General features: G+C 47.1%; 1 protein-coding gene and 1 long non-coding RNA gene across 10 annotated transcripts; one reads left to right on the plus strand and one right to left on the minus strand.

Annotated features, from left to right (window-relative positions):
• Positions 1–58,066: 58,066 nt before the first annotated feature.
• Positions 58,067–234,913, minus strand: Mvb12b (multivesicular body subunit 12B). Of its 9 annotated transcripts, none has more exons than XM_074053183.1 (10): positions 218,010–218,160; positions 203,292–203,414; positions 168,391–168,498; positions 163,436–163,532; positions 155,173–155,302; positions 151,867–151,989; positions 127,502–127,596; positions 80,191–80,246; positions 77,816–77,875; positions 58,067–61,922 (listed from the first exon to the last, which is right to left on the minus strand). In XM_074053183.1, exons 1-10 carry the CDS (start codon positions 218,079–218,081, stop codon positions 61,836–61,838), a joined length of 951 nt encoding a protein of 316 aa, XP_073909284.1. In that variant the 5' UTR covers positions 218,082–218,160; the 3' UTR covers positions 58,067–61,835. The 9 variants fall into 9 exon arrangements, with proteins under 9 accessions (XP_073909284.1, XP_073909282.1, XP_073909288.1 ...); XM_074053181.1 differs by lacking the exon at positions 218,010–218,160 and adding an exon at positions 205,797–208,578; XM_074053187.1 differs by lacking the exons at positions 58,067–61,922; positions 77,816–77,875; positions 80,191–80,246; positions 218,010–218,160 and adding exons at positions 80,257–111,256; positions 234,709–234,913.
• On the plus strand, positions 182,060–195,080 carry LOC141415826 (uncharacterized). Its single transcript, XR_012440785.1, has 4 exons — positions 182,060–182,222; positions 183,389–183,467; positions 189,129–189,302; positions 194,174–195,080. It is a non-coding gene; the product is annotated as an uncharacterized lncRNA (long non-coding RNA).
• Positions 234,914–288,358: the final 53,445 nt, after the last annotated feature.

The raw sequence follows: 288,358 nt of genomic DNA on the forward strand, positions 1-288,358 counted from the left end.
CATTTGGGACCTATTCATTTAAGCTTCATTTTATTTTTAATTGACACGTGATAATCGTGCCTATTTTTGGAGTCTGATGTAGCATTCCAATACAGGGTACAGGTACGCATCGTAGGGTGGCAAAATCAGGCTAGTTAGCATATCCCTCACTTCCACCTTTTGCCAGTTCTTTGTGGTGAGAACGTTCAAAAGCCTTTCTCTAGCCATTTTGAAATATGTCACACTTTATTGCTACTTGTTACGTTACTGTTAACTATAGTCTCCTGAATGTGCTCCTTCTAACTAACTTTGCACCCATCCCCCCCTCCCCCTTCCTCCCACAGTCTTCGGTACACACTTTTAGGTTCCACAAGTCAGCGAGGCCATGTGGTACTTGTCTTTCTGTGTCTCATTCGTTTCATTTAACATCATGTCACCCAGGTTTGTCTCTATTGTCACCAGTGACAGGATTCACTCTTTTTTATGGCTGAGTAGTACTCCATTTTGTGTGTGTGCATTTGTATGTATAAATATATGTACATATATACACCACATTTTCTTTTCTTTCTTTTTTTTTGGTAGTACTGACTTTTGAACTCAAGGCCTGATGCTTGTAGACAAGCACTTTACCAATTAAGCCGTGCCTGCAGTCCTTTTTTGCTTTAGTTATTACTATTTTTTTGGTGGCACTGGGGTTTGAACTCAGGGCTTTGCACTTGCAAAGCAAGCGCTCTACCACTTGAGCCACACCTCCAGTTGGTTTTGCTCTGGTTATTTTGGAGGTGGGGTCTCTTGAACTATTTGCTCAGGCTGACCTTGAGCCTTGATTGTCCTGATCTCAGCATCCTGAGATGTGAGCCACCAGCGCCCAGCTTTTTTTTTTTTTCCTTCAATTATTTTTCAGGTAAGGTCTCATGCTTTGTGATCCTCCTAACTACACCTCCGGAGCAGAAGGATCACAGGCATGCACCACTATGCCTGGCTGCTTTATTGAGGTAGGGCCTCCCTAACTTTTTGCTCAGGCTGGCCTCAAACCACAGTCCTCCTGATCTCTGTCTCCTGAGTAGCTGGGATTACAAGTGTGAGCCACCATGCCAGCCCCTTATTTCTTTATCCACTCATCTGCTGAGGGGCACTTAAGTTGATTCTGTTTCTTTGCTACTATGAAATTGCTGCATAAACAGGGGAGTCTCTTCACGGAGATTTCATGTCCTCTGGGTACGCACCCAGTAGTGGAATTGCCGGGTCATATAGTAGCTCTATGGTTAGTTTTTTTGTTTTTAGAAACTTCTACATGTTTTCCATAATGGCCATATAAATTTATACTCCTCCCAATAGTGTGGAAGGGCTCCTCTTGCTACAGATCCTCAACACCACCTGTTGTCTTGTCTTTTGGGTGATGGTCATTACCGCTGGAGTGAGGGGTGTGTGTTTGTTTGTTTACTTGTGTTTGTGGTATAGGGATTGAACCCAGAGCCTCACATGCGCTAGGCAAGTGCTCTGCCTCTCGAGCCACCCTCGCCTCTTTTGTTTGTATTTTGATTTTGATGTAGGGTCTTGCTAGCTTTGCTGGCTCATAGTCCTCCCGCTCTCCCTCTGGAGCCGCTGGGATTACAGGCGTGTGTCAGCACTCCCGGCTTCTCGTGGCTTTGGTTTGCATTTCCCTGGTGATTAGTAATGCTGAACGATTTTCATATATCCGTTGTCATGCCTATGTCTTATTTTGAGAAATGTCTGTTTAGGTCTGTTGCCCACTTTTAAATCAGATTGGTCTTCCCTCCCTCCCTTCTTTCCTCCCTCTCTTTTTCTTCTTTCCTCCCTCTCTTTTTCTTCTTTCCTTCCTCCCTCCCTTCCCTCCTCCCTCCTTCCCTTCCCTCCACCTCTCCCTTCCTTTCTTTGCTCTTGAGCTGTTTGAGTTCTGTGTATATTCTGAACATTTTACCTCCTGGACGGTTTGCAGATTCTTTCTCCCATTCTGCAGGTTGTCTCTTCCCTCTGTTATGGTATCCTTTTTTGTAAAGATTTGTGATTTGTTGTAATGCCATACATCTATTTTTGTATTATTAACTATTTATTTGTGGTGCTGGGGATGGAACTCGGCCTCACACTGGGCTAGGCAAGTGACACCTCCAGTCTGGTTTTGTAGTCTGTCTTTTGAAGTCTTATCTAAAAAATACTTTCCTAAGTCTGGCAGAGTGGCTCAAGTGGCAGAGCGCCCTAGTAACCAAGGGGCCCTGAGTTCAAACCCCAGTACCACCAAAAGAAAAGAAAAAATCCTTGCCCAAATCAGTGTCATGAGGCACTTTCCTTCTGTTTTCTTCTAGTAGTTTCATAGTTTCAAGTCTTTCATTTAAGTCTGTAATACATTTTGAGTTGATTTTTGTATGAGGTGACACCTGCAAGTCTGATTTCTACTGATTTCCTATGGATATCCAATTTCCCCAGCACCATTTCTTAAAGAAGAAGTCCGTGCCTCAATATGTGTTCCTGACACCCTTGACAAAATTCAGTTGGCTATAGTTTATCTATGAGTGACTCTTCTGTTCTGTTTTTATTCTAGACTGTGCTGTTTTCATTATTGTAGCTATGTAGTATATTTTAAAGCCAGATAGCAATGTCTCCAGCTTTGCTTTTTTTATGCTCAAGTTTGCTTTGGCTATTCAGGGTCCTCTATGGTTACATGTGAATTTTAGGGTTTTTTTTTTCTATTTCTGTGAAGAATGCATTGATATTTTGATAGGGATTGTGCTGAATCTGTAGATTGGTTTGAGTACTACAGACATTTTAACAACATTGATTTTTTTTTAAATCCATGAATATGGGATATATTTCCGTTTGTTTGTGTCCTCTTCAATTTCTTTCATGAATACTTTTTAGTTTTTAGGATAGAGATCTTTTTCCTCCTTGGAAATTTGCTTCTAGGCTTCTTGTTTTGGTGGCTATTATAAATGGATTATTTGTGACTTTTCCAGATAGCTCACTATTAGTGATAGGAACACTACTGAGTTTTGGGTGTTGGTTTTGTATTCTGCAACTTCACTAGGTTCTTTTATTAGACCAATAGATTTTTGGTGGAGTCTTGCTGGTTTTCTACTTACAAGATCTTGCCATCTGTAAACACAATTTCACCTCCTCCTTTCCAGTTCAGAGTCTTCTGTCTACACCCTTCCCTCGTGTTCTGGCTGGGTCTTGGATTATGTTGTATGAAGTGGTCAGCATGGGCCTCCTTGTCTTGTTCCGGGTCCTGTGGGAAAAGCTTTCAACCATCTCCCAGTCAGTTTGATGTTAGATGTGAGTTAGATGCTTTTATTATGTTGAGGTGTGGACCTTTTACATCTCATTTACTGAGAGGGTTTATCATGAAGGATGTTAGAAGTTGCAGCAATTGAAACGATCACATGGTCTCTGTCCTTTTCCTGAGTGTGGCGAGTCATGTTACTGATTTGTTGTATTGAGACACCCTCCCATCTTTGTAATAAATTCCACTTGGTCACTGTGAATTATCTTTCTTCCCATTCTTATTAGGATATATGCATTGTATGGGGAGGGGGATCATTGTGACAATTCCTAATAGGCTTACATTGTACACTGGTTAGGTCACCCTCACCATCTCCCCCCTCAACCCCCTCCCCACCCCACTTAAAGCAATGACAAGAGGTTCCATTGTTCTATCTCCTGTATGTATATGTAGTCCATCACCCATATGCCCTCACCTTCATCTCCCCCATTCACCCTCCCTCCTCCCCCTAACATTCACTCTTCCTATTTTACAGTCCTATCTTTCCTTATCAATTCCAGAGTCAGTGTTCAAAGGGGTTTCTAGTACTGTGGATGTACTTTACTTTGGTCTGTTCAGCCTTTTCCATTACTCTCCCTTACCCCTTCCCTCCCTCCCCCATTGTTCAATTATTCCACAGCTTTCAGTACTTCATCGCTACACTCTCTTTCTGCAGTGAATTGTCTTTTTAATGTGCTGTTGGATTCAGTTTATCCGTCTTTTATGAGGATTTTTGACTATATTCTTCAGGGAGATTGACTTACTTTTCTTTTGTGTTATGTCCTCATCTGGTTTTGGTACCAGGGTAATTCTGGCATCATAGGATGCTTTTGGGATAATCCCCATTCTTCAGTTTTCAGGAATAGTTTGAGAAAAGTTGACATTGGTTCTTCTTTAGCTGTTTAGTGATTAGTCTTAGGTTTTTCTTTCTTTCTTTTTTTTGGTGGTACTGGGATTTGAACTCAGGACCTTGCCCTTGCTAGGCAGGTGATTTACCGCCTGAGCCATGGCCCCCAACCCTGGGTTTTTCTTTGATGTGGGAGACTTTTTAATACTATTCTATCTTCTTTCTCCTCATGGGTATGATCAGATTTTCTGTTTCTTCATGATTTAATCTTGGTAGGTTGTATATGTCCAGAATTTGTCCGTTTTTAAAATCTATCTAGGTTTTCCAGTGTATTGGGTACTTGATCCTAAGAGTCTCTTATAATCCTTAGAATTTCTGTAATATCAATTGTAACATCTCCCTTATCATTTCTGATTTAATTAAATTTACCTTTAGTTTTAATTCATATGTAATGTTTGTTCTTAGTATAGATTGTAATTTTATACATGGATATGGTATGTAACGTGTAATGTGTAATGATCAAGCATTTCTGTCTTCTGAAATGTTACCATTTTTGTGTATTGAGGACCTGCAAACTCTTTCCTGTGGTTATTTTGAAATGTACAATTAATTGTTATAGATTATAGTCATCCTACTGTGCTATATAACATCAGAACTACTTCTACCTCCCCCCCCCCTTTTATTTGAGTCTTTTTTTTCTTATTTTGGCCAGAGGTTTGTTGATAGTTGAGTTATGCTTGTTTTTCTAGTTCCTTGAGATACAACATTGGGTTGTTGGAAATCTTTCTTCTTTTTTGAAGAAAGAAGATGCTTTTATTTACTGCTATACCCTTGCCTCTGAGTACCGCATTTGCTGTATCACACAGGTTTGGGAATGTTGTGTTTTCATTTCATTTGTCTCTAGTAAATTTTTATTTTTCCTTTAATTTCTTCATTGGCCCATTGGTTGGTTGTTCACAAGCATGTTGCAGTTTCCATGTATTTGTATAGTTGCCAAAGATCTTCCTATTATCTACTTCTAGCTTTATACATAATTTCTAGTTTTATACCACGATGGTCTGAAGTAATACTTGATAAGGTTTTGATTTTTTTTTAATTTGTGAAGATTTGTTATGTGACTACCATATCTATCATGGAGAACATTCCATGTTCCTTATTGGAGAGTGTGCGATCTACTGCTGTTTAGTGTCCTGCATGTGTCTGTCAGGTCCATTTTGTCAAAAGTAGAGTTTGCTTTCAGTGTTTCCTAATTCATTTCCTGTCTGGCGATTGTCCATTGTGGGGAGTGGGTACTGAAGTTCCCTACTATTGCTGTCTGTTTCTCTCTTCATGTCCACTAACATTTGTCCATTTAGTGATCCAGTGTAGGTTGCAGGTAGATTTATAACTGTCCTGTCTTTTTCATGAATCGAGGCTGTTTATCATTAAATAATGACCCCTTTGGCTCTTGTGACAGTTTCTTGACTTTTAGTTTGTTTTATGCGATGTAAGTATAACTTCACCTGTTCTCTTTTGGCTGCCATTTTCATGGGATATTTTTTCCCTTCTTTTACTTTTAGCCTGTGTATTCTTATCACTAAAGTGTGTTTCTGTTAGTACCACAGTCTTATTTTTTTAATTTTTAATTTTAAATATTTATTTATTTATGTTTGGTGGTCCTGGGGTTTGAACTCAGGGCCTCATGCTTGTTAGGCAGGTGCTCTACCACTTTAGCCACTCCACCAGCTCATGGGTCTTATTTTTTTAAATCCATTTAGCCACTGTATATCTTTTTCCTAGAGAATTTAATCCATTTCTATCCAAAGTAATTACTGATAGGTGAGGACTTACTGCTGCCATCATAGTTGCTATTTTGTCAGTTTCTTTTTCTTTTTCTTCCTTCCTTCCTTCTTTCTTTCTTTACTTCTTTCTCTCTCTTTTTCTTTCTTCTCTCTTGTTTAGCTTTGAGATTTGGTGATTTTCTTTAGTGCTAACTTTTTATTCCTTTCTCTTCATTATTTGTATATCTGCTGTAGTTTTTGCTTTGTGGTTACCATGGAGCTCACATCAAAGCATCTTATAAGTATAATAGACTATTTTATACTGATAATAACTATTTTCCATTGTAGTTTTACCCTCATTTCATAATTTACTAGTTTTTGATGTCACAATTCACATATTTTTATATTAGGTATTTCCTAGTAACTTATTATAGTTGTTATTTGTGACTATTTCAACTTTTAACCTCCATACCAAACTATATATCTGACTTACATAGTATCCTATGTGTTGGAGTATTCTGGATTTAATATTTGCAATTAATTTTATACTTTTGCATATTTTCATGTGAACATCCTTTTGTTTCTACCTGCAGAACTCCCTTAAGCATTTCTTGTAATGCAGGTCTAGTGATGATGGATTTCCTCAACTTTTGCATTTCTGGGAAAGACAATTTCTCCTTCACTTCTGAAGGATGGCTTTCCTGGGTATAGTAGTCTTGGCTGGCAGGTTTCTTTCAGCACTTTGATTATATCATCTCAGTCTTTCTTGGCTACAGAGTTTGTGCTAAGAAATTTGCTGATAGTCTGACAGAAATTCCCTTATATGTGTGTGACTTGATGCTTTTTTCTCACTACTTTTAAAATTCTTTCTGAAGCTGGGTACAGGGTTGCATACTTGTAGCCCCAGGCACTCAGGATGTTGAGGCAGGAGGATCACTTCAGGGCCAGCCTGGGCAACAGAACAAGATCCTGTCTCTTAAAAAAGTTTTTTTTTAAACAAAATTCTGTCTTTGACTTTTGACATTTTATTTATAAGATGCCTTAGTAAGGATCTCTTCAGGATGACTATTTTGAGTACTTTTCAACTCCACATATATTGATGTGCATATCTCTTCCAACACTTGGGAAGTTTTCAGCAATTATTCCATTAAATACATTTTCTGTTCCTATCTTTATCTTATCTTCTTCTGAAACTCTTATAATGTGAGTGTTTTCTTAATGGGGTCTTATGAATCCCATAGGCTGTCTTCACCTCTTTTCATTCTTTTTCTCTCCCCTGCTCCCTGACCAAGCGATTTCAAAAGATCCATCTTGGCTGGAGGTATGGTTCAGGTGGTAGAGCACCTGCCTAGACAAGTGCCCCTGAGTTCAAATCCCAATACCACCAGAAAAAAGTCCAAGTTCAGGAATTCTTTCCTCTGATTTATATAGGATGTTATCATAGCACTCTATTATACTTTTTTAAATCTCACTCATTGAATTCTTCCTTTCCAAAATTCTATTTGTTTTTTATGTGTATCTCTGTGTTGGATTTCTCATTCAGATCATGAATTATCTTCCTGATTTTGTTGAATGATCTGTCTGTATACTCTTGTATCTTACTCAGTTTCCTTAAGATTGTTGTTTTGAGGGCTGGGGGATGTGGCTCAAGTGGTAGAGCACCTGCCTAGCAAGAGCAAGGCCCTGAATTCAAACCCTAGTTCTGCAACAAAAAAGAAAAGAAAAGAAAAATTTGTTCTTTTGTATTCTTTTTCTGGCAATTTGTAAATTTTCTGTTTTTAAGGTCAGAGTTATTATGGCCCTTTGGTAGTGTCATATTTCCTTGCTTTTTCATATTTCATGTGTCATTGCACTGATATCTGCACAACAATCAGCTCTTCCAAACTTTCCAGAGTGACTCTGGAGATTTTGGTCTGGGAAGCAGGGTACAGCTATGATTCAGGAAACAGAGGCAATAGGGTACAGTGGCCACTCAGATCTCAGGAGCAAGCCATCAGGTAGTATTGACCCTGGGCCCTGGGACCGTGGCACATGGCAGTATCCCAGAATGTGAAGTCAGGTGCAGCAGCAGCAATAAGAAGTGTATGGCAGAGCAAATCTGTCTCTTGGGTTCCAGACAGCACAGTGATGATCCCACTCCCTTCTCAGCAGTTTAGACTTCAGAGAGCTGTCCATTTGCAGAGAAGCAGGGTTCTAGAGTTATTTGGCCTGTAGGTCAGGGTATCTCAGCTCAGCCAATGCTTTGTTTCCCTGGGATGTAGGCTACCACACCAGCTCAGCCTTGGAATGTGCAGCCCCATAGCCCCACAGGGTAGTGTGTAGCAGAAGCTTGGCCTGGGAATAGGGGCCACTAGGCAAGGCTGTGGTCACTTGTCCCCACAGCAGGGCATACTCCAGCAGTGGTCTTATTTCCCAGATGGTCTACTGTACATGGTCCAGTGGCCACGTGGGCTATAGGGAGTATGACATCTATCATCTCCTCTGGGGAAGCACAGTTTCATGGACTCCAGGCAGCTCCTTCTGCTGGGCTTAGTGCCCAGGTCCTCAGTGGTGGGACTATAGGAGCCCAACGTGTTGATGGACTGCTGGAGTCCAATTGCTTACCTGTCCCCTTCAGGAAGAAGTCCCTCCCGGCTCTGAGATGATCCCCAATGGGGGATGGGGTGGCAGAGGCTGAGCATTTCCTTCTATTTTCTATGTGACCATCCTGGCTTCTGCACTCTACAGGGCTTATGCTGCTCCACTGATACACTCCACGGCGCCTCATTAGTTATTTTCATCAACATGTAGTTGTTTGTTCCTTGTTTTGTCTGTCTTTATTGGGAGGGGACAAGTGTTAAGGACCCTCAGAAATCAGGACTGATTCATTATTGTGACGGGCTGACCTGTGGTTTATAGGATACACCTGCTAGATACTAGTGGCATCTTCCCTCCAACTGTGACAACCAGAATGTCTCCAGGCACTGCCATCTATGTAACATTGCCACCTGGAGTAACAGTGCCCTGGGTTGGAGCCACTGCTCTGGGTTCCCTCTGTGGCTACTCTGGAGTAGAGTTGTCCAATAGAAATACGTCAAATATATATAACTTAAAAATGTTCTAGCCAAGTGTGGTGGTCCAGGCCTATAATCCCTGTACCCAGGAGGCTGAGGCAGGAAGATCACGAGTTTGAGGGCTACACTGTGAGTTTGAGCCTGGACTATGTAGTAAGAACAAGGCCCTGTCTCAAAAAACAAAAAACCCACCACCAACAAAACCAAAAAATCACCACCACCACCACCACCAACAATGAAAGCCCCAACACACACACACACACACACACACACACACACACACACACCGCCCCCCACCCCCACACACAATTTCTGTCAGCTGTATTAAAAAAGAAACAGATAAGGCCTGGCACAGAGGTTCGAGCCTGCAATCCTAACTACTCAGAACAAACAGGAGGATATAGGTTTGAGGCCAGCCAGGGCAAAAGTTCATGATGCCATCTCAACCAATGGCTGAGAATGGTGGCATGTGCTTGTTATTCCAGCTACACAGGGAAGCATAAACAGGAGGATTTCAGTCCAGCCCAGCCCAGGTGTAAGGCATGAACCTAGCTTAAATAAGTAAATAAATAAATAACCAAAGCAGAAAGGATTGGGGCATGGCTCAAGTGGTCCAGTGCTTGCTTTCAAGTTTGAGGCTCTGAGTTCAACACCCAGTACTGCCAAAAAAAAAAAAAGTGAAATTAATTTTAATAAAATATATTATTTCACTCAGTATATCTGAAATGTTACCTTTTTAACATGTAGTTGCTATAAAAAACTAATGAGCTGTTTGACCTTCTTTCATTTATACTACGCGCTCAGGATCTGACGTGCACTGTATGCACGTCGGTCCTTACACGCGTCTGGCTCTCTTGAGAGATGTGTGGTGAGTGACTGCTGAGTGGCCAGTACAGCTCTGGAGAGTAGAGTTCCAGCTCCGTTCATGGATTTCATGTTGTGTTCCTATTGTGATGAACTAGAAGGGTTTTACTGGATGACTGGCCCTTCGCCAATCACTTGCTGTCCACAGTGACAGCTCTGCTGTGTCCCCAGGTCAGTGCCTGCTGTGTGGCCTTAGAGAGTGCTCACTGAGCCCCGCTGCACACAGGGCCTAGGCAGCACTTGCTCGGGCACGAGTCCTATTCATGTCCACACTGGATTCACTGGCCAGCTCCTCTTCCTGTGTCATCATTGTCACATGTACTGTAACCAGTGGTGGGTCTTGCCAGCTGGTGCCTGTTCACCGGGGGACTCAGTATTGATTAGTGGCAAAGTGGCCCTGGTGGAGGAAGGGCTGTATTTGGACCCTTATCCTTCAACCCAGGCCATATGTCAGGGACCACTGTGGGTTTCTGATGCCATTGGGTGGCAGGGCTGCCTTTAAATCTCACTCTTCAGTTGGGTCCTCCATGCGCCATTACTCCCAGCAGCACCTGGGATGGCAGGGTCAAGGGTGGATGGGGTGCATATGCCTGATGATGGAGGTTCTGTTGTGTGCCGTGACCTCACTGGGTCTTACACCAGTCACTGACGCTTGAGCCTCTGACAGCCAAACAATGCCCAAGGTCCCAGAAGTAGGAAGTGGAACTGGATGTCACTCTGCTGCCTGACGCCAACATTTGTGGTGCAGAGAGGTGGGGGAGGGGGACTTGGGGTGATTCCAGAAGGTCGGGGCCACCATAGGATCTGTATGCTCCTGTGTGCTACAGCCACCAGCAGGCCACCAAGGACAAGGCATGAACAGGAGGCTGGGGCAGGGTGGGGTGGCCGCAGCTCTTCTCTGTGCTCCCTGGGGCTCAGCTGCACCTGTTTCTCCAGTGCCCCTCCAGCCACTCCATCCAGGTGCCATTTACTGAAGTGTGGTGTCAGGCTAGGGTGAGGCCCACCTGTGACTGCCCATCTAGGTGTGTCTTGGACTTCCCCCTCCTCTGCACAGGGATGCTGGCCGCTCAGTCATGAGCTCTGTCCTTGGGCAAGGGAAAGACCTTCCAGTGCTAGGAAGAGGGTGGGATCAGCAACCCCATGTCTGGGGACATGGGGGACAGTGCTAAGCACACCCCTCAACAGTGGGCATGTCTCAACTGGACAGTCAGGGACACAGTGGAATGTGGCTGAAGATGACTGGACAGTGGTTGGTGACAGCAGGACAGCACTAGAGATGCAATGGGACAGTTCTTGGGGACATAGCAGGACAGGCCTCTGGGGAGCCTGACCTGGAGCTGTCCCTGGTCCCTCCTCAGGTCTCCCCATCCCCTGCCCAGGCTTCTCCTCCCTGACCTGCCACTGCTGCAGCCTGAGGAGCCTTTGAAATCTTATCTCCATCTTGTTTTCTGCTTCCTCCCTGTCCAGGCCTCATCGGTCTCCTGCCTCCCCACCCCCGACCTGCTTCGCATCTGTGGTCCCTCCCCCTGCCCCTGATGGCCACTGCTTCCTCATGTCCTGTCCTGTCTACCTGGCTCCAGCCCTTCCCTGCCCCTCAGGAGAGAGCTCAGAGCTGTGGCTCAGGACCCATCTGCCTGGCAGCCTCCACACCCAGATCCTAAACTCATCTCTCCCTCCTTCCCTCCTCTGGAAGGCTCTGCCCATCCCTCAGCCCCCAGGCTCCCCAGCCAACCTCCCTGCTCCCAGGGGCCAGGCTGTCAGGTCCCCTCCTCCAGGAGGCCTTCCAGACCTCCCAGAAAAGTCTACCTCCCCATCTTCTTGGCTTGCCAATCCAGTGTGTCCTTTGGCCTTTGCCTGGATAACAGTGGCCTGGGGTTATGTCTCCACTTCAGTCTGTGACCTTTTCAATAACAGGAATAAGTCCACCCTGGTTTTGAACAGATGGGAAAACCAAGGCTGAGTGAGCTGGTGCGCCATCTCTGCCTGGAACTCTTGGCTGGTCCTTCCCAAGTCTAGCTCCTTCTGCCCTTTGGGACTCAGCTGCAGTGTTGCCTACAGTGAGGCCCCTCCTTTCCTCTCCCATGGGGTCTGCTTCTCTGCATCCTAGTTTCAGTTCCTTGGGACTCCTCTCCCACCTCATAGAAACCAGACAGTACTGCCCTCATCTTCCCAGGGGCTCAGGGGCGCTAAGAGCAGGCCAGTGTGGGTGCCTGGTGCCCCACGGGATTGAGAACTCCCCAGCTTCCTGCCTCTGCCAAGCTCCAGGGATCCAGCTGCACTCAGGTTCCTCTGCCTGGAACCCCCAGCCAGATCCAGTCTGCCTAGCTTCAAGTTTCACTATGCCTCTTAGTAGCTGGGCGCTCTGGCAGGGACATCTCTCTGGGTCTGTGCCACCTGTAAGTCGCTGAGGATGAGGCTGCTGACTCTTTCAGGCTTGTTGTGAGAATCAGATGAGTTAGCGCACATGAAGGACTTGCCACAAAACCTGCCACACAGCAATCACTCTTCTTCTTCTTGCTCCCAGCGGACCCAGCAACAGCAGAAACACAGAATAATCGATACCTGGACACGAACGTTACTGCAAGAGTGTTCTCAAGGTCAGCTTAGCACCTCTTTGGTTGCAGGGATCTGGGCCCTCCTGGCACTACACAGCCGGGGCTATTGAGTGCACTCCAGACGTGGACTCTTATTCCCATGTTCCTAAGGGCACAGACCCACCAGGTCACACCAGGAGGATGCAGGCAGGGCCTTCTGGGTCTGGAAGCCAGCGTGGCACTTGAGGGCTATAGGATCTCAGGCCTGATCTGGCTCAGATTCTACTGGTTGGCTGAGGCAAGTCTAGTTTCTTCTCAGCCTTAGTTTACCCATCTGTAAATGGGGACAGCAGGTCTCATCTCACAGAGCCACATAGGGAATTCAGTTAATTCTACAGGCTTTCTCAGTGAGCATTTGGGGGACGGTGGCTGACAATAGAAGCTCCAGGCCGGCCCCAAGCCCAGGCATTCCCATTCCATGCCTGTTTGGATGTGGAATGTCCTGCAGAGGTAGGAACTGGTCCCCAGAGTAGGGCTATTAGGAGGTGGTGGAAACTTTAGGAGGTGGGGCTTAGTGGGAGGTCTTCCAGTTGTTGGGGGTAGGCCCTCACAGGGGACTATGGGGACCCCACCCCTTCCTTTTTTTTTTTTTTTTTTTTTTGCTGGATAAGGTGAATGGCTCCCTCACGTCTACCAGGGTCTATTGGTCATGGACTGGAACCTCCAAACCTGTGAGCCAAAAGAAAGCTTTTCTCTTTATAAGTAATTTATCTCAGGTAAAAGCTGACTAACACAATGACTCCACTTCTGAGAATGCTGTGACACCCTTGGGCTCTGTTAGGGACCCTCAGGCCACAAAAGTCTACAAGTCGGCCAGGGGTTCTGCAGTCCACAGCCCGTTTGAAAACACTTGGGTCGGAGTCTTTTGCCTTCAGCCCTTGTTGAACTCATCTGAGGGATTTACGTCTTGAAAGCTGAATCCTAAACAAGAAAGGGGGTGGGGGATCCCTGGAGAAGGTCCCTGAGGGTCCTTGGCAGGTGTTTTTCTGTTCATTTAGTTTGTTTTTCCCTGAGGTGCATCACAGCCAATGCCTCAATGACTAGATGGCACAGGCTTGCTGGGTGAGCAGTGAGCTGGGCATAAGCCTGCACTGCCCCGAACCTTCTATGGCTCCCACTGTCCACAGGGATCAGCCAGGTGCCTCAGCCAGACTCTGAAGCCCATATACCTGGAGCAATTCCCTGGCGTGGGACCCTGGGCAAGTGCATATTCTACTCTGAGCCACAGTTTTCTCACTGGTAAAATGTTTTCTACCTTATAGGCTTACCTGGAACTAAGAGAATTCACAGGTTGTGGGAGACGGTGGAGAGGTCCAGGCAAACGGGGATGAGTTTGTCACTTCCAGGACTGTGAGAATGACAAGAGAAGAATGCATTGCCCCTGCCCAGCATAGAGCAGGAGACTAGGAAGTACTCAGAAATGGCAGTGGCAGCTGAGGCTCTGCACACCACACTCAGTTTAGGCAATTCTTTCATGTCAGTTATCTCACAAACCTCTCAGTGATCTGCTTATTCTCCCCACTCTAAAGATGAGACACTGAGCCATGGAGGGATCAGGCAGCATATCTGGGATCCAACAGGGTGGAAGAAGTCACCCCTTTAGCCCAAGGATGGCTCAGCACGAGAGAGTCTGGTTCAGCATAAGAGAGTCAAGCTAGCCAGGCACCGGTGGCTCACTCCTGTAATCCTAGCTACTCAGGAGGCAGAGATCAGGTGAATTGTGGTTCAAAGCCAGCCCAGCCAAATAGCTCAGGAGACCCTATCTTGAAAAAAAAACCCATCACAAAAATAGGGCTGGTGGAATGGCTCAATGTGAATGCCCTGAGTTCAAACCCCAGTACTGCAAAAGAAAAAAAAAAGAGTCAGGCTCAGCATGAGAGTCAGGTTCAGCATGAGGGAGTCAGGCTAACTATATGAGAATCAGGCTCACCATGAAGGAGTTAGGCTCAGCATGAGAGAGTTGAGCTTAATAGATATGCTTTACTGTAATGGGAGCCCAGTCTCTGCCAACTACCAGGAGAGTCCTTCACTCTATGCTTGCCATCTTGCCCTGGCAAAAAACCTGGGCCAGTAGTGGATGGAGGTGACTTGGAACATGGGAGGTGCAGGTAGGCTATGATCCTCTAGGAGTTAACAGTCCCTGACTGTTGCCCATTTACGCCCCTCTGTCACCACTGGACCTCATTTTCCTTGCCCATAAAAGCAGGCATGATGACGGCTTTTCCAAGGACTCTGGAAGATGGCACCCAGGAGGGCTTATCAGAGCGCTCACTCCAGTGAGCATGTAGCAAACGTCAACTAGCCTCTCGAAGCTCACAATTAACCTAGAATGATGCAACCCACCAATCATCTTCCCTCCAGGTTCACACTAAATCCTTACAGCTCCACTAGTTTGAGAAGTGGCTGTGATTGTTCCCATTTTCAGATGGGGAGAATGAGACTCAGATAAGGGAAGAAGTTGCCTAGTGTTACAGAGAGTGAGGGTCAGGGCTGGGGAGCCAGGCTGAAGGGACCAGACAAGAAACAGCCCATTTGTCCCTCATCCCAACAGCATTTCAGTCTGTCAGCCTCCTGACCCTGCTCCCAGGATGGACTTTGTCCTTCTGCTCACCGGTCCCAGTCACCACCCTCTGATTTTTCTGTTTCTTTTCATTGTACTTATCAGCAGTAGAAATCAAATTACTGGCTTCCTGCTTATTATTCACATCTCCCACATGAATGGCAGACCTAAAAGGAAAGTAAATTTGTCTTTTATATTCACTGCAAAATCCCCAATGCCTGAGTAGGTCTTCAGAAAACACTCATCCAGGAATTCGATCATTTTCTAACTATTAGAAGAACCAATGAAGGGTGCTGTCCCCCCAGCTCCAGCTGTGGTGCAGTGCCCCATTCTGGCCAGCAGATGGCAGCAGAGAACAAGACACCTGCAGGGTAGTGCAGGTGAAGCTACAGGTTTGACCTTCCCCTGATGACAAGAGGGGAGTCTCTGGCTGTGTAGGGGTGTGTGTATGCGTCTTCTTCCACCCCCCTCCCCTCTGACACAGCCTGAAGTCCCCTGCCTGATAGAAGGAAGCCTTTCCTAATGACATGCACTAACAGCTGTCACTGTATAAGCACAGGGCCAATATGTGCTATTGTATCGAATTCACAGTGGCCAGTGTTTAGTCTCATTTTGCAGACAAGAAGCTGAGGTGCAATGACATAGCCAGGGGGGTGCTGGACTGTAAGGAGCCCCGGGACCCGCACCCTAACCACCATGTCACAAGGCCTCTGAGCTCCATCACTGCACTGTGAATCTGTGACCTGCCCTAGGAGGAAGAGAGCTCCCTGCTCCAGCTGTGCCAGGTGAGGTCCTGGTAGAGAGACTCAGGGGCACAAGGTGAGCAAAGCTCCCCCAGGCCAGGCAGACCCTAGAGCAAACTGAGCACGTGGGACCCTGCTCAAAGTGAATCCGAATGTCAAGACAAGCCAGCAGAGCACTGATCAGAGTGCAAAGCCCTTCTGAACTCCAGGCTCTGTGCAGACCCATCTGGTCTTGGCGGGTGTCAGGGTCATCCCAAGGTCAGCACAGTGCAAAGCACGGTACATCCTGAAAGCACAGGCTGTGGACAGCGAGTGGGATGGAGACAGGGCCACTTGGGTCTCAGCCAAGGAGCCCAGCTCGGCGGGAGTCCAGGAAAGAGGCCCCTCTGCCTATTTCTCCTCCTCAGACAGGGCTCTGCACCTTTTACCTCTCTGCCCTGCCCTGGCTGTGATTTATCTCTACGTGAAGGGCTGGGGTGGCCTCGGAGGCAAAGGCCCTTTTGATGGGCCATGAATCTTTCCTTTGCTGATCCTCTGGCCACTCTCCGCGTGGCCGGGCTGACCCACCACTTCCTCTCTGCCAAGTAAGGATTAGGGAACCATAAAACAAGGACCCCAAATACCTGGCTGAGAGAGCTCACACATGGGCTTCAGATGCTTCAGCTGAGGACTATGGGGGCTCCCTGAACTCGAACTCCTTTCCCCTGGACCCCTTCCTTGGAATCCCCCACTTCCAGCCCCCTACTCCATGGGGAGGACTTCATGGTCTAGCTTGGAGCCAGATCTGGTCAGGCCTACCCCCAAAGGGAGAAGGTATCCCAGCTGAAGGGAGAAGGGATCCCTGGTGCCAGCAGGGAGCAAAGAAGCCCAGGCTGTAGCCAGAATGAGGGTAACCCTGATCAAGCCTAGAAGGAAGAGCTGAGGACCTACGATGTATGGGGCTCTCATTTCTCCCAGGTAAACAACCTGGGGAGATGAAACCCTTGTGGAAGCCATATAGCTAGGACCAGACCACACCTTAACCAACAAGCCAAGTGAGGTAGGGCACATCTATAATTCCAGTTATGAGGGAGGCACCGGTAGGGGGATAGTGGATCAAGTCTCACCCAGGCAAAAAGCATGAGACCCTACCTGAAAATAACCTAAAAGCAAATAGTGTTGGAGGTGTGGTTCAAGCGTGGTTCAGAGCACAAGTCCCTGAGTTCAAACCCTAGCACTGCCAAAAAAAAAAAAAAAAAAAAAGAAAGAAAGAAAGAAAATTACCCTCATTTTATTTTTTAACCAAATAAAAGTCAACTTTAAGGCCAGAACAAGACTGCTGAGGTGCACAATGGAGACAGAGAAGGCTGTCCAGGTGTGAGGTGATGCCAAGGGGGGCGTTCCAGGCAGAGTCTCAGTTTCCTCACCTGAGAAATGGGCTAACAGCTGTCATGTACCTAAATGACAATATTCAAATAAAAAGTGCTGTCATAGGAGCTGGCAGAGTGGCTCAAGTGGTAGAGCACCCACTTAGCAAGCATGAAACCCTGAGATCAAACCTCAGTGCTAACAGAAACAAACCTGCTGTCATTTATGCTTTCCATTCCCAGAGAGGGTCGTTATCTTTATTTTCCATAAGGGGAAACTGAGGCAGAGGCCCTTTCAAGCAGGGTGACCCAGGAGAAGTAGTTTCTAAGCCTCAATTTCCCTATCTGTGGAGTGGGGTTCAGCCCCTCCTCCGTGGGGGAGGTGCTGTGGGCTCAGTTGAGTCCTGCTCATGAATTACAATGGGGCAAATGTGAGCTCGAGGGGGAAGACAGCCCTGCGATACAGCACGTGATGACTGAGCCCTGGTCCCACCCAGTTGCTTTCCAGTTCCTAGAGAGAGAGGCTCCTGGCTCAGCCAGGCCTCCCTGGTGTGGGGTACCCTGGCTGGAGCACCGCCCTGGAGGGGCAGTGCAGGTGGGGGCCGCAGGGCGCCATGTGTTCAATGAGGCAGCAGTCTCCCTGCAGCCAATGCACGGCTAATGGACCTCCCTTCGTGACAGGCCACACGACCCCAGACAGGTTGAAATAAAAAGAACACGCCTTCCCCTGGCGCAGGACGGCTGCAACCAGGCTGTGGATCTGCAGTTAAAACCTAGCACATGGGTGTGGGTGCCTGAGCCACCACACCCCCTCCATGCCATATTATTTATTGAGTTAATTTTGTCCTCTGGCCGCCAAGGACAGCGCCAAGCATCCCAGACAACCCTGACTTGCCTGCCACTTCCAGGCTGTGCTGGGCACAACCCACTGCTCTTGGGAAGGAGAATGGCTGGGGTGCCGGCTCTGAACCCAGAGGACCTGGACAGCGTTCCCATGGCTTCGTGAGTGTGGACAGGGGACGCTTCTCCTAGGTCTTCTGTCTCAGCATTCAGAAATGGCTCAGAGCTGAAGTCCCCTCCTGAGGCTGAGTGAGGCCTGAAGGAGTCTTTGAGGGAAGGTTGCTAGGGACACCCTGGCTCTTGTCATTGTTGTCAGCTTTGTGATCACTAGTGGGACTATTGGACAGAACTCAGAGGGGCCTTGGCAAGAGGGAGGCCTGGGTGGTTGGAGAGGCTGAGGCAGGCACACAAAACATTAGATGTAGCAATTAAGAATGGAGACTTGGGCTGGGTGTCATGTGCACACCTGTAATCCCAGCACTTGGAAGATGTAGGGAGGAGGATCACGAATTTGAGTCCAACCTGTGTCACATAGCAAGACCCTGTCTCAAAACAAAAAAGTGGAGACCCAGCAGTCAGAAAGACTCAGGTTCCAATTCTGACTCTGTTACTTAGTAGCCGTATGTATGTGGGTGGGTGAGCCTGTTTTCTTATCTAGAAAGTGGGGATAAAAGCAGAAATTTCCTCATAGGTCATAGCCTGGGAAATTCCCAAGCCAGGATACAACCTCAGGTCCCATGGGAGAGGTCAGAGGGCTTGAGTGGGCTTGAGTGCCATGGCCCATGACCATGACTCTTAAGGCTCGGTGGAGGACCTCAGACGCCTGGTTTTCTGACCCAGCTCAGGGCAAAGCTTCCCTGGGGACCGTGGACCAGCGGCAGCAGGCCGGAAGGGGACCTCCGCTGTGTTTATCCCAGGTGTGTGCTGCTGGGGCCTGAGGAAGGGGCAAGCAGCCCCCTCATGGCCAGATAGCGGGCTGATAGCAGGGCCTTCAGGACAAAGCTATCAGGGCGACAGGATGCTGAATGGGCTTCTCCAAGCGGGCGCAGAATTGCATCTGGCTTGGATTTAATTAAAAAGACTCAAATCTTTCTGATAATCCTCCCGGCAACGGCCGGAGCAGGGCCCGCACTCAGCTCCCTGGCAACGGCGCATCCTGCTGATAAAGGACTTGGGGGAGGAAACGGTGAGCCCCCTTCTGCCGGGCTGGCATCCACGGCTATCGCCCTGCCCATCGCCCCACAAGGGAGGGACAGGAGGCCAGGGAGGCAGCTGTGGCCCCCATCTCCACAGTGAGCCCCCACCCCCACCCCTGCCGCACACCTGGATGCACCGCTTTGTGCCTGGGCGATTCCTCTTCCTGGCACCCATCCCCCTCCCCTGGTGGCTGCCCAGCTCCTGACCCTGTGGGGCCCTGGGGCCTGCACTTGGTGTCGTGGAGGGGGGGGGGTCACTGGCTCTGCTCAGAGTCAGTCCACAGGGAAAGGACAAGGCCAGGTTCCTGGTCCTCAATGGAACATCTCCCCGCCTTCCATCCTTTGCCCTGAAGCTCCTTCCTTGTTCTAAGTCCCAGCCCCAGGTGTCCTCCTCCTCTGAGTTACATTTGAGTTCTCCCCGACCCCCACTCCATGGGCAGCCCGGCAGCGAGAGGGCTCAGGATATCTGATGACTGACTGACTGAATGACTGTAGCCAAGCCAGCCTGGGTATGGGGTCCCTGAATCAGCTTTACATAGACCACAGCCCAGCAGGCAAGAGACTTGTCTCCAGTCCAAAGCCTTCATTGTGGCTTCCCTTCTCACTCTTGGAGCCTCCACCTTGGGTGACTCCAGGGAGTCAGCACAGCACCGATCGGGCTCTGTTCCCATTGAAGCACCTGCTGTGCCTGTGCTGGTGACACTGGCTCTGGGGCCAGACTACCTGGGTTCAATTATCCCCATTGCTTCTGAACCCTGTGGTCTTGGGCAAACCCCTAAACTCTCTGGCTTGCACTTCCTCATCTAAAAACTGAGGATGCCCACTTTTTGGCCCGACCTATTCAGACTCAAGGCAAGAAAGCAATCCGCAGGAGACAGCTGGCAGCTGGCGGCCTGTGCTCGCCTATTCCCCACGAAGGCTCCATTTTACAGATGAGAAAATGAACTCCCAGGAGTCAGAGCTGGCCTTGAAACCACTGCTGGTTGTTGCCTCCGTCCTTACCCTCTGGTCTTTGCCCTTCTTACCAGCCTCTCTGCCTCCTGGGGGCCCTTGTCTGTCAGCAATGCCCACTCTGCCCACCACGATGGCCTCTGCTGCTCAGCCCTGCCTTCTGAGACCCTCTCTCAGCTCCCTTTCCCTTTCCTTTCTCTCCATTCATTCACTCACTCATTCATTCATCCATTTACTCACTCATTCACTCACTCGCTCACCATTCATTCTTTCACTTATTCACTCATTTGCTCATTCAGTCACTCAGTCAGTCTAGTGAGCAGGGAACATGGTGAGACAAGAGAGACTCTGAACGAAGGACCATCATAGGCTGCGGCTGGACCTGTGATGGGGTGGGTGCTGGACTGTGTCTGGGGCCCTAAGATGTCCAGGAGGGGTTTCCACCTGATGATCCCTGCCACCTGGGTGAGGGCAGGGGTGGAGGGACTAGTGGCAGAATAGGAGGTTAAGGCAGGGGCAGATGGGTCCAGGTGAGGTCCCCAGCACAGATGACAGGCAGCAAGCTCCTGCCTCAGGGACTGGGACAGGGGGAGAGGCTGGCAGGGCATGGGCGACCAGTCCCTCCCAGTCCAGGACAGTCTCTTTTCAATTCACTTCTGTCTCCCCACAGTGCTCTGAGTGTCTTTTCTATCTTTAGGGCCCATGATAAGAGGCTGCTGCATCCCATAACATCCGGCTCTGCATCCCAGCATGTTCCCTGGGAAGGCCTTCTCCAGGCCTCAAATTATGACTACTATAGCTTGTGATGATGGTGGTGTTGGTGATGACAGGCGATGAGACAGAAGCAGGGGAGTGGAGGCCAGGGCTGGGGGAAGGGCATTCTGCACCCTGAGTTAGTCCTGGTCTGAGCATTTGCACGGACTTTCTCATTTAAACCACACCACTGCTCAATGATGACAATGTGATCATTATGTCCATTTAACAGAGGAGGAAACTGAAGTTCAGAGAGGTTGGGGGTTTGCTCAGGGCCACACAACTGAGAGCTGATCCTTGGGAGAGGCCAGGCTTTGAGCTCACTTCATCAAAACAGAATCGAGAGCACTCCCTCCAGTAAGACCTCAAGTTCTCTGCTTTTCCCTGCACCAGTGTGCTCCTTCGTCCTGTCCCTCCGGCTTTCATTACTCACCTGTGTGCAGCAGGCGTGCATGGGCACTGACACCTCAGGGCAAATTGATGCCCAAAGTGCTACAGGCAGCAGGCAGCTGGGCCACCATTGGAGCATGTCTGAGGGGTCAGCCAGCACTGTGCTCCTTGACCTTCCTGTGGCCCTGCCCACTGCTGAGGCCCCTGACCAACCTTGAACTTGGGCCAGGGGCCACCAGATTTGCTGCAACTCAGACCAGAGGGGCAGATGGTGAGGGGAGCTGGGGGCCTGGAGACCCAGAAATAAAATGGTGTTAGTTTACCTCACCCAACCCAGTGTCCAGCACAGGCTGGAGCCACCATGATGTGGGGGGAGGGGTGTTTGGTGGCTCTGAGGGGACAGAGGCACCCTCCGAGGAACTGTGGGGGTGCGAGTGGAGGTGCTCAGCAGGAGCCTGTGCTGATCCTAGGGTTATTTAGCCACCACTTCCCAATAAATTCCTCCTTTCCTCCCATCGTCTTGTCACCAGGCCGTCCAGGGCTTGGCCCTCGATTGCTATGAGACCCTATTTGTAGGGTATCAGGTGCTGAGCCAGCCTGAAGGAGCTTGGGGTTAGGGGTGGGGTCAGGTGAGGGCCAAGAGAGGAGGGCAGGACCAAGCCAGGACCACCACCCCCCCCCCCAGACTCTAGGATGAAGCTCCTGAGTGAGGTGGGGCTCCCTGCTGGTTAGGAGGCCTCTACCTGTCCTCTTTTCTATGGGGCGCATTGCCTTTCTCTGATAGGGGCTTGGCGATTTCGCATCCGTGTGTAAGGTGTGCAGGTGGTGTCCAGGAAGAGTGAGGCACTCAGTGTGTGTAGGAGAAGGGAGTCCAGGAAGACAGAAGAGATGCGACCTGGGAGCTTCAGAACACAGCACCCTCCTGGTGGGGAGTCACAGCCTGGGACATGGCAATGGGCGTTTCTCACAAGCATCTGGGTGCGTCTGGAGCTCCTTTGGGTTGGAAAAGATGACAGTGGGAAAGGACACTGAGGAAGGGGTCCTTGTGGGGCATGTCCTGGGCAGACTGTGCCATGGGACATCTGGCCTCTGCTGACTGCCTTCTGCAGTGTCACCAGACCCTCAGCTGCTGGCCCACGGATCCACCCATTTTACAGAAATTACCTTCCATTTTTTTAATTGAAAAAGTTATGGAAGCAATATACACAATAGCTATTAGAGAAGGAGAAAGAATAGATGGAGGAAAATAAAAAGCACCCTCATTCCTGTCTCCTGGGGCCCAGTACCATTTAAAACAATGATACATCTACTCCAGGAAGGTGTGCTTTTACTTATCCAACAAATGCTTAGTAAGCCCCAAGGCTGTGAGCAAGCGTGGGATGAAGCAACAGGGATTAAGCCAGGTACAGACAGCACACAGACATGCATACTCTCACACTCACACACATGTTCTCTTGTTTTTCACAAACAGCATATAATTGCACCATTGAATTCCCTGGCTATTTTTGGCATATATTTTTCCATGAGAAAATAGATGCAGATATATAGCATAACTTTTTAAAAATTTTCATGTTTTTTTTTGCAGTACTGGGGTTTGAAGTCAGGACCTCATGCTTGCCAGTCAGGAGCTCTACCACTTGAACTATACTGCCAGCCCCAATTTTCATGTTTTTATATAGAAAAGAATCAAAACATAAGATGCAAATTTAAAAAGCATAAAATCTATATCTTCCCACTACCCACTGTTAACACATTGGGGCTGTGTTTTCAGGATTTTCCCGAATGTAAATGTGTAACCCTATTTCTTGACAACACACATTGCCCACTGCTTTGCCATTGGCTTTTCTTGCCCAACAGCGTGGGGATCTTTCCAGGTGAGCAGGCACTCTTTCCTCTCTTTCTTTTTCATGTGTTTCTGGGCTGCGTGTGCAACAATGTTACCTTTTCTTTAATGGGTTAGATTGTATCCAACTCCTCACTTATCACAAAGGCTCCTGGATGCTCTTGGGTGAGTATCTCCCCTACTTCTTTAGGATAGATTTCCAGGAGGGGAGATGCTGAGTCCAAGACCCTGTGTGGTTTGCAGGCTGCTGGTACCACCGCCCTCTCTGCCAGCCTCGCGTGAGCACTGCACTTCCCCACCCCCACCAGCACTGGGTCTATCAAAGCATGCTGTCTTGATGTATTAATTTGGTTTTCTTCCAGTATTTGTAACAGCAGGCATCTTTTTCTTTTCTTTTTGCCAGAACTGGGATTTGAACTGAGGGCCTCTCACTTGTTAGGCAGATCTATACCACTTGAGCCACACCCCAGCCCCTTTCTGCTTTTTAGTTGTTTTTCAGGTAGTCTCGATCACAGATGTACACCATCTCATTTGTTGAGATAGGGTTCTGCATAACTTTTTGCCAGGGCTGGCCTTGAACCACAATCCTCCTGATCTCTACCTCCTGAATAGCTGGAATTACAGGTATGCACCACCACACCTGATTATATTTGCACTTTTAGGTTTATAAGAGCTACTTATATGTAAATGTATTCACTTTTGTCATATACCTAACACATATCTTTTTTCCCTCCACTTTTATTTGTCTTTTATGTCTTGTTCATTTGGGATTCTTTGATATCGCTAATATTAAATAATTTTATGTAAGAACTATGTCAATATTATTCAGCATTTAAGAATTTAACTATAGCAATTAAAACTCTGTTCTCATATTTGGAGTCATATTTAGATTTTTTTCCACCACACTCAAGATTATATAAATACTTATCAATATTTTACTCTGGTAAATTAAAAAATTCCTTCTAAAAACTTAAATCTTTAATCAATCTGGAGTTTATTTTTGCAGTTAAGGTAAGAATCTATGCTCCCTTTTCCCAGTGGCTAACCTAATGTTTCTACATTATTTATTAAAAATTCGATTATTTTCCTGTTGAGTGGAAAGCTGTCTTTTGCTGTAATAAATTTGCAATGTTTTTCTTGTTGACATGCCTGTCTGTTCCTCTACCAGTATTTCTCTGATTTAATTACTATGGTTTTACAGTATGTTTTTGTAACTTTTTTTGGCACTGGTGTTTGAACTCAGGGCCTCACACTTGCTAGGCAGGCACTCTACCACTTGAGCCACTCTGCCAGCCCATTTTTTGTGAAGGGTTTTCTCAAGAAAGGGTCTCCTAACTATTTGTGTGGGCTGGCTTCCAAACTCGATCCTCCTGATCTCTGCCTCCTGAGTAGCTGGGATTACAGGCATGAGCCACTGCCACCCGGTGCTCTTATATTTTTCTACTAAGGTCTCCTATTTATGCCTGGGTGGGCCTGGGACACATTTCTCCTATTTATACCTTCTGCATACATGGTGACAGGCACGTGCCACCATGCCTAGCTTTTTATTGATTTAGATAGGTTCTCGTGAATTTTTTCCCACCCTGCCCTAGAACCGCAACCCTCCCGATAGTCACCTCCCAAGTAGGTAGGATTACAGGCATGAGCCACCAGGCCCAGTGGTCATTTGTTATCTTAGGAGCAAAATTTCTCATCGGTTTTTTGTTTAAAGAATGTCATAGCACCAGGCGCTGGTGGCTCATGCCTGTTATCCTAGCTACTCAGGAGGCAGAGATCAGGAGGATCAAGGTTCAAAGCCAGCCTGGGCAAATAGTTTTTGAGACCCTATCTTGAAAATACTCATCACAAAACAGGGCTGGTGGAGTGGCTCAAGGTGTTAGGCCCTGAGTTCAAGCCCCAGTACTGAAAAAAAAAAAGTCATGGCAATTGTAATATATTTGTATTTCCAGATAAATTTTAGAATCAGGTTAAAAAAAATCAATTCACAGACATTTTGTTTGTCCTTGAGTTAAATTTGTAGATTTGTAAATTTGTAGATTACTTTGGAGAAGATAGATATTTTTATAATCAGCAATCTTCCTATCCAGGAAAATGCCTGGTTTTTAAAATATTTTCCTCAGTTGCTTCAATGTTTGTCTACATTCCTCAATAAGATTTTTTAGTGTTATTTTACAGGTCCTGTACATTTCTGGTTATGTTTATTTCTAGGCACTTAGTACTTTTATGGCTTTTATAAATGAGATTTTTTCCATTACACTTCCTAAGTACTTGCTACTGAAATATAGGAAACTTATTTCTTTCTACTTATCTAACCACTAACCACTTTACCAAACTCCCTTCTTAGTTCTAATGTTTTATCTTGGATTGAAGCCAGGGTTTTGTGCATGCTGGGCGGGCACTGTGCCCCTGAATTCGCATGCAGGCTCCTTTTAATAATTCTGAATTGATTAAAGTGGCTTTTTCATCTGAAATGGTGATGCTTTTCCCCCAGTATTTATACCTACTGTCAGGTCCCAGGTATGGCATGACCATTTGCACCAGCGGGTACACCTGTGAGGTCACACAGGCCTCAGGTATGGCTCAGTATTGCTGATCGTCACCATCAACACCTGGGTGTCACACACACATGACTGCATGATGGTGTCGTGAAGCCCAAAGGAGGACGAAAGCCAGGGCACTGCGGTGTCATGGCCATCTGAACATCCTTGTCAGCAGCCTGGTCTGGTTCACGCCTGCTGCTGGTGTGTCACTCTCAAAAAGAGTCTGCATGATATTTAAATTGAGAACAAAAACCACAAATAGATTTTCCTCATTGGGACTCCAGCCACATTCCTGAAATTAGTGCTATTTAGCTTACATTTCTGGGGGGAGGGCAGTACTGGGGTTGGCACTGATGGCCTCACGCTTCCTAGGCAGGTGCTCTCCCACTTGAGCCACACCTCAGCCCTTTTCTGCTTCAGTGAGTTTTCGTGTAAGGTCTCACATTTATACCTGGGCAGACCTGGACTGAGATCCTCCTATTTGTGCTTCCCAAATGACAGGTGCACACAACCACGCCCAGCTTTTTATTGGTGGAGACAGGATCTCATGAACTTTTTGCCCAGGCTGACCTGGAACCACAATCCTCCTGATCTCCACCTCCCGAGTAGCTAAGATTATAGGTGTGTGCCACCGTGCCCAGATGAGTTGTGCTTTTAACATTCCAGATTCTCTTTGATAGCATTTGATTTGTGCTTCTCCACCAATATTTACAGAAGAGATTAGCCTACAGGGTTTATGGATTGGTCTTGGTTGGATTATGAAATTAGATTTCTAAGTGAACTATCCAATCTTTTCCAATTCCTTGAGAAAATGTAAATTACATGCATGTTAGTTTTCTCATGCTACTTTATTAATTATTATTTATTTTTTCATACTACCTGTTGCACCTGACTTCTGGAAATTTCCCATACCCTAGAATGGAGACCCAAGGATGCAAGAATCATGTTTGCTTTGTTCAGGATGAAACTTCTGGCATCTCCAACAGGTATGCTCCAAGTTCTGTGGAGCATCTATGTTGTGTCTTTTAGTTCATGTTGACACCTGGTCACTGAACCTCTCTCTTCTGTGCTCTGGGAAGGAAGAATCCCACCGCACTGTCAATTCCCTGCACTCTGCCTATTGGGGAAACAGGCGAGTAAACAGCTTTATCAGCAGTGAGGCAACACATATGGGCACAAGGGAACACCCACAAGATCACCTGATCCAACCTGGGAAGGAGAGATGAAAGGCGCTTTCTGGAGTAGGTGACTGGATTTAGTCTGATATGAGGAGGAAAAGTGGGGACAGCTCATTCCAGGCTAAGGGGCCACCATGAGCCAAAGGCCAGAGGAAGAACCAGCACAGCCTCCCTGTCTCTTACTGGGGGATGGGAGACGAGTGCATGTGTGGAGAGCAGACTGTGAGAAGTCTGTGAGAACTGGACGTAAGCACAGCTGTACCCAGTGCTCTGTAGGCTGAGTTCAGCACACCCCAGCCACAGAATAAGACTAGAATAAGATGCAGAGCAGCTGCTTTTCCTAAGATGTTTCTGCAGGCTGAGATTGGCACAGCCCCAGCTGCAGAAGAAGAAAATGCAGAACAGCTGCTTTTCCTAAGTTGTTTATGTTCAGAGGGTAGATCTCGGGTTCCTCTTGTTACAATGTCACACCCCTGCCTAGAACCATTCCACCGTGTTTACCACTGGGTATAAAAGACCACTGAAGGAGGACGCAAGGCTTTTGGCTTTTGGCTTTTGGATGAAGGGAGACGTTTTGATGTGGGAGGCTTTGGGAAGGGAAGATTGCTGAAGGGAAAAGAATTGCTGAAGGAGAATTGCTAAAGGGGAATTGTTAGTGAGTCTGAGGGCTGAGACTTTAAGAAAGCTAAAGAGAGAACATGGGACAGTGCAAGTCTGGGGGCAAAGACTTTAAGAGAGATTATGCTAAAGAACAGCTAAGAGAAAACATGGGGCAGAGAGAGTCTAAGCAAAGAGGTTTTAAAAAATAGTGAAGAAAGGTTTTAAGGAAAGACTTTAGAAGCAAGGTTTTAAAGAATTGTAAAGGAGTAAGGCCTTAAAGAATAAAGATAGAGAAAAGAAGGAGAGAAAATGAAGAGAATACTAGAGATAAAAAAAAAAGCCATGAGGCTGCTGTGCATCTCCACCTGAGTGCCCAGCACACCTGATCCCACTTTCTGTCTGTCTGTCTACCCTGTGTCCTTCCTGCATCTCCTGTCGCTGCCCAGTTAGCCCCAGGTAGGTTCAGTAATAACAAGGGAGCGAGAAAACGCTCGCTCCATGCATGTTAGGCAAGTGTTCTATCAGTGAGCTATTCCCCCAGTCTCAGAGGGAAGCATTTAAAGTGTGTCTGTCATGTCACACCAGGCCTGAAGACCCTGTCTGGCTTCCTAGCTCACTCCAGATGAAGTCCTACCCAATCTGGCCCCTCTGTTCCTCTGAACTTACTGGTCACACTCATCAAGCCATTGCCTTTTTCCTTGGATAGGACAAACATCCGAACTGAGGGCCTTTGCCCCGACTGTTGATCTACTCCTTCACTTTCTTCCCACTTGCCCCAAATCTCACAAGTGCTGGAGGCCATCCCCGACTCCTATATAACAATGACTCCCTAGGTACTCTCTTTTTCCTTAGCCTGTTTTAGTTTCTCCTACTTGTAATACCATCTGACATTACACATGCACACAATACTTTTTTGTTTTTTAACCTCTAGAGTGGGGACTTCAAAAGAGTGGAGATTTTGCTTCCTTTACTCTTATAGCCTCAGTCCCAGGCACAGCATCTGGGAGACAGTTGGAGAGGCTGGGCACCAGCAGACAGCTGGTCAGAGCATCAGATGACACTGGGGACTCGGATGACATTGGGACTTGTCCTGGAGTTCATCTGAGTCAGCAAAGGGTGATTTCTGTTTAGGGAAAGTCATACTGCCATCACGAGGAGGGCGGGCTAAAGGGAGCAAGGGAGACTGACAACAAGTGAAAAGGGGTCACTAGGTGCAGAAAGGAAACAGTGCAGAAGGACAAATTGTGCGGCTCAGCGTGGGGGACAGGGGAGGGAGAGGCAAAGGTGTCCTGGCCTGGGGGAAGAAGAGACCATTTCCCCACCTGGAGAGTTCTTGAGGGGAGATTCTCCTTTGGATACGTGTAGCCTTAGGCCTCCCTCTGGAGACATTTGGAAGGCTGGGGCTGCATGGGCTGGAGAAGGGAGGAAGGAGGCCTTCCTGAGGATTTTATTGTTTCAGCCTCACTCTCATAATCTCTGTAAAAAGAAGCTTTTGTTGTGACGGGTATTGTGGCACACACCTGTAATCCCAGGTAGAGATCAAGAGGATTGAAGTTTGAGGCCAGCCTGGACAAAAAGTTAGTGAGACCCCCATCTCAACAAATAAGCCAGGCATAGTGGTGTAAATCTATAATCCCAGTTATGGGGGAGGTGTAGGTAGGAAGATCTCCATCCCAGGCTTTATAGTGTTTGTCAGTTTCTATGGTGTAAATGTTCCCTCAATGGCCAATTTCAACCCACACATGTGGTGTCACTGAACTTGGAATGGGGACATGGGTGGTAACTCTGTGCTCCGTCCTCCAAAGGCCCATGTGTTGAAGGTGTGGTGCCAGTGTGGCACTCCTGGGAGGTGGTGGAGCCTTTAGGAGGTGGGGCCTAGTCGGAGGTCTTTAGATCATTGGAGACGTGACCTTGATTGAGTCCCTGGCCATTCCGTTCTTTTTGCCTTTCTGGTCACGAGGGAAGCAGTTTCACTCTGCCAAACATTTCCACTAGGACACACTGCCTCACCACGTACCAAAAAGCAATGGGCCAATTGGTCACAGACAGAAACCTCCCAAACTGTGAGCCAAATGAACCTTTCTTCTTTCTAAATTGATCATCTCAGCTGTTTGTTACAGTGCCAGAAAGCTGACTGACACAGCCTTCGCTGGGTATTTCCAGTAACAGACACAGCCTTCAGAGTTTAGACGACAGTTAAATAAAGAGAATCTGTGGGAACTGATGAATTTTGAATGTCGCTTATCAAATTGCAAGCTTAAATAATTTAAATTGTTTAAAATAATGCCTGTGTTAAATACCAGCTCTCAAAATTAATTCTCCAAAATTTAACAAGAAGCTCTTGTAAATCGGTAGGAACTGATTCTAGCACACCACCGTGACAGTCCCACGATGTAGATGCTGCCGTCAGCGAGGTCACCCAGATAGCACATGGTACAGCTAGGTATTCTTGATCAAGTGATTTCCTGCCCTTGGGCCTCAGTTTCCTCATCTGTGGAATGGGGACAAGAAAGCAGACTTCCCAGGTTACCATTGGAGATTGAATAAGCTGTTGTTCAGAAGGTAAATGCTTGAAAACTGGGAACCAGAGCACTGGCACTGATATTTTTATAATCAAAAGGATGATCATGGATCCTGCCTGCAATGATAAGCCCACGCACGTATTCATGGGCTTCAGATTTGGGCAGAAAAGGAGACTTCCTGGAGGAGGCTACATGTGAACCGTGCTGGCAGGTTTGGTGGAAGGTGGGGCTATAGGGGGCGGGGGAGGCATCCCGGCCGATGGTCTCCACCAAGCGGAGAAGGAAGGTAGGGACACTCCGGAATCCAGGGGCCTGAAGAGGTGAGGAGGGCCGCAGTACAAGGACACACACTGCCAAGTTAGTCTGCGCCTTCTTCTGAGGGCAGCGGGGAGCCCCAGCAGGCTGACGGGGTCAGAGTGACCCCTTGGAACAGCCATGTGACTGCAGTGGAGAGAAAGGCCAGGTGGAAGGCAGAGTGTTGGTGGCAGTGGCCATCCAGGGAGCCTGGGTGGGGCTGGGGGTACCCAAGGCGCCCTTGACCCTCCTCTTCTGCTGCCGGAGTCCTGATCACTCGGCTCCAACCTCAGCTGCTAATCCTGGTGACACTGGGTCCTGAGGCTGGGGTGGGGCGGCTGGGCAGCTGGCCTCAATTAGCTGGGAGCCAGGTCTGGACAGTGTCATTAGGAGAGAACCAGGCCCAGCCATAAACTCTAATGAAGGCATTAATGGAAGGCTTGTGCGCCTCAAAGGGGGAAAAAAAAGCGGCCCAAATAAAGTTATTAACGCAGCCCACCTGTGTTCGGCCCTCGGCCTCTATTGTTGAAATTGCCCATTAGCTCCCAGAGCAGCCAGTCTCGCAAGGCAGCGCTGCGGCTCTGAAGCAGACGTTTAACTGCATTCATATAATTCAATTAGATTCCGCAGCCCTGGTCCAAAGGCATCCCCTGGGCTTTCATCTCCCTAATGGTCTGCAGGCTGGAGCGGGGAGCAGGGGGTTAAAAAGTGGGGCTTGGAACCCGCCTTGCAGCCCTGCTCACCCTGTACCCACAGGAGCCTCAGATGCGTTTCCTTGGGCAGCAGCCTTGCACAGGTCTACCTGGCCTGGGATTCACACTCAGACCCCTCACGTGCATTCCCCAGGCCCCTTGTCCCCTATTCCTCCCCGGTCCCCTTATCCAAGGGTCCAGCCTGGTGCAGCCCAGACTCCACTCAGCCAACCCTATTAATAAAGAGTTAAGAAAATTCATTAGGAAGCCGGCCGTTTATAGATTCCGCTAAAGCCTTCTTCCTACTTCTGTCACAGAGAAAGGATAAAAATCCTTTTATCACTCCACAACTTGTTAATGTTCCACCCCGGGAGCACTTCATCTGTAATAAACATCTTCACAAAATATGCATCCCCAGGGAGGAGCCGTTAATTTCCTTGAGGCCTCACACATGTAAGGGGTTTTATTGCCTGCAGGTGCTTCGCGATATTGCGTGGACTTCTAATAAACGCCAGTAAACCGCAGGTAGCGCCTCGGAGAGCGATGGGTCCGTGCACCTGTCCACAAAGGGCGTCCACGCGCCGCGCCTGCACCTCCGGGCCCAGGCCTGGCACGGCGGCAGGTAAGTCCTCGGCCTCTAACCTCTTGACCCACTTAGCCAAGGGGAAAGCCAGGATCGCCACCATACTCCGCCAGGAAAGCTCCATCCTGGAACCTGCACACCTTGCAGCAATTTCAGACGCACAAAGACGTCGGGGACGTGGTCTCGCGTATCTCTTGATTTCTAGCTGTGGTTTGCTTGGAGTCACTGTCCTTATCCTCTGCTTCAGCAATGCGGTAACCGACAAATTGAATGTCCTGCTTTCTTAATGACTGAGATGGAAGGAAAGAGAGATTGCCTCTCTTAAGTGCGATTCATACGAAATGTGGTTTGCATATCTTAAGGGCAGTTTTCCGAATGTGAAAAATAATTGCTAGAAAAATACGTTGTAGCCTAGTCACTAGGGAATAAAAGCTTACTAAAGGAGTAATTAGAAGTTTGCAGTCAACACATATCTTTCCAGGTTTTGATCACCAAATGCATCTTGAGGTCCGTGCTGGGTGAAGTGTGGCAGGGGCGTGGTGGGGGAGTGTGAGAATGCCACCAAGGTTCCTAACCTTCATGTGAGCTGGAGACCAAGCCCAGCTCCTGGGGGCCTCCCAGAGGCCCAAGGGAGAGGGACAGAGGGACATCTCAGGTCGGAAGCAGGGGACCAACAAGGTAGCTCCTCCAGCCTCTTCCAGAACAAAGTGACTCAGAACCAAGGGTGGGGACAGTGTTATCACTTCTAAGTTAAAGGCAGCTTATGCTGTGTCTGGACACTAAGCATTTCTGGGACCTTCCACAGAGGTGGGTCTCCGAGGGCCATGGCTCAAGGTCCAGATGGTGGTGGAGCTCCCAGGAGGTTTTATTTTTTGGTTCAAATCTGTCAGTCCTGAGAGTGAACGATCGCCCCACTGGTGCTTGTTGGTTAGGTACTGGCAGCAACTTGGGGTACACACACTGCCCTGGAGAAGTCACCAAGCCAAGGAGAGAAGGGAGAAACCCATGGATTCAGCTGTCCTGTGGCCAGGAGAGATACCACACTGAAGCCACAGAAGCTTCCAGAAAGAGAAGATCTCCAACTGGATTTTGGAAGACGGCATGTGGCTTTGTTCACAGGCTCTTCCTTCCCAGTGAGGGGGCTGCAGAATCCAACAGACCCAGACCAGGGCTCCAGGGTAGGGACAGGCCTGGTCAGCTGGCATATCACTGACAAGGGAAGTGACAATAGGCCCATGTGGTTACTATGCACGGCTGAGAAGAGTCGCACACTCCCACCCAGTGTTCTCACCGGGGCCTTGTCTCTGGAACTCGCCTAACTTCGTTACAGGTGAGGAAGCTGAGGTCTAAGAGGGAAGTTTATTTGTCCAAGATCACCCAGTGAGGGACAGAAGTAGGGGATGGTCTGAACTAGAAGCAGAGGGCTCCAGTTGGTCACCTCTGGTCATTCTCCAGGTAGACCTTCCAGGGAGGCTCACCTGGTAATGGGGGAACCTGGCATGGCCCTGATATCTGCCTCCTGCCCTGAGATGTGGCTGCCGGCCCCCCGCCCCCAACTTCCCTGGGCTGGTAGAGGAGAGGGGTCACTCACCTCCTGCCCCCAGCCCTGCTGGCCAGCCTGGCCTGGCCTGGCCGAGTAGAGCCATAGGAGGCGTGATGAGCATGATGAAAGCCTCAGAGCACGGGGCCCAGCCCAAAGGTTAGAGGAAGCAGGGATTATTCCTCGCGGGAAGCGGAAGGCCCAGGGGGCAGGGCCCTGGCTAATGGAGAGCACCAGATGCTGGCCAGCTGTTCTGTCTCCCTGGAGGCCCAGCAGGACCAAAGGGATTGCACTACAGCATGAAGGAGTCAGGGGGGATAGGAGAAAGAACTGGCTGCAGGAGTGGATGAGGCTGAAAGAGCCAGGAGCCACCTCTCTGAGGAGCTCAGAAATAGGTGGCAGCTCTCGACCTCATCTTGGAGACTCAGAGGGATGATGAGCCCAGCACCTGCTGCAGGGATGGCCTTTGTGTGTGGTGGGGAGGGGAGCACTTGGAAGACTTGCCCTGGAGAAAGTGTACCCCTCCTCTAAGGACACGATCTGAATCGAGCAACCTCCCACGCTTTTCCCCACCCTGTCTTGTGGACCGAGGCTGAGCCTCTGGAGCAGCGCTGGTGGTCGGAGGTCTCAGGCCTCGGACCTCTGCAACCATTGCCCCAGGTCAGTGCAGCAAATGAGAAGTTTGGCAAACCCTGAAGGCCTGGATCCACAGCTGGCTGGGGACAGCCAGGCCCACAGGTCAACACCATCAGTGGCTAAGGCTCCTAAAAAGCCATGAAGCTTCCACTGTAGAGGCCATCAAAACACAGTCCTAGGCTGTGAGGTCAGTGTTAGGGGTGCTGCTAGATCCCTGGCTCTCTGGCCAGGAATCTTGTTGTCACAAACTTTCTAGGTGTCTGTGTCCAGCTGGTAGCCTAAGCATACACTCGGGCTGCTTGTTGGGTGACCAGGCCTGGTACAGCCTCCCCAGAGCCTCAGTTTCCTTGTCCTGAGCAGGGATGGGGTCACCACCTGGAAGGTGGTGAAGAGGACCAGCCAGTCCTGGAGAGCTTCTCTCTGGGCCAGTGCAGAGCTGGTTGGCTCCCACCCTCCCTCATGCAGACCTCAGACCTCACCCCAACCCCAGCTCATGGATGGAAAACTGGGGTGCCGAGAGAGGCTGGGCTGGCCAGCCACACACTGTTCCCAGCCCGACAGGAAGCACTGTGTCCTTCAGGGACTCATTTTTGCTTCCTTTGACCCCATTTGGGGCCTAAGTCTGGGTAGGGCTGCCAGGTAAAAGGAGGGCACACTATCCAATGTGAATTTCAGATAAACAATGGGAATTTTTTTTTTTTTTTTTTTTTTTTAGTGTAAGTATAGTATATTCCATGAAGTCTCTGGGATAAATTTATAATAAAAAAATTCTTATTTATCTGAAATTCATATAACAAATGGGATTCCTTATTTTTTACTTGCTAAATTTGGCACCCCTCCCCAGATTCCTTTCCCCAGTGGGGCAGCCCTAGTTCTGCACAGGGGAACCTGCAAGGCCCATTTTCTGGCTGTAGAAACCCCCGTCAGAGACATTTGCTCTGAACTCATGGAGTCTCGAGGATGCTGTCATCATCTGTTTTCTGCTACAAAAAAGCAGGACATGCATTTCCTTGTGACATTGTCCTTCGATATATTTTTTTGGAGACATCTCCCACAATGGGAATTCCTTATCGAGGAAACGAGGCACTTGTACTTGGAGGTTTGCAGAGGGTGACAGTGTCGGCGGCTCCCTCTGTGCATTTCCTTGGAAGAAAAATAAAACAGCCGATAGTTCCTTCTGACCTTCTGGGATCTTTTCTCAATTTCCAGCCTCTGGGACACAGGAGGATTTTTCAGGGTTAAAATGGAAGGAAAAGAAAAGTCAAAAATGCCCGAAAAAGTTCCTCAAGTGGTCCTTAGGAATACGGGTTTTTGAATCAATGGTATTTTATTTTATTCAAATTGTTGAGGGCTTTGCAAGAAATTATTCCCAAAAGGGCTACTGTATTTGCTTAAGAGATTCAGAAGGGCTTTGCCTTATTTTTCTCTTTTTCTGTCTCTCGTTCTTAGACAAAGACAGCATGTCAATGACAAATTGGTTGAACTAAGCAACTGGGAAAAAAATTTGCAAAGTAGTCAAAAATATCAACTGGACATGAAAAGGAAACACGAAAGTAGATAAAATGTACGCTAAGAGGAGTCTTGATATTAGATTTTCTTAAAACGGTTAAACGTTTGAGTTTCCTCTTTAGTGTGCTATTCTAATCATACTTAGTTTTAAAAATGCCAGTACTAAAACTTTAAATTTGGGCAACTTTCTCTTTTTCCAAATATTTGATGACTTTGAAAAATATATATATATATATCTTCCCAAATGGGAGCCCTATTCCAATGTGGGAAGGCAGTGGACTCAGACATCTCCTTTCTAGAATGGCGTCACTGGCAGTCAGGCTCTGCTCCTAAGCATCTCCCACGGCAGCGAAGCTGAACCCCACTTCCCTCCCCTCCTCGCCCCTCTCTGAACACAGACCTCGGATCGGAATCTCAGCCCGAGCCCAGAGCCGGGAGGTGCGGCTTGAAGTCAATTACGGCCCAATTCCAGAGGTGCCATCAAAGAGTTAACCAGGATGTCCCAGTGCACAAATGTGGCATAATTGGAAAACAAATTCTACAAACATCTTGAAAGGGGCGAAGACCTTTGATCTTTCTATAGCGAGGCAGACATTACCATGCCGTCTGCCTTTTGGGGCCTGTACACCTCTCATACCAGGCTGGAGGATGGTATCTTTCCTAGAAATCAGCCCACACCTAATTCACTTCACCTTAATTATCCTAACTGGTTTCGTATGGCCCCAGGCATTTTCCCCAAAGATTAGAGGAGAAGGAGGCCTGACAAAATAATTAAATATGCAATTTGCCAAGCGTGGGCAATATGGCTTTGAAATCACCTTTTCAGGAAGTTTTGTCCCTTGTTCATTGACATGTATATTACAGACTTCAGACTTTTATTTAAGCTCTTTTGATTGCTTAAATGGATTAATACCATCAGCGAGGGGCAGAGACTCGGGCTGTTTCTAATTTCGCAAATATTACGCCTGCTTCCTCTGGTGTTAGGACAAAAAACAAGTTTGTGAAATTTGCTTCTTCCTAAAGCAATACGCTGGTCTCCTCAAATAATTGCCTGATGTTAGGAACCGGCCACTCACGCTGGTGTTGTGTGGTACAGGAAGCTTTTGCGGTGCCAGGGCCGGTGCTGCCAGTGGCGTGGGCAGGCCTGTGTTGCGTGCTTCTGGGGCTTGGATCCATTTGGGTGGCATTCCTGAAATGAGCCTGTTTCTCCGGACAGCAGGATGCCTTTCAAATAAGGCCCCAGCAGCATCCCAGGGTGTGGAGGAATGCGTTACTGTCTTTGCTTATAACTTCTGACATGGGTAAGAGACATTCCACAGGGTTGGGGTGGGGGAGGCTGCTAGTTGGGATTTGGAAGGATCTCGGCTCAGACCCTGCTGCATCTGAGGGAGACATCCGGAAACCAGAGCCAGGACTTCGCTTGGAGGGAATAGTTTGCATTCTGGGCTGGGGCTGGGGAGAATTCGAGTTCAGGAGAGGGAATTGGTAGGAATGAGAGCACACCGTTTCCATTCCCATTGTTTGGCCAAGTTGAGTGTCTGGGCAGTGTCTTTGGGGTCTCTTCCCAGGACATCAAGATAGGGCCTCCTGGGATTGACTTTGTGTGGTCTGGGACATCTATGGGTACCCTGTGGGCAGAGAACTTTGGTACTGAGAGAGGGTTAAAAGATCAGTGGGAAGGAGAGGCTAGAAAAAGAGTCTGAAAGTGAGACAAAGAAAGAGGAAAAAGACCTACATAGACACAGTCACACGCTCTTGCTTCACGCGCACAGAATCAGCGTCTGAAGGAGGAGGGACAAGGCCTAATTGTCCCTAGGATGTGCACAGCGGCCTGGCTTTTTCATCCTTCCCACAACTCCCTAATGAGGCTGAGGCCTCCCCCGGTGGGAACTTTGCTCCCTGAAATTGGCTTTGATAAAGTGACAGACCGTCTGGGATGAGTTACCGGACTTCCCTTTTGAACCCTGCGGTGGTTTTGCTCTTTGAGCAGAGCAGGGACAAAGCCTCTGTCCTCTGTTCTCGGGCAGCACAGACCATCTTACCTCCTGGGACACCCAGGCACGGGGGCAGGTTGATGGCAGGCTCTGGAAGGGACCCTGGCCCAGGCCACTGGCTGTGAGTGAGAAAGGGATTTGGTGGGCTCCATGCTCAGACCTCCTTGTCAATCATGCAGGTCACCCAGGCCTGCAGACTCCACTGGAAATACATCTTAGCAAATTACAGTGGCCCGGGTTGCGGTGTAGTGAGCACTCACAGGCTAATAGTGAAAATAGCATTAGTGACAATGATGCTGGGTGTGGATCATTTATTATAGTAGAACTGTTCTGCCCATTTTACAGAGGAACAAACAGAGACTCAGAATTAGGGGCTTATTGGTCAGGGGAAGGAGGAGATGGGCTCTGTCATCCTATAGCTCGTCTCTCAGCCACTGACCTTTCTGAAGGGACAGGAGTCCTAGCTGACTCTCAAGGCCCCTGGACAATGCAGTGTGCTGTGCTTTCTGCAAGGTTCAGCTGTGACCCCTGCCTCTGGGGTCCCTAGATACTTGTCCTTTCCTCTCCTGTCCTCCTCTAGAATGCAGTGTCCAGTGGTTTCTCTGAGACCCGGCTGGCTTGGGCAGCAGCTCTGGAAGGTGACTGCTGAGCTGGCCACACCAAGGCAAGAGCCGAGGGAAGGGCCTGGGGCCTACAGCCACCTCAGGTAGACTGCTTGCCCAGTGGGACCTGGCTTTGATCTCTGGTGATTAAAACGGACACCCTCTTGGTGGCCCTTCCTCATCATGGGACACCTCCTTCCTGGCCAGAGAGAGGCTGCCCTGCAGTGCCAGGGCCTGATTCACAGAAGACATTGTGGTTCTAAGGCAGTTCTGGAATGCCAGGGAAGACTGTCACTGGGACCACTGTGCCCCATCTTCTGATCTCAGCTGCTGGTACTTGAGGCTGAGACTCTTCAACCTTCTCGCTTGGGTGATGCAACCTGCTGTCTGCTAACACTCAGCTGCCACTGCCCAGGAAGACAGACAGTGGGGGTGTCCAGTCCCCCTGTCATTGCCGGCCACTTCCCTCTTCTCTCTGTATGCCACCAGGCCATGAGGAATAACCTTGACTTCTTATAACTTGTGGAAAAGGGAACACTGGTTGCTTGCTTTAATTCATTCCTTTGAGAACCTGTTTGTGCCGGGGGACGGCGGGAGCAAGATGGATGTGTTTGCAGCATGGCTTCTGAGTCTGTTCTGCAGTGAGTTCTGTGCCACTTCATCATAGCTGATTGGGACTTCCCAGAGTGTGACCCCTCACTTGGTGTCTGGTGATCACCCTCCCAGTGGTTCTTGTGGGTCCCTGGGGATGCAGCATGTGGGGAAGTCACCCTGGGAATGTCATGTTCCCCTTTGCAGCTGGCTGCAGAGCCTCAGGACATCTCTGTGGAGAGATGGAAAGAACAACATACCTGCTCCAGTCCCACGGAGCACCAAGGACATCCTTGACACGGCCCTGGGTCACTGTGCGATTGCAGACAAGGGTGGGCGGAGAGGGGGAGGTAAAGAAAGGGGTGCGATGAAAACAAGATTCCCCCAGCTTTTTTACTAGGGAAGGACCCAAGCCCGTTGACCTGTGGTCAACCTCTGTCCCAAAATATAATAGTCTTGTCTTTTTCAAGAGCGAGAGAGACCACGTTCACTTAACTTTTATTGCAGTATTTTTGTTATAATTGTTCCTTTATTTTGTTATGGTTGATCTCTTGCTGTGCGTAATTATAAATTTTCATTACAGGTATGCATAAAACTGTCTCTTCCTAGCCCTGTGTGCAGTTACTGTAGCATTTTCTGTTGCATCTGTAGACAGACAAGCTTAGACACGGCATACACAGCTTACATAGAAAGGCATAGAAACTATCCACATTTCACGTATCCACTGGGGGTCTTGGAACACAGTCCATGGAGAAGGGGTCCCTGCTGTACAGCGGATGTTCACAGGCTCAGCCCCCAGACTCAACCCGTGTGAACACTTCACTGCCTCTGCTCTGTCTGCCCATGTATACCTATGTCTGTATCTGTAGTTTTTGCTTTAAGTTAGAAAGTAAGCTAGAAAGTAAGCCCAGATGTCATCCCTAAATACATCAGCGTGCATTTCATAGATTAAGGATTCTCTCTCTCATCTCTTTCCTTCCTTCTTTCCTTCCACAAGGTTTCAAAATGTAGCCTAGGCTGGCCTTAAACTTGCAATCTTCCTCATTCCACATACCATGTGAAGAAGGTTCACAGCGACTAGAGTAGGATGGGTTTTGAGAAAGGGTCAGAATGGGGGTTTCTCAGAAACAAGAGGCCTTGCAGAGCAGCGTCATCTGAAAAGGTCTCTTTGGTTTCTGTCCCCTGCTGGGCAGCTGGGAGGATAGGATGATTTTCTGGTTATGAAGGCAGAGAGTTCCACAAGAGCCGAGGGCACATACAGTAGGTGGTCAGCTGTGCTCGTCAGTTGTGTGAGTGTGAAAGGAACACACCCTGACCACAGAACCTGCCTGGGGCCTCAGCTGTGCTCCTGTTCTGACTCTGCCTGTCCACAGGAGGGGGGCTGTGGGGAGAGCAGGGCCTTGGTGGAGCTTGGAGCTGGGTTCAAAGCTTGGAGTCCCCCCAGGTCCCTGGCACCATTGATGCTTAGATTTCTGGGCAGTTCCTTCCTTTACTCCTGCTGAGGGACCTGAAGACAGCAAATGGGGGTGATAGAGCAAGGTCAATGTTCAATGCCAAAGTGCCTCCAGGCTCCAGTGCTGGGATGGGTTCTCGGGACCTTCCAGCTATGATGTCCCGGAGTCTGCAGAGTTTCCCACAGCCCCCCTGCTGTGGGTTGGAACAGGTGGTTGCTGCCTGTGCCTATGTACATGGGGACACTAGGTGGAGATCTGGAGGTGTGACTGTATGTCTCCTAGGCGCAAGACAGTGGCCTGCTGGTGCCCACACGTCTGTCCCCATATGTGAGAAGAATGGGGCAGAGGATATGTTTTGGTGTATCCACATATGTGATCACGGACCTGGAGTCTTTGGGTGGTCTTCAGGTAGGAATATGGGCCTGCACCCCTGTGTGATGTTACAAGTAGAGTTTGGGTACCCTGGGATATTATTTGGCCTTAAAAAGGAAGAAAAATTTGTCACTTAGGGTACATAAGGTACCTAGAGAAGTCAATTCAGAGGTAGGAAAAAGAATGGTGGCTTGGAGGGACAAATGGGGAGTTAGTGTTTAACAGGGACAGTTTCCACTTTGCAAGATGAAAAGTGGCTGGAGGTGGATGGTGGTGATGGCTGCACCACAGCGTGAATGGACTCAGTGCCACCAAACTGCCCTTGAAAATGGCCAAGGGGATAAATGCGTGTTATTTGTCTTTTAGCTCAGTTTAAAGAAACAGGGTGGGATTTGGGTGCCTGTGACTAGCTATATTGTAAATTTTCTGTTCCAGAGTGAAGTGGCACCCTCCTACCCCCACCCTCCCCACTACCCGCAACCCCCTCCTATTCCCCACCCCCTTGTGATATGATTGCTTGTGATTGCCCTCTAGGAAAGCCAGAATATTGTCACATTTTCCTGACAGTCTAAGGAGCCAAAGACATGCTTTGGGGACAGAGATTGTGTGTGTTGAGACCTGAGACTCTCTGGTTTCTGGAAATACTGTTCTTTCACCAGCCAGGAGCGGACAGGGACATTGTGTCAAAGGAAGGAACTTGATGAAAAATTGTTTTATGAAACTCAAATTCTGGCATGTTTTCACATTTTAGTTTGTTAGAACATAGCACCATAAATGTTAAACATGTTTATTATTATGCATGGTTGATTTCTTTATGATGACAACTTATTTTAAAGTTCGTCACAGAGTCACTGCAGGGCGGGACGGGAGCTCTAGACGTATTCTAGGATTCTAGAAAGGGAGTGATGTTTACAGTCTATCCCAGCAAGACCACGGGAGAGCCACTTTTATTCAACAAAACGAAACAAAGAAGGGGACAGCCTAGGCTCCAGCCCGCTCTGTGGTCATGTTGGGTGGGGGGAGTCAGTATGGCACGGTGCCGTTTTGGGGGACCCTGGTCACAAGACTCAGGCTGGTGGCTGCAGAGGGAGCTGTTACTGGCTGCAGGCCCAGCTTGCCGAGCCCCTGGTGGCCAGGCGCTTAGCTCTGCTGCTCTGTCTTTGTTCCTGGGACTGCTGTCCCGGAGGCTGGGCTGTGGTAAAATTGAGGAGCAGGCAGCGGATGGCCGATCGCTCCCTAGGCTGTGTGGAAGGGCCGTGGCTCCTCCCGTGGGGGAGAGGGGGCTAGTGCATGCCTTAGTTTCCTTTTCTAACTCCTGGAGCTTGACTCGGCTCCCACCCCAGGTGTGCTAAGGGCAGAGGGACCTGTGGGGGGGGGGATCTGGGGGACATCTATGGTTGGCCCTGCCATCCACAGGCTGGGCAGGACACCTTACCTCTGCAAACCTGTTTCTTTAACTAGAAAGTGGGTCTCCATGTCCCCCTCGGGCCATGTGAGCTTCTACTGCCTGGGTGATCACTCTGGGCTGGGCGACACTCCAGTCATCCTGAGGCTTTGTGTCCTGTCCTGAATCCCGTTTTCACATGAGCAAAGGTTAGAGAGAGCGAGCTAGCCACTTGCCGAACCACCCAGCCATCGGACAGCCAGGCTGGGCAGAGGTCCTGATCTATCAGCTCGGAACCTGTGTAGGATCCGAGGTGACTGCCCTGCCTGGGCTGGCCAAAGTGGGCTCTCTGGATCTGGGAGGTGACCTGGCACCTGACCTCAGGGCTGCAGAGAGGTGTCGGGAGCCAAGTTCTGAGCAGAACTCCATGATCCCGGCCAAATTCAGGCAGCTTTGCCTAAGCCTGGGAGGGTTTGTCCTTCCTGGGATGAGCCTAGGATCTGGGCTCCGGGATTTTGCTCTTGGCCACAGTTTGGGCAGCTGGTTCCATGTGGCCCAGGCAGCACTGCATCTTGGACTTGCCAGTATCTGCTGGTACTCTGGGGGGTTCTGAGCTGGAAGCCAGAGGTGGGGTGGCAGGGCAGCAGGGTCAGCAGCCCTCCTGATAGGAGAGGTCCAGGTCTTGCAGTCATTCAGAGGCATCTCCATCTGGGTTCTGAGAGGAGAGCACAGAGAGACTGTGGTCCTGATCTGGTGCCACACAGCGTGTCAGTCCTTTCTGAGGCTGGGGTTGGGGGCTGGACTGGGGAAGCACCTCACATCTGAGTTAGTACCCTCGCCCTCCAGGCTGCCCTCCTCAGCTTCCTTCTGCGTGTTGGTAGTGAAGGAGCTTGGAGGAAAGAGCTGTGCCCCATATTGCCTTCTATGTCACATTCCTGCTTTGGGGCACAGATTTTGGCTAAGAGAAGCCTTGGGGGCTGGCCAGGGGTTAGTTTGGGGTCCTTCCCCCAGATATGGCCCAGAAACACATCCAGCCAGCCTTCCAGAGCCCCTGGGCCCCTCTTCGTCACCCTGCTGTAGGAAGTGCTTTTAAGAACGTGGGGAGGTTGGGGCACAGCGCAGGCAGACTCCTGCCCCTTCTGACCCGAAGCTCCTCCAGCCGCCACCACTGTGGCCTCCAGCGCAGCAGCTGAGCCTCCATAAAGGGATAAGAATCGCATCCTTCACTTTTTAAGTCCCACAAAAGCTGTATGCATAATTAATGTGCAATAAACGTGAGCGGCTGGAAATTAACTAAATGAAAAAAGGAATATACTTAATTGTGAAAATTTAATTTTGCCTTTATTCTTTTCTTTCTCTCCCTCTCTCCCTCCCCTTCCCCTGCCCTTTTACAACTTGTTATATTCTCAGAGCCCTGCGGATCTTGCGATTGCATTGTGAGAAGTTCGCCTCCTGACCTCCTGCCAGGGAGCCGGAGCCCAGTCCCCTACTTTCAGCAGCGGCTCCCAGAGAGCCCATGAGCCGGGGCCATCGTGTCACACAAAGGAATGCTATAAGCACCCCCAAGACCTTCCTTCGGGGATGTCGGTGCCTGAATTTCATGCTTTGGTAGCTGCGATTTTGAGAGCCGCCTTTGGAAACTCGGAGAAGAAAACCCAGCACGGTATTTAAAATTCCTAAAATGAATTCAGTGGTTAAAAAGTCAAAGAACTAAATACATTTACACATAATTGAACAAAGCATTTTAAGCAGTAGCACCTAAGTCTTCTTTCTTCTCCTTCTTGTAATTTTGTTTTGCTTTTTAAGGACATGATCTTTTGTAGATGGTTAAGATCGGTTGGTGAAATTTCCCAATTTTTTTTGTTGTCACATATCTTAATAAAACCTGAGGATTCAACTTGAAGAAACAACCCATCCACTTGAAAGAGAATTTTTTAAAAAATGAAGAATTATTTTTTAACAGATACTTTAAAGTATGATTGATTTATCAATACACATAACAACAATAACTTAAAATATCAAATCCCTGGAAACAAATCCCTGCCAGTCCCATCTCCCTTATCCACCAGCTGGTTACCTACTTCTGCCACGCCATCTTTCCCAGTGTCAGTCTAGCTCAGCAGAAGATTTACAAAAGTGACAGGACAATCAAGAGACGGGAGCCCAGAGTCATTTTGGTTGGTTGAGGAAAAATCATGATTTTAGATCATCCTGGTTTGTTTTGGACAGTTTTTGGCTGGCTGGCCCTTCTCAGGTCTCTGCAAGCTGTAACTAACTCAGGGTGTCTCTGGGTCCTCCTGTTACTAGATTAATGACAAGAAAAGAAATGGTCCACGTAGCCACTTGTGCCACCTCTACCCAGGTACCTGGTCCTGTCGGAAGCATCCAAGAGCCTCATGGTGGTCCGGGACCACAGCAAGCTGCAAATAACCAGATTCATGCCCGTGTAGCCAGCTGTGTGTGCCGACTCCATCGTAGCCCAGCTGGGAAATGTGACTGTGTCCATGGACAGGTGGCCCATGGGGGGCTAGGGACAGGCAATGGGCCAGGGTGGCAGACAGGTTCTGTAACAGCCTATAAGGACCAGCTTGGTTCCAGCCTAAAGCCCCCAGCAGCACCCGGCTGGCCCCAGCCTCAGCCCTTTGCATAAGCGGCTTCTGACACTGACTCCAGGTCTGCTGGCCGTTGTCATGGGGATGCAATGTCCTCCAGAGGTCCCCTTATTACACACCAGGCTTTCTTGCTGCTGCTGCCCAGGATAGACTTTCATTCCATTTGTATCGATCCTGGGGAAATGTCTCATTCCCTGGTGACAAATACAGCCAGCAGAGAGTTAGCTAGCATGGGGTGGCAGGGGGACATTTGTTTCCACAGTGATTTTGGGGACCCTAAGCTGGAGCTGAGGGATAGAATTAGAAACGTGGGATTTCAGCACCACGGAGCCTGCCAGAGACAGGGTCACAGACTCGGGTTGGGGAGAGGGACTTGACTTACCCAAAGTCGCAGAGTAACGGGACTTCCAGAAACTTAGCCTGCAGATAACACCTGTCACAGTGCTGTTGGGAAGAGTGAAAGGTGAGAAACTATATCAACTTCAGTCACAGAAGATGGGGTATAAATGACAGAGACTGGTAGCATCATGTTAAAGTGCCACCTTCGCTGGTCAACATGGTTGAATGTTGAGTCACCTATGGATCAGTCTAACCCACGTACCTAGTGGAATGGTGCTCGGTCTAGGACTGAGATGGAGCGGTCCCCCAAAGAATGTGATGAAAGAAAAGGAAGCCACAGAACTGTGTACCTGTTATACTCCATATGTAGGGTTTTTTTCTTTCTTTTTTTCCTTTTTTTTTGAGAAAAGGGCTCACTCCGTAGTCTAGGCTGGCCTCAAACTCATAAGCCTCCTGCCTCAGCCTCCTAATTAGTGCTAGGATTACAGGCATGTGCCACCGTGCTAGCGCTACACATCTTTTTAAAAGAAAAGATACAATTTGCTGGTAGAAGCCTCAACTGTCTAGAAGGAGACATGGCAAATTGTTTAAGGTGGCTGTCTCTGGGATGAGAAGAAGGGGCTGAGGGGAAGGAGACAGCAAAGCTGACTTTAGTCTTATAGCCTTGGTACCCTCTGAAGTTCATACATGTGTGTTAGATATCAAATAAGTTTACATTTAAAATGACCCAAACCTCAGCAGAACACTTTTTTCCCTAGGCACTCAGAACTCGGTAGGCTCTGTGGTCCCCAGAGTCCTGGGCTTCAAGGAACTTCATCTCACGGACCTCAATTCTCTCATCCGTCCATGGTGATGACAACTTTCTGGCATGGGAGTGAAGATTTCCTTGAGATACAGCTTGACAGAGTGGCATAGAAAATACTGTGTACTATCATAAACCACCTACAGGTCTGTCTCACACCCGCAGCCACACACACACCCTCGTAGCAGAGGCTTGGCACCTTGGGTTTCTGGAAAGAGACATTAAAACTAGCTGAACTTGCCGAGTTCCATTGTGTGTTTGGGGACCATTTTGCTGCAGTGACGATGTTCCACGCTGAATTTACAGCGTGGGTCTGATGTGTTTTTTTTTTTTTTTTTTCCTGAACTAGTAAATGGTCTTCTGCATCGCTGTGTACACGGGCAGGTGAGCTAATAGAATTAAGCTCACTGGTTTAATTCCTCTGGGCCTCCTCAGCGAGGGGAGAGCAGCTGGATGAATATTTTAATTAAGCTCTGACACCCAGAAGTCAAAGTCCCCCCCCACCCCGTAGTCCCATGGGGCAGTGTCTCACAGTTTGGGGGTTTAATCAAGTGTGGCTTCGGAGTTCAAATTTCTTCCTGGACAGAAATATGTCATTAGGCGTCCGAGATTTCCACTGGAAAAAAAAATACAACTTGACTATATTTTCTCTAGAGAACGACACCGTGATTCGATTAGCCCCTTTCCCTGACATTCTGCTGCTTTATTAACTTCTGCTTTGCTTTTAAGCAGGTAACTACTGTTTTACTTCCCTGAAGAAGCTCACAGTATTATAATTCAAGTGTCAGGACAGATTAGGTTAAACGAACTGTGTAATTCCCGAAGGAAAACAAACTTCAAAACGGAGCGGTTAGCCTTGTAAGATGTCATGAATTACATTAGCGTCCAGCGGGCCATTCCGTCACCTAATGTGCTAGAGTTGGCTCAGATGTCCCCCACTCTGCAAGGTGAGAAATTACTTAGCTAACAAAACATTTAGTTTTCCTCTCTTTGCATTCTTTCTTTATGAGATCCTGAATGTGACATTTTCACCAAAAAATCTCTGCGCTTATTTGTGAAAAATGTATATTAAAACCAAAACCCATCAAATGGAAAGAAATCACAGCTGGTTTTATTCACAAGCAGTAGAATTAATGGCCTCTCTTCTCTTTATAAATATTAGAAGCAGATGAGTTCATTACGATTTCACCCTAATAAAGAAAACCTGGTTGATTCTGACAAGACATCGATTTATCTAATGTAGCTAAGTAACAAAGCTACTTCCCGCCCGTAAAACACGGTTCCACATCACAGCTAGCTTTACCTGGGCAGCTTCTAAATTAATGAAAACCACGCCAATACAAAATTCTGCAAAAAGAAAGGCTGGGGGTGGGGTGGCGTGGGTGGAATTCAAGGGATTTTTGAAAATGTGAGTGATTTTTGAAAAGAGAGCGTTTTGAAATGTTTACTTTGTGGTGGTTTGAAATTTTTACATCTTTCAACAAAGCGGGCAGAGAAGTGAAACCATGTGACAGCTTTGCAAAAGCTCGATTCAGCACAAGTTGGACGGAGCTGAGGTCCTTTATCTCTGGCAATCTGCGCCCATCCGGCGGGGAGGCCCTGCGCTCTGTCCCTGGTTGCCCGTCCAAGTTCAAAGCACAGTTGGCGGAGCAGCGTCCTGGGAGGGAATCGGACACTTGGCTCTGGGGACCCTCGGGCGGGCTCGGTTCTTATCTCCGAGCTCAGCTCATCTCGTTAGTCATGGGGAGCCCGGGGGATTTCTGTTTGTGCCGCTTTCAACACTTGTTAAGCAAGAAGCGGGCTTCAGGAGAAAGTGCAAAAGAAGTGAGCTCCCGGGGGCTGCACAGCCGGGCCGCAGCCTGTCCATCACGGTGCGGGCCTCCCGGAGAAATGGACTGGGGGCGGGGGACCACACCCTGTCTGGGGACCTTCTTGGCTGGGCTCCCATGCAAGGGTGTGGGGCTCTTTAGTCTGAGAAGAACTGAGGAAGGAATGCCTTGGGGAGAGAAGCCACACACCGAAGACACGCGTTGCAATGTGGCTCGTGTCAATTGTACAGCCCCAGGCCCTCCACCTAGACCTTGTCTCCACTTTCCCCGGCCAGGGACCAGCAAGGGTGGGGACACACCTGCAGAGACCCATCTTGGCTGAGGGAGGGGTGGGGATCATGGCGGGAATATTTTTTTTTTTCTCTTTTTGGTGCTGGGGATGGAACCCAGGGCCTCACACAGGCAAGTGCTCTAACCCTGAGCTGTACTCCCAGCTCCTTAAGGTGATGGCCCCCAGTACCTTCACAATGTCCCAGGACCTGTGTCTCTCTGGCTGTCTCCTGCTCTCTTCCTCCAGGCCAGGGGTGGGAGGGGTGCTGCAAATTCTCCCCCAAGCCCAGGTGGAATTCTGAGCGCTCAGATCTTCAGGGTGCCTCCTTCACGCCTCAGCCTCACACATATCAAACTTCTGGGGAGATTTTTGGGGAAGCAACAAGTTTGAGCCAAGACCCCATGTTTGAAATTCCCCAATAAATCCCTCCCAGCTGAGCCCTAAGGGTCTGTAGCTGCTTTGGCAAGCAGGGGCGGAGTTGGGGGGGTTGCAAACTTCAAACAGGACCTGGGGTTGTGGGGGTGGAGGGGACTTGAGCTGAGAAAGGCCACCGACCAAGGCTCGGAGTTAATTAAAGAGACTGCACGATGGCATCTATAAACTTGACCCTCTACATATTAAAGTGCTGGCAGCTCCGTTCCTTGGTCACTTACCATGGGCCTGGAAGTGGGAGGGGATCCAAGCCACATTCAGGATGAACATTTGCGGCCCTCTGGAAGGCCTTGGCCAGGGGGACTTTATTCTTCCATTGGGAGCTGAGTCTCATTAGACTTGGAAGAGTACTGTCTTTCAGGCACTGGGCTGGGCTCACTGCCTGGGGGCTATTGCCTCATTTATAGATGAGGAAAGTGAGGTGCAGAGTGATGTCAAGCTCAAGGAAAATCAAGATTAGAACCTGTGTCCTTAGGTCACTGATTGGAGACAAGAACGGGGCAGGGACAGCAGAGGACAGTTAGCACTCCTTACTTGCTGCTCTCCCCCCACCCCGCCCCCCTTGCACTGTCCCTGACATTCAATCAGGTGCGGGTGATGCCTGGCCAGCAGTTGGGGCAGGGCCTCCCCAGCTTCCCAGCGACAAATGGTTCTCATTTGAAAGGGAGGTTATAAAAACACATGCCCAAGACACTGTCGGGGAACCGAGGATTAATCTCATTTCAGTCAAAGACCATTCCAAATATTTTTCTGGGGAATGGAGTGGGGGCAGGCAGCAGCCCCGGCTGGGAAGGAAGTCAAGTTCCTGGGGCGCCCCTCAGGCCGGCCATAGGGAGGTGTGTTGTGGTGTAGGCTGGCGGGGTCAGGGATCACTTTGTAGGGGCCTGGCAAGGCTGAGTCAGACCAAGAACATTGCTTGGTGGCACAAGTCCCCGAGGCTGGCTTTGCAGGAGGTCTCAGCCCTGGTTTGGACGCCCACAGCAGTTCAGTATCTTGGCTATGTTTCAGAGTGGTGTAATGCCAAACGGAAGAGAAGGATTAGCGCCCGGGACAGTTTCATCTTCTGGATGGTGTAAAAAATGTAATGTTTTTGCCTGGCCTCTTAGCCAGAGAGGGCCCTAAGGACCAGCTAGAGGAGGACACTGCCCCGAAGTCCCCTGCCCAGACACATGTGGGCTCCACAGTGAGTCCCTTATTCAAGCCAGGGACCAAGGAGCACTTGCCCTAAACTGGGGGTGGGGTGGGCAGAGGTCTCTAAATGACATTGGGACACAGGCTTGGGTGTGCCGACAGGGCCTCTGTCTCAGATGTCCCAGTAGCCGCATTTACCCAGAGCACAGGGTCGCCAGGCAGCAGGCTCTTTCGTACAATGTCCCATTGGACGACCCGGGAAACTGAGTCAGGGAGCTGCAGGTGGTTTGCCTAAGGGCTGGAAGCTGAGCAACAGTGATTCCTCTCCTCAAGCTTCTCAGTAACTTTTCAAAGTAGGACCGGTGACCTCCCCACTTTACAACTGAGGGAGGGGAGGGCGGAGCTGGGGGTCCCGGGGTCCAGGCTCTGACCCCAACCGGATCCGCGTTGTGCACAGGGCCAGTTCGGCAGGGCTGGACCCACCTGCCCTGGCTGGGAGAGGTCCCTGGTCTACGCGGCCCTGGCTGGGAGGCGTCCCTGGTCTACGCGGCTGCTCCGCCGCCACCGGAGCGGGCACTGCAGGGTGGGACCCCGAGGGGCGCAGAGGGGACATGGCGGCGGGCTGGCCTCCTTCCAAACACACGTCTGCAGCGCGAAGCCGATGGATTTATTCCTCTGTCTGGAGAGCCCCGCGGAGCTCCGCTTTCTTTGTGCCAAGGGTCCAGTGTCACCGCGCTGTCCGCGGGTCGGGTTGTCCCTGCGAGGCTCAGCGAGGGCGAGCGCCCCCGCGCGGCCGGACCAGGTGTAAGCCGGTTGCCCAGGGGCGGGGGGGGCGCAGACCGAGAGGCCCCCATCTGCGCTGTCCCCCACCTTGGAGCGGAGGCATTGCATGGCCCTCACTTTAAAGTGCGAGAGATCTCTGCAGGGGGTGACCTGCAAGGTGCCTTGGCCCCGAGGATCTGCAGGAACCCACCTTGAGGGCCCCTCTAGGCAAGGGGGGTGGGTGCTGGGCCCACACCGCCCCAGGACCCCACCAGGAAAGCTTAGCCTGGAAGGTAATTCCAAACAAAGAGGACTCGTACCCTGTGGCATGAGCCAGCAGGGAGCACAGAGGGTGACCTGGGTGCACAAAGTCCCACTCTGGGTGCATAGGTGTGTGTGTGGGGGGGGGGGATCATATGACCTTAGACACTGTCTCCTTTCCTGCCCTTGGTGGAGGGGCCATGTGGGGCCTCCCCGTGGCCAAATGCCTTCTTCTGGGTCTCTGATCCCAGCCCTGTGTCTACCTGGGGCCGTGTAATGGGGCTAGCTTCCATTCCTGCTGAAAACCTTGAGTGGCTGCTTGCTGTCATTTCAGAGTCCCAGGGTCATGTCGAGAGGAAGTGGCAGACCTGAACGGGGCCTACCTGACCTCATGGTCCATCCCATCCTTAACACCCTCATGACAGGACGCCTCCCTTAGGTGGATGTAATCCTGGCTCTGTTTAGGCACAGCACTGGAGTTGGGGCACCTTGGTTGAACGTCCCAAGCTGCCCTTGGTTGGGTGCTTCTGAGCACTCTCTGGAGCCTCAGTTTCCTCACTTGCAAAATGCAGGACTACGGTGATGACACACACCTGGTGAACCACTGCCCTGCATGACACTTGCTGATACCATGAACATTCCTCCACCTCTTCCTGAAACCTCTTCACCCCAGGCCCACCCCTCAAAGAGCTCAGGACAGATGTTATCTCCCCCAGGGTGCTTCCTCACCCCTCTTCCAGGGAAGGTTCTGGCAGAAATTAAGAGCATTTTTTAAAGGGTGTTGGGGAACAGGCAAAACCTCTTAAACAAGATGGAGAAGATGAACACTGGAAAAGACTGGCAGGCGTGCCACAGTTACGGCTACCTCTGTTCATTGAAAGATAGCAAGCTACAGAGTGGGAGAAGATATTTGTACATGTCTGTGATGGACTTGTTTTGAGACTATATAAGAACAGGAGCTGAGCATGGTGGTGTTCACCTGTAGTCCCGGAGGCTGAGGCAGGATCGTCACCACACTGTCTTAAAGCATTAAAAAAATTAGAACACTTGAGTCACACACTCCCTTGTGGTTCACATCCTGTTCCCCAATTGGGACGACCTCCTGGGTAGCATGGCAGCACGCCGTTTTCAATGGTTTTGCACCTCCTCTGTCTGGAAAATGAACGCTCCTTTTCAATGCTTCCATTTCAAAAAATGTTTAATGTGGACTTTTATTCTTCCATGAACATTTTAGCATTTTGAAAAAAAATAACTTTGTCAAATTCTGCCAGAACTCTTGCATGAACTTTTTTTGTTCTAGAAAATTTGTGACTTTGAAGTTTTATTATTTTTCTTGCATTTTGGTTTGTGCTTATTATATTAATTGGAGAAGGGCTGGCATCTTCACAGTAATTTAATGAGCGAATATATCACAGGGGCCTATTTTGTGCCCTATTTGTGGAGTACACACCAAGAACAGAAGTTCTTGCTCTTATGGTTTTTGTGGATAACGTTCTTGTGGAAAATTGGCTTAGAATGTTAAGATAAACATAGGATATCTCTTAACTTAGATATTCTTTGTCTCTTATGGGTATTTAAAACTCTTTATAAAAGTCTTGCTCTTTGTTGATTCTTAGCTACTATATGGCTAATTGAAAGGCTCTTATTTTCTGTTTTATTTCTTGGTTGATTGCTGTTCATATGGAGGAATGCTATTCATTTCTAGTTTATTTTTTTTTTGATCCCTTACAACCTTGTCCAATTCTCTCATTTTTTCTAATATATTGTTGATTCTGTTTGGTTTTTGATATGGATGGTTATATAACCTGTCAAGAATGATGGCTTCATCTGTTCTTCTCATTCTGGATTCTTCATTTCTTTTTCTTGTCTTATGGCATTGGCTTGGAGCACCAATGTGTGATGAGCAACTGGTGATCACGAGCATCCTTAAGAGGTCCCTATCCTGAAGACGATGCTTATAGAGATTCCTGGAAAGGTATTTATCAAGTACATTTTCTGCACTGGGTGGAATAACTGTTCTATCTCTTCTTTAGTCCATTAATGACCTGGGCAGCCTTCCCAATGTTGCCTGTTCTTCAATTCTTGAGATGATCCCCACTCAGTCTTAATGAATGCTTGTTGAATATACTGTATTGCTGAATTTCAGTTGTTAGATCATATTTTATGGAGTACTTTTACACCATGTTCACAAGAAAAACAGACCTCTAATTTTTGGTGTATGTGTATTGTCCTTACTGGTTTGAAAGCAATTTATCCTTTAAGCTGGGTGGTGCTACCTTCTTCCTTTTCCTAGAATGAGTTGTGTCAGAAAAGCACTGTCATTTCTTGGGTGTGTTGCTTTGCTTTCCATCACTATAACAAACAGTTGAAACAGTCAACTTATTAAGAGAAAAGGTTTATTTTGGCTCATAGTTTTAGGGTTTCAGTCCATGATCACTTGGTCCTGTTGCTTTGGGGCCATGGCAGGACAGCATGGTGGGAAAACAGAGCAGAGCAAAGCTGCTTACCTCATGACTGAAGCAAAAGAGAGAGAGAGGACGGGACTGTGGTCCCACACCCCCTTCGAGGGCATGCTTGGAATGACCTGAAGACCCCCCCACCTCCTGAAGGCTCTACCACCTCCCGGTAATGCCAGCGTGGGAGCAAGCCTTTACCCTGTTGGCTTTGGGTGACACTTCAGACCCACTTTGTAGCATCGGAAGTCTGAGTAAACTCAGCCGTGTGATGACTTGGTCAAGATTTAATAGTTGCTTACTTTCTTATACTGATTCTTGACCTCTTATGTTTTCCCAGCTAGCCAATGACACATGTTTACTACTGATACTTTTTACCGTTATGTCTGCAGTTAGTTCTTGTTTTCATTCTTACTATATTTGAGAGCTTGTTTGGAGGTTCTAGCAGGGGAGCGCAGCTACTCCTATGTCCTTGACCAAAGAGCGCTCCTCCTCTACCGGGGATGGACGTCCTCTTCGCCTAACGCGCACCTTCAGGAGAGACGCACATGGAGAGGTGAGGGAGGGAGGGGACACCCGCCTAGCCAGCCAGATCAGCCGAATCAACCCTGGCGATCAATGGGGTGACAGATGTTGCAGCCAGGTGGCCCTCGCATCCTTCTTATTGTATTTGCATCTTCTTTCTCTCTCGTCAGAAGTTTGTCTTTTAATCTTTTCAAAGAACAAAATTTTGACATTTATGACTTCTGTTTTTGTGCTATTTCTGGATTCTGTTTTTATAATAATCATTTTTCTTTTTTGGCATTATTTGGTATTATATTTCTTTTCTTTTTTTGGGGGTGGTACTGGATTTGAACTCAGGGCCTCACATTTGCTAGGCAGGTGCTCAACCACTTGAGCCACTCCTCCAGTCCATCCTACCTTCTTCAATTGACAGCCGAACTTAATTGTTTTTCAAACTTTCTTGGGTTTGGATAAATTTGAGCTATGAAAGTCATTATATCTACAGCTTTAACTGTGACCCATGCATTTTGATATGTAGTGATTTCGTAATCATTTCAATCTAAGATGCTATTAATTTTCTAATCATGGAAATCTTTTTGGCAGTGCTGGGATTTGAACTCAGGGCCTCATCCTTGCTAGGCAGGTGCTCTACCACTTGAGCTCTTCTACCAGCCTTTTTTTTTGGTTTGATATTTTTGAGACAGGGTCTTGAAAACTATTTGCCTGGGCTGGCTTTGAACCACAATCCTCCTGATCTCTGCCTCCTGAGTAGCCAGGATTACAGGCATGAAGCACTTCACGAGCTCCAATGATGACAGCTACAAAGCTGACATTTTGCTACCACTTTCTAATTGTGTCACTGTCTAGTCAGAGATGATTTTAGGTTTGATGTTGGCTCTTTGGAATTTACTGAGGCAACTTCAGTGGCTTTACACACAGTTTTGAAAGGTTATGGCTCTGTGCTAAGTTTGTTCTGTTTTTATTGAGTTACTCAAATCTTTTGTATCTGTGCTCATATTTTATCAATTTGACTACAATTTCTGAGAGAGGCATATTAAAATCTTTAAGTGCAATGGTTCGTTTATCTGATTTTTTTGCTTTTTAGGACTTGGTATTTCAAAGTGACTTTCCCAGGCCTCATGTTACCAGAGTCTTTCCATATGGCTCGGAGGACACATTTTGCTTATACTAAGCTCAGGTTCTGTCTGGTCTGTGACTTTGGTTTCTTCTGGGGTGGGCCACTCAGCTTCTGGTCTTCCTTCTGGTGGACGAGCTCTTCTGGGGTCTATAGTTTTCCTGCCAACTCATATTGGACACAGCTCCACTGGCTGGTAAGTTTCCTGGATGCTTTAGCTTTCTGTGGCTGTGACAAAATACCTGAGAAACAACTGAAAGGAGGAAGATTTATTTTGGCTCATGGTTTCAGATGTCTTGCCTCTGGTCACTTGCTCTGGCAGGGAGCATGTGACAGAGGAAATCTCATGGTGACTGGGAAGCAAAGAAAGAATGAGATAATTGGTTCCACAACCCTCTTCAAAGACATGCCCCCAATGACCTAACTTCCTCCCACCAGGCCCCATCCCCTGAAGCTTCCACCTCCCTATAGGACCACAGGCTGGCAACGGAACCGTCAACACACGGGCTTTCAGGGTGTTTAGTTTCCAAGCTGTATTACTGGCGAAGTCCTGAGAGCTGAGCTGGGAGTTTGGTTCTTTTTCTGAGCTCACATTGAAATCCCTGGGGAGCCTGAACATGGCTGAGTCCTTGGATCCATCTTGGTGTGGGTCTGCCATGGGATTTAAAACACTTCTCAGATGGTTCCCATGGCAGAGGAGGTTGAGAATCCTGTGCCCATCCTGAGGTCAAGAAGGGTGGGGATGGGAGTCTCTGGGGTGCTCCAACTTGTGCTACCTCTGCCCATGTGCCCCCCATCGAGATCCTCAGAAACTTCCAAGACCTCAGCCCCAGCACTACTGTCCCCAAGAGCTGCTTTCTGGTCATACCACCCTGGCATGCTAGGGACTCAGAGGCCAGCCCCACTCTGACTGAGTCCTCTCCTGCCATGGCAGTGCTCTTTCTGATGCCTGTGAAAAGGGCAACATGACCCACCCTGGGCACGTGGGAGAGGTGAATGGGCAGACAGAAGATGGACCTGTCACCTCTCAGGCGAGGTGCCCTTTTGCCCTGGTCTGCAGAGTAAGGCCTGGGCCCCTGAGACCTGGGGCCCTGTGGCTTTAGTGTTGGGTTGTGAACCACTGGCTGCTTTCTCTCTTTCTCTGGCTTCCCCAGGGCTGAGGTCCGGGGAGAGAACCAGCAGCCCACAGCAGGCCACCTCTAGTCCCACATCTACCACCATGGGCTGCCCAGCCTAGATCCAGGTCTCCGTGTAGGGATGAAGTTTCTTTTTTTAGGTGAGGCCAGGAAGTGTGCAGGAAGGCCAGCTGCTGGACATCACGGTCCCTGCATGACTGGTGCCATCCTTCCTGGGTTCCTCAGCAACTGAACACAGCTCCTGTCTGCTCCTTCTACCCCGCAGGGTTCACTCAGAGGGCATTACTGATGCCTGCCATTTTCCTAGCCCCTCGGGTGCTTGGAGTATGTATATGGTGGCAGAGGGCATAATAAATGGAACACTGATCCTTCCTTCAGGATCTAGTGGCTGCAATTTGGTGACATGTGGTGCTCTGGGCAAGGCACGGGTGGACTTAGAGGGGGCTTGAAGTGGAGAACTGTTACCTTTGCCTCAGAGGGGCAAGCTGAGCATCACAGAGTTGGTGCAGAAACAGGGTCCTGAAGGATGGTTAGGAGCTTACCAGGCAGAAGAGTGAGGAAAGCATAGTACAGAAGCATCTGAGAGTCAAGGGTAGGGAGCCACACATAATCCAGTGGAGGCATCGGGAGGTCAGCCAGACCCACAGGGAGTGGCCCAGAATCCTGAGAGACTCAGACTTCATTCCTAGGGTGAGGGGCTTCGAAGCAGTGAGAGTGGAGGGTCCTGTTAGCTGGGTGTTGGCCACAGGGAAGACAGATAAGAAGAAGACAGGATGGGGTGGCTCACCACTGCAGGTGAGGGGCACTTAAGGCTGACACTGCAGTCCAGGGAAAAAGCACTGGGCAGTGCTAAAACTAGAGTCAGCCCAAGAGAAAATAGTGGCTGGCTTTGCAGATGCATGTAGACGAGAATTGTCCGGCTGTAGTGGGCAGATCCAGGTGCTCAGGTGGTGGCATAGGTGACTGGGGGGAGAGGAGGTGAGAAACCCAGGAGGGGGAGGAACAGTTTGGAGCTCAAGATAAGGGAGCATCCAGCTCTGGAGTGCTGAGGTTGATATGTTTTTGGGACATCCAGGTAGAGACCTCCAGGTGGCTGTTGCTTGGGGAGAGGGTGCCAGGTATAGAGCCAAGCACAGTTAGAGACCCAGGCTGCTCAGGATGCCAAGAGGGGAGAGGCAGTCAAAGGCCAGCTCAAGGAGGCCCAGTTATAGCGACAGTCTGATTTGGCTGGGAGTAAGTGGACAGAGAAGCAGGAGAGTAGGAGAGAGACCAGCAGTGGGGACACAGTTACGTGGGGTGGAGTGGGACAGGCTAGGATGTCAGGTCCTCGATGGTAGGGATGTCAGCAGCAGTGGTCATTGTTTCATCCTGGTGAAGGCTCAGGACCTGCACAGGGAAGGCGCTTACACTACATGACCTGGAAAGGTGGGTGATAGATGGATAGACAGAAAGATGAATCCTAATTCTTTGCCCAGCAGATGGCGCTCAAGAATCTGAACCTCTGGGCCCTGCTCCATTCCAAGTGCCCCCACCCCCACACGCTGCCACCCTGAGTCAGAGCTGCTGGGGGCAGAAAGCATCCCCTGACCCCTCTGTCTGTCCTGGGACTCTGGGTTTGGGATCAAGTGCCTGTGGCTTCTGGATCTTCTGCACCAAGGCTGTCTAACCTTCGTGGCTGTGCGCTTGTAGGTGCCATGCATGGTGAGTGTACACAGCAGCAGGGGAAGCAGGCGTCCAGATACAGGCCAGGCCGACAAGACACATGGTTAGAGGGGAGGAGCAGGTGCTGCCCAGGTCTGGCCCCTCTGAGATGTCTCCCGGGCTGGCCCAGGCTGGTAGGTGTGGGTTTGTCTGTGGGCCTTGGGCATAGGTCTGTCTGCCTCCCCAGGGTTTGAGGCCTGTGTCCTCCTCTGCTTGTGTGTGCTTCCTTCGTGTCTCCACACCCAGCACAAGAGCACTCTGAATTCTGCCCATGCTGGCACGTCGCTTTCTTTGCCCTCACCCCATCTTCCCAGGGGTCCCCTTGAGGGAGGGAAACTACCTATTCTGGTGGCGTTGGGATGAGCCGAAGGCCACAAGGTCAAGAAGTGGCAGAGCCAGACCCTGGACTCAGCATTTCTAGTCCACTTGAAGTGCTTTGCTTTACTTGGGTTCCTTACGGAATCCTTGGGTACTTTTCCTTTCTTTCTCCTGCCATCATGGGAAAAAGACCCCAAAGGTCTTTTGCGTGTGTGTGTGTGTGTGTGTGTGTGTGTGTGTAAGCAGTAGCACAGGTGCTGGCATGCTTCAGGGACTCTCGTGGTACCCGGGAAGTGAGCATTGAGTGAAGGGTCACCCGTTCTGGAGGCTGGCGTGCACAGAGCTGCAGACAGCAACAACCAGGCTGTGATGTGGAGCTCAGAAATTCAAAGGTTACTGACGGGTGGGAGCAAGCTTTGATAATGAAACCCAGCCTGGCTGTGGCTGCCTCTGTGCAGTGTGCCCTGCAGGCAGGTGAACAGTCGCAACAGGCCTAAAAGCACCTAAAAAAGCAGTCTAGTGGCTGCGTCCCTGGCACTAGACTAGTAGCAGATGAGCCCTGCACCCTCCAGGCAGGGCTCGGGCAATCTGCACATGAACGAGCACTCTGGGCTCATGCCACTGGGATTTTCCCCTGGTAGGAGTGACAGAGGGCCATGACCGGAGGACAGCAGGCTGCAGTAGCCTTCCAGAGCCCCCTGGACTTATGACCAGTCATCCAAACTAAAGCAGCCCACCAAGTTCTTTCCAGAAGGCTGAAAGGCAGGGTGCTGGCCATCTTCTAAGGAGGGATGGCAGGCAGGTGAGAAAGCTCAAGGCTGGAGCCTGGGGACACTCCCTGAGGGACACTGACCTCTGGTGGCTTCAGACACAACAGCAAATGGGGGCGAGGAGAGGTTAATACAAATGTTTATTTAACAAATTATATTAAGAATACAGACAACCACACAGTGAGACTTCCCTTTGCCAAGTAGAGTCACCTTGAATAAATACGCAGGATGCTGTTCCTAAGGTTCTTACAAGGCCACTGGTCGCCTAGCAGCTCACATGCCCTTTGCTGGCGAGCAAAGCCTTGTCTCCTGGTGGTGATGGCTGCAGCCATCCCAGGCCTGCACCCAGAGCAGGTGAAGAAAGCTGTGCTGACTCCAGGTGCCAGGCAGCCTGAGAGGGGTCCTGGGCTCAGGTAGACATGAACCGAATCCGAGCCCAGCTTTGCAGGGCGTGGAGAACATGATTTCTCATCACAGCCCTCCTCCCCAGGCCCACCAGGTTCTCAGAAGCTGGCAAGTGATCGGGGTGGTGGCAGTCTGCAGAATGGGTAGCCCTTGGCAGGTGCAGGAAGCAGCACAGGCAGGCTCCTGACCCATGCTCAGTGCCCACTGTGAAGCAGTAGGGTGACCAGCAGAGCCCAGTGACAGCCAGGAAGTCCAACACAGGACTGGCAGCCAAGGTTCGCCTGAGGCATGTGCTTATGACAGGACGGCTGGACCAGTGGGCCTGGGGGCAAGAGCCTGTCTCTGCCACTTACCAGCTGTGCTCACAGACCCACCTCAGGCTCCTTGTCTGTAACGGAGTACAGAGAACATCACTGCTGGCTTCATTTGAGGGGGAAATGACACGAAGTGTGCTTAGACTGCCTGGCTTGCTGCCTGGCGAGGGGGAATGCGCCGTACGTTAGTTCCCTGGCCCTCCACTGCCCTCTGACTTATCCGGGGGTCACCACCCAGTGTCCATGGCTTCTCCTTGCTCAGTGAGCTCTGCCACGAGGTAGCCAGCAAGGGCAGGTGCAGATCCAACCTGTTATCTCTTTACTGAGATCATGGTTCTCATTTGTTTTCAAGTGGTGGAGGGAATGGCTGGCATCAGTCCTTGGATTTAGGGCAAGAAAGAAAGGCCGTATGATAAACTTGTAAGGGAATTTGGAGCCAGCCACCTACTGCTTATCACCTATGTGCCATTTCAAGGCCCTTAGAAAGGGGCTGAGTTTTCAGAGGGCAGGAGTGGGACCTGTGCTCTGGTTAAGTCTTGGCGGGAGAGACGGGGGTGCAGCAGCCATGGCACGCCCTGGGGGATCTGCGGGAAGAGGCCATGCCTTTCACATTCCCAAGAGAGTCCTTGTTTCCCTCCCCAGCGGCCAGTGGGCGGTGGAGAAAAGTGCTCCCCCAAGTGCATGGAAGGCTGCTCGATTCCAGGCGCGAGCTGGAGCTCTGCTTCCTACTTCTGCAGTCTGCACGAGCCCCACATGGGGTGGGCACACGCACACACACGCACACACAGTCACGCACATGCTAGCTCGCCCCCACATCTCTCCAAAGGCAAGAAATGGAGGGTCAGGAGCAGCCTAAAATCTACCACAGAAACCAACTCTTCTCTAACACTGTCACTGCTTAATCACTTAAGCTGCCGTTATTACAATGTTCACAGTCAAGGTTATTCTTAAACTAAGTCTGTTTATGCTATGGAGAAGGTCTCTCCGCTTGCCTGAGTGCAGTTTGCCTTTGTCCTGGTGGCCATGCAGCCCTGCGGGAGGGCATGAGTGGGGACTGCAGGTGCCTTCTCTCTCTTTCTTCAGTGGCCCCCTCAGCTCCACCTTCTTCATGGATAAGGGGTCCCACATCGTCACTTTTGAGGCCTCTAGGACCCATCAGAGATGCTGAGTAGCCTTGTTTCCCATCAAGGTGTCAAGGAGGGCCACCAGGTGTGACCTGCCAGAGATTTCCACAACTAGGGCTTGGAAAGAGGTCAAAGGACAAAGTGCACCAACTACAATGGACAGGTAAGCCTGGAGTGCTTACCCCCACCCTCCTGCTGTCCCCCCAGCCCACTGGATACCACCCCTCTCTGTTAGGCCTTGAGTCACAGAGGCCACTTGGTGTTGACCAGCCACCATCAAGAAGCAGCAGGAGACAAAGGTCCTTGGGGCTTCCCAGCACCTCAGAAACACAGTTGGCTTATTTTTGTGGAGCAGGCTGGGGACAGCTCTCTCCTGGCAATCACCAGTCCAGCCACGGGTCCTTCCAGAGGCTTCCATCTTGACTCCCTGGGCCCCTGGGGCTCTAGCAGTTTCCATGAGCTGCCTTTTCCTGCCTCAAGGCCTGGAGGTGTGGGATGGTCACCCCACAAAACATCCTCAGGTCTTTGGGAAGGGAAGCAAGGCGACCATTTGTAGCACACAGAAATGAAGAAGTACCAAGTGAGCGAGGAGGAAGGCTTAGTCCACAAAGGGGGCCCGAGGGTCTGGAGACGAGGGGCTGATGCAGGTGCATGAGGTATTTTTGGCCCTGCCCCAGCTCTTAGCCAACCCTGTTGTCCTGTTCCTCCTTCTGTTCCTTTGGCACGCTGGCTACCCAGCTGTCCGTGGGCTGCAGCTGGTGGGGTCTGCAGTTGAGGTAACTGCTATCCACAGCCCACCCATCACTCAGCGCGCACTCATGTCCAGAGAGACCCTCTGGGGACCCAAGGATGTCAGACATCCTCATTCTGTGGAATTGCCACAAACCCTAGCAGCCAGACAAGATGACGCAGCCTATCAGGGTGCTGGCCCAAGTGCCCAGGGACAGCAATGACCTTGTTTCTCACGGCAACATACAGAGTTGAATTTGCCATCTTCAATCTCCAATGGACACTTGTGCAGAAATATCAGTTCTGGTCCAAATTCAGAACCTAGGTCAGAGGAACTTTTCAAAATGACCTGTTCCAGTTAGCAGCTGCCATGGAGACAGCCTGACTCTGAAAGGAGCCAGTGTCCTTGTGCCTGAGTTCCTATAGGGCTGGGCACCCTCTCAGAGTATCCTCTGTGGGGCGCGTCCCTGTGGTCACCAGGTCAGGGCATCAGGCCGAGGCACATGGAGCTGTTAACGGCAGCCAGTGCTCCACAGACAAGCCCTTCAGGGGATTGAAGTGCACGGGCAAGCACAGTGCCCTGGCAGTCAAACTTGAATCTAGGTAGGCGCCTGGCACCTCTGCCACCTTTCTGAAAAGTGAGGCTTCCTCTGTGCCAATCTCTGGAAGTCCAGCATGTGAGCTGGGTAGAGTCCATCCATGGTCATCCAAAGTAGGGCAGGGTCAGCTTTGGGACCTGCTGGCTCCTCCCTCCTTTGTCCTCTCGGGGTCACCGTGAAAGGCATGGGGCACTTGACCCTCAGAGCCCTGAGTCAGAGGTGATCAGCATGTCCTGGGGGTTCTATGTGAAGTGGCCAACTCTAGGGTCTTACAGGAGGGAGACAATGGCTTTGTGGGATTCCCATGGTAGGTGACAGTCAGGAGACAAGGAGCCAGTGGGCATCACTGGGCGGCCGAAGCAACTGCTCAGGGCCCTCAGGGGTGACTCCGGATGGGTAAGGTTTTGGGTAGGACAAGTGGTCATCACGCAGACATGCTGGGAGCCACTGGTCAATACAACACACACAGATTATGAACGACATTCCTAGGGAGGCTGGGGACCCTTGTCAGGCAAGCCGATGACTGGATGTGACCACTCAGCTACCCAGAGTCTCTGGTCACTGAGAAGATGTGGGCAGAGTGGAGGAGAGCTGGTCAGTGGTGGGAGAGGGGGTAGGAGGGGCAGGCGAGGGAGTGGGTGACCCACAGCCCCAGCTGCCCCAGTCAGTAGTCTGGGCACCAGGCGGGAGGTGTCTTCTCCCCTAGAAGGCTGCTGGCTCCTCAGGACTGAGGGATCTGCTGGCACCTGGTGGGGCTGGGCGGGAGTCGGGCCGCAGCACTCTGCTCGGTGCGGAAGCTGTATTCGTACTGCAGGAAGAAGGACAGAGACACGATCAGTCCAGGAAAGACTAGAAAAGACCACTGTCAAGCAGAGGTGCTGAGCTTCCACCAGACAGCTTGGCTGGCCAGGCCAGTACCAGCTGGAGGCTGCCCGCTGGGTGGCACGTGGGCTGTGAATTAGCACTGTGGCAATGAGTGGCATGTGTGTATGGGATGTGTGAGCACATCTCTGGGACATGACAGACTCAGGTGATTTCACCCGGTAGCTTCCCTTCCTACCTCTGCAAGACAAGACCTTGGCAGTGGCCAGCACTGGATACCACTGGCAAACATGTGTGAGAACCTCATGGCAGGCTGAGTGCCAGGACCTTCCTGCCGCCCAGCCCACAAGACGGCCCTTGGTTCCTGTCTCGTGGACAGACTCCCTGGAGGCAGGCTTCAGCCTACCAGGCCCTGGGACCTCCATTGAATGCATTCTGAGCACTGCTCCCAACAGACATGGGTGACAGGAGGACCCATGTTGCTCTCTGGCACAACCACACACCCTCCTCACACTTTCCTCACAGCCTTCTCAGAGCAGCCCAGTGAGCGCCCCTGCACAGGCCACCCGGCTGGACCAGGGCTGAGGGGACCTCTCCTTTGCTTGGCCATGTTATCGTCCTAAGCCAGAAGCCCAGTCCTGTGGGATTGGAACCCTCATGCTAGAGACCAGCACTCAGGCCCCAGTTCACAGGCAGTAAAAAGGGTTCACTCTTACGATCATTCAGATGAGGGGTGAGTACCTCTGGCATGGGGAGAGATTCCCCCATGGTTCACAGAGGAGGCCAGGGGGCTCTCAACACCCAAGTACGGGTGCCCCACCCCAGCAGAGCCCGCACTGTGGGCACCGAGGGCGGAGGTGCAGGTCGTAGGAACAGCCTGGGTGCTATACCTGGCAGTCACATGGTCCTATGCACTTTTAGGAATGAGGAGCTCAGGTAAGGTCAGTGGTTGTCAAACACTTTAAGTATTTAAGAAACATTTAGCAGGAGAACTGCCTTAAAATAGGTCAAAGCAGAGCTGCCACTTTTGAACTTGGCCACCACAAGATGACAGCTTCTCAGAGGGCACCCTCCTTGGGAAGGAGGCTGTGGACCCCAGCCCACTGCCCACCCTCCTCACTCTCCAGGCATACCAGCTAACCAAAGTGAGCTGCCTGCAGCAAGAGGGCCACCTGACCCCTGCACCGAGGAAGGGGAACAGCTGAGGGCTGAAGTGGTCAGCACATGATGTAAAGGCCACTCAGGGACCCAGGGGAGCAGGCGTAGGCCTGGGTGAGTGTCAGGCAGGATGTGGTCCTGCCCAACAGCTTCTGTGGCCAGTGGGGATGGGAGGGAAGGCTACAGACGGGAGGCTCAGCCACGTTTCTGCTTCTCTAGACCTCAGAGAACTCACCTCTAAGGTGGGGTGTGGCCTCTACTCCCAGGGCCCGGGGGGAGGTTGAATGTGGTCCACCCCTGGCACTGAGCAAGGGCTCACAGAACTGCCCAAGCCAAGTGGCTTTGGGGCACTGTTGGGACAAGACTGCCACCTGGTGGGTACTCGGGTACATGCGCCAGTGAACAGTAGCACAAATCAGTACCCACAGATCTCAGCCTGTGCTGGGAGCCAGAGGCTGGGAGCCAGGAGGAGCCAGGCACAAGCTCTGTGAAGACAGGGTTCCCAGGGCTCATCAAGTGGTGGGGGAGGGGCTCAGGTATCCTTGACACCATCCACCTGGACTGCCACCTCTGAGGGTGCTTGAACAGATCATGGAGCTACAGGAGGGAGCGAGGGGGTTTCCTGGGCAGGTGGCACTCCCGTCCATCAGAGAAAGGTTCTGAGGGGAAGAGCACAGAGCTTGGCAGGTGCATAGGTGCAAAGGCTGGAGGGCGGGGACCGAGGGCCAGTTTCTACTGGGACAATGGTATGGACCACCTGGCCATCAGTCTAGAGATGGAGGAAGTGCAGGCTGGGGTACAGCTTTGCCCATGGCTGGGAACTGGTGCACAGAAACGGGACATGGAAGCAGGGGCGAGGGGCTGGCTGGGGTAACAGTGTGGGTCTTGTGAGGAGCACTCAGGCTCAGAAGAAAAGAGGACAGGCCTGTGCCCTTGAGGGGGGAGTGGAGGCATGGGGTGCAGGGAGGGCAGAGGAAGGGGGTGGCACCCCATGAGAGATCTCACAGCCCCTCAGCCCTGATGTGCACCTGCCTCTGGGTCAGTGAAGACACAGGCTATGACTCTGTGGGCCCAGCTGGGCTGGGAATCTACATTTTTAAGGGGCTCCCAGGAGACCTGATGCTGGGATCATTTCTGAGGGCCAGTGGGGTGATCCCATGACTGACCACTGGACCTGGGAGTGATGTGGATGGGATGGGAAGAGAGGGAATGACCAGAGACCATATGGCATTACGACAGGTGGGAGGACAGGGGAGAGGACAAGGGACAGAGAGGGATCCTCCATTCTGGATGCCTGGAGGCCAGGCCAGGAAGCAGCCCCTATGACAGGCCCAGAGCTGAGGCTCAGTGACCTTCCAGTGAGGGAAGAAGGCCTAGGCCAGGCCCCAGCAGGAGCAGTGTCAAGGGCTGGGGACAATCCTGACTGTCCCTGTTGTGCCAGCTCTCTATGGTGGTCTGGAAACCCACAGGGAAGTCAGGCCTCTATGATTCATTGTGGTGCTGGTTGGCCCCAGTCTCACAGGGCCTGTGGACCTGGACATGGGCAGGGTGCAATGGAAACAGGGCACTGTGGCTTTCTGGGCAGGGGAACGGCTGGCTGAGCAGGAGGAGATGCCTTGGTGGGGAGAGTGCTGGCCATCACTTGGCCAGGAGAGGACAGTGTCTTGGGAGGGGCACAGATCGTCATTAAGGAGAAAAGTGATGCCCCACTTCACTCAAACTTGGGACTGGGGGTGGGTGGGGACAGGCACAAGGACATGCTTGCCTTTTTCTGACCCACAGCCTGAGCACAGGGGGCAGGGAGAGAGATTGCTGGGGCACCCCACCCCTAACCCTCAAGATTTTTCTCCCTTTTTAGGTTATATTGGTTGGAAAAACCCGCCACCTCCACTCGTTTTCCCTAACTCCCCAAATGAAATTTCAACATATGTCCCCCGACATAATCCCCCTTAGGCTGCGGATAACCTTCCCACAGACGCTGTCCTCCACCCAGGATTGTTCGTCCCCAAAATGTTTGCCCAAGAGACTAGGGCTGCTTCTGGAAGCCCTTTCACTCCCTTGGGCAAACAGTGAGTACCTTTGAAGGTGGATTTGGGCCCAGATCTGTTTACTCAAGACATTAGTCTCCTGCATAAGGAAAACTTGCACTCGAGTACAAACAGCAAATCCTTTTTGAATTAAAAAAATTTTCAATTAAAAAGCATTTGGTTTGCAGAGTCCAGCTGAGCCGTGCCAGACTGGGCACCCTCTGGTGGTCACAGGCTGAAAGTGCAGCCAAACAGCAGTCAAGACCTAGGCCGCTCTCCTCTGAGGGGTGGGGAGGGCGGCTGGGAGGCAGAAGACGTCACTGTCGGGCTGGGGGCGGGGAGGGGAGAGGTTCCTGGGGGCTGGGGTCCCTGAAGCTGACAGTCTCTGAAGCCAGACACCAGTCACAGCTTCCGCAAGCTTTTGGTCCTAAAGGCCAACATCTTGCCAGTGGAGAGTGTGACTTCACCTTCCAGGGGCACCTTGGTGGACAGGTGGCTGAGGCCCCCAGCCTCACTGCAAAAAGAGGGTGATCAACCCTCTGCCACTCACACAGGGACCCACTGACATGATTTGTGTGAAACCACCGATCCTGATTCTGCACCAGAAACCGAGGATTGAGCCATGGCAGTGCCTGGCCCATGGGGATAGGGGACCATGGGTCTGGCTTACTGAGCATGGCAGACAGGCACTGCATTTGTAAAATCACCAGGAGGTTTTATCCATTAGGCAGGAGCAGCACAGCCTGAAAATGTTTAACTGCTTGTCTTCTAATGGAAGGAAAGAGAGGCAAGCCAGCACTGCACTGTCCTTACAGCCCTCCTCCCTCCCAGAACTAGTAAGTCCTATCCATAAGCATGCTTGGTATGTGAAAGGTGTGAGGCACTGTTTCCAGCACCCATGCTTTTCACGTGAGGAACCTGAGGCCCAGGGAAGGATGTGACTTCCTGAGGCTCCAGAGTGAGCTGGAGCAGTGCTGGACCAGGTGAGGCCCAGAGAGGCACTGGGGCAGGGGCTAAGCTGGCCTGGAAGCCTCAGCTACCTCTTATGCAGTTCTAAGGTGGGGCCAGATGATTACAGAAGGGTCTGGAAGGGTATGGTCCAGAGAGCAAGCCTGGAGGCCTAGGCTGGGCTGCAGAGGCCTGGCCTGGTGAGGACAGCTATAGGGTACTAAGAGGCCAGCCTCAGACCACAGAGAAGCCTGACTCAGGGAGGATAGCCATGGAAGGTTGTCATGAGCTGTCATGGGTGGTCCAGGGCAGAGGATGGGCCAGGTGCCAGAGGGAGGCAGGTGCACGAGGTTTTGCACAGTGGCCCACCTGCCTGCTCTCCCACACCTCCCTGGGACCTGCTCAATCCTCTGTTCCCCAGATCCCCTGGGGGTGCCTCTACTCCCCAGGCACCATCACAGTCTGGGCCCAATCCCACTGCCTTCCCATTCTAAACTCCTAGGTCTCAGCTTCTCACTCACCGCTCAACCCTCTGGGAGCCTCCACTCTGGGAAGCATCCTCTCCCACTCAACAGGCCCCATGTCCTCCCAGCTGCGACCTGAGGCTGACTGGAGCACAGCTGCAGGTGAGGGGCCAGCCCCGGGTGCTGCTTTCCTGGGAGGGGCTGGGCTAGTAGAGCTGGGCTCTCAGGCTCTGCAGGTATAGAAATCTGCACTTCAGTAAGAACCCCAGATGGCTCTGGTCCCAGGCAGGTCTGGAACCCCCTGAAAACCGCCACACATTCTGGCATCTTCAGGGCAGGCTATGGGCCAGAGGGAAAGGGACCCTCTGTGGCCTGAGTCTTATCCTTGTTCCCCGCTTGGATTACGGCTTCCCAGAGACAAGCACAGACTGGATGAAAGGCGGGAGCCTGAATTCAAAGCAAGTCAAGTGCTTTACCTGGAGGATAGTTTTCACATGCAGGGACTGCCCTCCTCGCACCATGGGAGGGTTCTAGAAAACTCTAAGTTGTGGAGGATACCTCATTTGATGCCCTCTTTCAGGGTGAGATGCCACAGCTCAGGGCCTGTGTACCGTGGTCACTAAGAAGGTGACAAGAGTTGCAGGAACTGCTAGTTCCTATTCTCTGGGGTCCAGGCAGTGGGGGCCGGGGGAGGGGGGCAATTGCCCTTCTGTTGTAGAGGAGCAAACAGAGGCTCAGGGAAGATGAGCCACTGGTCCAAGGCCACACAGGGAGGAACCTCACGGTTGGGGATGGACAGAGGGCCAGTAGGAGCCCTTTGGACAGCACTTCATGTTTTCCTTCTCACTATTCCAGGAGGCTCACTCAGCTGAGGGCAGCAGCCAGGAGCCCTGAGCCCAGGCCCAGCTGCACCATCTTACCCTATGAAAGGGTTTGAGTGACAGTCTCCACATGGATGCGCCAGACAGAGCCACGGAGTCCAGCCCAGAGAGGAAATGGATGCACAGCTGCCACTGCCTCAGCCCCTTCCTCTCCAACTTGGGTATACCCATGTCATCTTTGCCAGTGTTCCTCAGCACCAGCTTCCGCTCCCCACTTCCTGTTCCCAGTCCAGGACTCCCACCAGGAACGGCAACACTGAGGTTCCCCCTGAGGGACACCTGCAGCCCTGCCACCTCCTCCCTGGGACAGCCCCCTGTCCTATAGAACACCCTTAGCTCTCAAGGCAACTTTCATTCAGGATGCTTACCAGACAGGCAGGGAACAGGTGAGGCATCTCCCCCCCCACCCCGCCCACCAGCTTTGGAGCCTGGCCCAGAGCCCCTTGTCCTGCAGGGGTGGGACGGAGGGTGTGCATGGCCTCTGCAGGGGCCTTGCCACATGGTTTCTGGGATCTCCCCCACCTGCCAGGCTCTAGGTCCAGTCACACCTTCGTGCCACCTGAGCACCACAGTCTGTGTGGCATGCTCCCCCTCAAGTGGCAAAGCCTATTCGTCCTTGATGGCCCATCTGGGGCAGTGCACGCTCTGGATGCTGCCTTCTCTATCAGCTCCCCAGTGCAGGTGGTCATGGAATCTGTCACTTCTGTGGCTCCAGGGCCACGGCCCACAGCAGGTGTATGAACGAATGATGGGGAGTGGGTGGGAGGGAGAATGGAAGGGTGGATGGCTGGACACGCAGAGGGATGGGTGAGTGAGAGGGCAGACTGGCTCTGGGCACAGTTTAATGCCAAGAAGCAGGGTCCGCGGCTTGGTTCTCTGGCAGGTCACTCTGCTATTTAGTCCTCCGTGGCTCAATCCTGGGTCCTCTGAGCATGACCGTGATGGCCCCCACCCCTGGTGCATGGGGTCCAGCCCATGCCGTGCACATCGTGCCCGGCATGCAGAGTCTTGGCATGATTTGCATTTCTGTGCCTCATGGTGCTGGCTGGTGTGGTGTTAAAAGTAATTCTGAACACTGGGAAGTTGGGAGACTAAGGAAAATGCCCACGTGGGCCCAGACATGGCGGTTCCAGACCTCATTCTTATGAAGCAATCCATCAGGCTGCTTCCAATCAAGAGGTGCACACCTTCCAGGCTGCTGAGGGTCCCACTGGGGCCCATGCGTTGCCCAGACAGGCATGGGTCCATGGCATGTCTTCACTGTGGCTGTGCCTTGCATGTGAGTGGGGGATGAGGGGACAAACTCTGAAGAAGGTGATATGGTCCTTGTACTATTGAAGTAGAGGAATGCAAGATGGGTGGGGAGGTCTCGCACAGCAGAAAAATGGGGGCACACTTGCTGCTGTGTGGTGGAGCTGAGGATTACAAAAATGCGCTCCCATCTCCCTCACTCACCATAGGCCTGGGAGGCAGAGGCACCTATGTGTGTGAGCCTGGGGCAGGTTGTGGACAGTTAGACACTTTTGCTGCTAAATAAATGCCACAGCTGTGCCACACACAGCCTCCCCTATCCCCCACTGAGTCATTTTAGAATTCATCCAGATGTCACTTACAAAGTGGGAATCTGGATTTTCCCTCTTCTAGATCATTTGTAGAAATATTTAAAATAATACTGATTTCTAGCACTGATTTCTGGGAGGAAAAGAAGCTGCTGAGACCTCCAGGAAGGCCCCTGCCACTCTTTGTCTTGTCTTTCTGCTAGTTTTTCTACCAGCTCATTTTTTTTTGTGGATATTAACTTATTCAAAATATGCGGGGTAAAAGTTCCTAAAGCCAGGAGAGGAGTAGGACACCCTCTGTGAGGGACTTGTCAAACACCAAGCATTCACCTTGACTTTGACTTTGCACAAGCAGCTGTGGAGTTCGCAGCTGTAGCCGGGACAGGTGATTCTGCTTGGCTGGTGTCACTGCTGCGGCAGGTGCTTTTCCACAGCCTCAACCGGAGCCACCCTTGGAAAGCCTGTGTGGTGGCTGTTGTTTAGACTACTCTGCTGACGATAAAACCCAAAGGGGAGGGGACCCTAGACTCAGAATCAGGGACTCTGTTCCAGTCTACCACATTAGCATGCCCAGAGAGGAAAACAGATGACTAAAAGCCACTTACCCAAAGCCACCATCCATTCCTGACAAAACAGTTAGGAAAAGAGAAATAGATAGCCAAGTCTTTCACAGAATAAAAGTAAAAAAGCAGACACGTCCATGTCTAGCAGACCAAAGTGCAGCATTACAGGTTAATATTGAAATTAGAAGCTTCCATTAAAGACATGGGAAAGACAATGAGGCCTGGGGACAGGCAATGCAGGAAGACCTGGAAGACAGAGGCACATCTGTCCTCGGACAGATACTTCATGTAAAACAATCACCTGATTAATGTATGTCTTAATGCAGTGCCGATAAAAACAGAGGATGGAGTGGAGGTGCACGCCTACAATCCCAGCACTTGGGAGCTGAGGCAGGAGGACCTCATGGTTGAGGCCAGCCTGGATATATAGTGAGACACTGTCTCGAAAACAATGTTAGAACGTCCTCCACCTTGAAAGATCTGAAAGTTCAGCTCTAAGAATGACCATGTCACTATAATTAGGAAAATTCAGGGAGGAGGAGTGCAGGAAAGAGGGAACAAACCCTACCATGCATGAAAGCTTATTATGAAGCAAAAAAGATTAAAAACCAGGGTGGCAGCAACAGAAGAGAACAGAATTCAGTCAAGAAAAGCCTCCTCCAATTCACTTACATGTGGAATGTATGGCAGAAGCACTATTTAAAAGGCACAGAAGAAAAATCTATAATCTGAAGAAAACTGACTGACACTCCAGGGCATAATGAAGCCAGTTCTAGATCTCTCTAATACATTTCTGATGGATTAAATAGTTGAAAGGTATGCAATACTTTAATATGTTAAGATGTAAGAGTAGAAAAACAGGGGTGAATGTTTTTATAATCTAAGAGTGACATGAAAACAAAAAAGAAAATTCAAAGACAAAGCTGCCACTTTTGTATGGCAGCTTATATCACTAACAAGAGGAAAAGTGTGTGCGTGCGTGGGCACATTTGTGTGTATTTGAACATATCATTGAGAAAAGGTTACTTTTTTTGGCGGTATTGGAATTTGAACTCAGGGCCTCACACTTGCTAAGGGAGGTGCTCTACCACTTGAGCCATTCTGCCAGCCCTTTTTGCTTCATTTTGCTTATAGATAGGGTTTCCTGATTTTGCCTTGGCTGGCCTTTGATCTCAATCCTCCTACCTCTGCCTCCTGAGTAGCTAGGATTACAGATGTGCACTACCACACCCGTCAACTGAGGTTGTTATCTTTAAAACATAAAGAACACTTAAAAATGAACAAGAAAAAGCTCAGTAGGCTAATTGAGAACAGCAAAGTCAAGAGCACCTTCGGGAGAGAGAGATGAAGCAGCCCATACACACAAAAGAAGAGGTTCGACTTCAGAAGTAGCTAATGATTATTAATTAAACAGCGCCAAATGTTACAAAATTCCATGATGCTTAGCTAAAGTCAGGTGTGGTACCAGAAGGTACCTCCATGCCTTCTGGTGGGGGTTTAAGTGGGCATCTCCACTTTGGAAGGCAAAAAAGCAGCACTTATTCTCCTAAAGGAAGACCCAGAGAAGGAAAGCCACATGTGCAGGGAGGAATGTGATGGAGTGTGACAGCAAATAATTGGACAAAATTCAAAAGTCAATCAGTGGGGGCTGGTTAAATAAGTTCTGGTACAATCATGACATGGGAGGTGTGGGGGTGGGTGGGCAGGAGATCAGGACCGTGGTACAGGGGAAGCCCACTTGACATCTGCTCAGCATGTGTGGCGTGTGCACCAGGGGTGGACGGCACGGATATTCTACCTGTTCTAGAATGTTTGCATGTTTATACATGCATGACAGTCATCTGCAGGGGCAACACTGCATATAAAAAATGGATTCTGATTGGCAGAGTAGCTGCCTAAGATGATAAGCTGCCCTGAAGGCCCTCTGCCCTTTATGGAAGAGGACTGATCCTGTCTGTGGCACAAAACCTGGCCTCCTAGACTGGTCAGTAGAGAGATAGTGTGACTGGTGGGTCCAGCTCCTTCCGGCACGGCTGGAGAAGATGAGGACTTATTTAGTGCTTTTGCAAAGGCTACTTAGCTAATTCTTTATGTTTCTTTTTGAAATTGTTTAAGAATTATTTGTAATTGACAAATAACAATTATTTTTTTAAACACGGTCACAGTGTGAGGTTTTGATCTATGTTCACATTACAGAGTTTCAATCAAGATAATTAACATATCCATCTCCTCACCAATGTAGCATGTTTTGTGGGGAGATTGTCAAGGTTCTTTGTTTGGGGCTGGAATGATCTCAAGCAAGTGTGAGCTCTGTACGAATCTGGATGGCAGTTCTGGGTCTTTGAACCACATATAAAAGAGGAGGTTAGTGTCTTTTGACTTGGTGAACTTTTGTTTAGAAAATGAAATGGCAGATATCTCTCCCCATTCAGCTTCCTTGCTGAAAACTAAAGCAATGGAAAGACTGCTGGGGGTGAGAATCTTGCTGCTCCTAAGTAGAGAAGGCGTTTTCTCCTGTTGCAGTTTAAGTACCGACCACTAGATGGTGCAAAGGGACCACAAGTTTTGTGGCTGTGCTGCATCTCTACAAAATTCGTTAACATTAATAAGCACAGTGAAAGCTTTCCAAAAGTAGAAAGAATGAACAATTGTGCTAGAATCTGAACATTTTGCTCTTATAAAATTGGGTTTCTGCCATTTCATTACCGATAGGAAAATCTGCTCGCTTTCTTCCTGCAGGACATAGATTCCAAACCCACCCTAAACTCATAGATCGAAGAGGCCCAGGCAAAGTGGGTGACCAAAAGTTGAATTTGAAAATTCTTTTCACCTCACGCTACCAAATATAATTTCATTAATTTCACCTCAATGTCGTGATGTAAAAGTTGGCAGAATCGGCCCCCAGCTAAATAAGCAATAAGCCCCATTTTTCAACACACAAACACATAAAGATGTCAGCTCAAACTGTTTACTAATTAACACTTAAAAAGACACAAATTAGATATGCGTGGCTAAGAGCAATTATAATCAAGACGAATTTCTCTAGTCATTTGGGAACTGAAAAAAAAAAAAGCCTAATTGCTGGAACCAATGTTTTAAAAACTGAAATCACGCCAGTTAGCAAACGTGTTCATTTAAGGAACATTCCACGTGACTACACCCTTGAGGATTGACTACAAACATGAGAACAAGGGAAATATTTAGGTATAAAATTAAAATTTTAAGCTCTCTTAGATTTATAACTTCTTCATTAAATATGTCTGCAAATAGCAGCCCATAAAAACCTGTAGCAATTAAGTGGTTAAATGAACTGCCTCCCTTGTCAATTTTAAGGGAGTGATTAATATTAGATCGTCCCTGTACTAATTAGACTCTCCCTCGTCTTTCAGCTTTCAAGTCCAATGAAAATGGAGGCTGTCTGCTCTACCAGGAAGCGAGGTAGGCTAATGAGCGCTTCCCTCGGCCGTGTGTGCCCCTCCTGCACGCCAGGGTCTGGGGTGAGCTGGGGAAGTGGGGAACTGGCTTGCACAGAGTGGATGGCACCGTTTGCCCAGCTGCCTGAGCCCTTTCGTCACTGGGTTGGTTGCTCTTGATTTAAAGGGCTTGCAGGTGGTGTTGTGCCATCAAGAAAGCCTGCCTCGTGGCCCCCTCCTGGGATGGTGAGGGCTGTGAGTTTGGCCAGCTGGGACAGAGGCCCAGGGCAGGGGCCTGAGCTGTGTGGGTGGGTGGTGAGAGGATGGAGGGAGCCAGGCGCTGGGATTGTTTTAGAGGCTGCACTTGGCCTGAGAGCTGGGGAGCACCCACCCTGGCTGCGACAGGGAATCCATCAGATGGAGAAATGGGGCAACTGCTTACAAGGGAAATAAAGAGCCGCGGAGATGAGAATATTTATATGCCCGTCTTCTCACTCCGAGGGAAGACGCTTCATCATAGCTCGGCTGCAGGATTACACTCTTCCCTACTCTGGGGCAGAGCAGCCTTTGCTGGGGAACAATGAGGGTTCCTCAGGGGACATCACCCCCACAGGGACCCTCGCTACCTTCCCACAGAGCAAAACCGGTGTTGCCTGGTCCCACAGGGTGAGGCGGACAAGGCAGGGGACAGGTTGAGATAGGCCAGCAAGCCTTCTTGTGGCTGCTGCTGGCTTGGTCACCACCTGAGGCTGAAGGGAGTCCCCAGATATTTACTTCTTCCTGTCCTGGTCCTGGGAGGATGGCTGAGCCCTGCCCTGAGTGGTGGCTGTGCGGGACAACAGGCAGATGGCTGCACTATGTTATCAAGAGCCCAAACAGTGATGGCTTTTGAGTCTGAGTTCCTCGGGGCTTTGTTCATTTTTCACCACCCACATCACAGAGTGTGTCTGAATCGTGAGAGCTTTCATCTTCCAATATTTTGTTTCTTGCAAAATCTCCTTGGCATGTATATTGATTTTAACTTTAAACGTGATAATCCTTGAGTGTCTTTCATGAAATGTAAATGTCTCCCACACTAAACTGCAAGGGGATCCCCTTCACCAGGCCTCTGGCAGCTGTGAGGTACCCCACAGCGACACCAGACACCATGGCCTGTGCTCCAGCTTGAGGTCAGGAAAGAAGGCCAAGGGATGTGCTCGGGGGAAAACCCAAGGGCAGATTTGGCACCCAATCCCAGACGTGCAGACTGGGGACCCATGTCCTGTCCATGATAGCTCATCACCTCCACACAGACACTCAGTGTTTGAAAGCTAATGTGCCAGACGCATGTCCCCTTCTTCCTGTCTTGGGTGTCCCCGGCTGCCAGGGCTGAGCATCGTACTCTCTCTCCAGCTCATCAGGCTTCTGGGGACTGGAGGTGCACTGCTCACCCACAACTGGGATGATGCCATGTTGCTCTCCACCTGTCATTCAGTGCCAGGTAGTTGGTGGGTTCTGGCTGTGGTGGGGACAGCTCTCCTTGACTGGCAACTGGCCTGTGCCTTTTGGGTCCTGGCATGTATGCGGTTTTCCTGCTTTGTCCCTGACTGCCATGTTTAGGGGTTCCTTTAAGTGGTAGGGACAGGGCTTGGGCTTAAATTCAAAAACATCCCCCAGGCCAGACAGGGTGGAAGGAAAGCAAGCCAGCCCCAATGCTGGACAGACAGACTGACATGCTGCTTCCAGGGACAACATTTATTTCCTCTAGTTGGGCTACCTTGAGTGGAGGGGACAATGGTATATTCGGGGTCATACCCAATCCTCCTGTTGGCTCTGTGGTAGCCTGGTGATGGCTCCACTGCTGCCAGGGACTCTGCAGTCACTAAACTTCTTGAGTGCAGTTTCTCCTGTGAGGTGGGTGGACAGCACTTCCACCCCCAGGAGGAAGCACGTGCCTGGCCCAGGGCAACCTCTGCAGACCCTGCAGACCCAGCTTTCTTGGAAACTCTGCAGGCTCCTGGGAGGTGTCTGGGGGTAGATTGGGAATCATTTGGGTCATGGGTCTGTGCTGTGCCCTGAACCCAGAGGCACTCTCCTGTCTTTACTTGGCCTACTTTTTTCGGTTTTGGTTTAATGGTATAAAATACCATTACAGACAGCAAAGCAAGTTTTTCATCTGAGACCCCGGGGCCCTTCACCAAGGGCAGACAGACTTGCTGGGAACTAAAAAGAGGAAAAAACAAGTCCTTATATAGGGGACACCCTGTCTGTCCCAGGGGACACTCTACCTACTCTAAGGAGACACCCAGCCTGTTCTAAGAACCCTTGCCAGCTCCAGGCCTGACACATGGGCCCAAGGGCAGAGCGTGTAGCAACTGGCCCAGCCCCCTGCCTGGGTCTCCAATGTCCAGGAGGAGCACTGAGTTCAGGGGCTGAAAGAGGCAACTTGAGGCTGACTTAGGGAAAAAAGTTCCTGTGAGTTGCTGCAGAGGTGGGAGCCATGCTAGGGTGGTGATCCATGCCCTGATCAGGTATCCATGCCCTGATTACCCCAGATGCCCACAAAGGTTGGCACAAGTGACTTTGCCATCCTTGATTAAGCAAAAAGCTCCACGGCGACCCTTGTTAGGGCTTACACCCACTTAATGCTTTCACTTTTCCTCACCCCCACCCGGCCCCCCGCCACGTTTTCTTTCTGGCAACTTCAATTTTACTTCAATAGCAAATACAGGCCCATCCTGTTTCACCTGTCACTAAAAAATGAGAAATAAAACCAGGCTTTGTCAACTGGCATGACACTCCTGGGCTACCAGCAATATGGTAGTGTGACCTGCTGAGTGGGGTGGACAGACTCTTCCTCACATCCCTGATCTGTGCACAGGGACTATGATGGTGACCGTGACTGGGACCTCAGAAATGAGTTGTTTTAAGCCATGTATGACAGTGTTGGTGAGACCCTATAAGTACTGTAAAGTAAGTATTTTTCTTAGTACCTGATTTTACAGACAAGGCTTAGAAAGATGAAGCAGAAGAGCTGAGATCAGGTCCAGGAGCTGCCTCCAGAGCTGTCCCCCACACCTGGCTCTGGGTTTCAAGGGTCAGCCACACCTGACTCAGAGTATCTGATGTCAAGACAACACATTCTCATGAAACATACCACACTTGCTCAGACTTCAGCCCTTGGGGGGAGGAAGAGAACCAGGTTTCTGTTGTTCTCCCACACACCCCTCCCTACAGTGGGCCCTCACCTACTTGATCCATTCCACAATCAAAGGCCCATTCAGAGCTGGCTTAGGAAGTCCACTGCCCTCACTAGCCCAGAGAGCCCCCGTGGAGGCTCATGAGAGGACTGCTCTCGGTCTGAGTCTTGGGCAAGTTGCTTTACCTCTGGGGGCCTCAATTTCTCTCCCTTCTATGGGAAGTTAATAAGGCCACTTGGTCAGCAGTGAGTAAAGCCCAGAGCTGAACATGTAGCAGGTGCTTAAATAAAAGATGCTACTGTGGAGGTCCACAGGTAAGGTGCAGTCACAGGACAGATGGGGAAGTAGCTTGGTGTTGGGCGGTCACTCCTGCTCTCTAGCACATCCAACCCCATGACAGGCACCTGTTGCCATCAGCACTTACCAAGCACCTTTCTGAGATAGGTCCCATTGTTATCTCCCTTTCAACAGAGAGGGAGGTGACAGGCCCCCAGCTAGGTAGGTCTAGATGTCTGCCTGTATGAACATGGCCTGTCTTTGATGAGCTTTCACATCTGCAGTTGCAGGCTTCCCCCAACATCCACAGGGCCCCATCCTACAGGACCACTCTCAAAGGCTGCATCCTCAAGCAGGTGACCCCCAGAACCATCCACAGCTACCTTGCATTTAAGAAGGGCAGACATGAAATCTATGTACATCTACATTTCTAACATAGTAGTCAGCCATTTTCCCCCTAAGTTACTAGAAGAAAAAAAACCTGACAATCAGGTTTTTATGATTTACTGAAAATCAAAGACAAAGGGGGAGTTTTTTGTCTTGTTTTTGCTATGACAGGTTTAGAAATTTGTTGTACTACATTGATTCAATTTTCCTTGATTTCAGCCATCTTTCAATAATGCAACCTGCTTCTGCTAGCTGGGTACACAAGAGAAAACCCCAAGGAGCTGAGAATATTGAAATGGTTCTACCATTTCCATCTTTGAGACAAATGTTCCTCTCCTAGGAGAGCTGGCTTCAGCACGTGACTGCTTAACAACCTTCTATACATAGAAGACAACACACACTAACATTGTCCCATGAAACTAGGAGAGTCCTGGCCAACCCAACCTCCCCTGCGATGCCCCTGTCTCACACTGGCTCCTCAGATTTCTCTGATCCTCGTGTCTCCCTTTCCTTCCTTCCTGTCTCTCTCTTCTTTCCTTCCTTTCTTCCTTCCTTCCTTCCCTCCCTCCATTCTTTTCTTTCTTTCTTTTTTTATTAAGTAAATGTCCAAACACTCTAAAACCAGGCTGCCAAATGGGATCTAACTTACCAGACTCCTCCTCTAAATGACAGTGGTTTGGTCAAATTCCTGAGACCCTCCTGGTGGCAAACAATAAAGCAGGACAAAGACAATCCCAACCTCCATCTTTGCTGAGCTGAGACATTTTAAAAAGTGAAACAGAACTGATTGCTCTGTCTTATCACTTCAAACCTCCTGACTGAGAAGACAAGATGGTGGTCACATCAAGGTGGGGGTACTTTTTCTAAGGAATAAATATGAGTAAGTGAAGGGTTTTTTTTTTTCCCCTCTCAGAAGGGCACCCTGCATCTGCTGTTCCTGGAACAGACTTCAGGAGACAGGGGAAACTGGAGGGAGAGTGTGATGGCCCAGACCCACCCCCACCACTCTGGGAAGCTTACTTACCTCTTTTTCAATTTCTGCTAGAGATTTGATGGTGATTCCCAAGAGATCAAAGGGCTGCATCTGAAAATACAGATCAAGTCACACTTTTTCAAAAGCTCTTCTGCATGGCAACTGTGATGTCTCAAACCACCGTAGGGAACCAGTGTTTCTCCTCCCCCTCCCACAGGAAACCGACAGTGTGATTCTCTAGTCACTAGCAAGGGCTAGTGACAAGAGCATGGTGGGCGGGGCCCCCTGTGTTGTGGACCATGGCTTAGTCATGTGTCTATGGCTATGACCCTCCTGGAACAGGTCACTGGGGTGGCCTTTCTTCCGCTGCCAAAGGAAAACGTGGATAAGATTGACTCTTTGTTGTTAGAGCTGTGGGGCCAGAGAAGCCAAGGCTGTCACCATAGGCCAACATGACCACTTTGTCTCTTGGATGGCTTTGGGTGTAAGGAGTTCCAGAACTGTGGTACTCAGGGAAGGAGCAGGAGGAAGTCCAGTTTTTAAAATACCATCGAAATGGCTGTCAATCACTTGTAATTTGCAAGATCAATGGTGATGAAATGGAATATCGTGTTTTAATGGGGATTTCAACAATTTCACGGAGATGGGAATCTTTCTTTGCAAGTGCTGGCTTTCCAACAGACAGCAGGAAAAGTCAAGTACATGGGCACTAAAGCCTGGGCTGAAACACAGAGTGTCCTGGTCTGAGTCCCTTCTGGCACATTTGTTCTGTATTTCTGAGACAGACAGGCAGCTTGGGATGCTCAGGTGGAATCTGGGAGTTCTGTAGAACCCAGGACCTCATGGTTCTGACCTGTCACTGCTTGGTGGTAGGTCTGGAGCTGGTGCCTGAGCTGGGCTGCAGGGATTTCCTGCCTGGCTATTAGCAAGAGGCCATCTCTGATGTCTAAGAACCCCAGTTCAAAGCTGGCCCCTTCATGATGCAGTCAGGTTAAATCACCTCATCCCTTCCTGGTATGCTAAAAAGCAGCATGAGCAGACCCTCCTGGCCAGGCTGTGCAGGAATTAAACAGAGAAGTGCTTGGAAGAGTTTGACAGTGGGCTTGGAGTCCATGGCCTTCAGCACTTGCTGAGTCGGCAGCAGCACATTCGGGAGGGCAAACTTGGGGCAGGGCCACCAAATTAGCCCCTCAGCTCCTGGGGCTGTTCTGCCAGTAGCCACAAAACAATCTGGCTCTCTTTGAGCTCCAGCCGAATGGCAGGAGGATCCAGTAGAGGTCCAGCTGTTGCATCATTAGGCTCTAACTACTCCACTAAACTTTCCCAACTGGAGCTGGGGAGCAGGGCAGAGCCGCCTCTCCTAGGGAGCGGTGGGAGAGGCGCCAGCGTCTCCATGGCAATGCGGCCAAATGGAGTCAGCGGAAGTTACTCAGGCTCCACATGTCACGTCAGGAGCATTTTTTTAAGATTAAGCTGCTTACCAGAAGGGTTCAGAGGAGGCCTATTATATTTCATGAAAATGGAAACTACAGAGCAGGTCAAATTGCAAGCCGGGTGGTTTTAAGCTGGTTCCAAGAAAAACACTGAAGGGGTTTTTAACTGGTGCCCAAACTGGGGCCTCAGTGCTTGGTGGCAACTCAAAGCAGTCCTCTGTGGGAAGGATGAAAGCCAGGAACAAGTTTACTGACCCGGCCAGGAGCAGGCCTGCACAGCTAGGGTAGGGACACTGTCATTCTGGGGGACAGGCACCATCTGAAAGGCATCTTCAGGCGGGCCAAGTGGAGCCTTTAGCCCAGTTCTGGCCTTGGGAATGGTGGAAGCCTCTCATGGTCTGAATTCTCTGGACGTGGCCATCTCACTTCACCCTCTGTCACTCTCCGCGTGCTCATGTATTGCGGGGTCAGTGTGGCCTGATGTGAGCCAGAGGTGCCCTGCACTACCACGGAGGTCCCAGTCAGAGCAGAGGATGCAGTTAGCATACAATGCAGCAATTATGGGAAAAAGGACAGGCTCCCTGTGGCAGAGATTGCCATCATTAAGTAATAATAAAAAAGCAAAAATGACTGAGCTGAACTTGGCCAGCAGATCCTTCACAACTATTGGAAGTTCAGTTCAATTTACCTTGCAACTGAAAGGAAAAGGCTTGGCTACACGTGAGCCGCACGTCAGTGCCCTGCTCTTCTACCCAGGCCTGGCCTGCTCTCCTGGTGCAGGCACCAGCTGAAAAGCCTGGAGATGAGCAGGAGTCCTGCCTTCTCAACCTTGGGGTTCAACTGCCACGGGGAAAGAGGACCCAAAAGTAGAAATGATTCCCCTGGGGCCAGGAGTGTGAAGGTGCCTAGGACATTCCCAAGTGCATGGAAATCAAGGTGGAGGAACTTCAGGCTTTGGGAGGCAGAAGAGAATGGGATCGTGCATAGACTTACACTTTCTGGAACACAGGAAAACTTCTCTGAAATCATAAAAGGCACACCATCCATTGCTGTAAGAGAGAAAAGGCATTAAATACACAGCAGATATTCAGGAATCTAAAGTGCCAACACAGAGAGTACAAGGTATCCCTGGGTGGAGCCAGGGTGACTTCCAGTGCAGGTGAGTGGCAGCTACGGGGTAGAAACAGGTACCTCTGATCCCAGGGGCCACAACCTAAAGAAGGCAGATGCTTTGGCATCCCCCAAGCAGCAGGCTGATGTGCAGGGCTCTGAAAATAGCCAAGGGCTGGTCTAGTAGCCCTCTCCCACTTCCACCCAGGAGGCTGGGCTCCAGGCTCTAAGTAGTGAGAGCTTCCAAGGGTCTGACAGCAGGAAGATGTTGACACACAGCTGGGAGGGGACGGAGCTGTGCCCTGGGAGGAGGCTAGCAGTAGCGCATTTACTGGACATTCTTATTTAAGCTGAGCTGAGGATCCTCTTTGGGTCTGTCAGGCTCATGGGAAAAGTCTAGGTGGGGGAAGAGCAGTTCTGGAACCACTGACTGAGTCTGGATCCTGGCCAGGACTTCCAGGAGCAACTGAAGTTACACATAAAGGAGGATTCCCCAGTGGTGGAGGGCAGGCAGCCTGAGACAGCAGTGGTGTGTGCCAAGGCTCAGGAAGTGGGAGGCGGGCACATGGGCACTGTGGTTGACCCTTGGCTACAGTTGCTGGTCTTCAGGATTGACTTGGGCTCACCTGTCTGCTTGACTTTAACGGGGTACAAGGGAAAGGGTATGGAATGAGGAAATCAGGAATCCAGAGGTGCAGCTCTTTTTCTGCAGCCTCCCTTCCCACCTTCCCCCCACCACCCACCACAATCCACCAGTCCCAAGATAGTCATTGTCAAAGGCATACAGAGAAAAATGGGATGCGAGTGTGGCTCACAAGCACTTTCTCCCCACGAAGGAATCATAGCATCAGAGAAAAGGATTCTGCCGCCATGCCTGCTGGGAAGGAACGCAAGATGTGATGGTGTGTGTGTGTGGGGGGGGGGTGGCTCGCAGTATGTCAGGCAGGCTGCTGAGACTGGGACCTGGCTTCTCCGTTAGCACTGAGCCAAATGAGGGCTGCAGGTACACCCTTAGTGCAGGGACCTGCAGCCCCGAGGTAGGGGTGGAGGTAAGAGGTGGTACTTTCTTTTGTTTGTTTTTGTTCTTCGTAAACTGTGATTTTAGGAAGAAATGGAGTGAGTGGAATGGAAGCTTCCGTGTGTAGGTTCCCAGGGAAATGACATTCTGCATTTTTCCCGTGGCGTCTGAAATTAGGACCTCCTGGTATCTAAATGCTGGACAGACTTTCAGTCACAGGGGAGAAGAGCACGGAAGTGGAAAGGGGAAAAGCAGGAGGGAGGAAAAGAAGAGAAAGGAAGAAATTCAGGTCATGCTCTCTGATCAGCAAGATGAGCCAAATGGCTCGGGTTTAGCTCTGCTCACAACTGATTCCAGGGAGGAGAACAATGAAGAGAAAGCATGTGTGGTTCACACTGCTTTCCCAGGGTGGCTGCTGGGCTCCCACAGACACTGAGGGTAGCAGGCATATTTAGGATACATAAAATATAAATAACACATTTACACTGTGTATGTACACGAAGGGCCTCTCCTGGCTGCTGAGACTGGAGGACCTGGCAGCATGCACAGCTGCTGTTCCCACCATCCCCTTCCACACTGGAGTCCTCCCTAGGCCTCCTGCGGAGCCTAGGCCAATGGCCAGTGGCCATGTAAGTACATCGAGGTGTCTGTATCAGGCACACCTTCTTATACTCAGGGAGGCCCCAAAATAATTTCTTCACATTAAAAACTCTTTGAGGAGGCTCAAGGTAAGAAAAGCAGAGGTGACATCAATATGGACACAGCAGAGGCAGCTTGCTCCCTTCTTGCTGCTGGAAGGAAGGAAAGAGTATTCCCACATCTATGAGAAGCAAGAGACAGCGTGAGGGTGGCCTTCAGGATGTGGTGGCAGACACACTCCTGCCTGGGTTGGCGGCAGAGGGGATGGGATGGGATGGGGACCACCTGGACCCAATCCTGAGTATAAGGAGCTGTTGGGCAAAGTGATGGAGATGGGGACCACTCTGTCCTAGAGTTCATGACAGAAGGATGGGCACAGTCAAATGCTCCTTGTATTTTTAGAAAACAGGTTTCAATCCACTTGAAGGAAAGAAGACCAAGTCTATAGGATCCACTGGGCTGAAGCTTGGGAGGATTGGGGCTGTCACTGATATGGAAGGCTCTAAAGACAAGCAGGAGCCACCAGGAGCCAGTCTGAGTTTGCTAACAAAACAGGTGACCTGCTAACCAACTAAAAATTTAAAATTTAAAAATGAAAAGCTCTAGTATATCAAAGATTAAAGCAGGCTTGAAGCATGTGGATTGCAGCAAAGCGTGTGACATTTCTTCTATATTTTATCCACACAGACAAGATGGATAAATATGTCTGGTCAATGTCAAAGATAGGAGAATCCCTAACTGGTTGGACTAGGCAATGGAGAAATGCTACTTAAAGGAAGACATACACGAGATGCTTACCTGGTAAGAGGCTGATGAGAGCCTGTGAAATCTAATGAAGACCTCAGAACACTGGGATCCTGGGCTACACTACTGGATGGTTACGACCAACGTAAAGTTCAGGAGTTTAGGTCCAAAATCCCGACTGTACAGGACGGACAGAGGAGATGTGGAATAACTCAGGAGAAAGTAAAGGCTTGGTTGTAGCTGAACATGTCAACATGTGATCTGACTACTAGAAAAAGGGGTGCTGTCATAAAAGCCAAGTGTCACATTCCTGGTGCCATGATCAGGGCACCGCCCATTTTGGTCTGCTTGGACTGTGGTGTCTGATACTGGGACTACATGCTCACGGGGTCATCCTGGGTACCTGAAACTGACCCATAAGGCAAAAAAGTAGCCTCAGGCCTGATGCCCCACGAAGGTGTGATACTGGCCACTTTTGTTTACCATGGCTCCTGCTTAGCATCCCCAGAGCCCAGCACTATGCTTGGCACATGGGAAATACAGCCAAAATGGGACCCTGCCCAGATGAGAGAGGATTCCAGATGGACCTAAGCAAATGTGTGCAAAGGTTCAGGGCTCGCCAGAGAGGCACTGAGCAGGGTGGGGCAAGCAGAGTTGCTGACTGGGTCCAGGCAGATGGCCACTTGCTGTGGAGCAGGAAGGGGTGACATGTGTTGGGCAGAGCTGATCTGTGGGACCACTAAATCCCCTTCTAATTCTATCACATCCATTTCGACTCTCCTTATCTGAGCAGCCTTTCCATATTTGAAAATATCCAGAGGTTTGCCAAACATAATTCTTAAAATCAATGGCACATATTTTTCATGTGTTCCCAAAGACAGCTCATAAATCATCTCCATGCTAGCTTCTCCTGGGGAGCCACATTCACTTCCTTCCTTTCTCTTTCCCTGGCCACAGTCAGTACATTTTCTTCACTAATGTTCTAGAACTGAGACGCTGATTGCTGTCCTAGCAACCAGTCTCTTGCCGGCTTTATTGGGGCAACACACTACTTGAGGACCTGGTGACAGAACCATGAGTGAAAAGCCGCAGCTCTTAGGGGCTATGACCTGGTGCACTGGCTCCTGCCCTGGCTTGTCAACCAGAAGGGGTTAGGGCAGGGCTTGTCTTGCTGATACCCCTGACTAGAACAACCCAGAAGCTGGGACAGTGCCTGTCCTGCCTCACTGGAGCCAATGTTAGTATTTCCAGGGCACACACTGGCCTTTCCTCCAGGCTCTGTAGCTCCCAGGGTGACATTACAAAGGCTTCTCCAAGCCTGGGAGGTAAAGAAAATTGTTGCTTAGCCAAGCTCTACAAAAGAGAAGAAAGGAAAGGAAACCTATATTTCCTGTCTGCGTCCTCGCCATGAACTTGCATCAGGTGACCTATCCATCAAAATTTCCATTTACAAGTTATATTCATGCAGCTGAGGCTTGGAGGAGTTATGTAGCTGCAATGGTCAGGATTCAAACCCAGAATGAGGCTTGTGCCTGGTGCTGTGTCTGTGGTGGGAAGGACTGTCTGGGAGTCTGGCAGACCTGAGTTTTTAATTCCAGCTCACCAGGTGGTGGCTGTGTGATTGTGCCTGGGCCACCAGCCCTCACTGAGCCTTGCTGTCCTATCTGTAAAATAGGGATGATCCTACAGCTCATTCAGATGCTGCTGTGAAGGTGCAAAGACAAAGTTAGCCCACAGAGGTGAGGGGCCCACACACAGGGAGATCTGCGGAAACCACTATGACCAGGACACACAGACCAGGGCAGGCCGGCTTCCTTTCAGTACCAGACCAGTGCTTTCTTCTTCCCCCCCTTTTTAAAAATTAATTATTTTTTGGTTTTGGTGGCAGTTTTAACAAAATGCTGAACCATAGATCGAACAACATGAAACCAGCAGATGAAAGCCAGGATGTGCCTCGGGCTCCGTAGCACAATTAGCATTCTCCTAAACAAACGAGCTTCCACAGAGCTGTAATTAAGCAGGCCTGTAATTAAGTATATGCCCTTTATCATAACGATCATGCTTAAAAATGGCACGATGCATGGAACTCTGTTATTAATGCTGTAATCCCAGACTGAAGTACGGGTACATAGAAATCTGCGTGTCAGGCCTGTCACTGGCGTGTTTGTAAAATACATTAAAGAAAAAACCCAGAAAACAATGAGCTCATTCAACTGTTCTTTTTACAATCAGGCGCTACAAGTCAGAGGGATCGTGAGTGCTTACAGATTCTGCACGGTTTAAACAAATAAAGCGCTAATCTGCTCCCGTATTAATCCCACCCCGTTTTAAAGAAGGGAAAGGGGCGGCGGTGGTGGGTTTTTTTGTTTTGTTTTTGTGCCAGCTGACCCAAATACCTGTCTTTGCTGGGAAGGAGGCCGATTTGCATGCTGCATTTGTTTGGACATAAAATTGGATTTCTGCTCACACGGATAGCTCTGCCATGAATCTGTAGGCACTCTGCCTGGCGACGGGATGGGATTACGGTGCCTGCCTCCGCCCTTGCTGGGGGCTATAATTTCACTTGCCACGGCACCCCCTAGAGCACCCAAAGCTAGCCTTTGATTCTCCTCTTTCAACACACGCCCTCAGGTTTTTGTAGGCTCCAGTCACTCTCCACTGACCAGTGTCTAGGACTCCCTGTACCACTGGACCACCCTCTTTGCTCAGGGCGGGTGGCTCTGTCCCTCCTTGACATCTCAACAAGCAGAAGGGGTGAGAAAATGCTCCAATTGACACATGGATCTAATTTTAACATGTGTGATAAGGGCGTCATAAAATCACGTGCTAAAAATGTAAAATTTAAAAAGGACTCCATTACCGGCCCCTCAATTGTTGTCAAGCGGTGTTAAGTGAACCCGGGTAACAGTACCTAGAAAGTACTTGAGGGGATTATCAGGGAACAATGTAGCTTGTTGGCAGGTGGTCATTTTCAGAATAAAACGAAAGGCAGTTGGAGTGGTGGGAGGCCTTTAACTCTGTGTACCTGCTCAGAGCTCGGAGCTGTAAATAATCAGCACCCCAACCCTCTCCTCTCCCCTTCCTGTGGCGTCTCCAAAGTCCTTTACAATTTGTGATGGGAAAACTGCCAATGGCCCAAGGTTTCAAGGCCATTTCTCAAAACTCATTTGCAAACCAAAACACGGAGCCTGTGCTGCTTTCTTGGCGGGTTCACTTTGGGGATATTCCTTGGAAGATATTTGTAGACACCTCCAGAGCTGTCTGTGTGGTGACATTCCAATTGAGTTTACACAAGGCCAACAACTTCCTTGGAGATCCCCAAAGTAATTTGCTTTGCCACATTATTCATAAGCCAAAAGGAGTGATTTATCAGCCACGGCCAGAGCCTCCCAAGCCCCACGTGCAAAAGGCGGCATCGTGGGTGCGGAGGAGCACAGACGTTGGTTCAGACACATGCATGTGTGCCGAGCCCACTTGGTCACTCATCAGCCATGTGTCTCTGGGCAAGTCACTTAACCGGAATCAGGTTTTCATTTGTCATGTGAGGACAATCATGCAAGGTGGTTCTCTGAAAGTTGTGGGAGCAGGAGAGACAGAAGGACCACACACCACAGCCAGGAGGAACTAGAAAAATGCCAGCTAAAACATTCTCATTCCTCTAAAGAAAGGCTTTTCAACTTCATACATATTTAATAGCTCGGACACAGACCAACTGCACTTTCTCAAGATCCAATTTGTCTCAGCAACACTTCCATATGAGAAAGAATATGGTGCCACGATGGGCAAGGGGCACTGTAATGCAGAACAGAAAGCAGAGGCGAGGAGCCAGCAAAGCTGCCATACAGGGCAGGACACATCCTCAGGAAGATGGGCATCATCTAAATGAGCAGTTCAGTCCAGCCACTGTCCTTGCTACCCCGGTTACAGGCTCCCTACCGGCCAAGCATGGCATCCACCCTCTTGCTTGTGAGGGTCCCCACTTTCCTTTCCATGGCAACTTTTCTCCTTCTTGAAACCAACTTATGTATTTCTAAGTTACATTTCTACAATTCCTTAACCCAGGAATCTGTTTTCTAAGGAAATCATTCCCATAGGACAGCTAAAGTGGAGCGCCTGAGACCCAGACATGCCCTTCTGGGGCCTCCTCCACCCAAACCCTGGTAGTGGGCTGTGCACAGTCCTGGGTCCCCAGCCCGTTTTCTGTGCATGTACATCTGTTTGCCTGTGTACAGCAATGCACAATTTTGTTTTTTATGTGTGTTTTTAATGAAAATAGCACTACCGTATAACTGTTTTGCAATTTACTTTTCATTTCACTGTCAGAGAGCTTTCCGAAGTTCTACCTCAGGCTCTTCAATGTATTAGGTGCAGAGACCCAGGTCAGGTCTAAGGAATCCTGACTGTCATTCCAAGTGGTCTGAAGGGAAGTTATGCACGGGCCTGGGGCTGGAGAGGGAGTGGTCAGATGCCTGTTTTAGAGATATCGTCCTTGCTTGGAGCAAGGATGAACTTGAGGGAGTGAGGCTGGAGGTGGGCCACTGAGAGGCGAGTCCTGCCAGTAACTCAGATGAGGGGTGCGGGTGGCTGGGACGAGGACTGTGCAGAGGGAATGGAAGAGAGGGGCAGAAGTGAGTAGCACTTGGAAGGAAGCATTGAGACTGGGACCCTGGCTCCAGGAGCCAGGAAGAATGCAAGGTGACCCTGGGATTTTGGCTTGAACAACTGGGAGGATAATATCCTGGGGACGGTCATGGGGGCAGGCAAGAGTAGAAGCAGCAGGGGTGAGCTAGGGGTTCCACCTGGCAGGTGCTGGTCATGTGGAAGAAAGCTGGTCCACCATGATTGGAACACCATGATCAAGAATGCAAGATTGGCTGGTTGGGGATGCCTGGATGGAAAGACAGGTGTCAGGCCTGGTGAGGAGGGGTGAGGAGTTTGACAGTTAGCAGTATGGTACTCAAGGTAATCAAGGCCAGGAGAGAAGTTGAAGAAAACACAGGAAAGAGAGGCAGGCCCAGGACGGAGCTGAGGAGCATTAACATTTAAAGCTCACACTGAGGATGAGAAATCGTCAAAGATCATTTGCAGATGCTCAGAAGCACTCAGTGACGCTGGATCCAAATTGGAGGTGACAGTGCAAATGTGGTTTCAATGTGGTGATGTAGGTAGCAGTATATAAACAGGTAGGTATGTGTGCATATGTACACATGTATGTATGTACATGTACACAAACACACGTGCACACAGTTCTCTCTGTTGAGGGCCTAGAAGCAAGGTGATAATGAATAAAAATCTGCTCATCTAAACCAATGTCAAAGGAAATAAGTAAGCTGAAGATGAGGGGAAGCTCTTCTTTCAATCAAATAGCAGCTCATGAGCACTGAAGGAATGACGGGGTGAGGAGAATCAGTGGGGCTACACCTGGTAGTTGAGAGCCTGAGGAGGAACAAACTAGTCACATTGTCCTAAAGGATTAACAATATGCAAGTTACATTTTACTTACAGAGGGAAAAACAGTAACTTTACAGTGAAGAAACTCAACAAAGTCCTCCTTAATCAGGTGGCCCAAGGAAACTTTAGTGATCCTGGGTCATGCCAACCCAAGAAGTTCCGGATATCATGCACTGAGGAAGACAGGGCACCATGTCAGTGCTGTCCCTGGACAAAGGCACAACACTGATCTAAGCTTGAGGAAGTAGTACCATGTCCCAACTGACGGGTGTTATGCAAAGTTTAAGACAGGACTCATACCAGGCGAGTCCCCACACATCCTACTCACAACAGTCCCAGAAAAGGTGATGCAAAAGCAAAATGATTGCAATCAAATCTGAGTTCCTACAAGTCAGTGGTGTAAATATATATAAATATATGCTTATATTTATATATATTTACAAAGATATTATATGACTATATGTCTACCTCAGGGCTGACATCCAATTTTTAATAGGAATTATCTCAAACACTAGATTTACTTAGTTGTAAAGTATACATCTCTGAAGTACCATACAGTGCTCTAAAGTAGACGTAAATAAGTTAAGCAATATAGTCCTCTTTTCTTCCCTAACAACTCCCTGGCAGCAGTCAGAGGAACCACTGTGTCTCGTTTGGGCACAAGCAATGGTGGAAAGTTACAAAACCAGTCAGGAGTTCCTCCTATTCTTGTACATATGCCCCTCTGCACTATGAGTTTGTCACTCTTCCTATAAAGGAGTGTAATCTGTTGCTATACTCCTTGAATCTTGGTTTGGCAATGGGACAATAGCCTGTGTGACACCAACAGAGACTTAAAGGTGCTTGCGCACCCAGGCTTGTGGCCCCTGCTGGACCGAACATGTGAAGGATCCCAGAGCAGCCTCCTGGTGGATGAGTTACCACATAAGCAAAGGCTAACGCTCTTGGCTGCAGCTTCCCTACACCCAGCCTGTAATCTGCCTCATGTGTGGACAAGGCCATCCTAGACCATCCAGTCCAGCTGGGCCGACTTGAAGAAGAACCACCTGCTGACACACAGAACCCTGAGAAATTGTAAATGTTGGTGTTTAGCCAACCAGCTGCTGAAGGAACAGCCAGTGTGGAGGCCACTGTGCATTCAGTGCCCTATCGTGGCAGTGTCCCTAGCTCTTAGAACACTGCCCAGACTGTAACAGGTATCCATACATACCCGTGAATAAAAACAGTGAGCAGAGGCCTGGCCTTGAGTCAGGCTCTATATGCAGGGGTCAACTGTCTATGTCCTCATCTACCCCACCTCCACCCAGGGGTCTGATTTCACTGGTCTGAGGGGCGACCAGCACTTTTTTGAAGCTCCCAGGTAATTCTAATGCAACTAGGCTTGAGAAGTCCTGGGCTGAATGAGTTCTAAGATCCATGTCTGTCATTCTTGGATCTCACAGTGGCAAGTGTCACAGTGAAGATTAAATATCTATTGGTGCCTTAAGAATCTGGATTGAAAGCCCAATATATAAAATCCACCATGCTGGCCCTTCATGGAACTAACAACTGCTTTCTGACATTCCCTGCACAAAATCATCTCAAAAGCAGTATACAAAGTAACAGCAGGTCCGAGGCTCCCTGGGAAGGGACCAGGGAGGTCTGCCCAGGGGGAAAAGATGGGGCCAGGGCACCCACAGACACCCTCCCCTAAACCTCCCAACAGCACTGGAGACATCAGCATCTCAACCCGAAGCTCAGAAGGGAAGGTGCTTATTAGGCCCACAGAGCTGGTAAGTGGCCGTGTTGGGGTGGATACAGCGGTTTTCCAAGCCCACTGCCTCCTGCCACGCGCAGGCTGGGATGCGAAGACCTTCCCATGTGACACTGAGAAGTAGTCATCTAAAGATGGTGCAGGAACCTGCTCATGGGAAAGGGTGGAAGTGGCTGTGAGGTTGTGAAGAGGTGTCAGGAGGGGCCACTCTCCCAGGGGGACACCCTCCATAGCCAAGACAAAACATTCCCAGCCTAGTAATTTCAGTTCCCTTTCAAGCGCAGACCTCACCGTGACACGCCTTTACTGAAAGGCTTTGAATCCTTCCTACAACTCATGGATGATGCCCCAAAATGCCACAGTCCCAGCCTGGCAGGCGGACCACAACCTAGATTTTCATGGTAGCTGCCTCCCCACTGGGACACCTTAGAATCCAGCTGCCCCCACTTACTCACCAGTTCCATATGTGTCATGCATTTTGGATGCCATGTGCCCCCTCTCCCTGCTGTGGTCTCACCCTGGAGAGCCCATTCTTGTGGACCCATCAAAACCAGCAGAAACAGTGCCTCTTTGGGCTACCTCCCAGGTTGCCACTCATCACTCAGTGGCCTGTGCTCCGAGCATCTGCCCAACATCCTGGTTACCAGTGTCCAGAGGGCACCTGCTCCCCTGGACTGTGGGGACTCTCAGCACCAGTACACAAGGGAAGTCTGAGGTCCAGAAGGAAGCGCTGCTTGGTGATGGGAGTGCTTCAGGACTCTATGACAAAGGGTCAGTCCAATTCCTTTTATGTGCATTCTGTGGCTTAATTACTTGTTTATCTCACCAGGCACTTTAGCAATAAGATAGCAGACCTGAGTATTGTACAAACTGGAAAAGATATATAGTAACCTGGCTTTTTGTGGATTTTTACTTGTGGGTTTTGGCCAAGCATGTTCAAAAAATAAATAAAATAAACAAAAAGAAACTTCAAAAACAAAAATTTTAAATTCCTCAAATCCTTACCACTGTGAAAAAATTTAAATGCCTGCACTTGCACTCTGCAGCTTACTTGATGCAGTCAGTCCCAGGTTGTGGCTGGTTGTGTTTAAATCATTGTGTAAGCTGCTGAGTGTTTCCCTCCCCTTAATTTTGTGAAAATCTGCCTCCCCCCCAAAAAGCAAATGGTGCCTAAAAATCAAGGTAAAAATGAATGTGCTTAATTGAAGTGATAAAGTGAAAATGTGAGGCGTGTTGAAAGGCGGCTTGTCTTTAAGCAGAAGTTGAGTGACGTTATGGAAAAAAATGAGTCAAGCATGAGCAGTACAGCACTGAACTCAGGCGCTCTGAGCATGCGCGGTTTTTTCTCCCTGGCGGTGTGGGACCACATACTCACAGAGGCCGCAGATACTGTAGTCTCCCCAGAAATGTTACTTAAGATGTGAGAAGAGGCTGCCCATAGATTATAAGGAAAAGGTGTGAAATGTGACATTTTGGTAGCACAGCACAGAAATCTGACCCTGACTAGTAGGGTCATTTGTTCCCCAGACCCTGGGCTCCTAGCAGTGCACTGAGAACATGGAGGACAAAGGCTTCGAGCTAAGGCCTGAGGGTGAACCCTTGAAGGGCAACCACAGAGGGAGAAGCTGCCTGGGAGGACCCAGCCTCATCCTTCTGTGCTGCTGGGCTAGTCCAAAAGACCAGCCACAGGGACAGGTGGGCACACAGCACCTAAGAAGCACCTGCTACACAGATCTGGCCACAGCTGAAGTTCAACTTACATTTCCTATCTTTTACTGCTTGAGTGCACTCGAACCGGGTCATAATTTTAATGATGAAACTTACTTGAGAAAAAAGTAATTCCCCCCATTTTATGGGAGGCTTGAACACTGGACTCCCAGTTCACCCTCAATGGGCGTCCCATCCCTGGCATCAGTAGGCTCCTGGCGCTGGGTTGCGGAGGACACTACAGTGTAGACGTGGAAGGACTGGATACCTGAGCGTTAGCACCGAGGCTGGGATGGGGAGCAGGGGACGGTGCACCACACCTACACAGAAGTGCATGTCCACGTGGCAGAATTCCCAGCAACGTTTCCATGGGAGAGGGCTTCTCTCCAAAGCAGTACAAACCACAGCCCCCTTCCCCACACTGTACTCCAGGGTCGTGGTGACAAGAGGATGGACAAGAGCAGCTTGAGGCAGAATGGGTGACTGAAGTGATATCCACTTTGATCTGGAAATACTGTGTGCTATGTCTATGAACTACAATGCCATAAATTACCTGGGCTTCAGGTTTAATATTAACCTTTAAAGGGCACGCCACAAAAAAAAAATGTATCCTCTAAATATTGGTTGTTAGTTCACTTGGTAGGTCTTTCAGGGAAAATAGGTACGAGGCTGCCACCCGTTTCTGACTGTATGTGTCACGCACATCTCCTGCCACCTGACAGTAATTCCAAGGGAACGCAGCAGTGTCCCCGGGAACAATCCAGCCAGCCCCTCCAGCCGCGGTCTAAGCTCAACCTTGAGGCTTAATAATAGAGCCAGTCAGTACCACTCTAATTTCTAGAGCTGATGAACTTTCAGAGTTGAAGTAATGAACACAGATGACAAAGAATTTTAATCCAAGGTTCTTTGAACGCTCCAGGATAATAAGCACTTGTTCTTTTCTACAATGGGCATATAAAAGAGAAATCTAAATAATAATTGCTGTAATTATCTTGAAAAATATGCAGAGATTAATGGTGATTATGAAAATCTGTATAATTGTTCTCTGAAATCATCACTGATCAAGTAATATCTTGAAATGGCCACTGCCGGGGGACTTTTGACACAGAACCGCAGGTGGGCACGGAAATGAGACACTTTGGCTTTCTCCCTGTAAAATATTACCCCGTGTTTATGAAATTGGTTTTCATCACTGCCAATACCCTGGCCTGCGTTTTAACTCTTCATACCAGTGCCCTGAAGAGATTTCAGGATGCCCTTAATGGGATGCGAGTGTCATTGTGGTTCAGAGCCCCAGGTTCAACTTGTTATTTATTCAAATAATTAATTACTCTTGTATCCATCGAGCAGTTTGTCATGACACATTAATGACTTGATAGACTTCCATGAACTGGTGAACACAGAACAGCAGAGCGTTTTTATCGTCATTTAATTTTAAAACGATCCTGTGTGAAATTATCTCGTCGTGAGTGATGGGCGCATAAAGAACCGACTCAGCAAAGCCCCTTTTGGATCATTGCTTTATTAATGGTAACGTCAGGGAAATGAAAAATGCTAACATTGTCATATTCTGCTGCTGGGTGGAGATGGATGGCGGGGGAGTGGGCGAGGGCTCCGTGAACTCGCTGCCGTGAGCGTGAACCCCTCCTGGCACCGCCGTCTTCACACCCACCCAGCCACCCAACCGCCCACTCACGACCAGGCTCCTTTTTCTGGGTTTATGGCTCACGACACCTATTACTTTGTGAGTGTGTGTGTATTTTCTTTTTCTGAACTTGAATTTTCCACTAGTGATATAAAGCTCCCTCACAAAAACATTTCGCTTTATTGCTTTGAACATTAAACGTTATTAATCCAATAGAAAAACGTTAAAGATATTGCTGTCACCTTTAAATGTGAAATGATATTAGGAGCTAAAAAACGCTGGGTTAGGAGAAAAGATGTTCCCTTAGTCTCTTTCAAGTCTTGAGATAACCGTGCTGGGTAGATGATAAAATAGTATTCCTTTATGACTCACAGCACATCTGCTAAAGAGAGACTTCCTGTTCAGCCCTTCTCCCTTCCCTTTTCCTTACCTAGTGAAAATTGTTCTCTGTTGTCTTAATTACAGATGTGGGAATCCACGCAACTACTCTCCAGCAGCATGATTCCAAGACAACAGACATAGCTGGTACTCTTCCTGGAGCAGCCAGTGTCAGACTGGGGAATCACGGGGCTGCTGACAGCCATGCAGGTCCACATGGGGGGAGAGGGGCGACAACGAACTGGCGAACAGGAAGCCAGGTGCTAGTCCTGGCTGCCTAGATGAAGAAGGACGCACGTGGTTTTTCTTACAAGCTTCCTGTTTCTGTTTCCCACTTCCTACAAATAGTTCAACCACCCACTTAGATGTCTAGTACCAAGGCCTGAGACCAGCAGGGACCTGTCTCCATTCCTCATGAGTCACCAGTGCTTAAGCATCCAAGGAGAGTAGAGGCGGAGCTTACTCTGTGCAGTCTAGGTGCTTCCTGCATATGACTGATTTACTCAAGACAGCTCTGCAGTACATATTTATGTATATATGTATCTATGTGTATGTATGTATGCATACATTTTAGTGTCACAGAGCCAAACGGCTTAAAAGGATATATACAGATAATTCTCCACAACGAGGCTTCTAGAGCTGGCTGTGGCTAGGCAGGATAGGCTGCAGGATTTGGGGAACCATCAGGAAACGCAAGGCCCCATGGGAAACAGGAGTCTGTGCTTAAAATCACTTTCTTTAAGGCCTGGGAAGAACAACCTCAGGGCAAAAATTCCCGTCCTCTCTGAGCAGAGAAAAAAACTCAGGAGGCAAAGTAAGAGGCCAATGGGGTACTGGGGGCTTGGTTTAGACAGGGATCAGGGCCCCCCAGGAACTGAGGAAAGAAAGGAAGTTTCTTCCACACACAAACAAGTTCTAAGAACTGGATGACATGCCTCTGGTGCCTTCTAACGCATGGACGGGGTTATAGACTCTGTAGGACTCCTGTCTGTCTCAGCTGGTGCCCTGGACCCTGTTCATGTTTTGCCCTGACAACACCAGGTGGCACCCAGAGGTTTATGGCTTGCTCAGTGCCACCCAGCGGGCTGGTAACAGAACTGGTGTTGAATACAAGTCTCCTGACTGCTGCATGGTCATTTATTGGAAAAATCTCTTCAGCACAGTCTTGGCAAGTACACCAGAGCCCAAAGTCAAAGCTGCCTCTTGGCAGGGAATGTACAGACTCCGTGTTCTGGGACACAGGAAAAGCGGTCACTAGCTTTCTGCTTGGTCTTTATTATGAAAAGTCCCCAAATGGTCTTAGGACAGACATATTTTGAAAGCAACAAGGTTTATGCTTGTCCTCATTGTGTGATTTTTGGTGGCGAGGGGGCCAGCCTGCTGCTCTTGGCTTGATTCTGTCCAGGGTTTTGAACAAACGTCAAATTGTGATTTCCCCAAATGGTGGTAAAAACATGAAAAGGGTGTGCTGGGCTCTGCTCCACCAGGAATAAGCCCCTGCCCATGTGATGTGTAAAGAAGAAAAGGGGATTTGCAGGATGGGGCACAAGGACTCCAACTGTGGCAGCTGCCCATCCCTGGGAGAGGGGGCTTGGGTCAGTGAGGAGCTGGCTAAGCCTGTGTTGAAAGAAGACAAGCAGAAAATACAGCATTCTCCAACGCGGTGCAGGAGAAAGCTGGAATTGGTGGGAACACTTCCAAGAGGAAGGTTCAGAACTTTTAACGAGCCTTTTTTCCCCTTCATTTTTACAAATGCAGTTAAAGAGGGGCCCCATCAGCAGACTGATGCTGTGAAGCAGTTGCAGAAACTGGAGGGGAGAGCAGCACAAGTGGTGCACACACACTTGGCCTCTGCCTTCTAAGTTCAAGGTGGCCGAAGAACAACTGATCCTTTCCCCCCTGGCTCTGTGGAGATCATGCCAACCCATCCAGGCTTATGCCAGCATTTGGAACACCCTGAGGTGGGAAGCAGGAAGGGGCAAAGGTGAGATCCCTGACTAAGAATGCAGACAAATTGTTTAAAAAAAAACCAATTATTTTTTATATGAAGAAAAGTCAGAGTTTAAATTATTAACAATGATGTAATATATAGAGGAATTTATTTTAGCAAAAATTTATTTAAACAACTTTATTAATGACATCAGTTTTTACTTATTGACTCATTCATTCTAAAAGCTCAGCAGGGGCCAGGCGCCTGTGATCCCAGCTGCTCAGGAGGCAGAGGTAGGTCCAAGGCCAGCCCAGGCAAAAGCAGGAGACCCTGTCTGAAAAATAGCTGAAGTGAAAGGGGCTGGGGCTGGGGCTGGTGCTCAAAAGGCAGAATGCTTGCCTAGCAAGTGCAATGCCCCTCAGTTCAAAACCAGTACCACCAAAAAATATTTTAAAAAAGCGATTCACCAGAATGCTGTGTTTCTACATCATTGCGTTTTGTGGGAGAAATCATTCCTAAAGAGCCATTTTAAAAACTGGAGATTTGGGAACATCTTGGGAAAGTATCCTACAAAATCCTTTGCAGTCTCACAGCTGTATTGGGAGAGGTGCCCAAGATGACCTGTCAAGCTCTGTCGTACTGGTATCACCGATGATAGAGTTTGGGACTCAAAAAGTCAGTGTCACTTCAATTTAGTAGGTCTTGTCGTGCAGGGCCCATGTGCCTCACCACTGTGGATTTATCCCTACTTTCAGTGAGAAATTTCCTTTGGGCGAGACCAGGGGCCTCCCTTCCATTTGTCAGGGCCTCTGTGGCACCCCACAATCAGACTGAAGTTTGTGGGAGCCACTGAAAAGCCTCCAACAGCACCTAAACAAAGAAATTCCTTCCAATTAAAAAAAAAGTCCGTTTTGCATCATTAGTCTGTAATGGAGTGAGAATTAGCATGGACTGGAGGCAAGAGGCTGGGATGATGCTCTGTGAGGTGGTGGGCCAGTGGCCTTTGCAGTCATGGGAGGTGGTAAGGGGCAGAGCAAACACTTCAATGCCAAATCCTCCCTTCTTTCACACATGTGTAAAACCTTTGGAATTTCACTGGAAAAACTGTATTTCAAAAGTGAGCTTTGAAGTCTGAAATGAAAGCAGAAAGGGCATTTCTTAATCTAGAAGGCAGGATTTAAATTGCTGAAGGGGCCCAAGGCAAGTGCCCAGGGGTGGGGGCTGCCCCAGCTCCGTGGTGGATCTCTGTGCTGGTCTGCAGGTGGTTTGCTGCTCAACTGTGCTACCCCTCTCCCTCCTTCATCTTCCCTGATGGCCACCAGGGTTTTCACTCTCCCACCGTCCCCAGACCTCTCAGAGGGCCTGAAAAGTAAGCCAGATGGTCCTGATGGGGACCCTGGCGTATGATGTGAGCACATGCCTGTAAGCATGTACAGGTGTGCAAATGCACGTGTGAGAAGGGGGCCTGGGAGAGGCCTGGCAGGAGAGCAGAGGACAAGCACGTGTGACCACCACCTAGTCCTCAGAGCAGCAGCTGACAGGGGCTGGTGCTCTGGACTGCAACTCTACAGTTCAGGTGGGCAGAAAGGAAACTGTCGAGTGAAATTTTCAACCTCAGGGCTGAGGATAAAACTCTGAACTTGAGCATGAAACAGGGACAAATGTTGACTCTAGCTCTCTACCTCCAAGCCTGGGGTCCCCTCTCGCCCTTGCCAGGCCCTGGCTCCTCCCTGCCTCCTCCTGCCCCAGCAGTCTTCCTGCCTTTCACCCGGCCTGCCTCTGGGTCCCCAGGTCTGCAGACAATGCATCGAGGAGTGGCACCTTCCTGAGGGTTTGTATATGTGACACAGCACAGTTGGGAAAAACAGATACTCAATAAAGCCTGCTGAGCTGAAGAAATGGGGATTTGTCTTCCTCACACATTTCACAGAGCGCTTAACCACACCACCTCTTAGCCATCCTTACCACAGTCCTCGGGATGGGCCAGGCATTTTTACCCTGGCTGACAGAGAATGACCTGAAGCTCAACAGAGTAGTTCACCTGAGCTCTTAAAAATGAAACCCACTGTCCTGTGGCCACTCTCCCACCCCTCTGACAAGTCACTCAAGAAAGGCCTGGACTGCAGTTTCCAGAAATGCTGGGAAGGGTCCATGAAGCAGCTGAGCATGCCATAGTTCCCTTATTTCCGGCGTCATTAGCAGCTTGAACTTCTTTTCCTACAATTACTTCAACCAAAAATTTACCTCAGCTCCCCCACCCCTGCATGGAGATCAAAGGAGGGGAGAGGCACTGGCAGCTCTCTTCTTCCACTGCTCAAATACTTTGCCCATCTGCTAACTGAGAACAGAGGCTGAATGCCTGTCTTACTCTTTCTAGTTTGGGGACCACCCAAAACCCCCACAGACCTGGTGGAATGGGCTGCCAGCAGTGCTAGGTCACTGTTTTCTGATGGGAAATGCAAAACCACTGCTCCCAGGCCAAGTCTGAACCCTGCTATGCAGCTGGAGCCAAAGCTGCCAGTGCCGGCTCTACCCAAGGTCAGCAACCCCTACCCACACACACAGGGCATGTCTCCTCAGCCTTTTATGTCCCAGAATCCAGCACTGACCAGCATGTTAGCGTGTGTGTGTGTGTGTGTGCCTGCATGTGTGTACACGCATGAGATGAAGGCACTCATAACATTTTTCCCTTTTTCACCTGCAAAAGAGACAGGGTGCTTTGGCTGGCCACCATCACTTTAGATGAGGGGGCCGGGGCATGCTGAACCCCTGCCTCCCACAGCTACAAGGCTGCCGTGAATGGGGCCTGCTGTTCTGTACAACTTGCACATAACTGGCAAGAGCAGCCAGGAATGCAACAGTGACTTCCATATCCGTATGAAACTGAGGCTCTTGCAAACAGCTCTGGAGGACTGCACACTGGCCTAACTGCTCTCCATAGTCCACCAAACTTTCATTGTTTTCCTGTAACCTGGGCCTGTCAGTTCTGGGTATATTTAAAGCTAAATCTGAAGGTAAATCAATCCCTTCCAGATAACATGTGTCATGGGCACCTGGCCCGAGGTCCTATGCCCTCTCTTCAGCCTCTGGAAGGCAGTGGAGGGAGGTGTCAGAGGGAGGTGTCCTGTCACAGGCTCCATCTTCAGCTTCGGTCCCCAGTAGGGTGGAGACTGTACTGCTGGCAGCGGTGCTGGGAGGAGGCCTTGGCTGTTCTCCTGGGCTGTTCTCAGAGCCTCAATGCACCTGGGCCTCCACAGATGCCCACAGCCCCTAGTATCTTCCACTCAGCGGTCCAGAGGTGTTCCTGACTGTCGTCCACCTGAAGTGCTCTGAGGATCGGCCTTCGGCTTCACTGGCCAGTGCCTGCTGTAAGCTCAGCCTACACTCTCTGAGGCCCTCCTGCCTCACATGGGCCTCTGCACCGATGGAGGCTGTGGTCAGCTGCAAATAGCCCTAGCTCCTGATCCGTTTCAGTGCGAAAGGCAGAACTGGTGCTTGACTCTGCTGTCCTGTGATATGAAGACCTTACCTCATGGGGAGGGCATGGCCAATCACCACAGGACCCTGCCACCTAGGGAGGAGGGCCAAATGGCAGACACCGTGCCTCCATCTCTCTCCTGTGGGGCTGCGTGGTATAGCTGGTCTGCACCTGAGGGACTGTGGAATGTCCCTGGGCAACTGGGTGCCACTTCTGCTCTATCTGCCTCCTGTCTCTAGCCTAGAGCAAGGGGCAAGTGCCGTTTGAATCACTACTAAGCACTAGTCAGTGGAATGCCAGGATTAGTAGACACTGAGCCAGCTCTGAGAGCTGTGTGGCTGCGGGGAAGTTAGAGAAGCCCTCTGCTCTAGTCTGCATCTGCAGAATGGGATTAACAGGATCACACCTCCCAGTGTTGCAGTGGGATAGAGACAGGTGGAATGCTGTTATTATTATTGTTGTTGTTACTTCTAGAATGCAAAAGAAAATGACCAGTGCAGTTTGGTGTCTCTCTATACTGTGCCCAACCCCCAACCCAATAAAAAGCAGGTTCCTGTAAACAGTTCTTGCACAGAGTAGGGAGGGTGTTCCTGGTCCTCGGTCTTCTGTCACAGACAAATAAGTCGTGTGCTGACAATGCCGCTGAGACATATTGGTGTCCACTCTGTTGTTGAGAAGTACCATCTGTGCCTGGAGGCTGGCTTCCAGGGCTGCACTGGGAGCAGGTGGGCAAGTCCACAGGTCCCCAGGTCTGCAGTCCAGCAGCCATCAAGTCCAGTGGCTATCAGTGAGTGCCTGGTGTGTGCAGTAGAGTCCACCCACCTCCTTCTGGGAGCCAATCCTCCCAGTTACAGCAGCATTACCAGATGGGTCCTGCCCAGGCTATGGGCCTCAGGGCACACTGAGGGCGACATGGGCTTGACTGCAGAGCTCTCACCATCCATGTGGACACCGTACATCATGAAGTTTGAGGCACAACTATTGGTAAAGGCCAAGTGCGTGCTTCGTGGAGCACAATCTAGGAGCTTAGACAGAAACTTCAAGGTGTGAGAAAGGCTGTGAAAGAATTCTGTGGGTGGCACAATGGAGGCACAGCAGGGGATGGTACAAGAAGACTGTCTTGAGTTGCTGTGTGACTTTGGGAAAGTCACTTGGCCTCTCTGATGCTTGGTTCCACATTTGTAAAATGGGAACAGCAGTAATACCATATGTTTCCTGGGTGTTTTTGAGGATTAAAAGAGCTTACATAGGAAGGTGACTCAGCCTTCCTTCAGTGACTATTCTTTCTGAAGCCAGACATGAGTCTCTTGCTTCTCTATGGCAAGACTGGTCCAGGAAGGACAAAGTCAGCCTTTCATTGCAGATAATGACTCATGGTCATCCCAATTGGGCACAGGTGCCCCAGGAGCTTATGGGCCCAGGCCAGCCATGTCCAGGTTCAGAAACACTCCTAGGCCTATAGGCAGGAAAGGGAGCAAGAGGTACATTTGCCCAAATTATAGGTTGTCCTTACCTTTAACCACAAGGAGTGACTCTGCCTTACTCTGGAAATGAGCCCTGGCAAGGATGCCATGGGCACAGTGACTTTCCCTGAACTCCGTAGTGACTGGAAAGCAGGGCAGCCATGCCTGGTTGTCAGACAAACACTCTGGGAAAGGCCCGTGGATGTCTGTGGCCATCCCCATCTGCCAGGGTTGCTCTGTGGAGCTACGGGCTGTTGTGCCAGTAGCCAGTGAGCCTTCTCCAATGACACACCTCGGCATGCTGCAGAGCACACCTGAGTCCCAAGCTTGTATCGGGTGCTTACAGTGTGTGTGGGTTCACTGCCCCGGGCTCCAAGCATGTTGTTGACCAGGCCTGACCCCAGGCCTTCTCAGTCACTGTGGAATGAGCGGATGCTTGCCTGCTTCTCACCGCCCACCCAGAGTGGTGCAGGGAGCTGATCTGGCAACAGGAGCATCGAAGGTTCCTGGAATCAGCCCCGCCTGCAAGGCGGCCTGTCACCCAAACCTCGGCTTTCTTCTACTCCATGCCACCTAAGGTTCTTGTGTGTGTCCCTGTAGTGTCACCAGAGGATGATGGGAGGTTTTCAAAGAAGTATGTCCATTGATCAAAGTCCCAGGATAAAAATGAACCAGTCGGCATTCACAATGGACTCCAGGATCAGAACAGGCCAGTAGCAGTCATCGGCCCCTGAGCAACAGGGCGGTTGTTTGGCAGAAACTGAGCAGTACTGGACTTGAAGCACGTGCTTGTTCCTGTTGGGGCTTGGGGATGCAAGATGGGGACAGCTGGCGCAGGGCAGCTGGGGTGCATGTGGAGAGCACTCAGAGGAGTGGCTCGAGAGGACAGTGTTGGGGAAGAGCAGGGAGACAGCAAAGGTTGGAGCTGGCAAGGATGTAGGTGCAGATCAGGAAGGCTCTCCGGGGCAGCGGGACAACCAAAGCTGCAGCAGGCAGCACCCTGAGGAGCCTCGAGGTCCGGAGCAGAGGGAGACACAGTGTTCAAGGAAGCCTGGGGCCCAGCAGAGCCTCTTGAGAGCCAGCCTGGCTGAGAGCATCACAGAACTGAAGGCCAAAACAAAAATGGAAGGAAAAGGACAAGACTGTCTTGATGCAGAGTAAAAAACACAACGGGCCTTTTATAGGCGTCAACCTTCTCAGCACGAATAATGCTGCAAATGTACAAATAAAACTAACACTGTTTTGAAATATACAAGTAAAACCTATGGTCAAAATATGACTGGAGAAGAAATGTGCGGAACATTAAAAGCTACCAGTCTCTGGTAAAGTAGCTATACTTAAGCACCTGCATGGATATGTGTATACCCATCGTCCTTCTTGACCAAAGGATGGCGTGCGTGCGTGTGTGTGTGTGCGTGCGTGAGTGTGTGCGTGTGTGTGTGCGTGCGCGTGCGTGTGTGCGCGCGTGTGCGTGTGTGTGTGCGTGCGTGTGCGCGTGCGTGCGCGAGTGTGTGTGTGTGTGTGTGCATGTGCGTGCGTGTGTGCGTGCGTGTGCGTGTGTGTGTGCGCGCGCACCTTTTAGAAGGAAGACACATTCTCGAGGTCTTTTCTTCTGGTGATACTGGGGCTTGAATTCAGGGTCTTATGCTTTGGGTAGGTGCTCTGCCACTCCTTAAAACTGATCATATATCAGATCATAAAGACTCAGTAAATTTGAAAAGATAAAAAATGACGGAGACTATATTCTCTGACCACTAAGCAATAAAATTGGGAATAAGAAAAGGTTAGACAAAAAAATCTCAATCACTCAGAAAAATCAGTTTTTTTGACACTTGAGTCAGAGGCCAGCAAAATTAAAATTACTATTTATACTTATAAAAGTACGCACGATAGGGGAAAGCTATAGAATGCCACCAGAGTAATACCCAAGTATATTTTTAAAGCTTTTAATACTTTTATTAAAAATTAAAAAGGGACTGAAACTAAATGAGGTGATGAGTCAATCCAAGAAGCTATTAAAATATGAGTTGAGCATGGTGGATCATGCCTGTAATCCCTGCTCTCCGGAGGCAGAGGCAAGAGGATTAAGAGTTTGATGCTAACGTGGGCTACATAGTGGAGAGCACTCACAGGAGTGTCTCAAATAATTAAGGGTGGGGGTACTGCTCAGTGGTAAAGGACTTGTCTAGCATGCATAAGGCCTGGGAAAAAAGCCCAAAAAATTACAAAAAAAGAACTCATATAGATAAAAATAAGTAATGAAATATAACACATAAAGAAACGAAAACCTAGTTATTTGAAAAGATAAATAAAACAAATAAATCTTCAGCAAGAATAACCAAGAAAAAGGAAAAATATTAGGAAGATATCTAACTGTGGGTATATTAATTTTAAAATTGTAATAAACTGAGGTTTGATTTTGTACCTATAAACTTTAAACTTTAGGCAATTTTTTCTTTTAAAGAAAATATAAATGGCAAAAGTGACTTAAGAAAAGTAGAAACGCTGAAAAAATTCAACAATTGTGAAGGAAACTGAAATTGGGTGTCCCTCCTCCCTGGAACACCGCAGCAAGTCAAATACCTCCAGGGTCATTTAGTTCTTACAGGGAACTTTCCTCATCCTCAACCCCCAGAGAACAGATGTTACAGTGTGTTGGAAACATTCTTGTGTTTGAAAGAAGTAACTCTGATCCTCAGATCAATCAAAAATAATTATTTTGATAAGCATTAAGCCCAATCCCACTTCTATAAATGCTAAAATCCTAACTTAAATAGCAGCAGCTAAAATTTAGTATTATATTTAAAGAATAAAGTAAGAGTTATTTTAAAAATATAAAAATAACTTTCTAAATGTTAAATCATCAAAACAAAGTGACTGCTTTCAATAAGTCAAATGAGGAAAAATTTCAATATTGTGTTGATAGATTCTGAAATTTTTTACATGAAATACAAATGAGTGCCTGAATTTAAAAACTCCCAGGAAAACAGGTATAGAAGAGTTGTTCCTTTAACGTGATCAAGCTCCCTCCCTCCCAAACCTCCCATCTGTATCAGACTTGACTTTATGTCACAAGAAAAACCCCCACAAAAGCCAGGAGCCAGGTAAGCAAGAAGCCAGCGACCACAAGTGCCCTTTGCTGTTGATGACGTCCTAGCTACAATACAAAGCAAGGAAAAGAGAAGGGGTATCAAAGGTATCAGAGACAAAACTATCTTTGTAGATGTCACTGTGATCTATGGAGAAACCTAAGTAAATCAGTTTGGAAACTACAGGAAATGACAAGCATACAGAGAGGTGAACAGTATTACAAAAATTATACATATAAGCAATCACTAGTCAAGACACAATGAGCAAAGCAATAATTAAAAATTTAAAAACTAGGAAGGAGATAGAAAACAATAATACTTTACTGAATAATATTTAAAAAGCCATTTGAATAAATGGAGCCTCAAATTTCTGGAAGGAAAGATCCAGTATTTTAAAGATAGGTATTCTTCCCAAGCTAATTTTTGTTTTTTTTATCAAAATCTTGGAAGTATATTCCTGGAAATGTCAGGTGACTCTGAATTTCAACTGGGTAAAAAAAAAATCTAAAACTGATAGAACAACTAGGAATATTTTGAAAAACAAGTACAAAGAATAATAAGGTAGAAAATCAAAACATATACATTTATAAAAAATAAGTGTGATCCTACCATTAGAATATGTATTCAAGCCAATGGAACAGAACACAAGCCACAAAATACACCTCAGTAAATAATAAGGTTATTATATGATTGCTTTTCAAGTGAGTTGGCTAAGAGAGAGATGACATTAATAAATGATGCTGGGACAATGAGGAATAAGTTGTAAAACACAGACTTTTATTTAGTGTCATGCAAGTTACAGGTGAATTTTAAAGTGCAAAAAACAATGCGGTTACCAGGCTATATCATGAGACACAGAAGACTTCTAAAATGTGACAGCAAAGACAGGAAATATGAAGGAAAAGCAAAACCAAAGGACACAGCACAAACTGGAAAAAAAGCAGTGGAGGCAGAGCAGAAGGAGGCCCAGTTACACAGGCACCTCATCCTCACCCTCTTCTGCAGCAGAAGAGACGCCAGGGTGAGCGGCAGAGGGCCAGGGCGTGTAAATGCCACCCAACCCAGGAAAAGCACAGCTGCTGACATGTTTACATGTCATCAAAGACATGTAAACTGACAAGAAGACCCCATCATTTTAGGCAATGATATCCACTTAGACTTCAGGAATTACCCCCCCTCAAAACAAAAAAACCCTCTCTCATGTATACCTTGGTGTAAACTAATTCAACCACGGTAGTGGGCAACTTGTTATTATATAGCAAAATGTGTTTATCTATATATTTATCTAAAGGAGTGCTCCCAGAAGTACAGGTGCCAGTCCCTGCCCCTCCCCCACCAACAAACACACATGAAGTTGCAAATCCAGGTATAACTTTTAATAGCCTGCAAAAACAACAGGAGACCAGGAAACGATGACGGTGGCACAGTGCATACTGCAGTGCCTTTTATGCGGCTATGATTTAATCCTGCATCTTTATGCTTGTTTACATTTCTCTTCACTGCAAATGGTACCATGCACCATCTGTAAAGTAACTTTCAAGAAATTTAACTTTTAAAAATAGATTTGTGTCTATTTTATAATAGTAAGAGAACAGAAACTATTATCTACATATATTTCATGCATTCATGACACACCTAACTTTTAAAAAAAATTTTAATAGATTCATAAAATCTGTGTATAAGTGGATTGGCACAGTTTGAACCCGTGCTATTCTAATGTCAACTGGTTCCTTTTAGAAGTGAAGACGATGCAAGTATACAGCCACAGAGGACAGGTGAGATAAAGTGCACCATGTCCAGACGAGGGAGGAGTTTGCAACAGTTAAAAGCACCCCGAGGGAAGACTGGACTTGATGACAAGGAACAGGTGCATGACCTGTGCTCAAAACAGAATGAGCACACTTAGCAATCAAAAGGAGTAAGCCACCAACACAGTTGGCATGGGAGAATCTCAAAATAGTGCACTGTATTGTGCACACAAAAGCCACCTACTCTATGATAGCATTTATACAATACAATGCAGGCAAGTGGCCAGCAGAGACTGGCCAAGGGGGAGGGGAAGGAGTGGAAGTGGGTGTCAGTGAACTTTGGGGGTGACGGGTACATTCTATGTCTTGCTTCTGGAAGCGGTTGTCATGTAATTTAACATTTACCAAAATTCATTGAACTATTTTATTAAGATGGTAGATTTTTTTATAGGTAAATTATATTTCAATAAATCAGATTTTTAAAAAAACCCAGAATGGACAATGAGGTAGAAATAACCCTTTGCATGGAAATATATAGTAAGAACAGGCATCAAGAAAGGGTGCACTCTAGCACCTGCACACCCATGTTTATTGCGGCACTATTCACAATAGCCAAGTTATGGAAACAGCCAAGATGCCCCACTACTGACGAATGGATCAAGAAAATGTGGTCTCTATACACAATGGAATTTTATGCAGCCATGAAGAAGAATGAAATGTTATCATTCGCTGGTAAATGGATGGAATTGGAGAACATTATTCTGAGTGAGGTTAGCCTGGCCCAAAAGACCAAAAATCGTATGTTCTCCCTCATATGTGGACATTAGATCAAGGGCAAACACAACAAGGGGAATGGACTTTGAGCACATGATAAAAGCGAGAGCACACAAGGGAGGGGTGAGGATAGGTAAGACACCTAAAAAATTAGCTAGCATTTGTTGCCCTCAACGCAGAGAAACTAAAGGAGATACCTTAAAAGCAACTGAGGCCAACAGGAGAAGAAGACCAGGAACTAGAGAAAAGGTTAGATCAAAAAGAATTAACCTAGAAGGTAACACACATGCACAGGAAATCAATGTGAGTCAATGCCTGTATAGCTATCCTTATCTCAACCAGCAAAAACCCTTGTTCCTTCCTATTATTGCCTATACTCTCTCTTCAACAAAATTAGAGATAAGGGCAAAATAGTTTCTGCCGGGTATTGAGGGGTTGGAGGGAGAGGCAGGGGGCGGAGTGGGTGGTAAGGGATGGGGTGGGGGCAGGGGGGAGAAATGACCCAAGCATTGTATGCACATATGAATAATAAAACAATAAAAATTAAAAAAAAAAAAGAAAGGGTGTACTCTAAAATATTGGTTCTCTGGGTAGTGGGATTTTGAGTGATAGTTATTTTTCTCCCTACTTTTCTACAATGAACGCAAAATTTTCGTAATTCAAAAGGTTTGTGTGTGGTCTTAATTTAACAACAAGAACAACAAAAAGGAAAACCTATCAATGAGCTGTTCTGTCCAGGAACATACTTTTTTATTAGGCTCTTACTGGAAACAAAGTAGGCACTTTGGTCCCGCCAGCCGGGAGGTAGAACTCCCCAGGGCACTGTGTTCCAGCCCCTGTGACATGCCTGCTCTCAGTTGGGGATTCAGAGGTGAGGGGAGGATAGAACAAGAAGAAACCCTACTGAGTCCAATGTCTTCATTTGTAGCTAGGAAAACAATCCCAGAGAAAGGAAGCCACCTTCTTAAGTCTGGAAGGTCAAAATGGGCCAAATCTTGAGGTCTCATTGTTAACATGGTGAGCAATGCTACGTCCACCACAGTGGAACACCTGCCCAAATCCCTGGGCTCTGCCTCCTTCCCCACCCCACAGCCTCATGTATTAAAGCCTGGGTCCCCAGCAGGTGGCACTATTTTGGGAGGTGATGGAAACTTTAGAAGATGGAGCCTAGCCAGAGGAAGTGGGTCACTGGGGGCGTGCCTTTGAAGGGTGTCCTATCCCTGGCTCCTTCCTGTCTTTCTTTTTGCTCCCTGGCCACCATGAAGAGAAGAGCCTCTTCCTCTACACGCTTCTATCCACCATGATACTCTGCGTTGCCTCAGGCCCAACAGTAATGGAGCCAGCCTTTGAGGGATCAAAGCCTCAGAAATTTGTGAGTCAAAGTAAATTCTTCCTCCTGTAAAACCTTCTTTCAGTAAGTATTTGTCACAGCGATGGAGAAGCTGACTAACACGGGACCAAGCTCCTGATGAACTGAAGATAACAGCTGGCACAGGAGAAGCTACCCTGTCGGCCACGGTTTCCTGGAACCTGGGAAACAATGCCTCAAATGACAGATTCACTGTTTGTTTTTCCCAGTACAACTATTGACTTTGTAGTTTTCTTTTCATCCAACGCTCATCTTTTAAACTCAAAACGCCCATCTCTCTACTGGGTGGTTTCACCACTCCCAATTACACCCTTCCTCTTCCCTGGAAGAGTATGACTGTCCCACCCAAGGCCACCATAGAGACAAGGCCTCCTGGGGACGGGGACACACTTCTGTCCCACTGGCTGATTTTTCCAGGTCTGCCGTTGTTTCCCTCCACTGTGAGAACAGCTTGTTGCAGCTGGGGCTGCTCTGCCAGCCTGGGTCCCAGACTGAGAAGACGCAAGGAATAGGGTCCCAGCCAACCTACACTCACCAATTTGGAACTTGAGTGACATACAAAATGGGGCTATGGTTAAGTCACTGTGATTTGGGTACTGTTACTGCCGCATACCCAGCAAAGACTGACGAATACACTGGTGTTAATCTTCTGAACAATGATGTCCATGTATGCTAGTAGAGGTGAAATACAAGATTTAAAAGGAGACCCATATGTACTCTAACCCCACCCCTGTGGAAATCATAGTCAGAGCCTGAGGGAGGAAGGAAACGGGGCCTGGGAAAACAGAGACAAAGAACCAGCTCTGAAGGGAGCAGCCTCTAGGCTCCTGAGGACAAAATCCACAAAGGTTGCCCCAAGAACTGTGGCCTCACCATCAGTTTCCTAACTAGCTGTGCTCATGTGTGCAGCACTGCTTCAGAAGGACGCACCAATGTAGGGAACACCCAAAACTCAGAATTGCCAAAATGTGTTGGCAAGGCACACCTAAGAATCCAGGGACACTGGGAAGCATGGAGGACTCTAAGTCAAGAAGTTATTTCCCGAAGCAGTTGGCTGCATTATCAAACAGTCCAGCTATTAACTCTTCTTAAAGCGAAATCCATTAGGCCATCTAACTATAAAAGATTCTTGCTGACTCTGTAGCTGATTCAGATACCTGGCCTGAACAGGTACTATTCAGCTACCTAGAGCTTTCAGATGGTTAGAGCATGCTGTAATCATTAATGGGCCACTTGTTTGGCGCAGGTAAATGGCATTTGCATATGCAAATTATCCCTAAATATTCTGTACTATTAATGTTGTTACATAATAATAGTCACCAATTTCCACATGGATCAAACTTACAGTTTTGTAGCTATTAGGGAAATTGTTCTTTGTAATTAAGATAATCCTCATTTCCAGATGCTAATTAACTATATAATAATTAGTCTCATTCACTAATGCAAATTAAGGATTTTCATCTTTATTGATAAAGGAGTTGCTTCTTATCAGTTAAGGAGCGGTAGCAAGAGAAATCTTGCAGAGAAATACTTTTCTCCCTCTAAAGGTTAAAAGGTAAATCCATTTTTATCAGTCTCATTTGCGAATGCAAATGAGGTCTGATTAATCAAGTCAAAGATAAATGCACTGGTCTTATTTCAGGACAGAATGTAGAGCTTACTGAGCTCACTTCTTTCCTCTAAACACACAGATAAACAGAAGTCTTCCTACAGGAGCAATTCTTCTGTGGGCACAGGAGAGTGCCGAGACCCAAATGCCTCTCTCGTACCTTTTGTTTTTGCCTCAGGCATCAGGAGGGATCTCAAGATAGCTGTGTCTTAATGTTGCGGACACAATCAGAATAGCTAAGGAGAGATTTTTGTGAGTAAATACAGAGGAAAAAGGGAAAGCCACGTTTGCTTGGGTTATTAAGTTTTCTGTGCTCCAACCAGAATACAAACTGGCACCTCCCATCGTTGACTAATGAGAGCTGCCTGGGCTAGAACAGAAGGGCTGACAGCCAGCAAGGCCTAGTTGGCAGGCCCCAGCCTGGGCCTGGCTGCATTCATCATTGCTAAACCAATCCACCCATTCCGTACCACCATTTGTCATTAATTATGCTAATCAGCACACCATTACTCGCTGATGACACTGTAGCTGTTATTAGCTAGTTATGGCTTCTCAAAAGCACAACTTATTGTCATGCACAGGCTGTGCGTGCATTAGCCTACAGGGAAGAAATGTCCAATTATGAAAAGAAGAAATTTGCTATTATCTTTTTATAACAAACCAATTTAGTAATTAGAAGTCTCTGAACTCATAGGTTCTTTTCTTCCCCTCCCTTAAATTGAAACAAAAAAATGTGCTTTTCAATAGTTCTCTGAAAGAAAAGGGAAATACCAGTCTAGAGATTTTTTGCTAGACATGTCAAAGTGGGGCCTGGAACCACTGAGCACGTGAGACCCGGGTGGAACTGCTGTGCTCAGGCATGTGGGACCCTTGAGCTCCCGTTGGGCTTCTCTCTGCTCCCGCTCTGAATTAGCAGGGCTGCTTTATTCTGTATATTTCAGCTGTGCCAAGTGCCTGAGGGTTGAAAGCATAGTCATGTTACAGTGCACTCAGGGCAGAGTGAAGCTGCTCACACCTCACCTGGCAGATGCTTCAGAGGACAGTGACAGTCTCCTTTAATCCCTTGAGTGTCTCAGTGACACCGACTCTCAAATGACCTTGGAGACCTAAGGTTTGGCCAAGTTAGCACGAGTCCTGTGTATGGACAGTTTGGGGGAAGAAAAGGGACTGTCCACAGGCTGGAGGAAAACTTGAACCGGCTGGAGCTGGCAGCCAGACCAAGTCATGGGAGAACCATGTGCAGAACTCCGCGTTCCACGGAGGGGCTGGCCTTGACCCTGTGGTGTGAGCAGGAGTGACCTTTGGGCATTTGTCAGAGCAGGCGCTGACTTCGAGTTGTTGTGCTCAGGCTGGGAGTCTTTACCACTACTTTGAGAAGCTTCATCTGGATTAAGAGCTCATTAATATCATCAAAGTAAATGGGCCTATTAAAACATCTTTAAGCAATATCTGAACATAAATCTCCCTAAACTATATTTAATGACTGTACTTAAGATACATTATATGCAAGTCTTAATGAGACATTAGATAGCATTTTGAAGATTAAAATTAGAGAATCCATATAAAGTCTGTCCACTTAATGTAGCCTTAAGCTATCCTGATGAAAGCATTACTACCAAATTATTACTGCATTAGAACAAATATTTTTAATCATGGCTGATTTATGATACTGTTTTTCACATAATTTTCATTTTCACAAAAATACATTTGGATTTTACAACAGAGAGTATGTGAAACATTTCAAGTTTTGGGAAGTGCTCTGGAAGAATTTTGCTGGGCTCTGATCACATTTCTTTATGTGTGGTTTAACTAGTCATTCTAGGTCTAGATGTAGTCAAATACACTTCACTTTACTATTAAGCTTCCTTCCAGATCAGACTAGGCAGAAAATAGAATTTAACTAAACACATTCTAAAGACCAGAATCAGCACAATATACATGGTATGATGCATGAGGTGGCGTTGCCAGTGTTCACATGTAAGCACCCAACACACTCTGCTCCTGGAGGGCAGCTCCTGCCTGAGCCTGGAAGTCCCTCTCCAGAAGACCCAGGCAGACACTCTCTGCTGCAAGAGGTCTGTGACCTTCCATTTGTCTTGTTTCCTCCGAGCCTGCCCGAGGTGACAATGAAGTCCACTTCCACTTCAAGGCCCCCTGTGTGAAGAGCAATCAGTGTTGCTAGAGGAAGAATATTAAAAAAAAAAAAAAAGTTTGATTCCCTGGGGCCAAGGGGGTTTGGGCTCCTTACACAGATCCAAATCCTCCCCATGTCTGCTCAAACAAGGAAGCATTCTCCAGCCTGCTGCGTGCAGGGTGGGAGCTGCTGGGATCAAGGAGCTGCATTGCTCAGTCTCAGGCAGGCTCTGCCACAGGGGCACTCCTGTGAGACTTAATATGCCAGGCTCTTCGGAAAACAAGTCCAACTTCAGACTATATGCCTAGGAATAGTTTTCTGTATATTTATCTGTTATGTTTAAAACATCACATACACAAATGGGATTTTATTTTTATTGTTATTGTTTTATTATTATTGTGGTATGGTGCTGGGGATGGAACCTGGAGCTTTGGGCATGCTAGGTCAGAGCTGTACCACTAAGCTACACCTCCAGTCCCAACCAAGGGGGAGTTTTAATGTGAGAGAAAGCTCTGCCAATGCCTGCCACCCTGCTTCTCTGGGAAGGGTATGCTCCCAGGCCCGCACAGCATCACTCCTGCATGGAGGCAGGGGCCCCAGTCCTGTTCCAGGTTGAATCTGTGCAATGCTCCAGTTCCCGTGCTTACTGGAGAGCACGGACAACCTGAACTTGGACCTGACACCAGGAAAAGGTGCCCGGCAATAAATCCACACTTTGGGAAATGTAAAGAGGCAGATTACCAGTGACCCTTTTTAGACTTTTTTTTTCCCTTCTGAGTCTGTATACCAAAGTGTAACCACCTTTTATGCATGCTATTCAATTATGAAAGACTTCTGGGATTATGTAAATCAAGATGAGTCGACCCGTGACACCTCTCTTAATACAATGAGATTATCTAGGGGTTCCCCCCTCCTTCAAAGAAGAAGAAAGTAACACGATTTAAACACAGTGGTCTTAAAAGGAGGCTCCTCCCTTAGCATGTACGATCCATAGCAACCAGCTTATTTCCATTTGCTCTTCACAGATACTCTCTCTCCAAAAGGCATTACTTCATAATACAATTCTGTGCTTTTAACTGGATGAATGAGGCATTCTTCATAAATAACAGCTATGTTCTATACACAGGCGCTCCTTTTTATTAGGGACACGGTAATGAACAATGAGCAATGTGTTCTATTATTCTTTGTCAAATCACAAAATGCTACATTAGAATAACTGTGCTGGTCAATGTAATATAGTAGATTAAATTCAACTTCTGTGGAAAAACCACTGTAAAACAGCATGATAAGAAGGCTATAAAAAATTTAATTTTACTCCAAACTCCATCACAAAAAAATGGTGTGAAGTAATTTTGCATAATCAGTCCACGCCATCTGGAACAATTAACCGATTTCTATAGAACTATGAGGATCAGTCATATCTGCTTATTAAAGATCAGAAATTATACAAGTAATAAATCCTTGAAAAAACTAAGCGCACTCCCGCCTGTCAACGCTATTTTAACTTCAAATACTGAAGAACGCCTGATAAGGCTGAAAAGAAGAGATTAATATATGCAAATTACACCCAGCATTTAAAATCCCCACAACTGTCTCCGGTTTTCTGTCCCTTATTGCTGCCTCTATGTTTTATTCATACACCAACTCACCTGTCACTTCCTAAGCTATAATATTATGGGGTATTATTAAACAGCAGAAAGCCGTGCTTTAATTGGAAAGCTTCATTGCATTTTCCAATTATTTGGAGTAAATTAAAAGCAGATGCACATAGTTTAATAAGGAGTCTAATATCAGTTCCGGGAAATCAAAATTCATTGTCATTACTATGCCGTGATAGTTTTGCAAACTGTACTCAATTTCAGAGGTTTTCAAAAGAAAATCTGTCTATGCAATCTGTTAATTGTCATTCGGTTAATAACTGTTTAAATATCCAAACCACACAGCAGCTTCCTATTAAAAAAATTAAACTACAGGGTTTCTGCAAGCAAACAAATAGAGCATGTGGCTCTTGGGCTGGACTGGGCTGGGCTGGACTGGCCTGGACTTCCCAGACTTGCCGCTCACCTTAAAACAATGGGAGCTCTGAGAAACCCAGCCGCTTGCCTGGAGCCCAGGACAAAGAGCAGCGATCTTGTACTTCTCACACGCACCACAGGGAGGAGGCTACAGTCCTCCCAGACAGCTCTCTGTGGAAAAGGGCAGAAGGCATGTTATAAATTGTGCTTTCAGAGGTCTGCACTGCTCAGCAAAAAATTAGCCTCCAAAGTTTTAATTGGTCCATCCAAAATAAATCCTTTTAATGAGTGAATTAACAGATTCAGGACATAAACATGCAAAAATCAAAGAAAGCAAATGTGAGCAATTTGTTCTTAAATTGACCCCTGCAGGGCTGTACCCTGGCTAGTCCACGACCACAGTGGAGCGATCCTTGGGCTCCTCCAACCACTGTATTCTATAAGTGGACCAGGCTGCCAGACAAAGGATGCCTTGCTAAGCCATTGTAGATTTAAAGGACCCAATCTTAAAGGTTACTCCTGGTAGGGAATCTTGCTGGCAGATGTAGTCGTGGCACAGTTCTGCAGCTACAAGTTGCAAACATACAAATACATGTAGCGAACGCATTTACAAATGGAAAGTCAGAGGTTTGTTCCAACTGGTACATGTAACCTTTTCATTTTCATACTAAGTGACAGACTTTTTCAAATCCTAGGTGTGCAAATTATAATAGGACAAGCAGTAATTGACTTTTAAACTCCACCCACCGTGAGGGCTACAATTAATCTGTTTTTAGCATAAGAGCTGCTGCTCTGCAAAGTTCATAACTTGTAGACTCTTTCCCCAGTCCAATTAAAACCTGAGGCTTTCGCAAAGGTAACAGTGCAGAATTTACTCGGCAGCTCTGGTTTCAAAGGGCAGAGCGGCCAAGGACCCAGTCACTCAAGGGCAGGCCTGTCCAGGCCAGAAAGGACACAAGAGCCTTTTGCCAAACAACCAGAAACTATGCTCAAAATAAAGATAAAAGCAATTCTTGTGCAGTGATCCAAAAAATAGCATCTCTTTTTCCCCCCAAAATTACCTGTTTTAATAAAGTAGACACACTGTGCCAACTGAACCATTTAATTACCTGCAAGAATAATGAATCAAAACAATAGTTTGCAAAAATAAATGACTAACCTCTGATTAAAATGTCTGTCCTCATTAAATCCGAATAAAAGACAATATCTTTTTTCAAAAATTGTAGCCTGAAGAAATGAGTAATTCCTCAACATTGATAGCCTTACACTTTACACTTGTGCAATCTTCCCTAAGATGGAACATCTAAGAAAGTTGCTTAGCTGGGCGCAGTGGGGCACATCTGTAATCCCAGCTACTTGGGCGGTGCAGATAGAAGGACCATGGTTCAAGGCCAGCCTGGGTAAAAGTTAGCAAGACCCTATCTTAAAAAATAAGCCAGGTGTGGTGGTTCATAACTGTAAATCCCAGCTACTCACCAGGAGGAGACAAGAGGATCACGGTCTGAGGCAGGCCTGGCAAAATCTAAAAGCAAATAAACAAATAAAACAAACTAAAGGAAAAAGGGCTGGGGGCATGGCTCAGTGGTAGAGCGCCTGCCTAGCAAGCTCAAGGTCCTGAGTTCAGACCCCAGTACTGACAAAAAAAAAAATCTGTTTAATCTACTACCAACCGCTGAGAGAAGACATGTGCAAAGGATGCCTGCTGCTGTGGATGGTATGCCCTGAGGCCTTAGAGCCTGGGTTGCCAACCCTGCAGGGAGCTCCAGCTCAGGAACAGGGACTGTACCTGGATGTGCTGGCATGTGTGCGACTCTGGAGCAAGGAAAGGACTGTTTTCTTATGATCATTATTATTTTGCTTACAGGTATAGGGAGGGGTGTGGCTAGGAAGGAAAGAGCCACAAACCTAAGACACCATGAATAAAGGCAGAGGCGAAGAAGATCCACTCAGAGGGTGGAGCACAGACAGGAACCTTCCTCAAACCAGAGCTGATGTGAGGAGGAGGGAAAGGGAAAATCGAGGCTGATTTAAACCGTAAGTTCTCTTTAAACATTGTTTTACCTGCTAGACACCAGCATGTCGAGCAATTACTGACATCTGGAGTACAAGGACAGGCTGGCCTTATAGTGCACAGTCCCTCCAGGTGAGATCACGTCCTGCATTCTCAGCCTGCATGGGGAGGTCATGCTGCAGAGGGAGATCCATGCTCCCTGGCAATATAGGAAGTGTGTGGTTGGATTAAAGGTGTTTGTGACAGTCACAACAGCTACCATTTCTGGAGTGCCCACTTCCTGTACATTCTCTCTAACTCTCAAAAGTCTCAAAAGAAAAGTGTAATTCTAAATTACAAAAGAGAAAAGGGACTAAATATTATATAAAGTCTAAAGTCAGGGAGCTGGAAGGGGCTGATACAGACACAAGAGAGAGGAGTGGTTTTGAGACCAGCTCCTCTTCAGAATCCATTGAACAACAAATATTAAGCACCTCCTGCATACCAGATCCTGGGCTCGGTGTTAAGCACTTGCCAAGAAATGAGATGTCATTGTCTCCCAGAATAAGCCTTGAACTCTGGGTGGGAAGCCAAGCACCAAACAAGATGTTTTAGTCAAAGACAAGGCTCCTTTCTCAGACCCAGGAAACCCAGTGCACAGTCAAACTTTTACAAGAAGCATCAACAGTCCCCGGGTTCACTGGCCAACAAAGCTGCCCATCTTGGGCACCACCACATTTGGAAGCCTAAGCGTGAGAAGGGGCCGTGTAACTCTTGAGCCCAAGGACCTTCTCCCCAGAGCTCGGCAGGAGCTCGGCAGGTGCAGGGCATATTTCAGGTGAACACCCAGGTGATCGAACATAAAAATGGGTGCATTTATTGCCTCTAGGTAGTGAGCGATTAAGGACTCTTAAGTGTGTCACCAGAAGTGATGCTTGGGACCAAGCAGGCGAGCTTTGTTGCCTCCTTCATGCTGCAAGAGGAGTCAGATGTGAGAAACTGCTCTCCAACAAAGGATCTCACCTTGGCCAGGGGTTCGGCATCTTTGATTGTCTCAAAGACAATGCTGAGACAAATCTGAGAAGGAACGACCCTCCCTCTCTGGATTGTGATAAATAATTCCAGCTGAGCTCCAGCCTGGAGAACTGAAGTTTTTTTTAGTTTGTTTGTTTTTAAACATGAACCAGTTTAGGATTGTCACTGAATGTTAATAAAAAAGGGAAAAAAAGCATTCAAGACAGAATGAGAATGAATGACAAAGGATGGATGAAGGGTGCTCTGTCCACACGGGAAAAGCAGATCAGGGTCCCTTTGTCCCAGCTGTCACTGGGAGGTACATTTGCTCCAACACAGAAGGGAGAAGGCTCACAGTGAGAGACTGAGGAAGGCAAACTTCTGACATCATTGTCAAGGCCTCTGCAGTCTGACACTTCTCCCAAGGTCCTGCCAAGGCCCATGACTTCACTCCATGCTAAGTCACTGAGAGCTTAAACACGCCATCCCTGCCCTGCTAAAGGACCACTGTAACTCAGTGAGACACTGGAGAACTGGGGGATTTGGAAGCAGGGCTAGGAACTCAGGGGTCACAGGCTGGGGTCATTCCTGAGGGTAGGCCAGGAATACTCAGGTCTGGAATGCTCAGTCTCCCTGGACTTGGTTTCTTCACAAGTTGGCTGTTAGGAGAATGAAGTGTCAGAGCAGAGAAGGTAGGTGGCATTAAGGAGACCATCAGCTCAAATGGTACCAGTGCCTATGGGCAGATACAGGAATTCATGGTACAGAGCCAGGGCAGGGGAGGGAACACTGAGAAGTCAGTCCCACCAAGTGACCTGATGGGCTTGAGCCACCCACCATCACTAGTGGGCTCAGAGAAAACCATGGCAAGGGGATACTGGTGACCAGAGACGTTCCAGATAAAGGTCAACAACAGCAGTGCCAGTCTAGCCCCACCTCCCAATGGGGGTTCTCTGAAGTGCCTGATACATCGTTTTCCTGGATGGGATGGGGCCTGAGAAGGCATGGGAGGGAGAGGCATAGCACAGTTACCATCGTAGTAACACCCCTGCATCATCTCTGTGTCCTGGGCACAGCTCTGAGCCTCATCACAAATCACCCTCATCCCACCTTACAGACAAGGAAGCAAAGCAGGGAAAGGTGCCCTCCTTGCCCCAAGTCACTTCCAGTCAGGAGGCTAGTGCTCCCGATATTATGGTTCTGCCTGGCCAGGGCCCATGGGAGCCACTGGCGATGCCCCTGGCATTTGGGATCCTCACCAGCCAAGTGTCCTATGTCTAACTTTGGTGAGGTTCCAGTAATCGGGCACTGCCGAAGACTTCAAACAAGGCTGAGTCCCAACATGGCGAGTTAGTCCTCACACAATTCACTCCAAACTTACGCCATTTTCAACTTTCAGTTTGACAAGGGAAATGGCCACGCACAACCTACACCAAGAAGGTGTCCTTGGCTCTGCGGTTCAGAGCTGGGTCTGGAGTCTGGAACCTGGGTTTGAATCTCAGCCCTGGGTGCAACTTGGGGCTGGGGTGGATGTCTCTCCAAACCTGTCTTCCCGCCTGTAAAGGACTATCTGGGCAAGGGCAGGAAGTGCACACGAGAGTCTTTGCACATGGTAAGAGCTGAAGAAAGGTTGGGATTATTAAATAAATTAATTCAGTTAATTTAATCCATGTTAATAAGGCAAAAACAACCTCAGCTCTCTAAATGTGTTAAAATGAAAGAAGTTGTCTTAATTACATCATTTCCCTCTCTCAGTTGACACTTCATTACTTTAAGAGAGACAGACACAGAGGAAGAAACAAAAGGCTAATTTGGTAGAAGCTGCCTGTTGGCAAGAGTGTCTGTTAAATCAAACTACTTTGTTCCCTCAGGCGTAATCCTCCCAAGTGCAGACAAAAAAAAAAAAAAAGATCAACACTCGGGAGAAAGGTGTCAGGAACCTGGCTTTTTCCTAATTGCTCCTGGGTTCAGGAACTTTCTGGTCAAGCCCTGTCTGGACAGAAGCCCTGAAGTTCGGGGCGTCTATCTGCACATGCTGGCCACACCTGGGCCACCTCAAGCTGCTCCTTCCCACGTCACAGCAGACATGGGACTAGGCCTCCAGCCACTGCTAGTGGAACTACTGCTGCCTTGACTGACGCTGGGAGAGGCGGGACTTCACATTTAGTCCCTGGCTTCCTGGTAGAGCTTTTGTGACCCTGCCAAGGTTTGTCCCGGGCCCCTCAGCTGCCTCACCCATGGACTTAAGAAGGGGATACAGCCCATTAAACCACTGCTGCCTAAGCTCTGCCACGCTTCAAAACCAGAGAATGAAGGCACAGTGGGAGGGTGGCCACCTTTCTGAGAGCACTGAAGTATTTGTCACCTCATAATATTTTTATTTTTCATGATGACGAAACTGGAAAATGTCTTGGCTTCCCCTCACCTGCAGAGCAGGGAGACAGCATAAATGAAGGCCCTCAGCCGAGAGCGCCATCCTCCCGCCACACACACACCAATCAGGTGCCTTTCTTCCAAAGCACCAAAGGCGCTTTGGGAGATTCTATAGAAGCCAGGTGCTTCTCTCCTTCCTGCCCCCAAGCCGTCATTCTGTCACCTCCCCAGAAAGGACCTGTGGGCTGCTTGCCACGGAAAATAGCCCACTTCTAAGTGACGATGTGTGACAATCTCAGCTGAGCTGCGCCAGAATCTTTTATTGCAAGGTTCTCTGGACTAAGAGAAAATTTTCCCGAGTGCTCAGATGTCATTCTTTATATCAAAACTCTCTAAGGGAGCACAAGGCTGCAGTGAAGACCATGCTGGGCACGGCTAGCATGTCCTAAGTGAAACTTCTCAACAAGTCTTTGGGCTCCTCTGTGAATCACGGTGCGCGGAGGGGGTGAGTATGGAGAGACGTGACACTCCTGGTTTCTTGGATGTCCTCACAAGCCCTGGCTCCTCACAACAATCCAGGGAAGGAAGTGGGCAATTACATACTAGAATAACTAGTGTTGAGTGACTTGCCCCAAGTAGTATAAGACAGGGCTCTAGAGGGCGCTGTTCACATAGGTTGTGCAGTGCATCTGGGTGGCAGCTGCAGCAGTTCTGCATGATGGGTTGCCCCTGTCAAGATTCTGAGCCTGTCCCTCTGACTCCAAATATTCCATGAGTGACTTTAGAGTGTTCTTAGCTTGCTGCTGCTCTCTGGAGCACAAGGCTTGGTCATGGCAGCTCTCAGTGTCTGACGAACAAGGGAATAGACAAGCTCACCCTTTTCTTTGCCTTTGTTTATTTATATGCTCCTCGATTAGAAAGGATAGAAGGCTGCCTCTGTCCTTTCTAACATGGTCTCTGCTTGCTCAAGGTGCCCACAGGTGAAATCTCCCAGCACAATGCATCATGGGGTGAATCAGGAGGAGAGGGAAGGGGGAGCTGGGATTCCCCACCTGGCTGCAGGAGAACTCAAAATTCTCTGAGGAACAGCAGTTGGGGAACAGTCCTTCAACAACTGGGTGGCAGAGACAGACCAGTGGAGGCAGTGGAGCAGCTTCACAGAGACAAAGGCAAGGAGGATATAGGGAGCCACTGGGTCTGGTGAGACACAGGTGGAGAGGTCACAAGTGGCAGACAACTGACGGGTGAGGTCTGGCTGCCTGGCTGGCAGTGTACTGGTGATGTGGGAGGATTGCAGGCCTGATGTGAGCAGCGAAGGGGCTGCAGCTTGTGCTTTGGAGAAAGGCAGCTGCCACCAGGGTGGCTGGACCATAGTCAAAAAGGCCAGGTCAACCAAGAGAGCCCAAACCTGGCTTGTCCAGATCTCAAGCCCAGCCTGTGAGTGGGAACACACACAGCGAAGACAGGTCAGCCTGACACTCAGCTCCAAGGGATTCTCTGGAGCTGAGAATCCCTGGGATTCTCCCATGGGGCCTGCCATGGCCTTGCTCTGAGGTCAGATGGCCTGACCCCAAGGCAGGGATCTCTGAGGAATATTGGTGGAGGCACTCATGGCAGCCCAACTCCAGGAGGTACAGCGCCCGAGTGCCGTGTTTGCTTGTGTGTGCCGTTCATTAACTTCAGTGACATGGCTACCACGGCGGATGTGTAAAAGCACATCCAATTAGCCAGGCCTACATGAATATTTGCACTCTTAAATCTTTTGCATTTCGAAAGGGTTAAAGCTTATTATTAGCATATAATTTACAGTCCTTTCTCCCAGGAAAGGAGTAATGCACAGTAAATGCCACATTCATTTTAATAATACATGTTACAGTCTGTGCCCAACATCTGCACAAAGGTAAAGGAGACAGATTTTTTTGACATGTCCCACTCTGCCATCTAAACACAGGCTTTTTGTTTCTTAAGTGACGGAAGGTTTAATCAAGAAAGCAGGCAATTCATCAATCGAAACAAGGCAGCGTGCGTGCGCCTGACAGCACACACATGGTTGTGTACAGAGCGAACCTGGCCACCTGTCAACCACCCCGTTTACATCAGGATATACAAATACGCATGCGATCAATTCCCCATCCGCTTCCACTCAGTTCTTCTTTTTTCTTTATTATATTTTCCTTTATACTTGATTTTGTTGTCAGTCGGGGCCAAAGGAGATGGACAGACAAGGGAAGCAACGGCTGTTACAGGTGATGATAAAAATTTATGTGCCTTTACCATGAATTATTTCTTCCTTGATTTGGGCACCAATATTAGAAATATTTTTCACTTCATTCATGAATTTTCTCCATATGTTACTATCTATGGATGTGTCAAACTTATGCTCCTTGCTGGGAACCCTGCCACCTTCCCAAACACTCACCCACCACCCCTCCAACCGGAGTCAGTTTTGAAAATCCCAGAGGAGGATAAAGGGAAGCAGAGGTGAGCGATGCAGTCCTGCCTCGGGCCACAGGGACACCTTGAGTGCAGAGGCAGCGTTCCCTGGGGGTGGTTATCAGTGACACAGTCAACCCCCCCCCACCCCGCACAAGCTGACACCCCAACAGATGGGAAAGAGAGACCCACAGCACTCACCCAAGTGGACATGGGTGCAAATGCTGCTCCTAGGACAGTAAACATTCACGCCCAGTGGCTGTGGCTAACACACTCTACACAGAAAGGAACGGTATGTCTCACAAGCCTGCTAGCTTTCATTTCCCAATCCTGCAATGCTTCAAGGTCATTAAGGTATTAAGTGTATTTTTTATTTTTTTTCCCTAATCAAGAGACAGAGATAATGTAATCATTACTAAAGCAAGGAAAATGTGTTTTGGACTGTGCCGTGTGCTGCAGGTGAAGTTGTAAATGATCACAGGGTAAGATACACAGACTTTTTTCTTATCATAAGATGAAGAGCTGGTGGCAGAAATTTTATCCCATTGGATGAAATATATAAATCATGAATTTCATAATACTGATAATTAAATGTCCGTCTTCCAATTTAAATGAGGCCTAGATTGGAACTGCATGGAGAAAGCTGATACTCACAAATCATTAATTATTTTTAATTGCTTCCTGCCTTCCCAGCCTGACGTCAGAGTTACAGAGCTTGTCCACAGATCTATGTTTCAGATAAAATCCTCCTTCTCTCTGTCTTGACAAGAGGATGAACACTCACATCTTGAAAGGAGGTTGATTTTTGAGAAGGAAGAGCTGTGGGACAGTAATATGGCTTTTCCAACAAGCAAAAAAGAAAAGAAAAAAGGTAACAGCAGAGTGGCCAGCATTCTAGGGCTGCTGGTAGAACTGGGTGCTCTTTAACTTTTTTGTCTGGTCAGCCTGATGCTGATGGACCACAGATGAAGTCAGGAAGACGCCTGCCCAGCTACTGAGGAAAAGGATTCTGGTCCTCAGCGGGATACGTGCCTTCTACACTGTGTGCCTCCTGACAGCATGGGGCATTGAGATGTTTTTGGTTCCTTTATGCACCCGTTTCATATATGTATTTGTTTAATTTTGCTATCTTACATGATGTTTATTTTATTTTTCAAGAGGGAGAAAGGCAAGTTTTCCTTGGTTAAAAACAAAACAAAACAACCCCTCTGCACGTGGAGATGGAAATCAGTTTCTAACAACAGCAACAGAGGACATAGCATGGGTTCCTGAGCCCTGGGTGCTGGTTCCTTATGCAAAACCTGCAGTAGGCCTGGGTTAGAAAAGCAGCACTGAGTGCCTCCCAGCTAAGCCTCTCCTTTCAGGACCTTCTGGCACAGGTGTGCCTCTCCTGACAGAAGCCTGGCACAGGTGTGCATCAGGCTTGGGCAGGAAGCTGGGGACAAGCCACTCTTCCTGACACCCTTGAGGTGTCCAGTTCCTTATGTGTATCTTATTCAATTCTCAAACAGCCATGAATGGATACTCCTCCCCACCTCATGGACTGTTTTTATTAGACTCACTGTCATAGTCACCGGAAAGTGGTTGTAATGTTGTTCACAGCACTTTACAGGGGCCTCATTTTATCCCAGGATATAAACATTTATAGTTCTCTCGCTGACATACAAAAGAATCTGACATATTTACTAGTTTTGATATTTATCTTTGGGATCATTATTCATATATGATGCAACCTGGACAGGGCAGAACTAAAGAACCAAGTCTGTCTGAAACCAAAAGCATACATCTTGGTAGTAGAGATGTTGCTCACTTGGCTCAGTTTTCTAGGAATGCAGACATGGGAGTTGCCATGGACCCATGGCGGCTTATGAGGAACTCTAGGCTCAATTAACTTGCCCTCAGCAACTGGCTTGTTTTGATCTTATCCATCCAAGAGCCTCTTCTGATTTGGAGTCACCTCGGAACCCCTGCACATGCTGCACCTGCTTAGGATTCTTCGCCCACCCTATTTTCTCACTCCCATGATCATTTTGTTATATGTTTTTTGGGGCTACCTTAAATCCTCCTGGGTCAGGTGAAATAGAAACCAATTAATGGTCAAACATCCAAACATCTAAAGAAGGATTCTAAGGAAAAAGAAAAGATAGAATGACATCATCCAGGACTAGAATACTAAGAGATGATTTTTCAGTAAAAATAAGACATACTTAAGAAGGAAACTATCAGCAGGGAGAGTCCTGGAGAAGACTTCAGGGGTGCGTGGGGTGGCACCTGGAGAAATCCACACAGTGCAGAGAGGAGCCCTTCAAGGAGGCCAGACCTTAAAGGCACATTCAGATGCCCACATGACCGGGGGGAGGGCGGTGGGGGGGGGGCGGTGCGGGGAGTTCCCCCTGGAGGACAGTGAGGGAAGGCATGAGCTGCCATTCACCCAGAGAAAAAGCAGTGAGAGAATGTGCGTTTAAGAATTAACTTTAAAGCAAGGCAGCGTGAGAAGGAGCAGCACTTACAGCTTTTGACTAGTGACAGAGGCCAGGGGTGGGCAAAGTGTCCTGTAAGGGCAAGAGGGTGAATATTTCTGGGTTTTCGAGCCATGTGGTGCCTGCTGCAGATACTCAACTCTGCCATGTGATGTAAAGCAGCTATGCACAATCCACACAGGGCTGGGCATGGGTACATTCCAATACAACTTTGATCTCATGTCATTTTCACATGCCACTAAATACTATTTTAATTTTTCAACTACTCATAAATATTAAAACCATCATCAACTCGTAAGTCGTACAGTGGGCTGGGTGGGATGTGGCCATGGGCTGACCCTCACTCAGGTGCTTGACTGCTTTAGTCAAGCCAGGCAGCCATCATTTCACATCTACCTCCTTCTCTAAGGAAGATCATCTTCAAACACCGACAGCAGAGCAACACCACGATGGGGGACTTGTAGAGTCAGAGAGGGGGACAGGTGGCTGGACAGACAGGCGCTGGAAGGGCTGGAGGGGCAGGAAAGTAGAAGCTGAGGACCTTGGGGGAAGCTGGGTGAATAGGGCTTCAGGGGACCAGATGTCAAGAAAAAGTTATGTTCTCAAAAAGGGACAAGGAGAAGACTATTGTCTGTGTCCTGAGGTGATTTCCAGTAAGATTCAAAAGCAAGGCAGCTTTTGAGCACTCAGAAAAAAAACCCAAAAAACAAACAAAACTACGTGGTCACTGAGGGCCAGCAGGGCTTACCAAAAACATGCCACATTGACCGGGGATCTGTTTTTCTTAATATAAAAGCAACACATGCTATTGTAGAAGAATGAGGACTGGCAAGGAAGCCAGGGAAGAAGGGCAGGTTGGAACGTTTGGGAGGGACCACTGTGAACACCCTGGTGTGGACCTCTGAGGACTTTTGACATATTTTTTAAATGAGACCACATTAAACATTCTTGTCTGCCAGCTGCTTTTTCCCATGTGACAATATTCATGCCCACCTTTCTATCACAATCATTCTTGGGATGGCTTGAAAGTTAAGCCATTGGCCAGATATTTTGTACTCTAACCATTTTCCCTTGTTTTGGGCATTTAAGACATATCCACCTCCCGCCCCTGCTTTGGGGTATTATTTTTAAAAAGCAACAGTACTCGTCCTTGTGGATAAATATTTTTGCACATCTGTAAGCATTTTCTGGAAGAGATTCCAATAAGAGGAAGCATGAGACTGAAAGTTTGCTACATGGCCATTTTGTTTGGGGTACAAGATGGCAGAGCAAGGGACATAAACTTCTCAGGATTTTAGCTTTTGCCCGAGAAAGTTCCTCACATCACTTCCGTGGGCTGAACTGTGGAGAAGAGATGATAAGTTTGGCTGGTGGAAAGCAGAGCACCTCCAAGTTGCTTGGGGGATAAGAACGTACAGGAGGACAGAGCCCAGCCTAATGAGGGCGATCTCAGACGTGGCTGGTGGGAAGAGGTGGCCCCAGATACTGGAGGTGTTCAAGTGGCAAGTCAGGGTGACCAGCTGCTCTGGGAGTCTTACAGGGTTGCTGTGCAAGGCAGATGCTGAGCTAAATGCCCCCTCCTTCATCATCAGGTCCTGAGACCTCTGTGCACAGGGTACCTCTCCAGTGTTGCCCCCACACCTCTGAGCTGGCTCTCCCTTTGCAGGTGCGGTGGGCATGAACTACCGGAGAGCAAGGTCCAGGAAAAGGGATCTGCTAACAGGCATGCCATTGAGCAACATTTAAAAGTAGTAACCATACCTACACATTAAACATGGGCTGCTTTTCATACTTGTAATTATGTTGTTTTGGAATCTACTGATCCTAGGAAGGAGCACAGACTAAAGGAGCAATAACCAGGTGTCCTCAGGAATGACTCAGACAATACCAGAGGTTTGCACCAAAGGCTCAGCGCCTGACAAACAAGGGCCAGGGTTGGCTGGGAAGGAGCATGGTTTGCTGACTCGTTTCATCAGCAGCAGAACTCCAGCTATGGAGGCATCAGCACTGGGCAGGGGCTGGGACCTGGGGCACACTTTGCCTTAACCGTTTTTGGAACAAACCATTGGAAACCCTCGCTTTACAATACCAAACTGAGATGTGATGCTTGGCACCAAATTCCATTCATGAGGGGGTGGCAGGGTGGTCTCTGCTCCCTTCCATCCAGAACGAGGCAGAGGCTCTAGCAGCTGGCGGGGGGTGGGCAGGCTTCCCAGTCGTGCCCCTGTTGCCCAGTGCTGAGCTTGCAGGCCTTATGGAGCCAGTGGGTTCTGTGGGGTATTTCTGGCAGCATCACAACAAAGTGGCTCTGGATGCTGGCAGAGCCATTTGGTGCCTGTAGCTACAGAGGGAGGCTGGGCTGCCTGCCACAGAGGCTGGAGCCTCAACTACCTCTGGAAGATAAAATCCCACTGAGCGCCACTTACAAAAATGGAACAGGAAGTTTCTGAATGGCTTCCCCTGTGTCCTGAGGTTGTTACCTTGGTATTGCTAAACTAGCAGCTGAAATGAACCCAGACAACACCTCATCAAGGCAGCGGGGCGAGGAAGCAGTGGGCCCGAGGCAGACAGCAACACTGCTGCCAGACCAGAGATTTCGCTCTGTGGGGCCTTTGCTGCAGAAATGCCAACAGCTGGGAAAGTCATCAGAGAGTGAGGGGACATGGGGTAGCCCAACACTACAGCTGGAGAGAGATTTGCAAGCTACAGAAGAAAAGTGGCTTGTGTGACGGAGCTGTCCCTGAGTGTATTCTGCCCAGGATTGCCTGGCTGGATTTCATGGGCCTGTTATTTGCCACTCTGCCACTAAGCATCTGGGGAAATATTCAGCTTTTCTACAAAATAGGTCATCTTTCCACACTTGTTATGTTCCCTGTAGAGACTTCTGAAATAGCCACAGCACAGAAGCAGCTCTCCCTAGAGATGTTTTTCTTAGACAAACTGTTCCCTGTTCCCTGGAGAGCCTGGCTCCTGGAGCGCAGCCAGCAACAGGGCGTCGGCACCTCCCCATCTTCCCCTTCCCAGCATGAGTGTTGCCCAGAAATGGAACAACTGGCTTTTGCTTGTACTTCCAAACCTATTAGGGAGTGATCATAACGAGAGAAACGAAAACCGACAAGAATTATGCCATTGTTCATTTCATCTGTTTAGTAACCTGAAGTTGCAATTTTTAGAAAAAAGATTACCTTTTAAATAACCGATTCATTATGGTACATGAATGAATGCCATGTTCCCCTGTTCAAAATGTCACTCACCATTAAGGGTGTGTGCTGGTAAGTGGCACCGATTTACCACTTCCCCCTCATAGACAAATACCTCTGCCTGGTGGCCTAGGATAATCAGAGAGGAGTGTGTGGGTCTCCTCAGCTCTTAGCAAGTCACCCACCCTGCCATGCACCTCACGAATCTCAATTCTGAAATAAGGCTGCTAAGTTCCCCCTCCCTGGTGAAGGTGAATGGGGAAACCAGGACTGATGAAGTTCCTGCCAAGGTAACACTATCAATTTCAAGACTAAGTTCAGAAATTACAGACTCAACTCTGGACGTGTGAGGGGGAGACGGCCTGTGTACCCTCTGGCCACAAGCTGGCAGTGAGAAATGAGAGGTGAGCAGATTCAGATCTGGGTGGGCGAGTCGGCCGGGCTCCGAGCCCCTGTGGGAGACCTGCCCAGGTCTGGCAGGTGAATGATGTGGTGAGAATTCTCAGGGAACCTCCCTTCAAGCCTGTGAAACCCACACCATGTTTTTCATCATTAGTTTCAAAACATACTGAGTATTTGGCTTTTCTCTAAGTACTGTGGTAACACAAAGGAAAGAGAAGGTGGTCCCTGCAGGGATGGGACCAGGCCTCTTGCAGAGAACAAGAGAGGTGAGATAGATGAGGTGGCTGGAAGACAGCACGGAGGAGGTGATGCCAGAACACAGGCCCCGCAGCCAGCTTGCAGCAGTGGCTTCACATACCTGATATGGCATACAAATTGGAGTGCTGGTACTCATAGTCTGTCCGGGTGCTGTTCCTGCCTCGGAAGGTGGCGGGCAGTGTTAGAGAGATGTGCCTGAGAAAGAGGAGAGAAAGGCAGTTACAAGGAGCTTGGAAGCATCTCCCGAGACTCAGGTGGCACCTGATGCTGTCAATAGCCAAGCCACAGCACAGAGCAGGGAGGGTGCCCCTTCCCACCCTCCATCTTCCCTCCCCCAGTCTCAGCCCTCCTGAGGAATCCAGAGGCCTGTGGCGACATGGCCACCTTCTCCCATACCGGGGAGGAGATCCAGGAGGAAAGGGTTTCCCAGTTTTATGGTGCATCCCAGGTGCTCCATGGAGGTGGCAATCTGGCCCAGTCCTCTGCGCACTGAGTGAAATGTGCCAGTGGGACCAAAATGCCCAGCTCTCAACAGAAGCCTTCTAGTAATTTCCACACCTGTCTGCAGGGCTGCCAAGGACCACAGCACAACACCCCCTTGGAATAGAGGTGTCAGGTTTTATTACCAGGTGAGCCCAGGACAATCAGCCCAGGTAAGTCATGACTGTACTGCTGAACTGCTGTGGTCTGTCCTCCTCGGGCAGAGCACACAGCAGGTGCTCAGGAATGCACCCTCGATTTGGCTGTCTTTTGCAGCTGGGGCGTTATCCATAAAAGCTCACTACAAGCACAACACATACTGGGATATACTCAACAGTGAGCAGCCCCTCAACACGCACATCAGCTGCTTCTAACCACTGCTGAAAAGGAAGATTATGATAACAGGAAAAATGCTAAAAACCCAGCAGGTCTGGGGAAAGAAATACCACCATCAAAACTGCTTGGAGGGGTGGCTGGGGGTTGGTTTGAAATGGCTCAGTAGCCTATGCTTGGGCCATACCCAGTCATTTCCAAAAGGGAAGAGAGAGGAAGGAGAGTTTATTGCACACAAAAAGCTGCCAGCCACACGGTGCCTTTTTTACACAATGCATGTATGAACTTCTAGGACTTCTGGGAGGAGGGGCCTTCACGCAGAGCTGCCCCCAGAGGGCAGGGGCCTCGAAGAGCCAAGGTGAGCAGGTTAGCCTTTATCAGTGGGGACACCTGTGCCACAGACCCACAGGCTGAACCATTTGGAGCTCTAGTGAGCATGGACACCAGACTCATGCTGGGGGTCATACACGCATGCAAAGACAGGTAAAGCCAGGCGTTGACTGTGTCCCCCAGGGTGTGGCTTGTGCATGGGTGAGGATGCTACCTGGGCATTACTGATACCAGTGCTGACGAGGAAGACAGGGGAGCACCCTTAGGAGCTCACAGGCTGCAGGGCTAAAGGTGTGTGTGTGGGGATAAACTGCTGTGTAAGATGACAGGTGCTAGGAGAACTGGGTACCAGTGAGCACAGGAGGAGGGGACAGCATGTCCCACAGGGGAGAGGAGAACTCCTGACACTTCTGGGTGATAAGGGGGTGGAAGAATCTGACCAGGAAGTCAGGGGAAGCCAAAGTTATGTTGTGGGACTAGGGCACAGGTAGGAAACAAATTAGAAAGGGGCCAGGGGCCAGATTGGAACAGACACCAATTGCCACAGCAACATGCTTTGGGGTTTGTCCCCGGGGATGGAGGTTCCCTGGCTCTGTTGCACTCATCATGGCAGAGATGAACTAGCCACAGGATGCACGGGCCTGGCCCCGGGAAGCCCACTTCAGTGGCCTGCTGGGGTACAGCCCGGGAATCTGCTTCTAACAAGCTCTGGTGGGGATCTAAAGACTGGCCAGGGCTGGGAACCCTGAGAGGTCAGGGGCTTCTGTGAAGGTCTTCAGCAGTCAATCACTGCCTCTGACCACAGTGCAAGTCAATGAAGCGCGCAAACAGAAGGATGAATTATTGTCCGCGGTTGTAGCTGAACAGAACCGGAATGATGACAGGTGACCCTACAGAGTGTCGCCAGGTGGCAGGCCCTGGGACACGTGGATGGCAGGTAGTGTCCTATGGCTCCTCACAAAGTCCCTGTGTGGGGTGGGTGCACCATGAGCAGACCTGTGCAGAATGAGAACACGGGTGCTTGCTAGGCTGCTGTGAAGAATTTCATGGTGGCAACAGCAGCGCACAAAATCAGCATGGGGTCCTTCTGCATGACTGCAGATGGCACACCTGTGACACTGCCCTGGGGTAGGCACTGTCTTTGTCCCCACTGTACCAACGAGGGAATTTCCAGCAGTTTTGTGCTTTAGGGCTGCCAGACTCTAGGATTTCTAAGCCTTACAAGTCCTGAAAGGTGCACCTGGCCTCTCCAAAAACCTGAAGCTGTCTGTGGGGTGTGGTGGCCATTCCTGACCCAGAGGCATCAGGATGGCTCAGGACAAGGGCCATCTTCGCAGATGAGCGGAAGTGGATGATAACAAAGAGATAGAAACAGGGCCACCGGGATCAAATATACATCACCATAAATCTGTGGGGGTTCGGTGGCAGCACAGGCAGGGGACATGAAGATGTCCACAAACTCATGAGAACACCTGCTTCCAAGGTGATCTCATCTGGAAGCAGGAAGACAACAGTGCTGTGAGAAGCAGGACAGGTGAGGGCTCTAGGGAGTTTTCCCTTGGACATGGGCCAAGGAGGGGACTGAGGACCAGCGGGAGGACTGAGGAAGAGGAGGCTGGGAGCTCAGCTTCTGCAAGACACATGACCAGTGGGAAGATCTAAAAGGAGGCTAGTGTGAACCATGGGGTGCACAGTGCTCGGGGCCCAGCAGGAGTTCCCACTCACCCCGAGAGATTTTTAGGCAGAAACATGACAAGATCTAATGACAATTTTAAAAGCCATGTCTGTGGAACATAAGGACATAAAGCTGAGATGCTGAAGTGTATGGGAATGATAGCACATTGTGATGGAGACTGCCACAAAACTATACCCAATTACTCAGCACCTGTTATACAGACCATTAATTTCTGTCTAAATGACCTGCCACAGTCCCCCCTAGATGGGACAGCTTTGGGGAAATTCTGTGGCACACAGGACTTAAAAAAGAGGTGTGCACTCAAGAGAAATCAAGTGGCCTGGCTCTGTAGATGCCCCACCCAATCAGGACTTCCAATTCAGCCTGGATGACCACAGCCTGCACTCCCCCCGACCTCAACCTATTTCCCTTCCTTCTTTGAAGATGTCTTTTTCTGGACCCCTCCATTCCCTTCCTCCCTTCCAAATGGGCCTGGAGCTCTCTTCTCACAGCACACACTGCCTCGGCAGCCTCATCCACAGCCACATCCCCGTTCAGTCAGTTCCCCCACCACGCAGCAGCCCGCCTCTTCTAACTCAGCCTCTTCTCACTACTGCTTCTTCCACTAGGCAGAATAAAAGTCTTAGAACTCCGAATAGACCTTGTTCTTTCATATCTCATCCCAGTTCTTTATCCGTGCTGCTCCCTGCCCATGGAGTCTCCATTCTTACACACTCTCCAAACTCCCATTCATCCTTCAAGACTCCACTCAGCTATCCTCTATTCTCTCTTTGGTAGAACAGCTAGATTGGGGCCTGTGTGTCCTCTCTTATGACTGTGACCTTCTCAACAGCAGGGCCAAATCTCCTGGATTCATACCCCATTTTCTAGGACAATTTCTGTCATGGAGTAGACAATTACTCAACATTTGCTGATCAAGGGTTAAACTTAGTTCACTGAAACCAGGGGTCTTTCTGTGGCATGAGCTGCTGTTGGCACCGTGATTTCATTTTTCTGTGTTGTGTTTTCCCAGTTGGACACATTCTCTTCGAGAGGGAAGAGGTGTGGTGGACAGAGAAACAGGAGGCAGCTGCACCCAGGAATTCAAAAGGGGAGAAAAGAAAGTTTCTGTCTGCACAATGCAGGGTTGGTGTGGGGAATGTGACAGTGAGAGAATTAAAGTCCCAGGCCTGACTGCAGGAGAGTTGCTCGACTGAAATCTGCTGACTTGAAACCAAATTACTTCAAACTCTAGCTGGAGAGTAGAGCCAGGAGTAGAGGCTGGCACAGAAGTGGAGGCCAGCACAGGAGCAGAGGCATGCATTGGAGTGGGGCCGAGACAGGGCTCAAGAACAGCAGAGGAACCCTGGCCTGAGACAGTGTGGGGAAGTTTCTTCCCATTTTCCAAATCCCTTCTTTTCTTCTCTTCTCCTACTCTCCTCTCCCCTCCCCTCCCCTTCCCTTCCTTCCTCTCCTTCTTTCCCATATTTTGTTCCCACTCTTCTTGAGAGAGGAAGCAGGGACATGTGGACAGGAGGCTGAAGAGGCCCATCAAGACTCCTGTTTATGAGAACAGCTTGGGCCAAAGTCCAAACCACCAGTGCTGAGCACAACAGAGAGGTTGTCTGCTGCAGGAGGAGCCACCCAGGGCCACCTTGGTATGAGGTTGGCCGAAAGTGACAGGTGAGGACTCAGCAATGCTGCAGTCACCTGTGTCCAGCGTGAAATGAGCCTCTGCATCTCCCCTGTCAGGTGTGGCCTGTGTTGCCTACAGACATCACCTGGGCTGATCCTCCTGACAATCTTTAGATAGGAAGGGGAGACCGAGGCTCACAGAGGCAAAGTCAGTGAAGAGAAGTCGTCCAAGTACCCTTTGCAATTACCCTGATGTATTGTCTTGACTCATCATCTCTGCCGCTCACTGGCTGGTAGCCCCAGAAGGTTACTGTGCACCATACACAGCTGAGGACCAAACGCCCAGCATGCCCAGTGTGGTATAGCAGATGCTGCAGTTAAGAACACTGACCCCCAGAATCTGTCAGATGTGAGTTCTAATCCAGAGCCAGCACCTGGGAGATGGGAGGCCTTCAGCAGGGATGGGCTGATTTTCAGTGCACACTGGCCACAGTACAGGCAGAGCAGGTGGCCCACACCAGGCGTGTGGTAAGCTCATGGAAGCAAATTAATGTCATTCTTATTTTGATTCTTCCCATTTCCAACATCCTGGCATTATGCTGGAGTCCTGCTCAGGAGGCCCTGAGTCATTACAAAACCCACTGGACTTCCTTCTACATTAGAATGAAATAGAAACCATCCCATGGGTGCAAGGTCCAGTAGTTTGGCCCATCCCTTCCCTTTGAAGGCATGTTGCCCACGTTCCCTATACAGTTGTCAACCTCAGCTGCAGCTTTCAGCCCCTCTACCTCCTTGCTCTCATTCCTGCCTCAGGGCCTTTGCACTTGCCGCTTCCTCTGCCTGAAACACTTCCTCAGCCCTGCAGAAGCTGGCCTCTCCTCCTGGGTCAGGTCTCTCCTCAGAGATGCCTGCTCTGACCATCCTTCAGAGGGGGTTCCCTACCTCCTAATGCTCTCATTAGGCCCACATTGTTCCCTGCAGGGTGTCTGATTTACTTTTATATCACCAGAACATGATCTCTGTCACCCTTTCTGAAAATCCTGTAAGTTTACCTAGTGCTTACTGAGTGAATGAATGAGTCCAATTCTGACTGTAATTAGAGGTAATTTTGGGACTTATCCAGGAAGGCTTCTCACTTGTCTCCTTCTCTTCCCTGGGACTGGGATGGTTAATGGTTTGGAAAATGCAACTATTCCTGATTCATGGGTATTTTTTACATAAACAGTAAGTACATTCCTGGTGGCACTGTTCATAAAGCCAAACACTGAAATCAAATGAAATGTCAAACAACAGGAGACTGGTTAAAAATGATGGCCCAGCTGAGTACTGAAATATTTTGCAGTCTTTTAAAACATTTTAGAAGACCACTTAATGGCCTGAGCCCATGCCCACAGCACCTAGTGAGACAGATATAAAATCCTTATTTCTCTACTTGGAATTGTGACCAGTCAGCCCAGCTCTCTGGCTGAACTGTCACATGAGATCACGGCCAGCCTGGATTTCGACTTGATGCTGAAGGAAGAGAGAAAGGAGAAATGGAGCTTCAGATGGGCATGGGACACTGGGCTCTTCTGCAGCCCCCGAGCCTGGGATGGGACACTGGGCTCTTCTGCAGCCCCCGAGCCTGGGGTGCTATAAGAACAAGCAGGGACTGGACAGCTTCAAACAAAACTAAGGAAGTGATGGTGCCTGACAGACAACAGTCTCAGTGGAGCCACTTCAGTGGGCCCCAAAAAGCCACACTGTAGTCAGTCAGATCATAGCCAACTAAGGAAACTCAGAATGACACCTAGGGAGGAAGACCTTCTGGTATCACCTCCAGGAGGTCATGGAGACCATCAAACCACTCAAGGGATGGACTATGAATACAAAACTGGTTTGATACCTGGAGAGTTGTAACGGGAGCAGCCCCTAAATCCTACGGGCCTTGACCAAGCTTTCCTCTGCCCCCTGCCCTGGAACTGCCGGGCCTGGTGGCCTTGGCCTCTCTCTGGGAGACAGGCTGCTCCCTAACAAACAGATGAGCGTCATACCCACTGTCAACAATGGCTCCCACTAAATAGATGCTGAGGGAAATTTCATTTCTCCCCCCAAGTCAGTCTGATGTACCTTATTCAATTAGCATGGCCACTCAGCTGCAGACAAAAACATAGAAAAGCCCTTCAGTGATGGGATACAGTTTATTATGTGACAATAGTTGCCAGCACGATTTATTTCCTTTGATGGGATTCTGGTTTTTTCTTAATTTAAATCTGTATTTGCTAGTGCTGGGTCCAGATCTGTGTGAATTTTTAAAATGTTACCGTTAATCCTGTGGACCCAGTGGCCACACACAATGAAGATGGCCCCACCTGGGCAACAGAGCACCTGCTGTCCTGTCAGAACATCAAAGGGCAGCAGTGAGTACTGAAATATTTTGTATTCTTTCAAAACTGCAAACTGAGGGAATGGTGGCCAGAGAGTAGAGGCTAATTTATAGCTAGGGATGTATGCCAATTTTTTTCTCTCTCCCTACACACACACACACACACACACACACACACATACACACACTCGCTCACACACTCACTCCCACATGCACACACTCTCACACACGTGCACATGCACATGCATGTGCACGTGTGTTTGTGACCAAACAAACCTTGAGGCATGAAATTTCACCTCCCATTCTATTTTTCTGGCATTGAAAGTTGTATTAAAACCTCCACTGGGGCAGCGGTTTTCAATGTGTGTTCTAGGGATCCCTGGGGGTTCCTCAGACTTTCAGGGGGTCCATAATGCCACAATGGTCTTCATGATAATACTGAGGTATCTATTATCTTTTTCTTAAATGTATGAGAAAAAATTCAATAAATTGAACTTCATCAACACTTAAAACTGATTCTTGAAAAGATGCTTACAAAAAATAACAGGAAAACCACAAACCCAGAGAAAATATTTCTAAAACATATCTGACTTATACCCAGGATATACATAGAACTCTTACAACTTGATAGAAGGCATCTGACTCAAAGATGGCTAAAAAGCTTGAACAAAGCTTTGTGAAAATACAAATGATGAAACTGCACATGAAGGGGCTTCAACATCATTAGTCATAAGGGAAATGCAAGTTAAATCACAATGAGGTAATACCACACATCCTCTAGAATGGTAAAAGTCAACTAGATGGAGCACAGTAACTGTTGGCAAGCAGGGGAGCAGGTGGAATGCTGACGCACTGTGGTGGGCATGTACAATGGGATACCCACTTTGGAAGTTTGAAGTTCCTTAAGAAAGCTAAGCATATCCTATCATACAACCATTCTAGATTTCTACCCTAGAGAAAGAAATGAAAGCATGTGTCTACACAGAAATTTGTACAAAATTCACTTAGCTTATTTATAATAGTCAAAAACTAAAAACAAGCCAGGTGACAAATTGCAGGCGACTGGACAAATTAAGTGGACATGACTCAGCAACCAAAAAGGAGCCAACTACTGACAGTGAAAAATGAGAAATCTCAAGACACTTATACTGAGTAAATCCAGGAGGGCAAAAAAGAGAACATATGGCATGATCCCATTTGTAGAAAGTTCTAGAATGTACAATCAGTCCATGGAGCTAAGAAAGGGATTCGTGACCGTCTGAGGAGGGAGGGACAAATCACAGAGAAGCACAAAGGACTTCAGGGTGGATGCACCTTGGTTTTGGTCATGGTTTCATAGATGTACCATGTATCAGAACTCATTCAACTGTGTATGTGGAGTTTAGCATACTTGGATTAAACTCCAGTAAAACTGAAAATACTCTCCTGATTAAAAAGAAAGACCTAAATATAGTTCTCTCATGGTATTCCAGAAAAGGCAGTGGAAAGACCTCAGCTGGGTAAGTCCTGGCAAGTGCTAACGGTGACCTCAGACTCTTCCTCTGTCATACTAAATGCCTGAAAATGACACATTCATCAAGGTGAAAAAAAGAGCTGTGATTCAGAATATTTTTACTCCTTTCAAGTTGTCAACAGGTATAATATAACAACAACAGGTATAATATATATGTTCCTTTTTCTAGAAGAAATACATTAAAACATGTTCCAAGCTAGGCCTGGTGGTGTACGTGTGTGGTCCCAGCTACTCAGGAGGCTGAGGCAGGAGGATCGGTTGAACCCAGGAGTTAAGGGACAGCCTGGGCAACATGGTGAGGCTCCAGCTCAAAAGCAAACAAAACAGATGATTCAAAAGTCAACGTTAAGAATGGGGAAAAGCAAACAGGACAAAAGGACTGGCATTCTCATTCGTTCTCTTTAGAGAAATCCGAGGAAATGATTTGAAATGCGGGAAATACCATGAAGACTGAAAGCCACCTTATCTGACATTCTCATAGGGCTTAGCCTCCAGTACATCTGCAGCCGGGTGCTGAGGCCGCCCCACCCCACAGACGGAGGGGCTCATCCCTGCCTGGGCACAGCCTGGACTTGGACACAGTGTGCTTGGGTTTGAATGCTGATGGAAAAACGACAAAATCCACGCTCTCCATTATGACACTCAAAACATGGAAGTAACGTGATGATGTCTACCTCAGAACATCTTACGGATATAAAACCCTGGTTACAGCTGTGGGGTGAGGACTGAAAGAGTGCTCACGACAGGGTGCCGAATGAGGAACTGGGGTGCAGGCCAAGGTATGGAGTGGGGTCTCAGCTGACAGGAACTGTGTCAGAGTTTGTTGTAGCAAAAAACTGGGGATAGCGTGAATGACCATTGCTCAGAGGAATCTAGCAGAACGTGGACTGTAAACATGACCCTGAACCAGGGCAGACAGAACAAGTGGAAGGAGTGAGCTGGACACTCTTCTACCAGCATGGCCAGATCTCAAAGACATGCTGTAGGTAAAACACATTCCAGCCAGGCAGACAAAGCTACAGAGTAACATGTCACAAACTGTCCCATGGAACACTCTACCCTATGCGGCCCCTGTGCCTACAGCTCAGAGCCCAGATGAGGTCTTAAGATGTTCCCACCCACAGAGGGAAGCTTCTGGGCTGGGACAGCCCGGGACCCAGACAGCAGATTCCACCCCCAACCCCGCCTTTCCATATATTTTTAAATGTTACATTTTTTTATGAGAAATGATTTCTCTTTGTGTCAGAAAGAAGAAGATGGCACAACTAGGAGGAAAATTCTCAAAGTTGTCGGGAACATTCTTAGAGCTGGTGCAGGTGAGAGCCCCCAGCACAGTACCTGGTGCTGAAGGGCTGTCTGGTTTTCTAATCTCATGTCTACTGGTGGACCAGGATGGAGCAGTTTGCAAAGGGAGATAATGGATTGGGGGTGGGGACCGTAGAGGAAATGTGCAAAAGCAACAGTAATTGAGTTAAGGAGGTGGGGGGGGGCAGCAAATGGCTAAATGAAATCCCTTTTTACTCCTGCACAACATCACTGGGGAGAAGTCATCTGTGACGCACAGCTTCTGTGCCAGGTGTAAGAACGTGCTTAATGAAGAAAAAGGCTCTTATAAAACACCTGGCGCAAGCCAGGTGAGGGAGTCACAGGGAAGAGGACCTTTGTTGCACCTGCTGGCATTTTAATAAGCACCTTCCAGAGTGGCCACTCTCCAAGGCTGGTCAACGGTGTCAAAGAGAGGTCCCTGGCCATTGCCCACACTCACTGACAGTTTGGGGAGCCTTATTTCTTAAGGACCATATGCTCAGGTCCTGGCTCGCCCTGGAAGGTAATTAAAATGAATCGTTTTCAGCTGTAAGGGCCTAACCAGCACGCAGACTCTCTTCAATGACTTCATAGCCTGGGCTCCTGCTCCAGGTCCCCAGTGCACCCAACTGGGGCTTTGAGTCACAAGAGCTGGGAAGACCCGAGACACTGTGCTTTTCCTTGTAACTTTGCTCCACTGAACAGTTTCAGTGGAGGTCTTCTGATGGCTCTGGGCCCTAACACATTTTATGTTGTGTGGATTTTTCTTTTCTCACTGACTTTAATGACAACCTCAGAGTGGCGGTTTGCTGCCACTCCTACCATCTGATGAGATGTATTCTGTTTTGAAATTGACACCAATGAAGGCAAGTGAGGTTCTGTAAAACCTTCAACAGATCTGTTTCCTCTTGAATGGTATTCATTATCTTACAAACTTTCTAGGCCCAGACCTGAAACTGAATTCTAAATGTGTCCTGTGAAGACGTCCAAGGAGAGGGGCTGTGGGACCAACAGGCGTGCCGGCTGCTGTCATCAGTGTGTGGCAACAGTTGGCTGTTCATTTTGGATTGAGTTCCTACTGTATGCCAAAGCCCATTTGGCTCTGAGATAGTTTAAAAATCCAACTATCAATTAGGTTTTCTCCAGTCAGAACCTATCTCCAAGCAAACTGAAACACAGAAGCAATCTCCTCTATCACACAGTGAAAGCTCCATGTATCATAAGATGTGGTGTGCAGGACTATGGGGCTGTATGCTTCAATTTTAAAACAATGGCAGGAGAGGAACAAACAAAAAACCAGTCACCATCTGCTGAGCATCTACTGTGTGGTGCAGTTCATGTGTCAAGACCAAGAGATGCCACACAGCCAGATGTGGGCCCCAGAAGGTCGGAGAGCAGAGAGGTGGGAGACAGGTTCTGACTCAGGGTCGGAAGTGGCTTTCTGGGGGAAGCGGTCAGCACCTGTGTCTTATTACCTACCACACACTGCTATTCCTCGTGCTTCCTATAAACAACCCAGCTAGGCAGGCCCGCCTGTGCTACACATGGGGACAAAGTGGTTCAGAGGAGTTAAGGAACTTGCCTGAAGGCACACAGCTAATGAAACTGGCTGGGATTCTGTGCCCTGTTGCTTTGCTGAGACAATGCAGAGCTCAGAGCAAGTATAAATGCAGACCTGTTCTCTAATGTACAAATACAACCCATTTGCTGGGACTGATATAACTTCAGCTTACCAATCTGACTATGTAATGAGTTTCTCTCATGGCAGCACCCAGCCAAATCTCTACACTGGACAAGCAAAAAAAAAAAAAAAAAAAAAAAAGAACAAAAAAAGAAACCTGTCACAGGAAGACTAAGGAAATCACAATTCCAAACTCCCCAAGTTCCTAAATGCATAGCTTTAAAGTGTGTGCACCTCGGCAGCATATGGCAAATCAATTACGAGTTTAAATCTTAAAACAAAAACATGGCAAGTGTGGTATGAAATAATCAAGAAGAACGGGTTGGTTTAGATTACAGTGGGCCACTAGAGTTTTGAATACAATTAATCATCATTCCAGGCAATGGGAAGCCATATTGACACTTATTCCTAATTTGAATATTTAATTAGGGTGAAGTTCTTCATCAAATTATTGCAGAACTGGGAGAAAGCCTGGAAGACTTACACAATTACTGCCTTAACCCCTTCCCAGCTGCTTCCTGTGAGCGAGCTGAGGGAGTGAGCCCAGCACGTCCTGCCCTGGCCCTGCAGGGAGGACGCCTGCTCTGAACTGGAGGGGAGCACTAGTGGAGTTATAGCAGTGTCAGAAGGAGCCAAGCCGTGGCCAAAGGAGTGACCAGCTCCTGCTCTGACTCAATTCCGCAATGAACCCTGGACAAAGGAAGGCAATGTGCACAATGCCCCAGGTATGATACATTCTGCGTCCCCCACTTAATTCTCACCACGATCCTGCAAAGGTGGGATCCTCACCCCATGTTACAGAAGGAGAAACTGAGGCTCTGAGGAGTGCCGTCACTCCTCAGAGTTATAAAGAAGGCCACGTGGCTCAACACACACTCACTCACCAAGAATAATGACAGAGGGTACAGTTAAAAAGTCAACTGTACTCAAAACTGTGTTTCAGATATTCCCAACTGTGTGAATAAACTGCAGGACCAAAAGTCAGGCCTCCCCGACAGACATTCTATAGTTTAACTCCTACATTCAAAATGTACCACCAAGCTCCTCAAAGTGGGAAGTCACATGTTGCTGTGGCCAGCCGCAGAGGAGAACGAGGCAGGCGAAGGAAGTAGTGGTGTGCAACCAACCTGAGTACAAAGGGACAAGTAAAGGCGTGGCTGCCCAAACCCTGGCAGAGGGGAGCCTTGCAGAGGGGAAAGTCAGTAAGAGGAAGAGAAAATGTAAAAATGGCTAGGGCCCAGCAATGCATTTACAGCCACACATCGGCTTAGAGAGGAGATCACATTTCCTCACTGTGCTCCTGTTTGACTGCATGAAAAGACTTTTGTTGGCACTTCACAGACCTCCTGTGCTTCTACATGATGCCCAGGGCAGGCCAAAGGCTGACTTTGTATCCTGCACTGGCCATGGCAGGTCTGGAATCCTTTCTGCTCCAGCTCCACTCACACTAAGATCGAGGGACACCCTGATGGTTTCAGATTAGCAATTGCCATAACTGCTTCAGATGGGCTCAACCACCCTCTTGTGGAAGTCTCCACCACTCCTTTCACAGTGGCTGCTTTTAGCAAGAGGCAGGACTGAGGACTGAGGCAAAGAGCCTTCCACACAGAGCAGCGCAGTGACCCCCTCTCACTGCAGCCCCACTCTGGCCCCTGCCTCTGTCGGGAGACTTCTGATCCATCAGGCCAGCTCCAGGCTTGCTCATGATCGAAGCAAATGGCGTCGGGAACTTTGAAACTTTCCTTTGTATATTACATTAATCCATATAAGAAAATCTCTTTTAATGAGGAGTGATGTAGTTACAAACTCTCCAGAGCCATAATTAGAGCAAACTAATTGAAGTTGTGTTTTGACACACTTTCCAAATTCACGGGTGCTGGATGACATATTCACAACACTGCTGCCGCACAACCATGGCGACGGCAAAATCATTAGGCTAATAACACTTATTTGCATTCCTATCATGCCGGCAGCTCTCCCTTAAATACTGTTTCTACTATTGCTCCTTTACTGTAAGTTTCCACTGGAAGATATTAACAGTAATTATTAGTACTTTAGTGGAATTTTAATGTTAAGAATAACAACGTACATTAACATACACCGAATGGCAACTCCTTTTCTTAGCTGCCATTGGAAGGTTTAGGGGTTCTTCTCGCCCACAGTCCGGGGGGTGACCAGATGCAACTCCAGCTGCACTTAGAACACCAGCTCAGTGTCCACGCCCAGCTGCATTTGAGATCTGGGTTTCTGAACTACTTGGTTTCAAATGTTTGATGAGAAAAATCTTTCTTTCCTTTTTTTTTAAAGTACAATAAAATGAAATAGTTAAGTAGAAATTTTTTCCAACCAGTTAAAAAATATCAATTTACAACAAGGTCTTTGGCAGTAATACTAATGAATTCCAGGAGGACATGGTTTGGCTGGTCTCTGTCGCCACCCTCTTGGTGATTAAAGGCAGACGTGGGACAACTTGCAGGCGAGCAGGGCTGGGGGGTGGGGCAGCTTCGATCTGTCAAGACAGAGGCACCGTTTGCCACCAACGAGGCCAATTTTTTGGATGCTTAACTCAGACATTCATACATGGAGAAGAAGACTCGACAGTTCTAAATAATGGTTATTAATGACACTCTCTTCCAAAGTGACAAATTACTTCTGAAATTTAGAATCGAAGAGGTATAAAGAGTGAACATGTTCTGCCGATCGTGACAGGAAATACCAGCCAGCGTGCACACACAGGGCTCCTGTTCACCTGAAGCGGGAGGAGAGCAGAGTCTAGGCTGTTGTACAAGGGTGGTGACCACAGCTACCTCTCTCCTAGGTGTCTCCCAGCAGTTCATGCTGGTGACCAGGGCCCTCAGTGAAAAGCGTAATACCCAAGGCTCAGTGTACTGTGAGGTAAGACTGAGTCCCCACTTAGCATAGGACTGAAAAGGTGCTCAGATCCCAGATTCCTGTAAATACCTCGAGACCAAGAAGAACAGCCACCACAGCATTCACCATCCATAATCCAAGAGAAAATGTCTTAACAGAAAATGCGTACTTGCGTTGAATTTCAAACTTCTCAAACGTACACCATGGCTGAAGGAAACGCTTCCTTACAAAAATGCCAGACCATGCTCCTTTAAAGCGTTTTCTGTTGCTTAAGTTACAATCCTCGTACCAATCTGCTATTTTTCAAGTCACTGATTACTTTCAAAAAATGAAATAAAAAGGAAAGCAACTCTCGTAGCTGCAGCAACACTCCAAATCATGGTATTTATTCACTATACTTAAGTTTTATTACACTTGAACCCTGCATCGCCAAAACACCTACCGCCCATAGAAAAGAGATGAAGAAAAAAGCCACGCCTGGGACTGGGCCCCACACTTCCATTCCAGATGATCTAGTCTAATCTCATAAACTGAAATATTTAAAGAGTCTCTAAACCTCTGACCTTACTTCTAAAAACCAGCAACATGTGGGTCCTGCTAGCTTTTCATCTTCTTCCAGCCTACTAAAATATCCTCCTTTCCAAATTTCAAGAGTATGGGGGCTGCCAAACTCAGATTCACAGTGGGCTGTGCGTGAGAGCACTGGGCGGGTGGCGGGGAGCAGTCTGTGAGGACATAACCCGCTCCTGACAAAGGGCCCAAGGCCACATTCCTCTTCTCCTGCCCAATCCATCTCTAGAGCCTGGGAAAACAATTTGGTTAGCAGAATAAAGCCTTGGCTAAGAAGGAGGGGAGCTGAGGGCCGTGGGCTAGACGTCTTTTTGGTTTTGTACTAGGTCACACCACTGGCTGCAGGAAGCACTGAGATAGGGGTCCGAAACACCAGGAAGCCTGAGACTCTACGGGCAGGCAGTACATGCTGGCGAGCCCTGGGCCTGGTGCCGGCCCTCGGAATCCTAACTGTCTGCTCTTGGGTAGCCATGACCTCTCCAAGTTCAGTCTCCTCTTCTGTTAAAATGAGGTTGGGATTATTCACCTCACAGCATGGTTATAAAGATTAAAGGCACATACATACATATTTCTAAGTATTTACACAATGCCTGGCACATGCTCAGAAAACTGTAGCTGAAATAACACTGATGACGATGATGATTGTACATATTCTAATAATAACAATTATTATTCAGCTGGAAACACAACATCTGCTGCTCAAGAAAGACATTCAAGTTGAATTCTACCCTGCCCACAGGCAAAACCCCAACCCAAATAAGCTCAAAAGGCCTCTTCAAAGTTACTGCAAGCCAAGGATTTTATTAAATATCCATATTAATAATTGAAGCCCTGCCTTGAAACAGGACAGCGTGTGTGTGGGTGTGTGTGCATGCGCGTGTATGTAGTAAAATCCTGGAAAATAGCACTGGTGCTATTTTTTTTTTTTTTTACTTTATTTGGTAGCTAGATTTACACAGAGAGACTCAGGTGAAATATTCCATAGAGCTACCTACAGATAGACTGTCAGCTTGCACTCTGATAAAAGGTAAAATACCCTTCTTTAAATGGGTGGGCTCACAAAAGCAACCCTAAAGTGATCTGATAAATCTGTTCTGACACACAGAAAACTATTTTCATAATTCTGAAAAAGGCCTTTCTCCAAAGCCCGGAGCTGAAGCCAACTGCACAAAGAGCCAGTGCACACTGGAGAGCATGCCCAGACGAGAACGAGATTGCATTTATAACACTGCTTCTTGGGATGACCATCACCAGAAAGCACATACAACCATCACAACCACCGAGAAAAATGAGACACCCACAAAGTCACAAAAATTACAAAAAGTGCATTTACAAGCAGCAAATGCCTTGTCAAAATCTGGTGTGAGAGACTGAAAGCCAAGGCCGGCTCAGAGGTGGGAGCAGTATTGACTAATAGTCAATTCTTCATTAAAGAGGAGCCCTGGCTTCCCAAGAAGCCATATTAAAAATTAATATCAAAAAGTGTATTACTCAGCCTAAACTCATCATTCATATCTAACAATACCAAACTGCATTCTAATGAAACCTCTCCTTCAAAATTACCCTGACACCAACACTACGTTGTGTAGAGCTTCAGAGGCAGCTGCTGCTCCACTCACCGGCATTTTGAGGCTGCCCAAATCCCCTCACTCTGCAGGTCTCTGCCACACCACTCTCACGGTCCCCAGAATAAATCGCTTGCTTGGAACCCCACTGAAGCAAGGGCTACATATCTCAGAGTGTGAATTCAGACTACTTAGACTGTGTCTAACCAGGGAGGCTTCTGGAAGTTAAGTTCCCAACTGCATGACCGGCTCAGCAAGTCCTGACCCCCAGTTGTTGGTCGGGAGCCTAGAGAAGCTGCTGTGAAGACAGCAGGGGACCTGGATGGCTGCACCTCAACTGGGCACAGGCTCTGTTCCCTGTGAGAGCTTCACACAAGGGAGTCTGCGACCATATGCAGTGGGGCTCAGTGACATCTGTAAGCTACAGGGAACTGGCCTGCTGGGTTCGAATCCTATCTCTGACACTAGCTGTGTGAGTCTGGCAAGGAATTTAATTTCTTTTATTTCAGTTTCTTCCACTTAAAATGAGGTTGACACAGTACCTGCCTCACAGGTTAGGATGGAATGAGTTACTACATACAAAGCCATTAGAACAGTGCAGTGTCTGTCATCCTGTCAATGCACTGCAGATCTTTGGGGGCTGGCTGGAGGGACAGCCAGCCAGCCAGAAGAACAGGTGGAAGGAGAACAAAGATCCAGATGCCTGAATCTTTGCATTTACACTGGCTCACTTTATCCAATAAATATTTTCTGAAAATAATTTCTTTGTGCCAGGCACCTGGAATTCAGGGGTTCCCAACTATCTTGTGGCTACGAATTTCTGCAGGAATACTTCCTGTAGCAAAAGCGATGACACAGTGAAAGTGCTTTCTAAGAAGGTTTCTATGGTGGTGATACAGTATTAGCATCCTGGCTGTTTCTTCGAGAGCAGCCTTTTCTGTGGCTTTAAAGGAGAAAAAGGAACCAAGAGGATCCCTGTCATCATACACAGCAAGCCCTGCTGGTGAAGTCAACCATATAAAGGACGCAGCACAGGGACTAGGAAACTCCAGGTTGCGTGGTACAGGCACCTGGGGCAGAGGAAGACAAAAGGACATGGGTCAGACTTTCTGGACAGGCTAGAGGGGTGGCCAGGACCAGGGGAGACTCCTCAGGAGAGAAGGCCCCCAGTAACACAACCCATACCACAGCTCTACAAGCTCAGGTTCTGGCCCTCCGGGGGCTCCTGCCGGACACAGCTCGCTGCTGGTTCTCTCCAGGGAGAGGCACGAGACACTGCTCCCAGAGTGCATGGAGGTCACTCACATCACAGCGCTAATGTCTGTCCTCCCTGGCAAAGCCCCCACATTCTAGTCCTCACATCAAGGAAAGGAATGAAAATGTGTCTTATCTTTAGAGTTAAGTGACCAAAATGCACAAAGCTTTCGTGTGAAGGGAAAGGAATTCAAACTGACCTAAAGAGACATCAGGGGCCCCAAACAGAGTACTTGCCTTCTCCTAAGTCATTTTTGGCACTGTGGGAGAGGAGTTCGGGTCATGCCACGATGTGTTCACTATTTGTATTGGGTAAGAGTCATCAGCATCAGCCCTTGGCCTTGTCCTCTGTCCTCTCCTTGAGACAGGGCACATGCAACCCTTCTTGTAAATGGTGAATCTTAAACAAAACACAGCTTCCAGCTCCATTCCTCTGGGCTGAGCCTTCCCCTGTTCAGTCCTGGGGAGAAGCTGCTGGACCCTCTCACAGGTAAACACCTTCAAGTGCCAAACCACTCAGAGCAAGCAGTAGACACATAGGAAGGGGAAGAAATGGCCTTCCTGGGCTGAGTGGCATGGGCCTCTCATTCTAGCCCTACCACAACAGGTCAAGTGACAGATGTCACCTGTGGTTCAAAGATCGTCTTGTAACTAAAGATTGACAGGAGGCAGCCTGAGGATTTGAGGCTGTCAGTACAGACATGGGGACTCCAGCTGGTGACCTAAGGGTCCATCTTCATAGCTGACTTACTCTGCCAGTGCATCAAGACGTAAATGAGTCTGTCCCCGGGTCCAGCAGGGGACCCCGGGAGGCAGGGTCGGGGAGGCAGAATGGAGCATGGCTTGTTGTGGGCTTTGACAGCACGGAACGAGCTTGCACAGCACGGCCTGAATTCTAGATCAGCACGGCGTGATTTCCTCTCTCCTGTAGGAAGGGCCATTAACCTTTTAGATGACAGCTCTGGGATTGGAGTGATGGAACGATTTTTGAGGTCAGCAAGGATCTATGTTCTCAAAACCTGACATCGACATGCAAAAGTTGTGACTGAATCCTGGTGTCCCTGAGAGGAAGACTAAGTGTATGTGACAGATCTTCTGCAATCAAAATGCCCCATTTCCCAGAGTATCTGTCACAGATTGATAACATCCACACAAAAAGTTAAGTACAATTATGTCTGTCACTAAGAAACATACTTCAGAACCGGTGACTGACAACTCTCTGGAAGCTGACAAATCACTGAACACCCCCAAGTGGTGCCGGGTGCTACAAGGAAGCTCGGCCGGGTGACACCTGGCAAGCTGCACGAGGAGAGGCTGCTGGCTAGGCCACACTGGGAAATGAGCAGTGTGCTCCATGGCTTCCAGTGGGAAGCTGATCCCTTCTCCCTGGGACAGAGGGTGTCAGTGAACGGTCACAGGATGTGCCCACATGCACATGGCTTGTGGGGTGTCCTCCTCCTTCAGGATCATGGTATACACAGCTGGACACACTCCAGGCCAATGCAAAGGGCAGAGTACAGCTTCTGAAATCACGTGTTGCAGCATTTCTAAGACAGCCCTGGTTTAACACCCACATTGACATGAAATGTCCTGGAAGCTCCAGCAGTCTGGGGTCCAGGACACTTATTTCAGATGGATCTGAAGGGGACACACAGTGCTCACAAGCTCACAACAAGCCAATGCTGGGTGGAAACACAGCCGAGGGCCTGGGCATTCTGCAAGGCCTCTATGCCGCAGCAGCTTTGCCGTTATCCAAGCCTCCATCCCTGCAACTGATATGAGAACTGAAGGGGGCCATGGCTGTGGCTGCCTGAGCAGGTCTTAGTGACCAAGGTCCACTCTGTGCCCTCCCTGCCTGCTGGAGGTCCCCGGTCCTGGGCAAGACATCTTCTGAATTTGAACTTCTGAGGGGAGACACATTTCTAAAATGAGGCTTAAGAAGCATGATTCCTCTAGTGCTGCTGAAGGTTTGAGCAAGCCAAGTGCAGTCTGACCTCCCAGGCAGCTGGGAGATGTGTTACATAGCTTAAATGTCAGAGAGGATCAACTGGAGGAAGGAGAGATTTATTTGAGCTCATGGCTCTGAGATTTCAGTCCATGGTCAGTTGGGCCCATTGCTTTTTGGGTCCAAGGTGAGGCAGAACAACAGGTGGGGAGTGGGTGGTAGAGCAAAGCTGCTTACCTCATGGAGGCCAGGAAGCAAAGAGAGCCAGAAAGAGGAAGAGGCCAGGGACAGGATATACCCTTCCAAGTCATGTCCCCAGTGCCCACTTCCCTTAATCAGGCTCCACCTTCCAGTTTCTACCACCTCCCAATAGTCCTTTCAATTATGACTCCATCAATGGATCAATCCATTGATTAGGTCAGTGCTCTCATGATCCAATCATTTTCCCAAACATTGCATTATGGACCAAGCCTTCAATACATGAGCCTTTTCGGGGATACTCCATATCCAAATCACAACAGGAGCTCCTGCGGTGGCTTCAATACCACAGATTTCTACCTCTGTGAGACTTATTTATTAGTTTTTAAATGTAGAGCCCAAATCTACCTCCTGATAACCTCAGCCCACCTGATCCAACTTTGCCTTCTGGAGCTCCAACAACCTGTCTTCTCCTGTCCCACCTGGAAATACTTCCACTTTCTCTTCCAGGTACTGAGCATTTAGACTTCCAAAGCTAACTGCCTGTCTCCACTCAAGTCAAAACTCAACACTGCACTTTTATGTGATCCATGGTGCCTGACTGGTGTGACAGGGGCACAGCCTCCTGGAACATTCCCAGCTGTGCACAGCAGGCTGCATTCTACACAACCCAAGCTCCTGACCAAGCTCACTACACACCACTAGGCCAGGTCTCCTAGATTTGACTCCAGTGCTGTGGACTTATTGGACCCTGGGGCCCCTCTGTTTTCACCTATCAGCCTCCATCTCCTCCTGGTTCCTGCAGGGTGCTGTGATGGTGCAGATGTGGAGTACTGATTCCGTCACTCAGCACATCAGCTCTCCCTAATGACTCCATGTCATCTGCAAGTTTGATAAGCATGCCTCTGATGTCTTTATCAGCTGCAGATTCTACTACTCGGCACACCAGGGGCAATGGCCCACCACGGCCTTCCTCCCAGTTGACACAGAAGCACTCATTCATTCACACTTCGGGGCTGCTGGCACTTTACCAGCTGTGACCCCTGCCTCCTGGAGCTTTTCCAAATCTTTGTCCCAGCAGGAGCAGAAACTCTCACCTCCCAGTACAATCAATGTGAGACTCCATGTATGAGAGGGAGGAGGGCTGCTCTGCCTGAAGCTGGGGTGGTGCTTGCTCAATCTGTACACCTGCCCCTGGGCAGCACCAATCAGGATCAGGAAGTCCCATTATTGGATGGGATGCATGAGGCTGACTCACAAAACCAAGAAGACGGGTGGGAGATAAGACAAGTCTCCAGCCCAAGGCCAGCCCTACCCTACTGGTCCACGTGCATGAAGTAAGTGGACAGAGGACAGAGTGCCCAGGCCCAGTGGGGAGGACAGAGGAAAATTCAAGAGACATGTGGAGATGTGTATGCGTGCTCACCGTTAACAGCATGGGGAAGAGGAGCTCTGCTGAGCCATCTTTCACCACCTATGACACAAACTCCACTGAACTTAGGATCCGAGTCACTGGACACAGTGCCCTGTCTCTTCAGGGACCCACAGCATTGGAAGGAGGACTCTGCATCTGGTTTGGCTGTGAGCATTTTCTACAATGGCAGAAAGGCACAGACAAGAAGCTCCTATGTCTGAGGGCAGTGCTTGCCTCTGCAAAGAGAAGACAGCACCACTACGACACAAGGTAGGCCTGGAATGACGGCCCATCACCTGGAAAAGGTCCCCTGAATGCCCCTTCTGTCTGGAAGTCTTTGAAATCTGAGTGAAGACATAAGAATGGAGTAAGGACACATGTTTTACCTTTAAAACGAAGGCTTAGGGTTCAAGAAAGCAACATGTCTGCTACCAAACCCTCCTTCCCTCTTCCTTCCAGCTCTGAGATCTGTGGGGAGATTGTCCAGGTGGCTTGGACCCAGTTTGCCTCCCCGCCACCTCCTGGTTGGTCAGTAGAGGGCGCTGCGCCACCACTCTCCCAGCAGCCTTGGTTTTGATCCTGTGTCCACACAAAGACCACACTTTAACATTTAATATTCCATAAGGAAACAGAACAAATCACAAACTTTGCTTCTACATGCAATGATATCACCTATATAAAAGTACACAGAAAAAAAAGACAAAGGAATAGTGACACGAGGTTATTACCATCTGCTCACTGGATGTGGAATTTGGCTTCCCTTTGTCTATACTGTGCTGATTTCCTACAAGCTTGTATTGTTCCCATGGCTGAAAAGACCCTGCAGCACTCAGGGACTCAGGAGTCATCAAGCACGTTGGCCTTGCTCCTAGAGGAACACACGCTCTGGAACAGAACAAGGGCTTGGGCCCAGGAGGGTGCTGTGCAGAAGGAGCAGGGAGATCTGGCCCCACCTGCACGGGGCTTCCAAGGTGACCACCATATGGTCTTAGCCCAGCATTCAGAGAGGAGAGCGCTGCCCAGGGAGAAGAGAAGGCTTCCTAGGAGAGGAGTTGCTGAGCTGAGATCTAAGGCAGAGGCTGTGAGACACACCTGACACACAGGTAGCACGTGAGTAAAAGCACAGAAGCAAGACACAGGAAGGGATGAGGAGGTGCCATTTTGGCTTAAAATCTGGGGCTTGGAGCTGGGAGACAAAGGTAGAAAGTCACGGGACTGGATGTGGAAGCCTTCTTAGTCCAAAGAGGACTCAGCTCCAGGCGGTGGTGGAAGTGCAGCGCCCGGACTCACCTCCAGAGGGAAGGCTGGAGTTTACAGAAACCTGATGCCTACCAGAATAAAACAGCATACCCATACCCGTTCTTTCATAAGTCTTCAATGGAATATCCAAATAAATAACCTGCGTTCCATTTTTTTAAATCAAAAAGACTGGATAAGAACACCAAAACCCCCTACAAAAGACAAAAAAAAAAACACTCTAAATTGGGAGGCTCACATAGGTGTGCACACCACCTATGACTCACCACACACAGAGAGAGAGAAGAGCTTGGGACAGACAGGGATTTTACCTGGAAGCATTAACATACATTCAACAATCCCACTGCACACTGGCTGACCTAACTCAGCTTAATTAGAATACACTTTATACTGACTATTTTGACATTTGTTTCATTTGGCAAGTAAAACAAAACTGATTCAATTTCCCTGTAGCTACTGTAAACCATAAATTGCACAACAGAGGTTATAAAATATGTAAGCCTTGTAAACACTTTGTTCTGACGTGCTACCCTCAGTTCTGCTGGGCTTTCAGTAGCCAGGTACTCCTGGACCACCTGCTTCAGACTCCAGATGCAGGTGCCCCCTGCTTTCCTACTGACTGCAAGCTTCTGGGAGAGCCTTCTCCCTCTTTATCTGGAAGCTCAGGGGCTCCTTTATCATCTAACAGGCATTTAATACTTGCCGGGAGGTGGTGCCCATTTCTGGGCTCTTCCAGACCATGTATGTCAACAGGGAGCAGCAGTAACTACTTCAGGGCAACCAGGTCTCTGTGGGGCTAACTAGCCTCTGTGATAAGCCCAAATTGGAGCTGAACCCCCGCACAGGTGATGGATGAGAGATGACCCTGGCTTAGGGGATGGGCCTCAGCACAGGTGCTTAATTTAGCTGACCCTGAGCTCAAGTGATGGATCTGAGAGGACCCAGAGCACAGGTAATGGTGACCTTGAGCAGTGCTCCCAGGACAGTACTGTTACGGTGCTGGTGAGTGAGAAGAAAAAGAACACATGTCATTGCACTGGGCCAGCCTTGCAGTCCTGAGCTGAGGAGAGGCTTAGCTGCTCACCCTGTAGCTCCAGGATGCTCACTGGCTCTTCATCCTTCTTTGTACCAACGAGAAACTGAAAACTATTTCCTAAGTGTCAGGGGAGTCAGGGCTAATTGTGCTAAACTCTACACTTGGTAGAGTTTCTTGTGAAACTGTCACAAGAAACCCTGAATTGTCTTAAAGGAGGACAGTTTTTGGGGCTGGGGACTCACTATGGTGGAGCTCTGTGAACGCTCACCTCTATTCCCCCATGTTGGAGCTCTTTAAAATGCCTTCTTACTTATGTTGCATCAATCCTGAAATGGCGTTGCTAGTCATTCTTGCTGGTTGCATTTGTCACCTATTCTCAGACAAACTTGTCTGTTTGTTCCTTGCACTCAAATGACTTACTGCTAGTGATATACTACTTTTATTTCACAGGGTTCTTTGTACCATCTGTTTTTTTTTTTTTCAAAAAAGTATAGAGACTATTACTCCCTCCATCATAACTGCAGTTTGATCACTTCTGTCTCTTTATGAGATCAATTATTAAAATCAATGCAATATCCTGAAAAACTTCCCACTTTTCTCTAATACCTCTTTCTTAGTTTGTAGCTCTTCAGGAATGGAACAAGATGACCATGAATGTGGTTACTGATCAGCCCTCCTGGGTTTCAAGTGAGTTGCTGGCTGAGACAGAGAGGAAATTCCACCTTCTTGAGGCCAGGAAGCCCAAAAGGCCACATGCTTCTGTGTGCATATCTACAAGCTCTTCTGAGGAGCAATTTTAAGTTGCATAGTCTGCTGTGTTAGGAGCCTGCAGCATATGTGCAAACTAGAACCAGAACGGCCCTTACCATGCAATCCACAGACTAACCGGGTTTTTATGTCTTTATAAGGACACAAGTTTTCAGCTCTATTTTGCACTATTTCAGCAGCTATGAAGTGAACTTGTTCTAAAATGTGTGTGGTGCAGTGGGACCCGAGACCACCTGAGTGAGTACAGAAGACAACATCACAAGGCCTCACCTGGGCAGGTTGGGTGCTGGGGTGGAAGCAGCTAATGATTGTGAAGGCGTGGTGGGTTGAGAGGAATCGTGATTTCTTGGCACTCTGCCCATTCGATACCAGATCCCCATGCTGTTCAGTTCCCTTCAGGAGAAAAGAGAAATTTTCATGGCTCTGTTAAGCTTGGAGCATTTGTCTGAGACACAAAGCAAACCAACTCATTTAATAGTATCAGTCTCAAACCCCAGGGGCCCTATCCTTCCCCATATAAGACGGGTCACATTACGTTCCTTCATGCCCTGGGTGTTCCAGCGTGAGGGCAACTGTGTCAACTAGGCAGGCCATGGTGCCATGGCCACTTCTTCACTCATTCTGAGCCTGCCTTCCGGCTTCCTCCCTTCTCAGTGGGAAAAGCTTTTCATTTCACCATCTCCTTGTTGGGTGTTGTGTGATGCACAGAGGATGCCCTCCATCCCCCAATGTTGGGATGCAGCCCTCCCAGCCAGGTGTCACCTGCAGGTGGCCTCACTTCAGGGTCAGTGGGGGAGGCACATTCAAAGCACAAAATCCAAGACACGTGCCCCACAAGCCATGAAATGGACAGGCACCACATCAAGCTTCCTAAGTCTTAGTATGGCAGCTGCTTGAAGCCTGACCCCACCCTGCAGAGTGACGATTATGAGACAGGCACATGCGTGCTCCTGGGAAGTGAACCAAGATCAGATACGGTTACTTCAGCCATATCCAACTTCTCCACTGCCCCACAAAACTGTGTCTTCGGGACCAGAAGCATCTCTTCAAAAAATGAAGAACCTTCTGTGGAACCTTCCAGTAAGCTTGTCAGTGCACCCAGAAACTATTCTACACCTCATTTCTGTCCAACTGGCTGCTCCAAGTCTACTCATTTCCATCACAGCCTCGGGCTGCCAGGCTCAGAGCCTTCAAGTGGGAGGTTTCTGCCTCCGGTGGTCAACCCCACAGCCTGTGAAGGGACAGGTAAGTGACTTAGAGTTCTGAATCCTGAATTCTCTTTCCTCTCTTAAAACAACACTGCGACTGTTTTCCTCTGGAAAAAAATTTTTTGCCCAAGATAAAAGAACACTTTATCTTTTCCAAGTGAAATAAAGGGAAGAAAGATTCCAGTTTTGCTTATCAAGACAAATATTGATAAAAATCTATTCTTTAGAATTGTTTAAATTGGTCAAAATTGCATCTTTTTACAATAGTATGGTTTGTAATTAAAAATATAAAACGTAACTGAAATTAGACTTTTAAAGTTCACTACTAAATAGCTGTTTCCCACTATGGTATGCAAATGGCTGCTTTTAAGGTAAGTGTGGTTATTCTCTTAACTGTTTCCTGCTCCTCTAACCCTGTTTGCATAATTAGTTTAAATCATGTTGCACAAAACAGGATTTCTAAGACTGTAGGAAGGGGGGGTGATCACCGAGTCCTGCTTTTTTCACTTTATTTTTTGGTGCAGGGTATGGAACACAGAGCCTCGTGCATCAGTGCTTGTGCTCCACCATTGAGCTACACACACCCACAGGTTCTCGACTCAGAACATCTGGATCCATAGCTGAACAGTCTAAAGAAACTGCGAGTGCAGTTTCTAATATCTAATTCTGTGATACCTGCTCCCCACACACTTCACATACACGGGCAGCCAGGAACACAAGGAAAGGCCCTGGCTTAGAGAGTATGAGGTGGCTCTGGGCTCAAATGGACAAGAGCAGCACAGAGACCAAAGCAGGTCCAGGAGGCTGACTCAGACACTGGGCTATGAGGATGAATCTCTGGGAACCCAAGTGATGCCTGCAGAGCCTGGGTCGGGGAAGAGGCCCGTGGCCATGGGGGTGAAGAACATCTGCTAGGTTGGTTCATCTGCAGCCCAAGTTTCAACTTGACTTGAGTATAGTAAACATCTATTTTCTTTTGTACATCCAGCAACTCTCCCTATCTCTGACTTTTTTTTACTTCCCTCCATATTTTAGGTATAGCCACCCCCTCATTGTTCATTCTTGATTTCCAGTGGAGCTGACCCTGCTTCCAGTTCAGCCCGGTCAGTCAGAGAATGGCCCTTTCCAGACAACAGTGGCCAGGCTGCACCTGACCCTCGTTACATCAGTAAAGACCACCAAGACTGAATTCTAGAACTTCAATGTGAGCTGCATGAGTGCAGATTTGCTCTTTGCCTCTCGACCTGCACCCTGAGGATGGGTGGGAGAAGGGACAGCACCACCAACGCCTCCCCAGAGGAAGCAGGGGTCAGAATGGAGTCCTCCAGCAGGACTTGGAGACAGGGAAAGTGTGTCCTCAGCATCCTGAGCTCCTACTTTCAGCCTCCTGAAGCTGATCAGCCCCTGACCTTTTGTTATGTCAGCCAACAGATTCTTCCTTTTCATCCTGTCACTTACAATCATAAGGGCGCAGAGTGAAATGCTGAGCTTCAACTGTCTTTGAAATTGATGCAGCAGCTTCAGGGCCAGGCCTATGCTCTGTACTGAGGCTGCCTGTGAACAAGACACAGATGGGCCCAGCCCCCAGCAGTTCTCTGCTTATTGAGGAGACAAACATCAAACCAAAAATTGCACACCACATTTTCACACAGTCATGTAATAGCTGTGTCTCTTCCTGACTTGGAAACCTCCAATGGCTTCCCAGTGTGCTGGAAATAAAATCCAGACAGCCACTATGTCCTAGGAGGTCCTGTGAAATGCTTATCTCTCAGCCCCAATGCCTATCCCACCCACACGTTCCCACTTCCACAAAGACTCCTGCTCTGATACTGAGGTCTCTACTTAGTTCACTTTCCTGACTCCTGGCTGAAGTAGTCGCAGGTCACCCCATGGTGCATTTCCTTCACTGTCTGAGGTTCTCTCATAGATCTTCTTGCTTACTGCTCATTTCTCCCTTCTAGAACAGCAGCTCTGTATGAGCAGGGCCTTTGCCTCTCTCTCCCCACATACAGTGTCTGCCCAGTGTACGAAATAGGCCTTAAGATGCCATGGAGTAAACAGCAACACAGGGAGCTGCTGGCTAGGACACAGAGGGACCTGGAGAGAGACTGCTCTGAAGGTCAGGGAAGGGAAGGCTCTAGGATGGAGCACACAGCATGAGGAGAAGTGTGGTGAGGCTGGTGTCCTGATGTGCTGGCGGGGCTGCAGCTAGCAGGAGGGCAGTGAGGACAGCCATGGCTGAGAGGCAGATGGGAGGTCAGTGGCTGAGAGCCTGGTGAGCCGCACACTGGGTCCTTAGGACTCGTCCCCAGGAGTGGCCTGAGCACTCTCGGGGGAAGCAGCAGATGTGACTACATGGGTGACTCACCCAATGAATGTGTACTGAGGAGGCGCCTGCTTGGTCCGGCCCATGATCCGAATATCACAAATGGCAGCTTCCGTGGAATCCCGGGGGATAAACTTAATGCACAGCCTCTTCTTTCTAAAAGCCACCTCCTCTGAAGAAAAGGACAACAGAGAAAGCATGAGTCACAGGGATGCCCCACCTCTGCTCTGAAAATCACGTCTTCCTGCACGTCCCCTCTGTGCTGCAGAAGTGCCAGGTCATCCTTACCACTGGACCCCCTGCCTTCCCTGGGTCTGTCATGGCCAGGCTGTGACAATAAAGTACATCAGTCACCCTGCTCCACACCCAGGACATGACCCAATCAGCCAGCCATGAAGGGGTCCCAGGAGTCCACACAGCTGTGCAGTAAACCCGGGAGGCGGTTCTAAAGCCCACGAGCTCAGAAGACGCCCACACACAGCCACCCAAGCATCAGCACTTCCACCACATGCGCTTCTTGTCTTAACTCTGTATTCACATTCTCGAAATCCTCAAACATACCCCACAAACATGCCCCCACCATCCCAGTTCAGTGAGGTCCACAGGGAACAGGTTGGCTCCAGCTCTTCCCCAGTCCGTAGTTTTGCTGGATCCTCAAGATGACTCCCTGGCACCACGTAGTTCCCCATCACCATCTCAGTAGGCATCAATGACAGGTGCTTTTATACAGCATGACCACCTGCTATTACCATCCCTAATACAAACTCCTTGATATCACTGACAGTCTCCATGCATGTTTTCGCCATTATGTCAAAAACATCATTGTTCTGTTGGTTTGTCTAGATCAAAGTCCAGGCACTGGACTTGCACTTTGTTGGGTGGTTAGTTCCCTTTGGTCTCTTTATTCTGTCCTGATCTCCCCCTGCTTTCTCCGTCTTTGCAGCATACATATGCTCAAGAGATTGGGCCATTCCCTCCTGTGACAGAGCTAGAGCTGAATTAGGATAAGCAAAGTGTGTCCTTCCCACTTCTGATGGGTTCTTGTGTGGGGGGCTGGGACAGTGTTCACCAGTCCCCCAAGAGCTGTTCCTGGAGCAGTTTTCTAACACTCCGGCAACTGTTGCTAAGATCCAAGCCTTTGTAACAAGTTTCAAAATGGTGATTTGCTAGCTGCCATTCCTCCCACACTAATCAGTTGCCATTCTATACACAAAATAACTTTTCTCAACCTACTAGTTGGCCTAATGGATATAGACTTTATATAGGAAAGGAGAGACTCTTTTCTCTCACTTGTCAAATCTTAGTGTAATGAGTTGGTACCCTAGCAACCACCATGGTGACCAGTGAGGTTTACTTTGTCATTGTTGTTCATTTGTTGTTTTGAACACAAACTTCAAACAGTCCATGAGTCAGTCAATTGGGTCTTGGTTGAAATCCCAACTCCACCATTTTCTGGCACTGTGACCTTTGGAGAGTTGCTTAAACCCCTGGGCATCAGTTTTGTTATGTGGAAAAGGAAGCTGGTAAAATCCAGCATCCTTAGTGGATGCACAGTGATTATATATGATTCACTTGACCCATGCCTGGCACACAGTATGTGCTCAATAAAAAACAGTCATGAGAGTTCTTGCCATCAAAATGACAAGTAAGCCTCTAGTGTATAATCAATGTCTGTGCTTGTACTGACTTTCCAGACCTTCTGGCTCTGTGGTAGGAAATCCGCACATTATAGCACACTCGCACAGAGGAACAGAGAAGCAGATGAGGGAAGGGCAGACCTGCCCACAGGTTCTATGTGGGGAACAGAATCAGTGGTGTCATCTGGTTCTTAATGTCTTGGGTGGGGGGTTGTCTTTTTGAAGAAATTCAGAAACACTGTGGGTTCTTTCCCCAGGTGTGGATACTGAGGGCTAGATGAGATCTACAAGCGGAAATAACGGCCTACATTCAGACCCCAAGCACTGTGCCAAATGGGATAGGGATCCTGGAGGCGGGGAGGGAACCACAGCAACCTTCACTTTCAAAAACTACCAGCTGCTTAAGATCATCTCTGAAAGTGTGAAGAAGGCGAGGCCCTCCCTCAGAGTAAGGTAAAGTACAGGTGTTTTACTTGCTTTTGTCGAAGTGCTCTTGGTCCCACTCCTCCATTTGCAGCCCCCTGGGGACCAAAGCATTACACATGCTTTGGCAAGCCTAATTTTAAGTGAACACGTTCTACACAGTCAACAGAAATGTGTTCAGTCAAGCTAATGGACACAGAGGAAGTACACAGCACTTTACTGAAACAGTCTTCCAGTTGATAAGTGCTATGTGTATTTGAAAGTAATTACAGATGTCTCACCTTTTTGGCTGACTATAAAATCAGGGCCTTAAATACTCCCATGGGACACAGGGCTGCCCACAGGGCTCTTTGGCCCCCTGGGTGAAGCCTCAGGAAAACGGTCCTGTGACTAGAAAGGAAGAGGCCCCTCTTCTGAGCTTCCATTCTGTGCACCTGGTGGAGAGCACAGTCCCTGACCTCAGAATGGCCATGGATGGACAGCAACTGATGTGGCCCCATACATGGGGGACAGGCTTCCCAACCAGGACCACTGGGCCCCCAGCAGCAGGCCATGGACCCAGACAGAACTCAGCCCAGGGCCTCCTCATTGAACTGTTCAACAAACTGAGAGGAAAATGCAGAATGGGGAATACCCTGTGTCACTGCATTGTATCAATACAGAGACAGCATAAGTCAATTAACCATAAAAAACGAACATTGTACAAAGTCTAAAGCTAAAGTGTGTGTGGGGGTGTGGAATTAATATAAGTCTAAAAGGCAACTTTAGTTCATAAGCAGACAATTCATACAAGAATAAGCAAAATCGGCAAACACGTGTAAAAACGTTAGCCTTGTTAATAAATAATGAGGTAAAAATTAAAGCTAAATAAAATCTGGACACCTATGTGGGGAGGACTGTGGAAGTCACACCTAAGCTTATGCCATTAGCAGAAGTGTTATTTTTATTTCTGGACGTCAATTTTGCAACAGAGGCCAATAAAGGTGTTCCTCACGGAGGCCATCTATCAGCAAGGCACCCTGTCAGGCAGGCACCTGAGGTGATTCAGAGATGGGCCAAACCTGGATCGTGTCCTCAAGGAAAGGGGAAAGCAGTGAAGACATGAAGAAAGCACAGAAGTGGCAAGGCTGCAAGCTACAAGCAACATCACAGGACAGGACATGGTCCCCTCACTTGATGGCTGAGGAAACTGAGGCCAGGAAGGTGCAGGGCTTTGCCCAGGGTCCCCCAGCAGCATGTGACAGAACTTGACTGAACACTAAGCGAGATGCTCCTGCAACCACAACACGCGGTAGTTTCCCAAAGAGGCAGAGCCAGGGATTCCAGGCAGGCTGAACCCTTCCCTCGGCTTCCCAATGGGACCTGAATTTGCTCTGTGCCCTCCCTCCCTGCAATGAGTCGGTCTGCACCAGGCGCACCACAAGCAGCAGAGGACGCAGACAGGGTCCTGACCTCTGCCAGTTTACAGCACATCCTGGGAGGTTGCCATACAGGTCCTTGCTGGCAGCCCGGCTCCGCTCTGGCCTGCACTCCTCGTTCATCTTCCCACCCTGAAGCCTGCAGTGCCTGACCTCAACTATCTATGGAGAGGAGCGTGAGCTGGTGCAACATGGCACAGTATCAGAGACTGTTTCACATAGGTGGACAAGTTGACCTTACCCTTCAAGGACACAGGGTGTGTACTTTCCGAGCAGAGGGGAGGATACTGTAGGCAGGAAAACATTAACCCAGATACTAGAAGTAGAAGAGAAAGGATTGTGAAGAGAGCACAGTGAGGCTGGGTCTGCAGAGAATCCAGGTGTGGCGACGAGGAACACGCTTGGGAAGGTGGGGTGGAGGCCTACAGAGGACCTATGACCTAAAAGCCTTCAGCATTTGGAAACTCGTCACCAGGACATCATTTAAAAGCTACACATATCCAAACTGGCCTGTGAAGTCAACACCATTCCCATCAAAATCCCAGCAGAAACTGACCAAATCCCAAAATTCATGTGGAAATTCAAGAGACCCAGAATTTTTAAAAAAAGAAGAAAATTGAAGGAGTCATACTTCTGATTTTAAACCTTGTTAGCAAGCTCTAGTAATCAAGACTGTGTGGTAGCTGCATAAACAAAGGTGAATAGCTCAGTGGAAGACAACTAGAGTCCAGAAGTAAAATCTCGAGTTCATGGCTAAGGGCTATTCGACACTGATGCTAAGACAGTTCAATGGGGTAAAGAACCACCTTTTCAACAAATGGTACAGGGGCCACTGTGCTACATATGCAAACAAACAAACAAACACAAAACAAAAAACCACCACCAACAACAAAACAAAGTTGGACCCTATCTCACAGAAATTAACTGAAATGGACCAACGAATAAGAGTAAGAGCTAAAACTATAAAACTCTTAGAAGAAAACACAGGCCTAAAACCTAGTGACCTCAGACCAGGCAGTAGTTTTGTAGATTTGAAAGCAAAGGCACACCCAACAAAGGAAAACAGAGACAAGTAGAACCCCAACTTGGAGTTGTCTGTTTCAAAAGACACCATTAAGAAAATAAAGAGTATAAGTAAACCATGAGGGAAAGCCTTCGAATACAGGAAAAACTGGCACAGGACAGAAACTCTATATGGAAAAAGTGAGAGAAAGCCTCCATTCATCCCACTTTCCTTTACCAACATGAAAGAAGTTCATTCTAGCCCTCACGAGAGTTCACAGTTTTAAATTTGTTATTAGTGAAACATGGGATGTTATCTGCAGTTACCTTCATTCCCTCCACAGGTATGACAGGTGATGGTACAAGTAGAGGAGGTAACTAGAAGAGTTGTGCTAAAGGGTTCATTATACTCTGTGGTTTTTCACACTTTGGCAGTGGAAGAAGGTAGGTCACAAGTTTGAGCCACTTCAAGCTATATAGCTCCCTGGGCTACAAGGGAAGATGCTGTATCAATGACTAACAACAAAAAACATGTCATTGGGGAAATAGGACAATGTTGCACATTTTAACAAAATGAGTAAAGGTGCAGTAAAAATTCCTCATGCAGTTGAATGCTGTAAAATAAGTAAAATGATTAAGTTGTAAATTTGTGCAGAATGTTCCAAACCACGCAACCAAAGGGAATATTCTAATAGATATAGGCATCTTGTGTATCCTTCCTAATGAACTGTGGCCTGTTTATTTCTAATTTTTACTCCTGAGGAAAAGCTCCATGCTGACTCATTCTGGAGTCTGCCTATAAACTTGGCTCCATGGGAACCTGTGGCAGGACCAAGCTTAAACTAGTATTTGGACACTACCAACACCCCGTGTGAAACAACAGCTCAGTAAGAGGAAACTAGGTGCATTAAGGTGATACTCTTTTGTAAGTTGTGTTAAAGTGTTGTATTTGAGTCTCATGGGGACTGTCTTAAATCAGTTGATTAGGTATTTATGCTTTGACTTAGAACTGTGTTGGATTGATGAGTACATTCATATATTGTAAATTTCCAACTTGGCTTAAATTTTATGCAGCATTTGAGTAATAAATGCACATCATTAATGTGTCAGTGAAACATAAGTGTTGCTGGGCTATCACCTGCATCACCATGGTTATCACCTGTAATCCTAGCTACTCAGGAGAAAGAGATGAGGAGTCATAGTTCAAGGCCAGCATGGGCAAAATGAAAGTGAGACCTTATCTCAAAAATGACCTTTGCAGTTACTGATCACTCCTTTCAGTCTTGCTGTCTTGCTATGTATTTTATTTTTTACTGATATGATATGTTTTTATTTCTTTTTCTTTGTAATTGTGTTTCTATTAGAAATGTGTTCTTTTATAATTACATAAGATATTACATAAAATATCTAATGGTTATAATGTGTAAAATTTAGCAAACAAAAACTTAGCTGTAATTGAATAAAAAAATTCTTACTCTAAAAAAAGAAAGTAAAAAGAAAGCCTACAGAATGAGAGAAAAGTTTTGCCAATCATTTCTCTCCTAGGGACTTGTATGTAAAATGCATTAAAATATTCCTAAAGCTCAATTATAAAAAGACAACCCAATTAAAAAGTTAGCAAAGGATCAGAACCAACATTTTTCCAGAGAAGACATGCAAAAGCCCATTAGGGAAGTGCAAATGAAAACTACAATAAGATATCACTACACACTCACTAAGATAACTAGAATAAAAGAAAAACAGCTCCTCTGAAAAACAGTTGGGAAGCTGGGCCTGGTAGAGCACACCTGTAATCCCAGCTACTGGGGAGGTAGAGAACAGGACGATCTCAATCTGAGGCCAGCCCAGGGAAAAAGTGCGAGACCCTATCTGAAATAACTGAAGCAAAAAAGGGCTGGGGGCATGACTCCAGTGAGAGAGTGTCTGTCAAGCAAGTGTGAAGCCCTGAGTTCAAACTCCAGTTCTGCCAACAAATAAACAAATAAAAAAACCCAGTTGGGCAGTTCCTCAAAAAGTGAAACATGGAGATCCCATGTGACCCAGTAATTCCATACTTCGGTACAGACTCAAGAGAGCTAAAAGCATGCCTGACAAAAACCAGCAGGCCAATGTTCATAGCAACATCACTCATAGAGGTCAGAAAGTAGAAACTGCCCAAAGGTCCGGCAGTTGAGTGAATAACCAAACTGTGGTACAGCTGCATGCTGGCACGTTATTTGGCAATAAAAGATGAAACAACCTCGAGAGCATGATGCTAAAGGAAAGAAGCCACACAAAAGATGACAGATGGCTTGACCCCATTCATAGGACTACCCAGAAGAGGCCAAGCCATGTGAGGGCAGTCAGTGGCTGCCTACAGATGGCGGGGTGGCAGGGAGGGGCAGGAAGCAATGTAGAGCGACTGACCCCACACACAGCATTTCTTCTGTGGTCATGAAATGTTCTAGAAGTGATTCTGGTAGTGGTTCCCAAATCTGTAAATACTCTAAAAAATCACTGAATCATGTATTTTAAATGGGTGAATTAAATGGTATTTGAACGATACTAGTAAAGTAGTTACAAAAAACCCGTACATAAAGGCATGAACTCCACCTGTGCCAGTGCCTTGTACACATGCTTGTCTGGGCACCACTGGGCCGAGGTGCTGGGGGCTGCGTGTGTCCTGCGTGCTCCCCATGTCTACGCATGAGCGTGACCTTGGGTAAGTTCTGTAATCCCTACAGAGTCATCAGGCCTTGTTTTTCTCATATGCAAAATTGGTATAATAATACCCATTTTCTAAAGATAAATTATATCATTTATGGCAGGGGCTAGCGCACAAGAAACACATGATAAATCTCAGCTATTACGATTATTAGCCAATACATACCACAGCAACCAGCTAGGAGCAATGCATGCATCAAGAACACTGTGCTGCAAGACAGCATGGACTTGCTCCGCCAGGTGACAGTTACAGCAGGTGTGTGCTGTACAGGAAGTGCGAGCAAGAAAATGACAGACAGAAGGTGGGTCCCAAATGGGCTGACTGTGGGAAGTAAAGTGTGACTGACAAAGAGGAGGGCAGCACCTCGTAAGCACATCCCGAGTACGGGAAGAGCGCGCTCTGAATTTTCTTTGTATTTGTTTTTTATTCACCGCTTCACTGTTGTGCATGTCCAACGTTGGCAGCAAGTAACTAAAAAGAAGGCAAGTGAAGCTACTTTCCGCCACACTAAGGAGGTTAAATATCCAGGGGCTGTGAGGCACCGTCTCACCACCACTGCCACCAGAACCGCAGGACCAGAAGCACAGCAGCCTGGGGGCCTGAGGCAGCTTCTGCTGCATTGGCATTCATAGACATATTTCAGCACTGCTCAAGTGGTCACAATATTTAGTCAAATTCAAGTCTTTTAGACACTAACTTCTACTGTCTTTCTGGTTCAGTTTTCTTGTTTGCTCTACAACCCCACAGTGGCCCATTATGGCCCTTGTAGTCCTGGTGTCTTTTGATTCTACCCTCCTTTTTGCTTCTGGGTTTTGTACCAAGCTTGGGGGCAGTGGCACCAGAGGATGGATTAAAGACGAGTTGTCACCAGATTCCCAGTTCCATTCCTGAGAGAGACCAGTGAGCAGGGAGCACGGTTCTAAGAGAAGAAGGGCCTGCTCATTAACACACTGCCACCCCTGGAGAACCCAGGTGGACAGGCATCACAAGCAGCAGGCCCTAGTCTCGGGCATGCAACGAGACTTCCTGAACTGGTTGCAAAGAAAAATGCACATAAGAATATCCCAAGTCTGGCAGGAAGGAGACTCTTCCCGTGATGAACAGGGCTAAGGGCGACTCACGTGTGTCCACTGTCTCCTGAACTGGGATGAAGCCCACAGGCAGCGTGTCCTTGGCGTCGATAAGCTTCATGTCCACTAACACGTTCCCCAGATGACTCTTGGGAGGAAGAAAAGAGATAAGACTACTCATCTGAACACACCTGTGGTAGATTTGCCATTTTGGCTTCAAGATGCATATTTAACACAAAGGCTCATGCAGCTTTATGACAGCGGGTTAATTAGAGTAGGTGACACTTAATGTTCCCTTGCAGTAACACAGGGACTCTGGTGGCCCCGCGAAGGAGTTTCATGTGAAGAAGGAAGCTCGAAGCAACTCACTCAGACATGGCATTGGTGAGCTGGATGTGTGACGGAGGAAACAATGCAGACAAAACCCAGCAGAGGGCAGCTGTGCACACGACCCTGCACCTGGCTGCCACTCAGCCCTGAGCGTGGCCCCTCAAGCCAGCAGGTTTTCAGAAGAGCAGCTTCCTGGGGTACCATTTGTAGGGAGAGGGCTGTTTCTGAGTGGAATGGGGTCCAATCACACCCCCAAGTGATCACCAGGCTGCGTACTGAAACACATTTGGGTTGCTAGGTACATTTTGCAAAATCCCAAGAACCATAAACTAGTACAGTGAAAGCCCTGCTGCTTCAGTAGTACAGTCTTCTGAAATGACATGTGCAAGGGCCTCTTAAACCTTCTATTTGGTGGTGGTATATGGGGTCCACAGTGCACAGTTTCTGTAGCCAGTATAAACCCATCTTTCCAAGACAGTGCACCATTCTGTAATTGCAAGAGAGAATTCTTTTTGAACACGCCAGCACTTGCAGCTCACATTTCATGTTAGAAACAGTCCTAAAGAAATCTGCCCTAAACTTAAACACACGGGGCCATCATGCAGATTTCATTAACATCTTCAGAGTCATTTGCAATCCAGTCCCCCATCTCTAGTCAGAGCCAGTTAAGGAAAGAATGATGGGTCCCCATCCCAAGTCTCTCCTGTTAGGATACTAGCAATGCACTCACATGTCCATTTTCCAGAACTGCGTATCACCAAAGCCCAGCCTGACCCATGCTTGGTTGAACTGTCTGCAGCCTGGACAGCTCCAGCTGGTCAGCCCGTGTTCTGCCCTTGGTGACAACCCCTCTAGCCACTGTTCCGATCTTGCTTAGAGAAGAAGGGCTCCAATTCCATCTCTGTGAACAGGCAGGCCAGACCCTACCTCTACCTGTACCATGCCAACATCTCCAAAAGCCACCAGGGAGTTCCTGCCATCTAAACTAAGCTTGCATTTTCATGCTCTTTTTAACTTCATGTCACTTTAGAATTGTGTGTTTGTGAAGTTCTTTGTTTAATATCTGTCTGTCCACTAAAGCTTAGGAGCCACAGGGACTAAAATGATTTCTGTTCCTGCTAAAAGTCCAAGCCCAGCATAGCTCTTCCCCCACTATAGGAGCTCAATAATTATTTGCTGAATAAATGAATGTTTTGGGCACAGTTTTCAATTCATGGGTCACTGACAATCAGAAATCAAATCAGATTTGCTTGGATGGCAAACCATATCATAAAAATCCTGAAAGTAGGTTTAATAAATACATTATGAGTCAAAGGTACACAAATGAAATAAATTCCTCAAACTGAAATATGAAAGTCCGTGTGGCGAGTGTAACCCATGACTGGTGTTCTCATGGTCTGTCATTGCGAATCTGTTCCTTTCTCCCCACCATACTGCATCTGTCAACGCTTAACATTATTACATCTCAGGTGGCTGGGTCTCAGGGAGACAGTGTACAGCGTGGTTCAGCAAATAGAAAGTGGAGCCTTCCCTAGTGTGGGATAAATCCCTGACCATGCAGGAAGGTTTGAACTGCTAACCCAACTCGCAAACATCAGCTGCTTTCAGAATTGCCTGATCCAATCTATCATAATTTCTTTCCTTGGCAGTTGCTTTTCTATGTCATCACTGCTTTCTGCATTGAGAAATTAACAACTGGGTATGTTTTGCTGCCCGTGGATGGATGGGCATTCATCAATATCCTTCTCCATCGTCTTCCACGTGACAAGTCGGGTTTTGCAGAAGTCAACTGCAAACCACTTAGCGACCTCACCCTCCACACTCTTCCAGACGTCCCTGATCATAAACCAGAGCATCGGTGGCGCAGACATGAAAATGAGCCCAGCAAACCCTCCTGTGCATACAAAACGGGAGGCTGTGCCGCCAAAGGTTCCTGCAACCCAAGTATGTCCCTCCACGCTGCCGGCTGCCACTGTGCAGGTTTAATATGGTAGGTCTGCGACACCATTAATTTTGCTTGTTCCTCTCCCCTCCCCCACCCAACCTCTCTTTCATTTCCTCCTCATAAATATGAAGAACGTATTCCCAATCCTTGTTGAGCACATGATTCATGCCAAAAGCCCAATGCACACCGACTCAGGGTATTTATATTGTCTCTGGTAGCCAGTGCTTGCTAGTATACTGTAATTATTTTTGACAACCTTGCATTTAAGGTAGCCACAGATAACCAACTTAATATTCAAATGTTCATAAATCCTTCTGTTTAATATCCTCCCTACCTAATCTATGTACATTATTATTACAGGTAATGCAGAAAGTACAGGGCATGAAAAGTGCAATTAATCTCTATCCTTCCCCAGGAAGCAATGTCACTCCAAAGCCAGGTTTCTGTATTAATAGCATTATTGGAAAAAAGGAATTTAGGTTCCAAAGGAGGCTCCCAAAACTCCTACACTGGGAGTCTCAGGTTGCCTAATTAAGAATCTGGTGGGTCTTGAGATCCCCACCCTCCCACACGGTTGTAAACATGACGCTCTGTAAAGCTCTAGCTCAGATGGCAGGGCCAGGACACTGCAAATGATGAATGTGTGCCTGCTCCTGTCTCACACCTGGGCTGACAGGTGGGCCTGCCACTCCCTACTTTGATCCCAGATCAAATTCGATCCTTTGATTTGATTGTCTGGATCCCGTGTAGGGATTTACCTTCCAAAAACAAAACACCTACTTCCCACACTGTGTCAAAGCCAGGCAGCTTCTCTTGCTGTGTTCCTTATCTCCTTACACCCCTCGCCACCCCCATACATGGCTGTGGACCATCTGCAAATGGTGCTCAAATCAGCTTTCTATAACATGCTTACTTGGGACATCAGAAACTAACAAGCCCCAGTGACTTCTCTTTGTCATGTTGGACTTGTCACAGTGACAAGTTCTTCTGCCTAGAGAACCAATGCCCCTCTGTCTGGAAGGGCAAATGCAACAAAAACCAAAGCCAAAAGTGATCACAGAGATGGTGGTTGTCCTCTGAGGCCAATGAATTGAAGCCTTTGTCAGGACAGGTGAGGCTGATTACAGACCAAGAAGGAACACCTAGAAACCACGAGGGCCATGGGTGGGTGGACAGGCTCTTGTCCAAGTCCTCAGGACTTCCTCCTCACAGCCCCAGCTGCAGGGAGTATGCTGACCTTCCGCAGGAAGCAGTGGAGCTAAAAACAGAAAGCACTTTTAAAAAAGAGCCTGGGTAAGCTCCAGGGACAAAAAGGCTGGGGAGGGCCCCATGGAGGTGCAATGGGAAGGACCGGGTGATGGGGCCTACTGACACCCTCCTGAGCCGAATGCCTGGGAAAGCAATGCTGGCTTCGGACTTGTCCCATGGGGTCTCCTCAGTTTCCGAGGAGCTGCACAGATGCACCACAAGCTCCTGGTACTGCAGGCATCCAGGCATCCGCCCTAGCTCAGCGGCCATCTTCCTGGCATTGAAAACGCAGAGAAGACTCCAAGCTTAGCGCCAGCACCTCCCCACTCAGCACAAACTCTTCACAATGAGCTTCCCTTCTTTACATTAGGGGAAAGTTAAAACAATGACTTCTCCCCAGTCCTGACACATTAAGGAATGACTCTCCTGACCAGCAAGCAACAGGAACGGGCTGGGGATGGGAGGGTAAGTCAGAGAGCCCTGTGGCAGCCCACAGTCAGAATGTTGAAGGCTGGACACACCTAGACCTGTGCCAGAGCCCTGAGCTGGGGGCTGTGATGGAGAGGAAGAATTCTCCCCTTCCATGCTTCTGAACAAGAATGTTTAGGGTTATGGTTGGATTATCTTTTTAGCCATACTGCTGCTATAATTAAATGCATAAAAATAAATTGGTAAAAAAAATAAGCATTTGTATTAGGAAGAGAAAAACCATTCAGGCCAAAGATAAACCGTCCTCTCTGTAAATGGACATTTGAGGGCTCACTATGTGGGGGCTCGGAAAGACAGGTGACCTATGACAAGCCCTAACTTTCGACTCAGTGCCTGCATCTATGGAAAAGGGGTAAGCTGGAGGAGATCATTTGAGGAGGGAGCAAGAGGCATTTGCAGAGTGCCCAGGGTGGGGGGGTTGCGGGGGGAATGCAGGTAAGATGCTCACTAAAGCTATTTCTCTTTTTCCTAGACTCTAGGTATCTCTAAAGTTTCCTCATTTATTGACCCAAGTATCAAAAAACAGCATACTAAGAGCAATTTTGTAGCTAGGACTCAGAGAGAAAGAAAAGTCCCTTTGGAAACAGGCCATGATAGGATGGGATGAGGCCAGGGCATAGTCAGTGGGGCCTCCCTTGGGCTGCCATCGGCTGGCCAGCATTAAGTCAGCTGCACTGGCGACTGTCCCATCCACGGTGCCCAGTGATTTGTTGCTTGGAGGAAAGGTAGGCAAATGAGAGCTGAGAGAAAAATTTCCTGGTTTCCTTTGGAGAACACATTTTAATGGAATTCACTGTACACTTGGGCATGTGGTTAATAATACTCTTAAATGAAACACAGTGCTGGCTGCTGACTCTACCCAGTTCACTAAAACCACAGATAAATTAATATGGCAATGAAAATAAACCACAACAAAAAAAAAATGAGGAAATTCCAAACAGGAATGTAAATTACTGGTGCTCACTCAGCAAACAGAAACCACCACTAGACTTACATTTTCTTTGGAAAATGATCTTGTGAAACACAGGTATCTGGTAACCTTGGACTTGAATAAGCCGTCTTTCCAGAGGTCAGCATCCACGCCATCTGCCGTCTGTGCCACCTGCACCAGAGAGACAGAGAAGAGGGTCGCAGGTAAGGCAAGATGGAACTGGAGGTGCGAGCGAGCACTTCTTCCATACCTTTTCCAATTAACACTGGCCCGAACTCTCCTGGCATCTCATTAGTTCATTTCACTACGCACGGGGAAGAGAAGTTCCAAAAGGGGAAAAGGGAGAGTGTGAAAAATACAACTTCTAAAAATATTGTCTCTAGGGAAGCCATTGATTAAAGACACCCTGACAAAAATGCTTCTAATGAGAAAACCGCCACTTTTGTTGTAAAGGACCAAGAGGGGACTGGGTACGTCAGCACATTAAGCTGCTTATTACCACATACTCAAGGTGCAGGGGAAAGCCCAATGGGGTGTGAAATGCACCTGAGGGGGGCACCCCTGTGGTGAGTGGATGACCTCCTGCCCGGTGAAGGGGGTTCTGCTGGGACTGTAGGGAGATGGTCAGGAAAATAGGCTCTACACTGCATCTTCCTGGTACAAGCCCTGAAAGTGGAATTCAAGGTGGCAAACTACATCACAGCGGAAACATAGAGACAGACTCAGTCCCTGTTTCTCGTCTCACTAGGAAGCCATTTTCTCCTACCAGCTGCAATAGGAATTCTCCAGGAAGCGTTCGCGGGTAGAGGCAGCCTCGCTCTCATTACTGCACTGGGTGGGTGTTAGCATGTCCGCACTGTGTTGCAAAGTGAACAAAAGGTTGACAACGAGTCAGGGGAGCACAAGGGTGCAGGACCTGCTGTTTTCTTTCTCTCCAGGCTGCTCTGTCACTAGATGTCCAGGGGTGGGTCTCTGCACTCTCAATGTGACATTACAGCACTGAGCAAGAGTGGTCAGCTGCCACTCTATAGCCAGCACCACAAAGGAGGCATCGGGAAAGCCCAGGGAACAGCCACATTTTGACTGTTTGTGATTGTCCTTTTCAGGTTTGCAGAGGGATCCAGTCCTTGATCTGACAAACTCCTGGCCATTCTGACAGTGCTGACAACAGCCCCATTCTTTACACAAACCGCCTTGATCTAGCCTGCCCTGTGCAGACAGAACGGCAGGACTGCAGCAGCCCGCCACCTGCACTGCGGTCCACAGCCTCTGACAAACACACGGTTCGAGGGAGGGGAAGGGGCTCCTCCAAACATTCCCAGAGCCCACCTCTCTGAGGCTGCCTCAGAAAAGCCAGAAGGCCAGCTGGCCCAAACAACAACAACAACAACGAAACTGTTTTCCAACTGCATGATTGTCAAATAGCAAATAAAAGTGCCCCAGGATGGGCAAAGAAACATCCTTGTGCTACAGATACCAATCTATCTGATCTGAAAGCTGAAGAGAACTGGTATGGGGATAATTTTAGGAACTGTTTGCTCTAAGTATGAGTGTGTTGAATCCCCCACCCTACCCCAAACCACCACACCACAGAAAGAAACACAATGGGGCAGAGATCGGACTGTCCACCTCAAGATTCCAGCAAAGTACGAAGTTTCTGGCTGTGATTCCCACCCCGCCTGTGTGCCTTGCCCTCCCCACTGGAAGAGGATGGACCCAGGATGAGCCAGCCACACAAAGATGCTTATTAATGTAAATTCCCCCTAAGTCGAAGGAGCTAATGATCTACAAGACAAACGTGCAAAGAGAGGTCACATGACTGACCTGAGATAGCATCTAACCCTCAGAGAGACTGGGTGTTCCTATAGTAGCTCATAGCCATGGGTCCCAGGACTACAAAGGTTGCGGGAGGTGGGAGTAGGGAGGAGGACCAGGGAACAGGCAGCATAAAGTTCACAGGCAAATCTGGACTTAAACACAATGGCTTCAGTAAAGCAGATGTGCTGCCCTCCCTGGGAGTCACTGGGCTAAGGGAGATGCTGCAGGTGCAAGAACCCACCTCCGGTGAGAACTCCTCATAGGTGAGTGCTACCAAAGACGGCCCTAGGATTTCCAACTAGCTGTGAGGACACCCAGGCTTTCTTCGTTTTGTGGGGCTGGGATGGAACACAAGTGTGCTAGGCAAGTGCTCTACCACTGTGCTTCACCTCCAGCTGGCAAGTTCTTAAAAGTGATGTCACAAACATCAAGATTCATGAAATCCTAAATCACCGAATGGGCTCAGCTCAGACTCTGGTCCTCTGAGATTCCTCCCCATTTCTGGGCCTAAATTAGGTCTTTCAAATGCAAATGCTGCTCTGTCTGACTAATGTTGACTTGCCTGACATCCTGCCAGCCTACAGGCTTCCCCAGGACCAGGCATGCCTGTTATGCTTATCATTTAATCCTGGGCCGCCCATGCCTCCAAGTGGCTCAACCTAAACTCAATACAGGAACGAGTGAACGAGTCAAACACTCAGTCACAGGGAAGTGTGTGACGCCACATAGCCCACTGGCTACCCAAGGAAAGTCGTAAGAGCACTGTAAATGAAGCTTTCAGGATTGTACCCATAGGACTTCTTTAATACAGAGGCTGCCCTCCCTCCACCTCCCAATCACCACTCTGTGAGGCACCCATCCATTCAACCCTGAGGCCACTCATTCTTCTGGTCATCCCTGTCGTGTTCCCAACAAATGCTGCTGCAGGCTGCAGTGCCTCCATAGCCTGTTATAGTGCCTGGCGCACACGTATCTACATGTACACTCACACCTGCTCCCTCCAGCCTTTCTTCCCTGGGTCAGAAGCCACCTGAGGAGCAAAAGGATGTGGTTAAATAACCAAGGCAGTGGCAGATCTCTCTTTCCTGGCAATATTCTTCTAAAACAACCAGCAGAGAGAGCAGGAACTGGCTCAAATAAAGAGCAAGAGAGAAACACAACACAGGAGGGTCGCCAGCCAATGCCTGGAGGTGAGAGAGGAAGGAGGGGACTCACTTTTCAGAGCCCAGACCCAGAGCCACCAGGTGCCTGTGGGGTGGGGAGAATGAGCTCAGGGCTGCGGTGGGTGGATAGGAACAAGATCCATTAACAAAGCAGTGGAACTTCGGACCCCCTCCCTTCACACACACACACACACACACACACACACACACACACACACACACACACACCAGCTGTTTCTGCAGAGTCTGCAGGAATGGCACAGAACCCGCCCTGTGGGGGAAGGGGCAGCAGGAAGGGATATGGCTCTGGACTAAAGGCGGGAGGTGCCCCACCACTGCCATGCTCACCCTCTGGCTGGGGTCTCCCTTAGCGCTGGATACTGGAGGACCCATTTGGAGAAGCATAAGTTTTCCCAGGGTGCAGATGCTGGCTCCCTGCTGTGTGCCTCAGCCACCCACCCACAGAACTCCAATCCATGAGCCAGTGCCTTGATCCTAAATATCAGCTAACAACAGAGGGCCACCAGGCTCTGGGGGAAAGTCTCAACCATGAATGAAGTACCCAAAATACAAAACAGGGAAATTGAAAGTAGTGCGAATAATAGGAAGAAGCCACGAAAGCTAAGAAACAACCAAGCCTGTCATGGAAACCCTTGGGAAGGAGTACTGCATCCAACAAAGAAAAACAGAATGCTGTGAAAATCCTTAGGAACACTTTGAGAACGATAAAGAAATAATAGAAACAGATTAGAAACTTAAAGGCTGGCACTAAAATTTAAAAACTGGAAGAGAAAGTCAAGGACATTTTTCAAAGGTAAACCACAGAGATGAAGAGACAAAATACAGGATAGAAAAAGTAAAAAGACAGAAGGAGCAAACTACCCCACCCCCCAACAAAAGTTCCAGAAAGAGACACAAAAACAGGGAGAGTGAGCCTCTGCATAACCCGCAGCAAAGCATACACTCCCACCAAGCTGGGCATAAAGAAATCAGCTGCAGAGAGGAATAGCAGGTTACCTAGAGAAGAAGGGCGTCAGCTGCCCAGGCTTTGCAATCGCAGTGGGGAGACTAAAGGACAGGGGGACACTGCTCTCTGTCTTCTGAGAAAGGCTGGAAATCCACACCTAGGCCAACTATCAACCATGTGTGAGTGAGGCTTGCCTCAGCCCTACAAAAGTAGAGCCCTCTGCAGCTTGCAAGGCCTTGAAAAGTGCATCTTTCTAGGGGCCTTCCTAGGATGCTACTGGAGGGCACACATGCAAAACTGGGGATTAAATCTGGGAGGAAGAAACTGAACTCTAGCATTTGAGGGCAGAACACCCAGGCCTCCAGAAAGAAGAGAAGAGGTCACAGCAGGCAGTCTCTAGGGGAGGGGAGACTGAGTCTCTAGGGGATTGGGGTGACCTAGAGCTGCTGCCAAGTGCTTGGAAGAAACAGAGATACACAGGGGACAAAAATGTTGGAGCTGGAAAAATGTGACCCGTTGAAACTACACCAGGAATGGGGAGAGGGGAGATAAAGGAGAATGACGGAGTGAATTCAACTATGATATATTGTAAGAACTTTGGTAAATGGCGCAATGTACCCCCAGCACAACAATAATACATAATAAAAAAAAAAGTATTGGAACTTTCAGAAAGTAAAACAATGGGCATGAAGCTACTTGAAAAATTATTAATTTAAAATTAAAAAGAAATTTTTAAGCATTCAATTTAAAAATCAATAGGGATCTGGACAACTAAGCAAATGAAACCAGTTGGATTCATTCCAAGAGAAATAAAGGTGGCACAAGAAGAAAAATATGCTCCTAGTGTGTTGCTTGACTGGGAGACACCAACGTGTGCTCTGGACAGTGTTAAACACTGATTAAACACGGATTACCCAACTTTGTGAAATCGTAAGAGCTCAAAATGTCCAGGATAAGCAAATCAAGAAACAAGCAGTATCATCAAATTATTTAGAAATATGGAGCTAGTGTATCAGGGAAGGAAAAATCTAAGAGTTAAAGCAACTGTCTCTGGGTGGTGCAGGGGAGCAGTGCAGGGAGGCCAGGCAGAAAGCGCAGTTCAGTGGGACAGTGCAGGGAGTGCAGTGCAGAGAGGCAGTGCAGGGGGCAGGAAGAGCAGTGCAGGGAGCAGTGCAAGGAGGGCAGGACGACATCTTTTCTCATAAGCCTTTGGTGCTTTCGCTTTTCGTCTGTACATGCACATGTCACTTTGATAAAATAAAAGTAAATTTTAATTATAAAATGTCAGAGAACTGTGCAAACGATCATAGAAGATGGAGTGTGAATTCATGGTTCCTTTTAGACAAACAGCAGATGGCACCACCATCAGGGACTTTCCTAGTGGTGCAACATGACCTCACTCCTAGTTCACTCCCTGTAGTGTCCCCAAGCTGGTGACCATGTCCAAAGCAGCTTGTGCAGCTGGCTCCGTCCTTCCCCATATTTCGTGTGCACCAAGACTTAACTTTCAATGCCCTGAGGAAGAGTCCCAGGAGGGTGGCAGCCAGCACTGCAAGCATGAACAAGACTTGCACAGACTTTTCTGGCCAGGCGAGGCCTTGTTCTCACACAGCCCTAGGCTCTCATTCCCTTCTCTGGCTTGAGTTCAGAGCCCTCCTTCTGGAAGTCAGAGAAGAAAGCATGTATCAGGAAGCCCTGGGGGCAGTAGGCCACTGCTGACTCCTGCAGTTGGCCTTTCAGAAACTGCAGCTGAGCAGGAACCCTCAGGTTAAAGGGGAGACAGTTCCTGGCTTAAGGGTTCGCATGGGGCTGGAGTCTTTGCTGAGTGCTTACTGTTTGCCAGGCAGTGGCCTAAGCAAGTCATGTGCATTTGTTTCACTGAATCCTACTGATGATACAAGTGCTATTTTCTCTCTAGTTTACAGATGAGACAATAAGAACTTGAGTAAATTTAAGTAAACTTACTCAAAGCCATTCAGTGCACTAAACCTTCCCAGGACATCTGGGATACCACCGCCTTTAGGACAGTTGACAAACTACTTGTAGGCCTATCTGGAATGCGCCAAAAGCACCCTTCCAGACAGGAAGAGCCACTAAGAGCACTTTAAGGACCTACCAGCTGAGAACACACAGTGTCAACTCGGTGCTGAAGGCTGCAGATAAGGGGACACTTGAGGACACATTGGAAGCATGTGGGTTTTGAGAGTCTTGCTTTGATGACAGAGGTCTCAAATAGCGTGCTATGATTTAAATGTCTCTCCAACACACATACTGAATTGCATTTGCCACTCTTCTCTTACAAGATGAAGAGCAGGGGCCTCTGAGAGGTGCTTATGCACAAGGGCTCTGTCCTCAGGAGTGGATTAAGGCTGACAGCATGAGAGGAATTATTGTGGGAGTGGGACAATTCTGTCCCCACTTGTTCTCTCCTTTGCCTCTCACCAAGTGATACCTTCCACCATGTTAAGACACAGCACGAAAGCCTTCACCAGATATGGACCCTCAATATTGGACTTCCTCTGTGACAAATAAACTTCTGTTCTTTATAATTTATCCAGTCTTTGGTATTCTGTTATAGCAACTGAAAACAGACTAAAACACAATAATACTAATTTTTTGACATCAAAATGACTTACTGTCTAAGACAGTAGCTCCTGTGGCTTTAAAAGGCCTCCTACACTCATGTGAGATGCAGTGTGTCTTCATAATGTTCTTTTGCTTGCAAAAGATAGAAGAAAACAAGATTATCCAGGTAAGGGAGAAAGTATGAAGATGCACGCTCACAGACACCAAAAATCCAGGCCACCACCCCTCAGGAAGAGAAGGTGCTTTTGGTCCACTTGGGCAGTACAACTGGGGCCTCCAGGGGAGGGCACACAGAACTCCTCTCTACTCCATGCTACACTGTGAACCAGCCTCTCCTCTGCTCTCTGGCTGGAAGTTTTGTCCACTCACAGTTCTGCTTACTTACACACTATTCTCCAAAAATCATTAGTGTTACTCATCTAACACAACAATGCTATGAGTTAGACATGGTTACTGTCTGAAATCACAGATGAAGAAACTGAGGGACAAAGGATACTGGTTAAACAAGTTACGTTTTGTCCACAGGACGGATTATTCAGTTCTTAGGGTAATAAGCACATGTAGGATTACATCTGATGTGTTAGGTGGGCAAAGTAGCTTATCGAAACGTGTGAGAGACCATACATGAATAACTCTCACGAGGCTGTGAGGACTCGGTCAGCTGTCTACACCATTCATTTGTTCCTTCCCTCTGGGGCCCAAGGCTGCCCTGGTCTAAGGACAGACCGTTAAAGGAGACAGGCTGGTTAGGGATCCCCAGGAGCCACATTCTACATGGGGAAAGACACGTGGTAAACACATAAACAAGCAGGAGATAATCTCAAAGAGTAAGTGCCTTATGTAAAATAAGATAGGGTGACAAGACAGTAAGTGGAGGGAGAGAAGGGGGCCCTCCACTTCAGGTGGGGTCAGCAAGGCACTCTGAGGAGGTGGCTCGGCTGGTACCTGAGTGGGTGAGATTTGCAGGGGGCGTGCACAGCTCCCATGAGACCCTGCATTTGCGGGAACAGAAAGGCTGGCTCTTACGTGGAGCCAGGTAAGTGGGGAAGGGCATTACTGCGTGTTCACTGGCTCTGTTTACAAAGGCAAAAGTGAATGAGGCAAGTCATTGGCATTCCAATGACTGGAATGGTGACTCAGTAGTGGCCACTTAACTTCAGGTACACGGATCTAGGAACATAACTCGGGGAAAAGAGCAGATCACAAAATGGTTTATACAGGATAGTTCCAATTTTGAGCTTTAACATGTCTGTATAGAAAAGGAGCTAGACAGATAAAGTGCACGGTGTTACTGTCTGGCTCTGCCCAGTTGAGATTCTGCATGTATGTTTCTCACTTTTTGTTTAAAAAGTATATACAGCTTTTATAACAAGAAAAATTACAATTGTTAATAAAATAACAACTTAATGGGGTGAGAAATCTAAAATCTGCCAGACAGATTAAAACTTGAGAGACGCCTTGTACATCAATCACCTGCCCCACAAGGCAGCAAAGAGGAGTGGGCAGTAAATCACTAGCCTCAGAGGCTCCTCACCCACACGGAGACCAAGCCTTTCACCCGCGAGAAGCCCTCTCTTCTCCCAGACACTGCACCACTGATTTCATCACCCTGCTTACACTCGGGTTTAAAGAGGTCCCACCCACCATTCAAAGGTGCATGTGGCAGACGGAAAACAGTCAAAGGAGCCAGGAAATTCTGCAGACATTCCAGAGGAAATATCTGACTGACACCATGAGCAGGAATGAAGTTCAAAGGCCTCTGGACATGTTAGACCATCCACTGTGGAAATGCAAGCATTTGGCCCAGGGCAGACTTGGGCACAGCACAGAGTCAGGGAGCTGAGCTAGCCATCTTTCCGGACCCCTAATGCACTCTGTATTCAGTAGGGTGAAAGGCAGACCCATTTGATTCACCTGGTGAGGCCAGGAACTCCTGGCTGGTTTTGGTTCTGATTTGATTTGCATATCTTATCATTCTGTATTCTGAACAGAGAGCTCAAGTCTGCCACAGACTTTTAGCTGGAATGTCTAATACTCTTAAGCAAAAGAAATGGACTCTGTGTCGCTGTCCCTAAGACTGATACCTCTCTCTCAGTCTCCAGGTTGTTCTCTCCACCCATAAGGCACAGGGGCACCACAGACCACCCACCCCTGTTGGTCCAGTGCCTCTCAGTGCCCACCCTGTTTCCCTCTGGCTCTTTTCTCAATCATGTCTTCCCTCACCATGCCCCTACATCCTACCTCCCTGCCTTAGCTTCTATGGTCCCCTCACTTCTTTCCTACTGAAGCAATTCCATTAGTTAGGACTTTTACCAGTACAGAGCCTCCCTGAGAAACTAGCAGAAAGAACTGGGCTTTCTGGAGTCAGGCAGATTCCAGTTCAAGTCTCGGTCACTCACACACAGGGTTCCCACAGTTACACTTGGACTCTCACACTTTTCCTCACGGAAAAATGGAAAAAACTAATAATATCTTCCTCGTAGGATTATTTGTGAAAATTAAATGAGAGAAGGCACAAAACCCTCTTATCCACAAAGAGATACCTTTTCAGACTCACTATACACAGTTATAAATAAAAAGGCAGACAAGAACAAGTGTTGAGGAGGATGTGGACAAATAAGAACAGCTGGTGGCACTGTAACTTGGCATGGTCACTTTGGAAACCATGGGGCAGTTCCTCACAGCTTTAAACACAAAGTTATCATATGACCCAAGAATTCCACTCCTGGTATACACCCAAGAAAGATAAAAACACATTCTCATAAAATCTTGTCTGTGAAATGCTCACTGTGGCATTTTTTTCATAATCACCAAATAGTGGAAACAACCCAAACGTCCATTGACTGATGTGGTCTATCCAGACAATGGAATATTATTCAGTCATAAAGAGGATTGAAATACTGATACATTATAACATGGATGAGCCCTGAAAACATCATGCTAAGTAAAGTAAAACAGTCCCAAGAGCACATGTGTTGTATGATGCTATTCAGAAAGGGAAAATTCCATAGTGATGGAACATGGATTGGTAGCTGCCAGGGGTCAGGGGAGAGAAATGGAGAGGGCTGCTAATGGGGTGGGGGGGTTCCATGGGGAGGTGACAGTATTCTATAATTATACAGAAGTTATAGCTGTACAACTCTATGACTATACAAAAAAAGAATGAATTTTGTGGTATGTGAACTGTGTCTCAATAAAGCTGTCTTTTTAGCACTTAGCATAAGCCTGGCACAAAGCAGACATCAAATCATGTTATTTATTTATGATTATCTCTGGCCTTTAAAGTATGGATCGTATTTTATTCAGTGGATACTTTCCTGAGCACCAAGCCCTGCTTACAGAACACAACCAGAGATTTGCCAAATGGCTGAATGAACCACTAAAAGAATGCAGAATATTGTGAGAGTCAATTAAATTGGGTCTTTTCTGTCAGAGGGCTGGCTCAGTTGTATAGCATGAGACTCTTAATCTTAATCTCAGGGTCGTGGGTTTGAGCCCCTTCCCCCAAATCCTTCCTGGTACCACACTATGGGATATATCTGTCACTGTGTGGCTATTAGCTAATTTCCCCAGTTGCCTGTGTGCTCTGTGGCACATTGCCCAATTCTGTAAAGTCTCGGCCTTCAGCAGAGAACTGTTTGTCGTTGGATGTCCTAAACTCAAACTGTTAATTTTAAGATAATCATTGTCCAAAGGAATCTCTGCTCCAAAGTTCCCTTGACTCACAGGTTGATCATATACTTGGTGCTGTCATTTCAGGACCTAGTTTCTCCAGAATCCTAGAAATTTCATGCCTCATGGGTCACCCCTTTGTCTTTGCATGCACCAACCAAATTAAGTTTCGTGTTCACACTCTCCATTCATGTCTGCTCTTCCCCTATGCCCTCCCCTAAACCTCAACCTTAGTCTATCACAAAGACTGTGAACCCGAGCTCCTTGCGTTAGGGATAAAAACTGACGTGGTCCTTCCGCCCGGTGTGCTTGTGTGCCAGGCTCTGGTTGGAGGCACATTTTTCTGCAAAAGTAAATTTTGCCTTTCCCATCAGCTTTCCAGCAACTGTCTGATTTGTGATCACAACAGCTCTCAATATTTCTAACAATTAGAACAATGCACAGGGACTGACACCTGTCTTCAGGGACTATTCAAGACAGCCCCTTCTTCACCTTACCTATTGCTTAGGTGCCTGCACACAGCAGGTGCTAAGAGGCTGATTCCTGAGCAGGGCCAGAAGGAAGAAAGCAGAGCCCTGCACCCAGCCATGCCCTGGACCTGGGACAGTGCTCAGAAGCCCCTGCTGTGCAAGGGTCACACCACAAGTCAGTTCTGGGACTGAAAGGTCCTCCAGAGGAGGAGGGGAGATGCATGTGTGGGTCCCCCAACATTCCAGGTCACCAGGAGGGAGGGCCTGGGCCAGAAGTGCTCTGGCCTCTGCCACACAGGTAGACAGGTCAGGACACAACCCTGGGCCTCCATAGACTGTGGGGAGCAGCACCAGTAGCCTACAGGTGGCCTCATGGCTGGTGGGTATCCAGCAAGGGAGCATTTGCTCTTTCATGGAGCCTCTGGTGACACCAGGGCTGAAGCAGACAACTCAATCCACAGCAAGCAGACACCTAAGGTCATGGCAGAACAAAAAGCCAAATCAGAGCCCCACTTCACATCAAAAATGAATGTTTTGATTAAAAACGAAAGGTAAAAGCAAAACCTTGAAACTTTAAAGAAAATGTATAATAGTTTTGTTTTAATAGAAGGAATTATTGAAGAAATAGACACATATGTATAAGAGTACTGATAAATTTTACTCCCCTAAAATGAAAAACTCTAAAGACACACATACACACACACACACACACACACACACCCCAAAAAAAGAGAAAAAGACAAGCCATAGACCACAGCAATGCACAACTGACAGTGGGTTAACAACCAAGGAAGGAAATGAAGGACTCCAACAAATCAACAAGAAAAAGAAATGATCCTTAGAGAAATGACACACAGTTTATAAAGCCATATGAGAAAATGCCCGCTTCTATGGGAAATGCAAATTAAAACTTGCAATGATATACCAGTGATGGCAAATCACTGACAAAACTATAAACACCTGACAAGAAGTCCACTGTGTGGAGGGGTCCACATAGCACTCTGGAGAACACATTACCACATCCAGCTGCAATGCCCCCGGACTCCACTTGGGAACTGATCCCCAGAGAGATCTTTAGGGTCAGACCGCAGGACACTATTGGCAACATCATTTCTACTAATAGTAAATTACAGTACATTCCATTAACAGATAAATGTAAATTACAGTACATTCCCATTAACTCATCCCATTAACAGATAAATGTAAATTACAGTACATTCACAAAACAGAATTCTATGCAGCCTGGAAAATACAGGAAGTAGAGCTGTATGTATCAGCAAGGATGAATGCCAAGAATGACACTGAGCAAAAAAACCAAGTTGAAAATACGCACAGTATGTTATGTGTGCCATATTACGTAATCTATATAAAGCTGGAAACAGGAAAAATACATAGGAGCTACGAACATCAACTCAGACAGTGCACACTCTGGTATGGAGGGGCACAGGCATCGGTGTTTCTCTTTCTACTTTAAAAACAATGGACATAAAAGCTTGCTGAAACACTAACTCTCAGGAAAGCTCTATGGTAGTTGAGAGGCCTTTCTTTAGATTCTCTACACTTCTCCAAAGAGTTGAAGTGTTTTGTAATATAATTTCTTTATTTAAAAAATCAGATAACAGATCTAAAAAAGAAAATAATTCAAATACTTACCTAACATGCATAAGGAATAGAGCTGTCAAAGACAAGACACTCAGGTAAGTTGAAATTGCAGAAAATAAATTTTTCAAATTTTCGAAGTTTTTCAAATTTAAAAAATTCATTTTTTTCAGATTTAAAAGACATCCTGTATTTTTATTTGCTAAATTTGATCACCCTAACAAGACATGTACTAAGGTTTGTTTAAAGAACAACTGGAAAAAAACCCCAAAAATTTGAACCACAGGAGAATGCTTCTGTGGGCATTCACCCTACTCCAGGACATCACACACCAGTGAGGAGATCAGTTAAAAGAGGCATAAGATCTAGACACATCAATCTGGAAAGACCTAAATGACATGTGTATCATTCATAAAAACAAAGTAAGAGCTTACTGCATGATCTACTTTATGTTAGAAATACAGATTACAATGATATGTTCCTGTAAGTCATTTATATGTATAAACGCTGAGAAAAATGTTCAGAACAACAGTGGAAAACTGGTAACAACAGCAACAGCTGTATGGTCAGGGGCACTAGAGCTGTGGCTATATTCTTTTAAATAAGAAGATATTCTTGTATTCCTTTTAAAAATCAGAAGTAATTTTTTTGTGGGGGAGGGGGATAAAAAGAACAAAACAAGTCTAGGATACTTCCAGGTCATCCACACTGTGGGATTAGAGAAGAAAGGAGACATTTTTACTCTAGTTTGGGTGATGCTATAGGATTTAGATTCTTTGAAAGGAGCTTTTATAGTGTTTTAAAAGCTATGTGTTTTTAAGGCCAGGTTCCCTGGCCCTTCCTTGGCCGCATGACCCTGGAGTGAGAGGTAACTCACTCCACTGTGGACACTGAGGCTGCTGAGCAGTGGACAGAGCATCAAAGAAGAGATACTTAGAATTTGATGCCAGTCTAAGACGGTCTCATTGCAAAGCTCCTCTTTGGATGGAATCTGGGCTAACAACCTATGCCCCATAATCCCAATCCTCCCATCCCTGGGCCAAGCAAGCAGAGACCATGCAGTTTAAAACATGCACAGATGTGATTCAAGTTCTTGCTTCACTTAGAAGTAGCTGTGTGCCCTTGGGTGCCTTTCGTAATCTGTCTGAGCCTCAGCTTCTGTCTCTATAGATGGAGGCAACAGATTCTATATAATAACTAATAGAACAAGGCAAATGAAGTGCTTTAGCCAGCATCTACACACAGCGATCATGAAACCATGGTAAGCAGTGGTGTTGTTTGATCACAAGCACTGCTCCCTTTTCTACTCAGGTAGAGCCCTTCCTGCACACACAGAGTCACTCTGGGCCACTCATGCTCACTGGCCAGGCCACCAGTCTTTCCTGTTCCTCAGCAAACGTTTACAAAGCACTCATAATGTGCCTGTGAGCACATAAAGATCCAAGTTCTGTCCTTCCCTCAGGGGACAGCTAACAGGTAAGTTGGATCAGCAGTAAAGGAACCATCCAAAGAGCTACATGTTAAGGTAGGAGAGCTGGCTGTGAGCTCAGCTCAGCACACCTGCTGTGTGAGCTCCAGAAGAGCCTGGGCTCTCTGAGCATCTGCTTTCGTATCTGTGAGGTAAGATTGTAACTTCACTGGGCCACGAGATGAATTAACACTGTCCATGGAAGCGGCAGTACCAGCAGAATTAGCTCAGCACTCTCAGGGAGCAGGAAGCCTGGGAGAGTTCCAGGGATGGGAAGGCAGTCAGGGTGGGGAGTAAAGGGGATGGTGCGGGGCAGCTTTAGGTAGGATGCACCATAGAGCATCAACAGGCAGGCGGGCAAGGCACAGTCAGCCAGAGAACATTCAGGAAAGGCAGGGGCAGGATGGGAGGTGAGTGGGCTGGGCTGTGGCTGTGTACAGAAGAGGGGCCCCCCTGGCCAACAGGTCATAGAGGCAGCAGGGCAAGTGCTGAGTTCAGACTGCCCTGTCTTAGGGAGCAGAAAGGAGAAGAGGGTGAATGGCTGGAGAACTCTAGGCAGGGGTACTAAAGGAGGAAACTTGGAGGGGAGGAACCCCAGCCCTCCTGGAAGAGGCTTCTACTGAGACAGAGGGAGGCTCCCACCTGGATGGAGGCAGACCCGGAGGAGGGTGGGGCAAAAGAAACTGCCCAAAGTGGGGCAGCGAGGAGGGGCTGAGAGGAGCACCGGGAAACCTCTGGGCTCTGCAGAGGGAGAGTTCAAAGAGGGGCAGCAGTGGGGTGGGCTGTTTTGGGAGACTGAGGTGTCCACCAGCTCATGGGCTTGTCTAGCAGCAGGTGGGAGTGTGGGCCTGGGGCTGGCTGGAGAGAGGGCAGGCTGGCTGAGTGAGGACTCAACTTGCACTGCAGGCCTCACAGGGACAGGCAGAGAAGAGCACGGGGCCTAGGAGCTGTGCTGTGCAGTGTTGTGCCCACTGAGGGAAAGTACCATGGAAGGAGAGGTGGGAGGAGCAGAGCAGAAAACAGGAAATCAGACTAAAGGAATAAGAGTAGTCCAAGAGAGGACTGCAGAAGAACATGGGATGACCTAAGGAAACGCTGCTACAATACAATAAGAAAACAAAGCACAATAATAAGCAGGTTTTTAAATGATATACACAGCAGAATCCCACTTTTTGCTAAGACATACACACACACACAGAAAAACCAAAAGGGTATTATGGCAAAATGTTAGTGTCAGCTTTCATCTGAATAGCAGGGTCACGGGTCACTTTTACTTTCTTCCTCATGAGTTTTTGTTTTGTTCTAATCTTTGTAACAGTCTACCATGAACACGTATTTGTTCTACATTCAGAAGATGAGTGCAGTAAGTGAGGAAGAAGCTGGTCACAGTTGTGAAGGTAAGAAGTGGGGAAGAACAGGATCGGGAGGAAGCTCTGAGTGAGACAACTAGGGAAGGGGGCAGAGATGATAGAGAAGGATATGGAGGTGAACAACCTGGGGAAGGGTGCACAGAGAGACCATCCAGTCCTCTGCCTGCCCAGCAGAGTGAACAGCAGCATGTTTTCATGACAAGGAGAGATTAGAAAAGGGAGAGACTGACAAGACAGGAGAGGGATTTAGCAGTGAGATCACAGGTAGGACAAAATGGACAGAACTCAACTTGGGGACATATCTGGAGGAAAGGGCCAGCAGAGGGCCTCTGCTCTCTGCTGGCCCTTTCCTCACTTGGCTCTTCTGCCTGTGAGTTCTACACAGGCAGTGACTTCATCAGACTTGTTCACCATGTCGTTCTCAGAACTTAACATAGGGCCTGCACGTGGTAGGGACTTAATGCACAATTGTTCATAAAAGAATGCAGCCCTCTCTAGAGTTGACGAAATTGCCCTCTGAACCCAGGAGGGCAGTCATAAAAAGGAGCACACGTTGACCAGCGAGTCTACAGAAACACTGTTACAAACCACCACATGCTGCTCAAAGTTCCTGAAACCCTAGACCTCCAAGAGCCATCTTAAGAACAAGAAGGAAGCTCTTGTATCAGCCAAATCAACTGACCTCTATGTATGCCCAACCAGAAGACACCAGTCCTGGATGCAACTCAAGAAGGCTATGAAAGGAAGAGTGCCTGCATTGCCAGCGTGAAGCCCTGAGTTCAAACCCCAGTCTCACTGAAGAAGAGGAAGAGGAGGAGGAGGAAGAGGAGGAGGAGGAAGAGGGGGAGAGAGGAAGAGGGGGAGAGAGGAAGACGAGGAGAGAGGAAGAGGAGGAGGAGGGGGAGGAGGAGGAGGGGGAGGGGGAGGAGGGGGAGGGGGAAGAGGGGGAGGAGGGGGAGGGGGAGGAGGGGGAGGAGGAAGGGGGGGAGGAGGAAGGGGGGGAGAAGATGAAATTGAGACTAGGATGAGGAGACAACATCTCTGACAAACAGCTCTGCATCTGCTCTTGCCAGGGTCCTAGCAGGATGTGGTTAAGAAAACAGAGAAACTAGTGATCCTTGGATCACCCATAAAACCAAGCAGCATCATATGACCTCTCCAGACCTTGGGAAAAGATGCTGGCCCACATACTCACAGAGACCTCCTCTCCCATGGTGTGGGCTTCACCTCTGCCCAGCTCTTTGCATAGACCACTCGCAGAGCTGGAGCCAATCAACTGGTACTTGCCTTCTTGCTGGTTTGAACAAAAGGGTCCCAGAAGAGATGCAGCAGGACAAGGAGGGCAGGAGGAGTTAAATGATAGGGTTTAAGAGCAGCTGAACTGCTGCTCTTCATGAGTCATGCTCAATGACAGGGGACAAGAAAGCAGAGATGAACTGGCCCACGTTGCTAAGTCATTCTCCTTATTTACTCTATTACTCTGCTCTCATACCACATTGCCAGCTGTAATTGCATTTCAATTCATGTTTAACACAAACATAACTTAGCTGGATGTTGGCATCCAATATCCCAGATGCAGAAAGGCAAAACAGAAAGAGCCAGCTAATTCAATTCAGTAAGTGTTCTCCTCGTGCCTGGTGGAGTCCAATGCACCCAGGCACTGCACTGAGATGCACGTCACCCACTGCTGCAAAAAGAAAGGTAAGAACTCAATGGAGGAAAGCAAAGATGCTATCAGAACAGAATCAGGTTAGAACTCCAAGGGAAGAGGAATGGTGTGTGTGTGTGTGTGTGTGTGTGTGCACATGCAAAAGTACAGAGGCACAAATGGCAAAGCACCTCAGAGTAACTATGCAAAGGGACTGAGAGAGGGCTATGCAGGTGGGGGACAAGCCTTAGACATTGGTGAAGTCCATCCACTCGACAAATGCTTACTGAGTGCTACTGAGGTGCTAGACTTTCACTGGGAAGTTAAATAATGAATTGGCCTTCAAATCTGAAAACAAAGAGCTGGAGCACACAGCTCTAAGCCAGGGGCCACCTAGTCCTATAGAACTCTTCTGCTGGTGGTCGTTCAGGAGAGATTGCAGAAGGTTAGAATGACACAGGATGGTGCCCTGGGAGCCCATTCAATAGGCCTTAACAATGGGTAGTGGAGAGTGGCAAGAGTGGAGATTTGTCCAGGCAATGGTCAGCCCCCTTCAGCAATTCCCCTCTCACCTGCCCCTCCCTATAAACATTTGTAGGAATTTGTAGTCACAGACTACATCATGTAAACCTTACAACATGTCATCTAAAACTATGATCCTGGAACAGCCAGGAAACAAGGCAGGGAATTAGAAATGGTAAGAAAAGTCAATGGATAAAAAAGATATCTATTTTTTTTAATTAGTTTTCCTCTATGCAAAATGTGTAAGGCATAACCAATAGGCATTTAAAGAGGATCATAGGGAAACAGTGCTGCTTGCTGCAGCAATGCCAATTGTCAAGGTCATATTTGCTCCCAAAAACAAAGTAAGAAGATTCTCATCTTTTCCAAAGCTCTGAGACAGCTGATATAATGTGGGAATTACAGCTTCTTGGAAATTGGAGAAATGTAACCTAAAAACAATTTGGAAATAGTTCTCTAATGATATATCCAATTTCCTTCTCGAATACAGGCTTGGTACAGGATCTCCTCTAAGGAGCAGCAGGAACTGTGTAATACATCAAAATTTTCACTTTAGTAACATATGTTTACACATAAAAGCTATACGTGATCTTCCCTTTCAATTTTCAAATCTTCTTATCCTCTTACTTTTCTTTCTCAATCTAAATTTTGCTTATCTTATTTTATTTCCTTTTACTATCCGACTTATCAGTTTATCTATTATGCTTTTTTAATGACTCAATTCTCAATAATTCCCTCCTCTTCCTTTACTTTTAATTTCTGATTTTATCATTGTTTTTTTCTGTATTTTTTTACTAGCTACTTAAACTATGAGACAATATCAAGGGGTATAATATTGGTACCCCAGTAAAGAGGGAGATGAAAGAGAAATACTTAACTAATGACAAGAAATTTTCCAAATTTGATGACAGCTATAAATCTACAAATTAAAAAACATGAATCATCAAGCAGAATAAACATTAAGAAAATCATACCAAAGCATATAACCAAAATGCTTAAAATCAGTGATAGAGAAAAACCTCAAAAGCAACCTGAGAAAACAGACCACGTGCACCCAGGAATGACAGCGCACTTTTCATAGGAAACAATGCAAGCTGTAAGATAATGGAGCAATGCCTTTAAAGTAGGAAAGACGGTGACAACTAAGGAATCTGGACCAGGGGAAATATCTTTCAGAAGCAAACATGAAATGGAGACTTTTTTCAGGCACACAAAATCTGAGAGACTACAATACCATCAATACAAGAAATGTTCAAAAAAGTTCTTCTGAAAGAAAATTATATCTGATAAAAATGTGGATCTATGCAAAGCAATGAAGAGCACCAGAAGTGCTATTATAAGGATAATTATAAAAGATAATTTTATTATTTCTATACTCTTTTTGTAAGATAATAAAATTTAAAGCAAAAATGTAGCAATGTATTGTGGAATTTATGACACACATAGAAGAAAAATGTATGACATAATAGCACAAAGGCCAGGAGGGAAGAAATAAATGTTATGCTGTTCTTATACTATACATGAATGAAGTGGTGTATTACTTAAAGGTAGACTGTACTAAATTGAAGATATACAGTAAGTCTATCTTGTCCATGGATTTATTACATGTGGTTTCTATGAAGCACAGCCAAAAAAAAAAATTCCCATGCATCCATTAATCAGCTCAGTTGATGCAGAGAAGCTCTTATCAGGCTTGCACTATTGTCAGTTGTGTTTAAACTTTATGGATCCTGAGCATTCATAGTTTTCCTCAACAGGGATCTCCTGGGAGCCAAATACCCATGATACCAAGGGTCTACTGTATGGCGTAAAGTCAAAGTAACTACTAAGAAACAACAAAAAGAAAAAGAAGTTGATCTGGTGAGCTAATAAAGGAAATAAAATGGGATAAAAATAACCAGAAAGATGTTGGTAGAGAGATACTGGACATGCAGCTCAGTGGCAGAGCACTTGCCTAGCATATAGGAGGCCTTGGGTTTGATCCCCAGTACTGCAAAAAAAAAAAAAAAGCTGAGAAAACAGGGAAAAGGGAACTAAACACAAGTAGAAAGAAAATACAGCAGAAAACAAATAGTAAGATTGGTAGAGTGAAATACAAACACATCAACAACCACTTTGAATGTAAATGGCTTAAACATACCAACTAAAGAAAGAAACTGTCCAACTGAACAGTAAGGTGTCTAAGAAAACCACTTTAAATGCAAAGACACAGATGGACTCTAAGCAAGACAATGGAAAAAATTATACCAACACTAATCAAGAGAAAACTATAATGACTATAATAATATATTATAAACTAGATTTTAGAACAAAAAATATAGGCAGAGAGTTACTTAATAATGATAAAGGGATAAATTAATGAATAGTGTATACCACTCCTAAATGTGTATGTACCTAATAACTGAGCTTCAAAATACAGAAAACAAAAAACAATAAGACTGAAAGGAGAAATATACCAGTCCACAGTTATAGTCAAAGATTTCGGTTTTATCTCCCAATAACTGAAAGAACAAGTGGAGAGAATGTCAGTAGTAATACAGAAGACATGAACAATGATATCCATCAACTTGACCTTGCTGACATTTGTAGAACATTCAACTACAAAAACACAGAGTAAATATTCTTTTCAAGTGTACTGGAGCATTTACCAAGACAGATCACAGTTTAATCTGGAGTCAATGAACCACAACCTGTAGACCAAATCTAGCCTGCAGCCTGTTTGTGTATAGCCTATGAATTAAGTTGGTTTTTATACTCCTTAAGAGTTAAAAACATAATAATTTTAATAGAAATTATGTGTGGTTCATAAAATTAAAATATTTACTATTCATGTTCTCTGCCCACACAGAATTAAATTGTCAATAATGGAAACAAATCTAGAAAATTCCCAAGTAGAGGAAAACAAAAGAGCACACATTGAAATAATCATGGATCAAAGGAAAAATCAAAAAGGAAATTAGACAGGGTTGTGAATGTGATTAAAATGTGATAAAACTGAGGTGAGGCAAAATGTGAGGAACACAGCTAGTGCAGTCAGAAGAAAGTGCACAGTGCTAAATGCTGCATTAGAAAAGAAAGGTTGCAAATCAGCAGCTAAAACTTTCACCTTAAAAACTAGAATACTAAACCTAAAGAAAGTAGAAGAAAGGAAATCATACAAAGAAAACAATAATGTAGGAAACAGAAAAACTAGAGAAAAGTAAACCCAAAAGCTGGTCCTTTGAAAAGATCAGTAAAATCAATAAAACTCCACGCAGCATGAGGAGGAATTAGAGTGATGGCACCAACTACTATTATTGGGAATTAAAGTTAAATGACAAAAGGGACATTATGAACAACTATATGCCCAAGAATTGGAAAACCGCATTAAATTAAATGGAGACTTTCTTGACAGACACATATTACCAAGATCCATTCATGAATAGATTACCTAGATACCCTGTATCTATTTTAAAAAATCAAACGGTGTTACAAACATTTCCTTTGTTTCTCCCATTTCCTTTACTTTGTGTTCACAGTGCCGGGGACTGCACCCAGAGACTCACGCCACCGAGCAAGTGGTCTACTGCTGACCAACACCCCAGCCTATTACAGCCCTTTCCACTTCCAGACCCAGAGTTTCACTGGTGAATCCTACAAATACTTAAAGCAGAAATAATAGTGATTTTTTTATTAAATCTTTCAGAAAACAGGTAAGATACCCTTCTCAACTCATTATGTGAGTCTAGTATGACCACAATACCCAAACCAGACAAAGCCATTGTAAGAACAGAAAACCAAGACCAATCAATATTTTTCATGAATATACATAACTTTTCTTTTTTCTTTCTTTTTTGTGGTGCTGAAGATCAAAACCAGGGCTTCAGGTAGACTAGGCAAGTGCTCTACCACTGAACTACATCCCTAAAGTAACATTTCTTAACAAAATTCTAGTGAATTGAATTGAACAATGTATAAAAAGGACAATATATTATGTTCAAATGGGATTTATTCCAGAAATGCAAGTTTGGTTTAACATTCAAATATTAACCAGTCTATTTCATCACATTAAAGGTTAAAAACAAAAACCATTTGATCACCTCAGTAGTGGCAGATAAAACATTTGACAAAATTCAACACTCAGGTATGATTAAAAGTCTCTGGAAAGGTACCTCCTGCTAACTGTGTCCATAAATAAACTGACAGCCAACACCATATTTAAATGACAAACACTGAAGGCTTTTCCTGTAAGATTTGGAACAAGCCAAGGATGTGTGATTTCACACGTCTAGTCAATAGTGTACGATATGGTCCAGCCAGTGCAGTAATGAAAGAAAAAGAAATTTAAAAAAAAAAGCATACAGACTGGAAAGGAAAAAATAAAGTTGCTTTTATTCATAGACAACATTATTGTCCACGAAGAAAATTGTAAAGAGAATTTTTAAAAAGCTACCAGAACTAATATGTGAGTTTAACAAGGATGCAGAATACCAAGTCAATTTACGTAAACATATTCCTTTAAACAAGAATGGAATAAAAATAAAAATAAGTATCACATATAATAGCATCAAAAATGAGATGCCTAGAGATAAATCTTGAGTCACATACTGAAAATGAAAGGACTGATGAAATTAAAGAGGCCCTAAATAAATGAAGAGATGTACCATATTCATGGATCCAGTACTGTTAAGATATGAAATATCTGCAAATTGATCTGCATGCTTAATACGTCCCTGGTCAAAATCTCAGCAGGCTTTTTGTAGAATTTGACATGCTGGTTCTTAATTTATATAAAAATTCAAAAGACCAAGAATAACTAAATAACTTTGAAAGAGTGAGAATTAAAGGACTACTGCATTTAAGGAATGCTTATAAGTTACAGTAGCCACAGAGTACAGGTCCAGTACACACACAACAGCAGAGTGGGCAAATCGGTGCAGTAGAATACAGAGCAGAGCAATACACCTATGCACAGGTCATCACCTGTTACACTGTTACAACTGTTACAGTGGAGTCAAAATAATTTCATGAAGAGAGGTGCTACAACTGGACAACAATTGGTAAAAGAGTGACCCTTTATCCACACACCAAACTATATATAAAAATTAACTCAAAATAAGTCATTGATCTAAATATATTTTGGCTAAAGCCATAAACATCTAGAAGGATTAGAAGGGAAAATTCTGCTCTTGGGTTTGGCATTTTTTTTTTCTTTTAATTATTTTTTGGTGGTACTGGGGACTGAACTCAGGGCCTCATGTCTGCTTGGCAACTGCTCTATCATGTGAACCCTGTCTCTTCTTAAATGTAATACAAAAAGCACTAACTATGAAAGAAAAACGTAATAAGTGACTTTACCAAGTTGTGAAACTTCTGCTTTTCAAACATACTGCTAAGAAAATAAAAAGGCAAGCTACACACTGGGAGAAAATATTTACAAAACATATGCGCAGCAAAGGATATATAATAAAATACACAAAGAACTCTCCTAACTGCATAACAAACCAACTAACTCAAGAAATTGACTAAAATTTTTTGAACATCCATTTCACCCAAAATACACAAAAGGCAAAAGAGCTCAAAATCATTAGTTATTAGAGAAACACAAGTGAACTCCATAATGAATACACCCCGGTGCAACGACTAAAAGTAAGAAGAACGAGCACAGCAAGCTCAGCCAGAAGTGGAGCAGACAAACTCAGATCCCCCGCTGGTGGCACTGTGATGATACAACCACCTTAAAAATAGTTCAGCAGTTCCTTAAAAGCTAAACATTTATCTTCCATACAATCCAGCCCATTCCACTCAAGGAATTTACTGAAAACAAATGTATATAAATGTTCCTAACAGCTTTATTTTTAATAGGAAGCAATCCACATAACCATCACCACATAGGCTGTCGTAAAGGTGCACAAGGCAATAAGACTCATTAAACAAACAAGAAAGAACTACTAATAAACTCAACAATATGAATGGATCACAAAGTAATTACTATGAGAGAAAAAAAAAAAACAGGTAAAAAAGGTTTTAGAGGGCTGGAGTTGTGGCTCGAGAGGTAGGGACTTGCCTAGCAAGCACAAGGCCCTGAGTTCAAAATCTAGCACTGACAAAAAAAAATTGAGAGAAAGAAACCAGACCAAAAGAAAATTACATAAAGGTCTACAAAATGCAAGCTGGTCTGTACTGACAAAAGTAGACCAGTGGCTGCCTATGGATGGGGCTGGAGGAGAGGGATGCAATACCAAAGCCAGGGAGGAGCCAGGGGGGTGAAGGACAGGTTCATTGTCTTGATTGCGAAACTGGTTTCACAGGTGTATCCACCTACTCAAACATATCAATAGTATACTTTAAAATATGTGCAGTATACTGTATGTCAATTATATCTCAATCAAACAATAAAAAAGAATCCATATCCAACAGAAACAAAAATAAAACACATACATAAAACAACAGGAATGACACGACATATGAGGAATGCTGTAAAACTTTACTGGAGGAAACAAAACAAGACCTAAATAAATAAAAGCACAAACTGGGTTCGTAGATGGGAAAACTGAGTATTATAAGTACATTCGTTCTCCTCAAATCAACTTATTAACTCAGTGCAACTGTACGAGAACCAAAACAATGTTTTGTGCAATTTGACAACTGACTCTACGGTTTTTTTTAGAAAAGATAATATGTGATAATAACCAAACATTTTTGAGAAAGGAAGGAAACAGCTCTATCAGACATTAAAACATGTTATTAAAAAACCTTGAAAACATTAGGCTAGGTGCAAAAACCAAGCATAAAAATGGTTGCTTATTATGTGACTCAATTTGTATGAAATATCCAGAATAGGAAATTCTGTCCAGACAGTAAAAACTGGTGGTTGCCAGGGGCTGGCATGGGATGGGGAGGGGAGCAACTTCATGATGGGTCCAGGATTTGCTTTGGGGGTGACATAAATGTTCTGAAATTAGGTAGAGATGGTGGTTGCACAGCATCCAGTAAATCACCGAATGGCACTCAGTTGTTCACTGTGAAGTGGTTACTTTTATATTATGGGTGATTTTACCTCAATTTTTAGGAAGCCAAGGAATTGCTAACTTCAAAAAAACCCCACATGCTATAAACATTTAATAATAAAAACTAAGTTATTATGGAAGAATAGGTTCAATAGATTAATGAAATAGAATACAGCCTAGAAGAGTCTGGAAAATTTCCCTCTTTGGAACCGGAGCACCTGACACCCTGCAGCAGGATTTCCCACTGTGGTTACCAGACTCCTTCCCAAGTCAGTGGCAGCCTGCAGGCCTGGGCCATAAGCAAGGCATCACAACTTTGTCATAATGCAGCAGTTTCCACTTAGCACAAAAGCTGGGGTTAGACTTAAGGGCATGCCCTGCTGTCAGAGGTACAATCTGAGTGAACTTGAGTGGCCTGGCCCTGCCACAAGGTAGCTGCTGTTCTGTTTAATGGCTGCTGAGCATGGGCCTTCCCTCCTGGTCCTGGAGGGTGTGCCTGGATACCCCCATGGTCAATTCCCCCACCCCAAAACAGACACTCACACACACACACAAGGGTCTGACAGCGGCAACAATAAAGCTCATTTGTTTCCCTCAAGGCTGCTCCAGTTGGGCCCCTGGCTGCTCTGGACTTCACCTCTGAGATAGAAAATAAGCTTTGAGTCAGACTGAAGCACAGACTGTGGATTGGAAGGACCTCACACATGACAATAGCGGCACAGCAAACCCACATGTGTGATAAGCAGATCCTTTCTTGGGTGGTATTTCTGGGGTTTGAACTCAGGACCTCACACTTACTAGGCAAGTACTCTACCACTTGAGCCATGCTTCAGTCTTGATTTCCCCACTTTTATTCCTTTGTAATTAATAAGGTTTTTGCAGGCAGTACTTTGAGACTGTAAATATACTTGTTTTTCATAAAAATTCTACTTGCTAGTTTTAGCTTTTCAACAGATCCTTTTAAGCATTCAGACAGGAAGGAAGGAAGGGAAGGAGGGAGAAAGGAGGGAGGGAAGGAGGAACAAAGGAAGGGAGGAGCCAAATGAGTCAACTATATGAATCAGAAATTAATAGTAAGAGTAGGAATGGCAACAACCATGAAAAGATGCTCAACCTCACTGCTAGCCACACAACTTCAAGTTCACACAATGAACTCCTATTTCAGAAAAATAATAGAAAAATGGACAATGAGGTGGTATGGTAAGGATGAAAGTAAACATATTTTTGTCTGCAGTTTATTGGATAAAGCATTTTTAAAAAGTAACAAGTTTATTAGGAAAGGAATTTAGTATAACAGGATAAAAATGGAGAGAATGGAAAACGAGAGAAACATTTCCTACCCACCCATGTAGGAAATGGGGGTAAAGACTCCTAAAATTCTTTTTTTTTTTTTGGTGGGCTGGGGTTTGAACTCAGGGCTTTGCACTTGCAGATAAAGCATTTTGTATAAAGCTGTGTGATCTTTGTAAGTGAGAAGCTTTGATTTCCAACCCCACTCCCACCCACCCCCCAAACACCAGCTACATGATGGTAACTACTAAAATTTGAAATGTGCATGTCCTCTTTTCTACCAGCAGAGAGACACATGTAGAAGGATGCAAAAGAAAAGTGTAAGCTGCACCAGCAGGACAGTGGATCATAAAAGAAGAGGGTAAATCAGAGACTTCCTACTTCCTACAGATGTTGTCAAGGGGAAAAGGAAAGCCAAGGCCACTATTCGTAAAAATAAATAGTAACAATCATAATTCGCTAACAGCTAGGACACTCACTAGTCCTTCATTGTTCTGAGCACTTTAAGAATGTTAGCTCGTTCACACCTTACCACAATCCCATGAAGAAAGTTCTGTTATTAATCCTCATTTAAAAACAAGAAAATGAAGGCATTACAAGAAACAGTAGCAGCTAACAAGTGGCAGAGACAACCTTTGAACCCACATAGGATTCCAAAATCTAGACTTTTGACTGATAAACTACACAGCCTCTCTCTTCTTGCTTTTGGCAAGAAGCAGCCCAAACTGTTAACAGCAGACATCTCTGAGAAAAGGAAGTCGACACAGGTACTATTGCCTGAACCTTTTACAATGAGACTGTATTTGCAGAATACTTGTGCCATTAAAACAAAACAAGTCTTTACAAAGGACTAAGGAATGAGGAACTGGAGGGAGAGGAGCGGGGGCCACACGTCCCCTGGGTGTCTGCCTGTTGATGAAGCAGAGCAGCTCCTTCCTGACTGCTCTGATCTTCCCAACATGGAGTCCTGAATGTATGGCAAGCTCCCTCCCACATCCTCACCTCCAGCCATGTCTCCTCTTGCTGATGTGTACCATCTCTCATGCAAACAGTCTTTTAATATTGCAAACGTGCACCCCAAACCAAGAAAGGAGCCTGAAGCATTTTAAGTTTTGCAGACTTTAAGGAGTAACTGGCATGGTGTCATTTATGCGCACACAGTTGCATGCTACCTGCTTGTAACACACAATGCTAAGGATGAAATATAAATGCTTTGGGAAGATTTCTGACAGGCTTAGAAATTAACAGATCCTCTGGTTAATCCTGAATTAACATAAAATTAAAGTGAAGCAGTGCTTCCACTTCCAGGAATACAAACTAGGTAGACTTTTCTGTGTTCTTCCCAAAAAGCAAGCTAAAACCCTGAGCACGATATGAAGCAAACAGGAGGCTCTGAAAGGTAAGAGAATAAACAGACCAGCCAGGGACCTTGGGACCCGAGCAGCAACATGGTGGTGAGTTCACGGTCTTCTCTTGTCCTCATAAGTCCCAGACTTAGAGCTAACGATACTAACAACCCTGGAGAGCAGTATACACACACACACACACACACACACACACAAACAGCTTCTCCAGTCAGACAGGCAACATAAGACAGTCCACTTTCTGTTGCGAATGACATAATACAGGATAAGTTTTATTGAAAGGAAGTCCATCTTGGCTCAAGTTCTGAAGGTCCAGGGTTGAGGGGCTGCATCTGATGATGGCCTTCTTGCTGACAGAGTGTGGGACGTTACATGGAGAGACAGAGTGTACATGTGTGTTTATGGCTCCTCTGGTCTCTCCCCCACTTCTTATAAAGCCACCATAACTCAGTCATGGGGGCTCCACCCTAAAGACATCATCTAACCCCAATCCCTTCCCAAAGGTCCCACATCTAAACACCACAGTTAGACCAAGTTACAACAATACCACCACAGATCAATACCCTTCCTAAAGACAGACACAAAAATTCCTAACAAAGTATTAGCAAGGGAATTCAGTAATAAACAAGAAGAATTATATACCATGACTAAGTAGGATTTATTCCAGAGATGCAAGGCCAGTTCAATATTCAAAAATCAATCAGTGTAATACATATGCTAACAGGATAAAGTAAAAATAAATCACATGATCATATCAATTGACACAGAAAAGGCAAATGACAAAATTCAAGTCATTCATGATAAAAATTCTCAGAAAAATAGAAATAGAAAGGAACTTCCTCAACTTGGTAAAGAGCATTTAAAAAAAACCTCCCTGTAGTTAGTAATACACTTACTAGTGAATGACTGCTTCCCCTTAAGATCAACAGTAAGGTAAGGATGAATAATTTCACCACTCTTGGGCAATACAAGAAGTTCTAGCCTTTGCAATAAAACAAGACAAGAAATGAAAGGCATACAGATGAGAAAAGAAGAAAGGTGACATGATTGTCCAGTTAGAAGCCAACAAAATATAACTGTATTTCTATGTAACAGCAATGAACACCTGGACTTCAAAATTAAAAGTACAATTCCATTTACAATCATTTGAAATAAAAATTAAAGTATTTACACTTAAATCTACAAAAAAAGACACACTTAACATTTTATAATTTTAAAAATAGGGCAGGGGATGTAGTTCAGTGGTAGGGTACTTGCCTAGCATGCACAAGAGCCTGGGTTCAATCCCCAACACTCCAGGGGAAAAAAAATGTTAGTGAAAGAAATATAAAAATGAGTCAGGTGCTGATGGCTCAAGCCTGTAATCCTAGCTTCTCAGGAGGCAGAGATCAGGAGGATCGTGGTTGGAAGCCAGCCTAGGCAAATAGTTCCATGAGATCCTATCTCAAAAAACCCATCACAAAAGTAGGGCTGGTGGAGTAGATTAAGGTAAAGACCCTGAGTTCAAGCCCCAGCACCGAAAAAAACAATAAAAAAATGAAATAAATGGAGATATATTATGTTCTTAAATTGTAAGGCTCAACATAGTAAAGGCATCAATTCTTCTCAAATTGATATACAGATTTAACGTTAATATCCGTCAAAAGCCCAACAGAATTGTTTGTTGATATAGACAATACTAGTCTAAAACTGATATAGCAGATAATTCAAACAGCTAAAACAATTCTAAAAAAGAATGAAGTAGAAGGAATCATCGTACCCAATTTTAGTATTTATCATATAGCTATAGTAATCAGTAGGAGACGACACTAAAGAGACTGACACATAGAAGGGAACAGAACAGAAAAACACACAAACGCACAAATGCTTTTTGACAAAGGCTGCCTTTTCCAAAAATGGTGCTGGGTGTTTGGTCTTTCAAAGGGGGAAAAAGGGAACTTCAACCCAAGTTCGTATCTTATATAAAAATTGAGTGAAAAATAAATCACAAGCTTAAATGTCAAATATAAAACTTGTAAAAAAAATAGGAGAAAATCTTCAGGCTTTAAAGTTAGGCAAAGAATTTTTAGACTTGATATCAAAACTTGATTCATAAGTCAAGTTCAGATATCTGTAATCCACATATTTGATAGTTTTCCTTCCTAAGCAAGCACTCTACCACTTATGCCACATCACGCCTCTCCCCAGCCCTTTTTTGTTTTAATTTAGTTTTCAGGGCCTAACACTTTTGCCCAGGGCTGACCCTGGACCATGATCCTCCTACCTCTGCCCCCTGAGTAGCTGGGATTACAGGTGTGTACCATCCTGCCTGGTCCTTAGGAACAAACTATTAATACATGTGATCTATTCTCTGGATGAATCTCCACAGAATTAGACTGAGGTTTTGAAGCAAAAAGAAAAAAAACTCCAAAGGTTACCTATGCTGTAGTTCCATTTATGTAACACTTCTGAAATGGCAGAATTATAGAAAGGGAGAACAGATTAGTGATACCAGAGTTACAGATGATCCTTGTGGTGATGGAATTGTAGTATGGGGATTTCCCCTATATTTTATCATGCTTTGACATCTTGGGGCTTTGTAGACCTGGGGAGGGCCTGGTCCCTCCTAGGTTTAGTTAGTCTTAGAGTCCTAGAGACAGGAAGTGACTTGCCTTCCATGCAAACCAACCAACTCTTTGCCTATACTCCATCTATCTCTTGCCATCAGGCTCCTTCAGTTCAGGACACTATCCCCTGCTTTGTATCACCTTGGGCCCAGGTACCTGACAATCAGGGGTCACCTCTGTAGCCCAGAGCCCACCAAAATTTTTCCAATCAGATAGTTATGAGTCTATTTATCTTGCTCTGTCTTGCCTTTCCCATGGAAACTACACGAAAATCTCCTGCCCATGCGTTCCCCTAACTCCCTCTGCTCCTCTTCATCTGGAGCCAATGGCAATCTTCTACTGATCCATTGGTCACATCCTACCTGAAACATCTGTATCTTCATCCTGACTGTGACAATGCCAGCATCTGAGTTTTGCGAGTGGGTAAACATGTGCATCCTCTCCAGAGCAACTCTGTCCCTGATGGGTCACAGAAATTTGCTAATTCAGACCACAGGAAACAAAGGCCCAAAGGTGGTCATAAAATGATTTTCCATGTTTTCAGTAAAGCTCAGTTTCATGTATTTTCTATACAAACAAAAATGAGGAACACCTGGTGCCTTTTATCAAAACAAGCTCTGGCTCTGAAAATAAACCAGTCTGCAAGGCGGGGCTCCGAGTCTGTGGTTATTTCTCTGGTCAGGAGCAGCCTCTCGCCAGCAGAGGGGGTGGGGGACAACAGGGACAGCTGCTGCCCTGCCCTGTCACCTGCTACGGAGTGGGGGGTGTTACAGGAGGTATGGTGGCGCCTGTGGCTTTGGGTTCTCACTGTCCTCGGAGCAAGAGGAACATGATGGTTTTCCTGCGCTGCTTGCAGCCTCCCACCACAACTTCAGCTTTCTGGAGATCAGTGATAGCTCCGATCAGACCCCAGATGTATGACTGTGCTTCACATTCTCCACTTGCTACCTGCCATATGCCTTTAACAGACATTGTGGCCCTCCTCACTTGCTTCTCCTAATGTTTTCTAGCTCCTCGAGCACTATGTAAAACTACAAGCTGGCTTGAGCCTGTTTCAGCATCGAATAGATTCATGTTTGCTTGTCCTTCCTTCTGCCCCCAACCCAGCCCACTATGCAGAGAGCTGCTGATCTCTCGCTGTGCTCCACAGCCCCACACATCTGACAGTTCAAGCATCTAAAACTCCAATTATTCAGAAAACTCCTAATTCATTTGAGCATATATGAACTATGCAGGCCCACCAGTTTTTAAGAAATGTTTTGTTGCATAGTTAGTTTCAACACTGTTGAAAGAAAAGGAGGTGGGGGAAGAGAGAAAAGAAAGGGGAGAAAGGAAGTCCTGGCTTCAGGGTGACTAACTCACATGCTTCCCAGGGTAGACAGAGCCATGACCATGGCTGGCTTCCTAGCTCGTGGCAATAGAAAGGAGCAAGAGCTAAATGTAATCTCGTGGGTTCTCTATGGATCCCAGCTCCTCACCCCTTCCGGCCTTCCTCCATCAGATGGCTTCTCTCTCCCTTAGACTTACAGCCCCCTTAATTGTAGGTTCCTTTCTACCAGCAACAAAACCTCATCCACATTTGCCCAGCTCTAAGCAAAAGGAAAAGGGCTCCTAATGTCTTGTCACATCGAGTTACCACCTTCCTCTCACCACTTTTCCTCAGAGGCATCCACACTCAGCCTCTCATCGCCACCTTCACTACCTCTTCCAGTCCACTCCTATCTTGCTTTACAGTCTCCTCTGTCCATCCTCAATTGGTGATGACCCACGGACCTCCATGGGGCTCCCTCGAGACACCTTACCTGCAGCCTCTCCCTGGGTGGGCAGGGTTCCATACAGTCCTTGCTTTGTGGTGATGAACCCCAAATCAATCACCAGACCAGCAGAATGAGGGCTCCACCTGGACGTCACACACATACCTCAAACTCAGTGTGTCCCAAACTGACCCAGTCATCTCCTTCTTGTCTGCAACCCACATGGCTGCCTGGATTCCTATCTCAATAGAAAGCGTCAGCATCCACCCAGCCACCTGGCAAGGGTCCCCATGTCACCCTGATCCTTTTCCTTCCTTGCCTCAGCATCCAGTTCCCAATAGTCACTCCTTTGTGTTCTGCTAAAGAATGTAAACCTGGGTTCCCTCAGATCCCTCTGCTTCTTCCAGTCCCACTGATAAGGGCCTGGTGTGAGGCAGGCAACTCACTCTGCACTCACATGAAGCCTCAGTGCCCAACCCCTCCAGTTGGACACGCCAGTGCCTCCAAGCTCTCTTGCTGCATATAGCTTGTGAACTTCTGAAAACACAAATTAAACTAAGAACCTCTTTTCCTTAGACTCCACCTCCTCAGATACCAGCCAAACTCCCTATCGTGAGTCACAACACAAGATTGTGATCTCCCCATCTACTCTGACCTTTCACTGTATGGAGCACCAGCATCCCAGAACTTCTACTGCCTTGTACAACAGTAGACGGGCAATACAAATCCAGGAGAGCAATGAGCTTCCACTAGGAAGCTATGTGAACTGGGTTGTAAAGGATGCAGGAGAGTGCAGGCATCTCGGAACTAAGGAAGCCATCTCTCAGAGTGTTGCCGTTTAATCTGTGAGCTGAAAGCACTCATTCAGAAGGGCAAGTGCATGAGTGTAAACAATAGGATGCATGTCACTGGAAATACACTGAAACACGCCCACAGTGACCCTGACACATCAAAGTTAAATTCGGATCCGGAGTGACCTGGACATCAAAGTTAAATTCTGTGCAGATGATTTGGAACATGAGATACTTCTCATGGCATCACAGCTCTTTGAAACTGACTGCCTGTGAGGAAGAGGAATGCACCACATTCAGCAAATGCCAGGCACCCGCAACACAGAGTCATCGTGCCAGGCACTGTGGGATCTCAAGGACCACCAGCCCCACCCAACCTCTGACAGCAGGGAGTAGCAGCCCTGCTCACTCCAAGGTCTCTGCACATGGCTTCAGGAGAGAAAAGGGGAGGCTGTTTCAGGGAAGACTGCAGATAAACTGAGTTAGGAAATAACCAAGTCTAAGAAGCTTCTCCTGGCCCCAGAGAAGGAAGTCAGTAAATTCAATGTTTATAAATGAACCTTTAGCATCTTTTACTTCAAACAGCACAGTGCCTAAACCCATTTTAAAACCATTGTGCAACCTAGGGCCAGCAGCCCAGCTGGTGCCTGACTCACAGGCTTGAAGGTCACAGTTCTTAGTGCACCCTGTGCGGGGAGGGATTAATTCTGCAGCAGATGCAGCAGATACAGAGGTCTCGCCACACTCCACAGCAGGGTTTCCTCGTCCTCCGGACTTCTGCCTTAGCATTCCTACAGGAGAACACCATAGAACACCCTCCACTTTGGTTTGGATGTTGACTTACTATGAAACTCCAGATGAAAAGAACAGATAAGTACCTCTTCTCACGCCGCCCTCTCCCCCATTCTCCTTGAACTCCAGGCCAGACCTCTGAGGAACGAGATGTTTGTCTGAGAAGAGTCCAGGGGCCAGAACAAAGACAGAACTGCAAACACCCCTCCCTGCAAGAGCTCTTAGACAGAGCCTGGCCCTCTCCACTCTCAGTTGTGCGCAGGCTGGGTAATTACCAGTCGAACTAGCTCGAGCCCCTTGCCCTGCTCACCTTCCACTAAAATGCATGGTACAGCGTGATCATGAAATGTGCTTATTAATTTTACTCATTTGACACTACGCTCTTCTGCCCTGAGCTAGATGTTAGGAGAAAATGATAGGGATAGATTGTGTCCCTGTCAGGCTTACCGAGTCTTTCAGAAAACCAAACGATCAAAGGCCATCTGCCACCCACAGCCAAACATTCACGACGACCCCAAAGGTACAAGCAGAATGCTACAGATACAGATCAGCAAGCGCACACCAAGAGGACAGGAGAGCCAGGCTCAGGGCTTGTGCTCCCCACCACACCTCAGTAGAGGGACCCTGGAACCTGCCCTCCCACAGACTGTGAGCTCCCAGCCCTGCCTGATTCATGACATCCTGTCCAAGCCCAATTCATCCAAAGACACTTTGGCTTCTCAAATCAGGAACATTTTTATTAGCTTCCCAAGAGTTTTATGGCACAAAGCCATACCTAATGATTCTATTTTATTGAAAGCTATACATTGCAGTGGACTTTGAAGACAGGCAGCAGGTAAGACTCAAATCTTTGTCAAAAAAGATTCCCTTGCTCTTTCACTTTTAAAATATTTACAAGCTTTCAAACAGTTGGGAAAGTGATGTGGAGTGTTCTAAAAGCTTCTCTTTCCCCAGCCAGGACCTAGCACTGACCAGCCCAGGACAGATCTGCCTTGACCCACAGTGGTTCTCAGTGCGGGACATCTGGAAACATCTGGTGCCATTTTGGGTTGTCACCACTGGGGGAAGGGATCAGCTGCTACAGGCATCAACTAGACAGAGACCAAGGACACTGCTAAATACCTAGTGACCCACAGCAAAGAATGATCTGGCCCCAAATGAGCGTGGGGAGGGTAAGAATTCCTGCCTCAGGGCTGCTGGGGGACCAGGCCTTTCCACCCCAGGGTCGTCAGACACTGATCAAATCGCTGTGCAGGCTTTCATTGCTGGCTGACGACACATGCGTTCCCCTATGCTCATGTATTCCTGGGGCACATTTTCATAAAATGTCATTATAAACAAATGAGAATAGTAAAAATAAGATCACCTTAGAGTCTCAAAACACACAACGATATTCACTATTAAACACTCCTGATGCCACTCTGTATATTTTAAGCTCCACCCAATTTGGAATTTATCTCTTGAAACAACAAAGTAACCAGTTCTGACCCACAGCACTACTGAATACAGCATAGAGGTCTGCAGAGAGGAAAGCTCTCTGTTAAACAACACGGAGATCTGCTCCTGATTGGTCACTGAGACCCTGTCACTTCTTGGAACTTGAGTTCTCCTAATCAGCAAAGTGAAGATAAAGCCACTTGCCCTCCCAGCCTTCCAGGGACTCCTGAGAGCTAAATGAGTTCACAGGTAGGAGTGTTTTATGAATTGTGAAGAGTCATCCAAATACAGATAACGCACTCTTACATCTATACCCACATGACAATATATGACAGCCACCAGGGTCTTTCACAGTCTTGAATCTTTTTTTAGGAAAAGTCATAACTAGAAGTGATTTGGGAAATTGATAAATCTAATCCTTTCATTTTACAGAGGTAAAAATGACCATCCCGGGGGTCAAATGACAGCCACAGCTAAAGCTGGGAAAAAGGTCCAGCTGACCTCAGATCCTCTGATTCCCAAATCTGGACACTCCCCATGCCCTCCCACTGGAGATGAGTCCCCTCCTCTGCTTATTTTCAGTTCATAGAAAGGAGCACATCTTACACACAGGGTCAGAGGACCGTCAGCACAACATATAACTAGCATCCTGACTTACTACATCATAGCCTGTTGGGGCTCGGTTCCGAGAAGCCACCACACCGACTCCGGTGATGGGGTCCATTGATGTGTCTGGCAAGGCTTCTGAAAGGTCTTTGACTTCAGGCATGGTGGATTGGTCCTGGTTCAGAAAAGGAGACAGAAAGCACAAAATTCAGTGTTTAACATGAATAATGCCAAGTCTCAGACGTATAGGACCAAAATCTTTGGGGCAACCACCCTGAGCTAAGCTCCACATGCCTTAACTGGCTGAAGGGGGCTTGGCTTTCTCCAACCCTTTCCTCAGACCAAGAATCCAAATACCCTTTGGCCCCTGCCCTTCCCAAGTGAGCTTTGAACATTGAGAGTTTATCCCTACTCTCAGAAGGTTATTTTGACTCAAACCTCAAAGCACATCCTTCATTTTTTTGGTGGGGGGGCACTGGGGTTTGAACTCAGGGCCTCACCTTGCTAGGAAGGTGCTCTACCACTTGAGCTACTCTGCCGGCCCCCGCAGCACATCATTCTTAGCTCTACTGCCCAGCAGCCTGATTTCTGAAGAGCTACGAGAAGCTCCTCTGAGGATAAACCGGACATGGCTCCTTGTGGAGGTGCAGGCTTCCAAAGCCTCTGCCACACCAGAACTGGACTTCCAGCCAGCAGAGCTCCGCAAACACCCAAGGTGTTCTGGGCATGGGGCCAAGGAGTGTGTTTGCGACCAGCTGGTGACTATAGAAAGAAATTTAACTTTTGGAGGCTTCAATTTTGTCAGCTATAAAATGAGGTCATGATAGTGACACTGTCAAAGCTGGTGCGAGAACTAAGAGAGTCAATGTAAATGAAAGGCCTACTGAGGTCCCCACCACACAGGCACTCAACAAAAAGATGGGATGGCACGTTTGGGATGCGTAGATCCCGTGTACCTGGCCGGAAACAGGGAGGTGCCATCCCAAGAGGACCAGCAGATCCCTCAGAGTTCAAGCCTGAGATCATGTAGGCATTTATTCTCAGCCAAACACTAACCATGACCCTAATGCTTCTTTTTTTCTTTTCTTTTTTGGGGTTTGAACTCAGGGCTTTGTGCTGGCTAGGCAGGCGCTCTATTACTTGAACCACACCTCCAGCCTGACTCTAATTCTTGATGGGCACTTTGGGTAGAAGGGAGGGGAAAGGAATTATTATTCTGCTGCTGTCTGCCTCTGGACAGGAATAGAGGAGACAGATATAGCACTGAGCCTGGGGGTAGCCCAAGCAGCTATGCCCCCGAAAGCAAATAAAAGGGGCAACACCTAACCTGGGTGTGGTTGTGTACATCTATAATCCCAGCACTTGGGAGGCCAAGGCAATGGAATCAGTTTTGAGGCCGAGGTGAGCTATATCTGGAGCTCCAGACCTGTCTGGGCTATATAGCGAGACCCTAGCTCAAAAAACTTAAAAAAAAAAAAAAAAAAAAAAAAAGGCAGCGCCTTATGTAAATGAATTTAAGTACTTTTAAAAGGCCAAGCAGTGAGGAAATGCAAGTTCACCTCCATCGCCTCCTTGGTGTAGGTCTGCCAACCCTCCCCAGGCAGACACCCTGCCTACCTGGGCAGACAGGAGCATTCTTAACTTCTCAGCCTACAATCAGAACAGGCAGAGGCCACTGAACATGACTGCAGTCTCCTAAGTACGCACAAGGCAAATGCTGCACGCGAGACACTGGGCAGTCAGTAGAACCCACAACAGGCTCCAGAAACGGGCTTGTCAGTGCCACATAGCCAGGTCCCCGATGGAGGCCGGAAAGCCCCTGGCACAGCTGTGCTCTCAATTTCTGTGTATGGCAAAAGCAAAAAGCAAGTTATGTTTTAGAGACGTCTGCTGATTATGAACTTGCAGAAGCCCGGGGCAGAGGTAGGGGCCATGTGCATCACCGCAGCATTTCCTGTTTTCAGAGGTCACTCGCAGCCAGGCTTAGCTTCCTGCGCCCAGTAGTCAATATTTGAGTGACTATGCATGCAGCCTCCAATGTGTGACTGCCCCTGCCTGATTCAAAGCGAGTACTGAACAAAAAATCTCTACACTGGAAACAGCCCGTGTTACTGTGCGAAATGACATTGCTGCAGTTTGGAAAATATTGGTACCTGCTGTCGGTTACCAAAAATGCTGTGCAATTAACAACTCATTAACAGAATGTACAAATCCGCCAGTGTTAGATATCATGCTGTGAATTTAATAAAGAACATGCAAGGTAAGTTGGTTTTGTTTTTTGTTTTTAAAGAGAGTACTGCCTTTACTGTTAGAGAGAAAGAGGGAGGGAGAACATTAAGGAAGAAAAAAGAAAAAAGAGGAAGGAAGAGGAAGAGAAATGGAGGAGGAGAGGTAAGCACACATAAAAAAATATCGTATTTGCTAACAGATTCATGTTCTCTGGTCACAACGTGCTCCACCAGGCACTGGTGACAAGGGCTCTCTTGCTCTGACGCGCACCATCAATTGCAGGAGGGCAAATGCACTCCAAGGCAAGGATACTGCTCCCAGAACGCACCTGGAAAGGCGCCCAGCAGCAGCAGCTTCCAAGATGGCTGCAGGCAGCCTCCAGCTGAGGCAGACAAAGAACCAGGGCCCTGGAGCTTGGGAGCCGCCTGCCCAGTGCACCGCAGGCCCATAGCCCACAGCCCAGCGCATCTCCCTCGTGCCCCGCCTCTCTCTCCTTCTCCACCATGCCCTGGGGATCAAGGCAGCCTTTGTGAAGCAGAGACAAATGGCTGCGGCCCACTCTGCGTGGAGGAAGCCCCGCCACCAGCCAAGGAGGCTTTTAATGAGAAACGCCCAAGATACCCATGGCAGAGGCCATCGCTCAAAGCAGCTTGCCCTGAATTACATATTTTCTGACTGCAAATTACTTTTAACAGCGTCTCTACCATCACTTCAATTGACCTTCCTAACAAAAGGCCATTTATTAACTAGCATTCCACGTTTCCCAGGCTGCTTGGCGCCCTGAGCTAGAGGGAAGGCACTGTGGAGTTCTCTGCCACCCAGGGTCGCCAGCAGAAAAGGCCATGAATGTGAGCCCCAGGGCAAATCTAAGCCTGTGTTTAAAACCAACATTAACCTGCCTGGCGAGAGGTGACTCTGGGAACACACAAAATATGGAGGCCGATTTGCTGGCTGCATCTCAGCAGTTCCTTCTCTGGAGTCTACATTGATCTCAAAATTGTAACTTCAGGAAGCACGTGACTACAACTCTACTGAGTTTGTACCGTGCCTCTCAAATCCCCAAAGGCTTCCTCAGGCACCTCTCAGTTGGGGCTCACATCAGACCTGAGGGTGGCTGGGCCTCGTTGGCCTTATTTTACAGGAGTTCTCAGACACCATCCTTCTCCCCACTCCGGCCTTCTTTCCCTTCAACTGTGTGCAGAGACCTACGTCCTACCCAACTGGGAAAGCAGTTTCAACACTAATTATATTTTAAAATGCCAAAGCTCTTCTTTCTCTGGCCATAGCTCAATAAGTCAAGCAAGGAGAAGAAAAGTACAGAAAGATAAAAGTAACATGGGATTAATTTTCCTTGCACCTCAGTTTCAAGATTCAACATTCCCCTCATAAATAATTTACAACAATAAAAATGAGCTAAGGCCGTGTTTGTGTAGGACGGAGGTAAATTCAGGCCTAATGAGGGAAATCCAAGCACGGCACAGGAGGGAACAGGTTGATCTATGGCCTGGTGCATGCAGGATCCACAGCTCACAAGGGGCTCCATTACCCAGCAAGTCTTGGGGCCAGCCTGGAGGAGGGTTGCTGAATGGGAAACTCTTGTGTCACTCAGCTGCGGCTGCAAGGGGAGCCTTCAGGGGGAAAGCCAAAAGTGGACCCCATGTTCTGGATAGCAAGACAGATGCTAAGGTTTTTTAGAACTTTAGCCTTGAGGCCATCTGAAACCAAGTGGGTTCTTACCACAGGCCAGATGAGGAAGGAAGTCTGGGAGTTGGGTGCCTGGTAATCATGTTTGCATTTGGGCCTGGTGACAATGACCTTGCATTGCCCTCCTGATTTAGCCTCTGGGAGGTAGAAGAGAGAGAGGGAAAGATACAGAGAGAGAGAGAGAGAGAGAGAGAGAGAGAGAGCGTTCTCCCACATGCATTTGCATTTGCATGTGTGTGCATGCACAAATCACAGATCAGTGTATGGCCTGGGCAAGATGAAGAAGGTTTGGCTGAGACACTTTCCAAGGGCAGAGGGTTTCCATCCACCACAATGTGCTCACTGCACTCTGAAGACACAGCCAGAAGAGGGCCTGTTGCCAACAGCGCTGGGGCTACTCCGGCCGTGCCCCGCAGCACCTCACCAACACTGTCATCCAGTTCAGAGAAGAGGATTGTGATGCCCCTTCACAGATGGCACACCACTGCCTTGTAGCTGATCAAAGCATCCCCACAACAGTGCACTTAATGGAGGAGTCAATTGTGCTGGCCTAACCCATGCAAGCATTGTTTCAGAATCAAAGGCCACCTCCTGCCCAGGCCTGGAGAAAGCTAAGCTACTGTATCACAGCTGAAGACTCAGGGGAACTTTGATATCGTCTCTGTTTAATTTCCACAGCTCTGGTGAGCCTGGGGTTTACCTCGTTTCACCAACTCCAGTTCTGAAATCAAACCCCAGCTAACAACACTCAGCCCTCTCTCTGCCAGCCCTTCCGGCGGGCGGGGAGTGGACTGAGGAGTTGAAAGTACTTTCAGGGCAACAACTGCAGGGGGAAAGGGGTCTGCCTTCAGAGGAGGGGCCTCCCTCTGTGCACAGGAACGCCCGCTCAGAAGCGGCGCCAGCTGCCTGCCAGGGCCGAAGCTTCTGCACAACTTTTGAGAAGAGTAATTTCAAAGTATTAAGGGGGGCAGGTTAAATTGGGCTACTGTAATTGAAATGACAAAGCCAGTGGGTTAATTAAGTCCCTACAGAAGGATGAACTTGTGATCAGCTTGTCTGAAATCCTAACCCAAGAGCCCCAAAGACATAAACTGTCTGCCCATATCTACCGGCTTGTGGGGCTGGGGAAAGGAAGAGAAAAAATATTTCACTTGCCACAGGAAACAGCAAAGAGCAGGGACACCACAGGGACTAGGTTGTCCCCCAGTAAAAGTGGCCACTACAGTCAGGTGTGCTGTAGTAGGAAGGGACTGGCTCTTTCCCAGTGGCAGCAATGGTCTGCAGGACTCCATGCCCCCTTTGGTCCCTCACAAGTACTTGCACTTTCTACTGACAAGCAAGAGACAAAAGACACAGCCCATCCCCAAGGAGGTAGCCTATGGCCAGGCTTCACCAATATCTACCACAACACACACAAGCACAACCAGGCCACCGCCCTGCAGCAAAGGTGCAAAGACCTACCTCCTCAAGAGGCTATGAGCTGAGGCCAGAGACCATCCAGCAAGTAACAAGTGGGCAGTCAGCTCGAGGACACCCAAGGAGGACAGCACACAGGCTGGGAGGTGCCTGCAGTGGAACCTCAGGAGAGCACCAGGTGCCACCTGCACTTTGGTCTGAACAGATAACCTGGTGACCAGTCAGAATCCAAATCCCCTGGACAAATGTCAGGAATGGTAAGGTGGCAGCAGGCCATGAGCCACTGGGAGGGCTACTCTGATACTGGGGGACTACACCAAGTATTTTTCTAAGCTCTCCCAGATCACAAAGAATTTTCCAGCTAGGAAGCTAATGATTGTAAGCATTTCCTTTTCCCCCAGAAAAGGTCTGTTTTTTTTCTAGTACAAGACTTTGGCCCACAAATGGATCAATTCAAGCTGACCTTTGCTTAGATTTATATTAACCATTTCATGACCAGACATAGCTTCCAAAAACCACAGGAGGCAGACCCACTCTAAATTTCCTCTCTAAAAATAAATCCAGATCAAGTTCCACAGCACTGCCCAGACAGGCCCAACTCTATGCAAGCAGGAGCATCATTCAAAGGTGGGCAGCTCCCCACACCTGGGTGAGCCCCACCCTCACTGCCAATGAGGGTCTTCCCTGCCCACTGCCATCAGGTCTGGCCTGGTGGTGCCATCAGGCCCCAACATTGCCCTACAAATGAAACCATCCTAAGAAAAGCACCAAGAACAATGGTCCCTTAGAGTGTCAGTGCCACAGACGATTCCCACCCTTGTCCTGGTGATCAGTGTCTGCAGAATGCCCACTTGTCACCTCAGTGCCAGGCCAGAGTCATCAGCACACCTGGCTTCAGGTCAACCAGGCCACCTCCTCCCTCCTTGACTATGGCGTGGGTCCTGGGAGTTGCTTTCTGTGCATTTGGCAGTCTAATCATTCCTCCTGTCCACTATTGACTTCCAAAGAGACCTTCATAGCCTGGACTTTTCTCCTAAGACACAGGTGTGTATCTAGTGTCCTGCTGGTTCTCTTTACCTGCACACCCCACTGACCCCTCCAAGTCAACCGACCATGGAGCATTGCCCCCACATTACCAGTCCCTAACAGGGACTGGGGCATAACAGTCACAGATGTATATGGAGACATCTGTATCGGTGACTTCTCTAATTGCTGTGACCAAATACCTGACACAAACAACTTAAAGGGGGAAGGATTTATTTTGACCCAAGATTTTAGAGGTTCAGTCCAGGGTTGCTTGGTCCCCCATGGCTAGGCAGAGCATCGTGGTGTGGGAGCATGTAAAAGAGGAGGTTCTTACCTTATGACAGACAGGAAGGAGAGAGAGAGAGAGGCACACCCCCAGTGACCCACTTCCTCCCTGTAGGCCCCACTTCCCAAAGTTTCCACAACCTCCCAAATGACAGGCATTTCAAATTCAAAACTGCACCCCGGCCCCGGGGCTCAAGACCATCTCGTAATGCAAAATGCAGCTGGCCATCTCCCAGAGTCCCCAAAGTCCTCACAGTTCCAACAGTGTTCGACAGCCCAAGTTCAAAGCTTCCTCTGAGACTCAAGACAAACTCTTAGTCATGAGCCCCGAGAACAGGTCACACACTTCCAACATGCAAGGGCCCAGAGTAAACATCCCCATTCCAACAGGGAAGAGTGTGAGAACAGCAAGGAAGGATGGGACTAGAACAGCATGGAAACCTAGCAGGCCAACACTAAATCCCACAACTCCATGTCTGTCAGTTGAGACGCGCTGTCACAATGTGAGCTCCCAGGGCTTGGGCAGCCCCACCCCATGGCCTTGCCATGTGCAGCCCACGTGGGTTGGCCCCACTCACTGCCTGTGGCTTTGCTCAGCAGATGTCCCATGTTCCTGGATCCCCTGCCGCGGGTTCATCCTCACACTTCATGCATCCACTCTGGGGGGCTGAGGGATCCTGCACTCACACAGCGCTCACAACCCAGGAACTTACATTCTGCCAAGCCTGCATCAACAGGACTCGTCCAAGGCCGCTGTCAGCACGAGCTGCATCTGGACTCCCTAAACCATGGCTGCAGCAGCTCTGAGTGCCTGGGCAGCTGAACCCAGGAAGACACTTGCCTAGGAGGCTCTGTGAAGCCGTGGGTGAGCAGGCATCCCAGCCAGGGGTCTCTCTTTTCAGTCTTCTCAAGGGAGTCTTTCAAATGAGTTTCACATCCTGGAGCCTTCAATGGGTGAGATCTGGCTAATTCCAGAGATGTCCTCGGGCATCTTGTCTACAGTCCTGATACAAAATGCTTGGATTTGTTTGTTTGTTCTGGGTTTTGAACTTAGGGCCTTTTGCTCTACTGCTTGAGTAATATCCCCACCATTTTTGCTTTACTTATTTTATTTTTTATTTTTAAAATAGGACCTTGTGCTTTTTCCCAGCCAGGCCTTAGGCCATGAACCTCCTACCTATGCCTCCCATGTAGCTGGTACTATAGACATGTACTACCACACTTAGTTTGTTCTTTGAGATAGGGTCTCAACATTCTTGTCCAGGCTGGCTTCAAACCACAATTCTCCTATCTCTGTCTCTCCAGTTAGCTGGGATTAAGCCATGAGCCACCAGGCCCTGGCTTGCTTGGACTCTTTTCAGTGGTGTTAGTCTCTTTAACAACCACATCCTCCTTCTCTGAAGTCAAACCAAACTACTTTGCTTTCTTTTTTTTTTCCCCATGACCTTTCTGTTCTGCTTTTTGCTCCCTATTCTCACTGTAAACTTGGCTAAGAGCAGTCAGCAATAAACAGGCCACAGTCTGAATGCTATGCTGTCAAATTGATTTGTCCCTTCCTTTTAAATTCAGCCTCACTCAGAGTTTCAGGACATGGACCGAATGTAGACAAATTCTTTGCCAGAATGTAACATGCAGGGCCCCTAGTCCAATTCCCGACAGCATCCTGCTCCCATGTGAAGCCTCGTGAGCAGTCCTTACCCTCCACACTGCTATCGGATTTTGGTCTTCGGAGCTCCACCAGCATTGCCCACTGAGCTCTGCTCACAGCATCCAGGGCTTCTCCAGCCTGAACTGCAAACATTGCCATGTTCCTACCACAACTCACTTCCGAAAGTCAGGTTTGCTCATAGCTACGACCCCATTTCTCTGGCACCAGCTTTTTTATTAGTGACTTTTCTCTCCACGTGACAAACACCTGACAGAAACAACCTAAGGGAAGAAGGATTTATTTGGTTCATGATTTCAGAGGGCTTGGTCCATGTGTTTTGACCCCAAGCATCATGGTGGCAGGAGCTTGCAATAGAGGAGGTTCTCATCTCAGGGAGGACAGGAAGTAGAGAGAGTAGAGAGAGGGAGGGAGAGAGGGAGAGAGAGAGAGAGAGAGAGCAGGAGACTCAAAGGCATGTCCTCAGTAACCTACTTCCTCTGGCTGGTCTCTACCTCCCAAGTTTCCAAGCTCCCCAAATGGTGCCACCAGCTGTGGGCCACTCATTCAAAATACAAGCCTATGGAGGTGGGGTGGAGTTTCATATTCAAATCATAAGACGAGCCATGATGCAAATGGATAGTCCTGCATTTGGGAGCTTACAAGTAGTGAGAGTGTCCTGAGAGGCGTTAAAGCACAGTCCTAAGCCCCACACCCACAAGACCCTGGCTCCAGAAGTCTGGGGGGGCAGCCTGAGAAGACCATTTCCAGAAACCTTCCAGCTGAGGCTGAAACAGTGGTCAACAGTCTGAAATGTAAGTACTTGAGAGGAGGTACTTAATAAATGATGAATGAGTGGAAAGAACCTGAAGGTGACCTTCCACGGAGAAGCAGCTCAGAATGAGCCCCCAGTCTCTCCCTCCCCTCCACTGCTCAGCCAAGAACACCCAACTCCTCCCCAAGAGACACCTACCCACCATTAAAAACCTCTGGGCCACATCTCCCATCCCTTCCCCCCAACCCTCTCCAATACTGTCACTCAGAATCCTGGTCTCAGCATACATGGGTGCACACATACACACAGCCTTGCCTCCTGGAAGGCTAGAAGACTTTCCTAACAGAACTGAACTAGTTCAAAGGCATGCCACACACACCACAGTGGCCAGCTCACAAAGGGCCCTCAGCAAATGGATCAGTGACGGACAAAAGAAAATGAAGGAAGCTCCTAGCCTCTCACAATTGCCCAATTTCATCAGATTATGGAGAACACATAATGCAGCGAGCAATAGTGACAGCAGAAATGTTTGGCCCTTTCCAGAGGGAGTCCCAGCAGGCTGGCTGATGGCCTAGCAGGACAAACTCAGCCCCAAGGGTGAGCTCCTGAGGAGGGGCAGTGGAAGTACATCATTTTCCGGCATTTCCAGAAGCATATCTAACTCAGTGCAGGATACGGGATAAGGGCCTGGGGCGCCCAGGCTTCCTGCTAGAAGAATGCCCTGAGGAGCCTGACGATCTCCAACAATCCCAATCCCCACCCCACATTCTGATTTAATGGGTCTGGACTGGGGCTGAGACAGAATAATGCACAACCAAGGAGCAGCTCCATGGTACTGAGGGGTGGTGACACACTGCAGATATCAAAAGATGTAGGAAATAGCCCAAAGGCAGGGGACTGCAGATGGGGGGTTGCCTCCTTCTGAGGGAGAGCCAGTCACCCTGGAGGACAGAGGGTAGGGGATGTGAGTCTTGCAGGGAGAAGACTGGCACCAACAAAGACACACAGTGGTGTGAACAAACGCGGACTGCTGGGAGATACAAATTTGTGAAATGCTGAAACAAACAAATAAACAAAACCTAACTAAATGCAACAAAGTACCTGTCTGCCTGTCTGCACTGGTACCATCTCTAAAGGTTAAGCAATAATACAACCCTACAAGAGGGGACCCCGTGGTCAGGGAAATGCTCCCCAGGTCTTCAGCTTACTGCTTGGCCAACCAGCGTTCAATGGGTGGATTGCAGGCAGAGAAGAGGAACAGGAATAGAAAGGGTAGGAACTTTGGTGTGAGAGAGACCAGAGCTCAAACTGCAGCTCTGACCTTCATAGCTGGGCAACTCTGCAAGTTAACCAGACTGGGCCTGAATTTCCACCCCACAAAATTGGAAGCATAGATGATATTTTCTCTACAGAATTGTAGTATTTATAAAGTATCCACAATTTGCATCAAAGGACATACTCAACAGAGTAAAAAGGCAGCCTGATGAATGGGAGAAAATCTTTGCAAATCATATCCAATGCGGGCTTACTACCCAAATCTGGGAAGGACTATAACTAAACAACCATAATCAAATCACTCAATTACAAAGTGGGCAAAGGACTAAAATAAACATTTCTCCCAAGATGTCATACAAATGGCAAACAAGCCTGTTCAACATCGCTAGTCAAAACCGAGCCCACGATGAAGGGTCACCTTACACCCATCAGAATGGTACCTCCAAACATAACTAAGCAAGCAAAGAAGAAACAGCACCCCGAAAGCAACCAGTACCGGCAAGGAAGTGGAGAAATTAGAAACTGTGATATACTGTGGGTGGGAATATAGGATGCAACCATCATGTTATGGAAAACAGTGTGCTGGTCCCTGAAAAAAGGAAAAATAACATTTCCATATGGATCCAGAAATTCCATCTCCAGGCATATACCCAGCAGAATTGAACGCAGGGTCACAGGGAGCTATTTGGACGTCTATGTTCAGAGCAGCATTACTGACAATGGCCAAAAGGTGGAAGCAATTTGGGTCTACCTATGGATGGATGAGTCAACACAGGGGGCATACACATGCCATGGACTATTAGCCAGCCTTTGAAAGGAAGGGCTCATGCTACAAAATGATGAACCTGGAGAATAGTCTGTTACGTGAAATAAGTCCATCTCACACATACATACAAAATACTGTTTGATTCCCGTTCTATGAGGTCTCAGAGCTGTCAATAGAGTAGGATGGCTGGCTGTCACAGTGGGGAAAGACACGGGTTGCCGTTTAATGGGTGCAGAGTTTTGCAAGGAGAAGAAGTTCTGGAGATCAGCTGCACACAATGTGAATGTACTTAATAGCACTAAAAATGATTCCAATGGTAGATTTCATGTTGTGTATACTTAGCAATTGTTTGAGGTATCTAGAATGAGGGTTCTCAAATTTCAGCCAGCATCAGTCCAAACCAAACTTGCTTATTTAAAATGTGGTTTCCAGGGTCCCTTTCGCAGAGACTCAGCCGCAATAAAGTCTGGGTGGGAAGCCCCGGGGTCTGCATTTTCGTTAACAGCCCAGGCATACTTGTTATTGGAAACTCATTTATTTCTCGCTTCTAAAGGATCAGGGGACTTCTTTTGAACACTGTGCTCTGATGAGCAGTATTTATTGTTTAAAAAAAGTGTGTGGTATGGTGTGTGTGCATACCTGTATGTATAGATATTAAGACCTAAGGAACAAAGTGGGGCAGAAGCTAGCCATAGGCTCAACGTGAGGACCTCAGTCCTCAGGGAAACGTGAGCTATAAAGCAGCTGTGTGCAGCCCTGGGCTCCAGGCCCACGGGGCTCTCACATTTCTGTCTGGACAAGCTCTGTATCTCGCCAGAAGCGTGTCAAGTAAACCAAATACATACCCACAGGATGTCCCCAACAAGGGAGGTAATGTCTCACACACACACACACACACACACACACACACACACACACACACACACACACACACACACACACACACACACACACACACCCTGTAGTAGCTTTGCCTCCCAGGCAGCTGGAGAGAGGAAATCTGACTGACTCAGGCACGGCTACTGTGCAAACAGCAAAGGGAGCCCACAATTCCCAAGCGGAGAAGTGCAGAAGGCCAAGGCGAATCCTGGGGCCAGTGGAACCCAGGCAGGAGAGGAAGCAGCCTGGGGAGAGGCAGCGGCTGCAGGAACTCACACCTTGCCTTCATGAGTGAAAGGAAGCTCTGCTCACTCAACCACAGCCAATAACCAGTGTCCTCAGCCAGACCACATCCAACTGCCCGTGTAGTCACTTGTTCTCTGTTGCTGTAATAGTACCTTTGACATTTTTGATGCTCAACTCCAACACCACCAATACTTTGCAGTAAGTCGAGGGTGTCACTCTTTGGGCATGAAGATTGGACACCTTCCAACCTGCTACAGCAGAGAGGCCCAGGACACTTGGATTCTGACCCCTTTTCCCAGGAGCAGATCTGCCATGAAACAGATTAAATTTGGGGAACCTCCTTTACCCTTTCCAAAGCCCTCTGTGTTCCCATGGTTGTGTGGTTTTGTAACATGAACAAAACCAAGATATTCTTAAATTCATTTTGTGTTGACAACCCGACCAACAATTTATATAAGTTTGGAACCCACAAAACCAGGATCTGCCAGTGGATACTGCCTCAGTTTCATGAGGGTTCCATCTCTGGCAGGCCAAGTGTGGTCACATACATTAGCTTGCTCAGCCTTCCTGACTGACCCCTTATGGGGTAGGTTTAGTTGTATGCCACTTTTGCAATTAGGAAAAACGGGGATTGCCAGACCTGAGGTCTAGAAAGTGGCCTGAGTTCAACTCAACCCTCAAATCCAAGCCCAGTGTTGAGGACACCATCATTCCCTACTTGCCTTGATAGGAATGAAATAATAACTACAAGCGAAAAAGCACTCTAAAAACAAACAAATGAAACTTCTCTGGATTAATCAGTTAACAAACCCTTAATAAGAAGGAGCTGAGGACACAGTTCAGTGGTAAAGCACTTGCCTAGCATGTGCAAGGCCGAGTTTGATCCCTAGCACCACAAAAAAAAAATAAATAAAAAAAATAACTACTAACTTTTCTTGCAATATTTCATTTACATCTCATTATAAGCCTAGGAGACAGACACAGTCATTAGTTTTACTCTACAGATGAGGAAACTGAGAATAAGAAAGGTGCACTCATTTGCCCGACAACACACAGTAAGCAAGAAAGCCAAGACTTAAGCAGTGGTGTAATTCTAAAGGCTTTGCACTAAACCACACTGCAATACTCTCAAAGTGGAGAACGCTCACCAGCAAGATATAGGAAGGGCAGGAAAACGCTTTTAGCAGACATCAGGGACCTAAGAGCTAGAAGGAAGGACTGGAAGCTGCAAGAGAGAAGACAGTTCTAGGCTCAGATCAATTAACCAGCTCCGCATCAATTGCTCTCAAGTCTTGTGCATAGGACCCCGCAGAAGCCCCAGTCTCTCAGAGATCCACTTACTCATTCTGAGCATGGCACAGTTCCTCAAAGCACCCACATGATTCCCAGGCAGCAAGAAAGATGCCACCACCTCCTGTAACTAACCTTCAAGTACTCTGAGTTTTCAGTTAGTCTAGGTTTTTACAAAGCTTATCTTTTAACTCTTCCAAGGCTTTTCTGGGGCAGCTGATAAGATTTCTAGCCCTGTTAAAATAAGATGAGATCCAGCCAGCTGTCCAGCAATGTACAGTGAGATTATACTGAGAAGGAACCACCACAGACAAAGGCCCCTAAAGAGGAGTGGGCCTGTGTCTGTCTCTGTGGCTGAAATCCAGGGACTCTGGCTCTCTGGTGGGGGCAGGGAGCAGAAAAGGGGCAATAGCCATTTGCCTTGTGTGGGCCTGTGGTTTTCTTCTGTGACTTGCTGTACAGGCTGTTGAGGGACAGGGGACAGAGGAGTTGCATCTTTAATGGAGAGAAAAGGCTGATGATTTAGGAACAGCTGTGTGCAGTGACAAAAAGAGGACAAAGACGCTCCTGGGTCTACCTTGTTCCCTGGGGATGAAATGTCCCTGAGACTCTGTTTCTGTGCCTGGCTTACCCTGGTGCACTGCAGGGCCCTCACCACTTCCACCATCCTTAAAGGATGGGGACTCCAAGGCCGGAGTACCTAAGCCCTGCCTGCCTCTCATCTTTGAAGACAGGTGCCCTAAGATTGGGGGTGTCCCCTCTGCAGTGTCCAGGTCACAGAAGTGGCTGGCACCCCCAAAGGATGCCTGCAGGTTGGGTCAGGTCAGGTGCACTCTTCCTCTACACCCACGTGACCACAGAGCGCTGGACCCCAGGCCAGGCGACTGTCCCCAGTGTGTCCCGCGAGGGGGTGGGGGGCCTCTCACGGAGCCTCTCCCCTGTCCTGGCCTTGGGGACACCCGAGTGAGTCCCCAGCTCCCTCCTGCCTGCGGCCACCACCAGGCCAAAGCAAGCCGGGGACTGACTGCCTGACGGACTGACCGGGAGCAGGCGCGGCGGCGAGCGCGGGGCCCGGCGGAGGCCACTCTGGCCTGTTCCCCGCAGCGGGCCGGGCATGGAGCCCGCAGGCCGCGGCCGCCCGGCTCCTCCCGCCCCACGGTCCCCGGCCCCGCGCGCCCCGGCCCCGGCCCCGGCCCGCAGAGACCCCCGCGGCGGCCGCCCGGCCTCACTTAACTGTTCCGCGCTGGGGCGGCGGCGGCGGCGGCGGCGGGTCCCGGCTCCGTCTCACGCAGAAGCAGCTTCTCATCGCCCGGGCGGCGCGGGAGGGGCCGGGCCCGGGGCCCAGGCGGCGGGAGCCGGCGCCGCAGCTCGAGCGCGAGCCTCACCGGGGCGGCGGCGGCGGCGGCGGCGGGAGGGGGGGGCGGGGCGCGGCCCGGTGGCGACGGCGACAGCGACAGAGACAAGCCCGGGCTCCTCCGGACCCCAGCGCTGACTCCGAGAGAGGCTCGGGCGGGAGGGGGCGCAGGAGCCTTGGCGTCCCCCCCGCCCCAGCCCCGCACCCCGCCTCCGCGGCCCAGCCCCGGCCAGGCCCCGGCCTCGCCCAGCTCTGCCTCGGAGCCCCGGGAGCGAGCGCCCGGCCTCGCGGAGCCTGGGGCCTCGGCGATCCCCTCCCCCAAGCTGGCCTTTTCCGGGGACGCCCGGCTCGGCCCCTCCTCTAGGCCTCGCTCTACCCTAGACTGGTGCCCCTGAAGCCCCCAGGTCCCCCGCCCCAGCCCAGAGTGGCTTCTTCCAGGGACGCTTGTCCACTTCAGCCCTCCTAGGCTTTGCTGAACCTCAGGGCAGTCAATCCCTCTACTCTCCCCACTGCCCAGCTGGCCTCTTAGACTGACCCCAGTCTCCTAGCAGTTCTCCGTCTCCCCTTCTGCTGGGCAAATGATTTACCCACAGAGGCCTACAACCAGGTTTGTGCGGCCACCCCAGGGAAGCACGGAGAGCAAGAGGGAGAAGTGGGAGTCCTGCTCCTGCAGTTCTGGGGAAAGGTACAGCCAGAGGATGAAATGGAACTGGATGAGGAGAGAAGTCCAGAGCTGACCCTGGACTGCAGGAGCAGACTTGGCTCATTAACCACACATGCCCCACACTGCCCAGCCAGCAGTCCCAGGCTGAGAAGCGTGCTATTTGAAAGGATTCTGGCCAGGAAGGTGGCACATTTAGAGCAGAGGACCATACAGATGTGATCTGGCTGGTGGAGTGGCTCAAGTGGAGCGTGAGGCCCTGAGTTCAAACTCCAGCACCATATAAATGTGTGTGTGTGTGTATAGATAGATCGATCGATAGACAGATAGATAAGAAGTAATTAGCATCTATTTGCTTATGCATTAGAATCTCATTTTCACATGTTCCAGGCTTTTCCTGTGGGGAAGCTGCCCAAATGCATGCATTTCAAGCAACTGTGTCACTCAGAAGTGCCTCTGGTTCTGATGGTTTCTCAGAAGTTCTATCACAACATCAGGGGATAGACAATCCTGTTATTTAAACTGCCACACAGCAAAAGAAAAGAAAAATGTTTTCATTTCCCAGTTTGAGCATAACTCTGATACCAAAATCCAACAGAGATAACACCCAAAAGGAGAACTGTAGTCCCCCGGGAATTTAATGAGTGTCTTTTAAAAAGGGCTTCTGCAGTCTAACCAGTTGAGAAAATGTTGCATGCCTTTTATTGTCTACTTTTTGGGGAATCACAGTAAGTGTCAGTATATGCAGGTCTCTTTGAAGTCCAGGAGTTAAAACAAAAAACAAACAAACCAGTCTGTTTTACCTGGAATTTCCCAAATTCATTTGGGCTAAGATCCCATCTTTTCAAGCCTCACTGATTAATCTCCAACCTCTCAATCACTGCTGCAGAGCAGCACACTTAAGTCTATGTTAGCTGCAAAACTACTAAATCAGATTTTAGCAGTCTGAATCCAGTTTGCTATAAAATAAGACAAGCCTTATGATGATCAAGCAAGATTTATTCCAGAAGTGCAAAGATAAAATTCAACATTAAAGTATCAGTAAATTTGCTACATTGTTAAAGGAAAACAAATCACAGGATATTATCAACAGGATAGATGTTCTAAAAGTACTTGATATATCTCAATACCAGTGGGTTTATAACTTTCAGTTAACTAGGAAGAAAATTTAAGCCACCAATAAAGTTAGTGGCAAAGCAGTAAAGGCATTCTCTTTAAAGTCAGAAATGATACAAGGATGACTGCTGCAATTGTTACGGGCTAAAGCCAATGAAATAAGATAAGAAAAACAAATGTTGGGAAGGAAGAGAACATTCTCATTATTTGTTCATGATTTAAGTGCTTCCCTAATAATAAAAATCAAGAGAATCAACTAAAAATATTACCAACTTTGTTAAGGTAGCCAATTATAACATAAACATCAAAATCAATGGCTTTTCTAAATGTCAGAGAGAGTCTTCTTTTCTAAACAGAGGGACTTCCATTAGAATAAGATTCTTAGCTGCTTTCCACCCTGGAGAAAGAAGAATGAGTTTGGAAGAAGTGATTAATGAATTTGGGGGAAGAAAGTAGACAAGAACAGGTACTTCTGAATTCTCTTTTTGGATTTGGTTGAGCAGAAAGCAAATATTTTCACAATTAAGAAAATGGACTGTTTCTGGGGCCATATGTGCTATTGTCACACAGTGCCTAAAGCTATAGAAATAAATCTAATCCACGAAGAAATACAGCAATTCCACTTAGCTGATCGATCAGCTTTGTGAGTGATAATGGTAGTATTTTTCCATCCTGTTTCCTTTCCTCTCTGCCTTTGTTTGTTCCAAACTCAGAAGGAGGGGAGAGATGACTTATAAAGTTCCCCATACACAACACTACACACCAGTGAGTTTCATTTGTAAATTGTGATGGAAAAATTAGATTCATGTGAGTAATAAATATTATAAGGCATAGTCTAGTCATAAGGTTAACAAGAAATGGCAAGGTCCATAGAAAGAAAACTACAGAACCTTACCAAAAGACATAAAAGAAACTGTCACAAATGGAACCATATAGCAAGTCCCTGGGCAGAAAGTCCCAACACTGTAAAAATATCCTATCTCCCAAATTCAATTTATAAATTTATAGATCTGTACCAAAGAATCAATATGACTTGGAGGATGGAATGAAATAAGGCATGAAAAAATTATTTTAAAGCTTATCTTGATAAACGCATATGAGAGAAAACCCAGGACGTTTTTGAAATAGAAAAAAAGAAGGAACATACCTCTAAAAGGATATTAAAATACAATGTAAAACTGCAGTAAATAAACTATGAGCTCCTAGTGCAGGAAATACACTTTTATCATATATGAGATTTTACTTACAAATGCTTTCTGTTCATCCATTGGTCATTTTGGGTATCCTAATACAAATTTATATGTTCCCATATGCCCTACTCCAAACCATATTATCTGGTCTCAGCCAGTCCAGTAACTTCCTTACTGATCTCCTGCCTTTGCCCCCACCCAAACAATGGAAAATAGCAACCAACACAATCACTAAAAACAATGAGAAAGTGAAACAGGTCACTCCCTTGCTTACTGCCCTCCAGTGACTTTCCATGAAATGAAATTAAATTTAAAATAAAATTTTACAGGCATGAGCCACTATGATCGAGCAGTGAGCATTTTCATGGAGTGGTGTCAGCATTTCATATGTGTGTGCCCTTTGCTCATGTTGATAGAATAATCGATCCAAAATAGACTACTCAACATGGAGGAATGTTCAAAGATAATTATTTCAGCATTGCTTATGAGAAAGTATTCCTCCCCTAAATGTCTAGCAATAGAAGACTGAGTCATTTAAAAAGTAAATGGACATAGAAACGTTATTTTGTTAAGTAAAAAGCAGGTTATGCAACAGAATGCATTTGTTTTATGAGCTCACCAATTTTATATGTATTTGTATTTATTTATACATATTCAGATATGAATAAATAAAATGTATATATACTTTTAACAGTGGCTACGTGTTGGGGGTGGTTCACATAGAAACTCTCATTCTCTGTTTTAGCATGTTCATATCACTTAGGATCATGGACACAAATGACAGAAACCCCAATCAACAGTAGCTTCTACAGCAGACATTCAAGTGCCTGGCCAGCAGACACCTGCCTTCAGTCTTCTTGTATGTGAGCTGAAGCCATTAAGAACATAGGCTGTTCCCTCCTCTCTGACATCTTAGCTTGTCTTTTAGCCTCACATTTGTTGCCTCATGGGCACAGGATTGCTCCCCTGTCTTCTGATGTCATGGTCTCTTTTTGCAAATCAAGGGATGGAGGGCAAAAACATTCTCAGAAACTCCCCAGCAGCCCCACTAAGATTGCATTGGCCAGAAATGGTCACATGACCACTCCTCACTGCAAGGAAGGCTGGGAAATCGGCCTTGCAAATCATGGTCACCTCCTGGGACTTGTCATATTGCCAAGCCAATTTAAAAAAAAAAAAAATCACCATTCTGTTACCAGAGAAGAAGGCAATTAAGACTTCTAAAAGTTTTAATAATGAACATATATGACCTTTTATAATCGGGGCAAATGTCACTGCATTTAAGACAGGGAAAAAAAAACCCAATGCCACAAACAGTACTTTGTCTGAGACGGGGATAGAGGGAGGAGAGCAGCAGAAAACGGGTCATCCTGCTTACCAGGCTTCACCACACAGAACTTGCAGATTCTGAAGCTCAGATCCCCACTTTCTCCGTCTTTGGCCCTTCTTAAGGACTCTCTCAATTAATATATACATCATTACCCCTCGACTGTTTTCTGGTATTGATCTGTGGGTACTTGAATGGATAGATTCTGCCCCGAGGGAGTAAGAACAAAATCTCATCAGTTGACAGCCTTGCTGGCCAAACAGAACATTCCCCTGGTCTGCACAGTTTTTGGTCAGGTCTGTGCTCTCAGAATGCACACAGGTGCTTGTAGGAGCTGAAGGCTAGTAGGTGGCATTGACATATTTGTGGGACAGGTATGTAAATGTGGCTTGCTCTCTTTCACAAGATGAATGTAAGAAATAAAGAGAGAATCCCCACCAACGGTGCTGTTGTAACTAAGGAGCCAAACACATGTAGACCTGGGTTTAAAAGCACAGCATATTGACAGATCCAAATTGTGTCTTTTCACACTGTCCATAATTGAGAGGAGCTGTGACCTGGAGAGCAGGCACAAAGAAAAACTACTCCTTTTTCTTTACATTGTAAGCTTTTGGAGGCCTGGCACCTTCAGGGCTTTGTGTCTCCTACTCACCACTCCAGGACACAGTAAGCACTCAACAAACATCTCTGAAGTGAATAGTATTAGCCCTCAATGGCAAACGTTAGGAATCACGATATGCATAAAGTGTTTATCTCAGCACAGGCATTGTTCCAGAAAGCACGAAGTGTGATCCCCACCTTATACCTACAGAGCCTGGAACTCGGAGAGATGGCTGATTTCCTACATCACACCATGGGAAGTCACTGTGGGAGGCAGGAGTCTGAGGTGTCAGGCTCCAAAGGGAATGCCTGGAACTTCACTCAACAAAACTCTGGCACAGATTTCCAAGGACCTGGGAACACTGTGTTGGCAAGAGCCCAGATTCTATATGTGACGGGTGGCCCTTCACTCCCTCAGCAGGAGTCCTGGCTGGACTTCTAGATTTAGGGAGATGAACAGAGTTAGTTTTGCCTCCAGGCTAGAGGGGGGTTAGGATATTGTTGTTTAACAATTATTCAGTTGTCAGGAACAGAAGTATATGCAAACTAGGTAGGGATTCTCATAGACATGGTCATAAGGCAGGGAAACTGCAAGGGCTTTTCCAGGGCCATATGTCCTTCACTATTCCTTCTCCTGTGTGTCTGTCTTAGTTCTTTGCCTTTCCCAACAGACTACTTTTTGTCCTCTTCTTGTTCACAGTCTCACATGGCTGCCATGATGGTATCCTCTCCACACTGCCCATCACAGCAGTCCCAGTGACCTGCAGACACTGACAATCATCTCTGAGTCCCAATCAGGCTAATGGGAGATAATCTGAATGGTTGGGTGTACCCTGGGCCCAATGAACAGGGTCACGTGTATCTACCCACTCCCATGTACCCGGCACTAGGCCAAGGAGCAGTAGATTTGAGGGGTACAAAACTTGTGAAGTTTGGGGCTGCAGATACACTCAGAAAGATCCAAACTAGACAGGAAAACACCAGCTGGACCTCCTTGACCTTAGGCCATTCTGTGCTCCAGACGTCAGCCTCATTCTCTCTCATCACAGAGCTGCTCTCTCCCTCCACATGGTAGACACGGACTGCTGAAAGTTTTGTATCTTCCTGTGGCTTCTATCACTATACAAGAATTGGCTAAAGTTCACTTTTAAGATCTTGGGAAAAGATTCTGATTGGTTCAACTACGATCAGGTGACTACCCTGGCCCAATCAAGGCTGTCCAGAGAGTCAGCGTCATAAAAGATCACAGTTGCTTCTGTAATAGACAAATCCACCAATGTACTGACCCAGGGTGTATTACGATTTTGTTTGATGGTCTCCTCTACTACCATCACCCCTTCCCAAATGGTTCTCAAATGCAGGGATCCTGGCGCCATCATCTCCATCCTATTCCACCTCACAATTAGTGTCAGACCAGCTGGCTGTTTCCTTCTTACCACCATGTTCTTACCCATCCCTGGAAGTTAACTCTTCCTTCCTTCCTTCCTTCCCTCCCTCCCTCCCTTCCTTCTTCACTTGTCCCCCTATGAGCTTTAAATTCTAATCCCAATAATTCAGTTCTTCATATGCCAAGCTTCTAATGAAAGATTTCAAATAACCATTTCTCTTTGAAGAAATTAGCTCTTGCAAATCAAAGGCATATTTATCTTTCAGACCATTTCTCTGCTGCAGATTTTTTTTTAATCTTAACTTTTTGCAAGGCTCCTTTTTTTTTAATAGCAGTGTTAGGTTCATAGCAACGTTGAGCACAAAGTACAAAGATTTCCCATGTGTCCCTGTCCTCACCACACACACGGCCTCCTCAGCTGCAAACATTCCCCACCCAGCTGTGTAATTTGTCACAACTGATGAGGCTACATTGACACATCATTGTCACCCAAAATTCACAGTTTACATAAGGGTCCCCTCTTGGTGTTGTACATCCAATGTGTTTGGACAAATATACAATGACATGTGTCCACTGTGAGAGTCCCATACAGAGACTGCCTTGAAAATTCTCCACATTCCACCTGTTTATCCCCCACACCATCACTGGAAACCACTGAGTTTGGTTTTTCTTTTTTTGTCTGTCTCCATAGTTTCGCCTTTTCCAGAATGTCATCTCATTGAAATTGTATAGTCTGTAGTATTTCAGTTTGATTTCTCTCACCTAGTAATGTGCACTGAAGATCCTCTGTATCTTTTCATGGCTTGATAGTTCCTTTCTTTTTAATTCTGAATAATATTCTATCCTCTGGATGCCCCACAGTTCATCCACTCACCTACGAAGGACATCTGCTAGCTTCAAATTTTGGTAATTATGGAGAAAGCAGCTATAAAAATCCTTGCATGGGCATAAGCTTCCACCAAATACCAAGAAGCACGATTGCTGGATTAGATGGTAAGAGTATGTTTAGTTTTATAAGAAACTGTCAAATGGTCTTCCAAAATGACCACACCATTTCACATCCCATCAGTAGTGAATGAGCACTCTGCCCCTCCATGTCCTCACCAGCATTTGGTGGCATCAGTGTTTTAGATTTTGGCCATTCTAGTAAGTCCACGATAGTATTTCGTTGTTTTTAATGTGCTTGTCTCTAATGACATACTTCATATACTTATTTGCCATCTCCACGTCTTCTTTGTGAGGTATCTGTTAAGGTCCTGGGCTCATTTTTTAATTGGGTTGTTTGTTTTCTTCTTTTGAGTTTTAAGAATTCTTTGCATATTCTGCAGCAATCCTTTATCAGATGTGTCTTTTGCAAATATTTTCTCCCCATCCCGTGGCTTGTCTTCTCATATTCTTGATGCTGTGAATTTTAGTAGTGAATTTTGAAAATTCTAAGCCAAGACTCTAACCCTTTGCTTCTTCTGCTTGCTTGTTTTGTTTTGCCTCATTTCTTCCCTTAGGTACCAAGTCTGAATTTAAAAGAGAGAAGAGGTTCAGGCTGAGATGCCATGAAGAATTTCCAAGAGAAAACATATTCTACAATCTCCTAAAATATTGGTCAACGACACAGATGTTATAGCACAGTGAGAAGTGATTTGCCAAGGGTATCAATGCATAAAGTCAAAGTGGTGTGGGAACAGGATGTAGTCATTCTTCTAGGATGAAGCTCACAGAGAGGATGTATAAGTTGGTTCTGAAAGAATGGGACAGTCCAGTCCCCAGCTGGCCTGATAAGGAGTGTCATGCACACTTGCACAATGTAGAAGAAAGGGTGAGAGGGTTGCTGAGAGAGCCAAGCCCACCTGGAAGGATCTGGAGTCCCATACTAAGGTCCACTGAGAGCCACACAATCTCATTTTTTAAAAAATGGGTTTAAACTCAGCTTTATTTAAATGACTCCAAATTACCTGGGTCTAGCCTGTTCCTGTTGCATGAAAGTCACACTTTTATACTTCACAGCTGGCCTGCCACGCCCATCTGCATGTCTAGTGTCTGGTGGGCATCCCAGGTGTAACACGTCTGGACCTGGACTCCTGATCCTTCTCCTCCCTCAGTCCTCCCGAGCTTGTCTGTTGGAAACTCCATCTTTCCTGTTGCACAGCCAAAAACCTGGGAGCCATCTTTACCTCCTGATTGTCCCTCATACCTCACATCCAGTATGCCAGCCTCAAAGCTCAGAGGTCCCTCTTCTGAGTGCCCAGGTTATGTCCAGCTGTGTGGGAGAAGGTAGAACAGGTAGCATTTGAAGGATGCATGCAAGTTGGCTAGGCAAAAACTAGTAGGGCTGGGGCTCAGGGACAGGGTGCTCCAGGCAGAAGGAACATGTGTAGAGGCACAAAAGTGAAGAAAGTGCCTCGTGATGGTGGTTGTGCGGAGGGGCCAGGTGAAGTAAGGCTGCATAAGAGTCTGGCTGGCTCCTGAAGGCCCCGACAGCAATCTTGGTCTGCCTCTCAGGACCCTCTGGAGGCTGTCACCAAACACCAAGGCATATGCCTGTCCACCTATTTGGCCTCTCTTGGCTCTCAGCTCAGCATCCTTAGTTGGAGTAACCCTCTGTGTTCAGCTTTGGACTTTGGTTCCTGGAGTCTCCAAGTACCAGCAGTTCATAGACAGTGCTTGTCAGTAGACAGGAAATGCAAACAGAGGAATGAGACAAATGAGGCCGGTGTAGCATTATACAAACAGAATCGCATTTCTGTCTGTGTGTTACCACAGCGTGAAAATGACTGGACATTCTGAACATCAACAGGGCATTCGGAAGGCCCTGGCTTAAAATCTAAGCTGAACAGTGTATATAAAATCCATACTGGGGCCACTATGGTTCAGATGCAGTTGGTACCCACTAAAAGTCATGCTGAAATGTAACTGAGGCTTTAAAAAGTGACTAGGGCCCTGGGAGAGATGTGTGCTGCTCTCCCAGGACTGGGCCAGTTACTTGGCGAGTGGGCTGCTCTACAACAAGGGTCCCCTTGTGTTTGGCCCTTTTTGCACAAGGCTGCTTGCCACTACACTTCCCACTATAAGTTGAAACAGCAAGAGGCTCTCTCCAGCACTGTGCTCTCTGACTTTCCAGAGTCCAGAACCATGAGCCAAAATGAACTTCTTTGCTTACAAACTACCCAGTCTTGAGTATTTTGTTACAGAAACAGAAAACAGACTAAGACAGGTGCCCTAAGGGGAAAGACATCTCAAAGAGGTGAGCAGCTATTGAAGTAACAGGCCTATATGGTTCCAATTGAGAGAGACCCAACATGAATATGAAGATAACATAGTCAAAGAAGACAAACTGAATTTATTTATTTGTTTGTTTTGAGACAGGGTCATGCTATGTGCCAAGGCTGGCCTTGAACTATCTATGTATCCCAGGCGGGCCTTATGACTGCGCTCAAATTTGTGATCCTCCTGCCTCAGCCTCCCAAGTTCTGGGATCACAGACTTACACCACCCTGCCCAGTTTGATAAACTGTTTTTAAATGTGACTCCCATATTGAAAGTGTTGAGGAGAGATGGGTGTGGTGGTACATGCCTGTAATAATCCCAGCACTTGGAAGGTGGAGGCAGGAGGATCACCAGTTTGAGACCAGCCTTGGCCACATAATGAAAAAAAAAAAAAAAAGAAGAATGTCACATGGACAATTTCATGGAGCTTGAGGTGGAGCTGTGTGTGGTCACAGCACACACTCGCTTATCTGATGATCAGAGAAGGTTCTCGTGGGCAAACACTGGGAAGTCAATGGTGTGTAAGTACCTGTGCATAGCCAGCTGGTGCATCTGTGCACGTGTGTGATGGGTACAGGTATATATACATATATATAGTCAAATATCTTTCTATGAAAAGAGTGTTTTATTATATTATTATTTCCTTCCAACTTACAAATATTAAGATGCTCTTTATTTTACCCAATGCTGGTGTCAGTGCATATGCTCATGTGACAGACTCCTGCACTGGTAGTTTCTTTATGAGCAACTCTGTTGATTTCTAAGTTATTTTTGGAATTTACCGGTCCATGAAATCCCAAGGTCTGGGAACCAGGTTCTCCCTGAGAAAGACTTCAGGGTTTTGAACGCTTGTACTCAGCTTTGACCTGAGCATTCCTTTAGGACATGACTTTCAGTATTTGTTTTTCTGATTCAGGAGGTAAAATTTGTTCAGCATTTCAGGCTCAAAAAGGGAAGGAGTCAGGATGTCATTAGAGCCCACTCATAGGCTGAAACACCCATTGCTCACGATTCAGTTTTCATACAATTAAAAATGTAAATCAGATTATATGACTATCTGTGGTAGACATAGTTGGGAATCTCCAGTGCTCCTTTTTGTTTTCAGTCTCCCTAGCAGTTAGGTTGTCCATATGACTGGTTCCAGCTAATGGGATATGAGCAGAATATATATATATATATAATTCTTATATAAATTCATTCAATTATAAATTCATATATAAAAAATATATATATACATAACCTGTTGTATATTATTTACTTGAGATAAGTATCTGCTGTGCTTTTCCCATCCTCACTTCCCCTTCCACTTGTCCCTAGATAGATAAGTCTCCAGGGTGACTTTGAAGCTATAAAGATGACATAGCCACAAGCTGGTGTCAGCCTGAGCTCCTGAGACACCATTTAGAAGAAATCCTCCAGATACATGACAGACTGATGTCGATGAGAAATACACATCTATCAGAGCAAGCTGCTGAGACAGTAGGACTCACTTATTACTGCAGCATAGCCTCTCCTCTCCTGACTGATACACCACCTTGCTAAAATACCCTCCAGAGACTTCCCATTGCATTTAGAAAAAAATCCAAAATCTGTTCCTTGGCGTGGTGGCCCCTGCCTACCACTTGGACTTCTTCTCCTGTCCTCTTCTCCCTCTCCAGCCACACTAGCCCTTGAAGGACATTCAAACACAGCAACATCATGGCCTCTCAAGAGACCTGGAATGTTCTGCCTTCAGATCTTACTCCCTCTTCATTTTCATATTAACTGAAATGCTTCCTCCCCAGGGCAACCTTCCCCGATCACCTAAGCTGAAAGCCATTTGTCACTTTGTCTCATCATGTTTTATTTTCATCTTGGCACTTATCATGACTTGTCGTCACCTAGTGTTCCCTTTATTTGATTGCATGGTGCCTGTCTTCCCCCATCATGCCACCAAATCCCCAGTGCCTAGCAAAGAGCCTCGGGCTCAATACATGTTTGTTAAATGAATGGTGAATGAACAAGTGAGGCAGCTCTCTGCTTCCTGTGTCTGCCCAAGGAGCTAACTGGCCTGCTTGGTAATAAGACAGTGTCCTTGTTACTTATTGCTGTGTGATGAACCTTCCCCAGACAATAGCAGCAATCATTTGCTCTGTTCACAAATCTAGGGGGTTTAGACCATTCTCAGTGAAGCTGCTCAGGAGGTTGTATCCAGACAGTGAAAAGGGACCTCTTCTCTCACATGTCTAGGCCCGGGGGTGGGAGACTCAAACATCTGGGTGCTTATGCCACGGACTAGCTCTGTGATTTTGGGCAAGTCACTTAACCTCTCTGAGTCCCAGATCTTTATATGTAAAATAGAAGGAGATGTGATAACAGCACCTATTATCTATTGAACACCTACTGTATTTCTGGCACATAAAACTACTCCAGACTTCAGATAAACCAGGAAAAGCAGTCTTACCTACCACAGCTTGAATGGAGGAAATTTGTAGCTGGTCTGGAAAGAGGCACAAAGTCTTGCCATCCACCTGGACCAAGAGTGGAAAAAGCAGATGAGAGCCCAGGACTTCAGTTTGGAGGCTGAATTTAATAGGCAGCTTCATCTGGAACCAGAGAGAAACCCTGGATCGCCAGTAGAGGTGAGCTTCAAACTGCTCTGGAGACACGAGCCAGGGCACACAGGAGGCGCGGCCACTGGGTGTGAGTTCACAAGCAAAGATGACAATACACACCAGGAGACACACCACCAGGAGAAAGCTCTATGAGTGTGATCCAGAGGACCCCTTGTATCCCACACCCTAGAGCTAAAAGAACACTGTGAAAGAACAGGGCTTGTGAGCTTGCTCAGTGAGTCAAAGGGAAGGATGAAATGACAAGGCGAGAACAGGAGAGGAAGGAAAAGAACAGGCTTGTGTGTGGTGTAGCCAGGACTCACTCCCAAGGCCAGAGCTGAGCAGACCAGAGCTGGAACTTAGTGCCTGTGTGAGAGGGGGAGCGGTGGTGACAACAGAATCTCTGTCCTGAGGAGTCCCCTCCTGTTGCTCAGGAATGATCTGTTCTCTGGGCCAGGAGCTACCAATGTCCTGTGCCACTGGTTTTCCAAAAAGAATACATCCAAGGGAGCAACCTCATTTCTCCTGGGGCCATGGATATGGTGAAGAGATTGTAAGAGTAAGAGTTAGCTATTTCCCTGGAGGGCCTATTTAACCAGATCCTGGAGGGAGGTTCTACCTCCAAGCTCAGGCAATGTTTAAGCATTCATTCTTTTTTCTTTTCTTCGTTTAGGGGTACTGGGGTTTGAACTCAGGGCCTTGGGCTTGCTAAGCAGATGTTCTACCACTTGATTCCCACCTCTAGCCCATTTTGCTTTACTTAGTTTTCAGACAGGATCTCACACCTTTGCCTGGGCCAGCCTCAGATGGCGATCACTCTACCTATTCATCATAGCTGAGATTACAAGCACCATGCCTGGCCCAGTCATTCATTCCTTAACCAAGCAACAGCTGTCAATCCTAGGAGCCATGAGTGCAAATTCTGACTGTTTCAACCTGACCAAGTCACTGTGTCTCTTTGAGAGTGTCTTTACCCTGTAAGTGGAGATAACAACTCCTCATCTTGTAGACTTGCCTGGAGAAGTAGAGCAGATACATGGAAAGTACTGAGTACACACAGAGCAGGGCACAGCAGTGAGGGTCACACCCACCACAGATTTGCTTCAGTGGCAGGACCTGGGTGGAGGGAAAGAAAGAGCTCAGTGTTCCAGTAAATGGCTGTAGGGCCCTGATGACCCTGTGACAAAGAAGCTTCTTCATGATGCCACCTCCCTGGTGGGGATCTACTGCTTCCTCCTCTGCCACCCCCACCAGCACATTCTGCTTAGTTCCATTGTTTCACTTCTGTGTCTGCTTTTGTGAGTTTTCAGCATGTCACAGAATTTGCCCTAGAGAAGCCAGTCCTGCTGCCCTCCGCTTGCCAAATCTGCCCCAAGATACACCGATGCCATTACACCTTCTTCCAAGCCTCACATCAATATGACCCTTCCTTGTCTCCTTTCTCATCCTGCCTTCCAGCCCCGTGCCCATAAACAGTCAGCTGGAGGCACAGACACACATGTACAGCACCCATTCCCGGACACCCAGAGGCCAGCACACCCCTTCCTCCCCAGCTCCTCTCCAGACCTCCGAAGTCTGCATGTGGACACACTCATGGCTAGTCAGGTTGACACAGAATGTCGTCCATGTCTCATGACCTAAGGCAGGACTAGACTCAAGTGCCCCAGCAAGAGACACACAAGGACAGAGTACCTGAAGGACAGACAGACACACATGCCTGGAATGGTAACACGGATATGCATTTCCACGGTCACTGGGATGCATGGCACAGCCCCACATTCACAGGCGTTGTTCTGAGCCTAACTGTGTTCCCCAGATTCATATGCTGAAGTCTGAACCCCCACTCCCTCAGGCGCTGACAGTGTGTGGAGATAGGACCTTTAAAGAGGTCATTAAGGTTAGATGAGGTGACCACAGTGGTAGGCCTGGTATCCTTATATGAAGAGCAGAATAGGACACAGATACACACAAAAGCTCAACCATATGAAGTCACAGGGAAAAGACAGCTGCCTACCAGCCAAGGAGGAGACCTCAGGGGAAGCCAAAGCTGCCAATAAATTGATCTTGGACTTTTAGCCTCCACAACTGTGAGGAGATGAATATTGTTTAAGTGTCTGGTATTTTGGTAGAGCAGCCTGAGAAAATGAAAATGATCAGGAAGACCAAGAGCCCCCCAACGTCCATCCAACACAACCCCAAGCCAGTAGCTCCCTTCACAGTCTCACTGTGAAGAGCTCTCAGACAGAGCCCTAGAGTCAGCATGCCCCCTCCAGACCAGAAGCCCAGGGCCTGCTGGTGAACCCCATTGCCCACACCCCTTCATCAGCACAGTCTCCCCCACTGCTCGGATGCAAGAGGAGAGCTCACCCAGGAGCTTTTGCCACTGAGCATTAGGACTGTGGGAAATGCTGTGACAATAATGTCCCCCACACCCACCCCAACTGTTGATGTCAAAGCTTCTAACCTTCTCAAAACCACTTTGTGCTAGATACATTGATCAAAATCTACTCCAGAGGTAGCAAATTTGTTGCATAGAGAGGCTCTGTTAGTCAGCTTTCTGTTACTGTAACAAACTACCTAAGACAGTCAATTTAAAAAGAGGAAAGTCTTATTTCTTGTTGGCTCACAGTTTTAGAAGTTTCAGTCCCTGGTTAGTTGGCTCTTTGCTTTTGGGCCTGTGATGAGGCAGCACCTTATGACAGGAGTGCAGGATGGAGGGAGCTGCTCACCTCATGGTGGCCAGGAAGCAAAGAGAGAGAAGAAGGAGCCGGGGTCCCGATATTGCCGTGAAGGGCAACCCTAGGGAACTAACTTCCTCCTACTAGGTCCCACCTCCTGAAGGTTCTACCACCTCCAAGAGTGCCACAGGGTGGTGACCAAGCAAGCCTTTAACACATGAACCTTGAGGGGCACTTATCCAAACCATAGTAGAGGTCAAATAACTCTCCTGGGAGAGCAGGAGGAAAAACAGAGTGCCTGAGGCTGAGACAGGGCCAGGATACAGAAAAGCTCAGGCAAGAAGCAAGTGAGCTAAAAGGCCTTTCCAGTGGCACCTAGGGTCTAGGTGAAAGCCTGCACTTGGGGCTAAAACACAAGCTATGGGGTCCGGTGCAAAATGAACCCTGTTCAAAATGGCACAAAAAATATTAAAATAAAAAGCTTTTGCCTGTCTTCAGCATGGTTTTTATTTGCTGTGTAATGTCACTCTAAGCAAACACAAAACTTGAAATTATCGGCATGAATTTTACTTTGCAGTTTGCAAAGTCACTTTTAAAGGCAAACAGTAGAACATCCAACTTATGCACAGAATCACCTAAGTTGTTTCATGGCTCATTAAGACAAATGTATTTTGCTCTGACCAGACAACAGAAACCTTGCCTCAGACTAACTCAGCTGATGTGAACACGCACCCTCCTGACACCGTCTATGGTCAGCTCACAGATGAGGAAGGAAGGGCTCAAAGGAAAAGAAACCCACCTTTTTCCCCTTTTTTTCTATGTCACAGTTGCCAACTCACAGGATTGGCTAATGCTAGGAGGTAACATGAATAAGAAGAGCCATGGTAGAACCAGACATGGTGGTACACGCTTGTATTCCCAGCATTTGGGAAATAGAGGCAGGAGATTGTTAAGTTCAAGTCCAACCTGGGGTGACACGGTGAATTCAAGACCTGTGTGAACTACTCAGCAAGATCTTGTCTCAAAAACATGACTGAAGAAAGAAGGAAGGAAGGAAGGAGGGACGGAGGGAAGGAGGGAGAGAGAAAGAAAAGGGAAAGGACAAAGAAGAAAAGAGAAGGGAAGGGAAGGGGAAAAGGAAGAGAATGGTGGAAGCGAAGGGAAGGAAAGGGAGGGGAAGATGCGTATGTGCCTGGTAGTGATCACTCATATTTCTTAAAACCCTACTACCTTCATTTTATGTTTGAGGCAAGTTCGATCAGAGGCACAAGTATGGCCTCTTGTGGCTGCCAGCACCCCACTGAGTCATACAAGTAACACACTTACCTTCTAATTGCTTTGAATCTCAGTGGACTTGGTACAGTGTGGGGCCACCGTTTCTGACTCCACTGCACCCTGAAAATCACCTGCCCATCAGTGGCAAGGCGGGAGGGTACCCCTGGCCCCTCTATCTTTCTGCTAGTTGGTTGGAAAGAGTTTACCAGGCTACTAGACAGCCTGTTTTCTCTTTATAAATAATTACTTCTTATTTATACAAGCAGTCCATAAATACCAAAAACTATGGAAATATTAACAATAAAATTCAAGCCCATTTGAACCCCCCTGCCTCCTCTGGCCCACTATCACCATCACACCGGGTCCTTTCTGCAGTCTCAGAGGTTACTGTGGTCAAAGTTGTCAGATTCAGGATGGAGTCACTTGTGTCAAACTTGACGTGACAGATCTGGAGAAAGCTATGAAGGGAGGGCTGTCATGATGGACTCACCTGCTAGCAGGATGGTGACAGGAAATCCTTCCAAACCACAACTAACTCCATGAGTGTCACAGGACAGCTGCCAGCATGAGGACCACTAGCTGCTTCTGCTTCACAAGTTCTGGAAAACCCAAACCAACAACACAGTCTGCCGTGACTTTATGACTACAGGTTGTCCTGGTAGCTGCTGCCATTCAGCTAACCATAGCTTAACATCCCCAAAGTTCCCCCAGCACCAATATTTCTTTCAAAACAGCTTATGTAACTTTTCTCTTTCCCAATAATCCCCTGACCTTTTCTTGTGCTCTTTGGACATAACAGAGAACACTCTGGTCTATATGTATGTTCCAAATTGCAGTAACATTCTTTGTATATTCCCATGTAAATCCTTTGCTTAGAGATTTGCCTCTGGTATTTCATGCTGAAACTATTCTTCTTCCCATTCGAATCACCTTTTCAAATACTTTATCTTTATTCATAAAAAGCTCAGTGTGGTGGTACATGCCTGTAGTCCCAGCTACTCAGGAGGTGGAGGTAGAAGGATCGTGGTCCAAGAATGGCCCAGGAAAAAGCACAGGATCCTATCTGAAAAACAAACCTAACTGGACAGAGCACTTGTGAGGCCTTGAGTTCAATCCCTAGTACCACCAAAAAAAAGGTCGCGTAGTACTTCCCAGTTCAGCCCTGCTGTGGTTTATTTGTCCCTATTGATGGACATTGAGGTTTTTATTCTCATGGACAGCACTATTGTAAACACGCTCACACAGGCCTCGGAGAGAGATTGCCAGGTGGATTTCTTGTCCTCCAAAGTGGCTGTGCTATTTGGTAGTGGTATTTAAGTCCCCACTTCTGTGTACATTTAATGCCAAACTTTAATTTTGTTTTGCCAATCTGATGAGTAAAATATGGTTCGTGCTAGTTTAATGTTTTATTTCCTGATTGCTAGTGAAAATGAACATTCTTCAAGTTTATTGGCCATTTGAATTTCTTTTTCTATAAATCGACTTTTTTTTTTTTATCATTTGCTGAGTGTTCTATAGGGCCATTTGTCTTTTTCTTATTGATTTGTTAGAATTCTTTATATATTCTGGAATGCTAATCCCTTATCTGTGATATAAATTGCAAATATTTTCTCCCAGGGTATAGCTTGTTTCTAACTTGTTTATGGTGTCTGTTGCCATTTACAAATTTTACATTTTAGTGCAGTGCAATCTATCGTTTCTTTCATGCTGCTTGCTTTGGACCAGTCTGTTTTCAGCTGTGACACTGTGAGGCAGAGAAACAGCAGGCAGGAACACAGGCCCTTCCTTGGGGGGAAAGATGAGTTTTCTGGTCTTCTCTGGGAGAGAACACAGAACTCCACTGATTGCTGCTGAGGGGCTCAGATTTAGCTTGGGATGAGGGGGGAAAATCTGGGTGGACAGGTGCTATGAGGAGAAAAGGTAGGTAATCTTTCTTCTGGTGGTAAGATGAGGTTTTGTACCCTCAGTGCTGGCTAAACCCGACGCACAGCTTCTGTTCCAAGTCCTTATGGATCTGGTCTCAGTCTCTTTTCACTTTTATGGTCAGCCACCCCTCCATGGAGCCTTCATTTCAGTTTCATTGAATTCTTTACCAAACCAAACGCATACCTTTTGCCTTGAGCCCTTTGAATATGGTTCTTTGGCTTTCAAAAATAGAGAAGAAAAATGGTTGAACTTATTCTGAGCCAGGCTCTGTGCTAAGCTATTTACATTGTACCCGTCAGGATAAGCCAGGCAGTGTTGCAGAAACAAAGAACTCCAAACTCCCAGGGTCTTATAGCTGCCAATGTCTATTTTTCACTCCTGTTTCATGTCCAGGCTAAGTCAGCTGTGCCTTGGCAACACATTTTTTGTTTTTCTTCCAGGATCCATGCTGCTGAAGCATTTTCTGTCTGGAACATTGTCATTTCAATAGGAAAGAGAATGGGGCAAAGCACAAAACTGGCACTAACAGTTTCTGCTTCGTGTGACATGTCACTTCCACTCACATCTCATTGGCCAAATAAGTTACGTGACCAAGACGGACTTGAAGGGGCTGGGACATGGGGGACCAACAAAATCATCTAGAATGGTCTGTTCTGGTCACCACATATGCAAATCTTTTACCGTCTACTTGTAGAATATGCTCACCAAAGTCCCATTCAGCCACTGGGTCAAGTTCATGTTCAAAGTCCAGGACCTTGCATGATGACTGGAATAACTTTATTGAGAGAACACACACTGGGTTCATGTTGGTTTAGAGATCTAAAGAGATGGACTGCCTCCCGCCCATAGGCCCAATATGTTGTGGTGACCAGGACGATTACAGTTAAAGATCCCTGAAGGGACAAGAATGGAAGAGACAGATGGTAGTCACAGCTCTGTAGAAATTATGAAATCGTGGTGCTGGGCACATATTTCCAGCTCCCCCCCCACCCCGTCCCACCCGCCAGGCATGCTTGATTAAGCCCCAGTCCATCTCTTGGGAGGAATGCCCCAGTCCAGTGTTCTCCATGGCACTCTGTTTTTGGAAGATCTTTCCTTTTTCTAAGGTTGAGCTATACGAAAATCCACTTTTATGGCCCCACATGGTTGAATATTAGCAATTTCATATGATTCTACCCATTCTTCTCCCACCTGGGAGAACACAGCCAGTTTGGAAGTTGACCAGATTTCTCAGCAATTTTTTTTTTGCTAGACAGGAGGCCCAAGGGTGGCATTGCATCTTAACGAGTCACAAGATGTTTTAGGCCAGGCTGGTTGTCCTTGGAGGGGACGTTTGTCAGCAAATCGAAATACAGTCTACCACATCATCTCGCTGAATCCACACAACTTTCTGAGATAAAGGCTTTTATAGTTCCTCTTTTACAGATGAGGAAACCAAAGCTCAGAGAGGTGAAATATCCTGTCCAACAATCACACAGCTCCTATGCTTTCGAGTGAGAAGTCAAACGTAATGGCTTATAGCAGTAAAGAAGAGTTCCCTCAAAGGCTGTGGATGGGCTGGGAGCTGTGTGTTTGTAACTAAGCTGCACCTACCTCTTACCTGTATTCTGTCGTGCAATGTTACCTCCATCATGGAATTTTCAGCATCTCCTCCTCCTACCAACTCCTCCCATGTCTCTTCAATCACTCAAGAGAAAATGTGATCGGCCCAGCATAGGTCATAGGTCACCGGCCAGCCTTTGATTGGCTCTTATTGGGTCAGCCATTCTCTCCTGGTGCAATAGCTCAGGCTGAGGTAAACTACGGCTTCCCCACTTGGGAACCGAGGCCCTTTTGGCCTCTGCTCTGAGGGTTGTGAGGGATTCATTTCTGCACACTCACACGTGCATTAATTCATTCACTGCCTATTTGAGTGCAAGCCTGTGCACATGACAGAGCCCCCCCTTTCACAGGGTTTATTGTCCAGTGGGGAAGATAGGCATTAAACAGATAACGACACCAATAATTATTTAATTACAATTGTTATAAATGTTATGCCGGTCCAGGGGGGCTGTGAGCATTTATGACAGGAGCCCTGGTTAGGAAGGGTGGGGACAATGCCTCTGATAGAGGAATATTTAGGCCGAGTTCTGGAAGGCTAGATAGGAACAGACAAGAAGAAGAAAAGATGGGGGTGGGAGAGAGAGAAAGGAGAGGATGCAAGGCCCACAGGCTCAAAGAACTGGGTGCACTGAGCCTGGGCCCAGAGGGCAGAGGCAGGAGGAGTCCTGCATGCCTTGCACTGCTGTGGCATGCGTTCCCCCCATACTGTTAGTCCAGGCAGCCTCTGTCTGCAGTGGTTGCGGGGACTGGAGCAAAGGGTTGTGGGCATTTGTGTCGGGCCAGCCAGCAGCTGCTGTTCTCTGGCCATATCCCATGCTCCCGGGTCAGGAGGAGGGAGGCAGCAGAGGACGCACACAGCATACTTTTTATATATGTTCAGTCATAACATTTAAGTGTCTTGGCTGTAAGCCTGTGACTAGGTCCCCCGACAGCCAAGCCTTGCTCTGCACGCTCTAACAGCTGTCTGTAAAACCCGTTTATGGAGCCTCCATAAATTTCCTAGCTGCTGCAAACCACAGGGCTGGGGACAAAGAGTCAGAGGGAGGGAGGAGAGGGAGAACAGTGGCCTCAGCATCTCTGCTGGCTCGTCCTCTGGGCCCTGGCTTGCCCCTGCCCACCTAGGGCTGTCTTACCCTAAGTTCTTTTATTGAAGCTGATCTTCACGCTGACCCCGTGGGGCCTGGCTGGGCAGTCTGCTCAGCACGCATGCAGGCACTTTCAAGATTACAGCAAAAGGTGCAGTAAATCAGAATTAAGTGTCATGATAGTGATTTGAACTGACACTGTTTTCACCTTGTCCATTTACCGGGAAATATATAACAGGAGTAGATTGAGCCTGTCATATTGTACCTGAAAAATACAGCTGTTAGGGTAGGAAAGGCAGCTGGCACCAAGGCAGGGTCCCAGCGGACAGCGGAGTGTATGGCGGTGGGGGGAGAACCTTGCTGTCAGTATCCCATTGGACTGAAAGCTTGTCGTGGCGACAGAGGGCCAGACTGCACTTTTCCAAGGGTCCTCTCAAGGCAGAGATGCCTGACCAGCCCCCCGGTGGTCCTGTCCCACCTGCTACAGGGACCCAGCAGCCAGCTCTGCTACCCTGAGGGACCCATCTGCCCAGCCTACAGAACATTTCAAAAAACGCTTTTTAATTGAAGCACAGCCTATGCTATAGAAAAATGAACAAGTCATAAATATATTGCTTGATTAATTTAACCAACTGAATAAATGCATCTGTGTTCCCAACCACCAGATGGAGAGACAGCACCCCAAGCCTCCAGAAGCTCCCAGTCTCAACCCTCTCCCGTCCCCACATGGGGGACTGCTATTCTGATGGCTGAAACTGTGGATCGATTTTGTACATGGCATTTTAATGAGGTCATTTTGAAACTCCCACCTGTTTTATGAAGGACATTTTGAAATTCCCACCTGTTATTTGGGCTCCTAAAGAAAAACAGGAACCTCTCAGCTTTAATGTCATTTACAGGCTGGCTGGGGATGTAGCTCAGTGGCAGAGCACTTGGCCTAGTATGCAGGAGGCCCTGGGTTCCATCCCAGCACCACAAAAAGGAAAAAGAAAAAAGTAAGAAAGTAAGAAAAGAAAAACAATAAGGAACCAGAACAACAGATGCCTCCTCTCTCCTCCAGAGGATCCCCATCTTGTTCCTGAGGCACGGTGGGCAAGGAGGATTGGGGGTGGGGTAGCACAGTCTGAAAGGATTCCCAAAGTTGGGGAGTGGGGTAAGGAGAGAGTGGACAGTCCAGAGGAGTCGAGGCTCAGAGATGGAAGAAATGTCGGGATTGGGGTGAGGCTCAGGAATGGGGATCAGGGAGAGAGGAAGGGTCAAGGATGAATTTAGGGTCCGCTCAGGGTGTATTCAGAAACAGGGGAGGGATTTAGGGAGGAGGAGGGTGCGATGGACGCAAACTTTACAAAAAGTTGCAGTGAGGTCCAGAGGCCAAACCATTGGAACATGTGGAGGAGGCATGGGCTCTTTTGCAGCTGGGATGGAGGCTGCTTCCTTCCCCATCCTTCAGCTCCTGGCAGTCCTCAGCATGCGTGGTTCTGCCTGCCTTGTTGGGACAGGATGGAGGGCCGCTGGGTGGCCACAGCGCCGTCTGCAGGCATTCCTTGGCATTACTACTACAGCCCTGAGCTCTGGGTTGGCTCTGGGTAGCTTCCACCCTTAACCTCCATTTTTTGCTGGGCCTGGAGCTCTGCCCTGAACCCGCCCTGCATGGCTGAACTTGAACGTTCTGCAGTTGAGGGAATGGATGGCTGTCCCCTCCCTTCCCTGCAGACCAGGCCAATCTGAGACCCTGTCCTCCCTCTGGATGCTCCTGCTTTGCCCACTCTGACTCTGTCTCCAGCTGTTAGCCCTTGGGTACCACTTTCTTCCCTGGCCTTGGCCTTCAATGCTTTGACCATTAGCCTTTTCACCTTTGGTGTCCTCAAGGGGACACCATAGTGTCCTCATGATCCATGCTCGAGGCTTGGATTGGCTTCTCCCCATGAAGCAAAGTGCAAACAGGATTCGCCTTCTCCTTGGGAAGACCTTGAGCACCTATGTTCTCACTGCGGAGCCACAAACTCCAGAAGGGCAGGGAACTCACACCCGGCTCAGTCCCTGGCACAAAGCTACCACTTTACAAGTACTAATTGAGTGGCTGGATGATGAATGGCTAAAAGCACAGCTTTCAAGTTAAGGAAATCTAGGGTTAAATCCTGGCAGCATTTAGCTACTGTAGGCCTCAATTTGCCTCATCCATGGGCTTGGTGAAGATCAGGTACACACTGCACATAAGCACTCAATAAGGAGTTCTGGTCACTATGTGTATGTTGTCGTTCTACCACAACTGACACTGGTATTCTGTTCCTTAAACCTACTTGCATCCTTCATTCCCTTCCATAGAACTTGAAGTTCTCGCTTGCCTTGAGGAGATGCTCAGTCATAGCCTCAGATGCATGCTTAAGCCCTGCGTGGGCTCATGGGAGCTGCCTGCCCCCCAGGTTCCCAGTAGCCCTATCTGTGGCACAGCTAGAAAAGGCCTATTTCTCCTTCATGGTGCCCTCTCTTCCCTCTCCTGGGCACTGACCTCCCTCCCCATCCTGGCGGGCTGCCCAGGGCTAGCCCCAAGGGAGCAGCATGGAGAGGAGAACCAGCCTGATGGCTGGCAGAGGGGAGGCTGTGGTCCTGATGAAGGGCCTTTATCGACCTCCCTGCACAGGTGCAGCCACATCATTCACGGGCCCGGGATGGGATCCCATTCGTCTGGGGCATGGAATGCAAAGGGGCTGGGATTTCTCATCCAGGGACGACATGGAGTTCACACGGGGAAATATTAGTCTGATGAGTGTGCTGCTAGTGGAGGGCCTGTCAGACATTAATCACAGCCGAGGGGGAGGCAGCTCGGGGCCCTTGGGCCAATCCCCAGGGGGCTCATCCTTTCTGAGAACTTCAGAACCTTGCCAGGCCTGAAGACAAGGATGGAAATCAGCCTTGAAGTGGCTGGCTGCTCCCTGTCACCCGCCAAAGTCTCTCTGCCATGGCTAGAGTCCATTGTGAGAAGTTGGGCAGGTGGCTTTGCCCCACGGCTCAATTTCTCTGTCTGTAAAATGGTATGTGAATGACCTCCCCATCCGAGACTGGGAGACCAAAATGAGATTGTGTGCCAGCAGCCCAAATCAAGGTCTTGCATATAGTAGGCACTGTATAAATGCAGATCCCAGCTCCTGCCCCTTCCTTTCCTCTCCTCTACTGAACTGTCCAGTCGTTGATGGCCAGGCTTGGTTTATGTTTTACATAAACCATGCCTGTAGGATGGTGGATACATGAATCTGAATCTGTGCAGGAACAAATGGATGGAAGAAACCCAGCTTCTTGGTAGAACACTGTTGGCAGACGGTATACTTAAGGCAAAAAAATGCAGAGGGGCCTCACAGTCCCTGACATGCAGCAAAATGTCCCCCCACCTTTCCTGACTCAGTCTGTCTCTGCACTTCTGTAAGGACAGAATAGCCAAGTGCCACATGGCAAGGGACAAGGTGTCAAATCAGGTCACATCCCGCCTTTGCTTAAGATCATCTGTGGCTCTTGGGTTAAACCCCCAAGTCCTTGTCCTGTGGTGACTCGGTTTGGGCAGCACCTGCTCTTTGCTGTCCCCCCCACCCCCGACCCCTCATCTTGCTGGTCTCTCCTCCAGCCAGCCTGTGTTTCTCTTAAGCCTGGAGCACACTGTGCCCTCTCCCTCCCACCCCCACCCTCCATCAGCGCCTGGGTTCTGGGACAACAGAGATGTCCAGCCCCCTAAAGACTTCAAGGACTTGGACTGGAGTCCTGGAAAATCTTCCCATGAGCTTTGAGCAGTCAGTACTGTGCCAGACACTGGGCCATGGGGTGCATTGAGTGTGACTTGGGAGCTCCGGGCACCAGTGGAGCCCACCTGGAGAGCCATGCCAGATGTATCTCAGTCTCTCCCCTGGCAGCCACAGACTTCTCTGACCCCCAATCCCTGCTGGTCCTTCTGTGCCTAGGCAGAGTGGCTTCCAGCGTGAGGCTCGCTGAGAACCACACCCCTCTGCCTGCCTCTGCTCCTCAGGGTCGCCCTCTCCACCACCATGTGAGCAGACACCTCAGGACCTCTGGGGTTTGCCCTGCCACCCTGTCTTCTTTGCCTCTGACTGTGAGAGGTGGCTGCCTTTGGCATTCAGGCACTGCCCTGGAGACAGAGTGACTGCACAAGTGCAGCTGGACAGGGGCCACTGAGCCAGGCAGGTTTTTACGGTTCTTCCCAGATCGCTAATGGCCATGGTGACATTGCTGCTCCCAATGGCAGCCTCAGAGCAGTCATCAATCAGGGGATGCTTGCCGGCAGCCCCTACCTCTTCCCAGATTGTCTGTCCTGGGAGGAAATTGTTGTCAGGAGGTTTGGGGTCCTTCTGCCCAGGGGCTGTGGAGCGGCATAGCAGTGTGCGTACACATGCGTGTGAGAGAGAGAGAGAGAGTGAGAGTGTGTGTGTGTGTGTGTGTGTGTGTGTGTGTGTGTGTGTGCATTCATTCATTCCTGGTCTCTTGTTTTGTTGGATTTCTTGAGACAGGGTCTCCCTATGTAGCCCAGGCTGGCCTAGAACTTGCGATGTAGCTCAGGGTGGTTTGGGATTCATGATCTGATCCTCCTACCTCAGCCTCCCAAGTGCTAGGATTGCAGGTTTGTGCTACCATGCCCGACTTCATTCATGTGCATCAGAATACCATGCTTGTGTGTGTGTGTGTGTGTGTGATGTATGTGGCTGTACATGTCAGGTTTGTATGTATGTGGATTAGTGGGTGGATGTGTAAAGATTAATGTGCGTTCGTATGTGAGTCCATCTGCCTCTGGGTGTCCTGCAGGAGAGTGTGATTATGTCTTTACATCAGCCCTGTGGATGTCTGTGATTTTGTTTCGCTGTGCTCCTTAGTAAACATTCATATATCTTCCTGTGTGTGACAGTGTGTGTTTGTGTGTGAACATTTCCACACATGTGGGTCTGCATTCCACACCACTTAATCAGTGTTGGTTGTGCACCTACCGTGTGCTAGGCTTTGCTCTTGTGGCTAAGGACACAATATCAAACAGACAAAATCTCTGCCTTGGATGTATGTTCTGTCTGCTCCACCAGGGAAACAGACCAACAAAAACTCAGAAAAAAATGAGTTGGGTCAAGAGAGAGTTTGCAGTGGATTGGGGATGCAATTTAAGTAAGAGTGGGCAGGGAGGGTTTCTTGGTAGAGGCCTCATGGAGCAGGAGTGTGAATGGCTTGCAAAAGAAAGGCCAGTGAAATCTAGGGTGAGAGTGTGCAGGTGGAGGGAGCAGCCTGTGCAAAGGTTCTGGGGCTGGAATATGAGAGGGGCAGGAAGCAGGCAGGGCCAGATTGAAAGGCCTGGGGATACTACAGTAAGTAATTTAGAGATTTTTTTAGGAATCAAGAGATTTAAGACAGGGAATGGCAAGTTCCAATCTGAGTCACTTGGGGAGTTTTGTGAGAATGGACCAGAGGGTAAGGAAGAAGCCAGGACAGGAAGGAGAGTGTAAATAAGCAACAATGGCAGTGAGGATCGTGACACTGGAGGGGTGACTGGTGACTGGACATGGAACCTATCTTTATCACAACTTTTATTTTGACAAAATTTGACCCTAAGAAAAGTCAAAGGAAAGGTATAGTTAACAAACAGAACGGTATGGCTTTACACTTGCTGGACTTTTTCATTGATTTCCTTCCTTTTGCCCCCAATGGAGAGTCTATTACAGACACCACAGCAATTCAGAACATCTTCTAAGAGTAAGACCATTCTCCTGCATAATCAAATACCATTGCCACACCCAAGGAGTCTAACACTGACCTAGGAATCCCTAATGTAAAGCCTAATTAGCGTTTTCCCATTTGTCCCAAGTCTGTTGTGCCACAGGGCAAGGATATTATACAGGCTGTTGGGGGGCATTTCAAAAGGACATAGCTTGAAAGGTTTGGCCACATTTTGAACAATTTGAGCATAAAAAAAGAATGACAGTGTCCAGGCACTGTGGTTCATATCTGTAATCCTAGTCATTTGGCAGGTGGCGATAAAAAGGACCACTAGGCCACCTTGGGCATGAAGTAAGACGCTCTCTCAAAAATAACCAACACAAAAAGGTCTGGCAGAGTGATTCAAGTGGTAGAGCACCTGCCTAGCAATCGAGAGGCCTTGAGTTCAAACCCCAATGCTGCCAAAACAAAACAAAACAGAATGAATGGGAGCAATGGATTTTAACACATGGAATTAAAAAGTAACCCTTGAAAGAAAAGTTCTTTACAGAAAAATGTAGAATGCCTGTAGCAGAGATAATAAAGTTATAAAAATCTCCATTTGCCATCACCAATGCAAAATTTAATTCAAATAAGTCTCCTTCATCAGTGTGAATATATTAGATGAAATCTTGGGGACACAGAACATCCCCATAATTTCAGAAAGGAATTTTTCTTTGCCAGGGTAGAATCTGCCAGACACCCCTTAACCAGGGACAAAGCCCTCAGTATCTCCAAGAGTGGGCTGCAGGACAGTTTGAATGTGGACCCAACGGGGCATTGCCCTTGGGTTGAATGTGGTATTGAAGAGAGCAAGAAGAATCCAGGCTAACTTCCAGATTTGGGGCTTGATCCATGTGTCACTTCCTGAGGTAAGAAGAGTCCAGTAGAGGGGACGATCAAGCTGCCCTGTTGGCAGGGTCCACTGTGAGATGCCCATACAGGTGGAGTTGCAGCTTGGTCTGTGAACCTGCAGCTCATGACTGTAGCTAGGCAGAAACGGAAATGCAAGAGTCATCCATCCACAAGAGACAGGCTCTATCCCATGACATGAGCTAGGGAAGGAACACAGATGGCCATGCCTCCAGGGGCTGGCGTCAGCTTGGCCCTCAGCAAGAGCAGGGGCCTGAGAAAATGGGTTGGTGGGCTGGCCGAGTGGCTCAAGTGGTAGAGTGACTACCTCGAAAAAGGGCTGGAAAGGCTGGCGTCACCAAGAGAAACTCCTGCAGTCAAGTGAAAGAAGTGCTTGTGAGCAAAGGAGTGCTCAGTGTGTCAAAGGACCAACAGGGTGAAGATGAGATATGGCCACCGGACTCCAGTTGGAGCCCCAGGCAGGAGCAGCCCTTGAGGCTGGCATGTTTGCACACTGATGGGAGTGACTCAGGAGAGCGAGAGAACGCGCCAGAACCACGTTCTCCAGTGGGGGACACGGGTGCAATCCAGGTCACCAGGGGCAGCCTTTTCACTAGGAGGAGTCCATAAGTGAGAGTGACTATTCTTTGGTACTGTGTCAGTAGACATATGTCTCTGGCTCCTCTGTGAGTGTGTAAGGTGGAGGTGTTTCTGGCTCCAAAGGTACTGCTATCACAAAGCCCTATTTCACCTCTGGAGGATTGGCCCAGGTGGTCTGTTTCTACACAGTGCGGAGGACGCCATCTTACCTCTCCTTCCCCCAAACTCTCTCCCTGGGCGCCATGATTTTGTGTCCCTTTGGACCATCCCAAAATAACCAAAGATGACATTTCCCTACCTATACCCTCGTTTGCTACCTCAAACCTTGGGATTCCCACTAGTTGTAGTCAAGTCTGAGCGTCAGGGCCAGCCCACTCAGCTCTAGAGCCTTTGGGACACTGATCCCCCCACACCCTGGGGAAGTGACCTTGTTGAAGGCACAGTGTGTCTACCTCAGTAGGACAGAGGTTGTCAGGAGTCAGAATGGCACATGGGGGTACACACACTCATACTCCTGGTGTGAACTGCACTGAGACAAAGGGGTGTACTGTTCTATTTGTCCAGAAGGGACACACTTTGCCTGCAAAAGATCAAAGAAGGCCTTTTGGAAGAGGTGATATTTCAACTTATCTCAAGAGTGTTCCTGGGCTGGAGCTGGAACACAGTGATAGAGTACTTGCCTAGCATGCATGAGGACTTGGGTTTGATCTCCGTACTGCAAGTAAACAATCAAATAAAAGATGGTTGCTTCCTTGGTCAGGGGAAAAATATAGGAACCTTGGTCAAGGTATCCAGAGGGATGATACCTTAGGGAAAAGCAAGGAGTTTGGTGTTGCTGGAACACAATACAGTAGGTCCCTTGTCTGTGAGGTGTAGGATCCAAAATGCCCAGTAGATGCCTGAAACCATAAGTAGTACCAGGTCCTTTAGATACTGTGTTTTTTCCTATATGCCCTGCAATGCTGTCACACAACATAGAGCTAACCCTTCCTTCCGTGTTTTATGCCCTGATGTTGCTCATACTTTGGAGCCAAATAATGGTTTCTTGAATAGGGCTGTGATACCATGCTGGTGGGTCTGAGAGCTAAGACAGTGCTACCAGCAGGCAGGTAGCATATACAACGTGGATATCTGTGTTGTGCATGCTGAACAAAGGAAAGAGTCACATCCCAGGCCATATGGAGTGGACAGCATGGTTTTTCATCGCACTATTCAGTTGGTGTGCAATTGAAAACTTGTGAATTTTTTTTTTCTAGAATTTTCCACTTAGTCTTTTTAGACTGCAGTTGGTGACTGGTAACTGAAACTGTAGAAAGTGGAGTGGCAGATAACGGAGGTCTTCTGAATCGAGAAATGAGAGACAGTTTCATAATCGATGTTAACAAGTTTTCACTCTATCACGAAGGAAGTGGAGGACTTGGACACTGGAGGGTAGCTAGGAGACGGGGCGAGGGGAGAAGACTGACTGTTGGGAAGCCAGTTCAGAGGGCTCTGTGCCAGCCACTTCCTCTGTAGTCACATGGCTTCCAGCTCTCTAGGGCACCAAACCAGCCAGGGTCAAGTTTATTAGTCATCGCAGGTTGACATAACAAAATACCATAGATTGAATGGTTTGAACGGTAGAAATGAATTTATTCACTGCTTTGCAGGCTGGGTAGTCCACGTTCAGAGTACCAGCTGATTTGGCTTCTGATGAGGGCTTTTTTCCTGGCATATGGACAGTCACCTTTCTGTTGTGTAGACACGTGGCATTAAGAGAACTCTATGTCTCTTACCTTGCCTGTAAGGGCACTGATCCCATCATAAGTGCCTCACTCTTGTGACTTTATCCAACCCTAATTATCTCCCAAAGGCTTCACATCCAAATATCATCACATTGTGGGTTGGGGCTCCAACATACGAATTGAGGGGGGGGGCACAATTCAGTCCATGGCACGACCCATGGAATATGGGGGAGTTTCAAAACCTTGGCAGGACAGGAGGGTCCTCTCATCTGACTGGGCCTGGGTACCGCTGGTGACACTGCCCTGTTCCAGGCTGTGGAAGTCTCCTCTGTGGGGACTTGGTGCTGGCAAGAGACAGTTCCTTAAGGGGGCAAGGAGCTCTGGCCTCCAGGGACAGATGGTCTCCAGGTGCCCAGGCAGAGCAGGTGAGATGGATGGAGAAGGGGGCAGGTTTGAAGCTTCCAGAAGGCTACAACCTCAATATAACCTTTCTCTCACTTTAGATCTTTGTTCTAAAACACTTCATTGAAATATGATTGATACATAAAGAGGTGTATATTTAATGTGCCAACTTAATGAGATTGGGGACAAGCATAAGCCATGAAACCATCATCACATCCAGGCCACATCTTATCCATCACCTCCCACAGTCTGCTTCATCTTCTCTTTTATTAATTCTTTTTGACCTTCTCGTTATGAAAAAAGAAAATAGCTTTTCTTGATAAAAATATAATGTATCTGTTTCTCTATAGTGAGCATGTGCACGTGTATTGTACGTACACAGACATGCACATTTGGATATATAATCTGGTGATATAAAGCAGGCTTGTCACAATGTCCTAAGTGATTCTGAAGAATAGAAATGGCGATGGTCTCCTGTCACTTTTCACTTCACATCCTTCTGTAGTTTAACAATAGTTCATGATTAAAAAATACCTTCCATTTCCTGCTTGTGTGCATCATATACACTTAACAGATTTTTAAGAACTAGAAATGTATACAGGACAAATCAATAATTTCCCAAACTCACCAAGCACATTTGATAGTCATTTCCAAACACCTTTCTCCTCTCTGTTTTCACACACACATTCCCCATGGCACAGCTTGTCACACGTTTTTGTTGTTTTTTAAGGGACACCTTCTTTTCCGACTCTCTTTTCCATCTCTGACCTCTCCCTAATATTCTCATAACCAAGTTAATAACCAGGTGTGCTCGTTTGCACCTTCTACACCCCTCAGCATCCACCCTCAGGCTTGCTGATGTTTACTTGGCGAATGGATCACACTTCACAAATAGCAAAGCATGCTGCTCTGTTCTTTTACAGAGTCGCATCTTTTTCCAGGGCACGGATGTGTCATGATTTCAACATTCTGGTGCTTTCTTTCCACCTTCTTGGCCACTACAAATAATGCTTCACCAAACACCTTTACGGTCCCTTCTGAGTGCTGTTGTTTATTTCTGTGAGACAGATTCTCATGCGTAGGACTGTTGATGTACATTTGGATTTTTCGAACAGGTTTTTCTATATTGCTTTCCAAAAAGCAATTCTTATTGTCACCAGCTATGTATAAAAATACCCTCTTCCTTTCACTCCCATCAGTAGTGGGTGTGAGCATTCTTTTGAATTTTTGCCAATCTGATGGGCGAGAAGCGGTATCACATTGTCGCTTTAATTTGCATTTTCCCAGTCGTTGGAGGGAGAACCATATGTTTATTGCCCATTTGGGTTTCCTCTTCTCTGAGCCTATTCATATCCTGGGAACATTTTCTATTGGATGCTTCATCTTTTTCCTAACAATTTGTAAGAGCTAAAATTTAACTCTTTATCTGTCACAGGAACTGCATATTTGTTTGCCCCCAATTTAAGGTTTGTCTTTTAACTTTGTTTATGGGAATCCTTAGAGATTTTTTAAAAGTTTAAATTTTATGCAGTGAATTCCACTTCTAAGAATGATATAGCACCTGGAAAAAGATAATCTCTTCCACAGATCACATCAACAAAGTCTAGACAAAATATTTAAAAGGCTGTGTGAAGTTACTGAAAATGACCAAAAGGAAGTAGATGACGGACACTTGCAAGAGTGAACCATATTGAGTGAGCTCCTTATTTTTACATTTTTGTGCCTATGGGCAGACCCCATGCTGCCACATGAGTTGGCTAAAATTTGGATAGAAATCTGCATTGTGACATATTGAAGAAACAAAGAGCAGCAGAGATGTCCGTGGAAGTTGGAGAGTGAGGGGGACACTGCAGAAGGGGCACCTCCATGGGCATGTTATTACGATTCTTCTTATAAAAGCTATCCAAACCTTAGGTACTTTTGGAACTATGAATTCACTTGGGAAACTCCTAGAATCCCAACTGTGACTAAAATAACTGAACAGAGAGCCCAGGTGCTTGACTGCCAGAGTTGAAGTTCAGCCAAATGAACTGCTTATTACAATAAAAAATCAAGACCCTTTCTGAGGAATGCAGTAGAATGCGGGCTCTTAGCACTGATGATGTCAGGATACACCCCAAAATTACTAGACCTGTGAAGAAATAAAAAATGGGACCCTTACTCAGTAGAAAAGGGAGACTGACCTCAAAGTGACCCAAATGTTATAATTAGGAGACAAATATTTTAATGCTGCAATTGTAACTGTTCCCAAGGACATAAAGGAAAGTATGCTAGTAATGAATGATCAAATAGAAAGCCTCAGCAAAGAATGAGACTATTAGAGTAAGCAAACAAGAACTGTAGAACCAAAAAAATACACCATCTGAAATAAACAATCCACTGGATGAGTGAGAAGTTATGTAGTCAAATTAATCACTGTTTCCTTACAGACTCTGTTACATGTCATAGGCAAAACAGCCCCTCTCAATCACTGGACTGTCCCTGTCACCACCTAGAATTTCTCTTGAGAGCTCGTGCTTCATTTTCACATTTAAGACTTGTTAATTCACTGGAATTGAATTTTTTTGTGAGGTGAGGTAAGGATCCAATGTCGCTCCTTTCTTATAAATACTTGCTTTTTTTGCCAGCAGTATTTACTAATTAACCTTTTTTTTTCTTATCAAGATGAAATATTTCTTATGTATATTTCTTATGTATAAGAATATATACATATTTCTTATGTATATATAAATTCTCATATATATTAGGATGTGTATCTGGGCACATTATTTTGTTTCAAAATTTTCAGTAAATACAGTAATCTTATGTCAAGATATATTGTATTCTAGGAACTTTACAGTGTATTTTAATATCTGTAAGGCAAAGTGAAAGCTCCTTTAAATACATGCATAAGTATACATATATACATATGAGCACACATATGTGTGCATGTTTCTAGGTTATCTGTATGTATCTAACTACATGCACACACACGCACACCAAAATGAGCTTATGCTGTTAAGTTATTTTCCGGTGTTAAGGGTTCAATCCCAGGCATTGCACATGCAAGGCAAGCCCTCTACCACTGAACCACAGTCTCTGCCCCCGTTATGGTTTTTAATAATGTGCTTTAAAATATATCATGCATACCTTTCTATTTCCATATATATCCATCACTATCATTTTTAGAGGATGCAGTTTCCTCTATATGGATGCATTAAGATTTTATTATTATTTATTTTTAGACACGCTCTCACCATGTAGCCCAGGCTGGCCTCAAACTTGCAATCCTCTTCTTCAGTGTCCTAAGTCCTGGAATTACAGGCATGCACCCCACTCTTGTCCTCATTGTTAAAATCAGCATCTTTGTTAGTGGCCATATAGATTATCTTCGACTTCTGCCATTGTAAATGCCACCGTGTACTTTGATCTCTTATCCTCTGGCTTCTACAGCTAAATTATTAGAAGGAATTTCTAGGATTCTTCACCCATTTTGAGAAACTTTGAACAAAACACAAGGATTGAAGAAATGGCCAATAGAGGCCAAGATTTTAATCAGACCCAGAAAATTCTGGATGGTGGCTTTTTTAGGATGGTCAGTGTTTGATAGCTATCAGGTAGAGGTGGCCAGAGTGTGGTGCAGAAATTTGGACCTTTAACGATGCACACATGTACACTCACGCACACTCATGCACACTTGTATGTTTCCTCTGATATTATGAGAACCATGCACCTTTTAAGAAGCTCTTACTGCATTCCAGAAAGTTCATTCTCATATCTCACCTAATCCCTCCTGCAGCACTATCAGGAGGATAACTGTTTCAGGCCCATTTTCCAGAGAAAGACTAAAGATGAGCGAACTCAGACTTGGACACTTGTCCAAGGTCATTTCTTAGGTCTGAGCTGGAGGCCTTGACTTGGCACAAAGAGCACAAGTGGAGAGAGATGCCAGGCCTCCTCTTGGCGCAGAGGGTCTAAGGTGGAAAGTGCTCTGGTGTCCTCCACTCAGGAGGACGGGAACATGGCTGGATCGCTGCCTGGGTCCACAAGCATCCTCTTTCCTGGAGCCATTCCAGGTGAGAGGAGTTTCTGTCTCTTGCTGCCCCCCAGCTGGCCCTGGCACAGGTCCGGAAGTGGGCCAGACACACACCTAAGCCTGCCTAGCTTCAGATCTGAGAGCTAACACACACTGGAATCCACTGGCTCCCCTCAGAGGTCAGTGGCTGGTCTACAGTCAGCTGAAGAACACGAATCCTTTGCAAGGACACACTGGGATGGTGGCATTTGTGCCTTCCTCTACCACAGACTGAGCACAGGGGCTCATGGCTACCATTCCATGGATTCCAGGCAAGAGTGGCCCTGGGGACCACTCTTAGATGCAAACTAACTCCTCGTTAGAGCCTCTCCTCCTTCTTCCTTCCTCCTTCTTGTCATGCAGACCCAAAGGAGGGGACAGTCCCTTATCTTCTGATGTTCCTCTCCTAGGGCTGCCTCCCTGGCCCCTGGCACCACAGGACCCGGGATCCGCTTTTCTTTCCCGAGTGCCTCAGAAAGGCCCAGGGAGGTGATAAAGGAAGGCCTGGATTCTAGCCCTGCTCCAGGCAACTCCTCCAGAGTCCTTCCTACCCTTTCCCACGCACCATCCCTGCCTTCTGACCTCTGGTTCCCAGGGCTGGCACCACTGCCAGGCGCCTGTGTTCATCTCCCCATGTTGCTGTGACCAACTATCACACACTTAGTGTCTTAAACAATACACACCCTTTCTCTTATACTTCTGGAGGTCAGGAGCCTGAAATGTGAAATAGGGGGCTAGACTCAGGGGCAGGCAGGATTGCTTCCTTCTGGAGGCTTCCTCCCTTTCCACCTTCTAGAGGCTGCTTGCGTTCCTTGGCTCATGGCCCCTTTCTCTGTCCTCACAGCCTGCATCACATCACTCTCACCTCTGTTACTTCTCACTCTCCCACCCTCTTTCCCCTGTGACTTGTGATTGCACTGGGCCCACCCAGCCATTTCAAGATCCTGAGCCCCGTCATAGCTGCAAAGCCCCCTGAGGGCCAGGAAAAGCAACGTGCTCACAGATTCCGGGATTTAGCATGTAGACATCTTTGGGAGCTTTTTATTCTGCCCACTGCATGCACCCCCCATTCCTGGCTCTTGTGCCCAGGGTAAGGCTGTCTCTTTGACCTAGTAATAGGGTCATGTTTCAGACCCAAGTGGCGGAGCCCAGTCCCAGTAACCAGGCTGACTAGCCCAGCTCTGGATTCTGCGCTGAGCAGATGTCTGTTCCTCAGATAAAAGGCACTGGTCCAGGAGCAAAGCATTCCCTCAGGACAACTCAGTGACAGGAGCAGCAGAGAGCTGGCATACACACAGCACAGGTGTACACAGACACGTGTGTGCACAGTCACATATACAGGATATGTGTATGTGACTGTGCACATACATGCACACACAGGATAGGGTTAGCCTGCAGCAGTTGTGCTGGGTCTACCCTGGATGCTCAGCATTTTTAAAGCCTTTCAGCACATGGGCTTGTCCAAATGTATGGAATGTGCACGTGTGCACACAGTGTGTACATGCTTATGGGCACGGTAAGGGAGAGTGTACATGCTACACACAAGTGTGTGGGTGCTTTTAGAGGGTCAGAAAGCAGCCAGGTCACTATTGTATGAGGAATAATTTACAGGAGAGGTGGTTCTTGGTTTTGTAGTGAAAATTTTTGGCTTCCTTGGGGCTTATAAGTGGCCTGATAAGGTCTGCAAAGCGAGGGAGAGGTCAAGAGCTGAATTCTCAGCATAGTTTCTGAGGACAACGTGGGAGGTACAAAGATAAGACAAAAAGCAATGGGAGAAAGGGGCAAAAAGAAAAGAAAAAAAAGGCCCGAGCAGAAAGCCAGACAGGGATTCCATGGAAAGTGGCAACCAGTGCAGAATTCCCTTCGCTGGGAAGTAGTGATAAACTTCTGGGAATGGCAATGTCTGACGCTGAGTTTTAAGTTCTTCCTGATGTAACTGTAACTGTAACTGCCCCACTGCCCCAAATCTTCAGCAGAAGTCTGCTATGCACAGCGAGCTTCATTATTTGGGGAGGATTTACGCACTAGGGACACTGGGTGGGTGCAAACAGCTAAAGATGGAGATCAGAGTCCCAGTTAGGGGCTGGGGACCACCTGGAACCCCACAGAAATTCTGGTGGTACCCCACAGCCTGCAGAAGAAAGTGTGAACTGCCCGGTTTCAGTATTAAAGGAGCGTTCTCGGGGAGTGTGCCTGTGAGGGCGCTGTGAATTGTGACTGTTCCTGTTCCATTCGGGAACCAGCGTGAACCGCGTGCCAGCCTTACACCGTGGATGTCTTCTCTTGCGAATGCTCAGTCCCTCTCTGGAGGTCACTCTGCCTGAATATTTGATCTGACTCAGAGCTGTGTTTACAAGTGCCTACCTAGCTTCTCCTTTTCAATGTCTCCAAGTGAACTCACTACCTTCTCCTAACAACTGGGTTCTTGACCAGAATCCTCAGTACAGGCTCCACCATCCACCCAGGGATATAAGCAGGCAGCAAAGAGTCCTCCCTTAATTGGAAGAAACCCCTCAAGCCCCCATCCTTCTCACATCCCTTTATCCAACCCACCAACAAGGCCTGTCAGCATAGCTTCACCCAGGCACTTCCCCCATGTTCCCAGCCGATAAACCTTTGTTTCCGGTCTATACCACTGCAGGATTCGCTTAACAGGTCTCCTTGCATCTTTTCTTGGTCTCTTCCAAATCAGATTTCTAATCTGCAGCCAGAATTAAATAACAGCTGGGGGAAATAGCTCCCGAGACCCTATCTCAAAAAACCCCATCACAAAACAGGGCTGCTGGAGTGGCTCAAGTGGTAGAGCACCGGCCTAGCAAGTGTGAGGTCCTGAGTTCAAACGCCAGTGCTGAAAAAAAAATCTATATATTATATGCACTGGTGAAAACAATAGATACTCATGCCATTCCCACTCCAACCTCCTAGTCCTCAGAGGCCACTTCCAGGTCCTTCTGCTTCTCCAAACAATATCTCTGATTCTTTCAGTAATACACGTCAACTTCTGAGTCTTGATTTATGTATCTTACACATTATTCATTGTACCCTGTAATGAAAGTGCAGATATAGCTCTCAAAAAGAAAATCCTGCTATGTAAGTATTTACTGTCAGACAGTGTGCTGTGATTATATTTTCTTTTGTGAACACTACTTCCCTCTGCAATTTCTACTTGCCCCTTTTGCTATTTGCCACAATCATAACTGTATTTGTCGCAGCCTGTCATCCAATCCTGAATTTTATTACATCCTTCCCTTTCAAGACATTCTTGTGGACTGATTTCTCCTTAGATCTGCCACATGTCTTCTGATCTAGTACTTTTCTCTTTGCTGTTTCTCTGGATTGGCCTGTCTTTTTTGGATACCACATATTCTTTCCCCTTTGTTTATGCCCTCATTTTGCTGGAGCACATTCTGGAGTAATTTTCTTTAAAAAGGGTGCATTGAAGCCAGATTTGCAGAGACATTCTTTCTTCTAACCACACATTGATCATGTTTGGTCTGACATATACATTTTAGCTGAAAATTATTTCTATCAGGACTTTGGTGATAATGAAAATATTGCACTAATGTAACTCTATTGGGAAATTTCATGCTATTTTGGTACTTGATCCTTTATACATAATATGTATTTTTCTATTCTGAAGCTTTTTTTTTTTTTTTGCGGTACTGGGGCTTGGATTCAGGTTCTACACCTTGAGCCACACCACCAGCCCTTTTTTGTGAAGTTTTTTTGAGATCAGGTCTCGTGAACTATTTGCCCAGGCTGGCTTCAAACTTTGATCCTCCTGATCTCTGCTTTTTGAGTAGCTAGGATTACAGGCATGAGCCACTGGAGCCCAGCTATATTGAAGCTTTTAATGTCACCTATTTTGGGTATTTTTGGTGTTCCAACATTTCATGACAACGTGTTATATGTGGATCATTTTCAATTTGTTGAGTGTTCAGACTGTTCTGGAGAACCTGTTCTGGGTACCTGTTTAGAATTCTTCTTAAATTGTGTCTTTGTTACTTATTCCTTCCACTACTTTTTCAGATTAATTCTGATAGAGTTAGCATTAGCTACTGAATCACCTAAGTAAATCCTTTGTTTTTCTTATTTTCTTCCTCTTTTATCTTGGTGTTCAATTTTTGGAGAATCTTTCAATTTATTTTTAAATTCTATTAACTCACTCATTTTACAATTCCATTTCTTAATTTCTCAGAGATATTTCTTTTTATTTGATTGTTCCTTTGGCCTAAACAGTATAGTCTGGCCTTAAGTTTCTTGACTAATTTTTTTTTCTTTTTTTGGCGGGACTGGGGTTTGAGCTCCGAGCTTCACACTTGCAAAGCAGGCGCTCTACCGCTTGAACCACACATCTAGTCCATTTGCTCTGGTTATTTTATAGATGGAGTCTTGTGAACTATTTGCCCAGGCTGGCCTCCACCCATGATCCTCAATCTTGGCCTCCCAAGTATCTGGGATTACAGGTGTGAGCCTGGCACCTGGCTTGCCTTAATTTATTTTTGAGGTATCTGATTGATAATTTTAAAATATTCTTCCATTTCTTGTGTTTGTTTTCTCTGGGCTTACGGTTTTTCTGTTTATACATTTTTATCTTCACAATCTTTTCATACTTAAGAGGCCAGCAAGTGCAGGCGGATTGGGAGCCTTCATGAGCAGGGCTTTGGGATGGTTAAGCCAAGACCCCAAATGAGCTAGGGACAGGGTGAGAAAGTATTCTTTTTGGGGAACTTCCATAGAGGACTGCTTCACCTCCTGCCTGATGGCTAGTTTCTGGGATGTTGGGCATCCCATGTAGAAATAGGGTTGGAAGTGTGGGGGTAGGTGGCTCTATCTGACAGCTTACACTCAATAAGTTGCTTTCAGCCCCCGGGTCACTCCAAGTTTCCTTTGCACATGGCATCTTTGAGGCCAAGCCTTGCCAAGTTTCCATGGAATAAAGTCCCTTATAATTTGTTTCTTTTCATTTGTGTATAGTATTCTAGTGAACGAATATGCCCCAATTTTTCTATTTTGATAAATTCTGCTATTTCTGGGCATTTGGGTAGTTTTGAGTTTTTGACCATTATGCATAGTGCACATTTCAGAACGTGACTGTGGTCAGCATTCAGTGTGGTCTGTGTCCAGGAGTGCAACTTCTAGACCACTAGGCATTGCACAGGTTCAGGTTGAGTAGATACCAAACAGTTTGCCAAAGTGCTCATATGTCATGTCACCAGTAGTGTGACAGAGTTCCTGTTCCCCCTCGTCAATATCTGGCACCTTGTCTTGTGGATATTAGCCATCCTGGTGGGTGGGAGTGGTGTCTTATTGTAATTGTAGTTTGTACTTCTCTGAAGGTGGGTGAAGTTCGGTACCTTGGCCTTTTGAGTGTTGTGTGTGCATTAAAGGTTTTTACCCCACTTAAGAAAAGATTGATTTGTCTGTCTTTTGCTTATTGATGTGTGGAAATTTTTCATATCTTGCCAATCAGAGCCGTTTGTGAAGTAGGAGCTATTAATACCTGTCCCCACTCCTTCAGTCAGCCATCCACTCTCTTCCAGGTCTCTTTTAGAAACAGATGTTCTCAATTTTACTATGTTCATGTTGGAGATTTTTCTTATACAGTAAGCCTTTTGTGACCTTTTAAATCAGATTTGCCTATTCCAAGGTCATAAGACATTTCCTTTGTCTTCCAAGAGCTTTCTTATTTTATTTCTACATTAGCTCTGCAAGTCAGCTAGAAATGATTGTGTGTATGGTGTGAGGTAGGGGTCAAGATACCCTTGCCTTCCTCTGCTATCCAACCAACCCAGCACCGTTTGTCGTAAGTAAGTAGTCAGGCACTGTGTGGGACTCTCGCCAGTGCCTCTGCTCCACTGGTCACTTTGTGTGTCCTTGTGTCAATACCACACAGCTTCCAATACTGGAGCTTTAGTAAAAGTCTCGCTACCCAGTTTTGTTTTTTTTCTTCAAGTTTTCCTCGGCTGTTCTCGGGCACTGGCCTCCGGTTAGACTTGTGTATTTGCCATACCTCCTCCAACCCCAGTGCCTTTGCTCATGCGCCCTCTGCCGAAACACCCTGTCCTTCTCTTGTCACTTGTTAGCTCTTACTCTTCAGGTCACACCTCAGTTGAGAAGCGTTCCCTGAACTCCTTGGCCAGGTCAGACGCCCCCATGGAACCCTGATCACCCTGCCTACCTCTTTGGTAACAATGATCACAATTTGACTTTGCATTTATTCTTGTGGTCATTTGATCAAATGGTTTTTCCTTCCCTAGTCTATTCAGCAACACAAGGAAGGAACCATGGTTGTTTTATTTATCAATTATTCTCAGGACTTAGCACAGCTAGGCATTAAGTGAGGGAAGAATCCTTTTTGATGACAGTCTGTGTGTGTATTTGTGTCCACGTGGACTTTTGCATATGTGTAAAGGAGCAAACCTCTACATTGTGCATGTGTGCATATGCGTGTGTGTGTGCGTGTGCGTGTGTGTGGACAGTAATAAAGAGGCCAACTTGGGACCAGCTGATCCATGGAGACGGACCCTCTGGAGCCTCTCTCCCCGTCCTGCTGTCCCTCTCCTTTCTGCACTGTCCACCCTCGCCGCCCCTCCTCTCTGAGTGACGGAGGAGGATGCTGGTCTCCAGCTGCCTCCGCTCGGCTGCCCTTGTGCAGTTGTCTGCCAGTTGTGCACGCGATCACTGTGAATGCCACCATCTGGTACGCCACGTGGACATCATAATCTTTTCTTAATTACATTAGCAGCGCGATCAGTTACTGCATTACAAGGCCGGCGATGAGCTTTTAAATCTTGGTGGAAATCATAAATAATTGCGCTAAGTACCAGGCGCCAGATGTGTGTGCCAACTTTGGTTGCACTAGATAAATAGTAACCTTACAAGAGTGTTAGACAGCAGGCGGGCCGGCCGGCCACCAGGCCACGCCACACCTGGGCACTGCTGGGGAAGGCCCTGCCAGCCACGCACCCAAAGACAGACAGCAGAAGGAGGAAGGATGAGATGGGGCCTTGTGAACATGTGGGCGCCAGGGAGACAGAGGGGTTCTCAGAGCCAGAGCCAGACAGGGTGCAGCAGGAATGTGGAGGACAAAGGGAAAATGAAGTGGGGGGATGGGGGATGGGGGATGGGAGAAAAGAAGGCTGGAGGGCAGGAGGAGGAGGGAGAGGGGACAGAGACAGAGACAGAAGGGGGGAGAGATGCTGAGAGGGAGACAAAGAGAGACACACTTTCTCTTTGTGACAGGGACACAGGGAGTGACAGGGACAGAAAATACAGCATGAGTCAAAAACTCTGGGAAGTGGGGAGACTGAAAAGACAGAGAGGACTTGTTCAGTGACCTTTCCTTCCTGGTGGGTGGTTGGGAGGGACCCCAGGGCCAGGTCAGCTACTTGGACAGCAGCCAGGTGGGAGAGTGGGTGAAGCTATGGCCAAGCTGAGGGACTGGAAAGTCAGGGGTCTCTGAGGTCTGAGAGGGAAGCCTTCCTTTCTTCTCTGTTCTTTCCGAAGACCTCCTAGGAGGGTGGGGGGCTCATGGAAGACCCACAGAAGCAGCTGGTGTTTGTTTGTGCAGAGGTGGCCACTGGAGTCGATGAGAGACCCAGGACTGGAAAAGTGTCTCTGAGGGGAGTGACTTTGAGATGTGCCTGGGAAGTCAAATGGCCAGGTGAGGTGCAGGTGAGAGGAGCTGAGGGGTTCCTCCAGGATGGGGTGTGGGGAGCCTGGGGAACGTCAGTCACAGAGGCAGGAAGGAAGCCGGCATCTTAAGACTCAGAGACAGATATGGCTCAGGCAAAGAGAGCCCCGGAGAAAATTAGGGAGCTTTAGGTGACACAGATGTGGAAAACATGTTTATTTCTACTTGGTCCCGACATGTCATCAAGTGGACTTTAACCGAGCTTAGGAATGTACAAACCACAGGGTACAGGGAGCAGGAGAGGAGGCACAGAAGTAGCCCATAGATGGTGACCAAAATATGGAGGCTGAAGATGGAGGATGATGGCAATTGAGTTGCAGAGCAGAAAAAGCTGACTCCTAAGCCTGCAGGAGAGGAAGCCAGCTGGGAGCAAATCAAGCATCCCCATGAGGCAGGGGAAAGGCCTAGGGTGGGAGGCTGGGACTTCTGCAGGGGAAGAGGGAGAAACAGGGAGGACAGGTGAAAGCCTTAGTCACCCAGGGACATCCACACCTCCCATCACAGGGCCAGAAGGGTGTGCCCTCCGAGAGGTGGGTGGGAGAAGGCTCTGGACTTGGCGTAGCCGGGGAAAGGGTAAGGCCCAGACTCAAACTGGGAGGGTAACCAACGGAGGACGACAGTGGGAGACAGAATGAGACACATGCCCCTCTCCTCCCACACTGCTCACAGGTGCCTCCGGTGGGCTGAGGGCTGCGTCCATGCCTCCGCTCCACCCAGGTCAGGTTCTGGAGTAGTCATCTGGCATAAGAAAAGGGGTCTGAGGAGACCACCATCTGAGGCCCCCAATGACGTGGTCAGTCTCTGCGTGATCCCTCTTGGGTGTGCATACAACTGCCTGTCCTTGTCTCTCTATGCCACACTTTTAAGTATGAATGACAGTCAAGTATCATTGGATATTTGTGGAAGAATCATAGGATGAAAGGCAGAGACCAAAGATGTGGGCAAACAGAAAAAGGTGACTAGAAGGGGAAGAGATAACACATTTACATAAAGCCATAAAATAAGACTAAAAGGGCAGAATTTAAAGGGAATGTTGACAGAACATGAAGGGAGTTGGAAGATAAAGTCAAGAAAACCCACACCCCAGAAGTTTGACTAAAACCATAATTTTCAAAATAGCAAAAAAAAAAAAAAAAGAGAGAAAAATTAGAGGATTAATCTAGGAGGTCCGACATCCCACTAAGATTAAGAAGGAGAGAAGACCCAGGTGTGCTGGCCCATGTCTATAATCCTAGCAAGAAGTAGAGGCAGGAGGATCACAGGTGTGAGGACAGGTGTGGGCCACACAGTGAGACGCTCTGAGAGAGAGAGAGACAGACAGACAGACAGACAGAGGGGAAAGAAAGGAGAAATACAATCAACTCGGGAAATGTAGAATGATGCCAGCAGGTATTATAGAAAAAAAAAGAAGCTAGAAAGGTAGATGTTCTCAAAGAAATAATACAAGAAAACCTCCCAGAATCGAAGGACGTGAATTTCAAGATTGAAAGGAAATACACCACACTTGCATTGAATTTACCAACAGCAAGACTGGAAGCTAGAAGACAAGAAGGAAAGTCAAAACATTCTAAAGGAAAGATTTTCCATCCAAGAATCTTGAATCGCACCCAGTAGTGAGAGCAGAATAAACACATTGTCAGATATACAAGACAGATGTAAAATTAGATTCTATGCATTCCTCCTCAGGATGCTACTAGGGAGAAAACCCAAAAGAGAAAAACCTGGGGTGAAAAGTAGGCAAGTGAAAAAAGTAAAGTAACCATTAACTCCAGGATAAACAAAAATTGTACAAAAAAAGAATGCATGAATAGCATACTGCATGACTCGGTTGTAATTAATATTTTCATAGTCTTAATTATGTAAATATCGGATGCTCAATTAAGAAGAACTGTGATATAACTGTGCTGGAAAGACGGGAAGAGAGGAACTGTGTGGTGTGGTGGGAGAGAACTGAGTCCTCATCCTTCTCAGCAGAAGCCAACAGCTTTTCTTTTAAAATATGGAGTTCAGCTGGGCACCAGTAGCTCATGCCTGTCATCCTTGCTACTTGGGAGGCTGAGATCAGGAGGATCTTGGTTTGAGGCCAGCCTGGGCACATAGTTTGAGAGACCCCCCCCCAACTCCAAAATAACCAGAGCAAAATGGACTGGAAGTGTGGCTCAAGTGGTAGGACACTTACTTCATGATTATGAAGTCCTGAGTTCAAACACCAGGCCCCCCTCCCCACACCCCATGGAGCTAGCAGTGTTGCCAGTTATTTTAAATCATGAAGGTAAATTGCAGAAGAGACCACCAAGAGTTAAAAGTGGTTGTACTAGCTTTCCATCACTGTAATGAAGTACATGAGACAATAATTAACAGGTAAAGAGAAAAGGTTTGTTTAGCCCATGGTTCTGGGTGTTCAAGTTGAAGATCAGGTGGCCCCATTTCTCTTTGAGCCTCTGGCAACAGGGACACACCCTGAAGAAAGCATGAACAGAGGAGGAGAAAGAGAGAGAGGAGTGGTTGGTATGACAGTCCCCATGGAGGGCACGCCCCCAATGACCTCATGACCTCGACCCCGCCTCTTAAAGGTCCACAGCACCTCCCAGTAGCAGGCTTGGGCACCCAGCCTTTTACACATGGACCTTTGGAAGAGACTCATCCAAACCATAGTGGTGATCGTCTCATGGAAGAGAAAACTGAGGATGTAGCAAGGACTACCATGTTTTGCTATTTGGCTTTCTAAACCTTGCACATAGACTGACAAAAGTCCAACAATGCAGGCTGGAGATGCAGCTCAGAGTAGAATGCTTGGCTAGCATATGTGGGGCCCCGGGTTCCATCCCCAGCACTGAAAAAAATGTAAAAAGAAAAACTTTTAAAAATTTAAAATTCAATAAAAAAAAAAATTGAAAAGTGGCTTGGATGGAGTCTAGCAAGATAAGCAGGTGCCAGGCTCCCAGACCCTCACAGTCCATCTTAAACCATTGGAACTTCCCCTGGTGGAGGGTTTGCCATAGAGGAGGGACAGTGTCAGGCCTGTTTCTGAAAGACTTGGTTTCCAGATGCAGTGTTAGGGGCGGATTCTTCCTGAATCTCCGAGGATTGAAGGATGGGAGAGATGGCTTGCGCTAAGGTTAGAGCCCCCCTGCTTTGCAAAGCTCCCAGGGCACCTGACTTTGAGGACCAGTGTCTCCACAGCAGATGAGAGTAGAGGGAGAAGAGCAGCTCCCGTGCCCCAGCACTGCTCTGGCTCTGGAGTAGCGTCCTGAAGCTCAACTCTGGGACGCAGCAGAACAGGTACCCGCTGAATGAAGGGGTACAAGTTATTTTAATAGCTGTTGTAAATTGCTTCCATTCCCTGAGGCTTGGGGCACTGGATGACAGGGTGAAGACACAGTCTTCATGGGGTGGAGAGGGGACCCTGCAAGAGAACTTTCACTTGGTATGCAACACAGCACCCAGAGATACTCATCACCTGGCCATTTCCTGCCAAGGGGAGGCACCCCAAAATCTATCCACTTGCTCAGTCTTACTTACCTGGTAGGCGAGCTTGAGCCAGGGACATGCGTGTGCCCAGTGCTCACCTCCCTCCCTGCAGTCTCAGGAGCCACCTGTCTGCAGGAAGCACCATCCCCGTCCTCTTTTCCAAGCCCCAAGTTCAAGTACAGGCTTGATTCTCAGGGGGAGGGAGGCTCCACTTTGGGTGGCAATCTGCTCATGCAAGCAGCATCCACAGCCCACACACTGGGAGGGCACCTCCTGGGCAAGGAGAGGCATTTAGGAGAGAGTGAGTCTGCAAGGACGGAGGTTTGGGCAGGACCAGACTGTTGGGTGTTTTTCTTCTGTCAAGTTCTGTTCTTGTACTGGCTCTGGCCTTGGCCAAAGATAGGGTGGCGGGTCCAGCCAGGCCTCAGGATAAAGGCTGCTGCCTGACCTCCCTACACAGTGTGGTCCATGCAGTCCTCAGTAAAGCAGGCAGGCCATGGGCCTCTGAGGACAGGCACAGCAGAGAGGCCACTGTGCTTCCAGGGAAAACAAAGCTCTCTTTCATGGACTGTTGGTTCCGTATTGCCACTGCAACAAATCACACCGGCTTAGCCACTAAGGCTTAACACAACACACATTTCTTGAGGTTCTGAAGGTCAGAGATCCCCAAAGTGGATTTCTCTGAGTCGAAATCAAGGTGTTGGCTCTCAAAGGAAATCGATTTGCTTGCCTTTTCCAGCTTCGAAAAGCGCTCTGCATTCCTTGGTTGGCGACCCCTTCCTCCAGCTTCAAAGTCAGGAGCGTGGCACTTTCCAGTCTCTCTCCTGCCTCTGTTGCTATATCAACTTTTCTTTTCTTCAGCCTGAGCTGTTTTGTTTTGTTTTTGAGACGAGGTCTTACTATGTAGCCCAGGGTGACCTCAAACTTGTGATCCTCTGCGTTCTGAACCTCTTGCTTCCTTCTTACAGGGACTCTGGTTGTGACAGTTAGGAGTCACTGGGATAATCCAGCACAATCATCTATCTCAAACCCTTGATCACATCTGTAGCAGCTCTTATGCCACATGCGGCAAGGTGGACACAGGTTCCAGTGACTAAGGAACGGAGATGGTTGGGGGCTATTATTCAGACTACCACATAAGCTTTTCAGACATTGCTTTTTACTATTTTTCAGTAAAATGTATACAATACCCAAGTTCCACACTACACAATAAATACCATGGGAAGGTCTGTACCTGTGTTTTGTAGATAGCAGAGTTAGGCTGCCAAAAATTCCGTGTTCTACTGAGCTACATTTAGGGCTAAGGAAACTATGCATTTGTGTGGTTTTTCAGCAGGCTTTTAAGGGTCACACACCCCACCATGTGCTCTACAGGCAACCCGAGAACAATCATGAAACTGGTTTTGGGATTTTTAAATCTCAGCTGTTCTTCCAGCCCTGTTGAATCAGAGTCTGCTTTTGATTCACATGCCCAATGATTTGTGTGAGAAGCACTGTTCTAGGATGCAGGTGTCTCAGGCCTAAGCAGTTCCTTCAGAGGAAGAGGCACTGGTCACAGGAACAGGTAGGGTCTCAGCTCTGAAGACCCCAGCCCAAGACACTGGAGGTTGTCCTCATATACCCCATATTCAACTCATCCTCGGGCTTCCGAAGCAGGAGGGGAAGACAGTTGCCATGGATGAAACTTACAAGTTGCACATGGTGGCTGCCTTAGGAAAGGAAGAGGAGTAGTGTGTCAGTCAGTATTCTGCAATTATTCCAAACTGCCCAGCATGACCACCTTCTACAGAGGAAGGGTTAATACTTTCAGCTCCTAAGGTTGGAAGCTGTGGGACGTGATCAATTGGCCCTATTGCTTTGGGCCTATGGCCAGGCAGTACACCATGGTGGTGTGGAAACACTCACCTCATGGCCCAGAAGCAAAAAGAGAAGAGGAAGGGCCAGGGTCCCATTATCCCCTTTGGGAGCTCAGCCCCAATGGCCTAAAGTACTCCCACTAGGCTCCACCCCTTAAAGGCTCCACCTCCTCCCAATAGCACCACCCTGAACATCAAGACCTTTGGGGCACAGTCAAGATCCAAGCTATAGCTGTCAATAAAGCAGAGCTCTTGAGGTTTTGATTTTTGTTTTTATGTACAATTTGAATTTCCCAACTGTGTGTGTGTGTGTGTGGGGGGGGGGATTATTAAGGATTTCATTGAAGGTAGGATTATGGGATATTCTTTAACATTCTCTATATTAAAAAATCTAATAAATGGTATTTCTTTAAAAAAGCAATACCCAAGCAAAAGCTGTTAGAAACACCAAGATGAATTTGGCAAATCCACAGTGTTAATGGGATACTTAATATTATTGCTTTGCTTAGTCTTTGTCAAATCAAGTAGGCAAAAAGAAATTAAAATGTGGGAGATAGAAATAATTTCATTAATAAAGTTATTTACTAGATATATTTCAAAATCTGTAATCTACAAGCATAGAATACACAAACAACTTGCTCCACTTAGCATTTTAAAAATTCGTCATTTTTTCCTACCCTACAAAAGCTGCTAAGAGCTTTCTCAAGTAAGGAGTTTAAGTCACAGGACAGTGGAAAATGTTTCCATCTTGTCATCATTGTGTCCTCGGTGGCTGCCACGGTGGCTGCATAAGGTCCGTACTCAGTAAATATTTATTATGGTTTGAAGGCTATATTTTCTTACTTGAATATAATAAAATAAAAATTAATTTTAAAAGTTTTTTGAAAACATGAAAGCATTTGGAAAATAAAATAAACTCCCCCCAATATTTAAAAATCAATGTAACATCAATTATGACTCAAGAGGATTTTTCATGGAATTTTACAACTGAATCTAAAAGTAACATGGAAAAATCAAGTACATAAACTTATGAGAGAATATTAAAATCATCCAAATTTCTTCTATGAGATTCATAATTTTTTCAAACTAGAGAAATGGTTTTTAAATGGTGGGCTATCAGTACCGGAAAGGGCACTAAATTAACAGAACTGACTGTTTGATATATCCTGTCCATTGCTCTATTAATATTACAAAGATACAATGTCAAACGCTTGAGGAACCATGTACTATTTAGTAAAAGATGTTGGGATAATTGCCTCCTGTTTGGAAAAAATAAAATAACATCCTTACTTCACACGATCCATCAGGAGAAAGTTCTGATGGCTTAAAACCCTAAAAGCAAAAGCAGAAACAGCTGTATTAGAAGAAATACGGCAGCATGTGTTATCAGCTTGGAGTACTTTGGCGTTTTAGACAAAACACAAAAGCTGTACATGCAAAGCTTAATAAATTTAACTACAGTGTAAGTCACAATGCTGTGTGACAAATGACACTACATTTTGAAAAATGATGGGCGTTCTACAGATATTAACAACCTCTTTATGAGATACAAGAGTCTGACCAAGAATAAAGAATCTTAAAACTCAGTAAGAAAACAATTAACCCATCCCATAGAAAATGGGCAAAGGGGATCGGGTGCAGCTGGGTGTAGAGCACTTGTCTAGGATAGGCAAGGAGGGGGAGGGGAGGGGAGAGAGCATATGGAGAACTATAGGCAAAGTTAAAACATAGGTACTATTTTTCACTCTTTAGTTTAGCCAACTTTTGCAAGATCAAGTGCAACAATGTTGGCAGGATTGGAGTAGCAGATTCATAGATTAAGAGCAGAGTGAAAAATGCAGCTAAAATGTGCATGAAGTGACACTCCCCCTTTGCAGGGCATTTGGGCAGGAGCAAAGTGAAGAACTGCATGCTGTAGCATGACCCTGGAGTGTTTTGCTTCTATCTTAGGGGAAGAAACACTGCCAGGCATTCCTCCATGTCCATTTTATCTCTAGGTGGTATGGATGGCAGCATTTTGATCATAGCAAAACCTGGAAGTAATCTAAGTGCACATTAAATAGAATGTGGCCCAGTAAAGTATATTAAATCCAGGTGCAGTGCACTGAAATAGTTGGAACGAGTCAGTTTGAGATACAGATATTAACAGAAAAAGATAGTTATTACTGACAGAAAAAGGAATGATGCAGATCATGTCTACAATATGATTCTCTCTACAGTTAAGTCTACTCTATTTGATTTAAAAAAAAGAACAAAGCACACTGCATTTTCCCTAACTTCATAAGTATTTAGAGGACTAGGAAAGTCTGGAGAGAGATGATTCAATATAGCAAGATGACATGATCTAGTAATATAGCAAGACGACATGATCTAGTAATATAGCAAGGCCACATGGTCTAGTAAGCACCCTTTCTTCTCTTGCCTGGAGTCCTTCTAGAAACACTGCATAGATGGAGCGAGCCTTTTCTCACTCCTGTTGTTACTGAACCTAACTGGGCCTAACTGGCAGTGCCAGTAGATACAGAAAGAACACAGGATAGACAGACAGACAGAAAGTGGGATCAGGTGTGTTGGGCACTTGGTTGGAGACACAAAACAGCCTCATTGCTTCTTATCTCTATTAATCTCTTCTCTTTGCTTCTTTTCTCTATCTTTTCTTTAAGGCCTTACTCCTTTACAATGTTTTAAAACCTTGCTTCAAAAAGTCTTTTCTATTCTTTAAAACCTCTTTCCTTAGACTTGCTGTGTCCTGTGTTTTCTCCTAGCTGTTCTTTAGTGTAATCTCTCTTAAAGTCTTTGCCCCAGACTTGCACTGTCCCATGTTCTCTCTTTAGCTTCAGCAATTCCCCTTCAGTCAAAAACCTCCCTTTATCAAAAAGCTTCTCATCCTCCTTCTGGAGTCTTTTATGCCCAGTGGAAAACAAGGAGGTGGAGCAGCAGTTCTCAGGGAGGGGAGAGGAGAAACCTGTGTTCCTGCTTCTCTGAACATAAACAACTTAGGAAAAGCAGCTGAGCTACATTTCCCCTTCTTGCTCTCTTCTATGGCTGGGGCTGTGCCAAATCTTCATCCTACATAAACATCTCAGGAAAAGCAGCTGCTCTGCATCTTAAGTCCTCATAGGCTTCTCCTACTCCACTCTCCACACACTGACTATGCCATTATGCTTTCGAGATACAGACCTAGTCATTCTCCTACATGAGCGTGTGCTCACACACACGTCAATGGAAATATCCAGGAGAGAGAAACAAAGAGGGATGCTCAGTAACCCTGAGATGAGGAGGCCTGATATTAAGGAGGAAGTTAATTTGGAGATGTTTAAAAACAATGGTTCATTAAATTCCTATACAAGAATAACCTTCACCTGTCCAAAACCAACTCGATGCTGTGAATGCCTTTTGGTGGTGGTGGGTTTCTCCTCCTCTTCCTCCTCCTCCTCCTCCTTCTTCATTTCTACATATTAGGAAAAAAATTTAAGAAGTTTGGTACTCAAAAAGAAATAAATACATAACCTTCACAGAATGGGGTGAGTGGTTACCAGCTCCTTCACCATCTGGGGACAAAGGCATGGATATTGAACAATTTCAGACTTTGGGAACTCAAAATTACATTATAAAAATTTAAGCGTACTTTTTAAAATCAGAGGAATAAACATCCAAACTTCCAAATCACTGTGGTGGGGGGGGGTGGAGGAAGAGGAATAAAGAAATCTAACTCCAAACCCCAAAATCCAAACATTAATTTAAAGCTGTAGCTATAGCAAGGTCTGACAAAATAGATTCTGAGACAAAAGCAATGACAGAGACAAAGAATGAAGCTTCATGATGATAAGGAACAATTAACAAGGAAGATGTAAGAATCCAGAACATTATGTACCTACCAACAACCCCAAAATACATAAAGCAACGGATGACCGCAATTGCAGGGAGACAAAACCCCATTTAGAGAAGTCTTTAAAGGCCTCTGTCTTATTTATATTTCAAGCAGACAAAGCATAAATTAGTAAGAAAAAGGAAGATTTGAGCAATACAGCTAAGAAGCTTGAAATTATAAAGCTGTAAATCCTATACTCAAAATTTACAGAATAATCAGTCTTTCTAAGCAGTTATAAAATTAACAAGGTGGCAAACCAGACTAAACATGCACACCACACACTCCAAAAACAATGTAATAAAGTTAGATATCAATCACAGATTGCTAAAAGCACCCCGTTAATTTAGATAATAAAACAAAAATAAAAGTAGCATATTTCAGAAAGTGTGGGAAGCAATACTGAAAGAAGAAAGTTGTTTGAAGAGTTAGAAAATGGACGAGGGAAGCATTCAATTCCACAAAAATAGAGACTATGTTATTGTCAAAAGTCAATAACCAAGAAAATAATAGAAATCAATTACATATAAAAACAAATTAACAATAGAGCGACACCAGTGTTGCAGAAGATCCCTGTGCTGCACACCGGCTCTTGGGGGTGGAGAGAGGTGGAGCTTCCTGGCACAGTTATGGAGCTGCTGTAGCCTTAGCACCAAAGCAGACCAGGAGACCAGGTGGCTGTGACACAGGTACTTAGGAGCACAGGTGCACATACTCCAACTAAAATATTAGGAAGACAAATTTAGTAATGAATGAAAACCAAGACATTAAGAAGGGCTGTGGGAGGAATGCAAGGATAGTTTAACACCCCAGATTAATGTAATTAGAGCTGGGGATGAGCTCAATGGTGGACACTTGTCTAGCAGGCAGGGGGCCCTGGGTTCCACCCTAGCACCAAAAATAATGACAATAATAATGAGAGAAAAAAAATCTCACCACTTCAATAAATTGTGGGAGAACACATGTGACAAACCCAAATGTTCATTTACAGAAGGTAATGGGCGAGACAGGAAAGAACATCCAAGTCTCATTTAGTGATGATGCCATTCAGAGGTAAATAGCAAAAGCACTTCTAGTAACTTCAAAAGCCAGCGAAAACAATTGCTATGAGCACTGATGCTGACCTCTTCAATATTGTACTAGACAAATAGAATTAAGACAAGAAAAAGGATCTACGGGGAGGAAATGACAGAAGTGCCATGATCCCCACATAAAAATATCATTGCCCACATTTGAAGAAAGGTTTAAGGAAATCCACCAACAAACTCTCAGAATAACGGAATTCGGCAAGACAGATAAATACAGACTCCACACACAAAAATCCCTGGCTTCCTACACACTAGCAACAGAGAGTTAGCAAGTGTAATAGTACAAAGATGCCGCCCACAGCAGCAAAATCGAAAAGATGGGGAGAGTGTCACAGAAAATTGTGCAGCATTGTTGAAGGTATAAAGTCATTTGTGAAAATGGAGTCTCGATGACAAGATGGAAATTCTCTCCAGGCTATTATGAGATTTTGATCACTGCTATTTCAGAATAACCAGGGAGTTTGCCCCTGAACTTGACAAAGCTGAGCCCCAAATATCATAGTCAAGAATAGCCAGAGTTTTTTGTTTGTTTGTTTTCTTTGGCAGTACTGGGGTTTGAACTCAGGGCTTCAGGTTTTGAGGCAGGCTCTCTATCAGTTGAGCCACACTGTCAGTTCTCTTCACTATTTTTGAGATAGTGTCTCACTTTATGCCCAAACCAGCCTGGATTGCAATTTGTTCTTCCCCATGTAGCTGGGATAACAGAATGCACCACTGCTCCCAGCCATTGGCTGAGATGGGGTCTCACAAACTTTTTGCCTAGACTGGCCTTGAACCACAATTCTCCCAATCTCCATTACCTAAGTATATATGATTACAGACATGAGCCACGCTCCCAGCCCAGAATAGCCATTTTCATGTGTGTGTGTGTGTGTGTCTGTGTGCATGTGTGTGTGTGTAAGTAGGTGGATTCAGAGACACAATTCTGCCAACTGTGATGACTTATGAAGCTGAAGTAAGTGAAATGATGTGATATTCACTCCAGGACAGACTGACAGACAGGTCAAAAGGACAGAAAAGAGATCCAGGTGGTGATCAGCCATGGTTGGTGGCATCCCCAAAATGTGATGCTAGGAGTTTTATGCCTGCCGTGGACACACAGGACATCCTTTAGGAAGCACTTCCCCAAATGTCAAACCTGAATCTGATAGTTGCTATACTGACTGACTGACTGCAGGAAACACAGGGCAGAGCAACGTGTTAAGGATGTCACAATCAGGAAACAGAATCTGGGGATCTGTACAGAACAGTCTAGTTTGTTTGAGAAATAAGTTTCCAGGGGAAAAAAGGAGCTACTTACATATTAAAACAGAATTAGCACATAGCCAATGGATTGCAGTGTGTGGGTTTTATTTGATCCCAATTAAATCAAACTGAAGAAAGGGGGGGATGGGGCCGAGGGGGAGAGCTTGCCTCACACACAAAGCTCTGGGTTGGATCCCCACACTGGAAGAAGGAAAGGGAAAAAAGCCCTGATCTTTTAGAGGTTCATGCTCAAATATTTACTGAGAAATTATATGATGTCAGGATTCAAAAACATGTACAATTATTGCTGTCAATCAAAAAATTTTAAAAATTAAAAAAATAACTGGGGGGGGGGGCATGTTGGAGACCTGGGGAAAGTGGGATTGGTGTGGTTTGATCATCGTTGGAGTTGGTGATGAGTGCCTGAGCTCATGGTCCTGTTCTCTCTTCTTTGGTGTACGTTTGACATTTTCTAAAATGAAAAGTTAAATGTGGGAAAACAATGCCAGAAGGGTTTGTTATCCACAGGAGGAAAAGATAAAATTAGATCCCAACCTTACTTTGTGTAAAAAATAAAAGTCCATCCACCATGGTGGTGGTGTGTGCCTGTAATCCCAGCCCTGCTGGAGATGGAGATGGAGGCGGTGGTTCAAGGCCAGCCAAGGTCAATATCCACAATTTTAAAAATGTTGGGAGACCCCGTCTCACATGCAAGCTAGGCATAGTGGCATCTGCACAGACCCTACATGAAAAATAACTAAAGCAAAAAGGCCTAGGGGTGTGACTCACGGAGCAGAGCTCCTACCTAGCAAGTTTGAGGCCCTGAGTTCAAAACCCGGCACCACAAAGCATAAACAATAAACGGGAAAATGACACCTGTTGAAGCTACACCAGGAATGGGGGGAGGGAGGATCAAGGAGCATGGAGGGGGGTGTGAATTCAGTTATGATACATTTGATATATTGTGAGAACTTTTGTAAATGCCTCAATGTACCCCCAGCACAACAGTGAAAAATAAATAAATACAGGAACATCTGCTTATGACATTGGGTGACAAGAATTTGCTAAGTAAGAGAAAAGGTGTGACCATGAAGGCAGACGCTGGCAGATTGTCCTTTGTTAAGAATGAAATATTTGCGGACAGTGACATGCTCCGTAAGGTGAAAGCCACCATGTGGGAGAAGATATTTTCAGTAAAACGTTTGTGTCCCCAGCAAGTCAGTAAGAACCGTGTGGAAACAGGCAAAGGCGGTGACGGAATTCCAAGAGAAAGTCAAATGGACAGCAATGTAGGGAACAGCCTTCCTGGTACCCGGGCGGTGCGGCTGAGCATGGGTGAGAGACACCGCACATCCGTGATCCTAAGCTTAAAAGCCAGAGGCACCTAAGGACGGACAGGCAGTGGGAGCTGGCCCCAGCGCTGGGGGAGGGCAAGCCAGGTGACATAACTGGTGACTTAGCAATTCCCCTGTCTTCTCTGTGCCCAAGAAGACATGAAGAAGAGTGGGTACCATGTGCCACAGGTGACACTTTACAGCTAGTCCTTAAAGGAAAAACATTCAATGTGTTTATATATATATATATATATATATATATATATATATATATATATATATATATACATATATGTGGTACTTGGGTTTGAACTCAGGGTCTCAGGCTTCTGAAGCAGCACTCTACCACTTGAGCCACTCTTCCAGCCCTTTTGGCAAAGGGTTTTTTTGAGGTAGGGTCTGGAGAACTATTTGCCTGGGCTGGCTTCGAACCTTGATCCTCCTGATTTCTGCTCCTGAGTAGCCAGGATTACAGGAGTAAGCTACCAGTGCCATACAGAATCAGGATCTATACAGATGGGTGTGCCACTGTTCATGGAAACTTAACATCACACCGAAGAGTTGTCTGAATTGTCACGGTGTGTACTGACATTGCACACATCAGGGATGACACTCATAGCCACAGGGGAGTGTCACCTTTAGGAAAATGTGACAAGTAGATGGGGGGCACTCACCCAATTTTGGCACCATGTTAAACTGAGGGTGGAGAAACTGTTTTCCATACTTTTCATACATTTGAAATATTTCATAATTAAAACTCTTTTTTCAAGAGAATGCATTGGTTTAATATCCTCAAAACATTATCTTGTCACACATTAAGTAAACATGCTATAATTTTTCTATCTGGGAAACCCCAGAAAATTAACTGGAAAAAATACTTAGCACTAGTGAGAAACAGGACTACCCCGAGGGGTAGAAATATTGAGGCACTTCTCCTTCCCACTCTTTTGTAAAATGATGAACGTGTATCACTCAGAAAATGCTAATGAGAGTTTGTTTTGAAAATTAAATAAGATGGGAATGAAAAGTAAAAAACCCTAATACACTTCAGGAAGGTAGCAGGTTACAACATAAATGTGGCAGACATAACAATAAAGCTGTATTGGAATAAAACTTCAATTCAAAAAGCAGATCCAAATTATAAATAGCTGAAAAAAAGGTACAGACCTGCTGGGCATGGCTCAAGCTGTAGAGGCCCCGAGTTCAAACCCCAGTGCTGCCAAAAAATAAAAATAACAAAACAAAAAAGGAAGAGACCAATTTGAGGAGAGCCACAAAACTTGACATGAAAGGAGACAGACGAGTGATAGAAATATGGAAAGGGTTTATCTTCTGCAGCTGTTAATTCACAAAGGAATCTGAGCACTGTCAAAATTCCAGATAGCACACAAAGGATTTGGATGCAGAACTTCCTCACAAATGACTTCAAAACTTATCTGCAAAAAAAAAAAAAAAAAAGGATTAAAAGAGCAGAAAAATGGGAAAATGAGGATTTAATAATAGAAATTTGCCCTGCCAGATATTATATTCTTTGCTTTAAAAAATAGTTCTTTGATGGGCATGGTAGTACATGCCTGTAATCCCAGCCATGAGAGCCTGAGGCAGGAGGGTTGTGAGTTCCAGGCCACCTGGGCTACATAGTGAGGCCTTGTCGCAAATAAACAATGCTATTTGAGTTCACTTTCTTTTTCTTATTTAAAAGTGAACCATATTTATGTGTTGTACAGAATTCTTCTTTCTCTCCTTCTCTCTCTCCCTCTCTTTCTTCCTGGTGGTATTGTGCTTCTAAACTCAGGGCCTTAAGCTTGCTAGGCAGGAGCTCTGGTAGAGCTACTCCTTTGGTCCTTTTTTGCTTTCATTATTTTTTGGATAAGGTTTGGGTTTTGGCCTGGGTCAGCCTCTGACCATGATTCTTTTTGCCTCTGCCTCTCATGTAGCTGGGATTACAGACATAAACCAACATGCCCAGCTTGTTGGGTGAGATAGGGGTCTCACTAACTTTTTGCCTGGGCTGGCCTCTAAAGCAATCCTCCGGATCTCTGCCTCCCAAGTAGCTGGGATTACAGATGAGAACCACTGTGCCCAGCCCCTTGTTTTGTTTTTTAAATGCTGTAAAAGGAGTGTGTGTGTGAACGGGCAGGAATACACAATGTGTGTGCACCCCAGAAATGAACTCACTTGAACCATCCTAACTTTGTGAATCAGCATTTTATACTTAACGACAGGTAATTAATACACTTTCCTGCCACTAAATATCATCCAGCTTTGACTCTAAGTGGCCTGGACTCCTCTCTGCAATCAAATGCACACTTACTGCACAGAGCATCCACAGCACGCACAAGATCCCAAAGCCGCCCACTCCAGAGGAAGAGCAAGAACCAGGGCTGTAAGTCATTGTTTTGGCATCTGTTTTTATAATCTTCGTGTGGTACAATTCACCCCTTGGAAGTGGACACTGAAGTGCCTTTAATACATTCACAGACTTGAAACAAAATCACCAAAATCAATTTTAAAACATTTTCAACCGTACTGTTTAGCTGTCAGTCCCAAACGCTACATTGCCCCAGCCCTAACCAACTGCCCATCTACCCGTTGTCTGTCTCTGTAGACTTTCTATTCATGTAGATAAAATCATGCAAGATGTGGTCTCTCGTGGCTGGCTTTTCTCATTTAGCACAATGTAGTCAAGGTTCCTTCACGCTGTAGCATGCACCTGCATTTTATTCTCCTTTTCACAGCTATATAATATTCCATGATATGGACATACCATATTTTCTTTATTCATTCATCTGATGAAAGATACTTGGTTGTTTCAGCTACTTAGCTACAGTTAGTAATGCTGCCAGGAGCGTTTGTGTGAAGTTTTTGTGCGAGCACAGTTTTATATGTTCAGCCACCATCTGTGTTTCCTTTTCCGTCACCATTTCTTTAGGTTCATATTTCTCAAGCCTTTTTCATTATCAACCCCCTCAGGAGGAAATTTTACTTTCCCTTTTTTAGTCAATTAAGTTAATGAATTTGTAAAGTAATTTTAAATTAGAATTCCTACATACTATAATCTACATTGTTATAATTAATGAATGATGTATTTGATGCACTGGTTAATTAAACTTAAATTTTCCCTAATGAGATAAGTTAGGTAGTGAGAGCTAAGATGTATGCCCTAGCACTGTGCTTTGGAAGGCCACAAACCTCTGAGATATCGAAGATGCTTCGTCTGCTCCTTCGGAGACGGGTCCCTCCCCGGGTGGCTTCACGCCAGCCCTGCACGCCCGGGGGGATGGCACTCACTCTTTATTTTTCAGGGGTGCTGCATGGCTGCCAGGACCCAGCTCTTTGTAACATGAGTGCAGTCACTCCTCCTGCTTTGGGTTCCTTGGGATTTAACTTACAACATGTTTCTTTGAAACCATAATTATAAGGTCCTTTTTATGGAGTTTGAGGTATTGTCACACTTGGATAGGCCTTTGCCCTCCCAAGATCACAAACACCCTCGCCTGCCGCCTGGCTTCCCGGTCCCAGTTCAGATATCTGACCACAGGGATTTATTTGGATAAAAGAACAAAGCAGGCATCCAGCATCCCCCACCCCATCCCAGATGACTACCTGGTAATCTCAGGGCCTGCAACTGAGTGATCAATGTCCCTCGCCCAGGATTTGAAATGCCACCTCTACCACCTTCTACGTGTGGGTTGGAGCGTGCTGCCGACCCCTTGTACACAGCTCCACTACTGCGTCCATTCCGCTTGCTACAGTCTCGCCATGAGTTTTGCTGCCAGGCACGATGTCAAGTTCTTGACATTGAAAAACCTTGGCTTCCCCTTTTTGGTCTGTTCATCTGTAACAGAATTTTGGGATCAGCTGCTTTGATTAAATAACACGGTTTGCATTTTCATGGGACCCCGTTTACAGCAGAGGTCAGTTTCAGGGGCACTGATGGCTTCCTGCTGAGATTTCTACCCAAGAACATGGAATCACTTTACACGCCTTCGTCTGTGGGCCCCGTCCACGTGCGCACTTCCCATGGTGTGAAGGGTGGGCTATGTCGGCCTCTGTGTGACTGGATTGTTCCCGCAAGTAGCCTGTCACATTTCTCAGCCATCATTGTGTCCCGTTGAGTCCTTTGGTTTCTCGGCTGCATACCATGCCCTCTGCAAATAAAGATGATTAAACATCTCACCATCTTATTTTCATCCCGCTAATGTCTTTCTTTAATTACGTGGGTGATTTCTTCTAGAACAAGGCTAAATGCTAGTCCAACAGAGCAATGTTGGACATTTTTGTTTTATTCAGACTTTAATGGGGATGTGTTCAGTGTTTTTCCCATTAAGCACTAACCATAAATTATTTTTCCTTAATAAAAGTATCAATTAAGCATAATGCTGGCTTATGGCCTGAGATGAATCTATTTTATATGCTAAAGAAATAAGCACCCCTTATAATTTTATTAACTGTTTTAAAAATCAAGACTAGTTATTGGATTTTGTCAAAGGCCTTTCCACGCTGTGGAATGACCCTGTGATCGTTCTCCTTAGACCTCTTAATATGAGGGACTGTACGAATAGACATTTTCACCGCCTTTTGGACAAGATTTTCAAATACACACCAAGGGTGAAAGAACACTGGTCGGCGAGCACACGGTTCCCACCCATCAGTGCTCGGTCCGCTTGCCTGACCTCATCATTGGCTGTTGGTTTAACAATTCACTTTGACACATTTCCACTGATCTCGAAGTCTTGAACCATTCTTAAAATACTGAGCAAAGTGCACTTAGCCAGCGTGCTGGTTTCACATCGCTTGGCACTGTGATCTTTGCTGTTTTCACATTAATGTGGACACATGTCTGTGCATGGGGGTCTTTGTTGGGTTTGGGATGAGGCAGCTTTGCCTCACGAGAGCAATTTGAACAGAACAGTAATGTAGGCTCTGGAGCAGTTTAAGTAGCATTATAAATACGTCCCTCCATAACTGCTGGATTCCCCTGCCCGACTGTGCAGGGAGGATCCTTTCCTGAGGAGTGGGGAACCTTCTGTAGCATTTCCCATCCTCTGTGATAACTTGTCTGTTTATTATTTCTTTCTCTTCTGGAGTCAGTTTTGACACACTATTTTTTTTCTAATAAAAGTATCAATTTCTTTTAGTTTTCGAATTCATTTGCGTAAAGTTAAACCAGATGTCATTTACCATGCTGGGAATTCTCCCTCCTTTTGAGTTTCTTTTCCAGTTGTCATTATTATTTTGTGTATTTCTATTTTCTTAGTTTTGGAGTAGCTTACCAAACCAGTGATAGTGCCTGCACCAGCAGAAAGCTGCGTGGCAGCTGACTGCTTTTCTTTTTAATTTTCTTATTGTGCTGGGGGTACATTGTGACATTTACAAAAGCTCTTACAATATATCATAGTTGAATTCACCCCTCCATCATTCTCCCTTTTCCTCCCTCCTCTCATTCCTGGAATAGTGTTAACAGGTCTCATTTTCCATTTACACACGTGTGCACAGTATTTGCTCCATAGTCACCCTCCTTCTCCCTTTCCCCACATCCTCCTCTCCCACTGGTAGCAACCCCCAGACAGGACCTGTTCTGCCCTCCTGTTCTCTGATTTTGTAAAAGAGAAAAGAATGACATTTTTGTTTGTTTAAGATAGCTATTCAGGGAGTTTGCTTGTGACATTTCCTTATATATGTATTGTCACCCAAATTGATTCAGCTCCTCTATTTTTCTCCTTTCTAAGTACACAGTAACTTCCTTCTAAGATTCCAGAACTTTTTTTTTAAATCTTTTTTATTCAAGAAGCAAAAAAGAAATGCAATCTCATTCCAAAGGAAGGTTTTCATAAGAAAAAAGATGGAAATGTAAAGAAATGGAATCTTATTCGTGTAGAGAAAGAGAAAAACTGTGGCCACAAAGTAAGCGAGCTGAAAGCAATGAGGGTACCAGCACGGGGAGCATGGAGAGGACCAGGGGACAGGGCGAGGGCGACGTGCGACACGCTCTCTGCAAGTGTGAAAACACAACAGTGAAGCTGTCGCGTCATTTTAAGTGGGGGAAGAATGGCGGTGGTACATTGTAATATGGAAATGTCACAGTAAAGCCCCTGAACAAAAAAATAAAAATTAAAATGTAAGAAAGAAAAATAAGGAAACATGACAAGCTCTGAAGAGCCACGCTCACCAGGACTGACGTCCTCGGCCACAAGACGCCAGACAAGGGGGCTTCGCAGAGTCTGATAGGATTGGAAAACGGAGGTTGGTTTTCCAGGAATGAAGATGTAAAGAGAAGGAACACGAGAGCGAGTAACTCTGGGGATCATTGTGGAAATAAAGAGAAGAAAGTTGGGGTGAGATCAAAGGGAAATAAAGAATTCGGGAGACCCAGGGACAGCAGTTCTAGAATTCAGAGCAGGACACCGATGTGGCTACCATGGAGGCCTAACCGGGAGCTAAACAGGGAAGAGAATGAGTGTCTTAAACAGGAATTCAAAAGCATTTCCTGAGATACGAGATTACAATCTAAATATACACGGGCAAGTCTGTCCTGTGGGATGGATGCAGGACGGGCGACACTGAGACACAGCTTGCCACATCACAGTTCCTTACATATAAAATATGAACTCTTTAAACGTTCTGGTAAAAAAAAAATCCAATGACTTCTAAGAGGAAGAAAATCAGGACACAATCACCATTCTACACAGCAATGTTTTCTATTTTAAAAATAGAGCAGCATTTGAAAGACATTGAAGGAAAAAATCGGCCACAAGAATTTGTATTTCTCCTTGAATCCCGAAGGCTACACCCAAACAGTCAAGGAACAGGGGTCAGGAGTTTTCCTAAGCAGAGTCCTGGGAGAAGTTTCTAGACAATTCACAACCGACTGGAGAAGTTTGGGCGGAGGTCTTGGGCTGTGTTCAACACATTTCACTGAACACGTAAGGTGAAAAGATGGGGACAAAGGTGATAAACAGGATTATGTGATCCAGGTCACAACAGGAGCAGAAGGTGTACTGGCAAAGGGGTAATTCTGGGAGGATGCTTTTCCAGAGACAATGGCAAAGGTGGGACACAGGGAATGACAAGGAACAGTGCCCAACCCTGGACTGACTTACGAGTGGTCGCTGGATCTTCTGTCACTTCACTGAGAGGAATAGTGAATAGCTATCTTAAACAAACAAAAATGTCATTCTTTCTTCTTTTACAAAATCAGAGAACAGGAGGGCAGAACAGGTACTGTCTGGGGTTGCTACCAGTGGGAGAGAAGGATGTGGGGAAAGGGAGAAGGAGGGTGAATATGGAGCAAATACTGGGTGTGGTAGTGTGTGCCTGTCATCCCAGTGAGGGGGAGAAGCCCAAAATAGGAGAATTGTGGTCCAGGCCTGCGTGGGGAAAAAAGTGAGACCTGATCTCCAAAATAACCAGAGCAAAGAGGGCTGGAGGTATGGCTCAAGTGGTAGAGCACCTGCCAAGTAAACACAAAGCCCTGAGTTCAAACCCCAGTACCGCCAAAAAAAAAACCCAAAGACAATTATAAAGTAAACTACAAAGCAAGAAAAACTGCTGGTAATAGAAGACAAACAGAGATAATAGCAACACATAAAGAACTCTCACTGATCAACAAAGAAAAGATGAGTGAACCCTTGGTATCAAGTAGGCATGAGTTAAGGATGGAAAAGTGTCAGGATGGGACTCCATGTCTGGCCAGTACCTTGCCAGACCCAGGCAAAAGCAAAATGTAGGACCCTGTACATAAAGCAAAGAAAGGTATGAAAATTCAAGCGTTTCACTTTCTTCTAAGATCTCTGTCTTGACTTGTCATGGCATTTTTTTTTTTTCAGTACTGGGGATTGAACTCAGTGCCTTGCATTTGTTAGGCAGGTGCTCTACCACTTAAGCCAGGTCTCCAGCCCTTTCATGGTATTTTTAATATGCAATTTCATTCATTTGAAGTAAAGAAATTTAAGTTATTTCCATTACTTTTGGAATTCATTTTTATAGTGGGCAATGCCAGTTTTAAAGGCAAATACAAGAGCAGTTAACTAGTATTCAGAGTATCAGAATTGTACAATGTGATTGTTTGGATGAGTGTCCCCAAAAGTCTATGTATTAAAGTCTAGGTCACAAGGGTGGTGCCATTGGAGGGGATGGAACCTTTGAGAGATGGGGCCTAGCGGGATGTCCTCAGGTCATGGGAGATGGGCCCCTGAAGGGAAATTTGGGGACTTTGGCCATTCAGTTGTTCTCTCTTACTTCCTGGATGAGGAGGTAAGTGGTTTTGTGCTACCAAACACTCCTGCCACAAGTGCTGTCTGGCCACAGGCCCAAAGCAATGGGGCCTGTCAGTCATGGCTGGGACCTCCCAAATTGAGACAAAAGGAACCTTTTCTTTTTATAAGTTAACTGTCTTGGGCAATTCCAGACAGTAAGCAAAAGCTGACTAACACTCATAACATGTAACTTGTAGCAGGTAAACACATTCATATTTCATTTTACCCAGAAATAAGAAAATGATAAAACAGCAAGTCAGTCCAAACACAAAAGAAAAAGGAGGGAAATAATAGCGATAAACACACTAATCAATGAAATCATGAAGAAATAAAGAAGTATGGAAGATAAACCCAAAAGTTTGTTCTTGGAGAAAACTAATTTAGCAAGAGATAGAAGTTAAGAATAATGGCAAAAGAATATTATGAAGTGCTAGCTAGTTGCTGACAGATTTAAGAACCCATATGAAAGACTTAAATACAGATTATAGGAAAAAATAAAATCCCCAAATTTGTGCTAGAGAAAGTGAACTTGTATAGATACATTGGTGAATTTCAGTGGACAAATAAATATTGAAATAGTGGTCAAATAGGTCCTCTTCCAAAAAAAAAAAAAAAGCCCAAAAATCAACCTCAGCCCAGATGGGTTTAGAAGGTTATACATAAGAATTTACTAAACTTCTAAGGAAGTTATTTTCTGTATTCACATTGTCCCAGAAAATAGAGAAATTTGACCAGCTAATTTAACCTTGATTCTAAAGCTAAATAGGAAGAATGCAAAAAGGAGAACTATTTCACTTATAAACATAGGTTTGAAAATCTTGGACAAAATTTTTGCTAAATGACTCCAGTGGCATACAGACATAATGCAAAGATGGTTCAACCAGAGAAAAGCTCCATGTACCTCAGTACTGAACAGAGGAGAAAATAATACATGATAATCTCAGAAGATGCAGGAAAGACATTAGATAATTCAGTATGTTTTTATGATAAAAGTTGGAGTAGAAAAATTTACTTAATATGACAGAATTTAGCTGGGCACTGGTGGCTTAAACCTGTAATTCTAGCTACTCAGGAGGCAGAGTTTGGGAGGATTGAGGTTGGAGGCTAGCCAGGACATATAGTTTGAGAGAATCTTTCTTTAAAATACCCAACACAAAACAGGGCTGGCAGAATGGCTCAAGTGGTAAAAGCACCTGCTAGCAAGTGCAAGGCCCTGAGTTCAAACCTCAGTACTGCCAAAAAAAAAAAAAGATAACGTTTATATACCTCAAAGCAAATAATACATATATTATAGAGATACTGTAGCTTATAGCTTTAAGACCTCAGCATCCTTATAAATGATACTGTTTAACAAGACAGGTAGGAGGGTGTGAAGTTGGCAGGAAGACATAAATCTATCATTGTTTATAGATAGGATTGCCCCATCTAGAGGGCTATAAATGGAACTTACAGACTAGTCATTACAATGAGTGTGACAATTTAGCTAAGGCTGCCCAGATAAGATTTATCTACAAAAATCAATACAACTTTTCTATATCCCCAACAACCAACTAGAAAATGTAACAAAAATTCAATACAAAAAGTAATATGATATGTAACCATAAGAAATTATAATAAAAGAAATTATAAATGTGATAAAAAATAAAATAGCATCAAAGCAACAAAAGTCATGAAGGTGTCTGAGAATTCAGCCTGGCACATATAAGACCTCTATGACTTGAATTCTAAAACCTTGAATGACTGCCCTCACTTGGATGGGATGACAGTGTTTTAACCAAGCCATCTCTCCCCAGGGTAATTCACAATGTCATCTATCCCCACGACAGTCACAGGCACATTGATGTGACTGTACATGTGTATGTACATGGTGTGTGTGTGTGTGTGTGTGTGTGTGTGTGTGTGTGTATGAAACTTAAGTCTACTCCAAAAGTATGGAATAGTGGAAGGCCCATGAAAAACTAAATTTAAAAAAGCAGATGAAGGAGGATAATTTTCCCATCAGATATTAAGACTTACTCTAAAGCCACAGTAATTAAAACTGTGGTATTAGCACAAGAATAAACAAATGTATCAATGGAGCAACACAGAGAACTGCAGGACCTACCTATGAGTATATGGGTATTTACTAGAGGTAAAGAAAGTGGCCCTGCAAATCATTTGGCAGGGTGAATTGCTTTGCACACAGAGTAGGAACACTGGTTCAACTTACTGAGAAAATTATAACTGGATATAAAGAGGTTTAGCTTATGCACAATGAGGATGCCAGGTGGATCAAAGGTTTACAAGATGAGTGTTACAAATCATAGGGTTAGGTCAGGCATGGTGGCACAGGCCTGTAATGCCAGCTACTCAGGAGGCAGAGATAGAAGGAGCGCTGTCTGAGGCTGGCCCCAACAAAAAGCATGAGACCCTCTCTGAACAACAACCGAAAGCAAAAAGGGCCAAGGGGGTGGCTCAAGGCAAGGGGTAGACCCTTGCCTAGCAAGCGTGAGGCCCAGAGTTCAAACCCCAGCACTGCCAAAAAATCCTAGGTTTAATGGAAAACAAATATAGAAGGATATCATTGTGCTTATTTCCTAAAACTTTAAAAGCACAAACCATAATACACAAATTGGCTAAATTTGACTACATCAAAATTAAGAAATTGTGTTTAACAAAGAAATAATGTGGACCAATTAAGAGTCAGCTGAGAGAATGAAGATTTTCTTCAAAGTCTAAAATTGACAAGGGATTAGCACCTAGAACTACAAGGAACTCTGCAAAGCCACAAGAAGAGGACATCCACTCCAACAGAAAAACAGGCAAACGCTGTGACAGGCAATTTACAGAAAAGGAAACCCCAAAAGCTAATGAGCAAAAGAAGTGATGCCCAAACTCATTAGCAGTCAAAGAAATGCAAATTAAAACCAGATCTCACTTTACACCTTGAACTGGCAAAAACTAGAAAGCTGGTACCAATTAATGGCAGAAAGAAGAGGCTAGGCGTCCTCGCACATGGCTGACGGGAGTGTAAATTGGCAGGGGCGGTTTGCAGGCTGAGCCCACACTACTTATGCAAATGAAGCAATATGTACCGAGGACCTGAAGAAATTCTAATGTAGGCACAGTGAAGATCTACGAGGAAGTCATAGTAGCGACCTGGGTTGACCCCAGTGTCATTATGAAACAAAAGATCCTACGGCCACATAGCAACACAGAGCTTAAAAACAGTGACAATTAAAAAAAAATCAGAGCAAGTGAATTGCAATATTATACAATACCCTTTACATAAATTATAAATCCCTGGACACCCTCAGGTGCACACATCTTCCCCAAACCTCCGATGAATTTGCCATGGTGTCATTAATCCCATGGATTGATAGGACGTTCTGAGTATCATGGAGCCAGTCTGGCTCTCCTTGGGTTATTTCATGGTGCAGCTTGGGAGAGTGTTAACACAGTCCCTGGGCAAAACTAAATAACCATTACCATCTGGTTCAGATGCTCACTGCTGGCTGGGATAGGAAAGAATGGGTTGACCAAAGTCATGGCAGCTACCATGTGTCTGAGATCTGTTAGCCTCCCTTAGCACCCGACCTGGCAGAGGAACCATGACACAATGATTGAAGGGTGGGAGGGCTTCCTCTGGGGAACAGGTGGCCCCTCCAAGAGGGATAGGGGCAGGTCCCCACTCTACCCAATAGGAAGGGCGAGTGCAGGGCAGCCATGTTGGTGAGCTGAGGACTTTGCATCTTTTCTTTGTGAAGGACTGCTTTAACCAAAGAAATAATAGCTACCATTGTGTGGGGAGAATTTTTCCAAATAATTACCTCTTTCTTGAAGATGCCATTTTTTGGCAACTAATGCTTTTTATTTTTTAAATTTTATTTCACGTTAGCGTCATTGATAGTATGGGGGGGTTCACTGTGAATACTCCATAGACGTGGACAGAGCACCCTGAACAAGTTCACCTCTCTCTTACGTCCCACCCACCACCACTTTTCAAACGCCATTTGGTGGGCTTCATTATGCTAGAAGATGAAAGTTTTGAAGGCAGCCTTGTATTCCACCTTGTGGAGGTGTTCGATCCACAACGGTGGCTAACCCACTGTTGTTGGCATGGCACCATCTGGTGCACCTGGTGCTCAGCCCCCAGCCACGGGACACCTGCCACTCTCCACACCTCCTTCTTCACAAGAGCCTGATGGCTAGGCTCGCTCTGCATCGAGGAGCTTCTTGGGTATATCCTGCTTGTGTCAACCCTTCTCCACTGCACCCACCCAAACAAACCCTTTAGCAAGAGGCTGGCCACCTGGCTCTATGCTTCTCCAGTGCCACACACACATGCCATCACATTGCAGAGTCCCACTAGGCTCTTCTTAAAGACCACAGTGCTTATCCATAGACATATACAAAAGCCACAGACCATCTGAGCACACAGTATACCCAAATAGTCACGCAGACACTCACTCAGGCATGCTATTCACACACACACACACACACATGCACACGCACATGCATGCACACAACCCTTGAGCTGTCCCACCCCTGAACTTGCTCCTCCCACAGCCTTCTCCCTCTTGCCTGCTCATAGCTCTGTCCTATCAAGTTCTCCAGCCAGAGACCTTGGCATTATCCCCTCTCATCTTGCACACCCCATATTCCAAGCCACCAGGAAGTCCTGCTGCCAGCCCTTCAACTAATCCATAATCAATCACTTCTCACCTCCCCATCTATGCCTGGCCTACTGTCACAGGCCACTGGACAATCACAGCCAGGTCCCGACTGGTCTCCTGCTCCACTCTCACCCCCAGAGTCTATTCTCAAAGCCCCAGAGGGAGCCTTTTAGGTCCTGGATAGAAAATCTCATGCTCAGAAAGCTACAACCACTCCACTTTTCCCTGACCAAAAGCCAAGTCCCTACAATAGACTGTGTGGATCAGTCCTTGTCCCCTGGCTAACCTCGAGCCTTCTCCTACTCCCTCCCTGCCTACTCCACCTCTTTGCTGATCCTTGAACTTGCTACCATGCTTCCATCACAGGGCCCTCACAGGGGCCAGTCCCCAACCTGTACCACTTGCCTCCAGATCTCCAAGTCACTGATTGTGTTAGTCTACTTGGGCTGTGTAACAAGTACCACCTGCTGGGTGACTTAAACAATAATTGGTCTCACAGCTCTAGAGACCAGAAGTCAAGATCAAGGTGTCTGCCAGGCTGTACTCCTTTGGAGTACACCCACTGGGTATGATAGTCCCTTCCCCCTTTGGTGTCTGTTTGCAGTGAATCGTGCATCACTCCCATCTCAGCCATTATTTTTGTGAGGCCTTTTCCCCTGTGTGTCTCTGACTCTGGGTCTTTGCTGTCTTCTACGGGCACCAGTCACAGTGAATTAAGGCCCCAGTGTACTCCAGTTCAGCTTTGTCTTCACTAATCACATCTGCAATGACCCTATTTCCAAATCAGGTCACATTCTAGGACTGGCAGAGTGGCTCAGGTGGTTGAGTGCCTGCCTAGCAAGTGTGAGGCCCTGAGTTCAAGCCCCAGTACCACCACATAAATAAATTTTTTTAAAAAATCAGGTCACATTCTGAGGTGCTGGGGTCAGGACTTTAACTATACTTTTAGAGTGTGGGGGGACAAAATGACACCACAGCATTCACTTTCACACTTGAAGATTTTCCCCAATGTCATCTTCTCAAAAATGGCCACCCTGGCCATGCCACCTAAAACCTGTAACCCAGCCCAAGTCCCCAGCTCTCTCAGACTCTCTTACCCAGCTCTAGCTCTTGCTGTCATCACAGTACTTGTCATCATGTCATATATCTTTTTTTTAGGCCTATCATTTATTGTCTATCCTCTGCTAGAATCAAATCCCGCAAGGACATGGACTTGGCTTTGTTCTCTGATGTGACCCGCACACCTTCTCTGTGACCTCTCTTGCGTGGTGGCCTCACAGAAGTTGGCTTCTTGAATAACAGTTTAGGACTCCAAGAGTGAGTATCCCATGAACAAGGCAGAGGCTGTGTGGCCATTATAAGCCACCCGAGGAAATCTCATGGCATCACCTCTGTCACACTCAGTTGGCCAAAGCAGTCACAAGCCCACCCATAATCCAGGAGGGGGAACATAGAATTTACCTCTCGAACACAGGAACATGAAAGAATTTGCAACAGTATTTAAAAATGGCCACACCCAGGAATGCTTATGCAAACACACAAGCACACACTTAGATTTGCATGTCACATACACAAAAGCCATTAAGCGCTCTATTCTGAAAGCAGACATGCACAAACTTACACGGAGTACAGGCACAGTCACCCAAGTGTGCCCAGCCACACCTATGCACGCTCACAAATCACACACACACACACACACACACACACACACACACACACCACTCCACTGTGCCACGCCCACTTGCTCCTGACACAAGGCCCCAGACCCCACTGAGCTGGGGACCAGGATGGACTTGGAGCGCTTGCTAGAATGGGGTGGGCCTCCGCTCCCCACAATCCTTCCTCCCGTGGCAGGGGCCTGGCGGGAAGGAAAACAAATAACCTTGCTGTGTTTAAATAAGCAAAGTTTTGTGCAAAGCAGAGGTTAATGTACTTTATTGTTCAATGTCATGTTTATAGTGGATTGGTGGAGGGAAAAATGTGATTAATTGCCCTGAAGCCCACGGATCTACAATTATTTGGTTGTTGTGAACAAATAAAGGACTACAGTATTCATCATATTCAAATTAGGCAGCAGAATAAATGATGGCGGGCCGGGTAGGAACAAAACCGAGGCGTGTTCCCGCACAATCAGAAGGCGACTGGCGCCTTGTCAACTAGACGCAGGGTGGTGGCGGGAGCCGAACCCGTTTGTCTCTGTACCGTCAGCGAGGGCTGGGCTGACCCTGCAGGTGCCACCGTTAATTCATGTCACAGCTCGCGCCTCCATTCTGCATGGTATGAAAACCAGGCGCCAATTTCATAATAAAGACTTGTTTCCGACAAGGCCTGGTTTGGGGCGGGGGCACAGATCTTCATTAGAGCCCCTTTCCCGGGCCACGCTCGTTACAGAGCATAGGTACTGGCTAAGTGTGTCCGATCATCCATCATGATTTTGCCCACCACTTTGTCACAGCGTGGGGATTTAAGGAAGATAGATGGTACAAGATGTCTCCTCCGTAGACGCTTTCTGCTCTGGTAAGTGTGTCCGATGCAGAATTATTTTGCCACTTTATTATTTCCTAGTGAGTGTTTGTCAGAGCTTTGCCTCTCGGAAGGAGCGAGTTGTTTCCTGTCACTCAGGGATGTCGCGGGAGCTGTGATGCTTGGCTGGGCTCTCCAGCCAGCTGGAACCCGGGCTGGGTCCCC

This window comes from Castor canadensis, chromosome 13 (assembly GCF_047511655.1).
Source record: "Castor canadensis chromosome 13, mCasCan1.hap1v2, whole genome shotgun sequence".
NCBI classification, from domain to species: domain Eukaryota; kingdom Metazoa; phylum Chordata; class Mammalia; order Rodentia; family Castoridae; genus Castor; species Castor canadensis.

Excerpts from the sequence above, each read along its gene's own strand:
- Mvb12b (XM_074053180.1), bottom strand. The coding sequence starts at position 205,973 with ATGGTGGAGAAGGAGAGAGAGGCGGGGCACGAGGGAGATGCGCTGGGC. Across the intron at positions 203,415-205,796 it reads GCTGCTGGGCGCCTTTCCAG|GACCAATCCACCATGCCTGA; the intron begins GTGCGTTCTGGG and ends TTTCTGAACCAG. Across the intron at positions 168,499-203,291 it reads CCCCAACAGGCTATGATGTA|GTGGCACAGACGGCAGATGG; the intron begins GTAAGTCAGGAT and ends TCTCTGGTGCAG.